The sequence below is a fragment of the Phalacrocorax aristotelis genome, chromosome 14 (genome assembly GCF_949628215.1).
Source record: "Phalacrocorax aristotelis chromosome 14, bGulAri2.1, whole genome shotgun sequence".
NCBI lineage: Eukaryota > Metazoa > Chordata > Aves > Suliformes > Phalacrocoracidae > Phalacrocorax > Phalacrocorax aristotelis.
The window spans coordinates 305,690-594,047 of record NC_134289.1 but is presented as its reverse complement, the minus strand read 5'-3'; positions in this window follow the sequence as shown (position 1 = coordinate 594,047).

Below are 288,358 nucleotides of genomic sequence, written 5' to 3'. Positions count from 1 at the left end.
CTCCGTTGTTCGGTCTGTGAGCTGTATCAGAAATAGGTCTCTTAACCTCTATTACCTCCCACAGCCTTTGGAGTCGAGTCAGGAATCCCAGCAGTGAATAGGCACAGAGATCTGCAAGCTTTCACACCCTGACAGCTCTGGCCGTTTCTCCGTTCTGTTTCACAGCAGCACTTTCTGTGAGGACCTAAAATCAGGGGCTGGCTGTGGAGAGAGAGAGCAAGGATGGTGGCCAGAGGACACAGAAGAGTGGATTAGGCTTAGCTTTATTACCTCGTGTGTATACAGCCCTAATACAACATAAAGAAAATCTGAGCTGTGTGAAGCAGTCCAGGCTGAACCAGTACAGCCATGAATATAAAAGCCAGGATGAGAAAGACTTAAATAATGAATGAAGGAAGATCCACAGTCCCTGCAGGCAAAGTGATTGTCTAATACCGAAGAAACATCTTGGAGGAGAAAAAGGGGGAGTTACTCTGTGTTATTAACTGCCATGATAGAAAATCAGACCTTCCCAGTTTAAAATATAATTCATTCTACATCAGGTATAGATACAAACAGGTTGAGGAGGAAAACTAGCAAAAAATGCATGTTATAGACACAGATATATATAGAACATGGACCCAAATATTTGGATCTACAGCACCCTACTCCTTTACCTTTCTCCCCTCATCCCCTTCTCCTCCCCTGCCAAGCTTCACTACTATCAAATAACTACAGCAGGCCCACAAGTTTTTCTGTTTCATCTGCAAGCCTTCCGGCACAGGGGTTTTGTTTTCTGCTATTTTTGATCTTCCTACTATAATCTGGGCTACTGCAAAACAAAAATCAAACCAAAACTCAACAGCAGGTTCTCCCCATGAGGGACCACCCAGGTCAGTACACTCAGTAGCACAGTTAGGTGTTCCTTCATCACCAGGCTGACAATAAAATAAGCAAAATCAAGTAATGAGAACATTTGAGGGAGAACCTGAAACGAACATAAGCTTATTATTTCATGTAAATACACAACATAATACCACAAACTCTCCTACCCTCTTGCATTAATACTTTGTGATTATTTTTTGTTTATTTAATGCCTTGACAACGCTGTATTAAATACTCGCTATGTACGGCTCTACTAGAGGCTGACAAAGTCTGCCTGGAAAGAAGCAACTCTGTCAGCATATGGACCTGAAGTTAGAATAGGAGGAATCAGTCCAAGTTGTAGTTTTGCACGACTCTTGTCACATAAGGGCCCGGAACTTACTGCAAGTAAGCGTTGAATATAGCACTCAAAGGAAGATCTGTAACTTCTGCATCTCGCTAGGGGCTGTGGCTTCTGTGGGACACCCGAGACGGTAGCGCTGCAGCCAGGAGGAAGGGGACAGGACGTCGTGGGGCCATGCACAGGTGTGTGCGCCCTGTGGGCGTAGGCACCCCGAGCGGAGGATGGACACCGCGCTCCTCTGAGCGGCTGGGGACGGGGCTCCGGTTTCAGATGTGCTGAGCGTGTACCGCACAAACTGACTCCAAGAGGCTCGCTGGATACTCAGCCCGTCTGAACGCCAGGACATACACAGTGTACCCAGCACTACAGATTTATTAATATTTCATCCTGATATGTATTTTTAATCAAAAGATCTTAAAGTCCAGTAGAATTTCCGATTTATATATTCCAGTCCTTAGATGCTTTCATTACTAAATAGTTTATAGGATACAGACCTTACACAAAAAAATTCAAGACTTTAATGATTTACATGGATTTCTAGGATGATGAAGATTCACAAGGATAAGCTGTGCTTCTTATAACTCGGTACCAAACTGCGATTCACCATTTTAGAGAGACAAAGTGAAAAAAGTTTCCATAAACAGAATATGTAGTGACAGTCTAATAATTTATATCAATTAGACCATTCCAGTGTTCCGTTTATTTTCAAATCCAGACTGGAATGAAGAAAAAAAATGGAAAAGAAAGCAAAACACCTAGGGTCTCTGTGATATACAGATACTTTTAAAGGGATATTTCCCAGGCTGTCACCAGAGAGAGGCCTTGACTTTCAGACCACCAAGCTGCCTAAGGGAATCTGTACATCTGATCGCTTTGGACAGAAACGTCACAGCATCAGATTGACGTACCAGCGGTGAAAACACACTTAGCTCGTCCTAATATATTGCAGTATTATTCACCTCTTGATTCAGACTGAGTACTTGACAGCTCGTAACTCCAGGACAATTACCTCAACAAATTAGAAGAGAAATCCACATGACTGCTATATTAATCTTAAAAAATACCCCAAACAACCAAACAAAAAACCCAAACAGGTAAAAATGGGCTACTCTGTGTAGAGACAAATCAATTTAAATTCTAATATGGAAGTAAATGATTCCAAAGTGAAAAATTAAATGCTGAAGGCAGTCTCGTTGATAAAGATTAAGAAAGAACTTTGGTTTGGTGGGTTTTTGTTTTGGGTTTGGATTTTTTTTCTTCTGTTTTTTTTTTAACTAGTTGTAGCTGAAATAGGCTCAGGAGATCAATTTTTAAAGGTAGCATCCCTTGCCATATTGGGAATCAAGCTGCAAATTCCCTGACTTGGTCATTTTCTCTGTATGACTATGAGACGTCTAATGACAAACATCTGCAGCAGATTAAAGGCACTGGAAATTACCCCGGGAGGTAAAAAAAAAAATAATCAAATTTCCTAACAGTACTTTAGATGTTTTCAAACATTTAATCTTTTAGACTGCTAAATAAATAACTGAAATTAACTGAAAATTAACTGACAATTCTGGAACCTTGTGGTTAAGGGCTTGGGAAAAACGAAAATACAAGATCTGACTTTAAATACCACACTGCCTCCCTTGCCTTGTATAACAGGTGAGAGAGTCTCGGCAAGGCTTCCGAAAGCTCTGCTCCCTGTTTGACTCCTTTGGAGTTGAACAGTCAGTCTTTTTCACTGAAGGCAAAGGCTTTCACACACAGCACTTGAAAATATGTATATTTTGACATCCCCAAAGGCAGATATTAAACACTATGTGAGTTACTGTTTTCAAACTATCTGGATTAAATATTTCAATGAATACTATTCACACAGCAAATCAAGCTGGCCCATAGCAGCCTCTGTGTGCATGACTAAGCAACATACTAGTTGTTGATTTTTATGCTAGAAGGAGTATGACAACTGATTCCATTCTGCGTATCAATTTCTACTACATTTTTGGAAGGTAAAAATTAATTAAGTTAAATCAAAAAAGTTTATAGAACCATGTGAACTTGGTTTCTGAAGCGTTCTGCACCTTGATAGATGAGGTTACTTACTGGGTTGTTATTACGCTTGACAGTATTGGGCAGCACACTGTAAAACCTCATTCTTACTCAGCAGCGATGTATTACGTACCGTGCTGAAAGAAGTAAGGCATTGCTTGTGAAAAAAACTTCCTGCAGGCTCTACCAGGTTGCAATATGGTACTCAGAGGCTGATAAGAGCAGCTCTGCAGCAGCTCCGTGGTCAGTGGCTTGCAAGACCTATCCAAAACTGAGCCCAGAATAATCAATTCCAAATGCAACTAATGTGACAAAGCCGGCAGCAAAGTGAAAACAGGCACTTGTGGGGCTGGACTATGAACCGGAACGAGGCAGAAAGTTCCAAATCTGGGCTTCTGCAAGTTCATACGCACTCAGCAGACAGAAATAAAAACTACTCAAAAAAAAAAAAAAAAACCTGAAACACACTGTCAAATAATAAACAAGCCTTTACTTTCTAATCAGTATTTGTCTTCTAATAGCTTCTTTGAAGCCTGTCTGGACTGTCAGAAGCCAAGACACGCCACTGGAGAGGCACCTCATTAACACACCACTGCTGTGCTACAAATCTCCTCCCTGGGAGCACTGAGGCTGGGAAAGTCCCTCTAGTATTGTTACCTACCATGTTAGTATTGATGGAAAAAACTCCAACAAATTCATTGCTTTTATTACAAAAATTAAAAAAAAGTTTTTCTTCCCTTAGTGAATTTTTCTTGTGGGACAAGTGCTACCTGTAATCCAGACTCTTCACAGTATGCTTTCCCTCAAAGAACAAATTAAGTTAGTAACTACTGTTGAGTACACAAAAGGTATGTTTGTCTGGCATATGAAAGACAAATATTTGAGTTCCTGCTCTATCCCCTTCAGTGTTTCACATCCTGAGGACGTGCCCTACCAAGTGGGCCAGGGGCTATTTCTGTCATAATTGGATTCTTCATTCTTAGAAATCGTTTCAAAGGTTTTGGTTGTTTTTTTTTTTTCTTTTTTCAATGCAAAGTAACAACATATTTGGAAATCTGATAAACATTGATTAAAAAAACGAAGACAATTCATCAGATTTTTTTACTTGATGCCAGACATCCACACCTATTCCAATAAGACCCAGATTTTAAGACACAAATCTGAGTATCATTATCCATTTTAATGACAATTTGCATGGCAGGCATTGCTCCTTCTGGTCTCTGCAGGCATTTTCTACCTCATCCCAAAGGCAGACAGGTCCTGGTTTGCTACCTGTAGATTTCGAAAGTCTTCATCTCACCACATTTTATTGTCTAGCTTTTCTGCCCCACCTCCCTGGGAAGCACATAGGTGAAAACAAACAGCCAGGCGGAAACAGAGGGAACGTGTATTGTCTAAAAACAGAAACTCCCACATACCAGCTGGAGAATGCTTTCACAAAGTCACTACCTTTCTGTCTGTCCTCTCAGATCTTATCTTTAAAGGAGGCTGATGAAACACCGTCAGGACCACAGAATCACAGAAGGCCCTGAGCTGGAAGGGACCCACAAGGCTCACTGTGCCCAGCTCCCGTCCCTGCACAGGACACCCCAAATTCACACCGTGTCTCTGAGGGCCTTGGCCAAGTGCTTCTGGAATATCGCCAGGCTGGTGCCGTGATGCCTCCCTGGGGAGCCTGTTCCAGGGCTCCACCACCCTCTGGGGGAAGGACCTTTCCCTAATGCCCAGCCTAACCCTCCCCTGGCCCATCTCCCTGCCGTTCCCTCGGGTCCCATCACCGGTCACCAGAGACACCAGCCCTGCCCCTCCTCCTGCCCTCGGGAGGGAGCTGCAGAGCGCCATGAGGGCTGCCCTCGGCCTCCTCTGCTCCAGCTGAACAACCCAAGGGACTCCAGCCGCTCCTCGTACGGTTTCCCCTCTAAACCCTTCCCCAGCTCCGTGGCCTCCTCTGGACACTCTCCAGTAGCTTTATACCCTCAATGTCCTGCGGCGCCCAACGCTGCCCGCAGCACTCGAGGTGAGGCCGCCCCAGCGCGGGGCAGAGCGGGACAATCCCCCCCCTCACCCGGCTGCGATGCAGGGCTCGGTGCCCCCCAGGGCACGGCTGGCCCTCTGGGCTGCCAGGGCACGCTGGGGGCTCACGTTCAACTTGCCGTTGGCCAGAGGCCCCAGGTGCCTCTGCAGAGCTGCTCCCCAGCCCCTCGCTCCCCAGGCTGCCTGTGCAGCCAGTGCAAAATCCGGCACTTGCCCTTGTTAAACTCCATACGGTTGGGGATTGCTCAGCTCCCAGATTTGTCCCGATCCCTCTGCAGGGCCTCTCTGCCTTCAGGAGTGTCAACAGCTCCTCCCAGTTTTGTGTCATCAGGAAACTTAATTAGTATTCTTTCCAGTCCTGCTTCAAAGTCATTAACAAAGAGATTAAAGAGTGCTGGCCCTAAGAAGCCTAGGAATTACAGTTGGGTTAAAAAAAAAAAAATCCCTCACAGAATCACCAGGAAAATAAGTATTATAGTATTACAAACTTCATTCTTTAGCCCCTAATAACACCTTTCTATTTCACATATACTAATTAGAGAGACAACTCATCACCTCTTCCACTGTTAACAGTTTCTCCCTATTCCTAGAGTTAGCTATCTCATTCCTACCAATTTTGTCTCAGTCAGCACTTGGCTTGAAGTTTGCTGCTCTTCTGTCTGATGCCGAGGCAGCGCGACCCAAACCTCATCCGCTTTTTCCAGATATAATCAGCTGGTCTAATAAAAGACACACAGCATCTCTTTCCATAAATCTTGCACCTTTCAGACCTCTGGGCAAACGCAATTACAAGCTCACTTTCAATAGTTCCTTACTGCAGTGTACGTCTCTCTCACTATCAAATGGAATTCCTTTTTTTTTGGTTTCTTTTGAGGTTTGCTGCAATAACCTGGATGAAAAGTCCACAAAGATCATTAGCAAATCGGCATATATAGTACCCAAGTTGTATTTTCTATGTTTACCGCACTTGTTGAGCAACGTCTCAATGTTTAGATAATATATACAACATATGTAAGAGCCACGACAGCAAAGGCGTGCTGGAAAGCTGTTCTGATGTAGGTGGCTTATGATTATCTCATTTGATGCACACTTTATACACCCTCACTGAATACAGATTTTTTTCTAAGGCTGCTTGCAAAATCCAGAAAATATGAAATAAGGTTTACTCCATGCAGGAGCCCCGTGGTCTGGGAAGAAATGTCTGTCTCTAAATTTCTGTCTCTGTTTTTTATGCAAAGATTTGTGATTAAAAAAATCTAAACTCAGCCACACTAGCAATGAACAACTGGCAAATACGGCAAGCAAATGTTACTTCAAAGATAGGAGTAGGCTTTTTGAAATAATTTGAGCTATTGGTCTTCTTGTTCAGATGCAAACAGTATACATGTGTTACTCCTCTGGAGGCCCGTTCATGCTGTTTCCAGGCCCTCCAAATCTTACATTTGACAGTTTTTCTGACACATGTCTGGGTGTGGGGGACTGATCAGCTGAATATAGCACGGTACTGCCATGAACAGAGGAAACGCTCAGCTGCGTGCACTTGTTCCAGCAGATAAACGCCATCAAACTCAGTAACTCAGAATCGCTTTTTTCACTCCTTGGGAGCATTCCAGCATCATCTGAAATTTATCCACCTACTGATACTTCCTTATATCCTTAAGACGAACTAGGGCACAGAAGGCTACATACAGCACATGACCTGCCAGTGACTAGCATGGCAATCTTTAATGTCATTGCATGGAAAGAACCCTCCATGGAAAGACTGCTGCACGGAAGAGTTTCCCTCTGACCCCTGGAGTGACAGATGCCCACACTTACCCCTCAGAGAAGCAACAGACCATTAATGGGAAAATCTCACACCCACTGCAGAATGTTTCCTATGGAGATGATTTAGCCTTGCCAGCAGTTTTCTGCTGCTGCTTTGCTATCCCCTTCTCGTTCACTATCTCTTAATTCTGTAACTTTTCGCATAGTCTTAGATAGCACCAGATACCTAAAAGTAGGTACTGAAGTACAGGAGGACTACTAAATGTCATACTGCAGGCTCCAAACAATGCAAGGCTGACAATCTTTCTCCAAGACCTTGGGAAGTTTTCTTCTTGGATAACTGACAGCCGAAAGTCCAAACCCCAAAAGAACTTTTACAGCAGCCAAACTCCAATACCTGATGATGAAGAGCTGCTGGGAGGAGAGAAGCAGCAAGGCAGGAGATACAGCGCTACCGGGAGATTTCCAAAGCCCCTGGTAAGCTGTTACAGTAGGAAAGATGAAATTTTCTCACTCTGTCACTGGCTCTTTCAAGCAGCCACTGGTCAGAGGACCCTAGAAGAGATCCCTTAAGAGAAAAGCCCTCAACAGTCAGGAAGGTACTCCAGTTATCCTGGGTCTGTTGAATCATGGCTATTGTTGGACACAGGTTACTGTACTAACTATCTTGTTGGTATGAATTGTATGGTGGTCTTTACATTCCTAAGAGTATATTTAATACGGCGACTCTACGCATTGGATACACAGTATTGCAACATTGATGTGTGCAAGTTCTGCGGCTCAGAAGGTTCTTTGTCAACATGGTGGTGCTCCTGCAGGATAAAAGAAGCCAAAGGTGGAGGGATAGCTCTTGACAAGATCCAGGTACAGCACGCTGCAAACAAACGGAGAATGAACTTGCCAGGGAAGAGCCACTTGCACAAACTGTCTGCACAGTCTCTGAGGAAGGCTTAGATTTAGGCCTGGAAAAACTATTTAGCCATTTGCCGTTGGGAACTGGGGTGGTTCTGCAGTGTGAATGTTAGGCTCACATCCTCTCTTTGCATCTCTTGAGCAACCAGCGCAGTAATTTCCTTCCACATACCTCTCTAGAGGGCTTGCTCTGTCATAAGTCTGCTAAAGTCCTCCAAATGCTAAGCTTAATTACCAATTGGTTATCATTACCACTAGATAAAGTGGTGTGTGATCAACTTAGCATGTCATGCACAGAGCGTGCTACCTACCAGTATTCAGTGGAATAATTCATGTCGACACTGGAACAGGTACTGGATAAGCTGCATCCAGTCTCTTCTTCCTATCTTTCTCCTTTATGTTGAAGAAGAAAGTATGTACTCTCTGCCAACAATGCCAAGTTTTACCTGCCTATCAGTATCAAACATGGTTTTATATTATATTTGTGATTCATTTGGCATTTACACAGAAGGAAAAAACCAGCCAAAAAGAGTCTCATAGCATTCCATCAGTTCAAGAAATTTTTCAGATAGAAAATATTAAAAAATTGTTCTGTCTAGAGGCAGAAAAGAAAGAAAAGGTGTTATAATCCCAAAATAAGGCCAAAACAGTCAGCAATAGGTAACTAAAAAAGAAAGGAGGGAGGAAAGAAAAGAAGGACAAAACCAACCCCAAAATGAGGTGATTAGTATGACAGCTCTGACTGAGCAAGCGCTCCAAAACATGCAGATGTGGGCAGGAAAGAGACCAGATGTTGTTAGCACCATAACATGTATTTTATGAGCTAGAACATTATCTGTAGAATTCTCCAGAGAATACCAGAAATCTGCACATATTTTTTCCACATAAATCCTGTTATTTAAGATTCCCTTCTCTTTTAATACGTGACATACATAAGCCATCTAAACACAAATGCAAAGATCCTTTCAGTATACTTTACAGCAGTTCAGACTGTAACGGAAAGCCTGGGTTATGCATCTAATTTTTAGCTGTACTGGATACATGATTGTCTTCTTGAGTGGCAATCACAAATTATTATCAAAGGGCAACATAAATGGCATTCAGATTTCAATGACTGAGCTATTACGATTTTTAGAGCACTTACTGCTTATTGTGAGTTTTGCTGATTGCTGCTTATCCACAGATTACAAATATTGCAGAGTACCTTAGACAACTAGAGCCATTTTCTTCCAGTTCTACTTATCTCAGACACTTTGCTTTGTAGATAATTTGACTGTAGTCAGCAGACCTACAGGGAAAGCCAGGAGAAAACTGGAAGTCGGCTAGAGTTAGGTGTGACATCAGCTGCCCCACCACACACCGAAGTTGAGGTCAATTACAGAATTCTTAAAGGACTGAAAGTCCCAGTTGTCCCATTTTGTCACAACTGGAATCCAGTAAGCTATTTCAAACCTTCTTACCGCAGGAGAAGTATCATGGAGAATTCAGCTGAAGTGCACGTCCTGGTAGGAAGAGAAGTCGAAAAGAGAAGGGCTGGAGCTAAGACCTTGCTGCAGGCCTGTAGTTCTGTTCCAGAGAATTCTGAAAATGTTGATACTTTCCATTCCAGAGTTGCAATTAGATCTTCTAAATATCATCCTAACGAGGTAGAATTACAAAGAAATCAGGGTTTTTTTCAGAATAAAAACTAACCTGTTAAGATCTTTCCATTTAGAGATTAAAAAAGTGACTGTACAGGTGCATTAGCTGGGTGTGGGCTGGCGTTATGGAAAGCTGCAATCAAGTCCCTCCTTGCTGATTAAGCATCACTCCAAGTCAAGTCAAATGCTCGTATGGCTATTCACCAATTACAAAAGCAACCAAGTGGTGTCCCAGGAATGGATCAGCTCCACAGGGCTGGTTGTATTTAAGTCCCTGGCAATGCTGGTTTGTAAGCAGTGCTCTGTGAGTGTTTGAGCAGGGGTGAACACGTTGTTAAGTCAGACAGTTTTGGTCAGGCCTTGGAGCTTCTGTGAGTAGGAGGAGTTCCCAGGTGTGCGTAAGTCAGCCGCCACTCACAGCGTAGGACTTCTCATGACAGTGTCATAAACTACTTCATGTATCATTTGCCAGGTTTTTTTCTGTAACGGGAAAAGAGCTGTAAACTAGCCGTTTCACTTCCCTGACACGTTAGCAGCTTTTCCCAGAAGCTTATTCAACAGTAAGAGTGCTCTGAATATTCTGTATTGTTTGCATGTGTCCTACTCGCTCCAGCTTTATTTTGATTTCCCTGCACTGCCAGCAACAAAACACTCCTTAGTGTTTTCACTCTATCACCTCTCGGTGATAAAGCTTCTCAGATAATGAAATAACTGTGTTTAATGCTTCAATGCAAATGATCAGTAGCTTTCCAAAGCAGAAAGGCCATTAAAATCATGTTTACATCTTAGGGACTACAGTATTTTGAAAACACACAGTAATATAGGAATCAAACATTTGAAATTATAGCTTTGCCTTTCATCTAGCTATTTCTTCTTTCTTCTTCACCTTACCTATCTTCCTTAGCTTACCTTCTTACCTGACTTTGTATTGCACATAACAGCTGGACTAAAATCAACCTCAAGAATTCACCAATCCATACCCGCTCTTAAAACAGGATCCCCTATACTCTTCTCTTGAAAGAGTTTCAAAGACGAAGATTTCAAAATGTCCACCTGAGAGCTATTACAGTACTTCTCTATCCTTCTATACCTATCCCAAGTCTTCCCTACTTATAAGTCACAACCACAAAAATGGAGGAAAACTTGTTCACTTCTTTCTTCTGTCTCCTACACAACTTAATTAAGTGCGTATTAACAGTAAAATGCTGTCCTTTTCTTCAGTGACATTTTTAATCTACTAGTGTCAAAAGAGTTTGCAAAGCAGGTGCCAGCCCTTATCCACATTTCACAGACATGTAAAATGGACCATGGGGGAGCTGAGGCCAGAGCCACATCCCAGCCCAGAGCCTTCTGTGCTATGGTCGTGTTTGAGTCCCCATCATGTCTCCATCATGCCAGAAGTCATCAAAACCTACCAACCAGAATGCAAGTTTAGGTCATGCACCAAAACTGTTTAACTTTCTTAGTAGATTTTTCCCTAGCTTAGTAGCTAAGGGAATGTATTAGTGTTGTCTGCGAAAAGCAACCAACCAACCTTTGCCTCAAGCATTACAAAGCATCCTGGACTGAAGATACAGCCAACAACACTGGAAAAATGTTGGGAGTGTTGAATTTCCTTACAAACATCACAGTGCCTGGCTGCTAAGTTGTGCACTGATGTTCAAGACCATGAGGGAGGTAAGAAAGTTGTAGCTTCTTTTTTTTTAGCCCCACGTGGTGTGTACGTGTACTGCAGATCATGTTTCGTGGAGCAGCCATACAGACATCTGATCTCGCAAAGCTTTTTCCTTTCCCCACCCCCCTTCACCGGCTGCTGTACACCTACTGTCCTAGAAGGCACCGCTGTTTCTCATCAACTGCTTTGATTTTCTCCAGCTCCACCCTCTATCGCCTTTGTCCTCTAGGGTCAGAGTTTTCTACAGCCTTTAACACCCCCGCAGATCACAAGGCTCATTACCAAGGTATGCCATAAGCTGCTTTTTTGATAGACAGTCAGTGCTCCCTGTCTCGCTCGCAGACATCTTCTCCGGCCCTGTCGTCCTTGCAACGAACCTCTCTCCCGTTCACTGTATTGCGTTACGATCCGTGTGGTTTATTCATAGATACATTTCATGGCACTCAGCTGTGTCCAACTGCAATCCTTACAGGATGGGGCAGCGGGGTTCATTCAGGTCCACGGGCATCATGCGTTCTCTGCACGTGAAGCTTTTGCCTTTTCACGCGTGCTCCTCGGCAGCTCGGAGGAACTGCTGCGACAGCAGTTCTCAGTGTGGGCCAATGTTTTCTCCACAGACCTAGCAGAACTCTCCTGCCAAAAGAACAATGCACAAAATCTCTGATGAGCTCTCCTGCAGCGATTTCTCCACCCCAGGACTCTAGCTATAGGGAAGAAATGCACTGCTGTATTTCGCCTGTGAATGGCAAACCTGTCTCTATATTTTAACCATCCAGCTGCTACTTGAAGACATAGGGATATATTCAAAAACTAGTTCAGCAATTAAGTACCCTGGATGGTTTGCACTGTCCTTTCTTCTGAGAACTCATTGCATTTGTTCATCAGAGGAAACAGGGTGGTCTCTGTGTTAAGTTCTTCCTAAAGGCATTGGTAGTCACAGAGAAAACCTGATTACAAACTGCTGCTACCACGTTGCCTGCTCCTCTGCCACACCATGCAATGATTTACATTAACAACAGCAGAGTGCAGAGGAGACCTGCTGAGCCTTTAATAAACTTCCTTTTTCCAATCACTTAAAATGTTCTTTAAAGTTACAGCTGAAGTAATACAAAGCCTACATAACAGTATACTTGACATTTATGATCTTGGCAATAAATCCAATTTTCGTTTTTACAATGTCTGCTTTTGATTAATTGTAAAAAAGTTTACTATAAATACTTTTAGACAAACAGTGGAAATGTTAATAAACTACATTCTGCATAGTAATACCTTAAATTATAATGGAGTAAAGTCCTTAAACCATGTACATTAAAGAACTACAAAAAGCCAAATGCTCACAACTTCAACTGTCATTACTATGATCAATAGGGAATAATTGTGAAGCACCCTGAATTTCTTCTAGCCTTGGCATCTATTAATGTAGTGCATAATTCTGTACAGGTTTTAAGTTAAAAGCTCCACTGGTCAAATGTAAGCAACATTCGCAATGCATCTTAAACCCCCTTATTTTTCATAGTACAGCATGATTAAGTTAGAATTGCAAGAGATTGTAATCTAGACTTGAAAGTCTAAGGGAAAAAACCCACTATTATTATTATTTTTTAGCACGACACAAGCGGAACCCAGGAAATGTAATTATGCCAGAATTCGGCAGCAGAAATGCCCTGGCAGTGAGCTGTGTGGGGTGCATTTTTATCACTTCAGGAAGCTGCCTGACCTGCTACTCATGGGTCCTTTTCTGGGAGGGTGCCAAAGCTGAAGGGTAATAGAACTATAATGAACAGCTCCAAATTAAATTATGCTGTTGCAATGTGGCAGTATTTGGTGTAAATGATTTCATTGCAATTAAGAAAACAGATACATAGCCCACAGCAGGTGGTTGGTGATGTACCAGCACCAGATAAGTTGGCCTGCCGACAATAAAAACAGCAAGATTCTGCATACAGAAGCAGGTCTGCTATCCAGTACAATAAAAAATAAAGCTGTATTATTAAAGGAGTAACTGTTATCAGCGAGAATTAAAATAGCTACTGTATAAACGTTTCCGAAGCATTCTTCTGACTCAGTGCAGAGGCCAGAACCAGACCTGTGTAGTGTTCAAACCTCATTAGTACCTCACCAGATAGGTGTGAAATGATGGATGCGCCATGATTTGTTATGCGCCCAAGAGTTCACTGTTCTCCTAATTACTGTGTGCAACGGAAATCAGCACTTTCAGAAGCTCATTTTGCTTCTGATTCTGCCACCTGTGGACAGTCCTACCACACTCACCAGTAGAAATAAATCAGACTTTGTAATAGTTTTGAAGAAGGGCAACCAAAAGTCACGTTCCCAACACCCTCCATTTTCTCTGGTCATTTTTGGTTTGAATTGTAACTAATTTTTAACACACAAAAAAGTCACTTTTGTTGATACGTCTTTGTCCTAATTGCTTGTGAACTTGTAACATTTTAAAATCAGCCATTATCATCAACATGAGACAGATAAAGTGCTGAACAAGAGAAGAATCAGGTAATTGCTCATTACAGTTGAATATAAAATAAATAAAGCGGGCGTCTGCCAAAAGTTCACTAGGCCTATTTCATCCGTGCACGAACACACAATGCCGATGCACTTCACAGCTCTTTCAAGATCAACTGAAAGCTCTACAGGAACAGGGGGCTCCGTTTGTACAAACACATGCTGTGTTCCCTCGCCCTGCGGGCCGTGCAGACAGGTAACGGCGCAGCACAGGGCACTACAGTAGAGCTCGTGGAGAGTAAGTCCTCCAGATGATATAAAAATCCATACAGACTTAGAGGACAACTTGTTCGCGTGCACCAAAAGCCATGCAAACAGATAAGGATGAACATGTATATCAAAGGAGTCCATTCAATGCTAATTCTCCAAGAATATGAAAAAGAATATTTTTACATTTATATAGATGGTCTCAGAGTATTTATGGTGACTCAAGACAATGCTGAAAACACGCCCAAGCCTTGAGAAGTTTTCATGCTCTGTATTGTCCTTAGAGAGGCTGATTTATATGAGTATCTTCTTTTTTAATATTATTGCTCTTCACTGAGATATGTTGCTCTGTTCCTCACATGACACAACATGATACTTCTCATCCTCTTTTTCTTCTCTTCAACACATTTCTACAGGCACAACACTTGCCATCAACTACTCATAAGCTCTCTCCATTTTAGTCTGCCTAATAATTCACCCCTATTTCAGACCAGAAGGAAACAGCCTCCAGGTAGGTTTTTTTCCAGAACCGTTTGTAAGAGATTTTCCCAGTACCCCTCTGCAGAGGATTTGAGACAGGTTAGGGGAACTCTGGCCTTGTCCAGTTTGCAATTCCTAGATCTTGGGTAGAGCCCATTGGAGAGCAGTAACATAATCACCTGATAAACATCAGGGATTCACATCAGTTGAACTTCTGAAGATAGAGAGGCTTATGTTTAATGCTCAAAACTGATACAGTACAGCCCTTCTCTGTCCCTCAAGAGTGTTTATTCATAACGTATTTTAAAAAGAAACTAGCAGTTGAGATCTTGATATGGCTTTATCCCACTGCTACCACCAGACACCAGCTTCACCATTAATACCAGAAAAGGTCAAACACATATGAGAATACCTAATAGTACAAGAGATACAAGATAAGTTAAAGTAGCCTAAGACTGGATCTTAATTAGAAAAACTCATTAGAAAAAACCAAAAAAGCTATTAAACAAAAGAACAGAATCACAAACTGTTGCAAGCTTCATACTCTACAGTTTCCCAACTCTTAAGTAAAATAAGCCAGAAATATATTTTTATCTATGAAGTGTTGGTGTGCTGAAGCCAGTTCTCTCCCCTCCTGCTATCTTGGTCCTGCCTTTTCTCAGACCCGGTTTTTGAAACCCTCAAGAGCAAGGCTGCAATAATTTTCTCTACATCTCTTCACATTCTCGTACTATGACAGCTCCAGCGGCTGGGGACACGGCGCATCAGAACCGCAGCTACAGACCCCAGAGGGCCGGAGGCAGAAAATTCTCTAAGAAGAACTCCTGACTGTGGGAACATAACCCCCGACAAAATCAAAAATGCAGTTTTAACCAAGGCAGCTTCAGATGAGACCGTGAAACTTCCTTGCCAAGGACCCAGGAAGGGTATTTCAGCTTCAGCCTGTCTCGTGGGGAGCATACCTTTCTGAATGCTGTGCTTTGGCTTTCCATATCAGACAAGCAAAGCCTTTCACCACTCCTACTTTACAACTTACTCATGACTTCAGCACCACAGGTGACATTGCTGCAGTTCGGAGTGTCTTACAAGGGCACCAAGCAACAGGAAAACAGCGGAAATTTGCAGTGGCACGGAACAGCCTTTTTAAAAAGGCAGAGCACTGCATCTAGAGACACAGGCTCATAGGATAATTTAGGTTGGAAGGGACCTGAGGCGGCCTCCAGTCCGACCTCCTGCTAAAGGCAGGACCAGCTCTGGGGTCCGACCAGGCTGATCAGGGCTTTATCCACTCGAACCCTGAGAACACGCAAGGATGTAAAACCCCTCCAGCCCGCCAATTCGTTGTCATTCACGATTATGATGAGAGTGCACATCCTCACCTCCTCCGGGTCACGGATGAAAACGTTAACCTGAGTGAGCCGCAGCACAGACCTCCCGCAGAGCTCTGCTTGTCACTGGCACCCATTAAGTTAAAACATTAGGTTAGAGCAGGAGAGGAGAGCCCAAAGCAGACAGAAGTACTGGCAGCGTAAGTCACTGACAGCGCCCCAGGATCGTCGCTTTGCCTGTTCTGCCCTGACATATCAAGGCAGCTCACCTACATCCTTTTTTGCTTCAAGATCCGATCAAGCTATATTCACCCTGGCCAGCATTCAGCGAGTGTCTATAATGATCAGGTGCCAAGTCTTTCATGGCTCCTCCACAGCAATCTTATTCACATACAACAGCTCACGACAGATCATGCCTAACCCTCTATTTCCTCCAACAAAGAAAAAGACAATATTATCCAAATTACTGAATGTTACACACATATTATTTCTATATGTAGGTTTCATTTAAATGTGTATTTTTTTTGTCTTCTCTGCAATACAGAATCATGTAACAGATAGTTCAGTAATGAGAATCCCAAAAATATGACTAAAGAGAATTAGAAAGAGTATCGTGCTCACTTACATGTCCATATTTCACCCCGATGGACTCAGATATTCTTCCAGGAACAGTGCTGGCCATCACTGGTCCAAGTTAAAACTGACCTTAAAAAAGAGGGATTATTTCTGGTTCTCCCTAGGTCCTGTGTCTGGTTCGTGGGTTGCCCTGCAACAAGCTGTCCTGGTACACTTTCAGGAGTGGCTCTAGGGACAGGACCGCACCACCAGAAGGGCTTCCCCAGGTGTCACTGGTGTCTGTGGGAACTCAAACACATGTGGGGTCGTGGCTTAGTTTATGACAAGAACCGTTACACGGAAAAAATTCTCTAACAATAATAACAAAATAGTTGTAATGACAACTTCGCAAAAGCACCAATAATCTCCTTTAATAATGATGATGTAAATATTTGTTTTATTCAGTCTGTATTCCAACTCCAAACCAAGTTTTAGGCAATAATATCAAAATTACACATTAAAAAAAAATATGACCATGACTGGTCCCTGAAAGAGCAAGCAATGACTAGCTAAGTCTGTGCATCCTTCACATGTTCTCTGTGACTGGTTAGCCAGCGCAAGGAATTTCATTTTCATCATGGAGTCAGAACCCTGCTGGGTGAGGAAATTAAGATACAGAGGAAAGGGGGACACAAGTTTTGCTGCATTCTAAAACCACCTTTTCCAGACACAGAGAAACGAACAGCCTGGATATGGGAGAAAAGCTTTATTAGTGATAGAGTTTTAAGGGCTTTCATCATTTCTGTTAGGGCATTACTGAAAAGTTAAGTATTTCTCAGCTCTGACTTACTCTCCCTTGATTTTTTACTCTGTCTTTTCACTTATTTATGTTCCTAAGAAAGATAAGCAGGGGACTGCACAGTGCAGAATGAGACAATCAGCCTCGTTCCCCATGCGTGTGTTACAGAGGTTGCTGATATCCTTCACTAGTGCCATTAACTACTTGCAATTCGCCCAATGAGTAGGATCTCATGTATTTCTGGCTTGGTTTGATCTCAGCACCTTCTGCTTGTTGTTTCTATTGCTAAGCTCTAGGATTAGAGTACCTATGTGCTTCCTTGTGATAGGGGACTCTCCATGTAACGTTGCAGATCCTTTATCTAGTGGCCTGACCTGTCAAGCTCCCTTAGTCCTGTGTCCCTTTCCAGCCCAACAAGTCACCCTCAGCAACCGAAAAATCGCCTGGGTTTTTGGGGTAGCTCTCTGGGGGTCTATAGAGCAAGCAAAGTAACGCTACAAGCTCTCAAAGGAGTTTCCAAACAGAATTGTCTATAAACCCTGCATATTTTTGCTACTTCTGGTAAAGTAACAATAACCTCCTCATTCAGCCTTCTGTGATACCCGCACTGCACTTGCTGTCTCACAGAAATGGCAGGCAACTGCCCAGTAAGTCAGGACAGTATATGGCAATTCACCAACAATCATTTCACCCTTAAGTAGTATCAATCTGAGGCACCAGAGGTCTGTGGTTACACCCTTGACATTTGCTGGTATAGTGAGACCTCTGTGACACCCCTAAATTCTCCAGCAAATGTCAGTGGTATTAAAGAGGTTAAAACATGAACATCAGTGATTTCTTGACGATGTAGGTGCCTGTCATCCAGCTACTGTGCTTGTATATCTTCAGGTTTGTAATTCCTGATGCTTATCCAGCTTCAGACTCCGTGTTTTTAAGATTCGGCAATGATTATCATTACTAAAGCAAGAGAATAAGAAAACACACTCCTTCGCCTTACTATAAGCAAACCGACTTTTGCTGCTGCCTTTGCCATGTTCCTGGCACATGCTTCGTGAATAGCCACCACCACCAGCTTGCTGGATAGAAAGCTGGCTTGGTCCCAAAAGCACTGTCACATCCCAACTTCCTTTCCTCTGAAAGTCTCATTTATTAAGAAAACTTACACTTGAGGAGGAAGGAGCATTTTACAGCGCTGCTTTCTCAAGCTCGAGAAAATCAGTTTGTCCAAGTTTCCAGAATGTTTGCATCTCTCCATCTGCTGCAGCTAGTGCTGGCGTCACCAGATACTGACAGCAGGGATCTGCCAATTACTGTGACTTGCTATTTTTTGTTTTTGTAAAAAACAAACCATGAGAACACATTGTTTTTTAAAATGATGTCACAACATTAAAAAAAAGTTTACTTGCAGAGTGGTCTTTCTCATTCCCTTTGCAAAAACATCTCTCCTCCTACAGAAAATGACAAGGGAAAAAACCCCCACCATTTGTTGATTGCTCAAAGCACCTGGGTGTATTGCCTTAGGCCTTGCAGACTTGTTCATCCTGAAAGCCCTCACGCGAGCCAGCAGCTGTGACTCCTCCTGCACCCACCTACACACCCGGTGGGAATGGGCCGTGGATCTGCCACCTCTGCCTCCTTGGTGCAGAGCCTCCCAGGGCTCCTGAAACAACCTGCTCCAGAGCAGATGATGTTACGCCTGAGAGGGAAAGCCCTCAGAGTTAGGGTAAATCAAACACGTATTACATTATCTGCTTGAAAGGTGCGATTCATGCACTCCCCAGCTATCCTTGGGTCTGGTGCTGTAGCCTTTGCACTGTACTACCTCTTCAGACGAACCGCTTTACTAAGGCCCTTGGAGTTACTGATGTAAAATCGTTTGCTCAGCGCAGGTTACAGATGCTGGGGCACGGGGGCTGTTCACCTGACCAGTCGATACAGAAACCAATGCCTGCTCCCAGATACGCTGCAGCCTCTCTTCTGAGCCTAGTCAACCTCTGCAACCGTGCACCATGACTGCAGATTACCTTATTAGCTCAATATTTTTTCTCATTCCTCTGTACTGTCTCTTCCCTCTCCTTGGTTACTGACCTTTTTCCTTCTCTCTGATCTTACCAGAGACCAGAACAGTAACAAACCCCTTCCTACAAGAGGAGGGGAAACTGCTTCGCAGACCTGTCTGTAGTGCTTCCTCCTGTAGGATCTAAGCTCACTGCCACCAGTCTCCTCTTTTTGAATACCTGCTGGGTTCACTCACAGCCTCATCTTTACCGTACCCTGCTACTGCATGTGAAGTAGCAGCCATGACTGCCTGTGCATCATTTCAAAAAATAATTATATATCCATTAAAAGAATTTGATCGACTCTTAACCATTTACATGAGAAAAGTGACATGAAATAAACTCTGAATGTGGTAAGAAGGGAAAGTATTTTCAGCTACTCTGAGCACTAAAATAAAGTTAAACTGGTGTTTTCAAAACCACTCTATCCTAACCAGTAAAATTGCTCTACATTTTGCCTTCATTGAAAACAATCTGAACAGCAACCTAATTTGAGGTTGGATAGATGAGCTGTCACACACCAGATATACATGCACAAGGCTGTCTCTCATAATGTCAACTGTACTTTTCATTTTGTGGATAGAAAGAACAGTCACTGTGTTTAATAAGTGAAAAGAGGTTTTTCTGGTATCATTACTCAGTAGTGAGGTGTCTAAATAGCTAGTTTAAAAAAAATTCTAAGAAGGTCTGGTCCCAGATTCAAGGTTTTGGAACCTTTTGCTCTTACCAATGGTGAGATATAGCAGCTATTGAGTGAGGCTACTAAGGGAGCAGTAGCCTCTTCTGCAGTGCCTGCTCAGGTGAATTGAAAAGGAGGGGACCCCACATAAGCATGTAATCCCCATGCTGACAAAGCCTGCCATTTAAATCCGGAGAACCCAGGGATTAAGGCAATGTTGTCTTGCACAAGAGATGCTGGAGCGAAAAGGCCAGCTAATATGTCATGCTGGAATTCCAGTACCCGGTTTGTCAGCAAAAAACCCAAAATGTGGAAAAGGGGTGAAGTTCGGGGCTTTTCATCCATGAACCTTCCTCCTTTGTGTTCTGCTCTGATACAGCTGTCAGGGCAGAGCAGAGATGCTTACTGCAGAGCAGCCTTCCTTGCAAACCGCTCGTCCTTCCTATGTACTGACACCGCCTCGCTCTGCAGGACTTCAGTCTGAGCCAGAGTCCAGCGGCAATGCTGTAATACTCATGCAAAGACTGAAGAGGAGTTGTGCCATTAGCTGCTCAAAGGCAAATACATCAGACACACAAAGAAACTACATTAAAAATTCTGGCCAATTTCAGTAATAGAAAAAGTCTGGCTGCGGCAGAGATCGTCTTTTTGTTATGTGCTATAAAATGTCTGGTTCACAAAAGCCCAGCAAGAACTCAAGGTGCAGCACAAAAAGGAATGTTACTGAATATATTAAACAGTGAGTTGAAGCCTGCTTTGAGTAAATAAATGGAGAAGATAAATGAATGTTAATGCGTGCATAATTTCACTGAAGGATCACAAATAAGAAGAACAATTTTTAACTCGACAAAGAGAGGAAGAGAAACACCTTTCCAGAGTTTAAAATTTTGTATTACCACAGACGTGTTCTTGGTAAAAGCAGTTTTCCTTCTCTCTCCCACTGAGCCGTATTTGTCCCTGTTGCTACTATACTGATTTCAACAGAGTACCATCAGGAAGAATCTAATAACAGCTAGTTCATCATGACGCGTCCCTCACTAACAAACTGAAGCAGGCTGTGCTGCGAGTGAGTGTGGTGAGACACTAAAAGACAACAATTAGGAAAATGGTAAATATCATGTCTCTTCCCAGTCTAGAACCAGCAGTTTCTAAATCCAGATTCTGCCCTGGCTGATCACCGAGTAACTCAGTTCCTCTCTCAATTATTTACTCTAATATCCAAAGCAGTATTTTTTAAAGGCTGGCTCCTCAAACTTGAATGAAGAAGTCAGTATCTTAGACTCTACTTTGAATGTAGAGGATAGATAAACGTGACAGCTGAAGGCCGTGGTCATCAATGTTTTAAGTCATGTTAAGGAAGAAAAACCATAATCGATTTTTGAATCCATCACAAAGTTTGTAACCTCCCCAAAGGAATAAATATTTAATTTCTAAATAATTAGGTGTTTAGAAAGTGCTGGGAAAAAGAATGTAAAAGAAGAGTTACCTAGTTGGTTTGAATTATATGTTAATACTAACACAAGCAAAAAAGACGACACAAGAATTAATGGAAGGCAAAATGGTTTGAAAATCCACAGGAATATCACAGCTCTCTCCTTTGTTACTCTGTGAAATAACTTAAACAACATCTGTTTACTGTAATATTTAATGAGCACCGTAGGGCTAGGGTAATCCCGGCTCAGGTATTTGCACAAAGCACTTAATCTTGCTATAGTTCCTGACTCTGGTAGATCAGCCCAGAGACTTGCGAAGGTGGGAAATCAGTCATGCGCAACACGCGGTAGATGTCTTGGCTGCCTGGCTTCTGAAGGAGGTTTGCTGAGCTTTTGCAGAACGTGCTGTCACAGAAGATAAGCAAAGAGCAAAGGAAATGGGAGAGGATGCCGGTCTAGGGAGTGTTACGGAAACTAATGACTGGGCCGTAACATGGGAGAGGAACAGGACAGAGAACATTAAGTGAGCCAGAAGGGAAATTACAGCCTTTCTAGGCTAATGTGAGTTATGAGGGGGCTCCTCGTGGCATAACTAGACAATTTATCTTCCTGTAAGAAAAATAAAACAAACCTGGAAGAGTCATCTAGCTAATTACACAATGACTTTATAGACACTGCCTGAACAGAACATACTTTTTCTGTGGGTTGTTTCCTCTGCATTTGCTGCCTGTTTGCCCATTAAGAACATTCCAAAATCTTCCCTTAGTCTGCACTGTGTCAAAGCTAAAGAGAATAATCTGGTACCAACATTATAATCTCAGTGAAAAAAGGAGATTTCCTACTGTGGTCCTAAAATCTTTTACTTCTCTACCATTCCTCAGTTCGCGGCTATGGCAGCAAGGGACTGCATTAAGCGAAACTCTGCTTAGCACTCCTAGTAACGCCACTACTGTTCAGTTTAATCTTTCAGTCACCAGCACCTAAGCGAGGAGTCTTGCCATTGTCAGGAACGTCAATCCCGTGTTGCACCTCTTCGGAGTGGCCGAGAAAATAACATTCCTCCATAAGAGCTGAATGCTTTCACAGCTACGCTGGGCTGGTTTAGGGCTCACAAGAGCAAGGCAACTTCTTCCAGAGACAGTTTCAGACTCCCATAGTCTGACTTATATTTATCACCAAATACAGCATCTTCTGCTCTGCTTTATTATTTGGATACCAGCCTACCAGGACCTGGGCCAGCAACTGATTTCAAATAGTCTGCTAAATGAGGACTAGAGCAGGTTTGTCACTTTCTTGACATTGGTTTGGTCTCTAACCTTGACTGTAACCTAGTTGAGTTATCTGGTAAAAATCTCTACAGACAATTGCCAGTCACTAAATTCAGAAATATAACTTCGAATACAAATAAAATTATGTACCCCACGGGGATAAACTTTAGAGAAGGGCCACAACCAAGGACACTCCTCACATTGGCAAGCTGAACAAGTGAGACAGAAAGGCCTGCTGGCTTTTTCCCAAGCAAACGTGAGTACAAGAACAGCTAGAGGTTAGTTAGTTTAAGAGTGGAACTTGCGGACTGTGTAAGATGGTGTAACATTTTAAAGAAAAAGTACCCTGGTGTGTAAAGTAAGAAAAGAAACCATTTCAAATGTTCTAGAAACTGGATGAAAAAAGTTCAGATAGCGGAGGGCTCCAGTCCATAGGGTCACAAGGGTGTTAATCAGGACACCATTCAAATCAATGAACATGGGACCGCAGATAAGAAAGGCAGGCCTAGTCTTCAAGGGGAAAAATAGCTGTATTAGAGCCTCAAACAATGGCCCAAGAGGTAAAAATTCAAGATGATCTTGTGCTACCACCACTCTGTATTAAGCACTTTCTCTCTTTCCTCTCTTTTTTTTCTGTGATCTGCACTACATCTATCTGATAATGAGTCAGAAATGTCACATAATTACACTTCAAAGAAGCTAGTGTAATTGATGATCATTGAAAGCTGGCTTTCCTATAATTTGCTAAAAAGAATGAAGCGCCTTCTGTGCTTTTGGGGACACCACTAGAGCCGAGACGCCTAATTACTAGGAAGTTCAGTTCAACAGATGTCAACATATCAGCTCTAATAGCTATTTCATAAGGACAAAGACGTAATATGGACTGATGAAGCTCTTCTAAACTTGTACAATTTCACTCTGCCGCTTTCCCCAATATTCAATGAGAGCTACTAAAGAAACCTGTGAAAGACCTGATTGCAGCTGTAGCTTCAGCAGCATTCACCATGGGCTAAATGGTGCTTTAGCCAAAGCACTGCTGGTGTCAAGCTGGGAGGGCAGGAGAGCCTGGTGCATGCCTAAATGTTTTTTCATTTGAAATGTCTTGGCAAAAAGGTGTAAAGCAAGGAGGAGGAGGAGAAAAATGGGGGTGTTACTATCATCACCGTAGTTCCTACAAGGAAAAGCAACTCTATTGACAAAAAAGGTTCAGGAATTTGTCACACTGAAGAAGGTCATCTCCAATCTGGTTCAGACAACTGAGGAAAAAGAATGGGAGGTATATTGGTGACCCAGATATTCACCAGGCACCTGCGCTCTTACAGGCAATATGTCAGTGAAAAACTAGCTTTTGCACCCTTTTCCTTTCTGCCAGCTCTAAGAAAACTGATGATGACTATGTCACCAAACGCTAACCTTACAAAAATAGAGGGAGCACAACAGTAGGTGGAACCCTGCACAGTTTCACCCTTCTCGGGCTTTAAATCACTAGAGTCATTAATGCTTAGAGAACAGATCCGAGAGCGCAGTCACCAAACCTGAGGCTCCTTGTTGAACTTGCCCAAAAGATGACTGTGATGTACTGGGCAACTTCTACTGCACAGAGCAAATGAGCCCATAGAATTTATACACAGAAACCCACCAGCACCATTTCTCTAGTTACTACACCATTTTCCCCCACTCTCTTGAAGATGAATCAGAAGGAAACAGCATGTATATGCAGGAGACCGTGTTTGATGGCAGTTATAGGGGAAATGAGATCTGTGCCTCTGCTATTTAGACTTATTGTCAGGACAAAGTACTCAAAGTAGAAAACAACCCAGAGCTTCAGCTGTGATGCAAAGCAAAAATGTCGTTAGTGTTTGCCTCTGTGCCCTGGCATACAAGCTGAGCTTTTTTTAGCCACCACTACATTAAAGCTCATTTAGAGTAAGCACAGGGCTTAGTGAGCTTCCTGAAGAGGTGAGCAGTCACCAGGGTTTTGAGATACTCTCCCTTTCCTCTGGACCTACTCTGAGGAGAAAGAAATCATTAAATGATACTTACCCATTTACAGCTATCAACTCGGAGCGCTTTCCCGTATGCAGAAGCCCTATACCAATCTTGTATTAAGATAAACAAAGATATGTTTCTATTAATTCTCTCTGTTATAAGATTCCTAATTTAGGAGAATAATATCTTTCTAGCACAGAACATGCCCTTCATTAACATTTATCTGCCTTATTTTGGGGCTAGGACAACACAACAAGGAGAATTTAAAACCACGTATGGCACTGTATTTGGTAGCATTGTCTAATGGTCATCACTGGAACGAGGCGGAAGGTTGTGTAAGGTAGTAGCTGCCCCTTTTTCTTTTTTTTTAAATTTATTTTTGTGGATTTATATTACAGTTTTATCCTTTTTCTAATAGGGAGATAATATGGTATATTTCAAAAGTATCCAGTGGCTACTCATGCATTATTGAAAAGCTGGATGTTAAAGATTAAAGGCAACAAGAGTTACACAGAGAAACTGATTTTAATTTCTTATTTTTGTCTCTCTCTCTCCATTCTCCTGTTCGCTTACCCCCTGCCTCCCACACACACACACCCCCCCTTCTCTGCCGGCCACTCTGTGTTTGCACACAGAGCTCTTAAAGTAATCTTATTGTTTCTGTTTATTTCCTTGGCACTTCTCTGTTCACTAAAAGTTTATGCTTTTTAAATCTGTTTATTACACCCTTCCAGCTTTATTTCCTAATCCTCTTTTGTTCTTTTTATTTTTGATGTTTTTTAAACTGGGAAAGCTGCCTCCTTTTTTCCTGTGAGCTTTAAATTAGTTCTTTAATGATATGAGCAGCAACACGTACTCCTGCATGCTGCACTCACCTTCTGAGGAGCCTTCCCTGACAAAGTGCTTCCTCCTGATCTCTCTTTTCATGTCTTGCTTACAGAATACTAAAAACTTAAAACATAGCTCACAGAAAGAACAGACAGTATTAAACCCCAACTTTTACGTAGCCGTCACAGGCACCGGAGAGGTGTACACGTGCACGCATGCGCAGTCGTAGACTGAGCAATTTCACTCTAACGGTAAAAAATCTACTCCAAGTTATTAGCCCAAGTGATGCTGCCACGAGCAAGGCGTACGTACTACTCCAGCGCCTTCTACTCTGTCTCGCCACTCACCGCTCCAAGCAATCCTCAGAGAACACGACCATGGCTGCTCTCCTGTCCACAGTCTGTCTTACCCGCTTAGCGTTAGCCTCATGCATTTCTCCTACTCAACTGCAAAAGTATGTCAATAATGGTCACCAAGTGAAAACAGAAGGTCACGTATTAGGCCTGGGAGGATAATGTTTAGTCCTCACTTCGCAGAGGTGAAAAATGGCTATGCAAGCCCATGGAAATTTAGCCTTATGTATGTAAGGAAATATGGAATCTTAATGCCTTTTTATGATTTAGATTTTCTTTATTTTACTGGTTCATGATTCTGTTACTGAAGTCTCAGAGATGCTACTCAAATTACATCAACCTTGTCATACTGCAAGTCTAAATGACTGCAGACAGCAATGAATATTGTTCAAGTAATTTCAGAGACAAACCAGATGACAATATTACTTCTTCTCAAGATCAGGCTGCATCGATATAACATTTTTGGTACGTTGAGTGTGCCAGATTTACAGGGATGTGACTATACTGTTCTTGCTTTCCTTCTCAGGTTAATAAATACAACTGTGAAGAAACGGGGGTGGTTTCTTTCTGTGGTAAAATCCTGCCACACCAATGGCCAAAAATAAGCAAGTGGTATCATTCAGTCTCCTTTTCATCTCCAGAGAGATTAGCAATGTTAGAGAGGGAAACACAGCTTTAATTAGTCTGGTCACACAAAAGGAAAAATACATGACGGCTCTTGCAGATAAATCAAGGGAAAGATATAAATCTCATCTCAGAAGGCGAATAGTAATTTTCTACCGGATCTCAGACTAGGTAAAATCCATTATACTCCTCAATTCCTGTAGCAGAATAGCTACATGCTTGTGACTTAACAGTGTGAGAGTATTTCTAAAATACATGTACTGATTTCTCGGTTTGGTGAACATCAATATGTGTAAGCCAAATAGTTACTGAGGCAAACTTTAGGCTGCTATTTACTGTGAAGGGCAATCAATCTGAAAATTTACCTTAATGCAGTAAACATCGCATGGTTCCTAAATCATTAAAACATGCCCCAAGCACTAGATATTTCTCTAACTCCAAGTTAGCGCGAGTGCTCAGTACTCCTGCAGACCTTGTACCGCACCTGACATTTCACTCGCTTGCCTCTCTTTGACCCGTGCACTTGTTCAGTGAAGCTGAACTTTACAAGTAGGTATTTCAGAATCCACTTCTCTGGAAGAGACATCTCAGCCTCCTCCTTGGGGTTTAGTGTTTGAAACAGATACACCAGCGCTGCTTTCTAATGCAAATCCAAATTCCCCTGTGTGGAACGTGATTAGCCTGGGCCACTTTTACCGGGCAGAAGTTCTTCAACCTGAAATGTTATGGAACAGATACAGATGGCTGTTGACGGAGAAGATAAGGACGAATCTGTTGAAATGGAAAGTAAAGCACAATTAATGATGGGATTCAAAATGTGAGATGCATGGCCAGGGCAAGAACACAGAAAGGCCCTGAAAAAGACAAAACCTTACCTGAGCTTAGAGTGGACCACGCTGCCGCCGTACTGCTGCATCGGGGAGGGGGGGGGGGAGAAAACCAAGTGCCTTCGCTTCCCACACCAGCAGCTTCGCCGAATAGCTCCATCTCCAGGGCGCACTTGGCGCAGTGGAAAGCTACACCTGCAGGATACATATCAACTTTCTCCTGGGGGTTAGGAGCGCTGGAAGTGCGGCGTGTTTTGCCTGCGAGCATGCCTGCTTCGAGCAAGAGCAAAAGTTACCAGCGGCAGTAAGCCAGCAGAAGAGCTTGCTCTGCAGCTTCCCCGTGCTGGCAGGAGGCTTCCCATGCCAGCGACACAGCTGGCTAGCACCGCTGCACCAGTGTTTTGCTCAAAGGGTTGCATTTGTCTCTTAATTATGTTGCAGTGTTTAAGTCTATGGAGACCTGAGCAATTAGACGTAAAACTATGACAGCTATAAAGCCCTGAAATATGACCACACAATGGGACTGCAGGACTGACAGAACAGCCCCGGTTATAACTTTGGATGTGAATGGTGCCTTGTGCCATGAAACTGCTCCTCAGCTGTACCATGGCATCCGCCTAGAATGGCCTGAGGACACGGAAAACATTTTTAACCCAAACCAAAGTAACTTCATTCATTATGTAAATACATTTATATGCGCGCCTCCACCAGGGCTCACCGGAGAAAGGACGACTCTCTTGTATGGTTCCATCAAAACTACGCTATGGAAACAGAGGAGCACAAAGGGAACCAAATGCACACGGCCTACAAACAAACAGCAATAAAATAGCATTATTAAGGCAGTGAATCCAAGCCCTGAAAAAGTTAGGAAATGCCAGAATTCAGCTGCTTTGTGCGATGGCAGTTTGCCCCTGCCTCCTGCGTATATGCAGTCCAGGAGAGTCTTCATGACATCAATAATCACTTTGTCCTACAGCCTCTGCCCTGTCTCTCCGAATGGACAACACTCCCTGAATAAGCAGCAATTCCATATTTTTGCCTTCTCCTAGAGATCCAGTGTGCCGCTCTATGCCTTATTTACTGTGTGCTGCTCTGAAGGCAGAATTACTAATTTTTGCAAAGGGCTTTCTCTGGCGCTCACGATGTAGAGTCTGAGAGTGACTTAAGTATTAATGGCATCTGTTTGCATAACCCATCTGTGAGATGATACGATGTGTAAGAAGGTAACTTGATTTGGACTGGGCAGCAGTCAGCCTTTTAACAACCTTACCGGCTCCAGCCAGGAAACCATGAGGTGCTCTCTGTAAAGAGCTGAGAGTGTGGCAGATAGACGAGATGAGAACCTCCAGCTGGGAGAACGAGGGAAGAAGTATCTGTACTGAGGGTGTGGAACTGTGATAAGGAGGCTGTTTTGCTTGAGACTTGCTTGAGTTTTGTGAAAAATTCACACTCAGCCAAGAAAAAGCAGAGTGTGAATCCTACCCTGAGCTGAAAAGCAAGCCAGCTTGCTTTATAAGAAGGTAGACAGGTTGTTGCAGACCACTGTCGCCTCATTTTTCACATGTGGAAACTGAAACACACTGAAATAAGGACAAAAAGTAGCCACCAGTGCAGTGCGCCCAATTTGGCACCTGGGTCTTGATTTTGGGGAACACCTGCTGCTTCATAAACCATTATAATATTCAAATTTTAACATCTGAAACAGCTCATTTTCAACTGCGAGAGCATGGTGACTTTGCCAGTCGGGTCCCGGGGGTTCAAGGCAGGCACCAGGTGATCAGGGCCAAGCGATGAGCGACCCTTTCCCAGATGTCTCATCTCATTACTCACGTCTCTGGCAAAGGCTGGAAACCCACTCCACAGGCACCATTCAACGGCCTTGAACATGAGACAGCCCTCTAGCAGGCACCCGTCACCTCTACACCACCGCAGAAGAACACAACGCTGGCAACTAGCCACCAACGAGGCAGGGACCTGTGGCGCGGCAGCAGCCATGCCTCCAGCATCGGCTCTACTACAAACCGGAGTATGACGCTGGCGACTGTCACCAAAAAAGTTTGTCCTACACTGCAGGCTACAATGGATTAACTGTCACCTCGGCTTACTGTTAATAAAACTAACATTGAATTAGCTTTTCTTTAAATTAAGTAAAAATGTTGGATGGAGACTTTTCCTTCCCATGTCCTGTCAGTGAAAACCCTTCCTAAAGGATTAAAAAACAGACGGTTTTTAATCTGAGCTCACTGTCATCATTTTCCACAGCACAGTAATAAATACCTTAGTTTGCTTCCATTCTTGTTAAAAATATAAATGTAGCATTGATTCAGTAATTACGCAGATATAATTACATCAACTAATTTGTTCAGGTCAGTAGTACCACAGCCACCACATCTCCCGTGGGTGGAAGATCTCACTCCCTTGCTGAGACACAAACTACAAAAGCACCTCACAACTCTCCATGCACCTGCTAAAGTAACGCACCCCACCCCCGTTACAAAGACTCCCCCCCCCCCCCCCCGTTTTAAAAAAATAAAGGAAGATTTCAGCCACTGCTGCGGAACCAAAAGCCTCCCATCCTGGGACAGAGAAGTTTGATAGTCAGTACTGCACTCTATTTGGGATCTGACAGGTTTTAACAGGATGGATTTAGGCTTTGCTTCCTTACAAAGGTCAACAGACTGGGTACATGCAGAGGAAAGATATTAAAGAGAGAGGGAGAAGTTCACAGCAGCCACAGCATCCCATGCTTTCCTCCATCTCTTTCAGGGACAAATCCAGGTTCATGCCTCCCAACAGCAACACACTCCTGTCTGGATTTATGCTCTTTTCCCAGCAAGACGGGAGGACCTCTCTCTGCTGTGTGGTCATGCAGCCAGTCTCGTCACATATTCGCATCGGCTCTTCACTGAAATTTGTGAAATAGTTACTCAGTGTAAGGACAGCGTAATTAATTAGAAGGTCACGTACTGTATATGGTACAGGAGTAGATTTTTTTGAAAGGAAGAGGGCACTTATATCAATGCTGAAATACCTGACTTTCTGTAGTCGGAGGATGCCTTTTTTTTTTAAAAAAAAAAAAAGGAATGATTTAAGGCTGGCTACGAAAGCTGATGTATCCAATTTTTCTCTCACAGACAAAACCAGCTGCCATTAACAGGTGAGTGACCACTACTTAACTGACAAAATTAATTTTTTATGTACAGGGTAATTTGTCAACATGAATTTAATTGCAGGGAATGGGAATTGGATGAAGGAAAGAATTTAGAGTATTACAGAACTTTATTCCTTTTAAAAATGAAATTTTCCATTGTGGTTGTTTCAATTTGCTTGTGTTGCTTTAAATTCAGGGACCAGAGTACTTTTATATTATGCACTGTAGTCCTCATAGTCTGGCAGGATGTGTATAGATAGTACACACATATGCACACACACTATAGGTATAGTGTGTATACAGACTTATGTATAATGACAAATCTTGCATAGGACAAGAGATGAAGAATAATCGCTCAGAGAGAAGCCTGAAACTCAGGGAAGAAAACAAAACACAACAACAAAAAATTGTTATTGTAAAGCGTTTGTAAAAGCAGCCGAAGAACAACTTTGCATAACAGTCTTAAGTAGCTGCCTGTAAGATTTACTCTGGATAACGAAAGATCCTCGAGGCAGGTTTAAGCAAGATGTCACTGTTAAACTGTCTTGTTAAACAAACTACCTGTCCTGAAAGCCTTCAGCATCATTGAAAAAAATACTGAGAAAAAGCAAAGGCCACCCAGCTGGAATAACCAGCTGAGAGGACCCAGAGGAGGCCAAAGCCAGCCAGGCTGTATGAACAGATGCCTTGAAAAATTACATGCAGGAAATAGGTAAGCGAGGGCGAAAAGCAGTGGTGCAGTGTGAGTTACAGGAACTCATCTGAACACCTTCATCAAAGCATTGCAGGCACGGTCGGTCCTATTAATGAAGCTTTTTAATGACAACCTCTCCGCTGTTCTCTCTGTGTGAAGGTCATTTTATTACACAGTATAACTTGTAAACAGACCTTGCACTCTCCCATCTTCTCATTTTGCCTATAGAAGCGTAACAGTTGGGTGACTCCCTAAGTGGAAGTGGATGAGAAGAGTGATCTTTTCTCCTCCAAAATGCAAAGTTGAAGAAGTCACCTAAGTGCGTTGAAAGAGTAGTGTGGTTGTAGAATAACCATCAGCTATCAGCTCTGAGGTCTTCAAAAAATGCTTAACTTCACTTAAGTGGTAAACAATCAAGTCAGAATAGAAGCAAAGCAGCAAATCCCCCCACCCTCCACACCCACAAGTCCTCCAAAAGCTGGTGTACCAGTGAAAAAGGTAATCACAGAATGGCAGGGGTTGGAAGGGACCTCAGGGATCATCTAGTCCAACCTTTCCGGGAAGAGCCCAGCCTAGACAAGATGGCCCAGCACCCTGTCCAGGCGACTCTTGAAGGTGTCCAACATGGCCAAGTCAACCCCTTCCCTGGGGAGATTATTCCGGTGGTGACTGTCCTCACTGTGAAACATTTCCCTCGGGTGTCCAATCGGAATCTCCCCAAGAGCAACTTGTGTCCATCCCCCTTGTCCTCTCCATGGGACTCCGTGTAAAAAGGGAGTCTCCATCTTCCTTGTAGCTGCCCCTTAAGTCCTGGTACATGGGGATGAGATCCCCTCTGAGCCTCCTTTTCTCAAGGCTGAACAAACCCAGCTCTCCCAGCCTGTCCTCGTATGGCAGCTTCCCAGTCCTCTGGTCATCTTGGTGGCCCTTCTCTGGACCCCTGAAACCCTTTCTGTTGCTTTTTGGGGGAATTGGAAAGGGAGTACTATAGGTAAAAGTTGGCCTGTGTTTTTTTTGTATTTTAAATGAGAGATTGTTATCTATGCAGGTAACGCATTTAAAGAACTTTTTGTTCAAAAGAAAGCTATTAATCAAGATTTTTTTTCCTCCTCTGGGAAGACAAGAGAAATAAAAGGTTTATTATTTCATAGCCTCCAGACATCTGGAGAGGAATGCATACAGTGTTAAAAGTACCTGAGGCAGTTGGCTGTGTGCAGTGTTTCTTTATACAATATCAGGCCCAGCAGGATGAGAAATGGCTAATTGTCCTGGGCATGTGGCTTGCGTTCTGATATATTTCCAAAAGGAGACACACCAGGAAGCACATACCTTTTTATACTTGAAATGGTGGCTTGAACGTGAACCTGAAGCACCTGGGGTTCCTGGGCTTTTTGGGCTCATAATGCAGTAATGAGATGGTTATTATATGCCAGGAATTATTGCTTGGGAGTTGTCAAACGCAAGATTTTGTGCAGATTTTTTTAAAAATGAGAATGGATGAAGAACCGTTTCCAGGTTTCCCTGGTGCATCAAAATATTTTGTTTTCCCTTGTAGAAGAGAGTATCTTTAGGTGTGGAATTATGAACAATCCCCCAGGAAGAAGCATTCAATTGGAGAGCTAAAATAGACTTTCCATGCACATTAATTCCCTCTTCAAGAGGGAACGCAGGATAGGGAGTACTTTAGAAGAAACTTCTATTTACAAGTTCTAATAGCTTTTAACACGCTGATTTCTTTCGTGAGACATCTCAACCACTTATAATGTATTCTTACATTTTCAAATATCAAGCAAACGTAGTGACAGATGCTGCGAAGCAGCCGAGGAGATAGCTCTCTCCCTGTGATTGAGTTGTTATGTATTCCATTAGATAGTGCTGCTCAGCTGAGCTTTTGAAGGTGGAAGGTAAGATTAACAGAGAAGGAAAGGCTTCTTATTAATTAAAGTGATGCACTGCCAATTGTCAGGGCGATCAAATATTGGTTCGGTCTTACCACTGCTGCTTACTTTTAATAGGTATGAGTATATTTGAAGGAGGTGACGGAACTGCCCAGCAGAGCACAGGCTGTATGCAAAGCCACAGCCTCACCGCTCACCTCGTTTAAGATCAGATTTGTGCAGACTGACAAGACAAAGACTTATGAGAAGAACAGTTCAACAAGTGCAAACGGACCATGGCATTGAACCCGAAAACCGAAACCGTTCATTACTTGAACAGCGTAACAAGGCACTTTATAAGCAGTATGCTTATTAGTTGTAAGTGCCGCAGCAAAGCTAATGATTTTTGTTTTAGTTGGAGTTCAGATTCTTACTTTCATCAGCATTATCTTGCCAAATATGTTCCCAAGTTTATTTTAATTTAGGATTTGACACTAGTGATTGCCTTTTTTTCCCCTCAAAGGATGAATTAGTTCACAATAAAAGATGCATATTAGGCAATTTATTATGCTAATGACTTGCAGAAAAAAGCCAAATTACCTTGGTGGTGGATTATATTGAACAATAAAAAACCACACTCGTCGCAATTCTCAGTGAACACATAGTTTAGCTGTAGTTAGCTCCAGGAAGTTTCCCGGTAATAGTATCCACATTAGAGACAAACAGACATGCATTAGCAGTAACCACATTCATAGTGAAACAATGCAGACAGATCTCACTCAGATTTGTAATTATGTCTCATTACCCTTCAGTAGTCATTTTTAGCTCAGCTTGGAAGCAAAGCTTGTGTGATCATGGCATATGGTGCATGTGCTGGCATTTCCTACCTGATTATTTTAAAATCTATCATCTGATTTCCACCAAACTGGAAGAGAAGTTGAGACTGAAAAGACATTAAGGTTTGTACAAATTTTATGCAAATAGGGAGTCAGGTAGAGTAAAAAGCTGACATTAATGCTCCTCATTGATATAGAAGCTCGCCCTGAAAATATGGATCCACGGGAAACAGCTTCTGCATTGCTCGCAGAACCGTCCCTCACTTTGAACTGTGAAACGTTTCCCACCTTATGCTGTGTGCCCGGCCGCTTTCGCTCACCTCCCTGCGGCCGGGGGACACGTGTTTCAGGGCACGGGGCTATTAGTCAACTGGAAAAGTAGGAGAGAGAGTTGCTGCAATGTAATATCTACACATCATTAAGTTTACACAGGGATTAGGATATAGGTGAAGAGAAACATTTTCAATGCAACCTTGAAATGATGGATAAATTAACATTCCTAACTCCAATACAAGCAAGATTATAAAAAAAATTTACATGAGACTATAAAAATTATTCTTTCAAGTTGGATCAATAACAAGATTCAATCAGACACAGAGTAAACTGTTCTGTGATAATGGCAGGAGATAAAATAATCAGCCTTAAGTGAGCAAGAAAATAAATAAATCAATGTAATTGGAGAAAAAAGGGAAAGTGGCCTGAACACTAACCCTGCACCAAGTCTATAAAACATCTGAACAACCTAAATCAGAGGGAAGGAGCTCAAGCACAGAGACTCTTCCAGATTCTCCAGCACTACGAAAAGCCAGCAGCAGTGTCAAAAGGATGCAGTGTCAGCAGTCTTGACCACACAAAATGAAAACAAGTCCTTTTCAGCAGATGGTTAAAGGGATTATTACCAATAAGAATAAAAGCAAATTCCACTGGTCAGTTGAGATTCCTCAGTCCACATAACCATGGCCTTTTTCCTCCAATCGCTGCAACTGTTACTTAGCCCCTCTGAGTTAGTGGCCCTGGCATAAACATTGTGCTTATTTTCAAGTGACTAATTACAACTCACTTTGTCTTAGCAATTATGTCATCTGCATTTCGGAAATTAAGCTTTTATATATATAATTGGTATTCATTTCCCTGTTTGGGGAAAAAAAAAAAAAGTGGTCAAAGCCTGCATCTTCCTCCACCAGTTATTGTGCGCAGAGAGACCGTATCGCTATGGAGAGGCAATGCCATCACACGAAAAGCAAGGACAGTGACCTGGAGGTGGGTTAGTGATAAAGGGTTTCACTGTTAGCAACGAAATAACATCAAAAGATGGAGCTGCAACTTACTGGTTATGAACTAGCATATTATGAAAACGAGCATTTTCGGTGTGTCCTGTAGCAGGAAATGTTTTACCTGCTATAAAAACAGCAGCTTTTGTAAATTATTAAACTCTCGAGCTTCTTTTCAGCATTTAACAAGCTGTGAAAGTTGTTTACAGCGTTGGATATACGGCACCACTTTTATCCTCCAAAGTAGCAACAAGAGAAATGAAACACCATCTTTTCCTCTGTTTTGCACTGTGTTCAGGTATGTCATATGAAAACAAATCTGTTACATAAATAATTACCTAGGACCAATTTAAAGTTCAGCATCAGTTTGTAGGAAGAACTACCTATTTCTTTCGTGATTATCCTTAGCAGAAAAGCTGACAGCGCTTAGAAGAGTGGCTGCAGCATTAGAGCAAGTAGGATCTGTCTGTTCCAAAATGCAGTCTCTGAGTAAAGCTAACGTCTGGCCTGCATGGGGTGGGTACATTTTCCAGTGCAGAACGTGAGTTAAGAGGGATGACTTTTTTGCTGCCTGGACATGGGTACGAACCGTTTGACACCAAGACAGCAGTGTTCACATGGAAGGAACCTGCCTGGCCAGCACACGTACTCTCTGTTAGCAAATTATGCTTTGACCAGGTGAGGTATTTATACCTGGAGATTTTGCCATTATGGGCAAAATGCATCCAGTTTGGATACACCCAAAGAAATATCTTCCAGTCTGGACAGGACCTCAGTTTTGACAAAGCTTCACTTTCTGCTTTACGATAAAAAACTGTAACTGATGATTTCCTGATTTCCCTACATCTTACTCCATCCCCCCATTTCAATACACGATCTAGTTACTTGTGAACTGACGAGTAATTTTATCACTCATGGTTGTGCGTGTATCATTCACATGAAAAACCACAGCACAAGCCGAAGCATGTACTACAAGGAAAAAAACACAAATGTTTAAAAAATTCAATCTAAACCCACAAAAATACCACGAAGAAGCTGTGACCAAGACAACAGGCACAGATTCAAGCCCTCAGCTTCCTGCTCTCCATCCTGCATGACACCAAGCATGTCATTTGAGCATGCTGTGCCTGGGGACCTATCTCTAAACCAACCACAACAGCCGCTAGGATGCTACACGTGTATGTGGAGAGATTATTTTGAAACCTGCTTCCTTTTCCATGCGTTTCCATGGAAAATTAGCATCTCCCTCTGCTAATGGTGCTCAATTGGTAAGACAGGCAAGCTCAGTGAAAAACACAAAGTTTAGGCAACTGCCATTTTTCTGTGTACAAAAAGCAGAGCATGTGGGGTATGGGAAAAAAGGCAATGGGTATGTTTGACATTCCAGGCTTTCCTTTTTTTGTAACAGTTCCCCAGCCACTATCATGGGTCAATGCTTACCCCGAAAGAGGCGTACAAGGGTTCAACTGCATATTTGTATGAATTTCACTCCTTTCAGCAAACAGATCCGTTCTGCCTTAATTTAGCCATCTATAGATTAAACATTTTGTCAAAACTACTCAGACTTGCTCACTGCTGAATGGAAAGTGCAACTCCCCTGACTTAGAGAGAACAATTTTATTGTGGGATGAATTGTCCTTTAGAAAAGTTACCCTTCCACCGCCTCGGGAGGCTGCCTAGAGATCAATTTAAGACTGTATGTTTAACGCAGGTGATGTAGAATACAAAACGATTTTCTGGCCCTGCATTTATTGCCCTTTTGTGTCGGGCGTATAACATGTTTACTCTTAGGCAACTAGGGAAAAGATTATTCAATTAAATGTACAAAACTGGGTAATTTAGAAAGATAAATTATGATGGTGCATCATGGCAGCCCCACAGTGCTATTGGAAACAAGAGTCCTGAGTTTTGGTAAGAGTACTGAGGCAGTGCTTAAATGTACATCTAAGGAAGAAGGGGGAGAAATACGATTACTGAATACAGCATCTGCTAAGAAAGTAAGCACACGAGAGCAGCTGTAGTTAGTGAGGCTATGGGCCATCTAACCCAGCAGCACATTCATATACACCTTGGGAGGTCTCTGTATTTTGAGGAAACATATGTCTGTCTTGCCTGTCCAGCTGTATTTCCTCTCAGATCTTCCTTCATTCTCCTTTCAAAGCACTGGTCATTCGATTTAGGAACACTCATTAATAGTTTGATAGAGGTAGATCCATGTTAAGAAGTTCTGACTACAGCTAAAAATAGTAATATGCCACACTGTTCATTTAGGGTGTCACGTATGTGCCATGACGACCACTGATCAATTCGTGTTTTTAATATAAACCAAGCCCTTTATTTCATACATGGAGCCACATCGCCTCAGGGCAACACGCAGAGCAAGCAAGCATTTTGGAGACAAAAGGCCTCAAAGACAGCCAAAATCCAATAATTTAGCCTATAATTTAGATCACGACAACAACTACTGATGGTTTGAATTCTCTGAGCTTTTCCTCTTGTCACTGCTAGGACCAGTAAACAGGGAGTTAACAGCAGGAGACAAGAAGGCTTTGCAAAGTGTCCCCCTCAGTGGCATTGATCGGTGTGGCATGTATTGCCACGTCCCCTTGGCTGCCCAGCACGCTTCCCCTCCCTGGCATTTAATTCAGAGCAGCATCCACCTGAATCAGAGAGGTCCGGCTGCTTAAAATGAGAGATGACATTTTCATGAAACCAAATAAACCTAGGAATGGCAGATGGTGTGTGTGTGCAGGGAGGGAGGTGGAGGAAGCAGAGCGTGGTTTAAAAAAAGTATCTGCCCCAAATACAGTGCAAACTACAATCAAATTACAAGCATTGGTAAAGCGAAGGGAAGGAAATAATCCTCTGACAAAGGTATCGGGAGTGTGCTGGAGTGTAATCAGTGTGGTTACGGTAACTCTGTGGACCCAGCAAGCAAAAAAGAATCAGCCAGGTAACAGGGCACACCCAGGGATCATGCACTTCATATCTATCAGAGAAAGCACGCATGAGCTGCGCTCTCCAGAAACATCTCCAGGCAGGTTTGCAGCAAAGCCTCCAGCAGGACAAGTTAGAGCTGAAAAGCCCAGAGGCAGCAGCCACCAGGGGATGTGTGCGCTGGGTGAAAGCCTACCTCAGACACATCCCCTCTCTATTTAAATACCCGCTCACGTTTAAGCTCACACTGACTCTCATAACGTCCAGGCTACACTCAAAGATGTTGACAGTGTTCAAAGATCCTGGTAGTTAAGTTGAATTTTTTTTTTTTTTTTTTTGGAACATGTTATATAAGCACAGCAAATCCATCAGTGTCTTGGAGATCACCATAGAAACAGGCTGACAACTCTCCGCGCAGGAGGAAGAAGCCCTGATCTCAGTTTGGAAAAGATGCTGATGTGACCGGCCAAACACACGGACCTCCCGCCCTCCTTTCCAGCATCACGGATTCCTGGTGACCACGTGCTCTCAGCCTTTTGCCGGCAGGATTAGACGGAGGGTTTCCAACTCCACAGAGCGATACATAAGACACCGAATCATTTTCTACCAAAGAAAATAAGACGTTGAGTCTCTATTCCAAAGTAAAGATCACAAAACAAAATTAGCTAACGTGATATTTCTGTAAGGAAAAAGACTGCTTTAACTATCTGAATTGCAAAACAGTGGGGTTCCTGCGCACTCGAAGGTGCAGTGGTTGCTGCCGTTACCCCTTTTTTGGTGCTGCCTGGTACGTCTTCCCAATGGCCTGGGCCACAAGAATAGAGAGAAATCACACCACCTACGAGGCCTGAGGCTAGAATTGCTCTGCTGGAGGGGGAAAAAGGGGTAAAAGAAAGGCTCAATGCTATTCAAGGGGACATCTACTTACTGGGGACATCTTACAGCCCCTCCATTTTTTTCTTGCTCTTGAACTAGAAAAATTTCCATGGGCTTTATTCTTTGCTGAAGTATCTTCCTGGACAAATACTCACTTTTTAGTGGCCTTCACATCATGTGAAGTAGGAAATGTGTGTGTTTCCACATAATTCTTCAAATTAATAGACAACAAACTAATTGATCGAATTAATAAATCATAAATACTAATTGTACTTGAATGGAGAAGTATCCAACCATTCCCATTCGTTGACCTGAAAATATATTCTGCAGATTAAAGTGTTTATCTAAATTTCGATTTGATGACAGCAAATCTTTTAATCAATCTTTCATCATTTTACGACTTCAACTTAAAACCATTCTGATCCTTCAAAAGGAACTGACATTTAGTCAAACAAAATGATGAATTTCTCTGCACTGCAGCGAATGCTCAAACGCTCGATTTATCTCAAGCTTAAATATTTCTTAGCCAAAGCTTGTCCCAAAGTGAATTCAAATATGTATTTACACAGCAATTATGGCTCAGTACAATTTAAACTCTAGTGAAAAACACAGAAATATTAATGGGTGGTACTAAATGGTAAAACACAGTAAATTTCATTTTGTTTCAATTTCTTTCCATGTTTCAATGTACAGTCACAAGTTCAAGGTAATTTATATTTCACACCACTATCCCTGAAATGTTTATTTTCAGTACATTTACTTGTGTAGTCCCAAATTTAAGCATGTTTTAGAATAGTTAATAATCCATAATGATGACTATAGCAGAGGTCCACAGAATTCTTCAGCTTTTTTTTTACATTATTCCATTCTATCCTCTGATTATGCTTATTGCACTTAATAATTTATTAATGTTATAATGCAAACACAGTGGTATATTTTACGTAAATATGTGCTGTGTTTGATTTCTTTTAGTGAATTAAAGTCATACAGGGAGGCATGCAGAGGCCTAGGGTTGAAAAACCTAGTTTCTAAGAAAATGCTTACTTAAGCTGTGGCTTTAGCTGGAGAAACCTTTGGGGAAATCACAACATAAGTAGATGGCTTTCAGTATTTATGTAATAATTCATCACTACCAAATAAGAATGCTGATTCTTTCTCAATTAAGCTGTACTGTGTCCAGTTTTCACAGACACAACTGTTCCTATTTCCCTTTGAAAGGAAGGTCACTGGTCAGCGACCGACTGAGCCACTAGTTACTAGTTGTTCACCACCCCTTAGCGCAGTTGAATGGTTTATTCTGTTAGCACCCTGATTTTTGAGAATAGGGACCAAGTGATTACTTAGGTAGGGGAATCAGGTAAGAGCCTGAATGCTGATGTGGAATGCAGAGCGGTGTTGATTACAGTTGCAGAGATTTAGGGTCAGCACACACTATTTTGATGGGTGCAAGTTACTCCCTCCAAGCCTTATGTAGCCTGGTACCAGAATGTCTTTCTGAGTTTATTAATTGACCGAAAGAGTTATCAGTTTTACCATTCACCTAGGTCAGACATTCTGGTTTCACCTCAGCGTTAGGGTTTACTATTGATATGTAATACAGAGTCAGTGTGAACTTTGCTAATGACTTCACTGCTCATTATTCCTAACTGCTCTGGAAATATGAAGAAAGCTGAAGTAGGGAAAAATCATCTCATTTTCCCCATATGAACCGTTCCTACATACAGTCATATTGAATGATAGCTAATACAACTGGTTCTTCATTTCATACAGCAAGGATTATTTAGGCATTAACAGTATACTAAAACCAGGTATAGCTCCCTGGATCTCTGAGCAGGCCCACATAGGGCTCCATAATGCACGTGGAAGAGCAAACCAGTACAAGGTCCAGGGCTGCAGGTCTACAGACATAGTGGGGTAGGAAGGGATTATTTCTGAAAACCACCTGACCTTCACCCAGTTCAAACCTCAGCAAGCCCAAAGTTCAGCAGTTTAGAACCATCAAGTTTAATAATTGAACACACATATTTCACTGCTGAAAAAAAGTATTCCTTGAGATGGTGGGAAAGTTAATCTATACTCAAGTATTTTATAATATTGATATAAGAACAGTAAAATCCAACAGGCAGATAAATCTTACTGGGGCAAAAGCTCAACCTGCATAAACACATTCAGGAAGATGGTTTTGCTTTTTGCCTTTAGATATTTTTAATGTGAAAGAAAATAAAAGCACCATATGAACATGACCCTATCCTTGCCATTGTTCCCGCACAGCGCAGAAAAACGCGTCAGTAAGGCAGTAAACAGCACTGGTCTGAGTGGTCATTACAGCAGTTGTGATGAAACCACAGGTGATGTCTTGGCTGGATCCGACACAACAGACCAGGTCACCTGGCCTACACCTCATTCCTTGCCACCTTTTTTATAATGGGTGCTCTGGCATAAGTGAAGGACAGATGGCTTCACAGATCCTTTTGGATCCTTTCTCAAGTGCCCTGTACCTCCTCCCTTCAGCATGACCAAGAAAGCACATCTGGTAACAAAATGCAAATACCCCCTTGTGATAAAATGATGCGCGTCCATGTGCATCCAGCTTGTCGTGGTGCACCTTCTGCGCCCCATGACATGGCAGGTGCAACAGGCGAGCTAGGCGGTTTCCCCTAATGAAGGGCAATCCTTCTGTCACATCTCCATCGCTGGAGGTATTTAAAAGAAGGGCAGATGTGGTGCTTGAGGATATGGTTTAGTGGTGGCCTGGGCAGTGACAGGTTAGCGGTTGGACTCGATGATCTTAAGGGTCTTTTCCAACCTTAACGATTCCGTGATTCTATGAACAAAACTGTCCTTAAGTGTACGACTGAATGCACGCTACACAACCAGCAAGGAACAACTGCATTTTGGATAGGGCAAAACACTTGCAATCACGGGACACAGGAAAAACTTGCAGCTTCTTTGGCTAACAGTTTCCCTTGGGAGGGTATAGAGGTGTGGAAAAAATGGTGAGAACAAGAAAAAAAGGGGGAAATAGTTCAGCTGTAATGACAATTTGTGTTATGTTTCCTATACAGAGAGATGGAAAAAAGTATTTGCTGATACTTGTGCAAGCAACTTACTGTCTACTACATTCAATTTGATTTTCTATATGTGGAAATAGATGTTATTATGAATATTATTACTGGTCATAAAAATTACACTAGTCTTACCCTAAGAACAGCGATAATACTCAGCTATAATGTTCAGCGCTCACCCTATCTGGCTGCAAATTTCACAAGTTGACTATTTGTACTCTAATGAAATACTTCTTCACTTTATCTTACTTTATCTGCCATCAATTACACTGAATTATGACCGATTCTTCTAATACAGGTTTTTTTCTTTCATTCCATTTAAGACAAGACTTGCAAGGAGTGCTCACAAGCAATTCAAAACATAACATTAGCCTTGCTGTCTTCTGGATGTTTTCAGAATTACTTCTGTATTTTTTTAACGTGGAATTTGCGTTCCAAACAAAGGCTTGTGACTGTCACTGACAATAAAATCTTAACTTTCTCTGCATTGCTTTCCATTTCCCTAATGAATCGAAGATCTAATTTTTGCTTTTTCCTACTGTTGATACATTCTGGAGAGATTTTTACTTTGCTAGTTTACCAGTGACAATGAGAATTTCTTTTTCTCAGAGGAACAGGAAAGTTTAAAGCTCGGCAGCATGAGAGGTTTGGCTTGTTTTTGCCAGCACACATTATCTTTAAATTTATGCAAGCTGAATCTCATATGCCAAGTTTTTAAAATTAATCTAGAGTCTCTCACAATCCCCCATGGTTTTCACAAACTGAAAAGTTTATGGGTGAAACTGTTGAAAAATGCCTCTGGATTTTTTTTCTGCCTTGGCACATGCAAAAAGCATCTGCAGACACCAACCATTTTGTTTCAGAATCAGCGTGCCCACCTTCCTTTGTGTGTGATAACGGTGAGAAGCCACGGCGCTTTAACTGAGCCAAGGAGCTTAAACACTGGTAAACTATAATCCACCCTCAAACATGTCATCACTCTCCAAAGCAGAAATATCACACTAGTTCAGGAAGGGATAGCAACGTTAAAGCAGCTGTTTCATTGACATTATCAGGTTGCCTCACTTCTTCTGTTTGAAGGAACTCTTTCTGGAAAGCTTTTGTTTTCTCAGTCTTAATGCATACATCCATACTGCACACTGAGAGGGCTAAGGAGTGCACGCAACGCCGCAGCCCTCGACCGATCGATTTGTCCCTGCCCCTACTCTGGACTGTTCCTACGACCTCGCCACAATGCCTGGGCAAATTCAGGTGTTAGCTTACTTATGCACCACCACTCAAAGACGGTACGGGCAGGAACGCGTGAGGTTTAACTCCCTCTGCCCTGCACACTCCTCCGATATGATCGGCACACCCTAAAACTCGCGCAAGTCTTCAGGCCATACCACAGCGCAGGCAGTGAGTGCTCCTGGCATCGTGCCGGAAGAATGCCCTGGCAGGCTCCAACAAATATCCTGCAGGGTTACAGACACTGAACTGAAACACATAAAAAATTAATTATTACCTCGGAACCACATGGGGAGAGCCAGGGCAAAATTGTGGGCGGTGTGGGTGTGGACAGTCTGCTCTAGAGGCTTCTTCCCCTACACACCATAGATGAAAACCAGTTCATGCCCAACAGCCCCTGGTAGAGGAATCAGCCCCTCATCTGTTCCAATTTGCTAGCGATAGTATCTGCACAGGAACTCTTTTATTTAAGTTAAAAAAAAGTCTGCTATTTGATACAACCTTATTTGAAAAAAAATAAATTCGTATGATAAAGAAATAATACAAATAATTCCTTCAGAAATTCTTTTAAGACTGAAACTAGAATTTGACAGTGACTCAATATTGACATTTATGAAAATGTTGAGCATTTATCTCTCGATATATTTTATGAGCATTCTCCTCAGCGAAGGTAGAGGTCTATGATTTGCAACATTTGTGACGTTCAGATACGGGAAAGTTGCAGCTGTCTTCTAAGTTGAAGTGTTACAATTTCTAAATGAGCAGAATAAAAAAATATTTAAGTGATTCAAAACATCATAAAAGTCAAGAAGTTTTGCCAGTTTTAGATGAAGAATCAGGGTGAATATAATTTTCTCCACTACCTTCACCAAAGCATGTAATTGACATCGCTCACTCTCCATCATGAAGTCCAGCATTAGCTTCCTGCCAGCTTCCAGCTTCTTGAGGAAATGCTCCTAGTGTGGGCCATCTCTTCTCAAACAACTGAGGACAACAAAGCATAAGGAATGACAAAGGGCAGCAGTGAAAGGGTTATCTTTTGCTAAGTTACTCATGCAAAGAGGGTAATCTTCTGTACAAAGCAGCCTTGCAATCAGTTATTTATAATCTGACATCAAACCTGATTAAAAGACAGTCATGGTTATGGTTTTCTCTCATACATAATGGATTCCTAATTCCTTTTCTTCCACTAGTTTCTTGTAATGCCATTTACAGTTCACATCAGAAAACTGTGGTGTTGTTCAGTGCTGACTTGACTGGCATTTTATTCTAAGTGTGCCCATTTTTTCTGTCCAGTTTGGATTCTCAAATTGAGTTCAGAAGGACTGGTACTGAGTGAGCCAGGCTGCCTGCGCTGCTTGACATTCATTGCTCATTTGTTGCAACTCCGAGACCTCCGCCTGTTACAAGTCTCAGCCTCTCATGACACCTCTCTTCAGGACTTTACGTCACCTGTGCATTTGCTGTCATCTCTGTTGCTTTTGATGATGCAGATAATTTCTTAAATAAATCTAACAGTGAATTTGGAATTTGAATAATGTAAGAATCACACTCTGCAGGGTAGGATTTGCATAGGTTTTAATGGAAATACCTGTACATGTTTAAACCTTCAAAACACATTTTAGGTTACATGAATATTCTCTGCTGGACTACTTAATGATTACCTACAAGCACCTTTGTTTACAGAGTAGGTTAAATAATACAGTTAATTCAGCAGGGCACAGGGGTGAAACTTTTTTTATCAGCTCCAAACACATACAACAGTCTGCTGGTGCCAAGTGGTGTGACGTGGTTGAAAACCAAGGCAAGTTTGTTGACAAACAAGCTAAGGTTCATGTACCTTTCAGATGAACCTCTGGCAGATTTTCAGTGAACTTGGGCTGATACAATATTTCTCTTTAAGCAATGTGAAAACAGCCATTTTGAATCCCTCCAAACTACAATTATGTGAATAAATGATTTTTAAAGTTCAACTCTGGTTAAGAATATTCTAGGTTAACATAAAAAAAAACCCAAACCATTAGAAAGAGCAGATTAGCCAATCCTCCCCCTCCCACCCCAAGCCCTGTTTTATTTCAATTCCATGCATTTTATTAACAGCAATAAAAATTTGGAAAGAAAAGACCTGATGAACATGGAAACTTCAGTGCTGTCCACAGGACTAGTGACATCTAGGTCATGAACAAACCCCTGGTTCAAACGTTGTAGAGCAAGTATTTAAACACTGGTCTTCCGCTTCCCAGCCAAGTGCCCTAACTCCCCGGCTACCGTTTACACCGGGAAAGGATGCTCAATTCTCCTTGTCAAAGTTGCTCCAAGATTAAGCTAGGCTAAATAGGTGCAGTAATGACTGCGCTGTATGACAGGCAGCAGACCCAATTAGGAGAGCGATATCTTGATTACAGCCCTTGCTCCACTGACTAACCCTTTGTAAACAAACAAAGGAATAAAATAATGATACTAGGGGAATTCACACTGAGTATTTATAGCCCAGTCTAATACACCTAATGAAATCAGAGAAAACAGTATTGATCGCTGATTCATTCAGGGCTTTATTCCATATACCAGACACAAAACCAATGCCAGACACCGTGAACTCATTAACGGTGGTTTTCCGAAGGCTCTTTGCAACTTGCTGCTTATCTGTAGCGTGAGGGTAACTCATGCCTGACATACACTTAGTTAATTAGTAGACGTTGGAAATGCAGTTTCCATTTTTTCCTTTCCTGCCTCTCCAAACACTGGTACTTGTTAAGACTGGAGAGCAACGTTTGGAGAACAGGGTGCAGAAGAATGCCCTGCTGCAAGCGAAATGACTGTGTGAGCACCCATCCATTCCAGCGATGCTACTTGACAGGCCAGTAACACCCCATATGATCTCAATCCAAACAATCTCATTAGCTTCTCTGACAGAAACCATCAGCGGTAACATTTCTCTTGCCTTCACAATACAATTAAGGTGGGAGGAGACCTCCAGAACAGGCTAAGAAACATTCTCTTTGAAGAAGCACAGGCAAAGACCCCGTGGGAGCAATGCTGGCTCTAAAAGCTCCCTTAATATGCAAAAAATGATAAATATTTCCATAGTGCTGCAGGCCATACCAGTGTCTACAGCTAAGGGAAATTCGTTTTCAAGAATATGGATTGTAGGCAGTCATTCAAAGCCACATATAGAAAAATCTGACATAAGACTGGGCTGCAAGTCTCAACCATAACTAAGAAAGCTCAACATTGTTTTAGCTGAGTGTAGAGAAAAAAACAAGTCAAATTAGGTGCCGATACTAAAACTTCAGTAAAACCCCTTAATTTTATTTATTTATTTAACAAAATGGCATCTAAAAGACAACTCCATTATCATTTGCTGAGGATGCGGAAAACATTTTTTTATTGTTTTGTCCAATGCAAATAAAGCTTTACCTGCTTCTGTCCTTATCTGTTATAAAGGGCTTTCGTCTGCAGTGAGGGCAACACAACGAATGGCTCACTTGCAGTTTGCAGTATTCGCTATCATTGAAACCTCTCATGAGAGTCCTTTATAAAACTGGAAAGCGAGCCAAGGGAATGCATAATAAATATAGAACAGCAAAGCCCTTTCATAAATGAATGAATGAATGAATAAGTGAATGACTTGTTACTGTAAATACAAAATATCTGAATTCTGAATGCTTACCCTGAAAGTAATTCCAACAGAAACATTTTATTTCACTGCTACAGCTCATACTTATCTCAGAAAATCAAAAAAAGGCTAGCATTGTTGGAAACTGGAAGCATTTTTACAGATCCTCACAGATGTCTTATGTTAATTGAAAAAAACCAAGATTTTTTTTTTTTCCTTTTTTTGACTGATCTCTTTTCAAGTGGTGAGTGGGCATATCTTAATTAATCCCGTAATGATTTTTGAGATAGTGACACCCCAGCTAGAATCCTGCTCATCTAGTGTCTTTGATTTCAGTGCACTAAAATGCCAAATGTTTGGCCTAATGACATTTAATCATACAGGGAATCAGTAGGTGGTCTTCCACAGTATCTGAATTACTGAACTCTATTTATCCAGAAAGAAACAGTATGGGTTCAGACAGTATTGTTATTTTACTACCAAAAGGAAAAAAAAAAAAAAAAAGAGTTAAACTGAGCAAAATAATCATCTGTGCACTAAAAGCCATGTAGACCAAATACCGTCTGTGTTCCCCACCCTGCAGCCCTTTTCTTTAGGAGCCTCTTCACTGGCAGGACGAGAGGCACACGCAGACCCACAGAGCATGCGACGGGAGAGCACCCCCGGGCACCCCCCCACCAAAACACTCTTACATATCCCACAGGAGTATCTCAAATCCTGACTTTTCTAAAAAGGGGAACATTTTGTATCCTTTGCCTAATCACCACTGTTAGAATATTTTAGGTGAAATAAAGATGTCTGAATTGCTCTACAACCCATTCAGTGCCGCTGCAGGCAGGACACCTTACCAGTTATTGAGAGCCTCTGGGGCCCTGGGAGGGCAGGACACCCGAAAGGCTAGCACCACTGAAGGCTAATTTTATTGTCATTAGACCCTGAAAGCAGTTAGCTTTCCCGGGGAAATAATATGACTTTTTTTGCATTTAATATTTAAAATGTCATTTAAATGTTAATAATTAATGTCAGACTACTTTTAATTTCTATCAGCCAAAGCATATGCTGCAGTCGATTCCATTTCCAGTGGGAAGAAAACTGTGGGCACTGTAGTCTTTTGTTATTAAAGCATTACAGTAGCAGTGTGAGTCTGTTAATTTGTCATCATTCTCTCATAGGATAATATTTACAGTATTTCAGAATCTATGTACGTGATCAGCATTTTGTACCCGCTTGGCAGTCGTATCTGAACATCTGCTTTCACGGTTCACGTTCACAGGGCCCGGTTCTTCCAGTGCCGATACGCGTGCAGGCGACTACGGCTGCAGCACGCTGCTGGTGTCACGGGGCTCACGGGGGCTCTTCGCAGCCGCGCCAGCAGCTTCCGCAACCGTCGCTCTTTGTGGCGGATGCACCGCTGCAATTCGGAGCCTGAGACAGCCTTTGGGCGAACCAACGCTGCCAAGCTCTTTCCTTAACGGCACCACTGGGTTTTAAAAAACAGTTTGCCACATATCAAAGCAGTATATGGGGGGGAAGGAAGGGAAGGAAGAGAAACCATTAAAAGAAAGTCACAAAGGGGCGGGGTAAATGGCTATACTATATCACGCACTGGCTTTCCTCTGCTCCCCTTCTCTTCTGAAACACAGTGGAGCTGAAAACAGTATGCACATCCACTAGAAGAACAGAAAAGTTGACAAAGGAAAAGAAAAAAAATTTTAAAAACCCTGCACAGATAAAGCTACCAGAGAAAAAAATTAAAAAAACCCACAGCTTTTAGAAACACTCAGCAATTTTAATATAGCATAAAAGAAACTTGCAAAATACATTTCAAAGAGCATAAAAGAGAAGAAAGAACAACTCCTCTAGCACTATCACAAGAAGTGAAACAAAAATGTTCACTCTAACAGCCAAATTTATACTTTTACAAAGGCGAGATGAAAGGACGCGATCACATGGATTTCGGAATAAGCTATTTCAGTGTATATATAATGTACTTGAAAAGGAATGTGTGTCTGCAACTGAAAGGGATGGAACACAGGCGATACCTGGAAAGGGACGTGCCCTGTTCCCCTGCCTTGAGACTGGACTGACCACAACCAAAACGCCTCCTGGGGAACGGGTGCCTCTCCTGTTCCTCAAAATCTTGATGAAGAGGTTTTCCTCAGTGAAGAAGTACTGAAGATCTCACCAATTCTTTTGCAAGCCTACGCTAGTGTTACATTACTCTTTGTAGCTCAAAGTCTTTTCCTAACGTCAAACTTGTATCACAGTTGCTGCACTTTAAGCCCTTGATTATTAATCTGACATACTGTGGACGCGGAGAACTGATTACTTCATTTAAGTAAGCTTTTACATAATTGATGGCTTATAATGGCTTTTGTCAGCCGGCTCCTAACTAAACAAAGCACTCTTCCGACCTAGTTGCCGTTCTCCTCATTCTCCTCCATTTTTCCCAAATGCCCCGTTTTCCCCGGGGTGCAGCGCCCAAAAGCGAGTGCCGCGCTCCAGCCGACGCCGTACACTGAGAGCAGCACAAAACGATCACGTCGCTTGTCTTGCAGATTATGCCATCCTGTCTGAGCATTCCAGCGCGAGGCTTGCCTCCCCGGTAAAAGGCTGGCGTTGCGACGCTTATGATTCATGATACCCTCCAAATTCTCTCCTGCATATTCGTAGCGTTCCGTTTTCCCCCCCGCCTGAATTTGAGCAGATGATTACTCCTACCCAAGTGTAATAGCTTACACTTCTCACTGAATCCTGTTCTCATTGGAGGCCAGACAGTTTTTCAAACTTATCAAGTTTCTTCTGAATTTTAATCTTGTAGCCCCTTTCAACCAGTACTACCTGCAGCTATAGGTGCTACGTGTTCCAGCATACCCGTCATTCATGAAAATGATCCAAGACTAGACTTTGGAGGAATCGTGCCTGTAAGAGGCCTTGCATTTTCGAAGCGAACCACAGACCACTGCTCCATCTGGACACTGCATTCATCTTACCTTAATTTATCTACGTTCTTTTGTTTTCCTTATGGGAATGCCATATGCAACGCTGCCCAAAGCTTCACCTCTGCTGGAGTCTAAGCACAGGGCTTCATCTGCCTTTCCTCTAGGAAAGCCTTCTGTGTTATCGTTGAAAGAAATCAGATCGTTGTGATTTAATTTACTTTTGACAAAACTATGCTGCCTCTTATTGATCCCCTATCAGAGGTTAATTGTCTCCAAGGTGCTCACAAATAGTTTATTTATGCCAATATTTTTTCAGGAAGTGAAGTTACACAGACCGGCCTGAATTTTCTCCAGCTCATCCACTCGCTCCTTTTATGACAGCCACTAGTTTACCAACACATTTATTTTCTGGATCCCACTCACCCTATCTAAGATTTCAAATAAACTTAATAATGGATCGGAGATTGCTTTAGTCACTTTAAGAAATCCTCTCTGATTAAAGCCATCAGGCCCAATTAATTTGGCATCATTCATCTCAGCTACATGTTTTGCTCCTTGGTAGCTTAGCTCCGATACTCGGCAATTGGCCTTTTTTGAAATGGAGCCCATAGCTCTTTTTCTCTTTGAAGCAAAGATCTACTTGCACAGGAGAAAAGACAACACCGCCTTTCTTTTTATCCCACTCTGAGCAGGCTTCAGAACAGCCTCCAGACTTTACAGCCCAAATAAACCAGCCTAACAGAAGGAAAGAAAATCAGCATATTTTTTTGGAAAAAACCCTTTATTTTAATCAGAGGGCTACAGGTGCTGCAGCCAAGAGATTACTGAATAATTTGGCAATTTGGAACCAAATTTATTTCTGAATTTGCCTTCAAAACAGTTGAGTTTACACAACCACGTTTAGCCGAGGTATCAGAAATAAGTACATAAGAAAACCTATCCATCAGATGCTTTGAGAAAAGCAAATAATCAAATAATTGATTATTTGCAGAAAACTCTTATGCTGGCTGACATTCTTAACAAAAAATTAACCTGTACCAATGGCCAGAAAATACCAAAATATGGGGGGGGGGAGGAAAAGGAAGGAAGCGGCAGCAGATAGTCTGCTTAGGGGTGCAGGCAACTGCAGAAATGTGCATTCATCAAACAGATGAAGTGAAAATGCAAGTTCGAGCAAAAACCTGATCAAGTTCCCAAAGCTTTGATGAGATTATAGACTTGCTGTGAAACCAGCTAGCATGCACCGAGGGAGCCGGTGCGCTACTGAACTGAAAGGGATTTCATGAGCTGATAGGTGGGAAATGAAGGGTCCACCCCTAGATCCTGCAAACCGACATTGCAGACACACTAGCAACACAGCATCAGACATGAACCTGGTCCTAGCTAACTGGTTATCTTTTTGCTGGAAGTGACATGCGGGCCGATAGGTGGTTTACCTCCTGTCATTTGTATTTCATAACACAGCCTTTAAAGAAATCACCTTCCTCGCGCATTTAGCAAGGCAGAGGGAATGCCAAAATAAGGTGTGGGAAAGCAGTTTCACAGCATTATTACACAGACCGTGTAACCTTTTCAGACTGCTTTGTATGCAACTACATCACACACCATAAAACAAATCAGTAATTCCCATCTCTAAGAAGAAATGTATCTCTAATCCAACGTTTACCTCCATAACGGATAATACTGCAACTACACAACTGTGAAGTCAACGTGCCATAAATCACTACTAGAGCTCTCCTGTTTCAAAGAGAAAGAAATTTTTTTCTACTAATTAACTTAAGAGGGATACAGACTTAATGGGCGAATCATACTTATCTGTTGACTTACAATAATGCCAAGTATGTCAGGGATCCTGGAATATCTGTAGTAAGGTAAAGTTTGACATCATATGCTGTACAGAGTCATCTAATATTGACAGAAGGCTTGAAAGACTTATGTTTGCGTAAAAGGTGAGAAGCTCGGTTGAATTATCTTCAGATAATTGATTTTTTTCAAAACAAACAATTGAACAATTTTCAAAGTCAAAACAGATGAATATTATCAGATGTAACGCTCAATCTTGTCACAGGTTTTGAAGTTCTCTGCATGCTGAGGAGCACGCTTTCCTCTGCAGCCTCTTGCTCAGCTGAAATAACTGGAAGAAACTTATACTAATTACCACAGGTGAGCTTGTATCTCTGCTCCAGGAATAACACTGTGCCACTTATCCCACTGCTTGTACATTATGCTTCACTTCTGACACCTGGACTCACTGTCTTTGGACAACACACTGACAAAGCCACAGGGAAACTTGCACTTTTGTAAAATCATGGGTTGGAGTAAAAAGCCTTCCCAAATAGCAGCAGTAGCCTTCTAGTCAATGCAATTTGACAGCAAAATCCACAAAGTGTTTCCATGCAGTCTCCAGCATGTGAAAATTCAGTATATAAATGACTATAAAATACTACCTGCTTCCTGTGTGGCAGGTGAATACAGATGCGCAGTTTGAAAAGAAAACTTCATAGCCAGGTTTGTCTCTGTGTTCTGGAACCTGCCGCGGCACTTGAGGATACAGCCTGGCTCCCATTTTCCAGTTCAGCACATCACCTACACCATCAAACCCGAGACACGCACACAAGCGGGTACAGGATGGAAATACCAGGGCAAACTATCCAATCTCTGCTTTGGAAAGGCGCTGTCATGCCAAACACAGGTACTGAGGGTAACTCTCCTTCTACAGTAACTTACAGAGCATGACACTGAGAGGAATAACAAAGGAACAGTTCAGCATTATATGGCTCCAATTCAATGCAATTTGGAGCATGATGATAGACTTTATTCTTGCAAAAATAATAAAGCATTGAGCTGTACATGAAAGTCAGGCCAGTTTCAGCACTAAAACATTGCCTTGGGCAGTTTTCTTATGTGAAGAGAGGAAAAAGGTGATCTAGCTTTTATAGGTAGTGAAATGAAACAATAAATAGGGGCAGGAGTAAAAGAACAAATTTCATATTGTTCAGGTATACTGTAGGTCAAAAGGGCTGTGCAGAATTGGGCTGTGCCCCCAGATGAGTCCTCTTTAAAGTCACTGGTAAGAATTATCCACTCAATGGGGGCAGGGGGGAGCTGGGAGAAATACATTAAGAAATCTGATCTTTAATGCATGAATAAATATGCCACCCTTGATATTTCAGGTTTATACTGTAATTTCGTTATGAGAAAGAATAAAACCAAATATATCAAAACACCTTTGAAAAGTCAAATCTGCAGAGGACCCAAAGATTGAATATAAAGATTGCCCCAGAGAGTCCTCACAACAGGAAGTAAATGCTGAACGCATCCAAAACACCTAGTGTTTTGGGGATGAATTCTTGGGTAAGATTCCAGGTCGGTGACAGCCTACTCCTTCTGGAGGAAAAGGTGTGTTTAGGGGATGTAAGGCAGACACAAACCAGAAAAAACCAGAATCATTCTCTTTATTAGCCAGTTCTTTCTATCAGCAGGTTTGGCACCTTGGCAGAGGCACCTTGTACTGTCTCAGAGCACCCCAGCTCCCAAGGCCAAAGGCATGGGGGCAGTTAATGCCTAGATTTTTCTGTGTATGAATGCTCGGTGTTTGCATAGCAAATGCCTCCTTCCTCCCTCCGGCACAACCCTGTAACAATGATCTGTGCCTTGAGTTTTTGTAATTTTAGTATCATTTTTCACATTTCCTCCTTTGACACGCGGTCATTTCGAGTAAAGTCATAGTAATATCAACAGGACAAGACAGCCTTAGTGGCTTCCACAAAATCAACACACAAACATTTAAAAGCATTTAACAGGTACAGTGACGCACAGATCTACTCGGTGATTTACAATAACCAATTATCGTAACTGATGATCTTTTACCCAATTCTGTTGCATGTTCTTTCAGAACACAATAAACATACTTGTCCCTCTATTTTCTTGCTAGGGTATCCGTCATGAGGCATTTTTAAAGTTACCTGACATGAAAGACAATATTCCTATATGCTGCCATGATCATAACACCTGAGAACCTCATCAAAAAATTAATGAACAGACTCTGAAGTATAGTCTTTATATTACAGATATAGATCTCAGTTACAGAGAGCTTAAGGGTGGATTTAATTTCATTGAACACTACCATGTAAGAGCTAGGCATCTACCCCAAGCCAATCATTAAAGCTTCCTCAAAATCTAATGAAGAGAATTCCAAAGATCTCTTAATTACATTCCAAAATGCCTAAGAGAGGTAGGATGAACCACCTGCTGGAAGTCAATCGCGCTCTCCCTCTTCAATTACTCAGGAGGCCTAAAAGCAAGTTTAGGCTTCATGCCTTATTTCTGCATACTTAGACTACAATCCCCCACCTATTTCAGGATGTCTGAGCAGACTTTTCCATGTCTGAAGCACACGACCATTCTTATAGAATCATAGAATCATTAAGGTTGAAAAAGACCTCTAGGATCATCAAGTCCAACCATCAAGCCAACACCATCATGCCTCCTAAACCTCAAGTGCCATATCTACACAGTTTTTGAACATGTGTTTTTTCTTCCTTCCTCCACAAAAGCCTTCAGTCGTACGCAGGGTACCTCAAAGGGAGGGAGCCTCTACTATCCAGCCCATGAAATTTTCTGTTAAAGGACTTAAAATGAAAAATTGTTGGCAAGAAAGAAAATTGTAAGATGCAGCATGGCTTGTAATTTTAAAGAATTCCACTTCTTCCATTGGATAAATGAACAACTTGGCTAGTTAGCTAATGTGCAGATGTCAGCCTGACTACTGCCCAGATGTTTTGTGGTACGTCAGCAGCAGGCAGGATGCCAGGACACTTAATGATGACATTATCTATGTGTGACAGTTTCAACAATGGGGAGGGAGACACCATGTAGCGCTGTGCATCAATGCTACTGAACAACAGGAAGCCTCAGAAATTGTGACGGAACTCATGAATAACCTCAGAGCACAACATTAGCCTGTTCTGGCTCTCCAAACTTTAATCGGGCCCACCAGATTTGACACCAGGTCCAGTACAAAAGAACGCAAAGCACAGAAAAGCTCATGCATAGGTATTTAAGCACAAGTTGGAGGTTTTTCTGACGCCTTCCACTTCAGCAGTACTGTATCAGTCTCAGCTGGAGTTTGTCAATGAGTAAAGTGTACTATTTAAAAGTTTACTAGTTATTCACTTGCTATTAAATTAGATTCCCCCCGTCCCTCTTTTCTCCCTCGATTATTTTTGTTCATGATAATTCTTTCACTGTTGTAACACTTCAGATTTGCATAATAAATGTTACCTCACTCATACTCTTTTTCTAGAAACTTTACTGCCCTTATCAATACCACATAACAATGAAACAATGACATGCCTCAACCTTCGGAAAGTGAATTTAAAGAACTCTGTACAACTTTCAAAATTTAGCTCACTTGTACACCTAAAAGCTTGAACTTAGAGACCTTTCTATGTGAGAGGCAGACACTTACGTTAAATATGTTTTCCCAGTAACTAAAGGCTCGCTCAGTTACTAGCACACCACGTAACTACAAAAAGGGTAGGCTGGAAGACACTTGTGGAGAAAGGTATTTGTGTATTTATTTGCCTACCTTAGACATGCACCCGAAAGTGACGGGGGGACTTGAGCAGGCTGTTAGCAGCAAGTACTCTGAACAAGAATGTGTTTTTTCCCTATCATATCTCACTACCCACCACACCTTTCTATTACCTTTTCCTCTTAACTAGGCTGCAGCCCAAAGCGTAAGGATAAATTTGGCACTACTTTCCAAATTTTCAGAGGCTCTAATCCCTTCCGGCAGCACACATGAAGACTATGTCTTAGCTCCCGAGGAAGCCCTATCTCCTGCTCTTCAGACGACCCTTCCTAAAAGTTTTGGTTTCATCACTCCAACATAATTCAGCTGCTGGAGGGGAAAGGAGGAAGAGGGACCAGAGATATGCTCATCCTTGACTAGCACTGTAGAGTTTAGTGATAACCTGAAATGTGAAGGGTTTAACCGCATGCATTAACTAACTGGAGAGGAGTGAGGCTGCCATGGATCGAGCGCTACCCGAAATTCATGCTGCTGTTCCCCACTGCTTGCTTTCTTACTGAAATGAAGACAGGAGAAGAAAGGTCTCTTAAAAATAGATGAGGAAGGTTATGCAATCTCCAATAAGAAATCAAAAGGAAGATTGAGCTCATACTTTCTGTGGTATGGAGTAATGTAAAGCCTGACTCAAGTAATTAATCTTGCTTTTGTAACAGTAAACAATACTTTAAGTGGTAATTACATGAGGTTGTATTAAATATATGCACTGGAAAATTAAGTCTTTAATTTAAAGTCTTCCATAAAATGACATTTTTAATGTTTCCTCTTCCAAGATTGAATTTTTATCAGCTAAAGCAAATAACATGTAGCTGAGTGAAATTAGTGTGCTGCTCATGAAGAAAATCTAACCTGAAACAGCTTTTCAGAGAGCTTATGCAATGGCTTGACGTCGATTGATTTAAATGCACAATTCACAAATTACATTGACTTTTTTTTTTGTATCTCCATCTACACAGCACAAGTTACAAACATCTCCAGACACTTTGGCATTTTCTTAAACCGAGCTGACAAAATGATGCTCCACAAAGAAAGAACTTCAGTGCCAGTGTTCCTCTTTTGTTGCACATACTCCAAAACACCAGCTTAAGGGGGGAAAAAAAATCAGGATTTGGAACACTCTTAAAAATCTCAGGTCTGTGCTTTTGCCTGAGCTGTGGTGAAAGCTGAATCCTAGAGACATGTCCCCTCACAGAAACGGCTCTGTCCCTATGGCCAGTATTAAAAGGAAATTTTGAGCATCTCCGCTGATTCCAGTTGTTTTAACAGGACACTAGTAGAGAGCCAATATCTGAAGTATCCACACCAAAGATATGAAGAGCTTTACAAGCCAAGGACCTGTTAAATCATACCCTGAAGTGATTGGGAAACTATACTATGTTCTGTGGCCTTCACTCTGCACCAGGATTAAACTATTAATCTAGTTCTGGGGTGGCTGGCTGGGTTATGAGGCACTTTTACATTTTGTACTTAGAATAGATTTCCCAGCGAGGTCTGCAACCTACCTGCATTAAACCACATTCAGGAGGTAAACAATTTATTCTCCATAGCTGGCTGTCACGCTACTGCGATCATAACTAGATAGAGAACCATTTAGTAAATGGGTGGTGTGGCAGGAAGAATGCAAACTTTGATAACAGAAAGGTTTGAAGGGTGACGTTGGCATACTGACAGTTTCACAACCCTAGACGTGTAGGAACAGGATTTATCGAAACCGAACCTTACACATGCTGAGTTTTGTCTCTGTTTTCCTGTATAAATCTGTAGGAACAGCTAAATCAAACTCTTTGCAATACTTAATGCACATCAGTATGGAAAGAAGATAAAGAAACAAATAAGGAGCAAGACCTTCTGTAGAAAGTTTGTGCACTTAATCGAAGGAGGTCTGTCTACCGACAGTTATTACACCTAGTACTCCAGCCACAACCGCCAGCTCCAGAGACCTTTGCAGCCCTGATTACCAGAAACTGGAAAGAAGCATCAGGAAAGGGTCACTTCACACTTGCCGTGCCTCTTATACACTTTATTTAAGGCTCTTCAGAGGAGATGGAGCCTCAGTTAAAGCAAGTACACGCAGCTCTATATAGCTTGGAAGAAACGAAAACTTTAATCTCTATTGGTCTACTCCCTTCTGTGAATATTACGTTCACTTTAAAATCACATGGGAAAAAAAATAACGTAAGAGTGGATGATGTGAATTAAATCCCATCATATTACAAGAACAAGTCAAATTCTTTTTCAGATCAATGCTGTCACGTATATGCACAGAAAAGGCACTTCTGGCACGTGCTGGGACATATTCACATTCTCCAGGCGTATTTTGTCTGACAGATACATTATAATTAAGTTAATCAAAATACATTGCAAGGCCCCTAAGTAATAAGAAACCTTAGCCCTATACAGCAGCCACAACTTTTCAAAGCATTTCCAAGCTTTTTCCACAACCTGCATTTCCCACACTTTCTGGGTGATGGCGTAGTGCGTGGGGGAAGTAGCTGTTCAGTTGTGTCCAAATTCAAGTGCAACTTTCCCCCATAGATAACATCTGTGAAAACTATATAGGCTTTGTGGGATTTTTTTTTCCCCCTTAAACGGCCAAGATAAATGGTAGCCTTTCACAGCCGGTAGCTGAGTCCCAGCAGATCTCTACTGCATGTAGCGTGACTATTTTTAAGACAACAATGAATCACCAGCAGGACAAGACAAAATGCTGAAGCACACATTCCAGGTAGTTGAACTATAGAACAATCTCTATACAGTAATTTGGTTATTTCTGGAAGAAATGAACCACATGAGCAGCAGGTGCGTATGCTAATAGAATGACTTTGCGTTTTAATTAAGCAGTATTTCCCTACAGAGTAATTATATATGTTGTTTACTCAACTTTTTTAAAGGCCATTAAAAAAAACAGCAATCTCTTTCTTTCCCAGGCTACAAATAAAAGATTTCAAGAACCTTAAAAAAAAAAGTAGTGAACGCACTCAGTAGATCCTACACATATGTGATAAACACTCGCCAGGTACAATTTCATAAAGGAGCTTCTGTAGCAGATGGTGTTATCTGAATGCCAATCAAAAACTGTTTTGTCTCAGATAATGCCACTGATTCTACTGAGTGTAATATGGGATGAGAAATTTTACACTGACTGCCACGGCTGTAGGAAAACTAATCTAACCAGTAGGTTTTGTAATGTACCATTTGAAATAGAAACTACAGAGCCTAAAGAAGAAGATAGATTTAATGCGACATTGACTCCCTAAGCTTAAGCAACAAACACAGAATTTTCGTCAAAGGATTTACAAGCCCCCGACCCTCTGACTCCCACGCACCACTCCAAAGGTGGTCTAATAACAGATGAGGGCTGCTGCTGCCCAACTGGCCTCGCTTCTGGCCTGAGTCCCCCCCCCGCTACAACTGCTATTGCTATTATTCAGCAATTCACCAATTATTCAGTACTACCCAGTACTATTTTCTCCTTTGAAAAAGCATTATTATGTTGGCAATAATAAGTTAATATTACAGAACTCAAAATAATAATGCAGCCAAAATACACTTGCTATTTCTTTAAGTATATTCACAGATTTATCATTGGGCTTTGCCTACTCACTCCAGTTGAAGAGAGAGAACTGCAGGGAAACAAGTCAATTCCCAGACAGTAGAAACCCTTAGACCTGAAGGCAATTTAGCCATATGTAACACTGACACCTAGAAATACAGACACAGAAACAAAGAGCCCAATTCAGAAACACCGTGTGCGGATGCAACTCCGTTAAGACCTCTTCTCCAAACTCTGCTCAGGCAGCGCTGCCCAGCTTCCCCCGAAGAATGCACGGCGCTCTCTGCATGAGAGACTGCTGTAAATTCCACCTTTGAAAAACAAACTTGTCTCATGCTTAAAGAGAATAATGCACACCAAGCAATGTTTAACACAAGGCATTTTAGGCAGCTTTTTTCAATCCTTCATCATGCAAAATTATACAAATCCAGATTCTGTTGCACCTATCTTAAATTCAACTCCACTAGAGATGTATTTCCCAGAAAATGAAGATAGGAGATCATCCTAAACTACAGAAGAGATGTCAAGTACATGTCAGACAGCTATTAAACTGAAAAATGTAATTTGCAGAAAAATCTGAGGATGTTTTCAAGAGTTAAAAGCCTCATTTTCACTTGCTTCTCTTGTGCACGCATAACTTCTGTATAAGCTTTCAATAAAGATTTTATTTTTTTCAAGGTTCTCTCTGTCCATTGACCATGTGCGATTTGTGATTTTCTGTCAGTGTAGCACTTCTACTGCATCCTAGAAAAGCTATTGCAGCAACTTCCTCAGAAATGAGGAGTATGTATAAATCACGGTTTATAAAGAACAGCTTACAGTCCCGGTGCTGGTCTGTCTGTAATCTTTAAAATAAAAAAAACAAATAATGTATGGTTTGTCTTGAAACAGCCAGAGATCAGGAAAACAGACCAAGTAGTTTGGTTTTTTTCTCCCTTAAAGCAAAGATTTGATTTCAGAAGCATACTTATAAAAGCCATCTAGTAAGAATCTAACTTACCCAATGACTTTCCCAGTACGCCAAACTAGCAAAATAGCCAATAAGAAAACCCATCTCGAGAGAGAATCGTTATTATATTGGCAGGAATTGGCACAATGGGTAATTTCCCTAGAATTAATCAGAGTCATGATGGAGTCTTTCCATATCTATGCAAATGTCAATGCATTTGAAGTCTGTATTTTCTCCACAGCATTGTAACACATGTTACTATTGCTTGAGGTTTACTTGCTCTGTGTATTTGAATCTTAAACCTGAACACTCAAAATGCAGGAGATTTTAATACCAAACCTATTGAAATCACAATGAACTTCACAGGAGGCTTTCAGTCCAATAAATAAATAGCGGGGATGAAAGAAAAGCTACTTTTGAAAATAATACTTTTTCGAAAGGCCCTGACAATCACGATATACTATTCAAAACATGAGCTAAACAGAAGATACAGGACTCGGAGAGATGAACCTCAACCAAGCAGCTGTGGTCCAACTGTGTAAGAGATGGAATACGAGTTTTTGAGTAGAGTATGACTTTTAGGTTTATCATATGCTTTAACACTAAACTTCAAGCAAAATTACTTGAACATTGTCTCATATTCCTCTTTTCTCCTCTTCTTTTTCTACTTGACATTCACATACTTTTGCAGCTGATTTTCCTGTCAATGCTCCTCAAAATTTCAGATTTGAACTCCGTAAGTTTTCATTTAGAATTTTATAAATTAAGTGATCCTCACATTCCATGATTGACACTGACTGCCAGAGATGCAGAATATTAATCAAGAGGAAGCCAGGCACAGTTTACCAGCTCTGACCACACAGATTTTATCAGAAACCATACCCAACGAGTAATAAGTTTTGCCTAGCATCAATTATTGTTCTGCATGAGCTCTACGTTCTAGTTATATAGAAGATTTAACAGGATTATAACAAGAAGTCCTTTTGCCTTTATAATCTCCAGCTGAGGACAGTTACACGGTGAAATTACTCATCCTTGGCACAGCGTAATTTTGCTCTGAGAGTTAATAAGTGTAAAAATAAAATAACACAAACCTTCAATCCTAGCTGAAATTAAGTTTATTCTCAATAGAAACGTTACTTCCATTGAAATATGGAATATGCAAGCAAGTATTACGCACTTTTACTCGTTTCTTTCATATTTAGCCTCCCAGAGCAATGGCATCAATTCTCAAAGGGATATAGCTAAATGGCACACGAGGAAATTATATAACACTGATTTTTTTTCTTCCTAAACTGAGACAAATTTTGTAAGAAAACTAAGAATTTAAAAGCAGGATTTTTTGACAAATTTTGTTTGAGGCTTACAGAAATATTCTTTTATTTCCTTGAAAAAAATATTATCAGTCGCAAACAAGCAAGACATTGAAGAATATGCCAGCAGAAGGCTATTTCAGCCTTTATTATGGAAGACCTCTCAACTTACTACAGACCTAACATACACAAACATACATGATGAGACACATGGAATAAATATAAATGGGCTTCCAAACAAAAATGTAATATAAAAGAGAACAGCAAAGTACGTCACTGAACGTGCACCCGAAGAGCTGGCAGCTCAGAAAATGCCTCTGTGTGCAAGTTACGTAGTACCCTACCTTCGTAAGATTAACAGTTTTGCCTCCATATCAGAAAAGAAAGTTGTAAATCTGATAGAACTAACTATGCTGTTGCTGTGGAAAACCACCACATTCAATCCCCGCCCCACCTGGTAGTTACTTGGAATATATTTCTGACAAGTTTAGTAGCTAATCCTCCTCCTCTTATTTCTTACCAAGTCACTTATACTTCACAAACAGATATATTATTACACATACTGTCGAAAACACTCAGAATTTGAACGCTGTACTGCTCATAGAAAATTCATTGTACGCAGGCTGGGGTTTTATGATCCCCCAAGTCCAAATTTACAAAGCCCAATGATGCCACTAAGAAATATATGAGCTTGCTGATGGTAGATTTTTACTTCATGAAACACAACTGCCATTTGGATGACATACGCTACACTGTATATTTGTTTTTGCTGGAAAAAATAATTTCTTGAAGTACACAGGGTTTGTCATACCAGTCTTATGGATCTTCTTGCAATCATATTTTGAGAGTATTATCTTATCTGTGCTAAAATAACAACCGAAATTTATTGGTGGAAGAAGGTTTGAAAAACCTTTCTAGCAGAAATATATTTATTCCAGCTGAAGACCTTTAGTATTACTCAGATTTTTGGAATCAGAGAGATGCAATTTCATTTACTGAGTGTTTTCTCTGTGTTTTGCAGCAGGATAACATCAAGAACAAAATGAATCTGACTTATAATGTAATGCACTTGGAAACAAAATGCACTTAGAAATGTGATTGTATTATTTCAGTCCAGGTAAATTCAGAAACACCAACACACACCGGTAAGAACTGATTGCTGTCATACATGACAATATTTGATGATAAAAACCTACCACAGGGATGTGTAACTTCTTTTGGCTGACTTTTATGTACATGTCCACTTTTTAAAATCTGGAAGAAAACCCAGAGTGGTTAACAACTCATTTGAGTATATTTTGTCCCTTATATGAGTTAACAACAAATTATGTGAACAAATCTTTGACATACAGTCTAGGAGAAAAACAACTGATAATTACCTCTGGCAGTGCTGCTTTGGGTCACTACCTTTACAGTAGGTCATTGAAAAAAATTAACGATGTTCTACTGGACAACCTACTGTGGGCAGAAAAAAATCCTCTTCCATCATAACCCTCAGGAACAGTGAACAGGAAAGCGAGGCTCTTTGACAAATCTTTTGGGAACCGCATCAGAGAGAAGGAGACCAGAAAATGTGAATAAGATACAGGGAATAAAGGTCCTTTTCATACTCCTTTCTTGCCAGCCCCCAGTTACTAATGTAATTACTGACCATCAGTGGCTGCCCCAACTTGCAGCCGGTTCCCCATCGATACTCATGGTACCTCTGTGATTAGGACAGAAAAGGTATAAACCATTTTCCTCAACCCTCTGTTCTGCGCTTAGCATGTCCTCGCAAGAGGGATGACAAAGGCTTCTGCATGGCCTGTTCCACCCTGAGGGATCAGCGTATAGGGCACAATGCTCCTAACTCGATAGCCATGCAAGAGGTGTTCAGCCAAACCACAGGTTTGCTCTAGAGGCGATAGGCTGATATGCCCAGCAGGTCAGGCCATGCCTTAGACGAGTTGAATGTCCTCTGGTGGTATCTTGTCTACTGGTCATCAGGGAATGCAGACTGCTGGTTTCAAACAAGCACCGAACTTTTAAATAGCTGCAGTTAAGTGGGATAAATTTGCCTACAGTATTAGGGAAGAGGGTCCATTTGATCCAAACAAGCTGTACTAGTAGCTTGAAAACTCAACCCATGAGAAGATAAGAGAGAGTGAAGATAAGAGGAAGAACAGAGAGGCAAATCAGATCACCAGAAGCAGCAGAGAAGTGGCCGAGTGAGGAGGTTACACCGTAACTTGCTGCCATGCAAAAGAAACGCCTGGTCGAGCGTTTGGGAGCAACAAAGGGGAAGCAGATGTGCCTGTGGAGCGTTGTGGTGGCGCTTATTTCCTCTCTCTACCTCAACACCTCAGGACCGGAGCTGGCACGCTGCATCCTCCTTTCATCACCGCGAGGGTCTGGGGAGCGGCTGCAGTGACCCAGGGCACTGCTCTCGGGGCTCAGGTGGATGCCAGCTCCAGGGCGCTGGGGGGCCGGGGTGGAAAGTGGCAGCCCCCGCAGCTGGGAGGAGAGGACTGCGTCTGAGAGAGGCTTATACAGGGGGCCACTATTGCTGAGCTACGGGAAAGGTGATTTTCCATAGTGCTGATAAATTAGACACTGTAGGATGCAGACCTCATAACATTACGTGAGAGCAGGATTCATCTCTTTAATCACCCAGTTTGAGTCAGTCACACGGACCTTTGCTATAATTGATGGAAGAAGATAAATACCACCAGAGGTGATTCAGCCCACCAATTTTAGGTAATTACCTTAGGATGATATAAGCCATCCTCTGGAGGTGCCTATTCTTTTCTATCGATTATTGAGCCGGCCCAGAGCACTTGCCAAGGCCAGCTGTTAGATGATAATTAGGTTAGGTGAGACTGAACAAACAATTACAGAAAACAAACCGGAGACTTTTCTAGTTTAGGAATTGGTCCCTTAGCCTTTTCCGAGACGTAGGAGGTATCGACAAAGATATCCCACACAGAGATTTCTTCTTGCTGAAATAACTTCCACATTTACTTTTTCCTTGCAGAAAAGCAGAAGCAAGGTCATAGGAAAGGCATGCCTACATTCTTCTTCAAAAGATACAGAAACCGAGGCTGATGAGAGAGGAAACACGGAATATGTGTATGCACCAAGACATGACTCCAGAACGTCTTTGAAAAGCTTTTACAGCGCCTTCCACATTGCTGTGCCTTTTTTCAGAATCTGCACTTTCAATCTGCAATTTATTTATTTATGCAGAGAGGATAAAAGGAGAAACAAATAATACTGGGTTCAAGATCGGTGAACAGCCAGTTCATGACATGCTTCAGTCATGGACATGCAACTAGCCACAAAATGTTCACGCTTTAGCATTTCTAAAGCTTCAAGTGGTATATAAGTTATGGTAGAAGCTTTTCATTCTTGAGAGGGGGCAGAAGGGTAAGCTCCCCTACTTAAAGTAACAAGACACACAAGAGAAGAGTAGAAACATAAAACTGCTGTGTCCATAAACTTACCATAATGAAAAATTAAATCTAATTTCATTTCCAAAACTCAACGTTGTTCCACCTGTGTTTACATTCACACACACGCACGTTCTTGCACGTTCTCTGCATAGGCCCTACAGCAGTAACAGCCTAAAGAATTCAGCCACAGAATTGCCACTAAAGGTCAGAAGGGTGATCTGAAGGTGTCACGTGCCGAGTGAAGCGGTACTCCATCGCCTCTGCCCTCTCTAACCAGCCCACTCCTGCGGGCCGCTATCCCCGGTACCACTAGTTTACCTAACGCCAGGATCTCGTGTTGAAATTTCAACCCAAGACCTCCTATCCCGTCTGCGGTGAACACGCAGAATATTTTGTTACCTCTCCTCGGCAGCACTGCTTCACTTGTTGTCTCCCCTCTACCAGCATGCCTTCTGGGGGAAGAGGGGAGGTGTCTGGCCAGCGAATTTCCATCTCTTTGTTAGTAAAAGAGCAGTATCCTTAAATATAGATCTTGGGAAGATAATGTCCTAATTAACATTTGAGAACTGGTACCCAGTACAGATAAAATTATTCTGGTATTGATTAAACCTGTTTTGTCTATGTAACTGATAAATATTAACTACATACAGTCTGTAAATGAAGGCCTGCACAACTTTTTTAGGTTGTTTCATTTTGCAATCCAAATTTTAACTAATCATATTCTTAATCTCTCTAGCTCTGCCTCATTGCAGCAATTATTTTCAATGCAGTTGGTGCCACTTCAGAGATGGTCAGTTTTTGATTCAGAGTGAAGTAATCGCTGGATACATACAGTTGCCCAAACAAGTGAATTACGTGTCAGCGTTACCAAGCTCAGTTAACAGCAATGGTGTTTCCTATATTGTCCAGTCAAGGCTTGTATTAGAATTATGGAGACGTCTGTAGGTATGTCTGTTGGGCTTGATTAATTAACCCGTGATTTTCAGCTATGAAGGCTAGCTTGCGCAGTGAATTTTCCTAAAGTGTAATCTAGAAATATCACACGGAGCCATTAAAAGCAATCCGTTTTGCTCTCTCACCCCGTGCTTGCTTTGTACCAAATGTAATCACTTTCTGCTTTTTGTCAGACAGCTGTGCCCTCAAATTCTGACCCTTACCTGCTGCTGTAAATTCATCTTCCACATGCCTGTATCTAATATATGAGCAATGTAAAATGTTTTATTTTTGTTAGACCCTGTTACAAACATAGGGGACAAGGCATTATGCTCAGGAAACCAAAAAAAAAAAAAAAACAAAACCCAAACTAAAATGGGAACAAGACTTGTTGTACAAGAAACAAAAGGGAGAAAAGCAAAGGAAAAGCCAAAACAAAGGAACCGATCATGTATTTAAGATCTATTCAACCAAATACGGCAGCACTCCAGCAGCACACAGTAGTTTGAGCAGAACTTTAAATATGTGAGTGTCTTGACTTAAGTCAAGAGCTTAAGTGATTTGCTGGACAGGGGACTAAATAAACCAGGTATGTTATTTCATTTAAAAACAGATTTGTTCCATAAGGCCTTCCTGTGAAATATTCTAGATCATATCAGGCCTTAAAAAGTCAGCATTGATTTTCTTATCAATGAAAACCAAGTGAGAAAATATGCAGTGAAATGAGAGGGATCATCCAAATGACTCATGAGTTATGCAGTGATTTCAGTTGTTTATAAATTACTTCACTGTTTTTTTTTTCTGGAATGACTTTGTTCCAAGTCCTTACTGCAGGCCACCCAACTGGTGTGAACATCACGAGAAATAATTTCAGTCTAAATCACTGCTAAACTGGCAGAAGTCATGCCTGAGAACAGAGAGCATCATCATTTCATCAAGAAACTTCCTCCCATACTTTAATGATATCCTTCTTTATTTTTCTACCCTGCTTCGATAAAGCATATACTTCTCATTCCCCTATGCTGCGCATAGCCGACAATGGGCTGACAGGGAGAAACAGGAGTTTCACCCTCTGAAAACTCCATTAAAAAAGCATTAAGATTGTGACACAACAATAAAAGCAACGGAGAGCTCAATTCCTGGAGAAATGTACCATATGCCCTCTCACACTTACCCAGCACAACACGTTATGCAGTTGGGGTGCTTAATTATGCTGAGACGTTGAAAAATGTAGATATGTGAGGATAGACTGGGAAGCGCAGAGGTTAAAATTGGGTTTATTAATATATTTGTTGCTATTGCGTGTCAGATGCATGAATAAAGCAGGATAACCTGTGATCTATTTAAAATGAAAAATATAAAACTTGCCTTTTGTAATATTTAAATTGCCTGTGTAGTAACGCAATGCTTAACCCTATTATTTTGCTGAGGAATTGGGGTTTTTGCCCTTATTTTCCTTTTCCTCTCCATTTCCCTGCCGACCCTTTATTAATTCCCCCAAGAGCAGTGTATATACACCAGAGTACGCAACTGTCAGCACAGCTTTTGTGAAGGTGAGCGGACCTTTAGTGGACACCGACTCTTCAGACGCTGACTGACCTGTTTGAAAAACGGCATCACTCTGGAAAATGCAAACACCAAAGCCGTTAGCAACCTACAGCTTTCACCAGAATTCCGCCTTCCTGTGGCCTGCTTGCTGAGACAAGCAGCTTGCGACTGTGTTTACAGCAAGCTTTTGAGAACAACTAATCAGAAATTTGGGCTCCAATGGTCACAGCCTGAATTCCTCCCCCTTTTCGCATAATAGTTAGCAAAGCTGGAAACATACGTGTTGCAAACAAATCCTGCCATAAAGGTAGTCCTCCCTTTAGTCTTTGAGATGCTTTTAATCTACTTTTTAGTCTTACAAAATCACTAAAAACACCAAAAAAGGATCGTCAAGGCTACTCATTTGCTTCTGATCCTGCTCTGTGCAAGGATTGTTCAATTCCAAATGAAACAAATGGGCCAAAGCTAATTTACTGAAGTAGCGATAGATGGGGCTCAAAAGCGTCACTGCAACTCATTGCCACCAACCTCAGTGGGTTTCCAGCAGGCCGTTAGAAAACCTCAGCTCTCTAAACAGTGAAAGAAAGATCCTTAAGTCTCAACGCAGAGCGCAGGGGGAAAAGCCGCAAATGCGGACGGTGCTAGTAAACCAAGCAGCCTCACCATCTCAAGGCCCTGCTTAAACAATCTTGACCTATCACTGCTTTTCCTGTGGATGAAACAAAGACTGGGGCTGGCATTTTCTAACCGCCAACATTTTGTCCTAATAAATGCTTTTAAACTATGCCTTAACTATATAAAATAACAACCCAGGAACATTTTAAAAATATACAGTATGTGGATTGATTTGTACTTGTCACATTAAGTGATGTAAATTACAGAGCCATGGTTTTGTAAGAGAAAAATTACGACACCTCTCAAAGTATATTTCATCTATAGATTTCAAAGCGTTCTAAGGAGCCTGTAAGCGGGCATGCAGAGGGAAAGGCGGTGCAGAGGCGCAGGAGCCGGCAGTGACGCTGCGCTGGTGTCCTGGCTCGGCACAGGGCTGCTGCGTGCTGCACCGCCTGCCCCGCCGCACCCAGGGCAGCACCCGCCCAGCAGGTGCCCGTCCCTGCCCCAGCCCAGCGCATCCGCAGGGGCTCCCACCGGCCCGGGGCACTCCCCCACCCCATACGCAGCACCAAGCTGAGGACTTCTCCAAGGCTTCGCAGCAGGCCCCTGAGGCGGGTCATTCAGAGCGCGCCGCGAGGAAAGCAACAAGTAGAGTCTGTGAGCTAGAAAGCATGAGCTAGAAGAAAAGACGGAAGAATCTTGGGTTTTTTAATTTAAAATGCTGTGAACCCTCTATGAGAACAGTTTTCAATTATCCAGAAGGTTGCCATCAAGGGAAAGGGACAAAACTATTCTTCACAGGATAGGAAAAGGGTTAAACTGCAGCAAGGGAAATTTAGTTTAGACTTTAGGGAAATATTTCTAGCTGTCAAGACAGTTCAGCACTGAAATCAATTGCCAAGGGGGAGTGGAATCTCAGTCACTGGAGGGTTTTAAGAACAGGCTAGCTAATTAACTGTCGGGCATGGTTTAGGTATAATTGCTCCTGCTGGGGCAGGGGCCTGAGCTACCTGACCCCCTGAGGCTCCATCCAGCTCTACCTGCATCGATCATAGGATCTCCAGAGTTATCAGAATAATCTATGCCCCTATAAATTATATATAGGCAGAATATAAAAAACCCGAACAAGCCTAAAAGTTAATTACAGATGCTTAAGCCATCCAATGCTACGTTGCTGCTATCTCAATAATTACAGAAATAAATACATAATATTACCTCAGTAATAATAATATACTATCAACATTTTAATCTTACACAACTATGGACGTTTGAGTCTTACATGGTAATGTATGGCACAGACTCATTTTTAAATTCCATACAGTTACAGTATTCAAATCTTTCTTTCACAATATATTGCGATATTTTTGTAGAAACTCCGGCAGGACCTGTGTGTTGTACCTGCGCATTATCCATGTATGTGTATATACATGTATGAAACTGCAGCGGGAAAAAAGATGGAAGCCAGCTCTTTGTACCACTCCACTCTGCTAATCACACATAAAGACCATCTAGCAGTAACGCGGTATCCCACAGAGCTAAGTCCTGACCCAAGGACTCAGAAGAGCTTCAGCTTTGTTTCCAAGTGGCAGACTGAAAGAAATATTCTTGCAAGATACTTCTTCCACTATTGCACTATTCTACAGAAATGAAAAATCCAAATTCATGCACCTGAGACTAATTTGACACAACCCCCTTCTCTGCTCCATCTGTAATTACCATTGTTGTCATGCTGCTACGTTCCACTGTTCTTTTTTTCTTACCGAAAACTGTTCAGATTTGTATTTCTTTCATTCCTCATAGCTAAATGGTTAAGAGGCAAAAAGAAATTAGCCTCTTTCATTTAGGAAACCCCATTCTCTGTTAATTGGAACTGCAAAGGAAAAACAATTTAAAACTAGTTTAAAAAAACTGATTACATTGAAATATGCAGAACAATGTCAATCTTTCCATAAGAACCTGGAAAATATTTCTAAGAATTCTGCACAGAGTTCTGTAGTTAATTCAGTGACTGGAGAGGGCCATGTAAGTTTGACACAAATTAGTGAAAGTGGATATTGTTGGTAGAATTGCCTAAACTCACTTTGAAATAATGAAACATTCAATACAAGAAATCAGGTTGCATGAAAATCAGTTATACAGCTGGAAATAATGGAGTGAGCTGTAACATTATGCCATGACTCAGGCCATAGTGCAGAACTTGCAGTATTTTCACCGAAAATGGAGAAGTCCTTTAGTCCTCCCTAGAAAACTACTTCCACTAACGAAGGAAAACTCACTTCATTGAGGGATTATGGAGCCAATCCCCCAGGAGGACTGAGACACTTTGCTAAAACCCCAGATTACAGATCCAGCCTAACATCTACAGTATTTTCTACAAAACAACCATTCTTGGCAATCTTTGCAACCTTATGCATTACTAGTGTGTGGCACCCCCCCCCCCCCTTTAATCTCCATTCCCGCACACCATGGCCATCAGGGAAGGACAGGCAAAAGGTAGTCCAGAGCTAATTAAACATGATTTATGGGAAAGTCAACGATTTTGAGCACACCCATACAATTATGTTATTCTATGTACCTGTGTTGGAGGAGTTCATCACCGGCAGCACTTCGGTCAATGGTAGTCAGTGCTGCTGTACTCAGATACGGAGATATTTAGGAGTGACGTTACACACAAGCGTAGCTGGATCTTGGGAAGGCTCGGTGTGACCGCGGCAGAGAGACACACATGACAGCTTTACGCAGACAGCGCTCTGCGGGCTGCCGGACCCCGCACTCGCAGGTAGGAACGTGCAGGTTCTTCCCCCTTGTGCCAGACAGTTTGGTTGGCCGTCCCCGCAGGAGCAGCTGCGCTCGCGAGGTTGAAGCCGCACCTCGTGGTGAGTCTCACGCCAAGTCAGGGTGGCAATCTCCAGGGTGGTCCCACCACCACACCCAGGAAAGCAGAGTGGAAGAAAGTCGGGTGCCCACTTACAAACCTCTCTCGAGCCCCCCTGCATAGTGGGGAGAGCCAGACCTCTCCAGGAGGTTACGCGGAGACCCAGGGCAAGTCTTCGCTAGGCTCCTAACTGCTCTTCTGCAATCACGCTCTGGAAGCACCTCCTCCCATACAGGCTCCACAGACTCATAACTTAGGGTAAACAACGTCAGGAAGCAGGACTGCCTTTCTGAGAATCCCTAAGTGCATCAGGAGGTTATCCAGATTTCACGTGACTCAAACTATACGCATCTTGTAATACCATTACGTCTTTGCAGCCACTTTCTCATTTCTCACATTATATGCCATACAGGGTATTAACAGTTCATATTTCTGTCTATAGTTTCCATTTAGTTCTTTAATATTATAGTCATAGCGCTGGTTCAAAAATATTTTTTTTACTAGTTTTGAATTGGAAAATACTGGTTACAGGACAGATTAGTCATTTGAGTCCAGTAAAGCTTTTCTGTTTTGCTTTTTATATTAACATGAGGCATAGAGTAATACATCGACACATACACATTGTAAAATATTTGAACTAGGTATTGAAACTCGTATAAAAAATACTAATAATATTAATTTATAGTCAAGTCTGGGAATTCCATAAAGTAAGAAGGGAAAACTGGACTCAAATCTAGCTAAATCCCAAACCCCTGCAATATTTACTATGTGCATTGCTAACCAGTGGCTGGCTCTAGCTTGTGTTCTCTTTTCCATTTGAGATTCTGGGTACCAAAACAGAATATTTGACAAGCTCTGGGTGCTGTTTTCCTTTTTATTGTACCACTCTGTTCTGTAGTTTTAATTTCTTAAAGCTATACAATTTTTTTTCTTGCATTATAACAGCAATTCGTCTGAAGGCTACCGATCCCTCAGTGAATAGCAAACACGAAACAGGCTGCAGCGCAACATTTGTCAGTGAAATCCCCACAGCCTTTTATTTATCTAAGAAAGCTTTTTGCTAAATATTTCAAAGAACAATAGATGAAGGCGTCTTGAATATGGACTCCTTATGCTGTAAACAAGACATTTTTTTTATTTCACAGCAAATATTTGTTTTATGAATTAAATAAAGTACCTTCAAAAGTTGTTCTCTTTCCTAGGCTGTTTTCCAAAAAATTATACTTAGTTATCAATCTCCAGCATTCCACTTAAAAGTTGTTGCCGAAACAGCAGTATCCATTAGCTATGTGGCTGGCAGCTTCCACGGGCCCATTCAGAAGTACAGCAACCGCCCATTAATATATAACCATTTCAGAACTTCTGCAGTATGACCAACAGGGAAGACACGAAACCCTTTGTTTGGAGTTGCAAGTTTCCAAGAGCACGACTGAAACATTTCATATTGTCCATTACTGCGTAACGGACATGATAAAAGGAACGTGAGCGTTCACTGCTTTATTAATGAGGGAAAGAACAACTGGCCAGTTGTCAAACCTGAGACAGCGTTTATTAGCTTGTTATTGTGTGCTTCTATAGGAAACACAGCAGTACTACTGCTATACAGCACTAACACTGGATGTTTTATCTAAGGCTATGCTATATTACCTCCGTGGGTCCTGTCCATGGTAAATGTTTGGGAGCTTAAAAACTCATTCTGTCACTCTGTTTTTTAAGCTTTAGGTGTATTTATCCAAGTGCTACAATGGCAAGTCGCTAGAAAAAGAGAACTCCAGACAGGAGAAATACCATTTATTCTGGTTCTTTAGTGACCATGGGGATGGATACAATGATCTGGATTAAATAAGAATCACTGCGTTCATTGAGATGTTGTATGCAAACATACAGTCTGTCTGGACTTTTATTTTCTTAGCTCTCTTAGGCGTGGGTAGGTTGAGCACGACAGAGAAACAGAACACCCTGCAACGGGCCATTACAACAGCTTCCCTTAACCAGGAGCTACTGGAAATACTCACAGGAAGTTGTGTCCTTACAACAGAGCACATGCAGCCTTATACTGCGTCACACTGAGTCAAATCCCTGCGCGACTTCCAAATATTGGCAATTGCAGTCTTTTAGTCTCACTAGTTACACACAATATATTTGGGCAATGTTGGTGAAAGCTTTCTAGACTAATAGAATGGTATGTCTCCAAGTGCTATTGTTTATGACCTTTTAAACAATTGTAACAGTTCAGATAATCTGACAATCCATTTGCTTGTCTGCGAAGAAACACTATTAAATTTAATAAAATTACATTGCTCTTACATACGGTATATCTGAGAAAAACAAACAGAAATTATTCCTGACTCATTTTAAATAAGTGCTTTCCAGAATCCAACGTCTGACACAAATGAACTCAACTTTGAGGATTAAATTTAAAAAGTACTGTAGAATCAGCAAAGTTCGAACATCCTGAATTCACCCCAGCCTCTTTATAAACCTAGAATTGGAAGTATTTCTGGCAATAATTTTAAGAATTAGCAAGAGAGATGTATCACTATAATAAATTGCCAAATTGCTGAACCTGCGGGAGAAAATGGAGCGTGAAGAGTCTCTTGTTCCATCAACCTTGTTTCACTGAAGTCTATTTTTTTTTATTCCAACGGTCTCTTGCTCAAAAGAGGGTTTTTGTTGATCTGTTTTAATCTTTAATTGATCTTTACCGAATGTAGTCAGGCTATGCTTCCCATCATCAATCTACGGCACTACGCCTCCTGCAGGAATCCAACTGTCCTGCTGAGCATTCCTCTGTAAATGAAGCCTTGAGGCCACAACGATGTTTCTTACCGAGTTCACAACCACTCTACCCAACATCCACGCTTTTAGCTCATACCCTCGGAATGGTACTTTGGTCGTTCTCTGCATTCCGGGTTACTGAGCAGATCTTTAGCTCCTCCTGGATTTGTAACCTCTGAAGCCTTCTCATGCAGTTAGGGGGTCTAAGTGCTGGCATGATTACATGGGTTCTCTAATCTCCATTTAGCTCTCCAAATACCTATTTCCACCAAGGTTATGCACAGCCTGGTAGTGTTTCCTTTCAGGGAAAACATGAAGCTCAGTGTCTAGTTTGTTAATCCGGATTATGTACTAAACAAACACACTCTGAAGAGCAATACCTCACCGGTGGCTAAAATAACTCTCCCTGAGGGAAGAAGTCCGCAGGATGGGGCTGCAGTACATTCGCTGCCTCTGCCTGAAGTCAAAGGCTGAGGACTTGCATCAAAATGAAATTAGCATTTTACGAAGCTCTCAGTGAAGAAAATACTAATAAAAATAATAAACATATCACTGCTCTGGACTTAAACATGGTGAAACAGTCTTTGACCTAACTGCTTCTTAATAGTTGATAGACCAACAGTTGCTGTAGTTGCAGGATGCTTATTTAAAATACAGAACACAGATTAGATTAATTCTATGGAATCAGTGGAGCTAAAAAAGAATTTGCTGAAGTACATTATAAAGTTATTAATTAGGATAACTTTCTGTTAGCTTCTGTTACAGAATCAAAACAAAAAGAAGAGTTTTGATTCTGTAACTCCGGTTTATGAAGTCCCTGTCTTCCCTGCTCATTCCAGCTCTTAATCTGCTGTTCAGTGCACTCCAACTGTGCTGAGATAACTTATTACAGGCATGTGCTATACATCAGATAAAGAATAACTCGATTCATGGGAGCAGATGCCATATTCTGCACAGACTGGTAGATGGATAAGTCTGAACTAAAGATATTAAGGTAACTATCTGAGAGTCAGTAAACACAGTCCATTTTATCTCCCATTGTTTAACACTGTGAATGAAACACACAGTATAGAAAGAAACTACAGATATCAGACAAGCCAGGAACATCTCCAGGCCCCAAACTGTGAACCATACTGGTGACACGCGTAAATAAAACAATAAATGGGTGAGTAGTAGGGTCTTACATTGCTCTGAGCTGAGCGTTTAGCTGAGATAAACAGCAATCTGCAAATTATAAAGCCAAATTATCAATTTTAAAACATATTAGCTTCATAATGGCTTTTCCATACAAGGAACAAGCCTGAAAATTTTATGAATTATTATTTACTTGATTTATATAGATCACATCAGGGTGATATATTAGTACAGCTCAGGATAAACTGAATGGCTATGACTGCAAATGGTTGTAAGATCCACTTAAAACCATTTAACAGACATTCAGTCCAGAAAGGTTTGCAGAATGTGCCTCTAACCTACCTACAACAGGCGAAAACCTGCTCTCTAAACCCATTGGGAGCCCAGGAAAGTTCACAGGCATCATCAGGTCCCAAGGCCCTGACAAAACAAGAGTTTTTCAGAAGAATTTCCCAGATGCTCCTAGGCAACAGCCCATTCCCCAGACTACAGAGCAAGGGAAAACCCCAAGTGCTCCTTGCCAAAGATGATGTGAGAGAAACATAGCTGTGAGTAAAAAAAAAAATGTTACTTTGTGGAGACAGACCTCTGGGGAATTTTGTACCAGCAAGGGTACTACGCATCAGAATATTGTTTCAGATGCAGCTAAGATCAGAAAAGCCTCAAAGTTACTGCTGACTACTGTCTTCAGCTGCGGGAAGCTACTAATTGCACTCCATTTCCTATGAAACAGCAATCTACATCCTGCCAGTTCCAGAGAAGCTATCAAACCACAGTTTGAAATTCACATCAAAAGGATTTTTAAATGACATCGGGTTTTTTAACATCACTTTTTGCATTTGATCAAGCACAAGAAAATCACCCTAATTTCTAAACATTTTGTGGAATGTCTTCCCTACCTTTGGCAAATGAGTTCTTTTTCTCCTTCTTCCTCTAGTGTTGCATCTGCCTCCCACTTCGGCTTTGCCTGCACCATCCGCTCTCACTGTAATTGAAGAAAGAACTTTATTACTGTCACTAATTGACTGCCATACATATTTGCATTCAGCCATATTATGAGAGGTTTGAGTCTCCAATTTTAGACCGAAAACGTTTGAAATCTTGGCTCATTTAGGCTAGCCCGAAATCTGTCACATCTTTTGATTCCCGACCTGTAGGGTACCGTAGCGAAGGAACACAGCGCTATTGATGTTTATTTCACAATTCTTCAGACTGTTCTCTCTCTGAATTGATGCTCTTCATGTGACATAATTCCCTCCAACCACCTTAGATTTCGGTGTGCACAACGAAGATCAAAATCCACATTCAAGCACTTTCATTCAATATGGATGTACTCTTATAACTCAAATCTACGGTTATTTCACAGCATTAGATACCCAACCATTTACACTCACTTCATAAACATCAGCAGTCACTGGTGTTTGAAAGCACTAATAAAATGCATTAATGATATCCATCCTGCTTCTGGAAAGCTGGCGGTTCTCTTTGTTTTTCTTTTCTAAACCGCGCACACTCTTTAAGCTGGATATGCTCTGCAAGCGCTACGCAACTGTGGTGAGCTGACCCTGGCCAGCCGGACAGCCATCACCAGGAGAGGGGGCAAAATTAGCTCATGGGTCGAAATAAAGACATGGAGATCCCTTACCAATTGCTTACCAATCGCTATCACAGGCATAACTGACTTGGCAAAAATTAATTTATTTCCAACTGACTTAGACATCATTGGTGAGAAAAAAGAACCACTTTCCTCTCTCCCTGTCCCCACCTTTGCCAGGATCAACTTTAATCCTCCATTCCTGACTCCTCTCCCCACCCGAGCGGCACAGGGGATGGGGAATGGGGGTTACAGTAAGTCCGTAGCAGCCCTGCTCTTCCACCCTTTCCTCCCCGCACCCTTCCCTGCCCCTCCATGGTCTCCCCACAGGCCACATGGAAGTCCCTTCTCTGGCATCTGGAGCACCTCCTCCTCCTCCCCCCTCGATGCTCGCAGAGCTGTTGCTCACACTTGTTTTACCTCATTCATCTCCTTTCCCACATTTTCCCCTTTCTTTAATCCTTTTCCCCAGAGGCACCACCAGCGGGGCAGAGGGCCTGGGCTGTGGCTGGCCGTGGGGCAGCTGGAAGCGGATGGAATTGGCCGTGCCCACCCTGGGACAGCCCCAGACTCTTCTCACACAGACCCCTCAGCCGCCACCCTCTGGGCACAGGTCCCCAGTAGGACAGTATTTTTAAAGGTATTTTTACAAGTGCTGTATATATTACACAGCTCCAGGAAGTGTTTAAAATACGAAGTATAGACAAAATTTAAATAGGAGGGTTTTGATGTCACAAAGCCCTTGACAACTCCCCTAAGTCCTGTATAGGACCGTGATCCTGCCAGTGAACGTTGCTCATTTCTTTCTCAGACTGAAATGACAAGTGAAAGCACACCGCTATTTATCTCAGCTAATGTACTAATGGTACCAAAGGACAATCCACAATTCATTTGGGAAAGGCTGTAGGTAAGCTGCTGGGGAAACCTACAGCCCTTCTGAATGCCTTTGTCACCATAAATGCCATTACCAGGAGTACTTAGAGAAAGGCCAGACTGTACTTGAAAAAATTGTAGTAACCATACCCCATAGATATATTTTAAGAGCTTTTTACTTTTAACTAGAGCTCTTCTGTCAACAAAAGAAGAACAACTTGCTGCTTTTTGTACAGCTCTCTGTATTTCCTCATTATTAATTTCACAGGAGGCTCTAAGCATAATAGCTGATGTCTGTATTTGCCTTTAAAAACCATGACACAAAACTTGTTATTTTCAACCACTAGTGATTTTAATGTTACTTGTTGGATTAGCATTATAATCTGTTCCAGGTAATTGCTATGTAGTCGCAGGATAAATTGTAAAACCAGTGAATGACTACCCAAATGTTGCACTGGCAGTGGAGGCCCTTTCAAAGACCTGCTGGTAACACGCAGCAATCCCAGGGGCAAATGAAGAGCCCAATGTAATAGGGAAAATCAGTGCTCCAGGCTTAGCTGGTGAGAGCCACTTCTATTCCAGGCTAACGTCATTCTCTTCTGCACATCTGCAGTTGGGGCAGCTTCTCCCCGTGCAAGGAAGAGCACCAGGCAAACAGCCTTGACAGGGCTACGGAAAAATACTGTCATAAATTTTGAGGTTATTTTCCCCTCCTGTTCACCCCAATATTTACATACTTTAAAACCCCCATAGATTTTAACCTGTAATTAACTCTCAGTGATTATGACAGTTAGTGATTTCTTTCTTACACCAGAACAAATTTAATTCCCAGATTTACCACTGCTCATAACAGCAAATGTGTGCAGGTCTCAGTTCAACCAATGAAAGCACTTGCTTAACTCCAAAGACGTTAGATCTGAAGTGAAGCACACGTGTACAGTCCTTCATAAGACTAGCCGTGGTCCATGTTCTCAAGCAGTTTTTTTAAGTAGTGTCACTGGGTACTTTTTCCATTCCAGTGTGACCATACACAAGACCCTCTTGATTTATAAGTAACTGAACACAAGATCAAGTTTAGCATTCAACTTTTAGCCAGCAAAACACAAAAGCCTTCCATCTCCAAGAGCAGAGCCACAGGAAGATCCCTTTGTGGTAATCCAGGCACACGTTCTTGGACGTACACTGGTTAGGATGTGGCCCTAAACTGGCAAAAGCTTTGACATGAACTAAATGTTTTCCTTCAAGCAAGATCCCCAAAACACTACCAAAACTTGTTAACTCTACGGCCATGTTTCATTATGCTACAAACTAAAACAACTGTTTCTTCAAAAGCAGATAAAACTCAGAGTAACACTGAACAGAAAAGAGAGACTTCTTCGAGGGAATCTCCCCGCTATCCACTGTATCCTTACAGCACAGGGTCTTTCTTCTAGGCCTACTCCAATTTCAGCAACCTCTAGAGCCTTTCTGTGCTGTAACAGATCACCCTAATCCCCTCAGGACTCATCAAAATAAATTTTCTGTCTTCTCTGAGGTCAGGCTGTATGTCTGCTTTTCTCCAAAGTCCCCCTTTCTCTAACAGTGCCATCAGATTCTCTCTTGCTGAGGCAGCAGGTTGCCCTTTACATGCACAATCCTGCCCAGAGGCTGGCAAACCTCCCTCAAGGAAGGATGCTCAAGTGCTGCCAGGGAAAGAGTGCTCTTATCCCATCCCATCCCATCCATCTTCTCCACCTGCAGTAGCCAGGAGTGTACACTGCCATCAAGCAGCTGAGATCTTTTCCTGTTATCAAAACCTTTTAAAGGAACACGACCTTCATCAGCAGATATTAAGTCTGCATACAGCAGATAACATCCACTGCACTCTTCTTACCACTGGAGATCTGCGGCTCTTCAGAGAAATTCCACGACAACGAGCCATCAGCTGGTGCTTCGGGGCTCAGCAGTGCTGGGTGATACTGATGTTGTTCAGCTGGGTTTGCAGGTAGTTTTATCTTAACCTTATTTCAAATACTATTTACAAGCTAGAATAGCTCCAAACATGTCAAAGATGCACAGGGAAAAATGTGCAGTGAGGATGCTGAGCGGGGTGAGTGTGTGTCAAGTACACAAAAGTGACTTGGTAGCTCATTAGCAACATCCTATGCAAGGTGTTGAAGCACACCTCCCACACGAGAAAGTTCTCACTATGGAGGGTCAGAGTCACTGGCGATCAGACAGGTACTGCTGATCTCTTTTGGCCTCATTCTTGCATTGAGCTGTTCTGCTGCTTATATTTCTGCTTATATTAAAGGCACTGAGAGAAGCAGGTATTGGGGGGTGGGAAAAAACCCCTTCTCGAATGACAAGAGCCTTCAGGGCCTAAGGCACGCCTGCTGTTCAGGGCCGGCGCGCTCTGCTCTCCATACGGAGGAGAGAGACGGCAGGCAGCTAAGGACCACTGACACTGAGCAGAAACTCGAACTGCTACCATTGCAGCCCTGCTGAATGCTCTGGGAAAAGGGTGAAACCAGCTGGTTTAGCGTAAAGAAGGTGAAGCTTTGGTGTAGAAGACCTGGCCGTTGTCTTGGTCTGAGAGAGGTCAGAAGGGTGGCAAGAAGGAAGGAGACGAGGGAGGCGGCAGGGAGCGCCCAGCTAGCCACCCAGGTGTCCAGCCCTGGCTCTGGGGCACAGAGGCAACAGCGGGGCGTGGTTCTGCTTGCTTTCTGGGGTGACATTAGCTTCGCTTGAAGGAAAATAAATCACATAATAACGTTAATATATGAGCAATGAAGTCCTAGAAGAGGTTGTAAGGGAAGTTCTGGAGTTCCCTTCCACAGAAGGAACAGATGAGACAAAGTTAAACAAACATCTCTATTTGATCTTGACTTGGTGCAGACAGGAGTGGATCTTCTCTTATGGTGCCTCTTTCTACGATTCTAGTCTTTTGTTTACATGTATTACATATAGCCAAGTTAACCAAATACCAGGTTCTAAAATGTAAATTTTATCTTCATTTGAATGGATTTTCATCTATCCTAAATTCAATGTTTAATTGAATGCTGTTTAATGTTGAATGCTACTGTTTTACAGTAGGCAATGTTATTTAAGAATGAAGTTTAAGGAAAAAAGCTTCTGCTTGCTTAACGTTTTTTTTTTTTTTTCCCCTAAACTGTGTTACCAAGGATATAGTGCATGCAATAATTAAATAATTAACTGTTCTAAGACAATTTTCTGCTTAAATGACCATGCATTATATATAACAGCATTCTGTGTTTTGCTTAGAGGTGAAAAATAAATCTAGAGGGAAAAAAAATCTTAAAAAGAACAAGATGACATAATTAGTACCATCTGTATGAATCTTGTAGCCTCATGAAAGGTTTTACCAAAAAGAAAATCTAACAAAATGTTATTCTAGGATTTTATTTTTTAAAGACTGATACAGCTGGGCAACATCCCCAGCTTTTGTAGACCGGTGTTGCTCCGCAGACATCAATGGAAACATATTTGCTCTATTCCTTAAATGAAAGAAGTGATAACTCCAAGAACCTACAAGTTTTCATTTGAAGTGAATGTCAACTTTCCTATTAACTTCACAAAATACTTTCAAAAGTTAATTCAAATGTAAAGGGATTATAATACACATTTCAGGGTTCATTAAGAAAATTTCAGAAGCAGTATGAAGCTTATATCCAGTTTAATATTTTGTTAACTTAGTTTTAATAAGCTTGGGGTTTGTGGTCAATTCTGGAAAGGTCTCATATGCTTTCTAAACTGATTCTTGCAGATGAATTTTAAAAGTACAAAAAGCTAATTTGATTTAAAACCCACTGGAAAAATAATCAGCTTGGTTTTAATCACCTTTAAATAGAATTCACTTCCTCTGAAGGCCTCAGATCGAAAGAGTAATGGAAAAATTTATTTCATAGCCTATGACATGGATGTCAAATTAGGTGTAGCCCAGATAGCCCTTCCTTTTCTTTTATACGTTTCACTCTAAACAATCATGCCAAAGCGATTACATTCCTACCTTATGCAAACAGAAAGAGAAATCAAGAAGCAGAGTTCTTTGTTCCTAACAAAAAAAAAAAACCCCACCAAAAAAAGCACTGTGCCACAATTTCTCAAAATATCACCATAAGTAAAGTTCCAAATAACAACTTCTTTAAGTGTGCTTTTCACTATTCATTCTATATAATTTGCATATTCCGTTTACAATCCTTTCTCACTCTCATTGGCTACTAAGACACTACTTTCCATTCTGTATCGCCATGGTTATATTATAATTACAAATTATCCTGCCACATCATTAACACCAAATGTTCCTGCTCAGCAAAATAACCTTGTCTTTAGCCTTACCTTATAACCAGCAAACAAGGTCAGCTTGACCATCTGGGGTGACCGAAACCCTTCCAAGTCTCTACCAACCCATAATGCAATTCGCTTCTATCAAGCAATAGTAAGTCTGAAATTCCCCTTCCACAAATCTGAAACGCCTCCACGGGGTCACCGAGTCGATTACTGTACTCGCTGCAACATATGTAACGTGCAGCAGCTTTATAGCTTGTTCCGTTTTCTGTACGATTATTCCTATCTTAAATGAAAGGCCCTTGCTGTTTGCTAGACTAGATGATACAATTCCGTTTGTGACATTAAAATCTTCTGCTGGATTATAGGTCTATTTTCTCTTTCTGGGTGTGGGCGTGAAGGGTGGGATAATTTTGCTGTTTCAAGCACTATGAAGCACTTCACATCATCAAGCAACAGGCCTGGGCTAGGAATAAAAATGGATATTTTTGAACAACATCATTGTTTTACAGCCAAGTATAAGGATAACATGCCCCTCTAAATTTTGTATTGTGGAATGCTAATATTTTTCAGCCTCTACAAGCAAACGGAGGTGATGCCATTGAAAAGGCACATCTGCTATTAGTGAGTGCAGCAAGAAAGACGAACTGTCTTTAGGTCTATTTTTTTTAAGTAGATGTTTGTAAAACTTAAGTTACTCAGGACAAATTTTTTGAAGACAGGAACTCTTAATTGTTGAAGGCCTTTAAAAAATTCCCTTCCTAAAAATAATAATAATATAGTTTTTAAAACTTTGGCACAATAATGTTTCTTAAACATCGAAGGCATAAAATTATACAATTACAGAGTTGTCTGGGTTACATACTTCTAAGCCTTGGTTTTCCTGGCATAAGTGTTTGTGTGCTACAAGGCAAGCTTCTGAAGAGCTGAGGAAGGAGCCCTAGGGCCTGGAGGGACTGGACAAGAAAGGGAGGAAGAGCCACGGTGTCCTTGCAGAACAAGCAGACAGAAGGTATTTAGGGCACTCAAAGAACATACGGGAATTCTCCAATCCAAAACCCAGCTCCCCAAAAATTAGGGATCTGGAACCGAGCAGGACTCCTCCCTGGCTCATCAGGCGATGTTACTGTAGGATCACATCACACAAAAATGCTTCTACAGGCTGAGCTGCTTCACCCCGCATCATTATTCTTTTTGCTCTCCCTTTATCTGGTTGGAAGGTTCTGCTGGGATCCGAGTGCTCTAAGGTACAGAAATGGTCACAAAGCTTACTCGAACATCAAGCCTTGATGTAGTCAACACCAGGTTGAAACCTTTTGTATTTTTACCAGCACTAGCTTTCAGTTTAAAAGGTTCTTTCCTCACCCTGCAATCATAGCCCTTCTTAAGCTAATGAGGTCTAACCGCGCATTATCACATCGTTGGTCGTGTTTGACAGGGCTCCGAGGATTCATTTACATTTTTTAGTTTTGTATCTCATTAGTGATTCACAGTCATCACACAATAGGACTCGTTCATCTGAATTCTGCTCCTCCTCCTCCATCACTTCTAAATTCCACCTGAAGTTATTTCTGTTCCCTAAATTAACAACCCTGAATCACATACTACTGAACTACTTCCTATTTCAAATATTCCAGACATTCAATTTTACTGATTTTCTTCTCAGAAAAAGTTAGCAGCACAATCTTACATCACAGTTGTTTGTGAAACTATGACACAAGGTTGGTTAATCAGAAGTTAAATCGGTGCTGAATTCTGTCTGTATCTGTTTATCTACGAGTTTTTAAGTCTCCCCTCCCAGCAGAGGCTTAGGTTGTGATCTAAGTCACAGTCAAATATAATTGCAGGTTCCTGATGGGTCAGCAATAGTTTTTTATTCACTCTTGGAAGTGGCAGAACAACATGAGAAATTTTAAGCCGGAAGGGAGCTTTTGGAAGAATGGTATCAACAAAGCTGAAGTGCCACCTCTGCCTTAATTATAGCGTTATTACTTTGAGGCTACACTTGGTTGGGTGCTGTCACAAAGCTATGTTTCAAGTCTTCGGAGTAACAATGCTAGGCTCAGACTGTTTTACAGGGTGATTTTACACCTGAAGTATACAGACATTTTATGACTTTTGCTTAGCATTCTGTACTTGAAAGAAAATTAAAAGGTCATCTTTTCAACTTCCCTGGGAAAGGAGTGATAACATTAGGACTTGGGGCATCCTGGAAAATGTTGAGAAGTTGATTTATTTTTTGGTAAATCCTATCAATGAAAATGCTACTAAAGGTGATTGCTCATTGAAAGAAAGCCTTCATATTTTGTTTTACATCCAGGATGAATTTGGTTCATACACAGTAAGAGTAAAGAATTTAAATGCCAACTGAGATGTCCAATTTTAGCTGTGAAAAATACAGAGTTAGATCACTTAGGAATGTGAAAACAGCATTTCTTTCTTGGCCGTTGTGTTTGGAAAGAAAACTATGTACCCTTGCCAAGTTCATTGCAAAACCCGAGTTGTACCAGTTTTGTGATTGACATCCCTGATAGATTCATTCGTAATGCCAAACGATTTTGTGATCTGAAGTTACTTGGTTAGCTCCTGGTCACTCTTCTACGGGATTTGCTCTGTAGTATGAAGTATCATTACGCCAGGGTCATTTAAGAAGAATGACATTTCTTAAAACTTAAGATAAAAGCATTTTCTAAACAATTAGTTGGATGTGTTCCCAACAATATTCATGACCATAAGCTCTAGCTGTTTATCACCGATTAAGAAAAAAACCCACAAACAGTAAACTAAAATAACATGAATTCACACTATACATTCCCAGGTTACAATAATTGCCTTTTGTCTGTAGACTACCCGTAAAATATCTAAAAATCTTAAAAAAAAAAATTCTTTAGTTACCCTTAAAAATCTGTCCAATGCCCCTGTAAATAATGTGGCATTGATCTTTTTAATTGTGCTTTCTCATTTCTGATGCATAGGAGTATGTTCGCATAATGAATGCCTGTCACGAACACCACAAATGCTAACCAGGCTTGGAACTACTCAAAAAGTATTGCTGAAGAAAAAGAAATATCCATTCCATTGGCAAGTTGGATTTTCTGAAGAAACTGGAATATCGAGCTGTCTGACTAGCAGAAAGGAAGATGGATGGCTCCTCTTGAATTAGATGCTTGAAACTTACTTCTGCTCAAAAGAGAATATAATCAATTTGGGAAGGAGCTGAGTCTAACACTGGGAACGCTTTATCCTAAATAGCAGATCGCATTTCAACTTTCCTTGAGTGTTTTAAAGGCATTATTACAGCTTAACCTTCAAAATGAATAACAATTTATCGATGCAGCTGCTTACTGAAATGGGTTGAGATAACCAGTTTAAAAAATATTCTGCCCTGTTCTTTATGTCCTTTATTTATTTATTTATTTATTTATTTATTTATTATTAGCTCAGTTTATTACTCATCTTATTTGTTCTCCTTTAGGTTCAGAGACAGCAGATTTATTACCTTGCATTGGCATCTGAGGGGCATGTACGCAAATATGAGCTCAGACCACCCTCCCCAGGTAGGAAGCTACAAATGGACTCCCCTCAAGCATGCACTTGGTTTAGCTTCTGACCTTACTCTGTTCGTAGAAGACTCCTAGAAGGACGTGCAGTAATCCAGCGAGCGTCTTTAAAGGTCGTATACCCTGGGAGAAGGGGCTCTATACTATAATGGGATAATTAATTCTAACTCTCCAGGTGATGACTCCTGAAGGCTTCCACTCTTCGTAAATTAAATTAATTAAGATCTGGCACTAAGCCTTTTCAGCAAGGAAACCTGTATCCAGGATACCAGCTAGGAAAGGAGAAGTTTCGACAATAAAGTTATAAGTAGCCCAACCCACACTGTAGCTTTGTGTAACTTTTTTTTTTTCGTTTGTTTTTCAAGTGAGCTGTAACAGTGGCCAGAGGTGACAGACGTGAACCACAGATACTGCCCTTACTCTTACCATGTTTTCTGGAAGAACGTACGTTCTTCTGCAAGCATCCAACCTGAAAACTATGCAATTTATATCCAGTATCCGTACACAGATATGACTTTAGTATTGTTGGGGATTTCATAGAAGAGAAGTTATCTAATAATTTAATTGACAAAAAAATTCCATCTAAATTCTGGTGCTATTTTAATGACTCTATGAATAATTCAGCTATCATACAGGCCCTGGATTTAATTAATATACAGTCTACATGTGATTTGCCAACAACATTCATTATTGGAAATAAATTTGGATAGTTGTTCTTACATAAACACAGCTGCTCGCTTCCTTTTTGAACCTGGCACATATGTATCTACCTGCTTCAAAAACTTGTGCCTTAGCTCTTTGTTTCAGGAACAGATATCTAGGTCAGCAGGATCAACTTTCTTACAGAGCCACAAATAGTAAGTTACTAAAAAGTACTAAAGTTTTCAAGGTTTTTCTGTTACGTTTAAATAGCTTTACGCTCAGTACAAGCATAACTAAATTAAATTATTCTAAATACATTTATGTTTAATATTTATGAAACTAGCATCGGTGCTGTAAAACCATATAGACGACAGGAATATAAGCCATGCAGGAGGAAAATGAAGAGCGAAGTTAAGCCAGACAAGCTTTCAAGGACTGTTTTTGTTCACTAAATGTACTAAAATACCTCATTAAATAATGCAGCGGTGAATTATGAATTTCTGTAATAGTTACATATGGCAGAATTTCTAGGGCTGCTAAAAGTTGAAGTACTATTTTTTATTTAAACTATAATCAATTTGCACTGAAATGCCATGCAAAAATAATGCTTTAATTTAGCTATAGACATGATTCAATAGAATTCAAGTGAAGGAGACAAAGTTAAACAAAAATCCAATTTTGGGATATGCTTCTTATGAAAATTACTAATAGATAACGAAGATGCACACCCCTGTCAGCCACAAGCCTGCCCATAAGCGATGCGCTCCCTTGGCCTTTACCCACAGCTCCTCTAAGGAAGGTCTCAGTGCTCTGTTGCCCATTGGTTTCACTACATGCTACTGTAAAATACTATTGTGAAATTGATTGTATTGTCAGAAGCAAGTGAAATTACCTAGATGAGGAACAAAAAAAGTAATAATAAAGAACTACTGGAATTAACAATCATAGTACCAAATAATTATGTCATATACTTTCATATGTTGTCAGCAAGGCTAAACCTGGAGTTTTGAGACTGCTAGCTGTACCGAACAGCCTTGTCTTAATTTCTGCTTTTAATAATTCAATTAGTTTTACACATTATTTAGCCTAGCCATAAGTCAAGCTAAGTTTCACACAGGTCATTCATTTTCATTGTGATTTTCATATAACTTGTCAAAAACATGGTGAGTAAGTATGGACTAAGACAATGTTTAAAAGTTTGGGTATGCCATTTACTTTTTAATATTTAGATGTGATTCTAACTTATACTAACCACCGTTTTAATGATGAATTCATAGATGATCAGGATATTAGGGTCTGGAGAACAAGTCTGATGAGGTGGAGCTGGGGGGGTTTAGCCTGGAGAAGAGGAGGCTGAGGGGAGCCCTTCTCGCTCTCTGCAGCTGCCTGAAAGGAGGTTGTAGCAAGGCGGGGGTCGGTCTCTTCTCCCAAGTAATGAGTGATAGGACGAGAGGAAACGGCCTCGAGTTGTGCTGAGGTTTAGAACACAAGAGATTTTGATGGGACATTAGGAAAAATTCCTTCACCAAGCACTGGACCAGGGTGCCCAGGGAAGTGGTGGAGTCACCACCCCTGGAGGTATTTAAAAGACGTGTAGGCATGGTGCTTAGGGACGTGGTTTAGTGGTAGACTTGGCAGTGCTGGGTTTATGGTTGGACTTGATAATTTTAAGGGACTTCCAGCCTCGATGATTCTATGATTCTATTCTACGATTTAAGCCATCCTCTAGAATAAACTTACAGCTACAATGAAAGCAAATATCTGGATGACTAGAAACTGTCAATCTAAGTTTACTATACGTATTATTTACAGCCTGGGTGGAAAAAAAAACCCAGCATAAGAGCTTATTAGTAAACCATTCCGTACATCTATGTTTTAGAACAGCAAAAAACCTGATTTGTTGGCATTTTGGGACTTGCCAATTTATCCATCCCAACACATTTGTAAAATAGATGCTTTTCTTACCATAGCCTTTTGCTTTAATGCAGAGCTCTCCCGGCTTCAGAAGTAAGAGCATTTGCATCTTATGCTGATTTGTCACATCCACAAATTCCCTTTGAAGACTAAATGTTGACCCCAGAAATACCGACATTAGAATCCTCTTAATACATTTGACTAAGAGTACTTCAATTTATTTCTTGTGGCTGGCTACTTTGCCTGCAAGACAGAAACCATGGTGCTGCTACAGTGCTCAGGGCAACAGCACAGAAACTACCTCAGCTATGGGTAAGTGCGTGCGGAAGAGGCAGGCTCTTGTTCTGGTGATCTGGGTTGGCACACAGCACGCCAGCAGCACCAGCCCATGATGCAAGCTCGGTGCCATTCCTTGTTTCATACCTGGAAATAGCTGAGGATATGCTCTCTTACAAGTTATTACCTCACTGCAGTGGGCCAGCGGCTGCCTATCCAAGACCATATGCAAGGGATAGAACTTAAAATTCTTAAAACCGTATTCAAAATGCACTGCAGCCTATTGATATACCCAGAACTGAGGCAGCTTTTTAGGGAACAATACTGTGAAACAAAGATGACTACATGCACTTGGTATTATTTCATCTTTAAGCACTTAACTGTTTTTTTAAAAAACAAAGCCATATAGCAGGAGAAATAATCGAGTTCAGGAAGGGGCGACTCTCACTGAACATTAACAGGTTTGGGGGTTTGGTTTTTTTTTTTCTTTTTTTCACTTCACCGTAGACGTTTAAGAGGTTCTTGGAAATGTCTGATGAATCCCTTCCTTTGGGCATATTCTAAATTTTATTTAAATGTGCAGCCACCAAATAGAGTGGTTCTGGAAGAGATGCATCAGGGAGTGCTTTTCCAATATTTCCCTGCACAAACAGGTAGGCAGAAGGAGAATGGAGAATAGCAGGAATGGCAGGAACCACGCTCCGTGACCTGCTCCCACCTAGCCTCAATTAGTGGTGGGCATAAAAGCTACCTACCTCTGCAGGACAGTATGATCTCTAGGCTACTGCACAGGATTGCCACAGGCTTAGGCAGGCTCTTGCAACAGTTCTAAGGTCACAGCACTTTGAAGGCCAGTGTTTAAAGCTTCTTTTTTTTTTTTTGCCTTTTTTTGTTTTTGTTAAAGTTGTCAAGCTTTAGAGATAGCTGAGCACAATAAAGACCAATGACAAAAGGATAAGCTCAAAGCCTCTCTAAGGAAGAAATGGGTTACAGCATACCTAGTTTTAAGTTCACACAGTAGGGCCTGATAAGCTTCTTCCTACACACTTGAAAGGCTGGCTAGACTAACCCGGTCTTTTTAGAGAACTCCTGGGAGGCAAATGGAGCACCAGAAGACTGAAAACAGCACACACACAACCAAAATCTCTTTAAAAATGGAAAGCTGCAGGAAAACCTGCACATGGGAGTTCATTACCATTGGTTCCCTACGGAAGTGGAGGGATGCCTCCAGCAGAGGTCTGGAGGATCCATCCTATGGCCAGCACTGTTCAATATGAGCGACTTGGATGACAGCTTTTAGCAAATAAGCTTGAAGAAAGCAGAATTCAAGGAGATCTCCGCTGGAGCACCGCATCCAGTCTAAGGCACCATCCTTTGAGAAAGGCGTAGGTTAACCAAGGCATAGAAAATATGACAGAAAAAAAAGGCGGAATGAAATGGGGCTGCCCAGCCTCCAGACTAGGAAGGGCAACACTGTTTTCAACTACATAAAAGGCCACTATAAAGCTGACAGAAATAATCTGTTCTCCACACCTATAGTTGATGCAACAAGAGATCATGGATTGAAATTACAGTAAATAAGGTTCAAGCTAGACTTTAACATATGGCCCATGGGGAGACCTTTCCTGACAGGCTGGAGAAACAACTGTCAAGACTATTTTAAAAAGTTGTCTTCCCTATCCTTTCCCATCCTACAGCTCTGAGCTAAGGAGCAAGGTTAAGCTATGATGAATCAGTGCTGTTAACATGAATTTGATGGGCACGTAAGCGAAAAATAACAGTAGTTGGTTGCAATATAGTTCTCTACCATATAATGTCTATTTTCTAAAATGTATTTTGCACACAGTCATGAAAAATATCATGATTAGAAGTTAAAATAAAGGGTAAAAAACTGGGCGGCTACATAAAGAGGTTTTTCTGGAGAGTGATGAGTGATGAGCGAGAGAGTGATGCAACTGTAGGGTCCTTCCCACCTCATAGTGGAATATGTCAGTAAGATGCAGCATCTCTGTACATTTCCACATCCAATTCACAAGGGGTATTTTTTGCAGAAAATGCCCGCTGGACACCGATCCCATTACATCTCTGACTTGCTATGAATGCCAGGGAAACAGAGCTATCCACCACTGGGACGTCACACCATTTGAAGGTAATGCTGAAACTGTTATTACACACACTACGTGCTTAAATCTGGCCTCTAAAGGGTCAAGGTGAGAACAATTCACTGAAAAGAATTCTCTGAAAGTTTCAGAGGCAAAAAAGACTGTCTCACACCTTTTTAAAAATGGCAGGGATGCTCCCACCAGACAGAATTATGGAATACACATAATCCATTCTTTCAAGACGGTGGCGTGAAGCTGGCTGGCTGCAGAGCCCATTCGCACCAGCACGCTCAGAGGCAGAACGTCTGGCCCTTTTATTTAACATGAATATTTCACGTGAGCCACACAGCGAGTGTGGGCTGTTGGAGTGGGGATGGAGGTGATAACATTCATCATTACAAAAGTGTTATGGTGTGGTAGTGGGGAACGAAAAGGGGGAAGATGAAACAAGACATCCCTGAAAATCCTGCTGGGGCTGTGTGACATTACTGTATTAGAAAAATGCCTAAAATGAGTTATGGAACTAATTAAGGAAGTATAAAACCCATGGATAAGAAGTTCCTTGTTAAGTATAATTGATAGTACAAATCTAATTTGAAAGGTTAACAAGCTCTTGAAAATTGTTGAATCAAGTACAGACTGATGTTTTTAATATAATTATATACAGCTAGCAGATGGTATAGTCCTTTCTATTATACTGCCAGCTAACAAAATTCATTTTTAAAGCAAATACAGAATTATACTAAAGATATGTATGGTTATTTTAAAAGATTTGTCAGTTTCCTAATATCTGTACATACTGATCAAATGCATAATATTTACCATCTATAAAATATGTAAGACGGGATTTAAATAAGAAATTCAGAGTATTTCACTGTCCCCTTCTAAAACAACTTTATTTTAAATCTTCTTAATTAAAAGCTTGATTGTCTTAATGAATGACAGCATGTTAAATATGTGAATATCTTTTCAGACCAACTGAGGATTAGAAGTAGTTTAAGAAAACAAAGCACCAGGAAAAAATTACTCTCAATTTAAAAATTCTAGTTCCAAAAAGCCACCAAAAGCTTAAATCTAATAAGTGAGCTCACGCATCAGATCAATCAATTCAGAAAGATGAGGGGAGGCAAACTAAAAAACACCAAATGAACCAAGGAACCCACATCCCTACCTGTGTGCACAGCTGAAGTTCTCACTATACTGTGTCTCAGTGATCGCAGCAGCCTTTTCTCAGACCTTGGTAAAGGTAATCCTGCTCTCCTGATGTCTGGCTAGAAGGTCCTTATAAAGAGCTGCTCTCCACTTGCTGCTGGGACCACGTCAAACCTCAGCACAATCCTTTCCCTTCCCTGACCCCTTTTTGCATCACGCCCAGCAGAAGCCTGCTGTCTTCACTGCCAACACCCCTGCTGGCTGGCTCCCCCCGGGCAGCCGCCCCCTTCCAGCTCCCCGTCTTTCAACTCTTATTCCATATTAGAAGGTCAGTGGTTGCACCAGATGGCCCACAGTTCCTCCATTGCTCACTTGTCATGACTTCAAGCAAAGGCTGTGACTTTTGCTATGAGCATGACCACATGCTCTGTGGTGCAGAAGAACTCCTCCCAAATAAACTCCTGTGAAGCCAAGTTCTCCTCCTCCTCCATGACTGTGTTTCACCTTTTATTCAGCACTCACCAAACAAAAAACTCACAGGGCAATCGTTAGGCAGATGGACTGTTGCCTGTTATGCTGACCAGGTTATTCTCCCATTCTTACATGCTCCAGTCTGCCAGGCTGTATCTGACTTACTATGTACATGTTCTGAAACTCTCAAGGTTAAACAGCAACATTTAATCCAGTGTTTTTAAAACAGAATCTTAATCTAAGACTCAAGACTTCTGGCTCCTACTATGCTACGTGTACTACTGAACCACACAGTCTACAGTCTTCTGATATATCAAACCAAAATTTTGGAGAGTTCAGGATTCATAGATGGAGTATTACAACACCTGGATATTTTTCTCATTATGGACAACGAGATTTACTAAAAAAGGGAGTGCTCTAATTAATTCTTAGATGCATCAGACAATATGAATTTAGTCCAAACTGAATTCGGAATTTGCAGAAAGCAATATTCAGTTGAAGCCCTTGCAAAGGTAAGAAGTCGAACATGAATTACATCCTTTGTATTAGTGTTCATCTCTCCTGAATGCAGCCATCTAAAAGATAAACATCTACTGTGTAAGGTTCCTGTATAACCACACGGGCTAACTACCAGACATCTGCCATGCCCCCTCAGAGGTGCCTGTTTGCCTTCATCAGCCACAGAAGAAATCCCAACAGGTACTGAAGAGAATGTATTTAAGACAGCTATACTTAAACCGGAAAAGGAACGTGTGTATAATTATATATATTCAATAAATAGACTGAGAAAGGTGGATCCTATACAAACTTCAGAGCAGCCTCACTAAGTTAGAGCAAATGCCCACCTAGTCTCCAAGTCTGTTCCCCAAACTCATCCATAGCAGTTGCCTTGGGAAGGGAACCAGAGAGAGCACGAAGCAACACCTCCACAAATACCTTCCCAGCTGTGCTTTCATTCCCAATTCTGCAGTCTAATGCTCATCCACAACAATAACCGAAAGCTCTGCTGGCATAGCATGTGAAGAATCCAGAGAAGCCTTTAGACAAGGCCATAACAATAGATAGCCTGAGCTTGATGGCTTTGGAAATAATCATACTATATCACTTCTTCAGTTGGTATAGGGAATGCTCCTTCTCTGAGCTAAGAGTAAATGACTGACCTGGACAAGTTCCGACATCCTGCAGTTTCAACTTGGACTCTCGACTAGAGTAAAATAAATAAAACATTACATTTTCTCACTTGCAACTTGCCTCAAAATAGTCACAAAACAACTACCGGCTCACTTGAAGGAAACTAAAAGTCTTCTAAAACTTCATGGCTGTTAACCAACTGATTACAATCTAAAATTTTTAGATTGAAAATTTAGATTTTATTTAGATTTAGATTGTAAATGAATTTAAATTTAGATTGTAATGACTGAATTTATATTTAGATTGTAAAATTTAGATTGGATATTAGGAAAAATGTCTTTACTGAAAGAGTGGTCGGGCATTGGACCAGGCTGCCAGGAGGTGGCGGTGTCACGAAAATGTGTAGCCGTGGCACTTGGGAACATGGTTCAGGAGGCCTGGGGGTGTTGGGTTGGCGGTTGGCCTTGACGATCTTAGAGGTCTTTTTCAACCTTAATGATTCTGTGAGTCTACGATTCTATAAAAGCTCTAACGACAATGGATCACATTGTGCTATTTCCCGTTCCTGTAGACATTGTCAAAAGACTGGATTTGTGCAGGCCTTTCTGTCCTCGTCACAATCTTTGTCACCAGAATGAGGCATTGCGTTTTTATAGCCTCATATGTTCTCTGAAAGATAACAGTAAACAGTATTCCTTTGACCTCTTCAGTGTTCTATATTTTTACCAAATGGTCACTCTTATTCTTCCTTTTATATTCTCAGCACTGATGAAAAAGTGATGAAATGGCCAACAAACTAAAAAAGAATTGGTAAGAGGTTAAAGTAGCGAGCCCGACTACTGTCTCTCATACAGCAGATGGGGCATGAAGATTTTTGTTTCATTTTTGCTCATTTTGTCATAGCTTTCTTGTGAAGTAACCTAACACTGCACAGCGAGCTCCCAGAGAAACCACGGAACATATCACACATCTCTACTTTCCAAGCTACGTCGTAGGCATGTTTGAGTGGATTCCATGTCCTTTAACAAATGCTTAGCGAGGCACGTGTGCTTCTGTTTCTCTCCGTGCAGATATGTGTAGGTACAAATCAAGATAAATCCGAAATGCACGACTCCTTTGCAAACTCTCCTCCTCCCGTGGAGAAGATGGAAGAGCCAACATGTGACAGATGTTTGTCGTGCTGCTTAACACAGCACTGGAAGGGACACGAGCCTGCGGTAACGGGGGTAGTGTAAGAAACTATGCTGCAGAGCAGTCATGGTGTTTTAATAAGAACTTAAGACAGAATAACACAGTAAGTTCTCGGTGGGGAAAACAAGATGCAGCGCAGTTATCCTTACATGCAGAATTCTTGAACAAACTCTCCAACTGATCTACCACGTGGTTGCTCTGTTATCTCAAACTGGAAGCAACATGATCACAGGGGAAGAATCAGCGTGAAATAGGTACAGTAGAGGCAAAATACAGAGTAAGGAAGAACAGAGAGTACTGCGCCACTATCTGTAGGAAAATTTCCTGGACTGTGAATGCTTCACCTGCAGTTTCATTTCTGTCTTATGCATTATACCTGCATACACAGTATTTTTTAATGAAAAAATTACATTAGCTATTGTAAACAGAGGAAAGGAAATTACATCATTAAAGCTTTTCTGGTATTCAAATTAGTTCTTTAAATCAATCTTCATTTTAATGTTTTTTCCATAAATGTGAATATTGTGGGTCAGACTTTCAAGTTTTTTCTGTTGGCTACAGCTCCACAGACTCAAATGTAAGTCTAGTCTTTCAACATCTGAAGAGGTGAACCTGGAGAAGATGTGAACCAGGAGAAGGTCACATTGCAACACTGCAGAGTCCTGTTCTGGCTGGTTCCTCGTTTGTTTGGAAGCTGTCCTGATCTCTCATCACCCTCACACCCTTCTGGGTGGCCTGCATTCCTGATGGCACCTGGGGGATCAGGACCCTGTCCTCTCCTTATTGACCTTACAGGAACAGCCTCATACATACAGTGGCAGAGAGACAGTTCTGTTCTGTTTCATGTTCTTATCTTGCAAATTCTGGGTGTGCCAAGATTTCAGGTTTCTGGCATTTGGTGCAGAGCCTGAGGTGACACGTAAAGGGGAACCCAACAAGGCATTTTGCATAGTGGCTTGCATCTTCCAGTCTCATTTCTATTGCTAGTTGGGAAGCCACGATGTGCTCAATAGTGATAATCTCCTCCATAGTAAACAGTTTTGGGGCATTGGTATGTAAAGAGTAGAAAGTTCTCCCTCCAGTACTCAATCCAACAAAGCATTTAAGCACATGCATAACAGTTAAGGGTAGAATATTAAATATTTTGCTGAATCATCATCTAAAATGGCATAACCTAATTACAAGCAAACTAAATTGGAGGGTACCGAAACACTTCTGCTGTAAACCCCTACTTTAGTATTCTGTTGAAATATGATCTTCCCAACTACAAAAAACCCCACCTCCAAATAGCTGAAAAATACCTACAAGTTGTTACCGGGGGAGTTTCTTTCTTTTTTAATGGAGTGTTCTCCACCTTCTCATTCCTTTGAAGATCTCACAATGCTGGATTTTATTAGGGCAATACAAATAAATGCAGATATAACTCCTTCACATAAATTCACAGACTAATATCAAGAGGCTTTTTAAATAATGTCCCATCAAATTGTCTTTTTATAGAAGTTCAAGAGAGGTGGATATGGATTACTGTGTGGAAAGTGGCCTGACGATGCTCACAGAAGAAAGGATCAGAGGAGTTTGGATGCAGTGGGAGGCAAAAGATGTATTCAGAATACACCAGATATAAAAGAACAAGGAAGACAGAAGGTAATTCAGGAATTAGAAAAACATTTTGACTAAGAAAAAGGATTCAGAAGATTTTCAGTTAAATTATTTTGATCCCTAGAGAGGGACAAACCTGGCCTTGAGCTATCATAGATCAACAGATAGCTCACAGTTGTCTCTGCAAGGAACCTTCCGAGATGTCCAGGCATGAAAGAGGACTCTGGCTCGCAGACTGCATAACAGACAGTCTCTCACCCCTCTGAAATCAAAGCTGGCAGAGGGGAAAAGAGCAGCACTAGCCTATAAATTATGTGGGTGATTTTTTTTTTTTTTAATCCTTTTTAAAGGAAGAAGAAACTCAGGTAATGCAAGAATATACAGGGTAGGAACACCGGACAAGGGAAAAGAGGGAGAAAGCATTAACAGTAATCAAAGTAAAGGGGATGGGCAATGAGGTTATGCCAGGGTCTAGACTCAATTTAATTAATGCATTGGGCAAAGCTGGAGGGAATATTGTTTTTGTAAACCAACACAGTGCACTTCAGCAACAGAACAGAGGAACTAGAAATAATGTCTAGGACGGGAAAACAGATAACAGAAAGATAACGCCTATCATGATGTGGATGGAAGAACAGAAAGGAGGAAAGAGTAGAAACAAAGGTGGGGGGTATGTAGCATTTTAAGTCTATTACTGGGTAAAATTTGAAGAAATAAATATGAAAACAGATCAAACAACACTAGCTGCTAAGAGACACTCTCCCAGAAGACCACTATAAATCTCATGGGATGCAGGCAGAGGTCACTAATGTTACTCAGGAGACACATTCCAAAGCAGACAGTCTAAAGCAACAAGAGATCAGTGCCCTGCTGCCATGCTGCTCCTCAGTGTCTGTTGTTTCACCAAGTGGATAACACAGCATATTGCAGACATATTGCTCAGGGGAAGGAGTAGCTATTGCTCTTATAGGGTCTTACTGCAAACCAGCAACGGGCTCTTTCGTTACTATAGAAGGCAGTAGCTTCCTTGGTTTATGCTTGAGAAATCAGCCCATAGTAACAGTAGCGCCTGGTTATTTCCTGGGTTAGTGATAGGGCCTCAATATTTCCTTGGGTAATTCACAGGCTTTGACACACAAAAAAAGATATATTACACAATATATACACACAACATATACACACAGTGAAATATATATTAAGCCAATAACAATTAATACTACCTTAGTTATATTTTTTGTTATTAATGTTATTAACCACCATGGAAAACAGCTGATGAGATCATGAGTTGTTTCCATTTATGACCAGTAAAGGATAAATAAAAACAGACAGTAAACAAAGGTTTTCAATTTCAAAAATAATTTTAAAAAAGTAGAACACAACAACAACCACCAAATTAAGAGCACTAGTACCTGAAATGAACTGAAGAGCCTCAGGACTCAAACTAACTCAAGAAATTCAAAATAATCTAAAACTTTTTTCCAAAGAAAAGGAAAGAACTTATTCAGAAGGCCTCCAGCCCTAACTGGATGATAATCATCCATGAAGAGATATTAGAGACACGCTAGAAGGAAAATAAGCAGCACAAGCAAGCTACATCTTAGAGACAGGAGTGCAAGAATAATTTGAGAATGGCCCAAAATCAAATGTTTTCTACATAGTAACAGGGGTCTTCAGTCCTATAACAGAGAACATAAAAAAGAAGAAAGTACATTAAGATTCCATTTAATTCTTAAATTTATTTAAATTTAAATCTTAAGATTTAAGATTTTTAAAGAATTTTTTTTAGAATTTTCTTTGGCTTTCAATAAGGGAAAAAATGAAGAGTCTAAGGCAAAAAACACACTGTCTAATGAGAATAAAGTACTGAAATGGAGGTTGCCACAGTCAAAAAAGAAACTCAGATCAAAGGATTTAATGTGCTTACACTGCGAGGAGCAGACAGCCTCCATTCCAGACTATGCGAAAGCACACAGAGATGAGTACAAGTGAAATAGGACAGGCCTCTATCAAATGGAGGTGAGTCACTGCCTGACCAAAAAGGAGCTGAAATCGTACTTATACTTCAGAAAGAGGGAGAAAGGTGAGCCAAGCAACAGCAGATCCATTAGTTTTATCTCAGTGGTACTCAGGGCTCAAACACATTCTGTAGGAAAGCATAGTGGAGAACATGGAGGGAAACAGAACAGTGAGATTCAGCATGAGAGTCTGAACCAAACTGAACAGGCAGCTTGCTGTGGTACGGCAGCTCTGTATTTTTTTGCCTCGCTATTTAGGCAAGGAAACGTGATAGACCTAATCGATGTGGACTTCTACGAAACATTCAAAGTACTACCACTGTGAAAAAAGAGCTGAACCGGATAATACAGGGACTAGGTAAATCTGCAAAACAAGGAAGGAACTGGCCAAGAGGAAAGAGAAGGAAAGAGAGAGAATAATATAAAAATCGAAGTCAGGCATTTATTGACTAATCACGGGAACTCTTGTGAAATGCTGGGAGCTTAGCACCTGGAAACTGCAAGAAAACAGAGCGCAGTGGTGAGACCTTCTCTAGAACGCAGCTGCAAAGCTGCCTCCCAGATCTCAGTCGGGACCAGACCCAGAGCAGGCAGGAGGGTGATTAGTGGCTCTCCCCCAAGAGGAGATGAAAAAAGACTAAAAGGATTTCTTGTTTAGCCCAGCGAAATGCCAGCTGCAAAGAAAGAAATACAGCTGTGTTAAACATACACAGCGGGAAGGTGAAAGAAGTTCAAGCGTAGTGCTGGCAAAGGACAGATGGGTTTAAACTGGCAGTAGATGAGGCTTGTAAGGACAGGTGAACCCCTCCAGCCCTGTGCTTTCTGTTCATAAGCACTTCACAACAATAATCTTGTTATAAATGCCTCCCTTGATGTTGAGTATACTGAAATTTGTCTTGCCCTGAAGACATTGGGTGTGAATTTGGTAACCAGAGCATACGTTGCACTGTAATCACAGGTTCTACATACTTGGGGAGGGGTGGCGGGGGGTGGTGGTCTTTTATCTCTGTATCATCAGAGGGAGAAAAAAAAACCCCTCTCAGCTGATAAGCTCAATAAGAGTCATAGGAGCATAGGATAATTCAGCTCAGAAAGGACTTCAGAAGATTTCTAGTCCACCCTCCTTGCTCATGGAAGGGTCAGCTCCATGAGGTTAAACATTGGTACCCATGGCTTTATCCACTCTTGTCTTGAAAAGCTCCAAGGGTGGAGGCTGCACCACCTCCCTCAGCAACCTGTTCCACCCATTAAAAGATTTGATTGGGATAAAGTTTTTCTTACATCCAGCTGGAAAGAAAAAAACAAGCCCACCCCCTCCAAACCACAACCAAACTATGGAAGTGAATTTAGCAGAAAAGAATTATAAGCAATAACGTAAAAATTGCTTTAGCTCAGCCTTCTCTGTTTTATGAAGTATTGATATAAATGTGTAACAGTTTTAAACGCATTGAGTAGAAGAGTTCAGCTAAAAAATAATGTTTACCTCTAATGCTAGTCACCGCTTTCAAATCTAAGCACAGACTAGGAACTGGATAGTAGCATTACCAGCTGGTTCTACATATATGCTTGAGATACTCAAGCCAGCAACTAAAGCTGGGTGTACCCTGCCTTCAAAAAAAGAGAGAAGTCCAGCAATACCAGCCTGCACATACCCCATGACACAGAACAGGCCACGAGAGCTCCTCTGATCTCACCCTGGAAGGCGAGTTAGTAGAGGCGGCAGGGCAGTGCTCCTGCCTTTCTGGAGCGCAGTTTGCTTCTAATGGGATCACAATTCCCTCCTCTGTTCTTATGAACGGCACAGAAGAAACAGTTGTAAATTGCTTTGGATTTAATTTTGTTATTAGGACACCCTTCTGGTGGTCTGGATAGGTACAGACCAAAACAAACTGATCAAATATCCTGCTAAACCTCCGTTAGACGGACAGACAGATAATGGATAGGTTAGATAGCTATCTGCCAGAAAGAGCAGTGAGCTAAACTGTCTCTTCAGATCCTTTCCAACTTTGTGATTCAACCGCTGAGCACACAAAGCACAAAAAAGGCAGCTCTGGAGTGCTTGCCACGGTTTTCTTTCTTGCTTGTGATAATCCGTGCTACAGCAGAAGCAAAGGAACAGACACCACGCGCCTCAGGAGACAGCGAGAAAATGATTTGTTACACTGAGCAGAGCTCCTCACTTTATTAAATCCTTGACACCCGTTTAGGATTTGCTCAAACACAAACTCTTTCATTTAATTCCTGTACGTACACTCTGGCCCACATGACTTCCAGAAACCTCAAGGACAGTCCTAATTTCAAGGTGCTCAAAAATCCGAAAGCAGTAGAGGATGAGGTGTCGGTTAAGGGAAGGAGAACAGGAGCAAGATGTAAGTTAATTCAATTCACTGTCGGCAGCATGACAGAAATGGGTCTTTAAGATGGACATCAATGTGCACAATCCTTGGAGAAAAGTTTGAGGAGGTTATACCACGCTTGAGAGCCAGCAGAGAGGTTCAGCGAGTGAAGCGGCATTACCTTTCCCTTGTGCATTTTCTGAAGAACAAATTTCATCTGTCCCAGTACAAGAACGCCTTAAAAAAGTTAGAGATTTAAGCAAACAGGGGACAGCAGAGGTTTGGGTTAGGTTTTTTTTTTTTTTTTTTTCCATTTTTCTTGGCCTGGAAATGTGTACTGAAAAAGAAACCATCTATACAGGGTACCTGCTCTGTATGGACTATGAAGCTCAACATAGCAAGCAATTTGTGTGGGTGCATGGAGTCTTTACAGGCTCATTTAAATATTCATAAGCAAGTTAACAGGACTAAACCTCCAGGAAGAAGTATACCTTGTCAGTATCAACTAAATATTTGTTGATATTTCAAATAACTTTTTTAATTTTCGTGAACTAATTCTAATCACTGTTAAGGTGTAAAACATACTTGCAATCTTTACAAATATTAATCTTTAAAAAAATACTAAAGACTTGTTGAATTTCCCAGCTACTTATAGTTTTGAAAGATTGAGGTCATGAAGGAAAATAAACCTCACTGAAGATTCTTTTTTCTTTTACAGGAACAAACATCCTAAACTATTTCAGTGTTTGAAGTGTCTCCTGAAAAAATACAGACCCGCTCCATTCCCATTAAAACACTGGAGGAAGGCTTGACCCCAGCTGAAGGTAAAAATTCCTGTTTGTGGCATGTATCTTAAGTAATCATACCATTACAGCAAGACATACTTCAGGACGATGAAACTAAGTTTAACTCATGAGCATTACAAATTAAAATTACTGTTCATTCCTCTTGCATTAGTACAATAATCCCACAGAAACAGGTCAATATATCTGAGCTTGAATGGAGCCCCCTTAGATATTCTTTGATCCTAAAATGAATCAAACATTTCTCTGACAAGTACTTTAGTTAATTGTATTCTCTTATTTTGCCGTTCATCCTACTGGTGCTTTAAAGGAGCCCCTGCTTTTGTTTATTCTTATTCTAGCTTTTTGTTTGTTTAATTACCTCATCCAAAATTCTGTTTTGTAAATCAATTTTGTCTTTCAAGTGCTGATTAAGAGCAAACACACAAACAAGTATAAACACAAACAGCTGAAGTTTCCCATCCTGATGCCCAGAAGCTGCACCTCCTTTTCCTATAAGACATTTTGTTATACTTTCAGGTACTGAACGTATGACTTGTTCTAACACATGTGGATTTCATCTTGGGGCAGCAAGTTTTATCAGAGTCTGCTTTACAACGAAGAGCACGTGGAGACGTGGTGATCCCCTGGAGCAATGTTACCTCCAAAGACTGGACTCTACCTTCCAGAGATGGTGACTAACTTGACACTTGACAGGCACAACCAGCCGTCGTGTTGTGCAATGCTGGAACCGCAACTCTCGAAACAGTACTTTTTCTTTCCCAGAATAATTGTTTAAGAAAATTGTAACTGCTGGTGACACCAGTAGGGCTGACCGAGAGCATTCACCATAATCCTAGAATGCATGTGCATTGTTGGAGGGCGCTAGCAATTTCTTCCCTTTTATTATTCAGTAGCAATTTCCTCCTTTGCTTTTGACATATTCTCTTACCAAATTACTAATTCATACTAAGTGGAGCTAACAGAACTGCACGTGTTGGACAGTATTTGTTTCAAGCCAATAAGGCTGAAGTTCTTGTTAAAGTTCTCCAACTCCCTACCCCTTAATAATCTGTAACTATTTCCTCTTTCCATCCCATCCCCCAGGAGGGGTTACATGTTTTGAAACTTAGAAATCAAGGTTAAAAAAGGTCGAAGAATTGGCTCCTTGTGAGCAGGACCACATTTGGAATATACAACCAACCACTTCCGAATACTAAGAAGAGAGGCTTTTAGACATGAAAGGCAAAAAGCCAGGAGAATTAGCCTTTAGAATTAGTCTGTACTATTTATGTATCTTATACCTTATTATTTTGGATAGGTAATAGCACATAATAGCAAACACACTTTGGAGTATGTATCTGAGACGCTTTAAAAAGTAGCTCAAATGCCTGCCTTCTCTAATGACCTTGATCATCTAATACTGAAATTACGAAGTTGCCAGACAGCTCTTCTGCAGCTAACAGATCAGAGTTTTAATCATTTTTTTGTGCAACATTAGACTCGCCATGGGGTCTGCTAGGGTGGGTGCAGAAGAAATGGGGTTGTCTGTGTGTTTTACCTTAATGTCTGTATGTAGCTTGGGGTACAGAAACAATTTCAGCTTCAAGAGTTATGTGACAATCACACAACTAAACCTAAGTAATTCCCTGTTTACAGGCCCAAATCTCTCCATTTTAAATAAGCCTTGCCCTGGACAGAATTTGCAGAACCAGGTTAGGCCTACAGATATTGCTTCTTAAATCAGTGTGCACATTTCTAGGTAAAAGGGCTACAGGGCTACGGAAAAGAAAGACCAACAAAGAAGCTCTTGAAATAACACTCTGTCAGTTTGGGTTTTGTTTTTTTTTTTTTTAAATCAATTCTGACTCAGAGCAAGATCTGTGATTCTTCATGGCTGTCATATGCTATTGTGGCACAGGATGATTCATTTTAAACTAGTGTAAAGACGACAGCAAAAAAAGACAAGCCTTAGCCCTATTTCCAGTGTAATGAATCCATGGAATACTCTCGGTAAAGTCCAGTCATTGCATTAAAGATAGATGAAGAAACTAGGCATATTTGAGAAACGCTTGACATACTCTACAATGATGCATACAATAATATATTAAAAAAGTAATGAAAGTTGAATTGCAAAAGAAACAATGACCAGGACATGCAGAAGTCCTAGCTGGAATTGCTGGAATTCTACACAAAAGTCCTCCAGGAGTGGGTACAGACGTGAACCTAAGTATGAACTGTTTCAATACCTGGAGACTGAAAAGACGATCAAGTTTTGCAACAGCTTCTGTGCAAAAAATGACTAATAAATTAGGATCCTTCAGCCTGAGAAAGACGACTGAGGAAGAAACACTGAAGTCCTATACAGTCATGAATGGCATGGAAAGGGGGAATAGGGTGTTGTTTTGGTTTGCTTTGGGTTTTTTTTTACTGTACCTTCCAGTACTAGAAGCAGGTGGCATCCAGTAAAGCTGCAAGTAACAGATTCAGAAGAACCAAGTGGGGTTGGTTCTTCACGCAACATGTGGGTGAGCCACAGAACTCATTGCCACAGAATGCTGTGGGCAGGAAAATGGAGATTGGACAAATTAAATGGACAAATGGAAGAGGAATCTCTCAAGAGAAACCCCGAAACTCACTGAGGCACAAACATTTATAGGGAGACTATTCCAGGGAAGTGCCCCTAAACGTTTCCCCCACTCTTACACCCCTTCCTGCTGGACACTGCCAAGACAGGATGCTAGGCTAGATTCGTTCCACACAGATTGCCTGTAATGATGTTCTCGCTCTTGCAAAGGCAGCTGACATGCTTGACACGTGCCAACCAAATATCAGACATAAGACTTTTCAGAGTTATGTTGCTGGGCTCTGTATGCCCTGTTCCCTGCTCCAGCCTGTTTCATCTGGGCTGAGGACTGAAAAAGGCTGTTACTAGCCAAAAGACACTCCCTGAGCATAAACTCACCGACAGAATCACTGCAAACTACAGAATTTAGAACAGCTAAGGAAATTTTTCAAACTTTCACCTTCAGGGTAGGCTGTTCCATATATTTTTCGCTGCTATCGCACTTCTGAAACATTTGTCCGCAGCTGCAAGCTGAAGTGCTCTTGCACTGACCCAAATCCTTACTTAAATGACATCTTAGGGATTCCGTGGAAGTACCGCCATTCACTTTGAAAGGGTAAGATTTGATGCGTTTCATGTTTTAACATTGCTGTTTTACTGTTTGTTTGATAGCAGCTCTAGCTACAAAGAATCAAAGCATTTCTAATTCCACTGTGGACAGCCTCAATATTCCAGATCTTTTTGGGGGGGTGGGGAACACACAAATCTCAAACCCAATGAGAATGTATCTGCAAAGAGGACATAATAACTTTTTAAAAATATCCTTAATTGGACAAGACTTGCCTTGTTCATTATCATAGTTTAAAAATGGATTTTGTCCTGTATTTTGAAGACTTTAGCTCAAGTCAGACCTCTGGCTACCAAGAATAAATTAAAAACCCACTCCACTTACTAGGTAAGTAAAACACACAGCCTACCTAGGTTTGTAGGATACCTTTCTGCATTTCTTGTGTAATTACCAGTTTCTAAAGGGGTTAATTATAAAAGGCTCTGTAACAGAACAGCACTTATGTTACAGCTGTTCCTTAGAGATCGGTCCAGCTCCCAGGTCCCCTTGATCCTGTGAACCACAACAGCAAAATCCTTGTATGGCCAAAATACAAAAACCAGAGACTACCAGCTTTGGGAGTGGTTCATAAGTGAGAGAGGCCAATGGAACCCTCAAAGTCCTGACAGGGGCGCATGAGGCCGGGCATCCTGCAGCACCTCCCAGAGACCTGCTGACGGCAGCCCCAGGAGCCCTTCTGGCCTTTCTTCCTCCACACTCAGAACCCCGAACGACGTGTTGGGGATATATTTAGCAGTTTAACCGCACGTATTTTGAGCGCTTCTTGCTCATCAGACCTAATCTTTCACATGTGGGTGCTGGAACGGATGTACTTCAATAATTTTGGTTTCCAGTGGTGTGTGTGTCTCTCTGTATTGGGACCCAAAGAAAAATATAACGATATGTTTTTATGCAAACAAAAGTACACAGAGCCTGAAACAAAAGCCTTCCTCACAGTAAGGAAATGGGGTATGCTTTGTGAGTAGTGCACCGGAGTTCAGATGGTGGCGTTGCTGATGAGGTACTGTGGCAGAAGGTGCTAGCGATCCTGCGTAGGAGCTCAGTTTTAAAGGTGCTGGCAGTAGTGATAACTTGAAAAAAATACTTGAATATTGAGCTTTTAATTCTTTTGTTTATGCTTGCATAAAATGAAAGCAAAGACCATTTTAAATTAAAAATTAGTTCAAAAGTTATTTCAATTCACAGTATTAAAACGTAGCATCATAGCTTTCAGACTACTTCTTCTGGTATGAACAATTCAGCAAATACAACAAAATAAAAATATTATTAAATGCTGACAACTCATAATTAAAAATATGGGTTTTTTCCCCTCAAAAAATTATTTTTCGCTGAAGAATGATACCTGCGTGCACTTTCCAAAGACAAAACACATTGGTAATCAGCTGGGTATACGTAACCTTCACCGCTCTGGGCCTTCTGCTCCCCACGTCCTCACTGAATTGAACGCTGTACTTCCTTACACAGCCATACTGCCTAGCACAACAGGATTATAATGACAACTTTTCCCACTATGTCTTGCATCAGCGTTGCTGCCACTGAGCCTGCTTTTCTCCTCCACTCCAGTTTATTTTGAACACATTCATGTAACCATTGGACAAGGAGCTGTTTGTGACTGAAGGCCTGCTTAGGTACATTACAACCTTTGCTCAATTCTGCTAAGAAAATTTGTTGCTAAGGCATGAGAAGGGATATGAGCTAAAGTAATGTAAGATAAGAAAAGTAATCATGCTGACAGCAGAGCAATAATTGCAATACTAATACTTGGCAGACCAAGAATTAAAGAAAACATACTGACACAAAGTTGGGTGGGGTGGGGTGGGGTCGGAAGGGGTAGCAGACAGCATCATCAAGGATCAGCCCATTCCAAGCAGTGATGGAGACCAAGACCTCCAGCTCCCTGGTCAGTAGAAACTCACTGAGTGTTGTGAGCATATTAACGCAGAGCACATTAATCCCAGCTACTCATTGCGGGTGGTAGCTGATGAAGGACATCTTTCTATTCTTGCCTCTACTCTATTCAGTGAGTCTCTTACTGAGCCATAAGGATGCCTGAAAAGGCGACCCACTGCGCAATGGTGGCATTCAGATGCCCTCACAGCTAAAGAAATCTGCCTTCTTCACTGGCCTCTAAGCATCAAAGAAATGCAAGGATTTAATGTACCTACTGCCCACAGGTTTCCTCTGCTGTGTTTGGATTTCCTTTGCTATGGAGAAATTCAACTTCTGCCCATTCTAAACATAAAGAAAAATTAAAAACAAACAAACAAACCAACCAACCAATCAAACAAAAAACTTTGTGGCTTCGTAAGGGTAGGATTTGCCAATATCAAGGAGCTCCAGAAACTGAGAAGGAAAATGTTACCACATAACAGAATATTTCCTATTTTTCTCTTCAAAACACAAGTACTAGTGATATAGCATCAAATAGAAACTTTTCTTCTCCTGTTGATTATTTTTCCCCCCTGCTTGTTGAGTGAAAGCACGCACAAGTGAAAAGTGAATGTAAAAGAACAAAAAATAGGACAGTGAGAAACATGAGTGGAGAAAATTCCTGAGACAGAGCTCTCTGTGAAGTACTTTCACAGGGCATTACTTTTATTCAATACAGAGGAATTTGATTTCACTACATTACAGGCCATCCATTCAATGAAGTCATTCTGATCTGTCTTCATTTTTCCAGACTGCATTTCTTATTTCGCTGTTGCCTTCTTCCGCTACCAACCAGTCTGGAACAAAGTGCTTACATTAAGTGAGAAAATTAATGGCTAGCGTTACTTCTCCCACCAGCTGTAAGATTACTAAAATGCTCTGAAACCAAGCAAGAAGAAATTATAATTTTTTAACATCCTTATTTGATTCCACAATATGCCCAACGTTACAGGGGTCTGTAGAGAGCCCGTTGCTGGCCAGAGGGGGAAAAGAGATTACATGAGATCACAAGGCAGGGCAAGGAAGTCCAGCAGAAGATACTGTCTTGAGCTGGATTAATAGATTGGATGGATCACCCTGTGGAGGTGGCTCACCCTCTCCATTAAGAGTCCAGCAAGAGCTGATGACTGAGACCGACTTGTAGAGATTTGGAACAGCAGAAGGTGTTGGATTTTGCTAATCTTCTTGAAAGAAGAAAACATTTATATTGATAAGTTCTGAGCCATTTCAAGCCAACTGTATAACTTGTTTGTATGTTATTCAGAAAAACAGTAAGTCTCAGATAAAAAAGGTGACAACCAAGATGTTGAGAAGCCGCAAGAAAGAATGAATTGCAGTCAGGGGATGTATCTTCACATTCAACAGTTTCTTCTCTTAATCATTTTTATTCAACTGGCAATATCAAGATGAATACCTGTTTTCCTTTAATGCTCTCCTCCTGAGAATACTGGCACTCTGCAGACTGCCAGCCAAAATAATACATCTCTAAGTTGAGAAGGCTTAAAGAGTCTAGGAAGACAACAGCAACAAATGCTGAGGAACAACACTGTTGGCTGGAAAAAAAAAAAGCAAAGCAGACAGGCTCAATGGCAGCCACAGAAAAACAAATAAACCTTGATTCTATCAGATATAAATGTCTGAGATAGGCACATGCCAGCCTGGCATTTAGATTTTTGTTCCTTTTGTTATACTTTCCAGAAAAGCTTTTATTTACCCACAGTTCCACAGATTTCTTTCTTTAAAACAGTATTCTGGAGGGGGGCAGGTGTGAAGACCAGTACTGAAAACCAGCGTATGGCTTACGAGCACTACATGTACATGTACACACAGACCAGTCCTATGTTAACCAGTTAGTACAGCATTATAGATACGTATTAGAGAAGAAAATGAGTTCCTACCCATCTGTTTATCAATAAAAGACCTCATGCTGATGAAACGAAAAGCCTTTCTGATCAGGATCAAAGTAAAATTAGGATATTCATTCCACTGCCAATCATGTCATTTCTCTGCAGTCAGAACCTTTCAGATCTCAAGCTGGTTCTGTGCTTGACCAATGCTTAAACAGAGCTTAAAAGCAGAGCACAGCATAAAACCACAGACAATATGCTGAAAAAATCATGCCACTTGGGTTCCCCTCCCCGCACATGCACAGGCTGCTACCAGTCGGCATCGCAAAACCACCCAAAGGTGCCTTGGAGCTGTACAGAAGCTTAGCCCACATGCCAACACACCACCTCTAGTCTCCTTTAAGTTACATGAACCACCCTGATCTTTTATCCGGTGGTCAGCTCCAACCTACTGGCTATCATATTATCATCATAATTTTCCTTCTTCTTCTTATTTATTTCTGGCCTATTTAAGCAAAAAACATTGCTGACAAAGCAGAATATTTCCAAGGCGTCTTAAAGCCTTCCAAAAGATCTATGAAGGTCGATTAACTTCATTACATTCCCTCTGGTGTTCTTCATATATACTTTATATTTGGTCTCCTCTAGACTTTTTGCTGTTCTGTGTTTATAGCACACAGCATGAAGAGCCTGCAGCCTGCGCCTGGGGGTCTGAAGACATTTTACCTTCTTTTGGGTAAAGTTACACCCTTCCCTGTGCATTCATTGGACTTGGTGCTTAATTCAGTGGCAGAGTCAGAGACCAACGAGCACTGAAACACATAATTACCTTTGAGAGTCTGGCCCTGGCTTACTGCAGCCTACCTGGGAGAGGGTATTGGAAACTATGCAAAAAAGCTCTCCTTAAGAGTCAAATTTCCTTAAGTATTACGTTGTAGGCTGCCTTCTAGAAGTCTCAAAAAATCAAAGCACTTAAGGATAACTTTATTATTTCTTAACTTCTGATACTATTAGAAATAATACATTGATTGGTCTTCACAGAAACTGCTGTTACCCTAGGTCCGTTCTGCAAACCAACATTTTTCTCAGTTTAGTCTCAGAACACAGCACCCACCCCTGCAGGGAGCGATACTTGCGTATCCTAAAGAAGATCACCGAATGTGAAAATCATTCTGGAGCCACCAGAGGAGAAAAGGCTGAAGAAAACGTAAAAAGTTTTTATAAAGAATTTCTCTGATTCCATATCACTGCTCCTCATGTAAGCATGGGCAGCACCCAGGTTGCTTCCAAAATCCCTGACTCCTCCTGGCTATCATAAAGCTAAAGATCATACAGACTTTGGGAAACTCCCTTCAGAACTGTTGCAAGGCCTGCACCCAGCAGGAAAGAAACCCTACTACAAGCACAGACATTGTATTGGTCTGTCTGCCCAATTTTGGGATGCAGAGCCTGTCGGGAAAGGTCCATGCATGGAGGGGGCAACAGTACACCCAGCTACAGAGTTACATCTGCTTCCTTGAAAGCCATGCTGCAAATGTTAATGTTTTCAGTACGGCTATGGTCCAGTGTCTTATTCCACAGAAATACACCACTATCCCTTTCACAGCTGTCTTTCATAGACAACTTCTGTATCTGGCTTGTTCAGTGAGCAAATCAAAGCCAGACTGTTCAACTAAGAACATCGCAAGCTCACCCCAGTCCCTGAAACGCAAGTAAGAATACCATTCACTACCGCATTACCTTACTAAAATCACAGAATCCCAGAATCCCAGGTTGGAAGGGACCTCAGGGACCATCTAGTCCAACCTTTCCGGGAAGAGCCCAGCCTAGACAAGATGGCCCAGCACCCTGTCCAGACGACTCTTGAAGGTGTCCAACGTGGCCGAGTCAACCCCTTCCCTGGGGAGATTATTCCGGTGGTGACTGTCCTCACTGTGAGAAATGTCCCTCTGGTGTCCAATCGGAATCTCCCCAAGAGCAACTTGTGTCCATCCCCCTTGTCCTCTCCATGGGACTCCGTGTAAAAAGGGAGTCTCCATCTTCCTTGTAGCTGCCCCTTAAGTACTGGTACATGGGGATGAGATCCCCTCTGAGCCTCCTTTTCTCAAGGCTGAAATAAAAATACTGGATTCAGAACTTATCTGTCAATAATTAACGATGTATGAAGATTAGTAATGAGGTTCGTTCTTCATACCGCTTCATACCCAAACCACAGTCCAGACTTTGGCAAACTCAAACTAGAATGTTACTGACATGTACATAACAGGTGAAGCTACAAGATTATACTCTTCTGTCTTGTTCTGTGTTCTCAAACTGCTTGGCATTATTGGCATACAAGAGAAATAGATTTGGTTCTTGAACTTAACATCAAAATTCCCTGTGCTTTCCACCAGCTTCATGGGAAAATTCGGGAGCTGCAAACACACTGACTCTTTGTCACCCTCAAAAGCCACAAAGATCTGAGAAGTGCTGTACAGTCATTTTAGGAAGGAGGGCACAACTCAGTGATATGAGACGTTTTTGTCAGCCCTCTGGAGCACAGCAGGTTCAGAGCTAGACCATGGAACATGGAGTTCATCTTGTTTGAAAAGACCTTTCTGTTACAGCAGTAGCATTGCAGGCATGGGACTCCGCACCTACAGGCAGTAACTGGTGACTATACACTAGCTCGTTTTGCACGCACAAGAGGGAATTCGCTGAGCTGCTTTGTATCCCACGTGAAAACACAGGCCAACAGTCAGACTGTTCCTTCAGTTCCTCTATGACATGTTTAAAACCTAAATTAATAGCAACTTAATAGCAGAGCTAGAATCAAATATTCCGAACACTTGCTCTTACCACTTCATCATTAGTAAAATGCTTTTTACCCACAACTGTTATCATTAGCAGAGAAAAATGCCAGAATATAAGCAATACTGAGCTTGGTATGCAAGGGATGGCATTACATCCATGGCTGAGATGAGCATGCATCTGCACACTTGTTTTTAAAATTGGAGTCAACGGTTATGCCACACATGGGAAGAAATTAAGTTGAAAATGAATATAAGGATGTGACAATCTGCCAAGTGCTGCGTAAATGTGATGGCAGCCTGAATAGCCTTAACATAAGCAAAGGATTCTCCAACATACTCTTACAAACATTATGCGTTCAAAGCACATTTTTTTTCCTTTAAAAGATGCAGTATTGTACTTCCTTGATCAAAATGACCTATTGGGAAAAATTTCTATTATGCATATTTTTCTCTTCAAATTGGGAAAATATGCCTTTAATTATTAATTATTCTTGCTAAGAAGTAGCTTTCATGACTACATTTGATGTTAGGATTTGTCTCTCTCTGGTTCATTGCAATGACTGTAAAGTCTCTGATACCTGGAGTTCACAAACTGCAATATGTCAGCTTAGAAAATCAGCTCCTGTTCCTCACTGATTGGCCAACTATTCTGAACAAGGGGAATTCCTGGAAAAACTGACCTGCTGCACACTGATAGCCTGATTTGAAATAGGACATTTGAGACCTTTTTAGTCATAATTTGAATTTTAAACTGTATTTTAGAAATTGATTTCCATCTTGTACTTCGTTCCCTCCTTTTGTCCTGAATAAGTGAGAAAGATCAAAGTCAGATTTGCTGGCTCACTAGCACATGTTATGTTCAATTTTCTTCTGTCACATTCACATAAGTAACAGCAGATGTTGCTAGAACATTCATGAGTTCAGTTCTGAAGTGTGCAGCCAGACATTTGTCAGGCTAATTTGATTTCCTGAGGACTGCAAGGAGAGTTCTGCTGGATAGTTCCCCATCTGCGACGCCGAGCCACTCTTGCCAAATTCACTTGAAGCCTCCAATGAAGATGTTCTCCTTTGGATTTTTGCTTAAGGCTATTTTTTATTCGAGAAGTCTTTCCTCCCCCCCCAAGAGAACTCTGCTAAAAGAGGAGGAGGAGCAGGACTAGGAGAATAAGGAGAAGATACGTACTCCCACAAGGTGACCATAATCTTTGCCACCTTAGCGTTTACCAAATGCCTACTAAAGCCAGCAGGAAAGGTACATATAGATGTCCATACAGTGAATGAATTTGGTATTCTCCCAGAGCTGAAGAAACATTAGAATTTAAATAATTGCATACATGTCAGATGCAAACTTTCTTTCAGGACTAACTGCCTGCAAACCATTTCCCAAGAGACTTCTGAAAACAGCACGTCACTTTCTGTGCATTTGTGCATAAGAGATAAACACACATTCTGCAATGCCTTAGAAGATCAGCAGTTTTCAAATTCACTTTATTATGTTTACTCCTTCTATATTTGAATTTGTAAATAAACCAAAATTCAAAAAAAGCCTTATTGCTGAATATTACCTTCGAATAAAATATGTCCGAGTTTTGCATAGGATTGGAAATGTTTCCAGATTTAGGCAAATTATGACATTAAATGAGCTAATGCATTATCAAAAAACTAAAGAAAGGTTTCCCAACACTTTTTACCCGACCAAAATGAAATAATGAAATTTGTGCCCACGGGTGGAATTAGGAAGTGATTTTCCACAGCCAAAAAAAAAAAAAAAAAAAAAAGCCATGAAACCCGTGCAAAAGCCATTTCTGCTTCTTTTCTATAGGGATTTCTATAAGGATTGTATCTAAACGTTAAACTTTCGATAAGTGATGCCTTTAGCGTGTATCTGCGATTCGGGTGGATGCCCGGCCGTGGCCTTGCATGAGCAGCACGCAGAGCAGCGCCCTGTGGAATAAAGCCCGTCCCTGGCAAAGCTGTAAGGGTTTCCTGCCCTAAACCCCGCTCCAGCGTGGTACGTCTGAACGTGTCTTTAACGTAATCTGCACAGAGAGATTTTGAACAGCGAGAGGGAGGACGAGCCCTGGTTCGGGGGCCTGTACGCTGAGGCAGGGTCCCCCCCGCAGTGGGGTCCCGCTACCTCCCGGACCGGGTGTTGCTGTGCCCGCCCCGAGCCCGGCGCGGCTGCGGGAGGCGCAAAGGGCGGTCCGGGAGCTCCCCCTGCCGCTCCGCCGGGGCCGGCCGGGGCCGGCAGCACCGCGCCCACCGCCCGCCTCCCTGCCTGCCCGCACCCCTGCCCTGCCCCCCCCCCCACCCCTCCATCCCCTGCCCCCCTGCCTGCCCGCACCCCTGCCTGCCCCCCCCCCCACCCCTCCATCCTGCCCCCCTGCTGCCCGCACCCCTGCCTGCCCCCCCCCCCCACCCCTCCATCCCTGCCCCCCTGCCTGCCCGCACCCCTGCCTGCCCCCCCCCACACCCCTCCATCCCTGCCCCCCTGCCTGCCGCCCGCACCCCTCCCTGGCCCCCCCCACACCCCTCCATCCCTGCCCCCCTGCCTGCCCGCGCCCCTGCCTGCCCCCCCCACACCCTCCATCCCTGCCCCCCTGCCTGCCCGCGCCCCTGCCTGGCCGCCCCCACACCCCTCCATCCCTGCCCCCCTGCCTGCCCGCGCCCCTGCCTGGCCGCCCCCCACACCCCTCCATCCCTGCCCCCCTGCCTGCCCGCACCCTGCCTGCCCCCCCCCACACCCCTCCATCCCTGCCCCCCTGCCTGCCGCACCCCTGCCTGGCCCCCCCACACCCCTCCATCCCTGCCCCCCTGCCTGGCCGCCCGCACCCCTGCCTGGCCCCCCCCACATCCCTCCATCCCTGCCCCCCTGCCTGCCCGCCCCCCCCCACACACCTCCATCCCTGCCCCCCTGCCTGGCCGCCCGCACCCCTGCCTGGCCGCCCCCACACCCCTCCATCCCTGCCCCCCCTGCCTGCCCGCACCCCTGCCTGGCCGCCCCACACCCCTCCATCCCTGCCCCCCTGCCTGCCCGCGCCCTGCCTGGCCGCCCCCCACACCCCTCCATCCTTGCCCCCCTGCCTGCCCGCGCCCTGCCTGCCCCCCCCCACACCCCTCCATCCCTGCCCCCCTGCCTGCCCGCACCCCTGCCTGCCCCCCCCCACCCCTCCATCCCTGCCCCCCTGCCTGCCCGCACCCCTGCCTGGCCGCCCCCACACCCCTCCATCCCTGCACCCCTGCCTGCCGCAGCCCTGCCTGGCCGCCCCCACACCCCTCCATCCTGCCCCCCTGCCTGCCCGCGCCCCTGCCTGCCCCCCCCACACCCCTCCATCCCTGCCCCCTGCCTGCCCGCGCCCTGCCTGCCCCCCCCACACCCCTCCATCCCTGCCCCCCTGCCTGCCCGCGCCCCTGCCTGCCCCCCCCCCCACCCCTCCATCCCTGCCCCCCTGCCTGCCCGCACCCCTGCCTGCCCCCCCCACACCCCTCCATCCCTGCCCCCCTGCCTGCCCGCACCCCTGCCCGCCCACCCGCAGGATGGGGGCTTGCAGGGGAGGAGCGAAATAAAGCTTCTGCTGGTTTCTTGATCTCTACCGGATGGCCAGCAGTGATACTGAGAAGTAAAACGCAACACAGGCAAGATTAGTATTTCTTTACAGTCACTTCCAGCTTCTCTATTCATGTAGAAGTTTTGAGGGGGCAAGAACTTAATACATGAATTGACGAGGTTTGCTCTGTGTAGAAGAAAGCCATTGTCTCTCCATACAGGGAAGGTTCACAGAATCCCAGACTGGCGGGGGCTGGAAGGGCCCTCTGGAGCTCACCCCGTCCCACCCCTGCTGGAGCAGGCACCCCCAGAGCAGGGGCACAGGGCCGCGTCCAGGCGGGGGGTGAATGTCTCCAGGGAAGGGACCCCACAGCCTCTCTGGGCAGCCTGTGCCCCTGCTCTGGCACCCGCACAGGGAAGGGGTTTGTCCTCATGTTCAGGTGGAACTTCCCGTGTTCCAGCTTGTGCCCGTGGCCCCTTGGCCTGGCGTTCGGCACCGCTGCGAAAGAGTCCGGCCCATCCTCCTGACACCCACCCTTCAGATATTTTTGGTATTGATGAGATCAATACCTATATTATTTAACATTACTTTTAGAAGTGTAGAGTCTTTGACCCAATCGCCATCCCCAGCATGGCTCAACAGGCCCCTAACCAGTGTCCCTGTCCTCCAGCTGTGGTGGGCTCAGGAAGGAAGAGCTGCTCTTCCCTTTCTTCAGGTACAGAATTTCAGAGGTCACATAAAAGTAACACAGCTGAAATCTTCATGTTTGTAGGAATCCAACTTTCTCCAAGTATGTACCTTGGTTTTAAAGGTCAAATTCTTTGGAAAAAAAAAAATATCTTGTGATTCATTCTAAAATGTAAAACTCAGGTCTCAGATGAAAACAATAAATTCATTGCAAAAATAGCTAAACCACTTCAGAATGTGAAAATCTTAGGCCTGAGTCTCTCTTGTTTCTATTATGTGGATGAGGAAGCATGAGTGTTGCGTCTAAGAGAAAGGTAAGTCATCTTCATAAATAGCTCCAAAGGCCATTTAGCTCAATCAGCAAATTAGGCAAATGAGCTATTTAGCATAGTTTAGCGACTGAGTTTTCATTTCAAGGTTGAATAATGGCTTAAAAAAGGAAAACAAAAGAGGGTTTGAAATTTTTCCTAACCTTCAGCACCACTAAACATGAAAACGAACTGCTGAATTCTGGGGAAGTGACTTACTTCTCACCACTTCAGAAAGCCTGTAACTGCGTGCAGGTGACATTGACAAGCACGTGACCCATGTATTCTAAGCTTCCTTTACACAATATGGTGAAAACCAAGTAGCATATAAACCCTGTCACAGGGAAAAGACTTAAAGAACAAAGTCCCTAGATGAAATGCACTTTCTCTAAACTTTTTCTGGATTTTATTTCTTCTTATATAGCATCGCCACAAACTGGATTATGAAGAAAGAACTGATCCTCACATAGTCAAAATGTGTCCATTTGATGGAGGGTTCAGTTACAATTACAAAATAAATTCGGAAGTTTTTTGATCTTCCTCTTGTCCAGACAAAATTTTTCCCACCACCACCAGTAGAAAAAGTATTTCAGCTACAGACGGAAGAACGATAACCAATGTTTTACACGATCCTTTCTAAGCATGGCTCACCTGACTTGAGTGAAAAATGTTACACGGTACTCACCAAAGCATTCAGGTAACCTAGTGCTTTCCTAAAACACTGCCAAATGCTTTGATTTTTAGAACCTACCAAGAAACTAACCCAAACACTTTTCTAAACTGGTCTTTGTCTTCTTAGCAATGCTTTGTCAAAATCAACCATGAGAAATGGTAGAAATGGGTAGAATAAAAGGACTGTCAATAATTAGCTGGTCTTTCCCACAGTAAATAACAAGTCTTTCTCCAGGTCGGGCTTAGTACTAGACATGATCTCTAGCAGCTCCAGTTCTCTAAAGATGTCCACAGATAATTTTTAAATTTTAAGATAAATAGCAAATGCAATCTTCTTGCCCTAATTTCCATAAAATTCTTCATTCCCATCTGCAGTAATGATATTGCCCTTCCCAGGTCTGATTCATACCAAGAGAAATATTGAAGCTGGCATCTTATTCAAAATACAGTTGAAAATGACTGAAAGTCAGAAGCAACCAGCGCAAGCCTGAAGTCATTGCTTAGAGCTGGGCAGGATTTCCACAAATACAACATGTTACGAGCAGAGACAGGCTGACAGTTTTGAGTATTCCTCGTTTCTTGACATGGAAAAAAGGTCTCTTCAGAGGCTGGGGGAGTTCAGGTTTTACTAATACCGAGAAGGTAAATGTAGCAGCAGGCTTACAGCAAGAGACAAGCCAAATGCCTTTCCAAAGGAGCTATTTTCATTTTCTTCCTTTCCAAAACACCCACTGGTGATTTGCTCAAGTATAATTTCTCTGGTACCCATAAAGGCTAGTAGAGAAATTGTCAAACTGATTTTCTAAAAGCCATACCTACACCCCCTCACATGAATGGGAGAAAGATTCAGTGTGGAATAGCCAAAAGAATAGTCAACATTAAAACCTGAGAACCGTAGATTCTCTCCAGAAAGACTAAACAGGGCAGGGGAAAAAAGAATAATCTTTTTTCCTGTTACAAAAACAACTATATGTACCCAGGACAGGTGATGATCAACATTCTTTATATGCCGAGGAGACTTGCTATCAAGCAGACAGAGGCACTCACCTGTAAACGAACGATTGAATTTTGCTGAATACTTTATATCCTACCCTGGAAAGCCAACTTTTAGCAGAAAAACAAATCTATACAGTTTTTATTTTATTGCAGTTCTATGTCCTATTAAAATTTTCTCATTTTACTCACAAAGATTCTGGTAAGGTTTCTGTAAATTGCAAAATGATACTGTGAAACCGACAGTGGGTGCAAATCAAAACCTTATGACCCAAAGCCGTCTCCTAGGTCATACCTGCCTGACAGCCCTAAAGGCTAAGCCACCTCAGCTGGGACTGTATTTAGTGGGGATTCTCAGTGCTACAGGAATGGTACTACTCAGAAAATGATCTTTCCCTCACTGTTCAAAGCACAGTCCTGATATAGCACTGTGGGTTGTATTTTGTTGACTTCTTCATAACAGTTTAATGAGAGCCCAGACCTTTATGGAAATTAATGATATCTGGGCTTTATTTAATGACAGGATATTCAACAGTTCCTGTGTTCTGCTGAGATGCCAGAGGGAGTTACAATCTATCCACTGAAACTTCCCAGCAAAGACAGAGGTATTTCTTCTCTTGCACGTCCATGTGGAGCCAGTGTCATCAGGACATCATCACTGTTTCTGGTGCTATCAGAAGAAGAGCTTGCTAAGAAATGAGGCCCTGACTGGAAGCAGTGCTCACAGTTGCTTGCAGCTATTCCTTGCCTTCCACTGGACAGATGTCTGATAACAGAAACGCGTTAGCTCTTCCAAATTTGTTTTGATTTTATCTAACTGCTCATTGCTCGTGTGACTTCATCTAGAAGTGCAATCAGACTGCTGTCCGTAACCTCAGGCAGTATAAGTTTCCTGTAATGACTTATTACGAACATACATGGAGAGAGAGGGAAAAGCCACAAGCTCTTTCTCATCTGCAACTGAAAGAGTGATGCACATTTGTAAAAGGCAGAAGTTTCACTCGGAATGGATTGTCACTCGGTACTTAATATTACCATGCTGGGAGGGGCGGCTGATACACCAGAAGCTGTGCTGCCATCCGGCAAGACCTGGCCAGGCTGGAGAGCTGGGTCCAGGGGAACCTCAGGGAATTCAACAAGAGCCAGTGCCAGGTCCTGCCCCTGGGGAGGAACCACCCCCCGCACCAGCACAGGCTGGGGGCTGAACTACTGGAAAGCAGCTCCACTGAGAAGTACCTGGGAGTGCTGGTGGACAACAAGCTGACCATGAGCCAGCACCGTGCCCTTGGGGCCAAGAAGGCCAACGGTGTCCTGGGATGCATTAAAAGGAATGTGGCCAGCAGATGGAGAGAGGTTATCCTCCTGCTCTACTCTGCCCTAGTGAGGCCACATCTGCAGGGCTGCATCCAATTTTGGGCCCCCCAGTTTAAGAAGGACAGAGCACTCCTGGAGAGAGTCCAGCAGAGAGCTATGAAGATGGTCAGGGGACTGGAGCATCTCCCTTATGAGGAAAGGCTGAGAGACCTGGCTTTGTTCGGTCTGGAGAAGAGAAGGCTGAGGGGGGATCTCATCAATGCCTATAAATACCTGAAGGGTGGGTGTCAGGAGGATGGGCCGGACTCTTTTCAGTGGTGCCCAACGCCAGGCCAAGGGGCCACGGGCACGAGCTGGAACATGGGAAGTTCCACCTGAACATGAGGACAAGCCCCTTCCCTGTGCGGGTGCCCGAGCAGGGGCACAGGCTGCCCAGAGAGGCTGTGGGGTCCCTTCCCTGGAGACATTCACCCCCCGCCTGGACGCGGCCCTGTGCCCCTGCTCTGGGGGTGCCTGCTCCAGCAGGGGTGGGATGGGGTGGTCTCCAGAGGGCCCTTCCAGCCCCGCCAGTCTGTGATGCTGTAATATTGATACTACTTAATATTGATTAAATAATGTTTCCACACACACCTCAGTAGAAAAGCATGTCTGCTCCTCTGTCAACTGCACTGATGCCCTTCAACTCAAAACTTGCTTCCTATGGAAACAAGGCTTCTGTGACACGTGTATAAGGGAAGGAAAGAGAGGAACAAGGAAGAGCCTTTTAGCCTGTTGTTGCCACAGTAATTTCTTAATGCACTGACAATTCTCCATCAGATTTGCCAGAGAGACCGAAGTCTTTAATGCAGTCACACCCCTGCAAGATTCATGCAAATCACAAGCAGGTAAAAGCAACAGACCCTTAGGCATCCAGACTAAGGCTTCCTAGCTTCGGTAACACTCGGAGAAACAGAGAGGTCATGGCGCTTGTGAAATGACTACAGAAGAGTAAACAAACTCAATTGTGAACAATAGGAAGAAGTAGGGAAAATATTTAGTATCTGTGCAGAAATTTATTACTTTTTTTACAACTATAAAGAGCCAATGTCTAAACGTTTACAGAAAGCACGTCTTAGTTGTACATTCAACATGCTGGTCACTCTAACTAAATTAGGAAAGGTAATGAACACCTCGTAAGCAGCTCAGCAGGCTTTCAGAAAAACTGAGAATAAGAGTTGGCATTACTGATACTTTTAGGTTAGAACACAAGAAATAAGTTTAAAGTAACCTTTGAAAACACACACTTTTATAACCCCTTTTTAAAACACAGAGCATCAAGGCACCTAGTAAGCTTTCGTTTGTTTGTTTTGCAAAATTCCTTCCAGGTCAAATTTCATTATATCCACCTCAGCCAGTTCTGCTTTTGTCTGTACAAAAACTTGGCTGTAGTTTGAAATGATAAAAAGATTAAGAATAAGCCTTGCTTACCGATAGGAGTGCAACGATACTTCAGAAGACAGATAAAGTCTTTGGAGCTGCTGAGGAAGTTGAATATATGTAAAACCAAAACACAGCAACCCCCCAGCCCCACCTACCACGCTTAATTTTTTGGCTTCTCTCCTGCAGTGTACACAGAAAAAGCACAAGAACAAATCAACAGTTATTCTTCAAAATAAAGTGGATACGTTAACCCTTTAAAGGCAGACATTGGATCAAATTTTTTTTGCAAAAAGAAGCTGTGATCTAAGTTATGGAGACCCTTCAAAAGCTAGGAGCAGTGTATGAAAATAAGTGAATATTGAGAATTCAAACTCCCTCTTTCTTATGAAAGTGTGGAGAAAACACATTTAATTAAAGGATTTTGGATTTTTTAGGTTGCACCTCACGAACGCTTTCAAGGCGTTTGAATTGCTAATCTGTTCAAGACAGGAATGATTTTGACCATCTTCTTGGACGATAGACAAAATACATCTCTATCAAACTCTAAACGAGACCATTCACACATTAAAGATAAAATATGCATGTGATGCTATCAGATAGGAGTTTGCCACATCCTCATTACTGATAATGATGGTTGCCGTAATGGTGCTTTTATACCCTTACGTATTTTCAGGCACAATTCAGTTCATCGCTTACTATTTGTTATCAATAAATGCTGAAGTTCACATAAACTGGCTTTTTAATGTGACTATAGTTTTGTCCAGAATGCTGCATTTAAATCTATAATAGTACAAACACTTATTCTTCAATAATTTCTTCCCTGCAAAATACTTTTCACCCTGTCACCATGTTTACACACCACAAAGCAGCTTAGAAATCCTCCAATTCCAGTTTTAGCTGAATCCTTTCCCGACTCTGAATAACTGTGAGAAGCGATGCTGACAGCAAGCCTGCAAATTCACTCTCATCTACAGGAACAGAAAAACATGTGCCCCTTGCACACAAAGACTGGTACTGTTTTACCACCAGGGTTTTCACTTTAATCGTATTGCTAATGAAGACCACTGCTTAAAATACGATTGACCAAAGTGTGCCTTAAAGACACCTGCTCTCGCTGTGCATTGCTTGGCACTGTATGGGACCAGGGGGAGGAATTCCAGACGAATGCCTCTTGCGCTGGTTCCTAGAGCACTTCTACAGCAGCAAGAGCTGTGAAGCTTTGAAGGGGTGTAGTTCTGCCCTCTCCGCCTCCCTTGTCCTTCCTACTCCCACTCCTGCACGCCCTTGTGGGGAAGAAAACAAAGAGAAGCTTTGGCCCTATTCTTCAGGCATTTCCTCTAGCAGAGAAGGCTGCTTTCTGGATCAGTAAATGTTTAAACTGGTAGAGGCTTGGTAATTAGCTTACAGCCACAGTGGGAAATGGGAGCTTTTCCTTGTTTGGTTACGAACACACTGTCATGGGTTTTAGGAAGTTAAATAGGATGGTTTGCACTAAAAGTGGGTGGAACAGAAATCAGACTGATCCGTTCCATTCTTATTGATTTGTCTTCATAGTCATATCAATCTCTGTGCTGTAATGAGCTGAACTAGAACGATGTGGCTGGTTTTTTCCTGATTTTTTCTGGGTGCAAATTTCTGAAATTTCTGAAGGCAGAGCAAGGGGGGGATCCAGCATAGAAAATACAGCCATTTAGGCAAAAAACATGGATTTAGAAATTGGAATTTTATTCATAGTGGCATTCTGGATCAGACAGCCTGCTCTAGTATATAAATTATATCGTTCTCTCATTTTACCATCGGTACTTAACAGGATCACAAAAGCTTTGAGGACACTGTAGAATCCTCTGTCACAAAACTGCAGGCTTGATAAGCTGCTTTCCAAAATGCACAGATTCTGTTAATTTAAAATTTAAGACAGTGAATCACTCATTTTGGCACTTGTTCGGCTTGTGCTAGAAAAACAAACGACATTTTTCCTTTCTGTCAATGGCTGGCTTTCATAGCCACCTCAAAAGCCTTAATTCCCCAGCTGAGTATTTGCTGAGGATTCTCAATATCCATCACCCTTCATCCTCCATAAGCCCGACTGTGTTTCAAGCAAAAAGAGATCGACCTGACCTAAGCAGGACCACTTAAGCGAAGCCAAATGTTCTGGGAACCTCCTCCAGAGTGCACTCAAGTCAGTAAGCGTCCTCCTGTTGACTTGAATGGGCATTGCATCAGGCCTGGAAGACCTTAATTCCTGCAGATAAAACTTTAACTCTGATACCTGATACTTGGCTTTATAAACAATACCTGTTTTTCAAACACGTCTCATTCCAGAGAAAACTATTTTACAATACTTTTTTTTTTTCCTCCTTCTTTTACCTTGATTACAAACGTCATAGCATTTTCCGTTCAAGCTCACAAAACCACCACGCACATCATGGAAGCGCACCCCGCCTGCCCCCCCCCCCCCCCCCGCCCCGGCAGGGCAGTTACTACTAGCTTCGTAACTTACCATCTTTGGTCAGACAACCATTACCTTATTTTAACTGCCAAACATTGTCTAGGCCTCTTTAAGAGCTTTCTTTGATTTCTGATATTCGCCTGACATCTCCAATTAAATTTGACACATCACACATGAAAAGTTTTCCTCTCTCCCTACTGTAGCTTTTTTAATGCGATTTCACTATCTTTCGATTGAATTAAAGAAGCAGCACTGAATCTTCCTTTGCTTTTTTTTTTTTTTTAAACACGTGTGGAAAATACACATTCCCTGTATTTTTACAGGATATATGAATTCAAAATTTCTTGCTCAAGCATAAGGTTTACCAAGTAAGTTCTTTCCCTTATGTATTTTATAAAGCCATGGAAAAAGGCAATTCCATTTACTCATGTAATTTATACAGAGAAAAACTGCAAACATTTGGTAAATATTATGAGGTACAGAACCGTATTTTTACTTAAATATTTTTTAAAAGGCAAGTGAAAAGAAGTGGTATCTAATATATGGAAATAGACTCAATGGTAGCTGACACTGTATTCATCTCCCCTCAAATTTGCAGTTGCACATTAGTTCCTCAAGCCATTTTGCTCAGTAACTTTTTAGGGATTCCGCAGGCTCTGGTACGATTCCATTATGCTGTGACTCACTGTTAATGAACCTTCTTCCAAATATCACTTTTGTAGAAATGAGATATATGAAAGAAGTGACTAGTTCCTAAAATAAGATTTCCTTTCTAGTATTGTAGAATCATTTTGACACTGACCACAATCAAACTGTCGATTAACTAATTAAAATGATTACTTTGAATTTATTAACCAGATCTTGCATAAGTTATAGTCATTAGTCACAAAAGTATTATCCCGAAAGGAAGCCTATTGCAGTTCTGTACAACGAGAACAATTCTAAATGTGGTCCCAAAGCCTTTACAAGAGCCACTTGCCCTCCCACCAAAGAGATGACAGGTTCTGGGTTAAGGCAAAATAGCCAAGGATAGATTTTTTTTCTTAGAATACTAAAACTATAAAATTGTACCTGTTTTCAGGCACACATGTATCAAACAAAGTACTATTTTAGATACTTGGACTCCTTTCTATAAATAATTATTTCTTTTGGTATTAAAGTTCTATGTAACCTATTATCACTATCATCTCACAGTAAATATCAGATGCAGGAAACCTAACTTACAATTTCCTTAATCTGGCCCACACAAACACCTTCTTTGGCTGTAAGCAACCAAAAGGGTGTCCGAAGCCTGCATCCTTAGAATATAAGGTGGCTCACAGGGAGCCACACTATGACTTTCATTAATACATTAGTGAAAAGTAAGGGAAGGGAGAAGATGCCTTATGTATTTTCTCATTCATTCATTAATTCATTAATTTACCAGGGTCGGGGGAGGAAGAACCACAGCCACCTATAACTTCTAGCCAACAACAGAGCAAATTCTTCAAATAACCATTGAAAAAAACATGGAATTATGTGAAATTACATTCTGAAACCTGGATAGTGCTACTTGTCCAATTTGGGAATACACTATAAAATCAAGACAGACAAGGTTCCTTACAAGTATGTTATGCTGGATTCAACCTCAATTCAAATGCTCCAATTTATATGTGATAAATCCACAAGAAATAAGATTTCTGCTATTTTGATAGAAGAAACAAGAAATATTTAATGGTTTATTATCTTTTAATATTTAGGTTGTGGAAATCTCAGTCAGTGCATAAGATTATATCTGAATTCTATGAATGAGAGGTGAGAACAGGAGCTTTGTTTTGCTTTTCACCCCTTCAGTTTATTAGTCATTATTAGGACCTTTGTTAACAAGTGGACCCATCAGAGGATTTTATTCTTTTGCAGACTGTTCCTACACTTTAAACATACTATTGCAGCTTTTTTCAGTAGCTCCCTGCCAACTACTGAAGATTATTTTCTGTATCACTACAGTTTCTCAGTCCACCAAATGCTGTTTTTTCACCAGCTCAAGGAAATTATTAACGCTTCAATGAAATCAAAATATGAAAAACCTGTCAGTTCATAAAAAACAAACAAACATCTCCCTGTGACCAACACTCTCTGCTAATTAGGCACAAAGAGGGAAAAACCAACGTCCCAGATCCTATAAGCATCCAGTGAAACCCACTAGGCTCCAGGCTGGATTACGGTAACTGCCTCGAGGCAGGCAGGAGTTTCCCCGAGGGCCAGAGAAGCAATCCTGCCCTCCCCAAGGCTCCTCAAGGCTACGCTTTACAATGGCAACTCGCATTAACTAAGCAGCTCCAAGCTCAGCAGGGGCCACGGTGGACACCTGCAAAGCAGGACTGCAGAAAGCCTCTAAAATCTAGGGCACAAGATGAATTTCATAACGATAACCAACCTTGTTTTAAAGGCTCAAATGGTATAAGATCACCACCTCTGAAATCTAGTCTTTAATCATCCTCACTGCAGCATATTGCCACTTCCTTGATTATTGAATTCATCTCTATTGCCAATTTCAGCAACTAAATTTTTCTGTGTTTGTCAGCCATGTGGAAAACCCCAGCACTATCGCTGTTTTTCTGCACATAATTAGCTGCACAAAAATGTAAAATCACCTCTCAAGTTGCTCTTTGGCAAGCTCTGTTATTATTTTGAATATATTCATTAACAAGTAACAGTGGTTGTGTAGAATTTCTATTCAGTGCACATTTTTTCACTGGTGTACTTGGAAAAACTTTTTTTTTAAAAAAAGCTAAAAATAACCGCTATGCTTCTTTTTGATTATGAGAAGAAGCAAATTCCCTATTAACTTTTTATCAGATCTCCCACAAAATAAATCCATTTTCTTATTGTGACAAGACTTAATTCAGGCGCAAACCCTCCATTTTGACCTATACTGCCCTGAAAAGGTAAACCAAAGAACTCTTCAGTAAACCAGTGGTAGCTTAAATGGACTTAATCTCTTTTACCAGTTTGCAATCCAAATGTGAGAACATCATCTCCTCCTTATTATTTCTATATTAGCATTAGATATACCGAAGATATTCTTAAAGCTACCTATAGAACACTTAAGTAGAAGTATTAATAACCTTTAAGCAAAATCTTGTGTTCCACAGAACACTCTGAAGTAACATTTTACCATCTGCTTTCCTCTACAAGAGCAATCGGGATGATTATAATTCAATTATTGATGAAGGTGGAATAGGTGCAAGAGACATTCTTTCTTGTCTTTTGAAGAAATCAGGTCTGACTGTCTAGTGCTTGTACAAATGATGAAAAATTGCATCTGTGTGTCCTTTGCTTTTGCTTTCTTCAACAATTAACTGAGCAGCTCCTGAGCTGCATTGTGCACTATGCTATGGCAGTCAGAACTTCTAATCTATTTTCAAGTCTTCAAGTATGTTTCCATTACTAATATTTCCTAATAAATCCCCAAATAACGACAGCCTGATACGATGGCAGACAAGTTCAGGATACCTACTTCTCAGTACCGCTGTTGACATACATGCTGGATCTTTAATTTGTTAGAAAAGACTGTACAAACATTGGTAGGGCACTGAGTATAAAGCAAGCGCTCTTCAAAGTTCCACGCCAGCCTGTTCAGAGCACAACGCAGCGAACCTCCTGTGTAGTGCACTTTGTGCTAAGGGGTCTCACACATCTCCAACAGCTGCATATAGTGACACACGTGATTGCTGCCATAGTGCTTCTAGTACTGTTAGCAACTGAGTTCTTTTTGCTTGATGGGTTGTTTTTAAAATTTATGGACATTTTCACCAATACCATAGTCTCAGCATTCTGTTTGACAAAGGAAATACATTTAACTCTTCTCCTTGAAGTTAATTTGGAGCAGGAGGTGACTGCTTCAGAGGATTTGGCCTTTTATACCTTTATTCATGAAGTAATGTTACACTTCTAGATTGTCTGTAATATCTACTTTTTTTTAAATCATTTATTTACCTCTTCAAGCAAAATTATTCTCTCTGTAAACTCAATGGCATCATTAGGAATATGGGGGAGGCGTCTGGTCCTTTGTAGGTCACATGGAGCCTAAATGTAGAAGACATCCTGGGCTGCAGGATGTATTGCCTAGGCTGGCTGAGCCTGGTGCTGAGCACACAAAGGTGACCAACGCTCATCTGTCACAAAGGGAAAAGCATTACCCAAAGGTACCCGCAAAATTCTGATACCTGGAAAAACCGACCAGTTATTTAGAAAGTGTTGGTTACCTTGGAAAACGTTACGTTTGTTGTTCAATGTGATAATAGCCAAGAAAACCAGTGAGGCCTGGAAATACCTTTTCCAAAGCATCAGCTCCAGTACAGCTAGTTCAATAAATAATCAGATTTGAGGACACAACTTCTATTTCCTAAGAACAGCAGGGGATTTGAAGCATTTATCTAGCGACCACACACAGACTAATCTACTGATAGAGACCGCAATGAGAATGAAATAAGGAATCTGTTGCCACAGCAGAACGGTAATGCCGTTACAGAAAAAAGCAACAGAAATCTCTCAAAGGTAAAAAGGAAAGTTGTCCACCTTAGAACATAAGCCCACTTGTTTTCTGGGGGCAACTCTCACAGGATTGAAATGATTCTTCTTGTATTTTTTGATGGATATCTCACTGAGAGTTGATTATGTGTAGTAATCATTTGTCTGGAATTCCTGAAATTCTGAAATGTGGAAGACTGTTGAACATGAGGTTCTAACAGGAGAGAAACGGCCCCAATCTTTCCCGCAGAACATGAGCTGTATGGCTCCTTTTCAACGTTTGTAATAAATGCGTTAACTTCTCTTTACAAACAATGCTTCTATCGAAATGAAGCCCATGACGATCTCCCACTCCAAAGCAGAAGTGGCAATGCCAGATTCCCAACAGAAAAGCTTCTTACGTTAACCCTGCTTAGGCAGAGAAGAGAGTTTCACCCTCCAAGGAAAATATGTACAATTTCCAGCCTAGTTTGTATCAGCATGAGACTTCTGGGATCTTCTCTGCAGCAAAACCTTTTGATAAATATACACTGCCAGTAAAAACAAACATTCATCTAATGCCAGCTTCACCAACAGCACATTTTTGCAAACAGAAATAAAACCAAATAGAGGTGAAGCACTGGCGACTTTCAGTGAGAAAAATGATATGATGTTCTTTTTATAACAGAAACAACTTAGTACCTTCTTCACCTGGACTAAAAAAAAAGGAAGAAAGAAAACCATTTCTAGTGACCCTCAAAACTGAGTAACTCAGTTCAATGTGGCCATGAGACACATTCAACTGGAAGACAATCTGTATAAGCATATGTACTTTAAAGCATGTAGAAGACAGTCAGCCTTTAAACAGAAACTTGCAGAACTAGTGCTCTACCTATAATAATGATAACCCTTTCTTTGGTAGATCTTAAATACCAAAGAAGGAGAATTACAAGGATGCCTGATTCTTTACTTTCTACGTTTAAATATCTAACTGAAAAATCAGGCTACTAACCAAGTAAGCAAGCATTAGCTTGAGGTCAACAGACATGCTACCAGGTATGGCGGGGTATTTTATAATGCAAGGTTCTTATGATCGTGGTCTTACTTCTTGTGAGTTTTTGTCAAGGTCAGCTATTTATATTTCAACTATACTGGAGGCATTAAGGTGACAAAACAAGACTGATTAGTTCAAAGAAACCCATTAATGATTAGGCATTCAGATAAGATTATAAATTACTAGAAATAATTTTTCCAGTAGCTACTTTAAATTTAATGTCAAATGTTATCATCATACATTTTTAAATCAAAGTTATCAGTGGCTTTCTTCACTACAGAAATCGTGTGTGAGTGTATACATACACATATGTATGTGTACATATCCATACATGTATATATTAGTGGCTGGAGAGCTGCCCGGCAGAGAAGGCCCTGGGGGTGCTGGCTGACAGCCGGCTGGGCATGAGCCAGCAGTGCCCGGGTGGCCAAGGAGGCCACCAGCCCCCGGGCTTGTGTCAGCACTGGTGTGGCCAGCAGGAGCCGGGCAGGGATGGGGCCCCTGTGCTCGGCCCTGGGGAGGCCCCACCTCGAATGCTGGGCTCAGGTTTGGGCCCCTCGGGACAGGAAGGGCCTTGAGGGGCTGGAGCATGTCCAGAGAAGGGCAGCGGGGCTGGGGCAGGGTCTGGAGCACAAGTGTGCTGGGGGGCGGCTGAGGGGGCTGGGGGGGTTTAGCCTGGAGAAGAGGGGGCTGAGGGGAGCCCTTCTCGCTCTCTGCAGCTGCCTGAGGGGGCTGGAGTGAGGGGGGGTTGGTCCCTTCTCCCTAGTAACAAAGCTGCGCCAGGGGAGGTTTAGGTTGGATATTAGAAAAAATGTCTTTAGTGACAGAGCGGTCAGGCCCTGGCACAGGCTGCCCAGAGAGGTGGGGGAGTCACCATCCTGGGGGTGCTCAAAAACCATGTAGACGTGGCATTTGGGGACACGGTTTAGGAGGCCTGGCGGTGTTGGGTTGGCGGTTGGACTTGATGATCCTAGAGGTCTTTTCCAACCTTAATGAATCTGTGATTCTGTGATACATAGTCAAGTCTCACATAGCAATTCAAGTTGATCTTCCATACCCTCTAGGTTGAAAAGAACAGGCACAGTAAGCTGGTAAACTCCCTCCTGTTTCTTGTTTCATACTTTATTGCTCACACAGAGGGCAAGAAAATCTTCAAATTCCTTTTCAAAGCAGAAATGCAGGGAGAGTAATTGTGCTTTGCAGTTTGGTAGGAGCTGACAGTAGAAAAGCCTAGTCCCACCTCAGATTCTTCCATAGACTGAGGCTGAGCCTGGTCACCTCCCCTCCTACTGTGAAGGGCAAGTTAAGCACCAATAAGTCATGAATCAAGCCCACTTCTTATCAGACTTGCCATTTGGTGCTACCTGACCCACTACAGAGCAAAATATAGCCCTTAATTACATGCCTCTCATACCTAATGTAAAGTAGAATAAATACTGGACAAAGAGAGATACATACATCACACATAACCACAAAGCTTCTCTTCCTTAATATCAAGTAGAGGCGAGCAGCAATATCTACTCTTACTTGTCAGCCAAGTACAAATAGTATATGAATATCTGCAAAATAAAGGAGTAAGTACCTGGCAAGAATGCTTGAATACCTCTGATTTTAATAAAGCCCTTCTCTTTATTGGTTTTAACAGCATCATTATTGAACTTTTACAGATGGAGATGTGCCTAATTCAAACTCAGGCTCTATCTTTTTTAAATGATAAGCAAAAAGATAATTTATTCCAAACGGGGAAAAAAAAAGGGGGGGGGGGGGGATAAGAAATGCAAAATCAGTAGCATAGGTATTGAAGGCCCTGAATTAGGTGTTTCCTTCAGAAAGCTTCAAGAGCTGCTGTGATTTGCTCACTACTGCCTGGCCATCTCACTGCCTGGGCTGTGTGCAATCAGGAGGCTATCGGTGTCTTTCTTGTCTAATTGCCAGTAGAGGCGTGCTGACTTCCTTATGAGAAAGAAAAGAAGTGGGACAACTCAAGGCTCCTAACACAATCAACCAGAAGAAAGGCAGAAAGAAAGAAATACAAGAAAACAAGTTTCCTGCTTTCTACTCATACCCCATTCTCTCACTTCAACTAGTTTTTATCACATCCAGCCCCATTACTTCTCCTTGTAACTTGTCAGTGAACCTCACCCATCCAGTCGTGCTTCCCTCCCTTGTGGCTAAACACAGCCTGGGATAAGGCAGCCCTTTTTCTTCCTCTTGATGAAGTCTGTGAGTACAACTGCATACAGAACAATTTGTTTTAACCAAAAATAGAGTTGATGGCCTTTAGAATAGACTTATGCCAGAGCACTAATTCCATGGGTGCCATCAGAAACACATGGCTATCTACACTAAACCTGGAATAAGCAGGCTGCATACTATACTGGTGAGTGAGTTACTGTGGCGCAGAAGTGGCTTCTGATTATGGAGAGGGTGTATTCCGTGATGACGACTATGATTACTGAAGGGCCTTCCTGAACTGGCATCAAGTACAACCACAAGTCTCCGCTTAATTTGCAACAGTGACCACCAAGGCAAGGGCTGTTTTTATTCTACAGGGGACAGCCCTGTGACGTATGGAAGTCTCAGGAAGTATTTCAGATCTTGTACTCTAATACTTTCTCCTGCGCTGTACGGAGCTTTGCACAGAGAAAGCTATTGTCGGCACAGAAACGTACAGCAACCTGTCTCATCTCATACTTACTGAAACAGTGCAACTGAGAGCAATGCAGATGTTTTGTGCACTGTACATACAAAAAACTCTGAAAAATTGTGTCATTTAATTATCACACTACCAGAACAAAAAATACCCAACCCCCTTATGACTAGATTACAGTGGAAGTATGACAAACTCATTTCAAAGTACGAATACAGAAATGATGGCTTGCTAGATCTATAGAGCCTACCAGTCCATTAAAATTAGCGATCCCAAGTTGAAACTAGAAATCACGTACTAAAACTGCGCCCTAAACTAATGATGTTCAAATTACATGATGCTACAAATTACTTTCCACTAATGAAACACTGAAGTTTCTGAACCAGAAGTACAAAATCATGACAGAGGGGGAGGCTTTCAGTTTGGCACCTTGAAAGTAATTGAAGAGTGTTCTAAAATGCAGTATGGCATAGTAGACAACCATAACAAAAAAAACCCCCAAAACCCAACAAAAAAAAAACCAACTAAATTTCTTCTGCAGTAAATACTTAGTTTTAATGATCATGAAGGTATAAAATACACACTGTTCTGCTGCTTATACTGCAGCATCAAATCTTCACTTGGGCTCCAGGTAATGTTAATGAAAATGTGTTCTCTCACTGTCAAGCTCAATTTGAAAGAAAACTGAGCCTTACTTTAAGCCAAATAATTTTCTAGTTCTTTCACTACTCCTTCCTCCTATCAAAATCAAGGAAAAAAAATACCACTCACAATAATACAGTCGAAGAGAAAACAAAATTACATTGATTCTTCTAGCTTTGTGTCCCAACATTAAAGATTAAAAGAAAAATAAAAATCTATGTTTATAAACATATCCACAAAACTCAGGTTACAGTTTAAAAGTAAAAGTACTTTCTCTTCAGGAGACCCCAGCCAAAGCAATTTCTAAACCATTATATTTTATTTCACAGCTCCAGGCAAGAGGAGCTTAAGCACCCAGAGGTTCTGTTTGTTCTTCTCCAGACATCTGTCTGTCTCCAGTGGAGAAAAAAACAAAAAAGCACAGAGCAGCCAGCCTCACCTTGATGTAAATAAGTGAAAATTAATTGCCAAACACCTACCAAATAGGCCAAAAAGTCCCCAACATCACCACCACCACCACCCCCAAAAAAACCCTACCAAAAACCAAACCTAAACCTAAAACCCCCCAAACCAAACAGGGTCTACTGAAAACAAATCATGACAGAAAGGTCGAATCCCTTGATGGAATAACCACCAGGGTGTCAGAGGATGACACCAGCTGGACTCAGTGAAGCGGCTGACCACAGCCAGCAAGAGGCTGGACAGCAAAGTGCCTTTGCTGCGCTGGCTTCGTTCTTTCCAGGAACACGTTGCTGGCCTACGGCAGTCCTCAGGATCTTTGCAAAGTCTTATAGTTGATGTGTAACTGGATCGACAAAGAAAAAAATGCTCTAGTGACCCTGTTCGGTTTTTATGCAAAAGTTCTGGCTTCTTTAGAGGTTAATAACAGACGTGGTATTATAGATGTGATATTTTATATAGAAATATTTTTACCTAAAAGAGAAACAGTATTGCTTGAAGCACATTGTTAAAAAGAAAAGAAAGGCCATTCACATTTTTGTAAGCTAAACCAGCAACAATAACATTAAACAAACTAATGACCCCAATAAGCTATTTGAGAATATGGTACCTAGGGAAAGAATTATCCATTTCAACACTAATATACTGACAGCACAGGCACATTTACGCTTTTGGCAGGCGGCAAATAAAAATACTGTACATATTATATATTACATTTGTGTATATTTCATACATACATGTATAACCTCAGGTGGTAATCAAGCCGACTCACATTTCCTGCTAGTAATGTATGGGTTTTTCTTATGACTGGATTTAGACAAACTATACTGTGCAGAAATTAAGGTTTCAAAAGAGAAGACAGGCGCAGTGTGACACCGGTGCTTTTCCTCAAGGATAGAGCAATCAGTTAAAGCCAGGTCACCTAAAGATACATACATTTCATCTAGTGGAATGACAAACTACATGCGTGAGAAGAGACTTAATATCTTTTAGATAACAGAATTCCTTTCACCAAAACCCAAGGCAATGCTAGTATTGCAGGTATTTGTATACATTTGCATGGGTGTAAGACACACACACATATAGAATCTCAAGTGAACTGAATGAACCAAAACAGAATATGGAGAAGTAACCAGTTCTGGATTACATTTTTAAGAATAAAGTGAATAAATCAAGGAATTTCACCAAAAGTAGTCAAGTCTACGTGGCCCTGAAGGACAAGTATATCACCAATAAAACGTAACAGGCACTCAGCGCCTCAACAAGAATAGGTTTACGTGTTGTTCACTAGATACTGTGACATTTAAAGGCTGTGGTTTCAAAACTGAAAGTACCAAAGCCCCAATGTGGGCACAAAGAGCACAGTTCACAAGGAAACTGCCAACAGTTACCCAAGAGACTCCCTGCCTCCTGATGATGATGAGCCGGACAGGCACATCCCTCAGGCAACACCAAACTGTCATCTTGGAAGGTGAAACACACGTGAGGAGAAGTCAGAGCATTCCCACACGTTGGCCTAAGACTGTGAAATGCTGCTGTAGAGGAGTTTATAGGTGCAAATGTCCCTGCTAAAAGTGAATAGATTTCGGCAATCGACACAAGTCAGAGACAGGAATGGAAAAGAGATTTACTTTTGAACAACAGGAGTTTCACTGAGCCACCTTTCAGTCCGCCTAATTGAGCCACCCACCCATCACTCAGCCGGGAATATCTCAGGAATAAAGAAAAAACATTTATTTCCCCAGTTCCCAGGCAGCGGTAATACAGTATACACTGACGTAGGGGAAGCTACAGCTTCTCTAACATCTCACGTACGTGGCTGTAAAGCCCTGCAAAACTATCAAGCACTGTGAGAAGAACGCCACAGACATACCAAAGCAGGGGCAGATGGCAATGCTGGGACTGACATAACTGAAATGTCTTTTTTTTTTTTTTTTTTTTTTTTTTTTTAACGTTAACAACCACCTCCTCCACTGGGCAAGTAACGTTCCTTCAACACCTCACCTGAACTGTTAGTATTCAGCTTGGCTTGTGTGTAGTCGAACCTGCCTAAAATCCTCTTGTGGAGTGTATTTCCAGAGCGCACAAGCATTTTCCCCTCAGAAGCTGATTTTTTTTCTGAAACACGGCACCTCAGTCTGCTCTTTCCAGAGCTTCACAGACTGATTAAGGGGACAACCTTAACATTTCAAGACAGTAAGCGCAAATTTGGGTATTTAGGTGTTTGCTATCTAGGCAATTTTGTGCGTTCCTCAAAGGGGCGGTGGGTGGGTACCGTGGGCGGGCTTTTGCATCCAAGAAGAATCTCTGCTCCCAGTTCAAGATCTTTCAGGGCAACTTTTTTCCCCAGGAGTAGATACAGTTCCTTGAGAGCCACAGGAGAGAAAAAGTCCTGTGGGATTTTCAAGGGTTCAGCAGTCCTTTTGCAGACATAGAGCAGCTTGTTTTCCTGGCAGCAGCAGAGGGAACAGCTGTCTTGTGCTCCACTTCTCCAGTTGCCCTTCACAAGCTGTTGTAGGTACCCCATTCTGATAACACAGACAATTATGGGTTGTTTTTGTTGTTGCGTTTTTAATCTGGAGAAAAAGGAAGGGCTCTACTGAGGATGCTTGACATGCAGAAAATTTTCTTCTCAATTATAGTATCTTTTTAAAGTTCAATCCGTAACACATGACATTGTCTGTTCCAGAAAAGAAAGCCACTTCTATTTTAATATATTCCCCAAAGACAAGAAGGAAAGAGAGTTACATTCAAGGGATAAACAACAAGAGAGAAATGCAAAAGTAATTAGGGAGGCAAGCAATGGTGCTACCTTTGAGACATCTGGAGGCCAAGAACCACCTCCTTGGGTGTTTTACCATGGCTGGGGTAGCCTTAGGCAATGCTCTGGTTGCTCCCAGAGAGAGAGACAGATTCAGCTCTCTGATGATAGTAAGTGGACACACATCTTGCCTGGGAAGTTGGGAAAGTGTGTGCAGTTTTATTTATGCCCTCCTGATTTTATAACCTGGCGCAATGAGGAATCTTCTGCAACTCTCTTAAGATTTTTACCCCCCACAAAATGCAGATCAAGGAAATGTCTAAGTCTTAGCCATAGGGACAATTCTAATACCATAAAAACAATGTGAAATGTTTAAAACATTATTAATAGATAGTCTTTATTGCAAAACTCATGAAAATACATGAAACTGGCAGTTCTTGGAGCTGAATTACTAGAGACAAATCCTTGGCCTGTTTTGCAAAGGTATTCAGAGAAAGCTAATAAAATAGTAAAGTCTCCAATTCTTTTCTTATCTTTGCTCTGTGGCTGGAGGAAAAAGGAAAATAAATCTGAATAATACCAAGTTAAAAATGAGGATTAAAGAAAGAGCAGCACTGCCATGCAATTGTTGGAAAAAGAAAAGGATTTTGGTGAAGCATATTTCATACACCGAGTTCTTTTGTGAAATATATTTTTCTATATAGCAGGAAAACAGCACACTTGACAGTACTTGATCCCACTTGTACCGAATACCATGAAGTGGTACCCAATACTAGAATTTTGAATAGTAACTAAGGGACTTTTCTCTTATTCACATTCAGATTTTGTTAGTAACAGAAATTGTATGTCGTTGCTGAAATATCAAAAAAAGATATGAAATGCAGTGCAGAGATTTTTTTTTTTTGGTGCCTAATGAGGGTACAACTGCTTCTTTTGGTGAGTTCTCTGAAGTGGCTGTAGAATCACATATATGATAAATGCAAGCATGAGGCGATGTAATAAACAAGAAAACGAACAAAAGAAAACAGCGTATCAGAAGACTCAAAGGTCTTTACATCAGTGACTATGGTACTGCTGTAGCTGAAATTTGGTGGAGGTGGTCCTACAACCGGAATGCTGAACAGAGTGGCTAATTCAGAACTACCAGCAAAGGAACAGTGACTCAAAGTAGGATTAATATTAGTCTCAAAGACGGAGAAGGTCACGGGCAGTAACGCTTGCTGAAAAAGCAATGTAAAAAACACACGGAGATAGGAGAAGTCAGCGGGCCAGATCACAGGGACAGTGAAGCAGCTGGTTCAAAGCGGTGTTTAGTTTGAGACCCTGAGAGGTGAAGCGATGGCAAGCAAAAGCTTTGGAATAAAAATGAAATTCAAGGCAGCCTCCTGGCCATGTACCAGTGACATCAATCTGTCGGGGCTGGATGGTAAGGGCTTGCAAAGCGCTCTTCAAGGTCAGGGAATGGCTGGAGCTGTGTATTAATGGGGATCAGTGAAAGCTTGGGATTTTTGCCAGGAAACAGAAAAAAGTAAAACATGCAGGTGCTGAAGGAAGGTGGACTACACAAGAATGTCTGCCTGGAAAGCCTTCTCTTGCAGGGCAGCAGCTGCTGGAAGGACGTTACATAGGGATGCAGCGGGTATGTGAAGCCTTAGATAAACTGAAGCACTCTCTAGAACCAAAATACCTGCATATCTGCCATACAAGCTGTAAGAGACATCTGCTCTAGATCTGGATCCCTTTAAAGCAGAGGTCTAGAGTTTCAAAAGGACCAAGCCATCCCCCATATCTGCTGATCAGTGAAATGAAATGTTAGCAACTGTTTCTCGTGATTTGCAACGGCATTTAAAAAACAGGATCCTCACAAAAAGACTAGTGACACAAAAGCAACAGTGACCTGACAGGCAACACAAGAACAAGAGTTGGGTTTTGCTGAAAACAAAGAGGCAGCAGAACAGACCCATGGGGCCTTTACTCCACGGGGAATAAAGCAAGGCATGGGTAGCACATGACTGGCTCTACTGCTTTAACCAAAGACAAGGCTAAACACCAAGCCAAAATGTACACCGTAGGAGAAGTCTTTCAACCTGGTTGATAAAAACAGAGGATTGAACAGCTGGAAGTCAAAATTTGGCAAGCTGAACCATGAATTAATATGCAGTTAGGTAGCTAAGAGAATAAGGGAACACTGGAACAGTTTGCGAAGAAAAACGTCAGACTTAGCACTGTTCAGAGCCTGTTAAAAAGAAACAAAAAAAAAAAAAGAGATGGGCTCTGGCTGCCGAAATACAAGCATCAGGCACCATTTTTGATGCCCTGGAGTGTTCCTCACCCAACATCCATCTGCCAGTCAAGAAGAAATCAGTTTCCCACAGGACCTGACCCATACCTGTAAGTGGCATGCTGATGTCTCATACCCAAGGGCATCTCATGCCCTGGAAGTCTGCCTAAAAGAAAGTCTAACTTCTGGGAGAAGATGTCTGTCTGCGGTTCGTGACGGCTGATCTTTCAAACTGACAACCTATACAGGTATAAACCCTTTTAGCCTCTCCTTTCACAGGCCTTGGAGAAGGCAGAAATTTCTCTGTTATTCTCAACACATTCTGACACTTTAGGGATCGAGCATATCACTTAAGTGAGCCAGGAAGCCTTTTCTCTTCTACACCATGTAAAATCTATTTTTTCTGCCCTCCTCTGCAGCATTTAAGTTCAGCAGTGGAAGAACTGCATGATATGGATCGCAGCCCTGTGACATTACAAAAATCCTCACTCATAGCTGCCAGACCGGCGCGGCTGACTCACGTGCGGAGTCCCTCTGATCAGTAGATCTGGGGGTGAGAAGGAATTTGACACTTGGTGAAAAACACAGTGAGGTTTTTTTCTTTCTCTTTATATGACAAGAAGTAATTTACCTGGTGAAAGGATCTAGTAGATCTTACCACATCAAATCCTTGCAGCATAAGAACCCTCAGGCACTGGTAGCAATCCTGTTCTTTGCTGGTGACAGTTTCTAACTTGGGGAATAAATTTTTTTTTTTTACTCCCTTTTTTTTTAACGTTAAATGAAGTCTTTGTGTCTGTTATAAAGCACACAGGCGTAACATATGATCTGTGATATCCAAGAAGTCACATTACACGCCCCGGCTACAGTTCTGTGAAACACCAAGCAGTTTTAAAATTTCATTACCAAGCCATTGTGGGGACAGAGCCATAGAATTCATGTTCTTATTTGGAGAACAGTAATATTTTAAAGGGGGTGGGGGGGTGGAATATTAAAGATTTAGGTTCTAGAACACATTTTTTCAAGATGCCAGAAGTTCCCACTCTTTATCCCTGCTGTAATTTAATGCTCATCTTCAGAGAGAGAGAGAAAAAAAATTTAAAAAGACCAAAAAGTTTCCGGCTGTAATTTTGCCATTATGTTAATATAATGTTCACTTTTCTAATAATTAAATTACCCACAGACCTCAGCATTAAGAGAAGCTTGCCATTACAGTCAGAAATTACATGGGAGAATTGAATCTGGAATATTCCAAAACATCTAAAGAAATGAACAGACATTTGAAGCCGCTCCATATGATGCATCAGATTTACTTGAAAAAGACAAACTGCCCCTTCCCATGAAGTGCACTTTCTCTGTGGTAGGCTCATCACAGATCAAACCCAACTCCGAGAAACCCATCTCCATGCTTAACTTCTTAAACTTTGATTTCTTCACTACCTTTCAGAGTCGATATTTTGATAAATTTTACCGTGCTCTGCATTCATGATAGAACAGAGTAGATTTTTATAGCTTTTCATTAGTGGTTACAATTTAGAGGTGTTACATTAATAGACATTAGCACTGAGCATGGAAAAGAATGACCAATAACTACCCCACCTTCTCTTATATAGCTTCAGCTGAAAGTTCTCTGGCATGTGTCGGTATGATCCGATCCCAACGCAACTACTTAATTTGTGATTTTTTCTGAAGAAAAGAAAGAAGTTAGATTAAGTGTGCATACTTACCTATGAATCAGGATTAATATACATTATTGATTTACGGCACTTTGCAGCTTCAGGTATTTTTAATGTCTTAAAAAGTTTAGAACAAATTTCTGTGTACTGAATGACTTATGCAAATATTGCATTAGAATTTAGTTTCTAAGCTACTCAAACATAAAAGAATAAAATATTATTATGCTAGTCTTCAAAAGAAGTAATGCAAAAGCATTTCTAGTCAAACAACCTGGTGTCCCAGGAACACCATCCCTCACAGAGGGTAAGGAGCTTAATATGTTGATAGAAAATACAGTTTCACTAACTACAGTCACAGAACTGTGGACATTTTCCACCACCCGCAACACGCTAATCACAAGTTCCAGGCCTAAATTTCTTGGCTGTCTACGAGATGAAAATCAAGCACAGTTAATGCTGTTAGACACGCTGTGGGCTTAGTTACCTACGAGAATTTCCTCCAGAAATGGTGGAAATGGGGAAAGTTCAGAGGAAAGGAAGAGTGGGAGAAGCAAAGCAAGGAAGGACAATGCATTGCATTTCCACACTCAGACTTAACAGTGACTCACAGGTAGCGACTCAGGAGAAGTCACACAGGACAATTCAAGGAAGGACACAGAAATGGGTGGACAGCTGCATGAGAATGATTTGTTCCTTATACACAGGAACCGATGTGGAAAAAAGTGAAAAAATACTTACGGGTGAGGTGGCTGAGGAACAGTATATCCTGTGAACACAGGTGAACCTCCAGTGAAAAGTGGGCTTTACAAAGAGAACATCTGAGTAAAGGGAAATTACTCTTAGAGCTTCAAGAGTATGTCTCAGGAATGAGAGAAGACAGAAGTTAACGTAGGGGTTGGTGTCAAGAAGAAAATATCCATATGGTGGGAAATAGAATGTATTAAAGAGTCCTACAGAAGTTGAAGCATGAAAAGTTGAGAACCTGGCTGAGTTTTGATGCAAGAAGGTGGTTCAGTTCCAGCACAACAGTACTACCACACTCTCCTAGGTACATAATTAAGAGAGAAGAAAGGTGAAGAATAACGACTGCACTGGAGGCAAGAGTGACTGGAAAGGTAGATGAGCATCAGGTACTCACAGATCAAAGCATCAACATCTCCAGGAAGATTTTGCCTAGGTGTATGATATATTTTTTAGCTACTGATGATTATTTGGATTAGGATCACTCTCCTAGCTCCAGTGGGTTAACCCCAGAGCAACTGATTTCCCCTCCTCAGTTTCTTTGTTTCTAACTTACCACCGTCTCTAAAGCATTTACGTTGCCCTTTAGCTGACCATTGTGCTTCACTGCCCTTCATCGATGACTTCCATGCAATCTAATCAGGATGCCACCATCACAGCCTCCTGGCAGGAAGAAGGCACATCAGCTTCCAAAGCCATTCAAATGATACGAATTCTCATAAACTGCAAGTTGTCGAGTTTGCCTTCATTTCAGATTCCCCAGCATCCTGAGTACTGCAGAAGTCCTGCAAAGAGTTTCCCAAACGAGCCACATTCTGAAACACTCTCTTCTGCAGTATCAGGGGGAATGAAGAGATTTACAACAGTTAAAGACAACCTTAAAAGGCTATTTTACACGTAAACCGTGACAGTTCAGAGAGACTTGTTATGCCTATGGTGTTGCTTCCAGGAAAACAAAAATAATCTAGTTTGTGGATGAAACAGTAGGTGACAAGTACAGAAGTATAAAGAATCACAAAAGGAACTTTGTCTACTGAATTGGGTAAGTGCAGGGTTCATGGCCTAAACAAATGCTGAGGCACTGCGGACAAACCAAACAATCTACCATTTGGAAAAAGATGTGTTTGATTAAAAAAAAATAAACAATGCTTAAAATGCCTTGAAAACGTGTTGATTGTTTGCAGAAAACATCAAGCAATACTACCAAAAACCTCTATTCTCGTTAAGATTTCATAGTGACATATGACCTTTCTGTGTGCTTTAGCAAGCAAAAATAGATAAAACTTTCTTTTCAAACCACAGAAATTTATCTCGGCGCTCACACTTACTCTGAAGGAATGCCAACACTGTAAAAATAGAGCAAATATCAAGAGAGTTAATTTTTTTTAAGAGTACATTTATTCTGTGGACAATAAATATTGAGACTGAACAGTATATGAAGTTTCTTCCATAGACTTTGAAAACTATTTTATGCAGCTTTATGGCTGCCAGGTCTCCAGGCATGTTGTACTGTAAGACAAATGAAAACACCCACAGTGCTCACTCATTGGTCTACCCATCATTTTAGCAGGCTAAAGGACAACTGAAAGGCTAGGAAACCCAAGCTACCTTAAATTAAGCGTGGCTTCAAAATCCAATTGTAATAAATGATGCAGACGTATGACACAGACTACATAATGGTCTTTATTCCTTTCAAAAGAAATGGATGACTAATATTTAATTCTTTTTATATGTTTAGTTATGAAGAAAAGAAAAAGGATGGGGAAAATGGTTGCCCTTTGACCTGAGCTAGTTATCTGCAAAACAATTAATTTGTTCTGGATTTGCTGTCCCTCCATGCGAACACGAATGAACATACAAATGCCTTTAGCAATGAGATACACCTTTACCTCCTGCAAACCACACAACATCTGATGATCAACATTCTTCCTCATCTTTCAATTTGATCCTACTTCTGTGATCACAGAAATGAGTTGCAAAGTTTACAGAAATACAAGCCATTAATTTCCAATGCCTGTAGGAAAAGAGCTCTTCGACTCCTCTGACATCTAAGATAGAGTAACTTCATTTTCCCATTCTGGCCAGCACTACTAATGAAAAAAAAAAACCTTTCAAAAGCACATAAGGATTACCAGAGGATTCCTACATACTGGCTCTGTGGCTGGTGGTCAGAGGAGTTTCTGCTGGCCAGTAAAGTTCAAAACTAGCTAACACCTGTTTTTCTTGGTTGTTATACGCAAAGAGTGATATTGTGATACAATATGTGCAAAATGATTTTAAGGCACAAGCTTAAACACATCAAGTATTGCAATATGATAAGAAGAAGTTAGAAACTGGTGGCATTCCCAGAGCTCACCTCAATAGCAGGGGCTACTCCACAAAGACTATCTACTAGGAGATGGCAATCCGTGTAAGCTGGGACACCTTCACCACGTTAGGTATCAGGCAGTGGAACTCTGAATAAAGCAACAATTACTATCATCGAAGACTATTATTTTGCATATTAGCCTATTCCACAAATCCTTAAATCTTATCACCTTCCAGAAACTCTTATAAACCTAGGTAATATTTATCTTTATAATATTTAGGGGAATATTTCAGATGATAGAAGGAGAACACAAACAAGTACAGTGGGATCTCTCAACACAGCAACGAGAAGCTGTCAGGTTGATTAGGGAAAGATCAGGGAGTGATTTGATTTCACAGACGTATTTGTTTGTCTTCTTTGTTCTCTGTAACCAAGCTATGGGGAGCAGAGCAGAGCTATGGGGACTCTACAGAAGATCTTTAACTGGGATGTCTTACACACTAACTCACCCTTGCTCAGAGTGCACAATGAGTTCACTCCTGTTCGCACTTCTCCTGCTGTCCCTTAGTAACAAGCTTCTGTGCAGCCCCAGCTCCTCAGCAGCAGATGTGGCAGCAGCACTCCCGATAGGTCTTTGGTTAAGGCACTTAACCAGACAGCTGAAAAAACGCCCTCCTATACTCCTTCACCTAAAATAATTTGAACCTATGCCTTCTGCTTTCCTGGAGAGTTACAGACTATCAGGCTAGAGTGAATTCCTGGCATAGAGGATGTTCGTCTCCCTGTCATCTCTTTAAACTAATCCTTTAAGTATTTTACAAATATTAAGAAAACCAAAGCAATCGGTTGGCATTGTTTTGGAAAGCAATCAGAAAAGGCATGAAATTCTTAACTTTTTCCTTGTGGTTTGGATAAACTACAAAGCTGGGAAGAGAATAATTACTAATGAAGCCCCAAAGCTAATCTCTGTGGTCACAGTCCATTTCAGTAAACACAAGTTTTTTCTTACATCATCCATCTATTTCAGAGAGAACTACGGTTCTTCCTGTACACTTACGTATACTGTATATAATTGTATATTGTATACTTAAATTGTATCGTTTATATAGCCATGACTTTTTTTTTTTATTTTACTCTTAAAATACATAACAAACTGTTGAAACTGTTTGTTATTATCTGTAAAAGGAAATGAGAGTTAGTTATGTTTTATTCTTCTTTTAATTAATTCATTAAAAGGTTAATGTTCTTAATAGCACTCTATTGCTGAATTTCTACATGAGAAAAAAATTGTTCAAACTATTTTTTTGTGTGAATTCTTATCAAGACAATCGGTTGCTGGTTCCTATGTCTTTGCGTTTCCAATAGTTTCCAAATTCAGTTTTCCCCTCAAAAAAAACCCAAAAAAAGTACAAGAGAGAAAGTGAGAGGGCAGGTAAAGCCTTCAGAGCCCAGCTGTGCTCCGAAATTGAGGAGCTCTCCAGAGTCTCCAAAGGGGAACTGAAATTTGTGTTCGTCAGTCACTGAAATCCATCGCTGTCAAAGAAAGTGGAAGAAATTCACTTATCCGAATAGTGGAAGAGCCAGTTTGTACAGACAGAGCTTGGAGATGGATTTTACAGTTAGGTTCTGTATAGATCTGTTAGTACATCAAGCCTCGGTTCAATGACGCAGTTACGCTCAGGCTTCATTTCAAAATGCTGACTAGACTAACTTCAGTCAGGAAGGTACAGCCCAGTTCAAAAGTTTTTAGGCAAATAAGCTGCCATTCCTTACACGCACACCTAGAGGTACAGAAACTATTGTGTGCTAAGACAGCCACAGTGCTGGCAGTGCATTACAACACGGGCTTACCTCCTGGGGAAATCGGCCTTCGAACAGCAGTAGCAGTCACTGGTGTGACTGTTCGGGCTGTACTCCGCAAGTCACACAGGTGCCTCAAAGTGAATAAAACAGAGATTCAAGACCTGGACTTGCATAGTGTGTCAAGAAAAAGTGCACGGGCAGAGTACCTCTGGGACAAAAGGCTAATGGCTGCGTCTGGCAGACCGAGGTTATTAGTCGTTCCACTTTATTGCATCAAGTTTGTTCAAATACTAAAATTAAATCCCATGGATGTCTTTTACAGGTTGAAACATAAAAACCTAATAGTTAAAGAGCTTCTCTTTCAAGTGACAGTTCACATAATTATTCTTTCAAAATCTGAAATGTCATTTATGTCCTGGCTTGAAATAACTTTTGAGGTATTGCATTTAGAACAATCCCTTCACTCTAGTACCTTGCAGCCCTCAATATAATCAGCATTTTCTGTATTCAGGGCACAGGACGACTTTGATGGGTTTTCCACAGCCCTCTCTGTCATGCACAACAACCCATGAGATACGGAGCCAGTATCTAAAAACCTCATAGTCTGCACAGAAAACAAAAAGTTATAAATATATATACTTCTGCTGTGGTTTCAATACAGATCATATTCAATATCAACAGATTCCACATTTGTAAATATAACAGGAAAGCTACATTAAACCTGCAGACTGGAAACACAGCCCCTTAGCTGCAGCAAACCTTTCAGAAAATGGAAAGGACTTTTAGGAGATGGATGGAGCAAAGATTTAGACCTCTCTCTGCGCCTCTGCTGCAATGAAAGGATGCAATACCTAAAAAAAATTGAAACATTGGAAATATTTGTAAAAAAAAAAAATCCTTCATGGGGAAATTGTTTTTCTCTCGGTGAAAAACACAAACTGTTCAGAGCACCAGTGATCATATAAGCCTGTCACTGGATAAACTCTCATCTCCGTCAGGATGATGAATTCCTGTTTGCCTCATCTTTCAGCTGCTTCTCGGTAAACAATCTGGAATTCCAACCACCGAAGGCGGAGGCAGGAGGAACTGGGGCGGCTCCTCGGATCCCTGCTGCGCCCCCAGCCCTGCGGACGGTGCCCCTCGGCACCAAAGACAAGGCACTGCCTGCTGCTGCTTTGTTACAGCCTCGACTATCGACGATCTCAGTCATCATCTTGTCACCAATCTTACTGCGTTTCTTGAGAAATCAAATTTGCAGTGGCAGCGAAAGAGAAAAAAAAAACCCTTTCACACAAGATTCTTTCCCTTTTTTTAGTAATATAAACTGAGCCATTGCTACTGTTACACTTAATTAAAACATCACTTTGCAGAAGCCTACCTTGTTGAAAGTTTAAGACAGAACAATACTACCGTTTTTAATAAAGCTCTTTATTAAAAGAGCAGTGTCTGGGAAAAGAGGGAGTCTGTTGAAAAAGCAGTGAGAATTAAGAGCACAAGGGGCATAAAATATACAGAGGTTGTAAGAAATGAAAAGGGAATATAGTGTTACTGTATGACAAACAGACTAAATTTATTCAGGTAGTACATAAGTCTGTCACTCCCCTTATGAGGAAAAGCCTATACAGAGATACCTTTCAAAAAGTTCTCACGGCAGGAAGCGACGATGCCAACCAACTAAAAGCCCCGTCCCGCTCCCTGCCCCATCAGCAACGTGGCAGCCAATTTGGACACAAGCACCTTTCAGGCAACAAAAGTAATTTGGCTTTAAAAAAAGGTACCTTGCGATGAGACAACGTCTGCAGGGAATACAAAGCAGGTATAACTCTAATAGCTTAAAATAGATCATCACTACACTGAGAATTTATATCCTGGAGAAAATACTGTAGAACACCCTGCAGAGGAGGTGCTCTGTCAGTGACTGTACGCGCCCCATCTACGGCCTGGCTAGGAAGGCAGTAGCCGACTGCACGGCTGTAATTGCCCTCAAATATTCTGCCTCTCACGCTGGAATCCACCTGCCAGCATGATTAGCTTCCTCTAGCCCTACAGACAGAGCAAGCGAAACTAGCTGGAGTGATTTGCCAAGGAGCCAGGAAAATCAAGTACTTTGAATATTTTGCTTCATCAAATCAAATCCCACTCGAAAAATAAGTGACCAATCACTGGGAGAAGACTTGGTTGAGGTTCAGCACACACTGTGGGTGAAATGAAAAGCTTGAGGAGAGGTTGTCTTGGCAACATTGTCTGATTCATATTTAAAGATAAAACCACTCTTCAAAGCTAACTTCAAGTGGATGACAGAGATAGGGAAAAAATGTAGGCATTCATAACATCTTCATAGCAGAAAGCACTGCCTTCTGTCAGTGGCCTGTATTATTTTGGGACTGTTTGGTAAGGTTTCCTCTCTTCATTGTAAAACATTCTTTTTATAGCAACTAATAAGACAAACAAATAAGTCTTCAGTCGAGAAAAACACAGCATAAACTCCTCTAAGTTACTCATCATGTGAAACAGCACGATGCCTCGATAGCTAAAGTACCACTTTTTATTTTCTCTATATTAACACACCAGCAGACAATCATAACGTTGCAGTATAGCCATGTTCTTGTTACCAATCTGTGCATGGACGCACTTTATAAAACCTAGAGTCTGGTAAGGATATTTTTTTTTTTTTAAATCTGCTCTTTGTCTAGTCGGTGATTTTAAGGGCTTTAAGTGACATGTGATTTCCTCTGCAAAGAATCTCATTAGACCTGAGTCTGATGAGATGGGCAGGAAACCCATGAAATCTCAGCAGGCATTTGTTGGGTATGAGCATGCACAGCGTAGGACAGAACGGCAACGCCAGAGTGCTACGTGCTGGGTCCCACCAGGCATCTGGTCAATCTATCCAGGTACTTCTTCCCACCAGTAATCTCTTAGGTCAGAAATTCCAATTATTAATCATGTTTAATAAATTTCTCTGTTGCTAAAATACTCTGCCTCTAAATTCATCAGAATTCTCCGTGTTCTGTCTCAGAGAAATATAGACAATGCTTGATTTTGCGTATTGTTACTTTGTATACTGTCAGGATAACAAGAACCCAGCTAAACTGGAGTGTCCCAGGTTATTTGTCTCTTTTCCCAGTTGTTTAATACCTAAAGGGAGGGGGAGGGAATAAAACCTGCATTTTCCTGCATTTCTTTTCCCTCTGAATTTTTTTTTTCTAATGGATGACTCGCACTTAGCCTAGAATTCCACATGAAATCAATTCCAGAAGAAAAGATAAATGGTTCACAAAGTTTTTCCATGGCATTTCAATCTCACTTATTAAATACTTCGTGACATTTTGTCCCTTCTCTTTTTTTTTTTTTTTAATATCTGAGATCCCACAGTCACACAGGCAGTTAGAGGTGGCCTGAACAACAGCCAAGTATTCTTCCCATGCAGACACGCTTCTCTGAGACCTCAGTAAAGTTAGGGTTTTTATGTCTTCCAGTGCTCATTAGCTGCCACCACCCACCTGCAATACTCTTCTCTAGCCAAGAGGTTGCTCCCTCGCCTGGCACAGTAGGGCAACCGCGCAGTGCCTCCCAGTCACCTCCCATCTCCGCTGACCTACACCATTTTGTCACGAGCTAATAACAATTTACTGATTATCACTCTTCTCTAGATCATTAGCTCTAAGCCAACTACCTCAAGGCACTCCCAACTTTTTGTAACCCGGCAGCTTCTACTCTTTCTATCTCACTGGTGCTTTCTGTGCCCACACTGTGCTTAATCTCTCTTCTCTAACTATTAGTCTCCTGAATAGCATCTTGAGGCAACTACTGCTGAAGTTTGAAGAATTGCAGTAAATTGGCGGAGAAGATTGATTTAAACACAGGCAATGTCTGCATCAGATCTTTCAGTCTGTGAATAATAAATGTTCTTTAATTCTCCTCCTAATAATTGTTTTTCATGCCACTAGAGAGGTTCACTGCTCCGTCATTCCCAGGCTCAGCTGAGCACCAAAGACATGCAGCTTTTCCACCTGTCAAGCAGCCCACTTCCAAAAGCAACCTTTAAACTAACTTCACCGTTTTTACTTGAATTTCTTTTTTATTAGTTACCTCAGGTTTTTTTCAGTCCTGACTTTTAGCACTGCTATGCTAACAGACGGCACAATCCTTCCCTCACCAACAAGAAGTCTAACACTTTTATAAAGGTAGTATTTTCTTAATGGGAACAAACAGGCGGGCAGACCAGAAGGATGCAACAATTACATTTAACTGGTTGGCAATAAAGGATGATCCCAAATAGCTGCTGCTGATGCAGTGTAAGTCTCAGCTACAGCACGCATGGAAAGAAGTGCAAAAACAACAAAAAAAAGCCAAACCCAAACCCCCTACTTGCTTGAACACCTGGAGAGCAAGAGCCGCCGCTGCTGCGGCCACCTCCGTGATTCTCAGGCACAGGCAAAGTTCTGCCCTCGGGTATCGGCTCGCAGAAGAGCTGCAAGGTAATTGCTTCTGCCTGACTGCCACTGAGGTGGGTCGGAGACCCTCTGAAAAGCACGCTTTTATTGCAGGATCCTACCTTTCCCCCATCCAAATTCTCAAAGAAAGCTCTACCTCGAGGACTGTGTTCCCAGAAGCGAGTCTGGATTAGCAGCTGATTTATGGAATTATTTTATAAAGACGTTTTCCCATTGCTTCTGCCTAAAATTGCTTGCCGTTAGCTCTACTGAGTTCTCCTACGATGCAGGCCTTCCACAGCAAATTAATACAGGACTGTGTGTGATCTATTCCCAGCAAGCTTTATCTGTGCTCAAGGTAAGTGATAAAGTGCAACATATAATTGCCTATCATAACACCAGCAGCAATCAGGGAACTGGGGCCAAAACAGCTCATTCTTGAAGAAGTGAAAAGACTGGAGGGAAAAATTGTTGGGAAGATTGTAAAGAAAGAATCATTCCCTCAAAAAAGTTCTTTCTGAATATATTGCTGAGTCAATAGTACTCTTTATAAGGGGTAAGAACATGAAGCACAGCTAGGGAGGTAGAAAAAAAATTAAGTGGTTTTTTTTCATCTTGCCTCAGAAACGTAAATAATTCAGAAAAACCACTTATTACATACTTATTATGGCCTTTGCAGCAGAGACTGGTAATTCTCCTCAGTAGCATAGCCAGCAGCGAGCTCCCAGCGTCGGGGCTGGTCACTAGGCTCCCAGTCATCCCTGCAGGGCAGGATTCCCTCCCATGGCCCGCGCGCCTCCTCTGCAGCGAACCAAGAGAGTTTTGTGAAAGGAAGGATTCGTGACCAGAGCTCCTCAGGCGTTCAGCTGCTTAATGTTACAGACAGGTGCCTCACGGGACTCTCAAAAGACTCTAACCACGCTACAGAGTAATGGGACTTCAATATTTGGCGCACAAAACTGCATCAGGCATCCAACCTTGTAGGTTCAATGTGTTCATAGTAGACCTTAATAAAACATGGAACTTACATCCAGTTTTGTTTTTGTTTGGGTTTGGTTTTTCTTTTGTTTTGTGGGTTTTTTTGGTTTTAAGTTTTGGGTTTTTGTTTGGTTTTGGTTTTTTTTAAACTTGTTGCTATGAACAGCTAATTTTTTGGACTTCAGTATGAAAAATACTGAATGTTCTGACATTTTTCCATCCGAAGAATGGCTGCCATTCCTCTGTCACCCTTCCCCCCAGGTTCACTGAAGTGGATCAGAAGAGGCTGCGTCAGCCCAGTGCTGCCTCCTGGGAGTGGTACCTCACAGACAGACACCTCAGTTTTCCCCTCTGGACTAGGCATCACTTTCTGGGATGTGCTGTGGAGTTCAGATCAAGGGAAGAATCACACTGCATTAGGAGAAAGGGATTTTGGAGAGAGCTTGGCTTAGGGGAGCGAACAGGGGCATGAACTGAGGCATTGGTAACAAAGCACTAATAGAGAAATGCTGCTAAATTGCTATGAAACACTTGCAGTTTTTGCAGACTCAGAAGTGAAATACTAGAATTGTGTTTTAAGAGACCCATGTCAAAATACTCTTACGTTTACCTGATAAAAGCAACCATCATGGAAAAATCTGTTTTCCTGACAGGAGCTGCAGTTCTGCACGAAGTTCCTCTTCCATGAGAAAATTATTCAACCAAAAATTCCCAGGCAGCCTCAGAAAACATTTGAGAATTGCTCCCTGTTATTCAAGGGTACAGTACTCTGCCATCAGAGCCTTCCAAGCCCTTCAAGGGCAAAAGAAACCCAAATATAACCCCTGTAATCAACAGTGTAAAACTCAATTCAGTGGCAACGACTGACGTACCTTATCCAAAGCATAACTACAGAAAACCTTAGGTTTTCCTCTCCCCAGATTCTCTTCTTTACACAGAAGAAAACCGTGATTAAGACCAAACAGGTTAAGTGGAATCCCCTCCAAATCCTTCTTTTGAAGCCTACATTAATCATCAAGCCTTCTCATTTATTTTGGTAGAATGGTGACATTATACAGTTACGATACAACAGCTAATCATGCTGGACTCTCTACTTGGGCTCTCTGGTACTCTGCTGAAGTTAGAAATGTGATTCAGAGGCAGCTCTCGAGTCACCTTGCCACTCTCAATCACACAAGCGTTACTGCATATTCTGCCTATTTGAAATACCACAGCAACGGTGCGTTACAAGAGGTAGGAATAACTTCCGGATGGCATTTACAGCATTTAAAAGAACTGCCAATTTTCTTTCCTGAAATAAAAATATTTAGCTTGCTCAAAATGTGAAAGTTCTTTAAATAAATAGAACAGCCAACTTATTTAACAAATTACAAACTTTGATGAGCAAATTTTTGTTATAGTACCTGCTAAATTTCCTAGTAATGCCAAGAGTCTGTATGTATGTACAAGTTTGAATTATACAGAGCATAAAACTTTCTAAGTTAGAATATGAAAGGAGACACGTAAACCAAACAGTACATCACCACCTAAGATACGTAGTCAACACTTTTCTACGAATATCTGAATGGCTTTTATAAACTGGTTTTTAGGCAGATGATCATTGTAGGTCCCTTCCAAATGAACTATTCTATTCTACTTTAACTGACTTCTCTCTCATTCATGTTCATCCCTTTCTTCTCCTGAATGGCCACTGTTCTGGAATTTTTAGAAGAAATTATACATTTGAAACAGACATTGAATGCAGAAATTGCACTCAGTGATCCTAGGAAGGCATTACTGAAGCAATGACAAACATCTAACACATCTGCAAATTTCCCATATTTATATTCAATCCACAAACAGGGAAAAAACCCAGTAGGTAAAAACAAAGCCACAGCTCTTCAAACAGGAAAAGGAGGCTAGCTTTCACTAATTAATTTATTATGTCTTCTGTATCTTAAAACACAAGTGGTATTTTAGTTTCATAGCATGCTTGCCTGAACACAGAATTAATCATCAACATAAGGTATGGAATGCTTAGATTAAATGTTGTCTAGGCTCCAAAGGTAGAAGATTCATAAAGGTAAAAATAACGACCACTGGACAGAATACAATCCTGGCCTCATTCTGAGCGAATATCCTTCTGAATATCAGCTGCCTTTGGAACTGAAAACGGCAACGTCTATAAAACTTTACTACAAAGTAATGCAAGAGATGAACTGGTAGATTGTCACAGTTCTACGAAAATATATAAAAAAACTGTGCAGAGATATTTTATAGGGAAATGGACAGGATATGTTTATATATACTTCAGCTTTATAATTTATTGCATGTCTGCTCAGTGTAAGTATACAATAAAGGGAAAGGATGTTTCCACTTTAGCAGACTCACAAAGCCAAAATGCATGAAAATAAACTGATACCTGAAAGTCTAGTAAATTTTTGCCTACAATTATTTGTGAAATATATTTGTCCAAATATTTTTTATTTTGTAGGTATTTTCACACAACCTTTTAAATGAAAATATTATGGATTGCTTAGAATCAATTTAACAATTATATCCTGTATATTATTAAAGCATCAAAGAAACTTTTAAAGGTATATGGTGCTAATGTTACCTGTTGACTGTTTGACAGCAAAGGAAACGCAGGCTCCACAAAAATCTGAGCAAATGCTGGACAAATCAGGAAAGGTGGATCCAGTTCACAGATGTTCTTTGCTATCTTGGCCAAATCACTGAATCAACCCACTGCTGTAGTCCCTTTCTTTGGGTGCCAAGAGTTGCTTCTGTGCTCACGTAAGACAGTGAGAAGGCCATAAATACATCAGGCCTTGCATAGGGAGATGGAGACCTTGTGAACTGCCACCATTAACAGCGGCAATTTTAAGTTCTTTAACGTAAGTTATTTATATTACTTTAAACAGCTTAAGCTTCATGTTCAAATGGTCAGTGAAAAACCACCAACATACAGAGCTACCAAGACAAAAGTTAATTAGCTCTCCGGTAAGATAAAACACAGTACTACAAACAACACAAAAGGCTTCCATGAGCATTCATTTCAATTTCTTTGTAAGCTCCCTTTGCCAAAGGAAGCACACGTTTAGCGACCATTCAGGCAACAAGGGCTGTTACACCCTTGTCAAAAGCATGTTCCAGTTATACACACCGAAGCACCTCTGCCAAAACCGGCATCCCTCCATACACAAAATCTCCATTGTACGAGGTTGGGTTGGTGGGACTTCTCATTAGGGAAGTAGAAAAGTGCCTGGGGCTTCACAAATTCAAACTAATGAAACAATAGGTCTGTTTCTCCCATATTGGAGGACTGACATGTGAGATTACAAACCCTATAGTTTTAATCTTATGCCTTTACTTCCACAAACTCTCCACTGAAGGTCTTTCCTGGAGCAATTTATGTTTGCATCTTTGGGTGGGAACGTTCATCTGAAAAGCCTTCCTACACAATTAAGAATCGCAGCAGGAGAACCAAGGAACAAAACAAGACTGTACAGCTCTACAAAGTGACATGTACAGCTCTGTCCACAGACCACGCGTTTTCCTGATTTGTTAGTCAGCTCAGGCCTACGTGTGGAACAGACTGCACAGATGTTCTTGGTTGGCAATGTTTTCTTAAAAATGCAAAGTGAAGTGGCTGGCTCCGTTCCTGATGCACGGTAACTTTCCAGGCTGTGAGAACATCAGCAGCCTTCAGTGCTGGGATGACCCCACTCCTCTCCCACACAGGCTGTCGAGGCCAGCCCTGGCCACTGCCCCTGCTGTGCCCGCTCTACTGCTGAGTATCTCATCCTTGGCAGCAGAAAATGCAAAGTATAATGTTTTTTTTTTTCCCTGACTGATGAATGACTTTTTATAATTACTGTTACCGACCTTCTTGTTGAAATACGTTTTCAGATGCAGTACACCTAAAGGTTACAGTAGATATTAAAATGAATCAAGTAACTAAACAATGGTAGTAGGTACCGCACTTAAAATAACCATAAGACAATAAACAAATTACAAACTTCTAAGAATCACCGCTGTTATCCTGGATTTAATTCCAGCCCCTCTGTTATGAATTTTGCATTTTATAGTGTGCAAAATTATAGAGTGATTCAGTTATCTGAGTACATAATGGCCTTCCCAACCTGGCAAAGGCATAAAACCCTCAAAAAAAAAATCAGTATACATACTTACCCATGCTGCTGCTGTCATTCTTCCAATTTGCCAGTCGAATGACTGTGTGAAGACTTCAGAGCAGCCAGAGGATTAACTGAAAGAGAACAAAAATATGTTCAGTTTACTCATAAAAAACCAAACAGGTGCAAGAAGACAAATGAAAACAACACTAATTCCATGAATTCAGGCACACTTGCTAGGAAAGTCTAAGATAATAAGTATTTCAGGATTAATATCCCCCTCTTCCCATTCATTACACTGAAGGCTCTCTGGTATCCATTTCCTATTCACAGCGGTCAACAGTATTTCCCAGGACACACCATTCAAATATTTTCTTTTCTGCTTAGACCTTCATTCACCGTGCCTGCTGAGAATCTGGACCACAACACCTATTTGCTGGAAATGTATCTAAACCATTTTATGAACAGGTTCAAATACACTCACTTCCCAAAACACAGAAGCCTCTCTTATCTCTGTCTCATTTTCTCTTCCTTTACCATTCTCTCCAAATAAAACTTTGCTGTTGAAGTACAGAGGTCTAAAGTTCATGCTTATATTAGTAGTTGCCTAAACATTAGCACTGGGAGAAAAAGGAAACCAAAACCAAAACCAAAGCACTCGCAAAAAGATGCCAGACATGTATAATGCAGAAATTGGGGAAGCTCTGCGCTCATTTCCATGTGAGGAAAGGAGCGGAATGACAAGTCGTCTTTGTATCGCTGGAGTTTTGCAAGTAGGCTGCTACTGGTTATTGCTAATCATATATCTAGCAACATTAGCACATAAGGTCAGCAATTACACCGCTAAGGGAATTGGCATGCATAATCTAGCTTCACATTAGGAGCTATTAACCACATAATTTAAGATACGAACTATGGAATCACCCAAAATGAGGCAAAAAGGAATGTGAAAGACGACGACCCTGATATCACCCATCACCCAGTGCAGACAGGACACGAAAGCATACCCTAACTGCCTTTGAAGAGTAATTGTTTGGGTAATTATGTTTTAGCTGCAGAAATGTCTGTTAAAAGAAGCCTCCGTTTTTAAAGGTGAGCCTTGTCTCCCACGAAGCTGAGCCAGTAACAGCCAGAGCTCCTAACTGGGGGTAACAATACAGCAAATTTGCCTTTCTTTTCCCCCAGATCCCCAGGCTCATTCATCGTAAAACAGTTCTCTCCCCGAGCGGCTTCACACTTTGTTATGATTCAGTGTGCAAAATTCACAGGCAAGCGATTCACAACCGTGCTGTCGAAACTCTGGAGAGTAAGAATGAAGGGGGTAGCAGGGATGGGATGGGCGGGAGCAAGGCTCTATGCTGCGTGAGCATTCCTCCTCCAAGGAGACTAACATATGAACGCAAAAAGCAATTCTTTTTTCTCCTCTCTCCATCCCTCGCTGCATCCCTGCAATAACCATGCTGCTCCAGTGCAGCCTTTTGAGAAACAATCTCTCTAGTGAGATTTGCATCACGTGTGATGGTTTTTAATGCTGCTGAAAACTCTTGGTAGCAATTCAGTATGTCTCTTTGGTCTTCCTTCACCAGAGAGTTACAGTCTTACCACAACCAGAAACGGCATTAGGACTCCTGGTTTATCTGCTTCCTACCTAAACAAAGTCTGTTGACAGAATTAAAGCACTCAGTACAGCCAGCTGCAGAGAAGAATCCTCACCAACGAGGCAAAAGTAATTATTAGTAAATTATGACTTTATTCTATTGCGATCTCCCTATTTCTTGCTGGAGTTCCATCACACGCATGGTGATTAGAACATACCTGCTTAAGTTTGAGGTTGCTTATTTTAATAATTGAAATGTTTAGGGTCCTTTAAGGAAAATTTATTTTCTGTCTCCCAAGGAGAAGCCATAATATTGATGGATGTTGCCTTACGCTCATTTGTAAAACGAAATGCAGCTTTTGCAACTTTCACTTTGATTCAACTTTTACAGTTTACTTTATGAGAAGTTTCAAAAGATAAGCGTGTGTTACAGAGATTTGTGTTCTGCATCTGAAAGCTCCAACTACACTTTCTAATTAAAAGCCTTAAGTGACAAATCCATAGCTATAAAAAGGAACCCAATAAACATAGCAACATAATTTTACTTAAGAGCCAGAACCCAGTTACCTGATGCAACTTTTGCTACAGACTGAATCTCAGCTCAGAGAATGCTAAATATGTCACATGGCTTTTTTTTTTTTTTAATGACAGTATTAAAAAGAAAATAAATTTCCTGATTCAAACAGAAAAAATAATGTAGGGTCAGACACTCACAAAACTCTACTTTTTGGCTTTGTCAGTTGCCTTTCAAAAAAAGAAAGCCTACTCAAAACATTCACTTTTTTTTCCAATTGTATCTTCTATACTGCCACTGAAGCCTCTGATCTGAAAATTTTATTAAGTTCGCTGATGGGTGGTAAATGTTTTCTATAAATACCCCTCTCATACTTCCATACCATTGCTTAAAAAAAAACCAATACGGGACAGAGACTGAGAAGTATTCCTGAAGCTGTAGGCCAGGACCGGCACCACAGCCAATGCCTGTGAACATGGGTACTGCTGCCTGTTGAAACTAATTAGCTGCTCACGGCCCTGCCTGGTTTCTCCTCCTAATCCTCCTTATTGAAAGGGATTACCTGGCTATGGGCACGCTGCCTGACAGGGAACAGGGCCGGGATCCTGCGGCACGGCTGGCTGCTGCACTGCTGCAAAGGCATCACTTGGAAACCTCGTTAAATTGGGAGGAGGGTTTTGGGGAGGGAGAAGGACAGTGCATAACTTCTTGTGCTTGCCTGCTCTTCAAGCTTCTCCACCAGCCTCCCCAGCCCCTGTCCCCTCTCCCACCCCATCCCTCGCCGCTTTTAGGAATGCAGCACAGTGTTAGATGGGAAAACCAAACTGTGGAGCTGAAGCACCAACAGGCAGGGATTCAATTACTACTTACCAAGCCCTCCACATTACAGGGCTGTAGTGAGGAAAATGACCGCTAAATTAAATGACACCAAGTGAGTACAACTATCCTACTGGAGGAAGGATCTTAACAGTATAACAAAAGTACCAGAGCCCAGCTAGACAATTAAGTAATCAGAAGGTGCTTGTAGTTCTTGCAAAACACAATGTAAGATAAAACACCTGCTGACACGTCTGTTGCAAGTCTTTTCAGACCCCTCAAGCCTTTTCTACAAGTAGTTTCTAGCGAGATCTTGTTTTGGTTGTTGGGTTTCCCCAAGTGGATTGTCATTTTTTGGAGCCACCTTCCTAGCCATACCAGATACACTTCTCATTTACAGTTCACTGAGCTGCTTGGTTGGTTTGGTTTGGTTTTTTTGGACAAGTTTCTGCATTGCCCATGTTATATGTAAATAACCAAGGCATGCTAAGAACTTCAGTATCACATCACCTCTATTGCTACGGTGGAAGGACAGCAGAATATGAAAACATCAGCCAAGTTCTCTGGGAGAAATATGCTAAACCTCAAGCACTGTGTAAATGAAACGTTAAAAACTATTGTTGTCTCAACTAAATACCTACTTACATGCATGCCAGGAGCACAACTTATCCACAGGTTCAAATAACTTTCATTTTTCAGCTCACAAAGAAGCGCCTTTCACATTCATAATACAACACAAAGAGACAAATTATTCAACCTAAAAAATCAGGCACTTAAGAAAAACAGGCCAAAGGATGTCAGAACATGTTAGTTGCTTTTCCAAAGTTCATCAGCCCATCTGAAACAGGATGCTGTGGCTGAATGGCCAGCACCAGGATCTTCAGAGGAACCTCAAAGGGTTTCCTCAAGACAGCCAAACAATAAACCACACAACAAAATCTCCTTTCTTAACCTCTTGTATTAAAAACTTTTCAGGAATGCGGTCCCAAGATTACGTGAAACTTCCTTTACTGTTTTACCTATTATATACAGTTGATGATTACTTAAGCTGCTTATCTATTTGTGAAGGTAATACAAGCGGAACATCATGCAGAGGTGATATTTTCATGAAGTCTTCTATGCTTCTGATCCCTCTGACTCTTCTCAACATTTTATATTATGTGGAACAAACGTCTGGCAATGCAGGAGTTTTGCTTATGAACCAAGGCATTGAAACATTAAGATTCTTCCAAATATTTTGAGCTTTTTAGGCTTTGCTTTTTATTTGTAGTGTTGTCACGCTGGATATATAATGGGATATTCTGTCTATCTTTATGAATAAGCAGACTTAGAAAAAATCTCACTAATCTCTTCATTTCAGTGAAATCTTGAAACAGCTAAAAGTATGTGCTGGGGAAAAACAAGTAATTTCCTTTCAAATAGATGTTAGGTCTCCCATTCAAATGAATATCTCTACCTCCTGTTACGGGAGAAGGAGCAAATGGAAGGGCCCCCTCTTGGCTTCACAGTAACAAATGACAGAGACCTTTTCATATCTGTTCTTATTTACTGCTTCTCCACAGTGAACCGTATCAATCTTTTCACTCTTTCATAAAATTTTTTCCTCATCCCTAATCTCGCTTTTTATCCCTCCCTGGTCATTATGCTTTAATCTGGCAGAAAAACTCATTATGAACTAGATGAAATGACTTGGGAGTGCACATTTTAATAATGTGAGAGCAGAGGCTTGCACAGCTTACAGAGGGATGCGTTATGCTTCCTCATTTCTACATCACAAATAGGTATTTTTAGAGATAATTTAGTTCAGCATTACCAAACAAGGCACTTTAGCCAGGGCTATAAAGGACACCAGAAAAGATGCCTGAATGTCAAAAATCTGTGGCATCATCCTCAATCTAAAGCAGTCAGCGGGGAAACCTGAATGTGGCGTACTTCATCTTCACCCCAAAATCTGCCTAGCTATTCAGGGCAAAAAGGGGATAAAAGTAAAAAAGTTTCTGCCTAGCTACAAGAATTTGCAGTCTCACTCGATGTGGTGTCTTTCCGGCCAAAATCTTAGGAAGCAATATGAAGCACTTCTGCATGCTTTAAAATCTGCTTGGTCTTCCTTGATTTGTTTGCGCACGTCCAGAAGATCTGTCCTAATCAAGCTGATCCATAAACGTGAAAATTTACAGAGGTAATGACTGGTACGGACACATCAACCTGCAAATGCCTTGATCTGGGGAAAATACAGAGGATTATCAGTGCTAGTTGAGGGAATAAATAGCAGAAGTGAAATCATTAGAATTAGGGCAGTATTTCCCAAAAGCACAGGTAAGAAAGGAATGGTTCTAAGGTCATCAACCACTGCAGCAGGGGAGGGAGAAGAAAATTAACATGTTGTATAACACGGAATTGTTGAGGACTATTTTGCCGTAAGGCAGCTTAGCCCATTCGCGAGATAAGGACAGCATCTTGCCTTTGAAAAAACTCCTGCTGATAAAACCAAGAGCTGAAATCAAGGGGCTTAAGAGCACACTGAAGTGCTTTACTGAGTAGGAACGGACTTGTGCACGTGCCTAAATGCTTCACAAAACATTTGTTACCACTGACAGGGACTGAAGATTGCATAAGTAATAAATAAAGTCCTTTGAGTATCGCCTAGAAACATGCAAGCAGCGCACTGTGTTTATCAGTGATCACATTCCAGATTGGCTCTACAGTTCCTCGTGTTTCAAGAACCAAAGCCATCTCTCAGAAGTGGAAGAAGGTTCAGCCATCCTGAGGGCACGTCCTGCATATTTCAAGATACCTGTTTGGTTTTTTCCCCACCCCTCTGCTACCACTGAACAGACCAAAAGAAGGTTCTAGAAAGATAGAAAGGAGGCAGGTGTTAGGTCATTTGAGACCTTGGCAGAAAATTCATCATCATCGTCCAAGCGCATTACTTCTTAACCATCCTGACAAGATGGTTTCTATCGCTAAGCATGACTGCAAGAGCTGAGACCCAACATGGCAAGGTGCATCTGAACTTGAGGCTTAACCTTCAGTATGCTGTCATCCCTCCTGCCAGTTGTCTTGACAACACCAACATTTTGGACACTGGCATCATTAATGATACTTTTCACAATTACATTTTTTTTCTGCTATAAGCTTTTTGTAACGTTAAGTGCCGCTATGATTTCTTTGTTTTCTTTAAAGAAAAAAGAGCGCTCTGTATGAACAGTAGCTTCATTTAGACAGAGATTACCCTCTCTGAATTTGTAAGAAGATTAGAAGATAAATATTAATAAGATTAGTCTATATGGGGAAATTAGAAGGACCTATGAATAACATTGCTCTGTATAATTTAACACACAGATCTCTCATGCTATTAAGTGAATCTGATTATGTATAATTTGCAAAACTGGAGAAAATGAAATAATCAAACTGATTAATAAATGAAGTTGGGGAAAATTATCTGTTCCTAGCTACTTGTTCTGTTATACCGAAGTCTGGCATCTCCAGTACTGAAGTGCACAGGTGTCGGCTCCTCCTGCTACAAACATTTCAACTATGTTTTCCCACATTAAATAAAGATGAACATAATGTAAATACTACCAAAAGAAGTAAACTATATAACGGTCCAGGTCGAAATACAGCTCAAATACTCCATTCAGTGCAGCGGAGGTAAGTCACGGGACTTCTTTTATGTAACCCAAGGTGCTTGAGAAGGGCTATGTATGACTCTTCAGCATAGCCATTACAGGATGGTACCCTGGCAATGGTACCTGTACGTGAGCTCTTCAGAGCAGAATCACACAAGCTCAGGCGTTCACTGACTAAATCCAGGTTAGCAGTAAAACAGACCGCCACGTATGCCTAGAAAACTGAGGAGCGTCTTAAGAGAAGGGGACGTCTATTTTCTTTACAAGGTATTGACTTCCAGACAACAATTAAAGTGTGCATGACTACAGCAGCAAGGAAAATGAGATTTTTTCCATTATCTTCATAATGAATTTAATTTCCTGAACTTGGTTTGTATTTTATTTAATTTACTGACAGGCACAATCTTCAGTGATGCAATCTTCATGCTTCTAAAACTGAAGGAGTTATGCCAGTTATGCCATACTCTTTACTACAGATTATTTATGAAGAGTTTCCCTTTCATGGAATTTATTTTCTGCATGAAAGCAGATGAAAATTTAAATCTGGAGGGAAGGAAACAAAATAGGTAAGAAAAATATTACCGTTTCAGCTGCCTTTATATCCTAGACTCATAGCACTAGCAGGATCCCTCAAACACTCCAAGCAGGTCCATTTACTAAGACCCATAGCAATCGGAGGGTCTTTAAGCTAGAGCAGAGCCTTCGTATCACAATCTTCTGTCTGAAAGGCCAGATTCACCCTTGCACACTTCCGGCATTTCTTCCAGTTGGGACCTCCTGTAAACAGGTCATCCCGTCAGCATGGTCACAAACCAACAAATTGGAGACCGTACAAAAAGGCAAACATCTACCCACAACTGCCACTGTTATTAAGAGGGATTCATGCTCTCCAGAGAGATAGGTGCCCTTTACTGAGTACACGTTGCATGCCTTGACATACCAATATCTTCTAAGTACATAAATTCTATGTACATAAATCCTTTGCTGTAACACATATAGATACTGGCCTCTATACTTTTTCTAATACCTATATAAACTCCACTTAAGAAGGTATTACAGGAGCTCATTTTTACGTAAGATTTAATGGCGCAATCTGGAAAAGATAGCTGCCTGCGTATATACACACACACATATGCTTTTCTTAGCCCGGCTGAGATCTTTGGCTTTCTAAGATCCCATATACAAAGGCACAGAAGAGAGCCTGCTTTAGAGAAGTTTGCTTCAAATGCGCTGTTGTCTGTCTGTAGAAAACCTGCCTGGTTTGTTACAGGTGGGTATTGAATGAGTGAGATGAGGCCAAGAAGGAAAATGGTGTCTTGCTGTGAAGGCAGTCATTGAGCTATGAAAACAGCGGGGCGGGGGGAAGGAACGGTTCAAAGATCCTTTTACAAATGAAACTTTTCACTGAAGGCCACACGAGTTCTTAGTGATATGGGTGCTGAAATTTTAAGTGGGCTGCTGCACAAGTGAGCCTTTGCTCCTGCAGAGCTTGCTTAAAATATTTAACAGTAACTTTCTCTTGATAAATTATCCTGGAAACTGCTGTATTAATATTAGTATTTTTCCCTTGTGCTTTGCATATCAGAAAATTAAATTCATGAAGCACTTCCATTTCATAATTGCTTAGTATCTTAGCAATTTCATAATTGCTTAGTATTCTAATAAGTCAGAAATCTGCAAATATCTATGAAGAGTATTATGATCTCAGAATATAGCAAACAGTTTTTGAATATTCGAGTAAGAGCCCACTTTGAGCTAACAACTGTCAGTTTAGAGTAATGCTGGTCACTTTTCTGGTGCTATGCACTCAACAAGATGCTAGAGCTATTACAGAAATAAGAGAAATAGCGTTGAAAAACAACTATGGAATGTGTACCTGAGGAGTTCTGCAGTGTACTGGTCCTCTATATGCAGGAGTTGTCTACATTATTAGTTAACAGTATCTGGGTTTATAGGTTGAGCTCTGAGGTTGCAGGAAACTTTCTCATTATTTGCTCAAAAATGCTGAAGCTGAATGGGAGAGGAGGAGCAAGGCTGGAGGCTGGTCACACTAATCATGACCTAAGCCATAGCCAGGTAGATGGACATTTTTTCCTTCTTTTCAGTCAAACTAGACAACTTCTTTCTCACATTCTGACAGCATCCCTTATATAAAGTCCTTAAAAAAGTCTAATCATCACGTAAGATGTTAAGCTCTTTGGGATACATACCACGTTTTCTCATTTACTTAGGCTCTGCAGAGTGCGGGGCTCAACGAGGCTCAGATCTTTGCCGGCATCTTTGAATGTCACAGCAGTACTAACAGAAAATGCAAACAAAGTCACTGCATAAACACTAACATGCAAGCAGAAGAACGACCCTGGCAAAATGAAGCCTCATTAGCTATCAGCAGAGATGGGGAGAACCTACTACTCGGATTGAAAGGGTTCAACAGTTTTGAGTATCCCAAGAACTCCTGGACCCACGTAACAAGATGAAAAACTCTAAGCAGAACGGAGCAGGAAACAGATGCAGCAAGACATCAAAACAGATTCTCCAGAAACAGGAGGGAAAGAATTACGCTGCTAATTCGGAAGTAATGCCAGCGGTGAAACTGAAGGAAGGTGATCCTCCCTCATTGAAAGTACTGTTAGAGCTCTATCATTCTGCCAACTTTGCTTCTGAGGAAAGGTGCTTTTTTGTTCTAAAAGTTCCTGGGAGAGGGTAAAACACAGCTTTCTGGGGATATGAATGCAAAGACTGAGGATAACTGAAAAGATTTTTTAAAACTTATGTGTAATCATGGCCTTGCTGCAGTTTGCAGCAGTAGCCTAGCTGTTTTCCAAAGTGTTAAGCTCTCATTCAGTGACACGAGAATCCTCACTGATCCCTTAATAGTAATGCTCTAAACCTGGCAGAAAAACCTCATACCCCTTCAGGAAGCAGGAGATTGATCCAGCCATAGACTAGGCTACCCTGATCGCCACACTGTGAAGAACATACAATAAAGGACAGAGAAAGCGTGCAGGAGCTGGCAGCTGCTGCAGTCACACCCAGCTTACAGAAAGAGGATACGGCCAAGGTTGGATGCCATTCTGCCCAGGGTCTTGAAAGGATCTCCTGCTGCGGACTGCTCACGTTTCCACACCTGACATAATCTATGCTTCTCTCTCTCCCCCCTGCTTCTGGTAAAGTTTTGCTTATCTAAAGGCATTTATATCTTGTGTGCATAAGCCTAGTGCATAAAGCAAAATCTGTTCAGCACCTTCCAAACCAGAGAGTTTCAGAGGACAGGGGAGCCAAGAAATAGAGGAATACTCTGCCAGCCTCTAGTGAAAAGGAGGAATGATAAAGGAAAAGGACAAACTGGCAGGCATTAACATGTTTGTTTTCATGAGTTATTTTACTAAGCTAGAAATATTTCTCATAGGCATTGATGCAATTATCACAGAGCAGAAAAGAGCTTGCCATTTATGATAATGTATGGAATTATCACTAATCACCCACACATGCGTGGGTGAAGGCTCACCCTAATCAAAGCCAACAGCTTCCAGCATTGGGGTACAAAAGCAAAGAACCTAGAAAACTGAGGAGGGAGCTTTACATAAGTGCCTGCTCCAAGGTATGAGCTGGGAGAAGCTGTTACATGGTCACCGATATGCCAGGAGACTGTGTTAGCTCTCAGCGCCGCATGCCCTCTTGCCAAGAGCTGAAATAAGACAAGCTGTTAGCAAGGCTGGTATAGTTAGCTAGAGCAGCGGGTGGCAGGGAGCAACAAGGTATTGCTAAAAAAAAGCAGGTCACCACACAAAACCCGACAGCTTAAACCAGGCTGTGCTTGAAGCAAGCTTGATTGTTTGTGCTTGATTGTTCAGCAAGCTTGAACAATCCCAAGCTGGAGTCAAGCGTTAGCACAGAGGCAGAAGAAACCAGCTGGTCTAAGGCTCGTCTGAGCAGACGAAAGAGCACTAAAAGCACTATAACCGAGGAACACAGCAGTGCATGCTGCTCTGCCTACCAGGTTACAGTTGTACTGCTGCCCTTCGGTATCACTCCTGTTTGCCAAGCTAACCTAAGCATGCAACCATGGGAGATTAACTCATTGCCATCAGAACGTGTGGTTAATTTTCCTCAAGTTTCTAGACAAGAGCTCAGCTAATGCGGTCACAACGGTGACGCTCAATCTGAAACAGCCTTTGGCTGCTGCACACCAAGCGCTAGCAGAAAGACCACCCTTGCGAGTACTTTCAAAGCACCCAACCAGCATTGTTATTTTGCTGGTTCCAGTTGGAGAGCTGAACTGAGTAATTCTGATAGGGAAACCCTGGACACCAAACCTGTTTCTGGTGCTGAGGGCCAAGGCCAAGCAGCAGAATATAAGACAGGACTGAAGGAGAGTGCAGAAGATACATATTTTTAATTTTATTTTCCCTTGAGTCTTAAGCCTAGCTTTAGAAATCCAGGCATTTCTCAGAAGATGGTGACTTGGTGTCACAAACTCACCTAGTGCCTGCCTACAGAAGGATGCCACAGCTTTCATCACTGTTACCACTTCTCATCCTTTCCACTCATTTCTGCTTCACCGCTGAGGGAGCTGGTGAATAAATTAGTTCCATTTTCAAAACTAGGCTGTGTCATTTTTCTTGAGTGTTAGTTCCTAACTGTATTTTCCTCTTTGTGATACCACTATCAATTTCAGGCCGATACTGAAATCAGAGGAATACAGAGAAGCCCTCTTCACTGAAGTCAGTGAAGCAACAGAGATGTATAATCAGAATCAAGCCCATTAAATACACAAGATCAAACTTTGCCTTTCCTTTGTGTCTCCTGAATACAAGGAACCAGGTGGAGGATTTGGAGTGTCTAAAGCAATGCTCTGGTTCAAACACAGCCCTGACAGAAGCAAAAATCCACCGAGTTTATGGAGCACAAGAGGTCAGTTTTGCTACTGAGACCCACAGCTGTGGTTTCCAACATCCTTTTTGCAAATCCCCAGGTGACTGTTTTCAAGGGATTCATAAAACCTGCAAAAGCTGAGGAAAGGAAGCAATGTTCGGGGAGAAGGTGCAAAAGGGTATGTGCACATCAAAACAGGTCAACAATTTCTGATTGATTCAATTTCCTCATTTTTTCACAATTTCTGTGAAGGTAGCAGCTATAAGCAACAAGTATTTATGTGTAAATATATTTATATTTTCCAATTTTTTTAGATATATTTTTATATAGACATTATACTTTTAGAGTAATATATATTTATTCTGCTATTGTTTTTCCCTTTGAGAGGAAGGCATATCCCTAACCCATTGGACAGCAGTGTGGCAGTCATTCAGAGCGAGATCAATTCAGGATTATTACAGTACACAGCTACAAGCAATTCAGCAGTTTGATATTACAAAGCCATGCAGAGTTAAATTAATCCCTAGCCCAGGAAAAATGTTCAGTGCAATCAGGAGCTGTAGCTTGGAGTCGCTGCCAAATCCTATTCCCCAAAATGCTATTCCCTCCAAGTTCAGTGATTCCACGTGACTTTCCTCCAGATTTGCTCGGCCACAGTGAGAGTTCAACAGTGAGTTTTCAGGTCTGATCCAGTTTATAGTTCAGGCATAACATGGTCTTAAAATTAACTGCCAGAGGCCAATACAAAAGCAGAGCTCTCCTTCCTTACTTTGGTTTCTGTCAAGGAAATACAGCATGAGGGTATTTCCTGCAGCAGTGTTGTCAGTTTGGAGGTCATCAGTAGCAGCTTTTGTACGACTGCGGCGTAGGCTGGAAGCTGCATGTAGAGAAACAGCCGTAAAATAAGACATGATTTCAAAACTTAACATAGGGCATAGAAGCAGTTCACCAAAACAACGTTGCTTTGGTTTAGTTCTGTGTGTGTTGTTGGAGTTGTTTTGGTTTTTTTTTTTAAATAAATATTTCTCAGGAGCTGCATGGGAACTTTTCACCACAATTGAAATTAGCTTTTTTGAAACTAAAGCCATTCTTTTACTCTACATAATGAAGCTGGTACCAAATAGGTCTGACTGGACTAAAGCCTGTTGCCTGAAGAAAATATACAATATAATGACATCCAACAGCAGCATTAGTTCTTCTCAGAAGCTCGGGCCACAAAAATAAACTAGTTTCAGTTCAAACATCCTTCACGCTGTTTTTCACAATTTCACTTGTATTTCTTTGCAGACATTCAAGTCCACTAAAGAGTAAATGGAATGAGGAGTCTGACTCTGCTTTCCTGAGTGCAGACTTCATGCCAATGTTAGTCTAGACCAAAATCTAAAAAAAATCTCCAATCTTCTTCAAATACTGCTCACGCCTCCTCTGTGACTGACCTTGAGGGTGACTCAATTTTTGATGCAATCAATGCTTTTTATGCTGTCAAATGTAATGACAACATAGCTACAGTGATGGTACTTGCTGATGGGTGACGGAGGATTTGATTTGCCAAGACAGACACATTCCTACCGCACACCAGCCCGCGATCAGAATAGGTAATATGAGCAAAGTAAGCTTTCCAAATCACACACGCAGCAAGCAATAGCAGACAGAGGACAAACTCTTAGTGAAACTTTGTTCACAAAGCCAATGTAAGCCCACAGTCAGAGCTGTGCTACATGCTACAGGAGCAGTTTGGCATCCAGTCCTGGAACAGACCTAAAAGGCAAAAACCTTTTATGCTGATAATATCAACTGAGGCGTTACACAAATGAATCCCTGGTTCAGTCATTTCCCCCGCTCACTGGGTCTTCTGTAGGGGAGGCAAGGTTCACCTCTGTGCACGTCACGTACTCGTTTCCAAAAGGTAATGCTGAAATCTGACAAGTTCAAAAGTGAAAACAATCCGAAATGCACGTTTTCCTCAGGCTTCATTGTGACTGTCGTTGCATTGCCAAGGAACTTCAGTTCTAAAGCAGCATAAGCGTCACCAGTTAGAATAATTACAAAGGTATTAGCAAGGCCACAGGCAGCTCCCGATGAGTAAAAAGATACCGATATTGAAAAAATGGTTCTGTTTGTCAGTCAAATTTAGACTTCGCATCTTGTATAATCCAGCACATATTGAGCCGGTCAGCATGTAAAATGGTATGTGACAACCTGTAAGGGAGCATGTGATTGATTACTGTGACACACCAGGGCAAAGGCCGGGAAAACGTAGGATTTTTGGAAGTGTTGTGTGTGCCTTAAGTCTGAGCTGCCAAACTTCTCAGTCCTTGGCAACTTTATTTCCTTCTGAACCTCAAAAGATGGGTGTTCTGTTATGTACGTCATTTGTTAATTAGAATACTTTCATACACTTCCCCTTCTCAAATGTATTATGCAAAAATCTGCATAGCTCCTCGCGCCATAGTGCACCTGAAAATGCAACTGGTTATCATTCAACAGCATCATTTTCCGCTAACACCGTGTGGCTGTGGTCACTGACCTCTACAGTCAATACTAAGGAGAAAGGCCTTCCTTGAACTATTACCAAATACTTGTCTAAGTGTCTGTACAATTTAAATGCCTACCTCAAGAGAAATCCCATTTAATGGTCTGTCTGCCAGGTACGCTGTTTAAACAGCGGTTTATACGTATTTCCATTCCTTCCATCATATGACACTGACAATTAATTCACAAACATTTGCTGCTTGTAACAGTATTTGAAACAAATGCCAAGAATAAACTGTTGGAGAATTTCTGCAAAACAGCACCGAGTTCTAATTAAGACAAACTAATCAAAACGACCGTTTGCCTTATTATAAGTTGTAAGTTGTGTCTTCCCATTTAAAAAAGCTGCCTCATGGGAGAGTGTGGAGAAGACAGAGCTGTCCCACGGCGTGCAGCTAAAGGACAGGCACTGACAGGCACAAGGCATAACACGGGCATTACCGTTTTTCACCGGAGAGTGGCCAAACACTGGGGCAGAGGTCCAGAGCAGCTGAGGAGTCTCCTTATTTGGAGACATCCAAAGCTCATCTGGCCAAGGTCCAGAGCAACCTGATCTACTTGGACAGCCCTGAGCAAGCGGTTGGACTAGGGGCCTCCAGAAGTCTCTTTCATCCTCAATTGTTCCTCAATTCTGTGATTCTAAATAGAGTTGGGAATAGGAATCCAGAGAAAGACTGTATTGATTCCTTTATTCCCTCTTCCCAGTAAGCGCCTGAAGCTAGTCCACAGAAATGGACACCTTCCTTCCGGAGCAGGTTTGAGTCAATTTGCAAAACTATTTTTCACTCCAAATACTTTTATAAAATATACGTATATGAGGATGGGGGAAAAAAGGGGACGGGACAAAGTCTCTACATTGTCAGCATTGAAGTAAGACTGCTTACACAAGACTGCAGCTCACACTGAAGTGAAACCAGAGGACAGAAATGGAAAGAAAATATCTTGGAGGAAAAAAATCTGGTGGAAATCTGATGAGAGTAGATTGGTAGTACATAGAAAGCAGTTACGCGATAGCTGTTAATAAAAGAGAAGGCCTTTCTGGACTAGTTTTCATACACAAAAAAAATTAGTACTCCTATTATTTGACTATAGACATGAGATGTCTAATACAGTATGAGACATGGACAAAAGTGTATGGGAAACTCCAACATTTTAAACTGAATTATCAGCATGCATTGGAACTTCAGGCCCTACACGTTGAATATGTTGTCCTAATCAAGCCTGCCTAAGGATCAGCCTTAAAATATCATCAATTGCCTATGAGTAGAGAGAAGTGCCTCTCAGGACTTTAAAAGCCCCATTCTGTGAAATATGGCTTCTCAAACACTTTCAAAATAGGCTCCAAAATAGTGCAGATCTTTTAGAAGTATTTTAGGTGCTCCTGAAATGTAGGCAGAAGTAATACTTCTAGCACTACCATTCAATACTTACTTGGACCTTTTTTTAAGATGGGTGATTTGTAGAAAGAGCTCAAGCTTTTCAAATAACAATAATAATAATTAAAAAAATATATCTCCACACCTAATATCAAAAGCCAATAGACTTTGTTAGTCCAAAAGCCACCACCCAGAGATAGGTCTAGACCTCTCTGCAGAGCCTTGTTTTTCTTAGTCTTTACATTTTGACTGCTTAAACATTTCTATAGTTGCCACTAAAATAATTATATTTTGTAGTATGTTGCTGGTTGGTGTGTGAATCTAAGGATTCTTGTGGTTTGTGAACCTTAGCATAATTACAACTCAAAGCTAAGATTTTTATCCCACCAGCTACTATTTTCTTACTAGTCGCAAACAACACACATTACAATACACTCAAAAATTTGCTGCTACAGACACAAAACCAAATACATACTGTAAAGAACACAGTATGAAGGAAAAAGGCTAAACCCCATCTCTTTGGTAAAACACATTCCTTGAAGATAACACTGTCTTTCCAAAGGTGAAGGAGTAAGCACAGTACTTACTGAGCTGGGCAATGACAGGGAAAAGTAAATGAAAGGAGAAGGTAGCTTCAGCTTCTTTTAAACATCAGTGCTTTACCTTTGCTGCCTCTGGCAGGGAGGAATAGGGAATAACTATAGCTTCTCAGAACAACACAACGGAGACTTAAGCTCAAGTCAACAGCACATCGGAGACCTTTCTAAAAGAAAGACTAAAATAAAGTATGGGGGATTTTTAGCTTAGTTTTCCTGGGACCTTCCTCCATTTACTCTTCCAGCAAATTCTTCTTTTTCCTTTACTCCTCTTATTTTTCAGCACACTAGAACCAATATAAGCATTAAATATTACTTGCAGGTATGAAGAAAGTATAACTTCAAATAATACAGTTACTTTCTACAAACACGATGCCTTTCCTATGCCTTCATTAAAAAAAACAACAAACCCAACAGTTTCTGACTGCAAATGAATGAGCTGACAGAACATATGGCCCCGGTCTGAAACAAGAGATGGCGGCAGAATAAGACAAACACCCTCTTCATTAAAGTAACTTCTGGCACCATGACTGGGTTACTCTTTTTGTAAAGATAATGTTTACTTGCTGTGGAAGGAAACACTGTTCACACACGGTCTGTACGCCACATCTACCCAGCAATATAGCTCAGCTCACGCCTGTTACAGGCACATCAAAAAACTCTCAATAGAAAAAGAAAGCAACTTTCAGCCCCACTTGAAATAATATAGCTTAATCCATATACTCTCCCCTGTATAATCTAGCTGAGAACGAACAAACAAAAAATAGCCACGGAATTGATCTTTTCCTGCTGTCGCTACTTCAGTGCTATTGTCCTTTTAGTGAGTTTTGTAACACCTCTGGAGGCCTGAGCAGCACATTCCTTTTCCAGCAAGACCTCTTCAGAAATCAATAGCGCCTATTCAAGGGATTTATCGTGTGATTCTGCAAAATCCTTTCACAGCGACTTCCATAACTTGTTAGGGAAACTGTGTGCAGCATTATCTTTACAAGTGCTCGTCTAAGATTTCAGAAACAAAACAGTCTATGAAGGGATGGTACCACAAGCAGCACACAAATATCTAATGAACTGATGTCAGATTTTAAGATAATTTTAAGAATGACACAGTGGGGAAAAAATTTTTGTCTCTCTGGCCTCGGGAAGGGCATTGCCACATAAAGGCAGAATACCACTTTACGTGACTGGGAGTACTGGATTCTTTATTATTTTAAATTCAGTGCCGCTGTATCAGAGGAAGGATGAGAGAACAGTTAGATTTCTGATCAATAGCTGTCATCAGCAAATTCTCAGTGTGATGCAACTGGAAGTGATGGATCTGGTAATAAAACATCTAATAATTTGCTCTACTGAAGAATGAAACATGACCCAAGCCCAGCAAAGTCATGGTTAAGCCCCAATTAGAGCAAGTATGTAAATCATCTTAGTTCGTAGGTCCATCTGCAGCACTTGGAAATGTCTTCCCCAGCCCAGAGTTGTTACTGCTCTGCCTCCCTCTGATTGCTGACAGTCCCTACAGGGACTGTTACTTAACGTTCACTGGGCAATTGAATGATTCCAATACTTTGAGCACAGTAGTTGTGTTTTAAGGTTATCTTTCAGACACCTCCAGGTGACACCGCAAAGCACAAGCACAGAGGTAAGTATAATTTCCTCGTTGCTGTGAGGACAAGTGATCAAGTGCTGATTTGGGACACACAAACCACAGGGTATCCAGTATTAACTGTCTCAGAGAGTACTGGACAGGCAGCTCTGTACAAAATTCTTCGCTTTTTCCTCAAAACTCTTTCCCCCAATAGTCAAACAGAACCAGAGAGTTCACAGAGATCCATTTGTGGACATAAAATACTAAATAACCTGAGAGCAAAGCCTGTGGCAAACCAAATTTAAGATTACCCAGCACAGACAGCATTGTGTTCGCTACTAGTAAGATTCAGAGAGAAGAAATCATGCTTCCCCAAAGGCAAAGAGTGTGCTTGCAAACAGGACAATGGAGTTGAGTGTGAGAGTGTCCCAAGTTTGCCTCAGCTTTGAGATGTAGCTGCCCAAATATTTCCATATACGAGCTTCTGGAAGAGTGCTGGAGGATCATTAAACACAGGAAAAGCCAAACTTCACTATAACAGTTCTAGTATTTAATCTTTAAACAGACAAACTCAAAGTGACCATGGCAATGGAAAAGTAAAACAAAAAAATCTGTACACAGCTTGCTGTCTGCTTATTGTGTCCTCAAGACGACGAGTGCTAGGGCAAGGTCTGCCCAGTCCGCTTCAGTCCCCAGGAATTTCTTTCTCCTATTGATGAGGCCAGACTCTGCTGGCTCCACCTGAGCTGCAGGCTCCCAGGAGGGCGCTGTGTCTCCCTTGCCTGCCACCTCTTCCCTTTGAGCAGGACCAGAAGTTCTGCTAAGGAAAGCGAAGACCTTGCTCTCTCCCTTGAAAAGTCTGCATGTCATTGGGAACAAAGCCGGGGGGAAAAACCCCACCCCACTGCTCCATAAAAAAACCCCAACTGCAAGCATTACCCACCATCTCAAGTACATTTAGGAAGCATTTGGTTTAGAAAACCAAACTACCATTATGAAGTATTTATGGAAGAAAGAAAAATCTTTCTTTGGAGAAATAATATTTTAAGAGATAGTCACAGTCGGAGTAAGAAGGCAGTTATTTATGTATTTCTGATAGTAGTTTCTTGTGCCCAGTGGCAATGCTGATTTAACATGTCAATCTTTATTGTTCCTCCCCGATCTCGTTTGTTAACTTTTACTGATAGAACTAATCATTAATTCACTTCAGATCATTATCTGGAAACCATTTTAACGCAGCAAAAAACCCTCTAGGGGATTGAAAAGCACATTCTTCTAAGAGTTTATCTAATTATGAGAAAAGTAACAAGGATAACTCAAAGAGACCACTGGCCTGAGATGTTAAAATAACAAATTAATAGGCTGCATTCAGAAATATACAATATATTGATCTTTGTTCAAGTATTAGCATCCAGGGAACTAAAGCATATGAAAGTAAATCATTATCGCTTCTCTTGCAGAATTCTTAAGGAACAAAAAATGATTAATATTCTTCGTTGCAGATGTATTTTTAATTACATTTAACATTTTGGGACTATCCCCACATACATTCATTCCAAAGCACTAAAGCTTCATAGTGAAATATAGTGGAAGGTGAAAATTAAAAATAGAGAATTAAACATATGAAGGCACTGAATAGCTACAGCATTCTTCTTTCATACTCAGCGTATGCTAAGGAAACTGTTACAGGCTATCGCTGTTACTGCCTGATACAAAGACTGCACAGACACAGACGTGCATTGCCTAATCTCCCCATCTTCCTATAGTGGATGGAACAAAAAGGATTGTATAGAACGGCATGGCAGAAATAACATTATGCAGATGACTTTAGGGAGAGAGAAGAGTGGAGTAATCGCAGTTTGTCCCTTAACACTTGCACTTGCTTTCACAAAGGAAATCTTTAAAATTCAGTATGTGTTGTATTTGATGGTGTTGAAAAGTAATGAACTGTAATAACATGTGCATAATATATTTGACATGGTCAGGGGTTCAATCAAAACTAAACTACTGGGTACATCACTTAGAAAACAGTCTGTATATATCTAAGAGAATTCACTCATTTGGTTCATTACCTAGTCAACAAAACTCTCAGAGAATGAAATGAGTATAAATAAGAGAATGAATCATGCAAATGTAGCATCAGTGAAATGCACACACCTAATCAGTAAATTGAGTCTATTTTTAAAAAGCCATATACAGCCAACCATTGCTACCCTCTTTCTTAAGTCCTTTGCTCAGTTTTGTTTAGGGTACTTTTGCACAATGAAGTTGAAACAAGTTATTTATTAAAGATTTTCATAATCTCGATTTTTTTCCCTTGTTATGTTTGCTATAAAAAGAGCAGGGAGATATAACCAATACACTTGAGTTCTGTTCTTTACAGCCAACGTTACTCTGGCTACCAGTTAGAGCTATAAAACCATGTGCACACACGGACTCGCTGGCTGGCAGGAGAAGCAGAGCATAGTGACCCAGTCTTTTTGGAGCTAATACAATACAAAATAGGTCTTGAAAGGAGCTCAAGAGATCAAGTTTATCTCTCAGCATCAGAAGGAGGGCTGGAACCTCTCTGCTAAAACCATGAGTGATGTACATTTATCTAACCTCTTCTTAAAGGCCTCAGGGGATGGAAATACCACAAGTGTCACCAAAAACCTATTCCCAACCTATCCCCATGCTTCAATAATCTTATCACTGGAGAGTACCTAGTCTCTAAATCCACCTTGCTGCTCTTCTTCCAACCCTTTATGTACAGCTACTACACAGTTTCCACCTCTGCCCCACACTGTTGTTACAGATGCCACCTTTCCTTAGCTTCCTCATGAGAATGCCACAGGAAAGTGTCAGAGCTTTCACTGAAGTGAAGCTACAGCATCTTACATTTACGGGTTCTTCCACAGCCACAAGGTCTATTAACCGTCGTTGTCAGTTTGACATGATTTCTTTTTGACAAATCCACATTGGCCGCTACTTACCACTGTATTATTTTTTAGTGCTTGCAAGGCCTGAACATTTGTTCCAGTATTTTTCTGAAGATGGAAGTTAGGCTGGCTACTCTGTCCTGTCCACGCCTTTTTTTTTTTTCCTCCTTATTTTTCTCCTCTTTCTTTCTCCTTTTTCTATGATAGGGTTTATGCTGACAACCTTCAGCCTTCTAAAACTTCACATGTATTTCTTTTTCTTAAGGGCCTAACTCTAAAGTATGACAAGAAAAATCAACTAAAGCAAAATAACAAAACCTAAAACATCAGTTCCAACCCCCAGCTAACTGCATTTCCTTTAAACCATTCTTCTCTGAAGTATGCACCAGCAAGTACCCCTTTTAAAGGGCCTACCACACAAGCCGTCTGGATTAATATTTCAACTATTAAGCTGCAAGACAGCGTATCTCTAAGATACCATCTTCTTTTGAGGGAAGGCACATTTCTCTGTTCCTTGATGTCAATATCCATCATTGGCAACAACATGCCATTAGCTCCAATTATACACAACAGAAAACCAGACATGTAGTACTTTGAAGTCTATTATTCCTTTTGAACACATAATACAGCTGAAAGAGTTTCTGACAATGCCACTTCCAACTTAAGCATCAGCTGTGCTAATCTTACTCCTAACCTAGATGACATTTTACATCATATGTCCTAGGGTCAGTTTGATCAATGAGAGTCCTACAGTGTCACTAACAAAAGAGATTCGTGATTAGCAACAGTGATTTCGTTTCAAGACCCCAGAAGTCACTTGAAATACACACTTATATCCACAAATAATCAAAGACTTTTCTGCCTCTATTGTTTCCATCAAAGTGACAGTACCAGGCAGCTACAGGAACACTGGAGAGTGAAAGCAGAGCAAAATGGTCTCTGGTTATAAATGACTGACTTGCCATATTACTGCTTCCCATTAAATTACTTCACATTTTTAATCCAATTTACATTATTTCCACTGATGAGTACATCACTACAATTGAACACGTTTAAATGACAGTGTTTAAAAATAACTTGTAAAGAAAAAAAAGTGGTGGTTGTTGTTGGGTTTTTTCCAACTATTGCTTCCCAGCAAAGACACAGAGATACTAGCCTAAATAGCTTTCTGAGAGTTGTATAAACTCCCGTAGTTTAAGTCAAGAAGTATGCACACCGCTGCACAGTAAGCAGGGTGTCAGCCACAGGGATAAAGTGAACGCTGTGCTTCCCTATTTTCAAGCATCCTGTACACTCTTGCGGTTGACTAGACTCTTGCCCAGGGCAAAGCCTAAAATTCTCTCAAGCTTTGGAAAAAACAGATTTCAAAGTAACATACTGCCTTAATGATTTTTTTTTTTTTAAGAAACAAAGTCTTTCCAAGGTATGAAACAATGTAAAATATTGTATTAAATGAGTTTAAAGACTAACGTCTCAGGAAGAGGGAAACCTAAATACTCACTAAAAACACTAACATAAGCAGAGAGATGCACAGCAACTCATTTTCTGCCAGTTTCTGTAAACCAAAATAAGCTTTACAGCTGTGTAAAGATCTTGATTAATCCATGGGGAACAAGGTGAAGTGTTGTAGCGAAAGATTAGTTCCTTTGTGCAGTTATACTAATAACAATTTAAACTGTGGCTCACTGTGCACAGATGATGCTGCTTTGACAGAACCAAGCATGGAATTTATTAGGGGCTTAGTGAAATGCCAGTCAAAACCAAAGTGACAACATCTAACTGACAGTCGGGAGATTCAGCTCACTGCTGAATGCTGGGGATGATGAAACCACATGCAACTTGAGATGGCATATTTTGATTATGAAATGAAAAAATAGGAAAAAAAAAAAAAGCCCCAGAAACTAACATGCCCTGGATAATATAACATCGATGTCATAAACTAAAAAGGAGTTAAGAGATGTACCAAGACATGCACCGAGGCAGCAAACCACACCAAGGCTAGTATTTTAGAGCAATTTGACTGGTCTGTCAAACAAGATGTCAGGATCCTATCAAGGCTTCACAAAGCTTCACAAAGAAAAATTGAAACGCTCGAAAAAAAATTATATTATCTCAGAGCTTTATTTCCTTCCTGTAGTTTCAAAATATATGAGAAAGTAAATAACAAAGGACTACTAAAGAAAAGATTTGAAGAGCTAATAAATGCTGAAGATGTCTGAGGACACTTGGGTCAGCAAGATGCTTTACTGGGGACCAAAGAAATTTTTGTCTAGGATGGTTCCATGAAGTTCAGTAAGCGATCAGTGATCTGACCCAGGCATTAGTTTCTTCCACTTCTAGTATGCGTAGAAAAGGAAAACCTGCTCATATACATATCCAGATCCAGAAGGCCTCCAACAATAACGAAATCGTTCTACATTGCTTTTCAGAATGGGTTGTTTTCATGCTGAATTTTATCTGCCTCCCCCCAACACACACTTTATCCATTAAGCTAGTAGGAAATAGTTGCACAGACTTTGCTTTTGACAAACAAGAAACACCTCCGTCCAGCTTGCTCAAATTCCCTAATAAAAACGGGCCTTCTGTAAAGAGGCCAAACCAGGAAGTTTCTGCAGATTTCAAGAAACTGAAAAGGGTGATTAAAATGGAGATTGCCCTGTGGCCTCTATTGCCACATGACCCTGTACATTAATAAGCTTGTTTGTACAAAGTGTAACACAAAGGATGCATAATGGCATTATTTTCTTCATCACCCTCTGCCTCCTGCCTGCTGACTTTCCTTGCCTCTATTGGATTTTTATGGCACTTTTAAAAAAACCTAAGGTAGTAACTTACCTTCTCCCCTTCCATCAGCGTTCAGCGTGGATTCGGAGGTAGCCAGCAGCACTGGTTTTTGCCTGCCAGCAATACTTTTTATACTGCAGACCTAACTACGCTAGCAGAAAGCTGCCAGGTACTGAAAGCAGGAAGCTTTATGATATGCTATGGAGACAAAATACAGACACCAAATCCAGGTCCCATTACCTTTGTATTTCTTAAATCCGGAATTTATGTGACGGGTGCAAGCACTTGAAAGACAGAAGGGCCTAGAGATGACTGAGTGCCCTGACCCTGTCACTCTTGGCTGGTCAGTTCGGGGGAAGGGGTTCCTCACAGGACTCTCTCACTTACGGCCTAACCTGCCCTGTTAAATGCAGCTCTGAAAAACCTCGCAGGTATTAACCTTATACTCAGCACAGCAGTTCAGTGTTCTCATCTTCTCTGCCTGTGAAGATGCTAGAGGTAGAAGAGAGTAATCTGACTGAAAATTTCCAGAAAGGATAAAGGACAATGCCTAGGGACAATATTTTACAGAATGCCCCGAGCTGGAAGGGACCCACAGGGATCATCGAGGCGAACTCCTGTCCCTGCACCGGACACCCCAAATTCTCACCCTGTGTCTGAGGATGTACCTTAAGCTGAGTGCTGATAATAAATACAGTTTTTGTAAACTCTACAGAAAATATCTTTCCACAACTTGAATTGAAGCAATGACAACCAGTGCAGGGACTCAGTGCCAATGGGGATATTCACTGGAGAGTTTTGACTCTTACTGGAGAGTATCAGCTTCCATGGGAGGATTCATTATGAGAAATTAAAAAAAAAAAAACAAAAACAAAAACAAACAGACCAGCAAACCTCTTTTTCAGGCCTGTGATGTAGGTTTCAGCCCCTCACAACGTTGTCATCAAACCTACTAGTCAAGAACAAAAGACAGCTGTTACTGCTCTCCTTCAAAAAAGTACACCACCATTTATCAGACACTGGCAGCTCCCCTCCTCTCCTGGATTTATTTTGTTAAATCTTACTTTTTTTTCAGACTACATCTAACAAAAAGCATTAACAGCACCCTGCAAAATACAACATCATATTTCTAAAGAATACAAGACTGCAAATGCACTATAAAATAACCAAAATTCATTACTACATACTGTGGTTATTCCAAGGTTATTTTCAAGCAGAAGACGACACACGACTTGCCAAGATTTTTCAAAAATACATAGTTAATATTTAATTGTCTACATAAAAGAAACAAAAATTGTCAGTCAACTGGAGGTCCTCAGAGATACTTAGATGCTGGAATCATCATGTATAGATGCTTGAAGATTTGATGGCTTATTATGTGATTTCCCAGGTCAAATGCTAAGACTAGAGGATCTCCTTTCCCTCATCAGCTGCCTAACCTATTGTACAACCGTGGCAGATCGCTATTATCCTGCCTAGCCTAAACCGCTTCTCTTTGACTCAGCACACTGTACTAAGCCCTATACTTCCAACGGGCTTCCCACAACCTGTTGAAAAGGAGCAGAGGTAACACTGTCCCAGAATGAAACTCTCTCAGTTTTGCTGGCTGATGTTCGCAGCACTAAATCTGAAAATAACTGGACTAGTGGGAGTTTTTTCCAGTTCTGTCACATTTGCTTCCTCCCCATTCAAACAGGGCTTTTCTAAGAGCAAAATCATTCAGTTGGCAGAAATTTCTACATGCCCTTTTCCAAACCAGAATTTCCCCATACGCCTATCACTGTCAGGGCCTAGCAAGCGTGTTGGCTGTCTGTCAGACAAACATGTGCACAAAGAAAACAGTTTCCGTGACTCAGTTTTCCAGAATGCACACTTGAATCATTTTTCTAAGAAAATGCTGTTCAAATACTACGATGAGCAAAGGATCCCCAATAGATGTTGACTTGGCTCCAAAAATAAAGTTAATTCTGTCTTAAAGCTTGTGTTGGCACAGTGCAGCAACTGTGGAAACAGGAACAGTTGCTAAATTTTAACCCCCAGCTTAACTATCTAAACAAAATTTAACGAATACATGATGAAGACAGTATCATGCACTGATCATTATTCCTTCCTCCTCCGTTTTCTGTGTTCGCACTAGGGATATTCAACAGTCATGGCATTAACCAGCTTAAAAGAACAGTATTGAGAAAAGTTAATAATTTTTTAAAAAAAACAACAAACACACAAAAGAAATATACAATATGATAATGGATTTGAGAGATTCAGCATATTTTCCTGCAGAATTTAAACCCTAATTTTGTCAAAGATCCTTTGATATTACAAGTCATATAAACATACACAGCTCTTCTAGGTATATGTGCAAACAAAATAAAATTCAATTTCCAGAAATAAACTCGTTTTGTTTCCCAGCCCCAGTATTTTTTCCCGTTCTTGAACGCTCCAGAGAGCCACAGGTCCAATGGCACACTGAATTATTATGAAGAAAGAAGGTACCTAACATGAACTTGACAGGAATAGCTATGGTCTGACTAGAAAGAACAGCATTTGCTGAATAGCTAAAAATTAAAACAAGTTCCACAATTAATAAACCATGTATCTTTGAACTGCGCTTTCAACATTTTTGTGGAGTTTGTTTTAGAAGCTAAGCCATTACACTTGGCTTAATGTATTTTAGAAAGCAAAAAAACCCCTCATCACTTTTTCAAGGGTGTTTTCTAATTCAATTATCAATCGCCATTAGAGTATCTGCATTGGCACTAAGTCCGATGAGGAACTCCTGCTAGCGACAACCGTACAATCTCCCTCTCCAAATAGGAAACTTTTTTAGAAAACTTGGGATCATTACAGAACCAAATTCTGCCTTCAGTACTACTTGTAAATTACCTTGCACCTGCTTACAATGCACATTTTAGAGGACATGTAGTGATATACCTTCAGTGTAACTAAGGGAAAAAGGAAAAAGGAATACAAGGACTCTTATTTTAGAAACAGTTTTCACTGAAATTGCCATTTTAAATTAAGGTTGGGTTTGGGTTTGTTTGGGTTTTTGTTTTTGTTTTTTGTTTGTTTGGTTTTGTTTTGGTGAAAAATGCTTTTTCACTTTGCGAGAAGATTAAGGTTTAGTAAACTACGTATAGACCATAGCTACCCCTAATGGAATCCATAAATTAAAAAGAAAGAGGGCCATGCAGAACAGCCCAGAGGACCAGTGAGGGCCAAGCCTGAGAAACACCCATTACTGTAATTAGGAACAATAGGTTTTATAAGCTTACTAGCTTTTTTCCACCAGAGCAACAGTTCATTTGTTCAAGTTTAATGGTTTATTATACCTTTAATTACAACAGTCATTCCCATACCACTTCTACTTTGTAAAATTATCTCATATGGTGGGTGACTGAAATATTTACTCGCAGAGGAAACACTGGCTGAATGAGATTTGGGAATTTATTGCTGTGTAAATGAGGTCATGAAAGCCTCAAGAGCTCCCTGCAGGATGACTTTATAGTAGAACTACAATTTTGGAATATACATGTGGGTGATAATTCTAAAGCCACAGAACATTAGACGCAAAATACCGACATGGGATTTTGATGGAAGAAGCTGGTGAATTTACTAGAAAATAAACAGAAATAAACTCTAGGCAGATTGTCTGTAATTACTCAAGATACCAAGAGAATGTATTTTTGAATCACATTATGACAGAAACGTTTAGAGAAATATATGGATACTTATAAACAAACGTTTAAAAAGCCTTCTTCAGACACCAACTTCTAATGTAGTAAACCTTCAGGTTTGCTTTTCTGTCGCAGAAAGCTAGCTGGAGTACAGGCAATGACTCCATGTAAAGCGTGAGCTCACAATTATAAAAATGATAGTCTTTTGCTATTGCTGAAGAGTCACAGGAATTCATTTCTCAGCTTACAGAAATCTCAACATAACAAATTAATGCAACAAGCCAATATAGCGGATCTGGATTTGTGGGACATCCCAAAGGGAAAGCAGGCCCTTCTATTCATGCTTTAGATGGCAAATATCCTTATAACATCTTGTGTCCTTCATTGCAGGCAGCGCTGCTTCTGAGACTCAACAAGACTGGAGGAACTTCACCCAAAGACATGAAGGGCTACCTAGGCAAAGCAGCTGGGACTCTTCTCTGTATCTGGATGGGTGGGTTTTTTCCCCTCCATCAAGATGATATGCCTCGATCACATGATTATTTACACTTATAAAAAAATCAACATAAACCTTCATTCTGCAGCTTCCTTGATCTTAAGGAATCCCTGCCATCTCTTCACAGGTCAGGAAGAAATTGTCCCCAACTACAACAAATCCTCTGCAGGGAAAGTTCATCTTGTTATCAACAGTGTGCCCTGGCAGCCCAGAGGGCCAGCCGTGCCCTGGGGGGCACCGAGCCCTGCATCGCAGCCGGGCGAGGGGAGGGATTGTCCCGCTCTGCCCCGCGCTGGGGCGGCCTCACCCCGAGTGCTGCGGGCAGCGTTCGGCGTCGCAGGACATGAAGGGTATGAAGCTTCTGGAGAGTGTCCAGAGAAGGGCCACGGAGCTGGGGAAGGGTTTAGAGGGGAAACCGTACGAGGAGCGGCTGAAGCCCCTTGGGTTGTTCAGCTGGAGCAGAGGAGGCCGAGGGCAGCCCTCATGGCGCTCTGCAGCTCCCTCCCGAGGGCAGGAGGAGGGGCAGGGCTGGTCTCTTCTCTCTGGTGAGCAACGCCAGGCCCGAGGGAACGGCAGGGAGATGTGCCAGGGGAGGGTTAGGCTGGGCATTAGGGAAAGGTCCTTCCCCCAGAGGGTGGTGGAGCCCTGGAAGAGGCTCCCCAGGGAGGCATCACGGCACCAGCCTGGCGATATTCCAGAAGCACTTGGCCAAGGCCCTCAGAGACACGGTGTGAATTTGGGGTGTCCTGTGCAGGGACGGGAGCTGGGCTTGATGATCCTTGTGGGTCCCTTCCAGCTCAGGGCCTTCTGTGATTCTGTGAAATGCTAGCTGGAGTTATGTTCTAAGCCCTCCACAGAGAAAATTTCTGCATCATCCTAATCAAATCACACCCCCTGCAGATTAAGGTGATTGACTATAAAAATCTGAGCAGTGTTCCATTTTAGTTAGAGAGCTCCCACTCTTTTCTTTATTTTTTTTTTTTCCTTTTGCCTATGACAAGTTTCCTTCAGGGATAATGTACCAAGGAAAAGCAAAGAGTTATAGAGAAACAAAGGATAAAAGCAATATGGGGAAGGAAGAGTTGATAGAAAAATAATGACAGCAGACAAGACGACACAGATATATGCCTTCAAGTTCCAAGCTACACTGGACAAGAGCTCATTACTGCTTTGCTGATGCTCAGCTTAGGCTCTCTCTCTCATAAACATGCTCTCTTCTTGTGTTCGTTTTTGCACGCACACCAAAGCAGCAGACCACATGGCTGAAAGCAATCAAACAGAGATAACTAAGTGCCTTTCCAGAACAACACAACAACAAATGCTGGGTGACAGAAATGATTAACATAGTCTTGAAATACTTGGAATAAGTTAAGGACTGTGAGGAGAAGACTAAGGGGGATCTAATTGCTGTTTTCAGCTACCCAGTGGAGAAGATAGAGTTTGGCTCTCCTCAGAGGGGGGTAGCAGAAAAATTGTAGAAAGGGAAATTGTGGCTTGAGCATAAGGGGTAAAAAAGAAGAAGTCCCCAGTGAGGGCACTGGGACTAGTTTGCCCAGGGGCATGTTAGAGTATCCAACACTGGAAATATTCAACACTCAGCTGGACAAAGCCCGGAACAACTCAGTCTACGTTTAAAATCAGCCCTGCTCTGAGCAAGAGCCTGAATCTCCTGACCCTCAGGGATCACTTAAACCTTAAACTCTGTGACCTGAATGGGGGCTTTATACTGCTGATGGAGGGCTAGCCCCACTGTTTTCTGTGTGCTGCATGCAAATTGCATTAGAGGGAACAAACTCCTATCTTCAGAACAAACTAAGTGGTCCTTACTGAATCCGTGTGAGGTTTATGCCTCTCCTCTCTCTTCCTGTCTTTCCTCTTCCCTCTTTCTTGCTGTCTCTCCCATGCTCATAACAAGGAAATGAGTTTGCCTGTCAACATCTAGATGTCTTTTCTGTTCTGGGGGGGCCGAATGTCATTCCAATGGATTACTTTAATTCTTTGTCTCTCTAGCAGAAAGAAATGTTCTTGCAATAAATACCAGTACATGTATTCATTAGTCTAAAGGCACAAGGTCACTGAATGAAGTGAACCAATGACTGAGGGACAGAAATGATATATTCTCCTGCTGCTGTTTCACTGCTTGCAAATGAGTCAGCAAACATGACCAATTATTTTTAAGTGACATCAGCGACAATCTCTTAACAGGCAGTGCAAATTTTAATAATTAATATGAGACAGTAACACAAAATAAAGGATAGGAGAGATCCTTAAAATACAACTAATCCAAGTCTCAGTTACACTAAGGACTTGTTGGCTACCAAATGAATGGAAGACTAGACTCCAAGTCATTAATTGTCTACTATCATCTAAGAGATGCCCCGTTCTCAGCCATGTGTTGCTCCAGATAGGCTGCCATCATCTTCACCTCCACCCTTGCCATTTGCGGCTGCCGTTGGAAGTGCTGCAGCAATTTCAGTGGAAGTCCAACTCTTTGAATGCCCATGCGTGTAGCTACTACTTTGGCAGGCCCCCAGAATTTTCCAGAAGTACAAAGCTGACATTGAAATAAAATGCTATGTAACTATTTCTTTATCAGGAAAATCCCGAATGATATTTTAAGGGACAAAACAAGGTCATCTTACTATTTCAGGGGCATCTTTCTATCTCCCTCACTTTCTCACTCGATGTTAAGGGTTTCCTGAAAAAAATCTACAGATCCTATGGGGCTGTAACAAAAAACCATAAAGGATTTTCCAGGGTATTAATCAAATGTGGTTATTGTCAGTATGTCCTGAAGAGAGAGAGACAGTAAAACAAGGAAACACTCCTTCTAGGCACATTACACAAGAATAGAGACACAATATTAAAGACAACTGAAAACTGAAACATCATAGAGGAAAAGCATAGATTTTTTACACTACACATAATTAACCCGAGATGCTCGCTGACCTAAAGGATCAGTAAGGTCAACAGCTTAGTAAGACTTAAAAGGAGGATTAGCCCTTTATATTGGTGCTAAGAATTTCCACGGTTGCTTCTGATAATGTTAAACATGTATAAAGCATATTAATCCATATGTTTTGGGTATGACACAGCTGCTTGCTGCCAAGGGTTAAGAAGGAATATGATCACCCTGAGCAACAGTGATACTGGAGTAGGCAACCCAATTTTTTATGTTAATTAATTGAAGGGCTGGAACAGATTACATTTCTCCTCTCATTAAAGTCTATTTCTTGTCAGGGTGTTGTATCTTGGTGAGGTATAAAAGGGTTTGCGAGCATCACTGACATTGCAAGTTATACTTATGGCAATCAAACGGGAAAATGCACATGCAAAGTACACAACTGATTGTGTGGACTAGGCTAGAGGAAGGTGAAAACAAGAAGTTGTGACTGACTAATTCTTTCTAAACTTGTTTAAAAAAAGAACAAGTTACAAAATAGTATGGAAACCTTCTTAGCAAGGACACCAAAGTAACAGACTATGTTGTCTTGATGAGAGCATTCAAACCGATAGACAGCGCAAGTGGCTTTCCAGAATAATAAGACAACAAAAGACACAATGCGAGTGAAATGAATTAACACGGTCTTTGAAATCCTTGGAATACATTAAGGACATCTAGAAGCTGACAAAAAGGAAACTGGAACTGAAGTTGTAACACAAGCAGACAGGCATTTATCATAGAATCATAGAATGGTTTAGGTTGGAAGGGACCTTTAGAGGTCATCTAGTCCAACCCCGCTGCAGTGAGCAGGGACATCTTCAACTAGATCAGGTTGCTCAGAGCCCCGTCCAGCCTGACCCTGAATGTCTCTAGGGATGGGGCCTCCACAGCCTCTCTGGGCAGCCTGTGCCAGCGCTTCACCACCCTCAGTGTGAAAGATTTCTTCCTTATACCCAGACTAAGTCTACCCTCCTTTACCATCACCCCTTGTCTTGTCACAACAGGCCTTGCTAAAGAAGGGTGAGAAGAGAGGTTACGAGTGAAGACTGAGGCAAAAAATTGTTGAGTACCTCAGCCTTCTCCTCATCTGTTGATACTAGGCCACCATTCTCTTTCATCATGGGGGTACGCTTTCTTTGACTTTCCTTTTCTGGTTCACGTACCTATAGAAGCCTTTCTTGTAATTCTTTGCATCCCTTGCCAAGTTCAGCTCCAGCCATGCCTTGGCCCTCCTGAACCCATCCCTACACAAGCCGGTAGCATCGCTATACTCTTCCCAGGATACCTGGCCCTGCTTCCACTGCCTGCGCAGTTCCCTCTTGCTCTTTAGTTTGACCAGCAGGTCTCAGCTCAGCCATGCTGGTCTCTTCCCTTCCTTGCCTGATTTCTTACACCTGGGAACTGAAAGCTCTTGGGCTTTATGGAATGCATCCTCTAAAGATCTGCCAGCTCTCTTCTGTTCCCTTGTCCCTGTCTATTACCTGGCTCAAGAAGTTATCCTCAACGCATTCTAGGAATCTCCTGGATTGCCTACAGCTCACCATGCTACTTTTCCAGCAGCTGTCAGGGTGGTTGAAGTCCTCCAGTAGGAGCGCAAAGCCTCCTGGAGCTGGAGGAAGAAGGCTTCGTCAGTAGGCTCCCCTTGATCAGGCGGCCTGTAGTAGACACCAACCACAAGGTTCCCTTTGTTGCCTCTGTCTCTGATTCCTACCCATAAGCTTTCGACCTGTTCATAGCTTTTCTTCAGGGACAGCTCTTCACACTGTACCAATGCCTCCACCCCTCCTTCCTTGCCTGTCCCTTCTGAACAGCCTGTAGGCATCGATAGCCACATTCCAGTCATGGGATTTGTCCCACCAGGTTTCAGTACAGGCGACTAGGTCGTAGCTTTCTAGCAGCATGGAAGTTTCCAACTCCTCCTGTTTGTTTCTCATGCTGCGTGCATTAGTATAGAGGCATTTCATCTGGCTGTGGGCTGTGTCTCCTTACTGGAGCACCCCCTGATACCCTTGAGGTGTTTCATTGGAGTTTCTTTGTTGGCTCCTACTAACTGAGGAGCTCCCAGCTCATCACTGCAAGACTTGGACTGCACTGCAGTGCCCCCAGCACTCCTATGGGCAACAGATTGAGGGCTCATACTGGCAGCCCGTCCCTCTAACCATAGTGCATTGTCCCATGGTTTGTCACAGGCAAGCCTGATATGTTCCCCCCTCCCCCTTCACCTCTAGTTTAAAGCCCCACAAACTCTTGAGCGAAGACCCTCTTTCCCCTTTAAGAAAGGAGTCTCCCATTTGATGCCAGCAATCCCAGTGCCGTGTAGGCCATCCCATTGCCAAAAAACCCAAAGTCGTGTCGGTGACACCAGCCGCGGAGCCGTGCGTTCCATCACTTGAACGGAGCAATAATACAAAGCCTTTCAACTCAGGAGGATAAGTAGTAAACACGTTTTCCACAATTAGCAGCAAATTCCACCAAACTGGCAATCATACAGCACAAAAATGTAACTTCCATACTGAGTTGTTCAAGGAAAAGAATAAAGCTAATTCCTCTAACATCCAAGAACACTAGCAAAATTCCCTAGACCTGCGTCTGCGTGACAGTGGAAAAAATATCACCACAAAGGCTGGGCACACTCACTAAGAGAACAACAACCAGAAAAAAAAAACCAACATGGCAAAACAAGGCTTATTTCTTATGTCAGAACAGTGACATTAGCTGTTCTCTCTGAGGAAGGGCACTGCTTCACAAATACATCTATAGAATCACCTGGAATTCCCTAGATGGAGTTACACTGAAATGTATGCGCACGGAGAGAAAGGCTCATTAATTGTCCAGCATGGGAGAGCATGCACAGATGCCATCTTTGGATCTGACCACAGTTTTGGCATAAATGGCAATTCTTTGGGGTTCCAGCTGCTGTGGCCGCAGCCTGCGCCTCTACGCGGTCACCACTCACAAGAAGGGCTGGGAAGCCCTCTGGTCTGTTCCTACGGGAGGCTGAGACTGCGCAGGGGAAGAAATTAAATGAGAAACCCTTACACCACTTTGAGGTGGCTTCCAAGTTACAGCTTAAATTATACAGGAAAAAGTGTCATCGAGCATAGCAAAAGATAACCGGCATGAACAAACGAATCAAGAACAAACATCAGTATCATCTCCAGATTCACTTTGGAGATCAAAAGAATACAAGTAAGGAGTCAGTCCGTCAATCTACACATCTCAGCACTGACATATGTAATAAGTTATTGCAAAAAAAAATAATGGCACGCATTACTAATGCAGTAGAGAAATTTGCTAGCTTATACAAGAATTCATCATGAAAAATTTCCTTAGGGCATGATTATATTGTGTACGTGGCCTGGATTGAGTCCTACTGAATTTGTCAGTTCATCTCTTTGGACAGAAGAGGCCTACTCTGTGTTCAGACCCCTGCGCTGAAACAGAGATGAATAGCAAATCCACTGTGGCTACTGACGAAGAAGTTGACAAAGTATCTGATAAATACTGTTAGCATTCTGCTAAAAATTCACTTTATTTTTGTTACAGCTGCTGCCTGAGGCTCTTCGACACACACTGCTGGCTGAATTCAAATGGCCAGTGGCCGTCAGTGCAGAGAGCAAGGACAGAACCAAGCGACAGCCAATGCTGTTTAAGCCAGCAACGGGGGGAAATCGGTGTCTTGGGAATTATATTCCGTTACTTCCCCTCATTTTGAGGGACAACTCCGTAAAGGTTGAAGGTGGCTCTCAGCAATTGCTACAGCTGATTTTTCTTGCCCTTTCATAGTAATGGTTAAGTTGAATTTCAACTACTGTATCCCATAAAACCATTTAAAGTTCAAGCAAGCCCAGGGAATCACAGCATTAAACTTCAGAGGGACCGGTGCTTTCGAGGCCTGAGTGAGGGTACATTCCAGCTTGGGCCTTTAACAGTTTGGACAGGAAGACTCTGCAGGTTTGAACCAAAAAGTTGAGCCATGCTGCAAATTAAATACCAATATATCCTTTTAAGAGGTCAAATTGTAAGAGTCTATGTGCATATTATTTATACCTGAGCATATGCAAAGGGTGGAAATCTACTGGAAGCAATTAAAAATGTCTAAAGACTTTGTAAGAGGAATTTCTGGGAATAGGTGTAAAATTGAATTTTTTGATTGATCCCAAGACCTACAACAATCTCTTACCTGCAAGCTTGCTTAGAAATATAAATGAAAATATTGGCATGTATGTTGAATCCACATCAAAACAGTTTCTTAAAAAAAAAAACCAAAACAAAACCCCAAACCCGCCCCAAACTCCCATAGGTCTGGTACTTTCTTTCTGCAAAGAACTGCATGGATTAAATCTTGAATTTAAATAATATTCAAAAGTTATAAGAACGTTTAAAACCAAGTTACACAGAAGTTTTCAATGCAGTTCACACATCTTGTCTCCAAGTGCAGCTAGTATCCAAAGATACAGGAAATCGTGCCGTTTGGAAATGACCTGCTTCCTAAAGATGTTTCTTTGTAAGCTCCAATAATTAGAGGTTGGCTAATCTTCAGATATATGAAATACTTCTCATCTTACATCCCACTGCTTAGCCAGGTTAAAAATTCATAGTGTTATGTATATCCATTCCTTTAGTTCTTTCTCTCAGAACAAAGGGATTTCAGCTGATAATAAGTAGTATTTAAAAAAAAAAAAGGAAGATCTACATTATAATACAAGATACACAAGAGGTTAACTGGCTATAAGCCATAAAAGGCAAATTCTACCCAGGGAAGTGGCAAAAAGGCAACACGTGGTGGGCTTCAGCTCATCTAATTTTAGATTAACTCAGTACAGGGGTCTACATCTGAATCAGTCTTATTAACTGGATTAACTTTATAGTCAGTAAATACAGACTTTTTTAAATTTATTTTTTAAAATACTCCACAAAAACCATGTCAACCTTGTAAGATGACTCATACTCTACAGGCTGGCATTTTCGCATGAATCAACACAGGCTGCAGGATGTGGGAGCAGATCACTATCATTTAAAGTCAATTATAAGTTGTACCTTTAAATAGTATTACCGTGAAAGTAGAAAAGACTAGTATAAATAATGCAGTCACTGCACCACTCTGCCTTCTGCTTAATTCAGAATTTATCCTCATCCACTGTCTTGTGAGATTGGCTGCACTAAAACAAAACCTCCCAGCCAGTGACTTTGGAAAGCTACGCAAATTTCCATCACTACAGTCACTAAGAAATACTATCTCTACAATGCAACAGGCCTTTTATCAACTATATGATTGGTTATAGGTTAATTACAAAGTAACTTAAAATGAAATCCTTTAAATTTCTTTGCATAAAAGACACCTTCCCTTTTTACCCAGCAAAGATTTATGAACTGTTGCAACAAAAATAATTATTAAAGTAATTAGGAATCCTCTATGGATTAAAATCTCTGGAAGTCTCTGTAATCCTTCTGAGAGTGAAACACGTTTTCATTGTGTTGCATTAGTATTCTGACTCTTAGGCATGAAAAGAAACCTTTAATCTCCTCGTGCCCTATGGATTCATCATTGTATACTGAGAGTTAGAATGGCCTCAACCTGTCTAAGCATTTTAAGACATATTAGTGGATAAGATAACCTGATCCCGAACCCTGACTTTTCTTCATTGGTATTTGCAATCAGCACTAGCAGGACAAATCCACGTACAAGCTCTATCAAAAAATATACAGGAATATTGCTCTTACACATTCCCCGACACAATTATATTCAATTTCTGTTTAGGATCCTCGGGACCACCTGATGGGTCCCCTCCCAATATGCAGTTCCCGCTCCCTGCTCCGCCTGAGGGGAAGCCTCTGCAGCTCAGTTTTTCCACCATGTGACTAGAGGGAGGTCTGCCAGCAGAAACCTGGGTTTGGTCCAATAACTGAAAACATCTTTTAAAATGTATTACATGCCCTATGCCGTATCACGATACTTCACACGCAGAGGTGGTGACAGCTTCACTTACGCTAACCAGTACCTGAGCTGGTTCCCCTGAGGACTGCACCCAGGACAGCTGGGGACTTCTTTTCCCAAAGGTGTCACCTACAAAGAAGACTCAGAATTTAATCCTAGCTCAAATGGTTAGAAAACCCACTCAGATATGGGCCGTGACAAGTAAGTGTGTAGATTAAGCCAGTGCTTAATTCCTGATGTAGAAGCGTAACAGCACAACCCAACAGTTGCTCAGACAGGCAAAATACTACCTCAGGGGAAGCCTGCCCATGGACAGCGCAGGGAGCGTTACAGTGACCCCCTGTTCTTCTGCAGGTTGCACACTGCGGGAAGAAGGTCCGCGTACACATCTACCCCCTTCAGACTATTGCACATTTCACCTGGAGGCATGGGCACATCACAAAACCCCTGGGAAAGGGTGTAAAGTGGAAAGAATTAGCCTGCGTGTCACAGTGTATGTTACACCAGATGACGAATGACAGCAGGGGAAATTTGGCTTCTAGTTGGAAATGCTGATCACAGTGTCACACCTAATAATCATCCTTGTTAGTGGAAAATTATCAAAATAAGCAGCTTTCCTGGCATTTCTGAGTCAGGTCATTTTCAAGTGTCACTGTGTATTACACTATAGGAAAAAAAAAATATCACTCTCCTGATAATTTAAATATTTTCTCCAGTCTTTTACGAATCTAAAGAAGATGCAAACATGATACTTAACAACTTCCTACGAAGGACAAATTTTTATTCTCTACTGCTAATACGTTGGCACCAGCAGCATGGGGACGCACAAAGTCAGTGCAGCACGCCCTAGTGTGTCTGTTCAGCGGCTTCGTGTCCCATCCTTGTTAAACACTACAAAAAAATGTATCGGTGAAATAATTTTTAAAAGACACATCTTAGGATTCATTCTCAGTATACGACAGACATAGGTGATTTTTACTGACTCTCAGGAGAAGCTATACGTATGTACCTGAGGGCAGAATTCAACAGCAACACCAGATCAGAAGAATTAGTTTGAGAAGCTTCCTGTGAAACGATACAAAAGGAAGAGTAAGAGAAACAAAACGCCACCAGGCCGATATCTGTACAGGTGTAAATACAGAGGGAGCCCCTGAAACCAACAGCTACCCTATAGTGGAGAAGGAGGCTCAAGGACTGTAAAGAAAGCTCATTGAATAATAAGCTCCTAACGGAATTGATGGGAAATGCCAGAGTAAATGAAACAGTCTTCAGGGGTATAAAGGAAAACAAGAAACTTAATAAAAACAACGTCAGATGCCTATAAAGCAACTGCACGGGGGAGATGAAAAATTGAATAGAATATTCAGTCTGTACAAACAAGCCATGAGCCATCCCACAGAAGCACTTACTCTTTTTACCTGAAACGATCAGTCCTGCAGATACCGTCAGTGAAACACCTGCAACTAGCAGAAAGAAACCGCAACACCTCATCCCACCATCCACCATAATTTCTGCACTTGCCTTCCCTGCAGGCCAGGATGACTCACTGGCTACCCCAGCATAACTGCCTCAAACGATGTAATAGAATAAATTGTTTTGAAAGAAGAATATCTACTAAGAGAGCAGTGAAAGACAGGTACCGCAGTTGCCCCAGCCTTCCCTCTCTCCTCTTTGGCACAGCCCAGCTGCAAGCACCGCCGCAAACACGCACGCTCCCACGTCTGTCCCCCCAACAGGAGACACATCCCACCTTGCCTTCTGCTCTTCCTAACCTGAAGGAGCCTACGACCCCTTCCTAACCAAGTGCTGGATTGCCCATTCTTCCGGGAGCGCTTTGGGAACAATGAAGGCCTTTTGGCAACCAGGTGGTTTTCTTCTGCCATGTTTTTTTTGCAAATAGAGTAAATTCAAGGCCTAAATAAATGAGCTTCAGATGTGTCACATAGTTTAAGTATACACCCAAGGTTAAAGTCAGCATTTGAACAGAAGTCCTGGTTAATTCCACAGGGAACACAATCGGAACTCCCTGCTCTCCTTTTTAAGTAAGTGCTGATCTCTCACCCTCCTTCTTAGGTTTCCCAGGGACAAAACTAATTTATTGATGAGTGACATGTAGATGTAGAAGAATGGTTTTATAAAATACAGAAGATGCACCAAAACAAATTGTTGAAGGGCCTATTACATAAAATGAGAAAGTACTGGTTAATAATTAATGTAAGAATTAATATAAATAGTTAATAGCAGGCTCAAGTCATGGCCATAATTTTTGCTTTTATTCCAGTCAGTCAGACACTGTACTACACATTTAAAAAATAAACAGCCGTTTACATTTTGCTTTGTCACTAATCAATCCTATTTAACTTAAAATAGGATTTAGAGAATGCAATCATTTTACTGTGACAGAGCGGTCACCCATCTGAACAGAATCGATTAACAATACGACAAAACACAAAAGGCTGCAAATGTTCTCCAATCATCACTATTAACTGTGCAGCAAGATGTAAAACAGACCCATCAACAGCAACACACTGGCATTAATGAGAGCTTAATGAAAATGCAAACTCTACACTGCGTACTGCAGTGAATAATTTGGAATTACAAAGTATGACAAATACAGCATGTAAAAAACGTGTTCAACATCTGCTTCAATGCTCTACTGTGAAATGATGTGTAACTTTTGTTATAAAGTAAAACTAATAATTTATGCAATAGTTATATCACACTGGGAATCTATGAAAAATTTCATTACAAATGGCAAGGGCCCAAAACCATAATAACTAAGTAGTAATTAAAGTTACTTGATTAACTTATTTTCCATTTACAACTGCATTTCATCTCAGAAGCTTCGGGACATGTGGTCTTGGAAGTTTTATTCCTGAAGAAAATTGCAGTTGGGCTGTTTCTTCCCTCTGTGATTTCTATGCCAAATTTCTCCACAAGACTTTTCCAGCTCCCAGTAACTGCTACAACAACCTGCTCCACGGACACTGCTTCCTCTTCTCTGCCTTTTGCCTCCGATCCTAGCCTACCCTCACTATCCTCTCCGGCATCTCATGCTTTTGCCTCTCAAACAGCTTTTCATGAAGAAGGCGGAGCACCAAGCCAGTAGCAAAGCAGTCACAGTGCTACAGGATTAAGGGTAAGGCAGAGGATACCTAAGAGTAAGCCTGTAAATGCCACATTTCCACAACATGTCATAGCCAGGACGGGGAGGCCAGGGTGGACCGCAGCGCACAAGCACAGAAACCAAGAGAAATGCAACAGAACTTCACTGCAGAGAAAAGATACACCATATTTTGGGATTTTTTAATGCTTGGAGTTAAAAACCAGATGCATCTTTTCACGTTCCATTTTAATGCAGTCACAGCCAACAGGAGCACAGGCTGCCCAGAGAGGCTGTGGGGTCCCTTCCCCGGAGACATTCACCCCCCGCCTGGACGCGGTCCTGTGCCCCTGCTCTGGGGGTGCCTGCTCAAGCAGGGGTGGGACGGGGTGAGCTCCAGAGGTCCCTTCCAGCCCCCACCAGTCTGGGATCCTGTGATGTAAGAGATGACTGAGTTCACTGAAATCTCAGAGTCATATGCAGTAAACAGACAATTCTCATGTTTCCAGACCAACAGCCAAATGTATTTTCCATGTAAATCTTACACGTTTATGAAAAATATAGGCCCACAAATTATATATTTACAGTTATTCTCATTTCGCTGTGTTTCTTTTACATACAAAAGTTCTCATGAGGCTATGCTATAGCATCAAGTTTTATTGCACCTGGCCATCTTCCCTCTTCTGTGTGGCAAGAACATCAAACTTCCTTGCCCTTCTGCAGTGGCCGGCTTTCTAATGCTATTGGATATATAACACCTCCTGTCAGACTTGACTGGGCTCTGTTTCACTCCTAAAATATGCTTTCTGGGTGCCAGGATGGCCAAACACAGCTACACATACTTCCTTAAAAATCAGGTTCTTTACACAGAGTTCTTTGTAATGGCTGAGAAGGTTCCCTGTTCCATTAGCCGCACATTTGGAACGACGGACCAGCACGCTAGCTGGTCCGCTCCATCAACGTGGGAACAAGTGTGGCAGCCTTTCGACCTGCGTGTCAGAAGTTCATCCAAGAGTTCCCAAATCTCCCATGACAGAGCAGAAGAGAAATTTATTTAAAAAGTACCTGATAGCTTTCCTTTCAGAAACAAACCAGTGCATTAGATTGGATCTAAACAAAGGGAGAAACAATTGTGTTCTGCTTATGGACATGGAAAGACCAATGCCAGCACGTAATATAAGGGCGTGAGCCTTGTTCACACGAAAAGCACAAAATGATCATAATTTATGTCTACCAAAAGTTACATTCTAGTAATTTTATTTTCATCTTTCTTGAATATGCACAATAAGTTCACACAAACGGGAAGACATAGATAAGAGACTTCCCCCTTGCAAAAAAAAAGGCACACAGGAAGCTCACCTTGGACTTCATATTGCCAAATCGAAAGGAGGTAGGAACTTGACATGCTTGCCATAGATCAGTAGTTTCCAAATTTTCGGAGAGAACACTGTGAACTCTTATTCATGACCACTTTTTCATGAAGCTCTTGCTATCATCAAGGTTTTAATGAAAATAACAAGAAATTGGTTTCCCCTGCGGACCAGCTTTGAATTTCTTTGTTCAGTCTCAAGGACTGCCCTTTGGGAATGATTGTCTTTAATAGTTAGAATAATATAGCAGAGGTGTTCAATATGGGTGTCAAAATTTAGGCAATCAAGTAGTCAGCCTGATTTTTCAAAAGGCTATGTACTGACAGCTCATTTTGAAGTTACTTTTGAAAAATGTGGCAATTTTAGGTCAGATCAATGGAAAAAAGGCCAGTTAACTCCCATGGAAACTGAATCAGTCTTTATTTAGGTACCTGCATTTAGGCATCTGTGACTGAATGTTGTTATCCTATGCTTAAAAAAAAAAAAAACAAAAAGAGAGAGAAAACTGTAGGAAATACCTAAAAGCTCTATTAAATTTATTTTGTTAAAAGGATGATGGTTGCAGTACGATATAGTCCAAGAAAATAACTAACAGTCAATTAAATAAAAGTGTCCAAGACAGAGAATGTAAAACATGCATCACACTTTCTAAAAGGCTCTGTACTGAATGCCTTCACAACTTTCCCTGCCAGTGGACCAGCTTTTCTTTGACACTGCAGTACTCCAAGATCAAAATTGTGTCTACGTACCCCACTCATCATACAAAACCTAGCTCCTCAGTTTCAGAATTTTGCACAGACAGGTTATGACATAGAACTGTTCAAAACAATACATCCTAGCAATAAAATCTATTCAATTCCTTCTTGAGACAGAGTGCCATGTACTAAGGTATGACCAGAGGAATGAAACAATCTTAAAAGATTTTAAGAAATCTTCTTAAAAGAATCTTAAATTGTAAAGAAAAAATCTGTCTTGTTTAAGACAAAGTGGTTAAAAGTCTTCAGGTATCTCGGTCTCATTAATCTGGAGACTGGCTACAATTGCCAGTGTGAATCAGACAGAGCTTCACAAGCCACAGCGTTTTTGCGGGAGACGACAGCCTGGCTGCAGACACAGTCGTCTTTTCTCTGTCGCCTAAGCCTCCGGTCTAAAAGTGCAACAGTTCCCAAAGACGCAACCCTCCATCGAGGTCTGCTCAGCGGGCCAGATAACTCTGCTTCACCTGCAAGCCTCACACTACACCTAGCAGGGTATATATACCCTGTTGGCTGCACTCCTTCAGCTGCTCCCTCATCCCAGTGAGACCAAGCTCCCAAAGGCTGTGTGTTTTCCTAGGCTCTTCCCAAGGACAACGCAGCAAGGCAGACCGGAGCAAGCGGGAAGAATGGAAACATTCATCGTGCTTCAGCTCCTTACCTAGTAGAGATCTTTTGTGAGCAAGGAGGACAGGTAGGCCACTGCAATTACCTGCCGTAGTTAACTCCTCTTCTGAAATATTCTGCCTGAGCTCCTTCTGAAGAGTTACTCTGTTGCACAGAAGTCAGAAGATGAGAAAGGGAAGAGGCACTGATGCAAAGAATAGAGCGATACAGCCACTGGCTTGAAACGCAGAAGCACAACATTCAAGACACAAAGTTAACGGCAAGATTTTCAGCTGAGATGTGAGTTAGAGAGTAAGGCTCCTTTAGAGAGAGCAGGGCTCTGCTTGAGGAATCTCTAACACAAGTCCGTACCCATCCTTGCTAGGACAAGCCACAAAACACTGGCACTCTGTAACTGGAGGGAATTTTCAAGTAGCCCAGCGGAAAGAGATTTACTATTCTGGTTTGCTGAACAGCTACTAATGGGCTGGCCAGACCGTTATCCTCTAGCACCAGAACCAATCAAATTAATAACGGAAACAACATATTCCTCAGATGAAGCACTTAGCTGAAGATATTTTGCAGTCTGAAATAAAGAATGCTTCATTAAGTTTTTAATGAACATATTTGGGCCAACTCTTGAGAAATACTGAACATTTTTACCCAGCATTTGCAATTAAAATTCAGTCCACGTGGCTGGTTAGATGATGTGCTATCCATTTCTGCTGCTTGCTGACTGACAGAAATAGTTCCAGAAGAAACTTGTCAGTCAGAGAAACTGGTTTGGAAATGTCAGAAGTCTCTTTGGTTCCCTGCCCATCCAGCCCATCCACTAGGTGTTCAGGATTTATCGCTGGGAGGTTTTCCTTCAGCTCAGATGCTAACATAAAATAAGCAGGTGTTTGTTGGCTGTTACCATAGCAATAGCAGGCAAGGAATTTTCTGACAGCACAGTGCTTGACATCATGTTGCCTCTTTAGCTGGCTAACAAATGGCTGATTAAACAGCCAATCCATATGGATAACTGACTTCGTAAACGCTTGACCCAAATCCTGGTTCATTACGTGGGTAAGAGTGAAGTGGTGGGGAAAGGACCTGTCCCAGCACAGCTCTGCTGCAGGGAGGCACGATTCTTATTTGGGAACCAAATGAACAGCGGGAATGAGATCAAACTCCTGTATCTGCACATACTACTTGAGTGAAATATACATTACATTCATTACGATATACACACACAGAGGCACACAAGGGGGTGTTGAAATTGCCATGTATCACAAGGCCAAACGCCTTTTGGAAAGAAAGATTTCCTTGATTGTAAGATGGGCTCTCAGTCCCCTCACTGATCCCCTGCTGCACAAGAGAGACGAAGAGTGTTCTCTGCTGGCGGCTGCAACACAAAGTGGCAGAATGGGTGCAACTTTTCTGCTTTGACCATCTCAGATAAAGGGATCCTCCTCTTTACCCTCACACAAAGCCGCCCACTGCCCTGCTGCCCCGCCAGGAATCACACAGCCATCTCCTGTCCGATTGCTACGCACTGCTAAAGCCTTTTGCTGGGGAGAGGAACGAAAGCTTTGGCCAGGCAAGTGGGGTGACGACTAGGGGGTGCTGCCCACTCTGCCTCCCAGGCTGGAACGAGGATGCCATACAGGTACTTCCGAGGAACACGCGGCTGCAAATGAAAGCTGGGGCGCAGGGGGAACATACAGCGCCATGGAAAAGCACCAGGGGCAGCAGCACAGGGAGGGCATAAACCAAGTTCTGTGGATGCTAAGATTGATGTCTCACGACTTCAGGGTTTTTTTGTTGTTGTTGTTGCTGGGGTTTTTGTTGTTTTGTTTCACTTTTAGAATCTCATGTTATTGATGCATTACCCTCTGCTCGGAGGCACTGCACAGGCTCCCCAGAGGCAGCCTCAAGGCTGAACTGAAACCTCGCTTAAGTCACTGAATGTGCTCTATTGCCATGCAAAAAATGTCCTCTGCCCTCTTCCACAGCAACAGTAAAATATACTTGTCACCACCTCATTTTCCACCTTAAAACAAAAGAAGTTTAAGCCGCCTGCAAGAAGTAGGATCTGTGTAGGGACAATTTATTTTATGTTCAGGCAGGGTTTCAAGGAATAACTCACAGAAGTGGGAGATCCATAGAAGATTTCATCTTATTTTCATCTTCTTACAATCTCATCTTCATCTTGCTTTAAAGATTCCTTCTGTCCTTCCTTGCTAGAGGTCACGCTAGCAAGCATCGGCTGGTGACACTGCGATGAGGTATATATAAGGGCTACTAAATCACAAACGTGGCACCTCTACTCACTAGCACTCTGCTGGTGTTAGAGTGTATTATATTAGCAGAGTGTCATCACTCTGGTGATGAATTAGTGTGAAACACCAGCTGAAAGGACTTTCCTGCTTGGTGTACAGCTCTCATAGTCTCAGCAGCAGGAGGAACAGCTAGAAATATGGTTCATGTAAATATTCATACAACCATTAGCATCAAAAACTAGAGGTTGTTTTTTGTTTGTGGTTTATGAAAACCAAATTTATTGAAGTCAACTTCCGTGACTGTCAGTGGTCATTTGTAGTCCCTGTGAAGCTTTCGAGCAGCATTCATATCAGACTGTTAACGTATGATCCAGTTGCCCATTTTGACTTGGGCCTATGCCAGACTAGACCCAGCATTCAGGCAAACTGAGCCATCACACTGCCTCCAGTCTAACCACAGTTCACAGGAATTTATGCATACAAGTCACATTAGCCACAAAATGACTCACAGCTGCAAAACATACCAAAAAACCTTTGTGACAGTCGTCCACCTAGATGACTGTAGGGCAGAACTTTAAAATATACTGTTTATTCCTTAAAATTGAATTATTTTGTTCTGGATGGAGGTTGGCTTTGAAACGTTTTACCATGCAAATGTCTGGTGTTATCTGTTACAAACCGAAACTTCTTCTCTCCCCTCCAGTTTGTCTTTACAAACAAACAGAAGGACTTTGCTTATACATGAAATCACACAAATCTGCCATTTACTTTGAAAAAGGTAATAATTGATACCAGTTTGTTCAAGAACACCAAGTACTTTACAATCTCTCATCAGTTAAAACACTCATATTTTAAAATAAAAACAGGAAACCAGAAATTGAGCACCTCAGAGACATGGCTCAAACCACGGTCAGGTTTAGGTGCCAGGAACTACAAAGTCACAAAATTAGTAAGAACAACATCTTTAGCAGCTTTTAGCCTTGTGGGGATAGCATAACATGTAGAGATATTTCAAAAGCTGAACTTCAGCCACTTCAATAACTCTAAAAGGACACTAATGAACTCAGATTTATGCTTACATTTCAGTTCTACACATCTTAAAAATGCATATTTTTCTGTTATGTGTGTTTCTGTCTCAACATTACTTTAAAGCTATGAAAACACTGCAGAAAGTGGTTGACCCCAAGCCAACTCCTTCTATGTTATGTTCTGCCTACAATTATCGCTGCCAGTTGTCACAAGTGTCGTTTCTGACTGGTCCTTCAGAAGGTTTTCATACCTGTGAGATTACTGTGCTGGCAGCTGACCCATTCTTCCCCGGGAATGTTTTTGTCCCTGAAGGTCAGAGACTCCATCTGAAGAATTTGTAATGAAAAGGCATTTGAAGAATCAACATTTCTTGGTGCTCCAGACACACTACTCTCCAGACCTCTTGCTGACAGCTAGTATTAAAATCCTGAGCTGCCTCTCTTGTGTCAGGCAATTGAGAGGCAAGGCAGGCTCAACAACCAGTACAAGGAGGAAGAAGCAGTTTTGAAGGCATTAAAAGCCTCAGAAAACTCTCAAGAGATTCTGACTATCAATCAAAAAAAAAAAAAAAAAAAAAAAGAGAGGTAGAAGTTTTCAGACAGGTTTCAGGCCCGCTAATACAAACATGTGAGAAATGCTAACAATCTGCTAACCCACCATCTGCCAACAAACATGGGTGACAGAGCCAGGAGGTGGAAACAAGGGTGAATTTCATGAGACACAGTAATTTGGCAAGTGAAATATGACTTAAATCATGATGAATACCTATGTCTGCTTCTGCCCTCTTCCTTCCTTGCATTTAGTCACCCATCACAGTATGAATGCTTATGCTTGTTTGTCTCTTGAACCATCTTGCAAATAAATGGTCAGAATCACAGCAATGCAATACTTGTCTAGTTCCTTCTGTACAAGACGTACCACCGCTGTAATCCTTGCTCGCAGACCTAACCAGGCATTTCTACCTAAACATATATTAAAACTTCACTCCTTACAAAGAAGCTAGGTTTTTTTTCAAGCACTTACATTTCAAGAGTTGAGATCAAGATTAAAAAACAAAGACACGACACCAGCCTGACCAGCAGGCACACCAATATCCCAAGAACACAAAGATAACAAACACCACCTCTGACAAGTGCCAGTATTTATATCCTGCTACAGTGCAGTACACTGAGAATCTCAACACAGTCCTTCCAGCAGGATTGCAGTGGCATGGTGTTCTGTCCTCAACGGGGAATAAAAAAAAAAAACCAGCAAGCATGCCTGTACAATTTAACACTACTTGTAACCCAATCTACTTGCTAACTAGTGATAAAGGGATGTCCCCACGACTGCCTCCTTCCCAGCAGCTCCACGTTTTCCCAGAGATTAGCTTCTGTGAGCCAATCCAACAGAAAAGGAATTATGCCAAAAATTCCCTTGGTCAGCTTTTCAGGAAGTCAGACAAGTGCCAGTGCAAGGAAAATATTGGGAAACGTGTAGGATGAAGTCTGGACTGCCTCTTCAGTGGCAGCTGTAGTGGCTCCTCAAGCTACACCCAAAGGAAGCAACACATCCGAGACGGTCTTGCCCTGAGAGACATTCTTTCCCAGCTGGACTTATCTTTTCCAGTGCTTTCATCTCCCTTGTTTCACAGGAAACAGCTTATTCCTACCAGTTCAGACCACTTCCAACAGGGAGACCTCAATAATTGTACACACGACCAGCAACTTCATACTGTCTTCATACACAGCAAGGAGAAAAGTCTAGAAGTCTAAACTGATTGCTCAGTTCCACTGGATGTTCGGCAATCCTCATGCAAAGCTTCCAAACACCATCACGACCTACTTTGTCTCAACATTGCAAGAAACGCCAGCATGTTAGCTCTGCTCTAGCACACCCAGCTCACAGCGAACCCATACACTGATATCACTGATCTGAAGAGAAAACAAAAATCCCTCATCCTCAGACTTACCCTCACCTCCTGGGTTTCATGCACCATCTTGGGGACCATCTACTAGGTTCTCTTTTTGAAAGTCATTCCTCTAGATCTCAAAAAAATGTAGGTCATCCGGTTAATCTACCTTCACTGGGCCCCCAAGCCAAGAAGCAACTCAAAGGTCTGGCCTTCGGTGTCTGTTGTCAGCACACTTGCCTTGGCCACTCTTCTGCCTCCTCCTATTGTTTGCTAGATCTGCTGATCTGGATGAGAGGCGTCATCATCGTCGTCTCCCAGATGCTGCTGAAAACCCAGAGGACCAAATGCCAACTTTTCATCCCTGAACTATTTCACAACTTCCAGCCACATGTAGAATGACTTTCTCTACCAGCAGTCAAGAGGTGAGATGGGAATTTCCAACAGCACAGCTTTTGTGAAAGAAATTTAATCAGCAGAGATTGAGAACTTCAGCAGCCAGAGAGGCAGCTTCCAGACAAGAGGAGGACAGAAGGTTTCAGGGACAGAATGCAAACTAATTCAGAAATGGACGTGCATGTGCACAGGGCTGTGTGTGCGCGTGCACGTGCTGAGCAAGATGGGGAGAGGTGGTAACAGCTTCTTCCAAAGCCACTAAAAAGAACACCTGAGGCTGTATCAACTCATACTTTAAAATATACTTCTGACAAAATACAAAGGTTCAGGCCTTCAAACAAGTACTGGGCTGACAGCATCTGAAATGCTGTAGCTGTTCTGGTTTTTTGGATCAATTTTTAATTTATATCTCCTCTAACAGTCATTCTAAGAGGCATTTGTAAATGAATTAACCAATAAACCAAACTCATACTAGTAATTTATTTCTGTATTTACAAGCAAGATAAAGTGTTTAAGGTGCCATCTGAATTAATAGTATAGGATTACACAGAGATTAAAACAGAAAAAGGAAAAAATGAGAGAGGAGGAAACGGTTTTGAGAATTTATGAGACAAGTAATTCTTTTCATCTTATTCAGACTAACTTCAGCTATTACTACTTTTCTAGCAAATAGAAACTTCTCTTGATGCTGTACCATAGTGACTGCCAGTAAAAACACCTTCTGACACAGCACAAAGCTTGTGCTGCTGCCTCCAGCAGTGCCATAGATAAATATTGATAATTACTACCAATGATGGAGGCTGCAGAAGCAGCAGCAGTTCATGCTTTCATCCTTCCCTTCTCAAACAGGGGACCCCAGCATCACACCTCAATCTTTCTTCCCACTGTGCACCCCAAACTTGGGCTCCAGCTTCCCAGCCCTTGTCTTCTCCTTTTCTCTTTAAACGTGGCTCTGCCTCCTCAGCCTGGGACCCCAGCCCCAGATCTTCAGAGCTTTCTCCATCCTGACTCCCTGCTCCTTCACCTCTGCCTCAAGATCTGAACTTGTGACTGCTAATACACACAATGGAAGCCACTGGTTGATGGCAGTTTAGAGACATCACCGTCACAAAGAGGTGTCTAAAATGGGAACAGAGCTGTTTGGGAAAAAATCGAGGCTTAATTATGTTTACTGAGTAATTGGCACCAAAACCTATGAAAATGCAGCACGAGCATTCATACAGCTCCAAGCACAATTCACCTCCACTGCCAAAGAGGACTTTTGGACACATCCCTAACATAAATTCATCATTATTATCACTAATGCATTTAAATTGCCTTTTATAGCCTCAAAGTGGCTCAGTAAAAATAAATTAAACATGAGCATATTTCTTACAATTACTTTCTCATCACATTGCTAATCATATTCATTCTAGTGAATAGGGTTATTTGAATACTCTTAGTTACATCATTGTATTGAAAGAAAGACAGGACAAAAGAAATTTTCATTTAGAACTGGGAAAGCCATACAAAATGTATAATTAAGTATTTCACAACCACTCACTATAAACAGGAGTAAAAACAAAATGATGGGTGTTTACTTGTCGAAGTGTTGTCAAAATATGACAGCATTTTAATTAAAGACAAAAAAAATCTGTATGAAGAGAGAGTTGAAGGAAACAGTAGTATAACATATTACAACTAAAAGAAATAGAAGATATATATTTGCAGCAAATCTTTGACTATAACATCATATAAAGTTCTAAAAAAATTCAGCAATCTCATTAATCTGTAGCTGCAAGAACTACTCTAATACTCCCAAGTAATTTTCTCTTCCACAAAGACCTTCTATTGGGTCATTTCATTATGTATCACTTCATGAGAATTCAGTTTTCTGGCTTTGTAAAAATAAGTTCTCGTAAGTGCCTCAGACTTGCTGAGCATGCACATAAGATGCAATAAATGCACCAGTCCCCATGCACAGGTGCGAACAAACAGCACCTGCACACCAAAGCCACCGACACACCACTCTCCTCCTGCCTTCTTCATTGCAAGCGCTGCGTGCAGACCGTAGTGCTGAATCTGTGCCACCAAAATCATTTCAGTGCCTGTGGATTGCCATGTCATGCCTGGCTGAGCGAAAGCAAAATTAGATGGCAGAGATAAAGCCAAACAACATAAAATATTGGAAGCATAACTTACTCTGTGTATAAATCAATAGTTCAGAGTTCGATCCAGTTTGGAAAAAATCCATTCTGCGAATCACTATAGAGGTGGAAATATTGACGGTGAACTTTGGCCGATGTCAATTAATGTAGTGCCATTTTCTTTGACATTTGTAACAGCGTAGGCACAGTCTGATGTGTTTTAAAAAGAAAGTACATGTTCCTACCTATGCGATTCACCAACGGCACTCAGCAAATATCAGAAAAAATTTACTGCAAGTTCAGAATGCTGGTTCCAGCCAGGAGCCTGGACTCTTTGATGTTTAGGCACTGCACACAGCTTTGACAGCCAGGCTGGCTGGTCACTCACACATTTTTGTTGAAATCCACCCTCACCAGTATAGCACATGCTGACCACTTAGAGCAGTCCTAACAAAGTCTCAAATACCAAGAGAAGAGACTTATTCATGAACTCCATAAGCAAGAAGTGCTAAAAGAGGTGTTACACCACCAGTCAGGTTGATTCATTTGTCCATCTTTATTTAGGGACAAAGTAAACATTTTTTCAATCAATCTTCCACCAAAAGTTACATCTGCTTCCCACGGGGCAGTCTGTCCCAAGACAAACAATGCCACTTAAGCTAACTTCAGAGAGACCTTCAAGTAAGGTCCTACAGAGTTATATATTGGCCCTACTTCTATCCTAAGTTTTGCTTAGGATAGCTTAGGTGCTGGAACACAGGATATAGCAATGGATAGCTCCAAGCTGGGACAGACTGCAAACAATTTGCAGCACAAGAACAGAATTCAAAATCATAGATCAGGGAAGCGATCTCAAATCAAAGAGATGAAGTTCAATTTAAAAAATAAACAAACAACCAAAAAAAAAAACAAACCACCAAGAAAAGAAACCTCTCAAGAGAATAATCCATTTGGGAGGGAGGAGCCAATGCCCACATATACTACGGGCTTGACTGTGAATCTCAAAGATACAGTAATTATTCCACTAACAAAATGAATGCAGGGGAACAATATGATGTTGACAAAGGCAATGCTCAGACTGTGGTGCACTAACAGAAAGGTTGGGTACCCATTCACTTGCTCTACCAGGGCCTCAAGAAGCCATTTTAGAGCACCACACTGCTATAAAATTAAAAACCAACTGGATAAAGTCCAAAGGGACCATCGAGAATAACAAGATGGTTAGAAAGCGTGATTAGTGACACAAAATTAGGATTTTAAAAGAAGACAATGATTACCAGCATTCTTGTAACCTTCTAAGTATTTTAAGAGGGCCATAATCAGTAGTCCTCTGAGTTAACTATGATAAGGACAGAGGAAAAGTCTCAATATGCTTAAATATGAGCAAGGAAAACCTTGTTAAACCCAAGTGGTGAATCTCTCAATCCAGAAAGGTGGTGGGACTTCCTTTGCTGTAAGATTTTTAAGAGAGATTATATGAAAACCCATCACACAAAAAAAATCTAGGGCAGAGCTTCTCAGCCCCCGGTTTACAGACTGCTGGCATCTGCACACATTTTTAAGGGGTCTAAGGGCGCTAATCGAAACAGTCAAGCTTGTGAGCAATAAATTTACTGCAGTGGAATACACTTCTGTAACAAGAAAATGGCTGGTTGCTGGAAACAGAAGAACACCTGGAAATCCATGGGGTAGCTCATTTCCTGGGGTTGTACTTAACCTTTTTATTAACAAAGAAGAGCACATTGAAATTCAGAGAAAGAAAATCGGAGACTTTTGGGCCAGTGGATACTCCTGATTCTGATGACATCCAGGAGAATTTTCCTTTTTACAGCTATTATACAACTGTGCGTCAGGAAGAAAGAGTCATGGGCTGTTAAGCAAGCAGGGACATTTGTATGGTTTTTATAGCATAAGGGAGGATTAAAGTCCACGTTTCTTCTAAAAATTTAAGCCCTGTGTTATTCAGAGAACATGTTTCTTCTCAAGCCATTTCTACTCTCCACTTTATCCCACCCCTTCAGTATTTTTAGAAAACAAAGTCTCAGGAAGGAAAATCCTATTTGTCTTCCATGCCACTGTAGACACTGGAACTTTAATGTGCTACTTTCTACAGGGAAATGGCTGAGAAAGAGACAGATGGCCCATTTTGATGGAATCGAAAACAAAAGCTCAGCTCTTCTACCTGAGGAATTTTCAGCATCTGAAAGTCAAAATATTTAAGCTACAAGACTTCTGAAAAATGAATGCAAACTAGGAATTTTCTATAACATTAAACACCAGTTACCGTGAACACAGCATTTATGAACATACAATCCAAGCATAAAATGGAAGAATGAGGGTCAAGTCGAGGAAAGATCTTGTCTGACTGAACAATGGGTAAACAGATCTAGATACCAAGTGGGAGGGATGACAGCGAGGTCATTAGACCTCTCAGTGTGTAATGGTGTTTTTAATCTTACAAAAGATTAAGAAAATAAAGATAGATTTAAGATCTAGATTTTCAACACTAACAGTTTTTACATCTCATAAGCAAGACAACAGTCCTTCCAGCGTCTTAGCTGAGTTTCTGCGAGAGGATTCACTAAGGAAGGACCAGGGAGCAGGCCCTGAAGTGCCACAGCCTATGTATAGATTCTTCTGCGTATACAGCCCTGATGGTCACGAATGGAGTTAGTGCTGGTTGTTCATTAGGCCCCCCGGACCTGAAAACACAATCTTAACACAGCACTGGGAAGCCAACGGTCAGCGCTGGCACCTCTCGCGTGGTTTCCTGGGCCTTGCCTTTGCCATTTTTCTGCCTGGAAGATGGCAACTACTTCTATGATTTTTATTTATTATGTTTCGGGTACCTTAACTGCAGATGGCATCTTTAATAGGCTTCTTTTTTGGTTTTGTGCATGATACAGCTCCATCTACAGTGAAATGCAGCCTAAACTCAACTGAGAAAACCACAGGTTAGGGTGGTGCATTTGAAGGCTGCTCTCACAAAGCAGAACATATTTATCAATTGTCGGGGTACTGCCACATAAAATACGAGTAAGCATCTGTATCTGTTAAACTTTTGACTATTCATTAAATACATTAAAGTACACGGATAAAACTCCTGTTTTATGAGAAAGATTTGCATTTTGCTAACAAAATCATTTCAGACCTGCAGTGAAACAAAAAAAAAACCCCCACAACCCCAGCGATAATATATTATGTGCTGAAATTTGTTCGGCATACCAATCCCAGAAAGAGTGCCTTTTGTTGGTAGCTTAGCTGAGCTAAAAATTTACTTTTCAAAGAGTAAACCATACAGGTGATAGATTGGCAATGAAGGGAAAAAAATCACAGAAGGAAAATGATGGATGGCATATTCTAGCAGGATTACAAAGAAAAGATTATCCTTCTTCAAAATGTCTTTGTTTTCCTTAGATAAATGGAGAATGGGAGCCAACAATTAAAATATCAAATCAGAGATTTTGCTGAAAGATCCTATTGTCTTAAATGCTTTCTTATTAGTTATTAATGTTGAATATCTGGAGAATAGCTTTCAACAGGAATTTTGGGTAATACTGAAGACAATGATAGCGAGTGACACTCGCTAATAAAGATCAGTTGTGAAAACATACAGTCTCATTCCCTCCTCCCTAAAATGACTATAAGAAGTTAAATCCAGTACAAAAAGGTTATATAATAATTCTATAGGTAAATAATCAATGTAAATAACCACTCGGCAGACATAGCAATAAAAACTGCTAACGTGACTTGATACTTTAACAAACCAAACCACATTGATTAGGAGAACTAAAGCTAATTTGGTTTATCATTTTGCTTTGGCACCGAGGGAAGAACTGAAAGACAGGAATTTCCTTTCCACTCACACCCACCTTCATCAAAGGGCTAGAGAATTTGATTATTCCCCTAGAAAGCAGCTCTCAGAGACCGACTGCTGCACAGCATAATCTTCCTGGTTGTATCTTACGCTGGACAATTATCTCCCATGTTCACTTCCCCTACCTAGTACAGTTTGGCGCTTCTCTCCCTCCCTGAACGCATCTGCAGCCCCTGTGAAGAAAAAATGAGGATCCTTCATCTGGCCTCCCTGCACTCTGATTTCTGATTCAAAGGACGTTAGCAGGTAGCAGACCCTGCTCTCAGTTTGCTTGGCTTGCGGATGGGGATGGGACGGACAGAGAGAATAAGAGTCCCAAAAATATGTAGTTTGAAAACTGCAGCCAAAGAACCCCTCTCTTGCAGGCTTATGATGCCCTTTCAGAAAAGTTCCTGTGCCCTTCGTATAAGGCTTTGTTTTTCACCATATGCTTAAAGCCATTCCGTGAAGCAACATAAACTTCCTGCATTTCTCCTTTAGGTTTAATAATTTTCCTGGAAACTGCAATTTGATATTTATAACTACACATACCAGACATGGCAAGAATAATGGGAGATCCCATTTCTTTTAAGTTAATGGAGCTGGTGATATAATCATGTCATTAACCAAGTCTGGCTTCAGCATTACCGTCTCAGCTAGAAAAGGAATTACACTGTCTCTAAGTCATGACCTGGAAAAATGCTACACAATTCTATGCTTGTTTAAACTTTACTGAATGTATTTATACTATATCTAACTTATACTAAAGACCTGCATGATCATGAGTATCCTCTGATTTTAAAAAAAAAGATTAAATTTTGAGAAACTTAGGTATAACAGTCTTCCTGATTTTTAATACTTTTCATTAAAAAATAGATTATTCTGATTTTGAGACTCGCTGGAGACTTGGAAGATAAAATCATGAAGGCTGTACTGGTTAAGACCTTTGCCTAAGTCTTCTAGAGGTCCTGCTCCATCTCGGACTCCTGTGTGACCCTGATTCTACCGATGTTTCTGTGTCTCTGTTCCAGCTCTAACATGAAACCAGCGCTCCCTTACTTCAGGGGAAAATGGTGAGGATAAACTCACATGTGCTACATTAATGGATGATGTCAGTCTACAGGAGATGAATATGGGTGGTTTGCACGCGCTAGCTGATTTCAGGTCACAGGACCTTAAGGTGACAGGCATTCCCAAGGGTGCAGGACTGCCATCGCTTTTCCTAGGAGAGTAAATCAGGATGAAGTGGCACAGTAAATGACAAATCAGGCAGCTTGCAGACACCAGCTGTCAAAAAACAGAGACTACAACCTTGTCTCAACCTGCATGTCAGCACAGATGGCTTAAATGCATGCCCTAAAATGGTGTCCCTTTACCTACCACAGATACACGTCTCTGAACAATTTTTGTAGGTTAGAGATAATATTGCTGTATTTTGTTCACACCAACGCAAACATTTGGAAGCAAAATTATCTGAGGCACTATACATTTGCAACACTCTGCAAGTATAATTTCACTTTTCTTGGCTCTTGAAACTGCATGCATTATTTTAGAAAAAAAAAAAAAAAAGAAAAAATAAACATAGTTCCCTAGACTACAGAAAAAAAGACCCGTACGAAGAGAAACCAGAGGCAAAAAGAGCTTCTAAAGTTCTTGTAGCTTCAGCCTAGACCAGATAACTTCCTTTGCCTTGCAAATTTAAATTACTTTGAAAAAGGTTAATTGTGATTCTTTCCGTACTCTCTGGGGTTTTGCTGTTGACGTCAATTGCAAGCTACCAAGTACTCCTCCACAAGCAATTACAAATTGCAATAATGTCTGCTCAGGCTTAGATCAGACATTATCTATATTTTCATCTTTTTAATTGTACTATCCAATAATATTGCTCTCATTTTTAGTTAGAATGCTGTGTTCCTTAGATCTAGACTATATTACAGTTTCATAGTTGGCCTCCCCTTCCTCAGTTCGCTGAAAACTATTAAAAAGAATAAAAAATAACTACAGAAAGAAAATGAAACTAATTACCCTTTTTTTTTTTTTAAAGGCTATTACTTTTTAAGCCAGAATAAAGTGCTGTTTACACAGTTTTCAAGCATTCTCTCATATTCACACAAGAATTCTTGGAAGATTTTTGTTTCTGCCATTCTTTCACTTGGAGATTTCCTTTACGTTGCCCTACTCCTAATACCACAAGCTGCCGATGAATTATCTCGAGGCCCTCCACAGGCAGGCTGTTGCACAGGAATAAACGAGGAACCTCTGGACAGCCTCGCATAAGAAAAAAAAAAATAATTTCATCTGGTTTACGCCAGTCTGTCACTTAAAGGGCACCCCAGACCCCGAGTGCACCTAAAGATCACCTTTAACCTTCCAGCAATATGACAATACATACACACCCATTATGAGATTATGCATTTTTTTCCTCCCTACTCACTACATTAATTTTAAATTATTTAACATCTAATGTACTTTCAATTAATTTTCGTCTTTCCCTGTGCTTTTTAAAATCCTCTGACCATACTTATTGAAAACATCTCTTTTTAAGCCATCCCTTTGAGAAATATTAATGCTCCCACGTGTGTCTTATTCAGGACTTCTGTTGACCTTGTGACTGAGAAAATCTCTTTCTTTCTCTGCCAAACAAAAGCAGACTTCTAAAATAAGAGATTATCTTTTGACAACATCAGAATATCTTCAATTCCATAAAGACAGGAATAAGGAAGCCTATATAATTTATTTTAATAGGAAGCTTGACAGAGGCTGAAGTATTCATTTTTATTGAATAGAAAATCTAAAACTAGCTATACACTAGAATGAACATCTTGGGAAGAAAAGCAGCAGTCTGCCTCTCTACTTACTCTCCTTCTCCCATCTGCCATTCTAAACTCCTGGCAGGTGCTGTCTGTATTAAATCTTCAGGCCTTTACACAACACTTAGTCCTGCATTAGCAACCCTGTGACAAAACCTTCCCCACGCAGCCATTCCGAGCTATCCTCTTAGTCCACTGGAAGCACTCCTTGGAATAGCTCAAGGTTGAAGTCAGAAAAAACTGGCCCAAGGAAGTGAAATTTATATAGCTTTCCGATCCAGCCTTTGAACTCAGGCTATGGCTCAATAATACCATAAACCCAGCTTTAGGGCTCCTTGTACTTCATCAAAAGTGCCACAGCTGTGTAGAAGTACCGGTCTGGAATAAGCTCGCCCGCTGACTGGGCACGAACTCACTCTGCCAGTTCAGGTCTGTTCAAAAACTGATGAATGGTTAAGTTAGCACCAACAGGCTCTACAAAGGATTAAGCATCACCTGCCCACCTGCAGCCAGAGTAAAGGAATAAAGCCAGCACAAACTCCATGTCAAGTGCTCCAGCTAATGTGAAAGAATGGCTACCACATGCACAACCCTGCTTCTGATCAGATTTGTTTTGCTGGAGGCCCTGCCAGTGCACAGATCCAAATGTATGATCATGGAAATCAGAGAGAGAGAAGCTTCTCAAGGGAAATTCACCCAGGATCAGCAAAATGGTTCTTCTGGACCTCAGCACCCCGGATGTATGTGGGAAGAACCTTCGTTTGCACTTCAGTTCTTTGGCATCTCACAAAGGACAATGATAGGGACAGAAAACTGAAGGAAGATGTATTACATGGCAGCCTGCAAGGCAAAAGCACCATGAGCCCAGGAACTTTCGACATAATTTCCCCCAACAGAGCAGTTCACTTGGGACACAATGACCTCCTGGAAGAAAGATTTTTGTCACCGCAGCTGCTGCCCACACAGACTTACTGCTTCTCTGGGCCTCTAGAGGCTTCATCTCAACAGAAGGCGGAGTAAGATCAAGGCTCAGTTCAGGGTAAGTTAAATCTCAACAGACAGAAGAAGTTGAAGTGATTTGTTAAAGTTTCTAACATTCAGTTTTCAGGTCATACATCATATCTTCCTCCACTCCACCCACTGTTTAAGAAAAATATATTACTGAACTTTAAATAATAAAAAAATCTCTGGCCTAGCTTCTAGACATGCTTTTGAAGTATTCAGATCACTGGATTATTTTCAGTTTTAAATTCTTTGTTTCCCAGAAATAAACCAGTTGTTGACAGGCCTTAAACAGGATGCGGACAGGAATCACATTCTAGAGCGAACCGGCACAGGGTCTGTCCTTGGGAATAAAGCAGCATCAGTGCTCAGGCCCTGCACCAAGCCCACAAAGCACAGCTACAGCCACAACATGCATGAATTTTAAGAGATTAACTATGTGTTCTTTATGTTCACTATCTTCTGCCTGTTATTTTACTAATTTTTGTACAGTGAATTACAAATTGTATGACCTGCACACCTAAAGCGAATCGGATTCAGGTAAGTCCATCAACTTACATGCTTAATAATGTATTCCTCATGCAAACCAGTCATTTCATTTTACACGTGCCTGCGTGACTACTGCAGAGGAATAAAACAACATCTGTTCACAGCAGTACTGAGGCAAAAGGTGGTTTCATGAATTTTCTCAGCATTCTGTGGAATGAATGTCCATCAGTTTACATGCATGGTGTGTTATTACAGCCTAAGAAATTCAACACTTATTTAACTGATATTGACTATTTCATATATACTTCATACTACCAACTTGAACAAATAATATTGTCTAATTCTATTTGATTTAAAATCAGATTTTAAATCCTTTCCTTGCTCTTAAATTCCTTCTGAAGTACTAGAGCAGAATTTTTCTTTCAAATCTATTCTGTGGATCTTTAAACTGTAGTGCAAGTCTTTTCCCATACTGCTACCTTTTTTTCACGCAGAGGATTGCTATTACCATGATCGTACATTATGATGATGTTTATACTACATATCTCATAGGTCTCCAAGCATTCTTGTGCAGTTGTGTCACCAACTGAGAGGTGCAAAGGAGGCAGTTTTACTGCCCTGCTCACACCAAGGGCTTCCTCGGCCTCCCTCACACCAGAACTGGCAAACACCTGGACCATGCTGAGCTAGCTCAGGGATGTAAACTAAGAAAAAACTAATGGCCCCCAAAAAACGTGGTTTCAGTGTAGCAACATGCAGCAACCAAGTGCTGAGGCAGGCTTGCACTGCTGCACTCAAAAGTGAAAGGGAAAGGCAGAGACATATAGATTAGTTAGGCTTAAACACAGGTATATAACCACAACTAAAGAGCCCATACTGGCTGCCAGGGTTTCCTGTTTAAAACAACAGCGTAAATTAGACTTCCCCTCAGCAAACAAGGACGCCGTGTAGCGAATCACTGTAGACATTTACAAAAACCTTCTAGATAACTGAGAAAGAGCTGTTGGTCTTCTGTTGCAACTGTGTTTTTCAGATTCTGTGCTCTAGAAACGATTACCAACAGTGTGCTGACCTCAAAAGCAAAGCCATGTTTGTGAAGAGAGATCGCATCTCTTTTTAGACCCACTGACACAAAAGACATGCCAGTGTTTGGTCATCTAAGTGCCTTGTCAGGTGCGGAATGGAAAAAGCCATCTTCAAGTTAAATGCCTGTCAAGAAAATTACTCTAAATTAATTATGTGTCTCAAGTAGAGAATTCCGAGAGAAGCACATTGGTAGCAGCAGTGAAACAGGACTATGTTGGGGTCAGAGATTATGCAGCTGCGGGGAGGAGAGACTGGTAGCCAGGGAAATGTCATTAAAGTCAGGAAGGGAAAAAGAATATTAAGTCTATATTGCATCATGTTATTCTGTACGTAACTGACAGCAATTCTTCATTAGTATTTCAAGCCTTCTTTAGCAATCAGTGAAGTGTTAATTTTCATTCTCTTCCATACAAAGAGGCTAGTTTTCAACGACAGGTTAACAACAAATAATTTAAAACTTGATCAAGGCTTTTTGATTGCCTGGGTAGTCAATCTGGCAACTCGAGAAGCCGAAATACAGCCCTGGCAAGGTTGAGAAATCCTGTGGTTGCAGCGAGGAATCAGAGAAGGTGCAAAAGCAGCCTATAATGATCTAAAAACAAAGGTAGAGGAAACAGCTTCAGATCAGCCCATCAAATACAATTATACCGCACAGAAATCTGAAACAAGGCTTGGCTCGCCAGGCTGATACTGCAAGGCCATGATGCTTTAGCATGCAGGCTGGAATCTAGGAATCCACACAATGTAACTGTGCCTTTTGTATTTTACAGAAAAAAAAACCCCAAAGGCTCAGGGCTCAATAGTGTTGGATACCTGCTCCTCCCAACAATTTTAGTAGAGGCTGTCTCTCAAGATCTGTCATCAAGTATATAAACTATTGTTACATCACCACTGGAAAACCTGGCATATTTTGTACCTGCTTTGAAAACTATTTTTCCTATGCTGCATGAAGATGGACTCACCAGTGCAACCACTTCAAATATCCACCTTCCATTACATTGAATTTCAGGTTGTCAGAAATAGCCAACATGGATTCACCAAGGGAAGATCATGCTTGACCAAGCTGATAGCCTTCTACAATAGTGTGACAGGCTGGGTAGGTGAAGGGAGAGCCGTGGATGTTGTTTACCTTGACTTTGGCAAGGCTTTTGACACTGTCTCCCATAACACCCTCATAGGTAAGCTTAGGAAAGGAACGTGGCCCGCAGGTTATCCTCCCCCCTCTGTTCCACCCTAGTGAGGCCGCATCTGCAGTGCTGCGTCCAGTTCTGGGCTCCCCAGTTTTAGAAGGATGTGGAACTGCTTGAGCAAGTCCAGCAGAGAGCTACAAAGATGATCAGGGGGCCTGGAGCATCTCCCTTATGAGGAAAGGCTGAGAGACCTGGGTTTGTTCAGCCTGGAGAAGAGAAGGCTGAGGGGGGATTTCATAAATACCTATAATTATCTGAAGGGCGGGTGTCAGGACAATAGGATTGGACTCTTTTCAACAGTGCCCAGTGACAGGCCAAGGGTCAACGGGCACAAGTTGGAACATGGGAAGTTCCACCTCAGTATGAGAAAACACTCCTTCCCTGTGCGGGTGCCAGAGCAGTGGCACAGGGTGCCCAGGGTCCCTTCCCCAGAGACATTCACCCCCCGCCTGGAGGGGGTCCTGTGCCCCTGCTCTGGGGGTGCCTGCTCAAGCAGGGGTGGGATGGGATGAGCTCCAGAGGTCCCTTCTAACCCCTACCGTTCTGTGATTCTCTGAGTTCAAAACTACAGCCATACTTCATTGAGACGCTAAGGATCTAGTCTCTGCTACCTCTCAAGGCTTTTCAAGCAATTGTATTGAGAGCTGGTGCCTTCTCCCAAGTGATTCATGCTTCATCCCTTCATAATAATTTATGTTTAATATATACAGGATATCCACTGACCGACTAGCAGACACATTCATTTCTAGTCTGCCAGGATGCATCTTTTAAAGGTAGCTTCAATACTCAAAATCAACATCTTATTGGAAAGGTAAAGACTAACCATGACATGTACTCCAATATTCTGCTTAATTAAAAAATCTTGGGATTTTATTAGAAGACTTCAACACCTTCTTAACTGTGAAAGACAAGAATGGTTGCTTTCTTTTATATGGTTAGAAATAATGCTAAGTTTTCCATATCTCTTTATCCTAAACTATGCTTCTCTGAGAAGCTGAACATACAAGGATATGAAGTTTTTACACACAAGCACACCCCCATTTTCTCTCTATAAATAGCAAATCGTTCTCTCAAATCAGTCTTCTCTCTTTTCATAGAGTCTCTGGACATAATTTTCTCTCTTCCCCATCTTTTAATAATGTTTCAACCAATTTTAAACTCACTTGCAAGACTTTTTCATGGCTTATAAAATCACGTGTGCAGAACTTGAATTTTTATGGGTCTGCAAAATAACAATATCTAGGACAGTAAAATTGGCAACTGTATGTAGTTAAGTGCAGGTCTGTATTAATTACAGCCAATCTTAATCAAAGGCAATAACTTTCTACTATTAACAGAAAATTAAAGATGGGAAATTGACACTGATAAACCACTGCTTAGTTTAAAACTTCATTTAGAAAAAATTTAATGTGGGAAGAGAGAACAGTCTAACTGATTTCCAAGTCAGTTTTAACCTCAAAGCACCAAGCACTGCATTGGTGTGGTGCTTTTTATTATTACTTATCTTGGCTATAGCAACTTTACCCTGCTCCTCACTGCTTTGTACCCAATCCCAGTTAGCAGGTAAACACTAGCAATACAAAAAGGCCTATGCGGATGATACAACAACTCCTAATTGTTTCTTGTCTAGCATAGTTCCAAGATTTTGAAAATAAATTTATAGGACAATCTCTACATCTTTATCCATGAAGACAAATTCTGAATGTGTCTCTGAATTTGTGTATGTTATAATATGTATTTGCATATTAGACCTAATTCAACAGTAGCAATGGCTCAGCAGACCACTAATGCCTGACAGGATTTAAACCAAGAATCAGGCTGGTGGTGGTGGTGTGGAGTTAGGTTATGTTGAGATCACCATGAACCCTATAAAGAAGTGATCCTGAAAAGAAAGGAAGGACTCAAGTAAGGCTGAGGGAAGAGAACTACTCTTGGGACAGGAACAACTCAATGTGCAAATACACAGACAAGAACAACTGGAAAGACAGAAGTTTTGTAGAAAATAATCTAATCTTTCACAAACTCAACGTCGATCAGCCTGCTGCAACACTGGGAGGATCCTTCTGTAGGACTCATACTTTCCTCTCTGATTTTGCAGGAAAACACTCAAACAATGTGTTGCTGTGTCTCAGCTGGGAGATGTAATTACCAGCAAAGGGACTGTACCTTCTGTAACTGCCTTTGGCAGCTCCTGAATATTCAAAGTACTGCTGCTCTGTTTCAGTGCAAAGACAAGGGGCAGGGCTGGGGGGAAAGCAACCTTAAGCCCACCTATTTGCTTTTGGCCCATTTCAGTTGAAGTCATTCATGAGGTGAGAGGCAATAAAGTACTTTTCTAAAAGCTTCTTGACTCTGACTGCTCAAGTACTTTTCAAGCCAGCTCCACGGAAGAATCAAACATGTAACCTGGAATCAGCATTTTGAATTCCCCAGTTTGGCTTTATATTTAAGTGGTGTAAGAGTATTCATACAGGCTGTAGTAACTGCTCAGAAATGGTTTGAGGTTTGGTAACCTCTGCCTGGGAAGATTTCAAACGCAGGCTGTCCTCCTTTCCAACCTGTATGACACGAGGCATGGAGGGAGATTCAATGCACTCCAACCCCTGGGCCAGTTCACACACACTGAAGTGTCTCTAGGTACATATTACAACTGGTTCGAAGTTGTACTAAACGTTGGTCTAGACCTATTGCCTTTTGTATTTCCTTTTTCAAACTATCTGCCTTTTTTTGATACACTTCTACATGCTATCACTGACCCAAAAAGGATAAGAAAATAGAAATAGTACTTTGAGATATACTGTAAACTTTGGGAGGAGGTCTCTGAACTGAACATTACGTTCTTCTCCCTAAAGCAGTTTTATCCCAACCTAATTACGATACCATACCCTACACTGAGGACTTAAAAATTTTTCTAGCATGGTGGTTCTCTGCATTAGCTGTAAGAGACTTCTCTAGAGATTCATCATGAAGATCAGCAGTTACAAGATAACTACTCACAAGTTTGTAGGTAATAAATTATGACATCAGTACATTTATAGTTAAGACTATGACAGATGCCTCATTCACATTTTGGTTCTCTGTGACGTGTATAAGGAGTCAGCACTGTTCCCGCACCTGTGATCCACACGCAACATACAGCACATGGGAACTCCGTAAGCCTTGTACTCACTCTACTCAGCTGAACATCCAGGCTTTGCCTACAATTTGAGATGCCAATTGGCCTCAAATGACTCATTATTCACCTAGGTATGGTTAATTAGCACTAACAACTTCACTGAAGTGTTAAACAGAGACATTAAAAATGAATATTTACATTTACTGTTGAAATTCCAGGTTACATTGACATTACATAACATAAATAAAGAGGGAACTGGATGTATCTCACTGGGGATATACCACATATAGCTTCACATATTCTCACACGTTTTTTCTGGGAATTCAGAATACCATAGAATCATAGAGTCATTAAGGTTGGAAAAGACATCTAAGAATATCAAGTCCAACCGTTAACCGTACCCCTTTTTCTGAAGGCATCAAGACGGAAATAGAACTGCACAGGCAGAAGACAGAAAATCTACATAATATACATAAATATACAGAAATAAAGGAACCCCAAAATAGGTCGGCCAGAATACTTCTGCTTGAACAAAGTCTCTGTGCCCCATCCACCTTGAACTGACAAACTGCCATTTTGCAGCAGAACATATGGACCTGCATTAAACCTTCTGAGTAAGGCTAAAATTAAAAGGGTTCTTAAGGGAAAGAGGGGTTATGGTATCCCAGAACGGCACATTACTTCTGTAATCACAAAACACTCACTTTGAAGTGTAAGGTAAATGCTTTTACTTGGATCTGTCCCAACACCATGCAGGGAGACTTACAGTTACAGACGGATTCTGAATTCGTATTCTTTCATGATGTGTGTACTTTACTCTAGCATTTGTATTTTCTTGGTTGGCTGTAATTAACTTCTTTCTATGCTCATAACCTTAGAGAGGATTTTCTCTAAGCTCTTACATCTCTAGCCTATATTAAGATATTTTAAGCTTTAAATCTTTAGTACATTTAATGGATTTAAACCATTTTAGAAGGACGGAAAGAGTACTAGCAAAATGCACCCAAGCTGAACATTTTCACACAAACTTTCTACTTGAGACAACTTAAAAGTTATTTTAAGATAGCCTAGTAACTCCTGAATGGGTCCAATCACAACAGAAATGTACTTTATTTCCCACGGAACAAAACGTGGCAAGCTGGGAAAGAAAAAGATGGGGAGCATGGAGAATGGAACAGAAACAGCTAATGCAAACCGAAGCGTAAAAAGGCTGCTGCAAACAGTATACAGAAGGTCGTCTTCAGGGAAGGAGCTTTCCGAGTACATTAAATTAAGAGGTTGAGCTATCAAAACATGCTGGGAAAAAAATGAATATGATAACAAAAACATAGCTATAATGAAAGGTAGTAGTTACAGGTGAATGTTTGAAATGAAGTGCAGCCATTTAAGAAAAGCGATGCTTCTCTGTGGTACTCGACGGACCTGGCTTTAAAAATTCTTCTCCATCTGTATTATCCATATTTCAAAATATTTGTTTTCTCTACAGTGACAGAGCAGGTTTTTCTTCTACTTGCTGTCTAATACATAGAGCGTTAATAGTGTAACCTTAAGAATTACCTCCCCACCTGGAAATCCGTCCTTTCAGAACACAACAGAAGTCATTTCTAAAGATAACTTTCTCTTTTAATCTGCTACTTCAGGAGGCATGAAAATACGGTCCCCTACTGTCTCTGCTCATTTCCTCTTTTTTCGCCACACAGAGATCTTGAACTAGACGGAGCAATCGGAACGGTGTTGGCACCAGCTGAATACATGGCATGACAGGCGCAAGTCCTTCCTGTCCCAAGTGGGACAGGAAGATGATGTGTATTTTGAGGACCAACTCCGTACAGCTTTTGGAGCTATACTCACCCTTCAAGCAAGAGTTCAAGTTCTTCTCCTTTTGAGGAAGCATTGCTCTCCTTTGTAAGTACACTAAGGCTTGACTAGCTCTCTCTTACTTCGATATTAACATAACTGAAGGAGCACAAGCAACACTGAAAAGGGAGTTTAATCATCTACCATTCCTGCTCCCTGAGCTAACCACAGGCACAATTCTTGACTTTCATCCATTCATCTATCATTTAGAAAGGAACTATCAGTTTTGTGCTCAGCCTTCTGTGCACCATGAAAAAAATCTGCACTAGACATCTTCCTGACCTTAGTTTTTCCTATTTATCACCACCAGGATCACTGTAATCAAAATGCTGTGTTTTATGGAAATCATAATGTCTGATTTGAACTGTCATCTTTTTAAAAAGTAAATTACACAAGCATTATCTTATTCTTCTAATAATGCTATGAATTGTGTAATTCACACATTTGTGAGTTGTGTAACTTACACCAGTGCTGTTCTTGCAAATGCATGCAGAATACCCACCCTGTAACTGATATTACAGCGGTCGGTGCTGACACATGGAAATAAAGCCATGGACACCCTACGTGGCTGTGTCAGAGACGTGGAATATGGTGAAGCTCCCTGTTCAAGCTTCGTGTTTCTGTTATTTGATAAGTGTTGCCTGTTACAGTAATTCATTTGAACAAATAAATCCCTGGGTAAAATACCACTTCCCGAGAAGAGACTTCTTACATTAACACAGTAACGACTAGGATGAAATCTCTCTGTATATCATATAACGTGGAATGAAATGAATTGGTAGAGGATACACACAATAAGTAATCTCAGTTTTTGAAGTGCTGTGAGTCTGCATCTGCTCTTAAAAGACATGTTAGATTCCCAATTTTAAGAAAAGTAAAAATCATGTGTTGTTAGTTTTCCTCATGCCCTCAGATATCAGCTGGAATCTAAATAGATAGAAAGTACTGACCCACTGTTTTCTGCTGATGTTGTTAAAGCTCCTGTCTTCCAGTGGTATCACACGAAGTCTGCAAGAAGCAAAAAGCCACTGCTCAGACACCACTGCAGGCTTCACAACATTAATTTGCAATGACTCAGATAGGAGGCAGGTGCTTCAGCCTCTGCTCTTGAAACGAGCAGGTGCATCTCCGAGCAAGGTGAGCACTTACAACCGAGAAGCCTATAACCTGCACAGGGACTGCTACTTGAAAGGACAAGCTTTAACTTCCAGTCAAGCTTGTGGCTGGCTCTTTATGGTGGAGGGTAGAAGGAAGCATAACGAACCCCCACTTATATGGCCTGCCAGCCCCAATTTTGTTTCTCACAGTGCCTTTAAACTACTTCAGCATTCCCTTCCTTCCTTCTGAAAAGAGGTAGAGATGATGCCATTCTGCCCTGTTTCAAGTAGATTTTTGAATGGGTCCTGAAAGCTTGCTAGTGTGAAAGCAATATAATTTGCCCTCTGGATATTCAGAGTCAGGGCTTTCAATCAGAAAGACTTGAAAGCTGTAATGTTGTTACTGTATTTTCATTTTAAGATCTCATTTAGCAGATGTATATGATTTTGCCCTGAGGAACCCCTGGGCTGACTCAGCAACCAAAGGAAAACTTCGTTACTGGCCTTCTATGCTGCCACCTAAAGTTCCTAAATCTGGAAATATGAGCAAGCTGTAAGCTCATATAATTTCCACAGTTACTGTGTCACGTATTCACACCAGGGGTACAGGTAAATAGACACAACAAGGACAACCAAAAAGAAATTGGAAGTAGATGTAGCATCTTTGACACTGACCGTAGCTCTGACCCATCCACAGCCCCACCAAAATATTCCTTTTCCCCAGTGACCTGATGATTATAGTTTGGACCAGATGACGTTTCAGGGTCCCTTCCAACCTGGGCTGTTCTATGACTCCATGACCTGAAGGCACTCAATATGTGGCTGGGTGCTCTGGTGTACTGAGAAAACAAAAAGTTATTCTTGTTCTGAGACTGTTGCTCACCTGCGCAGCAAACAGTTTGCTCAAAGGTCTTCCAAGACTTTTCTAGTGGCCTGTCACCACCCTCTGGAGCAGTGTTACTTTTTTGCTTTCAAAGATATCTGCAGGGGTGTCTAAAAGCAAATATCCAGTGAAAGGAAAAGAAAGATGTGTAAAACTAGCACATTTGCATTGCAGTCTGGATATTTTAATTGGCCTTTTTTATCCATAAGAGGTATTCTTGCAAATTCCACATAGCTCAAAAACCAGGCATTGGGTGCAGCGTTTATTTACCCTGTCTTGTTTTGTCTGCTTCTATATCAAATCAACAGCCTTTCGTGACATCTCTGTAGCTAGTATCTTCAAATTCACATCACCCAGTGATATTTGTGTTACCTTATTCAAATGGTAACTGTGGGACCAGATGCCTGTAGGAGCTGTTCCCAGTGACTGGTGAATGAAGCTTCACGTTACCAAAGCCACATAATTACAGAAAAGCAACTGCTGTTTGAAAGAGAGGCTATCCGTGCGAGCCGATCTTGCACTGCAGTTTTGCGGCACACAGGCATGTCTGTGTGATCCGTGTATCTCCTGCTGCTCTCTTTCCATGTCAACATCCCGTTTCCAGGACCACAGTTACCAGAGGCCCTCAAAAGAGCTGGGTAACTTTCACGCTTCACCTTTGGTTGGAAAAGTCCCCGTGTTCTTAAGATGGGAATCTTTGCAGTTACATCATTAGCTATCCCTTGTTACACGGAACGCAGAGTGTTATGAGCAGCTACCATCAGTTTTACATTTTGTGCTCACCGTAACACAAGAGCTGTGAGACTGTAGCTGAGTTAAGAAGGGCACTTCTGTGTCTTCAACACTTGTACCGACTCTTCCTGGGTTTTCAGCTGCCAGCTCGTGCCAATGCACCCCACTGATGTGGTTAGCTATAATGATAACCTACGTCTGTAAATATAAAAGATGTTTATAAACAACAGCTGTCAAGAGTATGCTTTTTACAGTGCTGCTGAGTAAACACATCCAGATTGCAAGCGTTGAAGGTGCCCCGCCGATGCCTACCTCACACTCCCTTTCAGCAGCGCTAGCGCTTGCACTGCAGTGCTCGGCCGCAAGGCATCGGCGATGTGTCTATTCCCCAGCACGTCACAGAGGGCTCATTTCCCAGCAAAGCTAACATTTCTCCAGAAATACCCTGATGCAGCAAGCGCTCCTGTCGCTCAGCGAGATGCGCACGCTGTCACGCCCGTGGAGATGCAGCTCTCACCTGTGGGGACTCCATCAACTGGAGAGATTTGCTGATCCCAGCGAGCCTCTGCTGCCACCCCCACAGCACCCAGTGCCAGAGGCGCGCCAGCCTGCCCTCTGAACCCCCATCCTTCCGCCTTCAGGCACCCCCGGTACTCAGGGCATTCACTCCTACTAACAGCAACCAGTTTGAAACTGGAAAAGTAACCAGGAAGCTTACCAGTTTTTTCATGTTGTCGGGAGGCAAACAGAAGGAAAAATAAACTTAAACTACTGTTTCGAAAGGACAATTCACATGGAAAAAATATGGCTAAGAAAGAAATGCAGTTTTCTGCAGGTGTCACTGGAAATATTGTGCTATTAGAGAAGCTGACAACGTATCTAGACCAGTGCTTTCTGACACCACCGGAGAAGAAAGGTGTGTAACAGAAACGGAAAAGGTTCACAGAAGGGTAGCAAAAACGCCACAGATATTTAGAGCCCTTCCACATGAGCGCACCTCTTTTGCTTTGAAATTTTAATTTAAATAGTGAGTTAGCAAAATTGATTAGCCGTTCTTAGCCTTCAAACAAAAGCACTAGTGCGACAGATGAAATTAGGATGTAACACCGCATACGGCCGATAAATAGAATCTTCTTTGGGGAGTGCATGATTTTCTGGTGAAATTCTGTGCCACAAATTATAAACGAGATTTAAAATTCTGCTGCATTTTATAACTAAGATATTTCCTTGCTACACTATTCTAAATAAAAATAATCACAAAGGACATTCAGAAATAAATCAAGAGGGCCTCTAGGCTAAGAAAAATGTCATCAAAAGTCACATCATTACGTAATTAATATTTTATTTTCTATTTTTTTATTTTAATATCTTTGAAACACCTGACACTTTCCTGCTGTCACAGAGAACATCCTGGACTACAGTGACTTATATTAGGCACGGTGCATCCAAAATCTTTTGCATTATTCAATGAGAGTCACAACAACGCCTTACACTTTCCTAGCTAAATACAGAGCTGACACACCCCAGCCCAGAGAGTTTAAAAGGACAGGGGAGCGGCAAAAGTTCCGGGAGAAGGAAGAAATTCTATGGCCCCTGAGAAAGATTAATGAGTTTTTCAGTGTAGCCATGTCTTGTGACTAGTCAAAATCTGTGCTAGGAGTAGATTTTTCTTGCCATATGAATAACCTATTTAACTTCTGTACACCACATTTCGTGAGGTGAACCGATACAATGGACAAACACAAAGTAAAATTGTACACAACCAACGAGTACCCTGCTTCACCCAGTGACAGACAGGCAAACGGAGCAACTCACCTATCTTTGGACAGAAATACTTGTTTCACTGGGAAGTGCTGCCTGCTCGGACTTTCACAAGATTAATTAAGCAGCGTGCTGGCACACTCTATTTTGGAGGGACAGCTGAAGTAGATGTTCTTACAAAAAGAGATTACCAGGAGTTATTTTCAGAAAGCAGTGAGATTGATTCTAAAAAGCAAATGTGTAAATTATAAAGTGAAACTAAGGTAAGTTTTAGTGTGGCAAAAGCTTGTTTTTATTTTTGCATATTTTTGTTACATACACAGGAAGGTAAAAAGCCTCAAGCCCTGCTGCATGTATCTACCCAGACTTCCAGCACACATTGGGCTAGGAAGTCCACTCTGTAGGAAGGCTAAGATTAAAATTCACAGCTGTCCAAGTGTTTGTTTCTTGAGGTGGGTTTTAAATAAGAAAATTGCAACTGCTCAGACAGTCTTCATTTGTCAATGCTCTTCTCATCAGAGATCAAACAGTCCCAAGATCTTACAAGAGCACGTAGCAAATAACGAACATACTTGCTTACTATAGACCTCAACCCCATTGACTTCCACCCCTTACAGAAAGGGATAACAGCTCCCGTCACATTCCCTGTGCACGCTGCCATCTGTCAAGTGCTAGCTATGGGCTAACATTGGCTTTCCAAAACTTTATTATCCAGTGCTGTTAATTATCCCTAATGGAACTAAGCAAAATGAAGTCTTTTTTTTAAATTGTTTTTATTTGGACATTACTTCTCTTGAACAGATTTTAAGCTGTGGGCAATGCTGTTCTCTGTTGTTCTGTTCTTTTGCTGAGCTCCCGCTGGTCCAGTTCTATTGTTAGCAAAGCAAAGCAAAACCACAAGGATCACTGGCTAGACCACTTTATATAGCAAAACACAACTTGCATTTCCTGACAGGAAGTGCATCCAATCACCTCTAGGTTTTCTGTATTGCTGTCTGCTACCAAATAGTTTTGTTTTGCTCGGCTCGCCTTTCGGAAATAATTTCTAGAAAGCTTTTCACTGAAATTTTGCTGCCAGACACCAGCATTTATTTCCTCCATCACTTCCTAATAGTTTATTTAACTCCACCTGGTTTTTGTTTTGTTCTTTCTTCTTCTTCTTTCAGCACCCTGGCTTTGGTGGGATCCTATAGAGCTCCCATTACAAATCTAGGAGTAGAGAATAGGATCACGAGACCCTTTACAGGTAGCTATACAGAGGCCAAGAGAGCAAAGTGGCAACCTGTTACCGCTGTGCAAGCCACTACTCTCCTTGGACAAGCTGGCACTGCAGAAGCTTTCACGTACCTCTGAATGTGGTGAATGCAAGTGTTGCTACTGTGTTTTTTTGCCAGATCCCACCTCTTTTCCTCTCTGTTCCTTCTCCTCCCTCCCCCCTCAGGTTCTTCAGAAGATAACCTCACCCTGTAGGATACCTTGAGTCAACAACGTCACTTTTTCTGAAAGGCAATTATAATTATACATGAGAAAGAATGACCAAGTTACCAGAGAGCTGATGAAGTTCTAGACCAAATCAAACCAGCATGGGTTTTATCTATATATATCACCTTCTCTTTTTTGGGATAAAACCCAGATCTCAGAGGCGTCAGAGGAGAGTTCAAGAGAACAGAGTTAAGCTTTTGCTCTTGACCATAGTTACAGCCTGTATCATAAACACACTATTACTTGAACCTGCTGCTACATTAATATTAGCATTTCTGACCTTCTCTTACATCTTTGAGCACTTTCTACATATTTTCCAAAATATTAATTGTGATGGGATCTTACTTGTTAGCTTTGTGTGGGAAGGCATATACACATGTTGTTGACTAGGGCACCATTCATCAGACTGCTAGGACTTAGGGCAACATTTAAAAATTTGAAAGAACATAAGTAAAAAAGGCAATAAATGGAAATGCAGATAATTGAATGGAAATTAAAATTTAGATTACATTAGAAATAAAGTTGTATGCAAACTGAAGTGTATTACGTTCTCTCTAGGGAGAAAGGAATTTTGTATCCTAGTACTTGTAAATGCAGGAATTACAAAACCCATGCTTACATTGAATGCCAATAGAGAAATAAAGAATGGTATCCATTCAGAGAAGAAGTACAGCCAGAAATGCTCGATGAAATAGTAGAATCTAAACAGAAAAAATATCATATTTCCAGCATGACAAAAATATAGACAAATAGTAACGTATCTGAAAAATAAGCCTGTAGATTTGGGGGACCTTTTTTAGCACACACTAATGTTTTACTTTAGAATGAGAGCACATCAAATTTCACTCGTCCCTCTGATAGGCTTCTGTGTCCTTATTCCCATTTGTGATACGTTGATCAAAACTTTTCCTTTGAGATGTTTCTGTAAATATTCTTTCCTGAAGTACTCCTACAGATACCTATAAAGATGCCACAGGTACCACCGACTTGCAGGAAATGATACATTGGCTTCTCATGTCCATCCTATTTAAGAGTCCAAAAAGTAAAACTTAAAAGCAAAACAGTTTTTCAAGAAAAATTATTATTTTGAAAACATGTTCTTTAAAGCAAAGAGAATGAGGTCTTAAGATTATTACCGAGATCTGTAGGAAACTGTCCGTTCAATATTCCATGAGTAAAAAATGCAAAAGAAATTAATTTTTAGAACACTTAGAAAAGGAAGGATGGACCAAACAGAAATCATAAAGTCACTACTTATGGTTCTGGTCCCCCTTACCTCGAGGGGTGCATCAGAGCTGCAAAAAAAATAAAGGAAAAGGGTGACTAGAATGATCAGAGATAAGAAACTGTTTCTGACCATGCAATGATTAGATCAGCATCCTTCTGCCAGGAAAACAAACGACAGAAGGCTATAAAATCGTGTATGGCACAGCAAATAATGGTCACGGATCGCCATCTCTTCTTTCATGTGAGTTGGAGGATATTAGAGTAAACCAGTAGATGTCGTTCCTGATTATGTTGTCTGAAAAATTCCAGCAGGATGAGTCAGTGAACTGAAGATCATCATCACATCTCCAATTTTAGATTAATGGGATCTATATAGTTAACTCCCTGTATACCTTAATGCAAAGTGCCCCACAGCGTGCAATAACCCTCAAGAACTCTCATTGCTGACCTCTAGTAACAACTGTCACTAACTGGACAACGGCACCTACTTCCAACAGGCAGGAAGAAAGAAGATACACAGAAGATGCAAATAAATTAAATTCCTGGGAATTTACCTTTATTTTTCAGACTGTAATCTAGACATTACAATTCTTAAATCTGAACAGCCTGATGGTAGATTACGTGCCTCCAGCGTGCTAAAGAAAAGCATCCTGAAGTTCCACTCTCAAACATAATTTTCAGACGTAACATCCACATGGCTAGCAAATTCTGTCTTGCAGGAGTAGAAAGAGCAATCCTTATCAGAATACCGTGAATTGCATCGGCCATCCTATCGATGCCATTTGGTCTGGGTCAGTGGCTCTCTTGGTGACACTTATATTCTATAGGAGTGCAGCAACGTGATCTCCGTAGCCAGTGGAGCTCTCCACCCCTACAGATGCGTCCTCTGCTAGAACACAGATGTCAGTGTCGGTGATACCGGATACTCAGGTGTCCAAAGCCAGATCTTTAACCGTCTGGTACAGCCAGCCTTTGACATCAGATTTCCTAACAGAAGCCAGGCTATTCCCAGCAGTTTAACCCTCTAAAGGACTTTCTCACTGACCGCATTAATCTCACTAGCTGAGATACAAGTACACTGAAGTTTCAGAAGAAAATTTTAATTAATTTTTTTTTTTTTCATCAAACTACTAATCTGCTGGAACTAAAGCTACCTGCAGGATTTGGGTTAGTCGGGATATACAGCTTGCTCCAAAAGAAGAGAAAGCTTGAAGACATTTTCTGAAAATGCCACAGCATCTGCCACAGAAGTGTCCCCATCCCCAACTCGGAGCGCTCAAGCAGAATTTCTTCAGGCATGTGCCTGGCGGATCAAACTCACTATTTTTCATTGTCCGACCCTGGATACATGGAGGAAGGGAAACTGCAAGCAAGACAGATTACATGACTTCAAACAGCAAGCTGAGGCCCTTGAACATGGAAAAAGTCCTCTGCTGTGCAGAAGGTGAAGGAAAATTAATGGTCTCAGCTGGAGTTCTATGATCTCTTCCCACCTACTTTAAGGCCTATTCGCAAACAGAGTTTCACTGCAGCTTAAGCTTAAAAGGTCGACTTCTCACATAATCTTAGCTTAAGGCTTGGAGTGTTTTAGTTCAGCTTTGAGCTGGGTGAAGGAACATAATTTCAATTTCTTACCACCTAAAGTGCCCTATTATCAGATTAAATGCAAAATATAAACAGCAGTACTCCAGTGTACGCTGACTTGACTTATGCTTTGTGAAAATTCAGAAAGGCAGAAACCAAATGAATGTGCAGGGGCATATTAGGAAAGAAAGAACATAAAAGAAATTATTTGTAATTCCCATTTTCTGCACTTAGATTCTTACAACTGTAACTGGATTTTTAACCTCAAAATCATGACGCAGGGAAGGGTAACAGATATTTGAAAGGACTGCTTACAAAGAAATAAAGTTATAATGAAGGTTATATAAACAAACTGAAAATTTTAAGGAGACTAAATTAAGTAATCCAGAAAAATTTAACGTAGCTGGACAACTTACTCGACTACAACTACACCAGTCTACTGCAATGCTACTGTTCACTAGAGCATCCAATTAAAGCCAGCTTAAGTGGAAAATACTAATACACTGTTATGGGGGAGAAAAAAACCCCAAAGCTCCCCATAAATCAAACATGCTCTCTCTCACATGACACAGTTTCCAGGATCAAATGCCAACTAAATTTTAAAGCACACATTTCCCAAACAGTAAATTACACTAGGCAAAGGACACAGCCCAACTCTTTAACATGAGTATTCAGAAAAGCTTTACAAATACATTTTATATCCACAAGACAAGACTTGGGAAACCCCCTTTTCAGTGCTCTGGCCATCTTAACTTCCAGGCAAGGTAAAAAATACGGTCAAGCCTGCTCATTGAAATGTCTTGAAACAGCTGCACAATAGGCAGATAACTGTGGAACTGTGATTTAGGGTATCTCCCAAAATTGATTATACCATAGGCAATTTCAAATTATTTTCTGTTGGCATAGTAATAAACAAATAGTAACTGCTGATGTTAGCCAGGATTTCCAGGAGGAGCCAGTGACCAAGGGCAGAAAGATATGAGGGATGCCATACCAGGGCTTATGGGGACTCGTAGCTCTCCCATTCCCTCCCTTCATTAATCCATCCGCACCAGCCAGTCTGATCTCAATGGCTGGACTGGGCTCTGTCCCTAACAAGAACCTGTGCTCCGGCTCCCCGTGGATTAGGCAATCAAGGAGGAAGCAACTACTTCTCAGCAAGCTGAGCACGGAGTCAGCTTCAGCTAAGGCTCCTCCTCCCAGTCTCCCTGCTCCGGCTTCGTCTATTAGGACTCTCCAAGCTTTAAGATTTACTCAGGCTCTTGCAACACGGGGAAGAGATCTTAGATCTTAACTTCTTACTTCCCTACTGTGCCTCAATGACGGGGTCTGGACAAGTCCTGTTTCTTTCCTTAGCTTTCTGAGCCTCCTGCCTTTGCTGATATACATCTGTAAACAACAAAGGCTGTGCTATAAACAGACCCACATTTTCTCCTTGCTCTCAATACTGAGTAATTCCAGACTCTGTGAGGCGCCGGGCAGGGGCACAAAGCACAGGTATTAAAAAGCTGCAGCGGTACTGGGGAAAAACAGTAACACAGGAAGCACATCGGTGCAGCTGCACCTTCTATTTCGTTAGATGTAACGACGTCCCGCCAATGCGAGCGCAGGGCAGGGGCCACAGGACGGCCGCTGTGCAAGGCAAAACACAACAGGCCGGCTGCTGGAAGGCAGCCGAGTTAGAGACATTGAGAAGCACTCACGTACACTTTGTCCACACTAACTCACGGCAAACGGAAACTGAATTCACTTTACAAGGGGATTGTAGAACACAAACTGACCAACTAATTCTCTGCAGGAGTTGTGTTGTACGAATGCAAGGCATTTTAATTCAGACAAAGAAGTGAGAAGTACACCCCCCTCCAGTGATATTCTCCAATATCCACAAAAAGATCCTGAACCCAGATTTGGAGACCCAGCTGACCAGCTGATTAGTTATGGTTCTGCACACCACAGTCTCGATGGTACCCCGCTGATTAGAGACGTTGCTGAGCCCAAAGGCACAGCCTCCTGTGCCTCCAACGTGTTTGCACGTTCAAGAAACGGAGCTAACTTTTTAATGTTTTTATCTTCAGAAAACATACAAGATTACACCCTCCATGCATAAGAAAGATGTGTATGATCCTTTTGTGAACAAATTATATATATAATATTCACATATTTGTATGCTTGGTAGCAAAGTGTAAGTTTGGCTGATAACGTGTAGACTGTCTCCAAAATATTCTTTACTTATAATTAAAAGGCTCTTGAAAATCATGACCACACAGCAAAGACTGAGTGAATAAAAAGGACGTATGTTCTTGAAATGTATCACCGCAGCTGCAGTTAAACTATTTAGTTGGACGGTATCTTGCATGTTAATCTCTATTTTAAGGTATTAACATTGATGAAGGAGATGGAAACAGTGACAATCTTAATTCTCCTCTCAGTAAGTCTGAATCTAGAAAGGATTACCATGAAGAGTTAAATATTATTTTCTGGTTCTATGTCTCATGTATAAATTCATGTCAAAGCAAAGAGCACAAGTTGGGAGGACATAAAAAGATAACCAGAGCCTCCATCAAATATTGTGTTTGTTTATTGTATCATTTAGATTAAGATAACTTTCTCGTTGCTGTAGCACTACGGGATTGTTTTCTCTTCTAGGCTGCAACAGGCACATACTGACTGCTGACTTTTAACAACAGGCTATTGAATTTTGAATTGAACAAAACAAAACCAAAAAATCCTGTCTAAAGCTGGCATGAAATTAAACCACTCAATGTAAAGCTGCTATGACATTATAATTTGTGTTGTAGAGATCTGTTCACCAGAAATTTCAGCTGCGGTGAACAAGACCCTCTGGGCTTATGCATACAAAGCAGTTGTTGTGTCACCTGTTAAGCTTGTTGTATTAGGCTCACAAGGAAGAACAAACTCGTATTTTACCAGCTTTAAGCTGGAAGCCAAGGATAACGTTCATTTTTTCCCCACACAGCTAAAAGCACATTCAGAGCAAGATAATGAAACGACCTAGTGATCCGAGAGCTGTTCACACGACCGCCTGCTGTGCAAGAGCGCTCTAAAGAAGAGAGAAGGTAGGATGCGGCGTGGTGAATGGGACTGGAAGTACAGTGCCACAAAAAAAAAAAAAGTGACAAAAGAACAATTAAAAGTGTCTGCTGTAATGTTTTTTTGGTTTTGCTTCAAGGGACTGGACTGGATCATTTCTTCTGAGCTGACATATTGGCCCTTTAAGCCATAGGAAACCTGGGGAAACAGACTTTTGCTTCTAGAGAACTGCAACACTGGAACAAAGTAAATCCTTCCGGAGTTGTTGCTGACGGCCATACAGACCACCCCACTGCAAAGTACCGTGCGAACTGCAGGATGAGCAGTCTGCAGCGTACTGCTTCCCTTTTTCCTAACCAGCCAGGGCGGTTACGGGAAAAGCAGACGGTATTATCACCCGGCTCCTCTTTTCCAGAACTGTTTGCCTGTTGTCTTCTCTTGAAGGGGTAAGACCAAGATGCTCTGCACTGACCTTCACATTGAGAACACCGGGACACAGTACAGCCCAAAGCAACCTGAAGGAGGCTCTGCTACTTCTTTCTAAATTCTGTTGGTCTAAAAACTTTGCTACAGATTTAAGTGAGCTTAGTCTAAAGGAAAAGACAAAAAAAAACAAAACTGACTGAAGTATAAGATATTCATGGGACTGAAAAAGGCAGGTGAGAACGGTTGTACTTTTAGGAACAAAATGAAAAATCATGAGCGTAAAGACTATACTCAAACCGGATCTGCCCTAATATGAGGAAGGAAAGCAAAAAACCAGTATCCTCAGCTAACCTGGCTCCATTGCAGATACACAACCTCAGTTAAATCTAGTTTTCAAATATATTAACCGTAACCACACGCCAGAGAAGATATATCCCAGAAATGAATAATTGATCTACACGTTAAAGCAAGATATCCTAGTAAAAAAATTATTTTAAACACGGAGCCCCAAATACAAGATTTTTGTTTCTGGTGTTTTCTGAAACCTCAAGCCATCAAAACCATTCATTCACAGAATAGACATTGCCAACATGAAAAATGCTTTGAACCACATTAAAAAATAATTACTCTCTTTACATCATACATAACTGTGGCAGGCTGACCCTGGCTGGGCACCCGGTGCCCACCAAAGCCGCTCTGTCCCTCCCCAACCCAGCTGGGCAGGGGAGAGAAAATATATCAAAAGGCTCAAGGGTCGAGATAAGGGCAGGGAGAGATCGCTCAGCAGTTACCATCACAGGCAAAACAGACTTGACTTGGGGAAATTACCTTAATTTATTAACAATCAAATCGGAAGAGGGCAATGAGAAATAAAATCAAGTCTTAAAACACCTTCCCCCCATCCCTCTCTTCTTCCCAGGCTCACCTTCACTCCTGATTTCTCTCCCTCCTCCCCACAGCGGTGCAGGGGGACGGGGATGGGGGTTGTGGTCAGCTCATCCCATGCTGTCTCTACTACTCCTTCCTCCTCCGGGGGGACTCCTCACACTCTTCCCCTGCTCCAGCGCCGGGTCCCTCCCACAGGAGACAGCCCTCCAGGAACTTCTCCCCCGTGGGTCCTTCCTAAGGGCTGCAGTTCATCACAAACTGCCCCAGCGTGGGTCCCTTCCAGGGGGTGCAGCCCCTCAGGAACAGGCTGCTCCGGCGCGGGTCCCCCACGGGGTCACAGCTCCTGCCAGCAAACCTGCTCCAGCGCGGGCTCCTCTCCCCACGGGGCCGCAGCTCCTGCCGGGAGCCTGCTCCGGCACGGGCTTCCCATGGGGTCACAGCCTCCTTTGGGCACCCACCTGCTCCGGCGTGGGGTCCCCACGGGCTGCAGGTGGATCTCTGCTGCACCGTTAACCCTCACGGGCTGCACTGGGACAGCCTGCCTCACCATGGTCTTCACCGCGGGCTGCAGGGGACTCTCTGCGCTGGTGCCTGGGGCGCCTCTACCCTGTCCTCTTTCACTGACCCTGGTGTCTGCAGGGCTGTTCCTCTCACATACTTCTCAACTCCTGTCTCTGGCTGCAACTGCTGTTGTGTAGGGTTTTTTCCCATTCTTAAATCTGTTCTCCCAGAGGCACTACCACCATCTCTGATGGGCTCAGCCTTGGCCAGCAGCGGGTCTGCCTTGGAGCCACTGGCATTGGCTCTATCAGACATAGGGGAAGCTTTTAGCAGCTTCTCATGGAAACCACCCCTGTAGCTCCCGCTCCACTACCAAAACCCTGCCACCCAAACCCAACACAATAACTCCTGAGAATGCGTTCTGCTACACGGAACCTTCTTAGGTCACGTACTCTTGCTTCAAACAGTACTCACTGATCCATACAAATCACACGCTGTCAGCTGCCTCACTGTGAGCTTTCAGCAGTTACAGGGAATTATTTAAACTACACTTAGGATTATCTACTAAATAACTGAAGATGATAAACCATTTGGAGTGGGAGGAACCAAAAACATAATGAAAATATGTATCAAAATCTGCTGTGTCTCCCATACAGTATTTCACAACTGTCCAATTGTACCTTACGTCTTACAGGGACCGTGGAACCTCTTTCGTGTCTTCACATGAGCTAACTCGCACTTTATTGAGCATTCTTATGAAGAAAGCCTGGCATGCCTTACACGAAATGAGCCCAGAAACATATCTTTAAAAATCACCTCACTGATCCTTCCTCTAATACTCAGACCGGTGTGCATGCGGGCTTCCCACAGAAGGGATATAAATCAGTAATTTGCCTTCACACTATATAAAACTCATCCAGATCTGGATTGATATAATAAGTGACTGTATTTTTTTCTCCACTACATTACAGCTGAAACAGGGAAAAGACATTCCTGCTTTTAGAAAGGCAAAATAATGCAATAGCCTAATATGTAAATTTGGTATTTCATGCCAACCTATGGCATCAAAGCTGCGGTATGTTTTTTTAACATGCACTTCTCTTCGGGGCATTTCCTTTGAGTTTTCAAAAACAGCCTACTCTTAAGCATCAAGTTAAATAATAACTGAAAATCTGAATGTATTAAGTGATCTATACTGAAAGCTGTGAAAATGTGTCTGGACAGGATTAATTTCTATTTCCTAAGAAGGAAAAAAAAAATTTATCTATGCTATCTCTTAGTTAAAAAAAGAAAATGATGTCACCAATACAAACAGTTTCAGCAGAAATTAATTTTGAAAGTGTACATTCAAACAAAAACAGTGATATGTTATTAATTTTGACAAAAAACTTGATCATTTTGTTATATTTAGTTCTGCTTACAGTGTTCACACTTTTCATTTAAATCTTTCTCTGTGCTGTATGAGAAGCCGAGGGACTTCATCTTTTTCTTTTCTTTGATTTGAATACAAAGTGAATATGAGGTCGCAAGAAATTTTTAATGTTGTTGATATATATATATTAAAAAAAGATTTAAAATGTTCTCACACAAAGCTTGTGCCTCACCTCACCAGGTTTCTGTCAGCCAGACACCCTTTACCATCAATCAACCTACGTATTCTTGGTATCCAGCCTAGAAGAGATGACCTGCACTATTGAAATACTGTTCTTTCCAGTGACAATAAAACTAAGAGAGCAGATACATATGCCTACATCACAGATATCTGAAGCTTGATGAGATTAATGCAGTAGCAAACATTACACCTGAGGAAGCATTAACATCTGTCACCTGATGATAGCGCAAATTTAAACATACAAAGGTGCAACTCTGCCATGACTGCTGCGGTCTGGCAGTAAGACAGACGTCCACGTTTCCCCTCCATACCCCAAACTTCCTTCCACAGTCAAATGACCAGGCAGCAGCAGAATGTTAGATCATCTCATTGATCAAAGGGGGAAAAACCAGAGGATTTCTTTCTGGGTTGTTTGTCTTTCTGTCAGATCAACGGCGTCAACCTACCCGCGGTATCTGTACAGTTGCTGCATCTGGAACAGAGTGGGAACACACAGCTGGGAATTAGAGAGGAGAAGCTTTCAGCTAGATCAGACCAAATTTACACCAGTTTGCTAGGGCTAACTATGCATATTAATATTAGCTACTTGGCAAGGAGAGGTTGTCCAGAAAACGGTCAGACAATTTTGGTTCTCACAATACTGGGCTTTGCAAGGTATCAGCTCGGGCTCGTATTTCTATTTTGCCCTATTCACACTCTCTCTGTTTTGTCTTGGTAACATTTTGGAGAGGTCTTATACTGAATAGATGATTTCAGAGAGCTGGCAACAGAAGAAATGAGATCTCTGCCTTTTCCAAAAAGACTGAAAAAAATGCATGAGGTGCTTTCTCCTGGAAATGTGAAGGGCGGGTTCCAGCAAGCAAACAAAGAGCTACAAAGTCAAGAGTTGCTATGAGGGTAAGAGGAAGCTTGCCATTAAGCTGTTTCCATTATGGTATTAGCACTCATTTTTAGATCTAAAATTAGGTTTCAGTCTCCTGAGAAATTTAACATGACCTGCATCATCTTGAATATTTTGGAAGGCAACAAAATTAACAAACCGCCAGTAGCTTGTACAACAGGACTTTATTTCATCCTTTACATGCTCCAATACTTGCTAGGATCACAAGATTACTGGAAGTTAAATGTAAGGAGTGAGCTTGCCATATGAAAACATCTACCCTCAGGCAGACTTTCTTATAGTAGGCTCATACATACAACAAACCAACGCTCAGCTTTTTTGTACAGAGAGAACTTCATTCACTGGCCTACATAGCTCAGTTCTTTTCTGGTTTTGTAATATCTGAGGAATAATCCGTTGGCTTTGGTAGGCATAAAACTGTAGCAGATGTATTACGAATCACCCTACTGACTCCTAATTATGTCTTTCCTAACTTACAATTTTTCATATGAAAGATTAAGAAGTAATCATTTGAGGAAACTGTTGCAATGGAATGAGAGGTGTCTATAGTGCTCCAAATGATTATGTTTATATCATCTTTAAAATAAGAATGAAAACTGTTTTATCACCTGCTGTGGGTGATTCACATTCCCAAATCACTGAAATCAAGACATTAAACTATCTTTCTAATAAAGGGACTTTCTCTTTTCCTTTAAGAAAGAAGAATTATTTTAATGCATTTAATTTTAATAAAACAGCACAGCAGAGCTATCAAGAACTCCACTGGTAACTACTGCAATCTAGTGGCAAACACCTAGTTAGGTACATATCATTAAAACTAAAACATCCAAAAAGGCTACATCATAAAGTCAAGAAGAATTATCAGCTTGAGAAGCAGGACTTGATTTTATTAAAGAGCATCGGCTGTAGTATCTAAATGGCTGTTTGGACTCATCTAGACTTAAAACTCCACTCTGAAAGGAAAGTTGGCTTGAGTCATTTCTCACAGGAGAAACTGTCCCAAATTAATCTCATTTCATCTGCAGAAATAAAACCTCATGAGTTTGGGAGAAATCTGAGAAATTCCTTCTTTTAGTTAGATCAGATTCCCATCTCCAAAGCAAAAACAAATCTTTACAGACTCCTATGTATTTCTCCAAACATACAGAGTAGCTCGTTTCCTGTAGAGCCACGACCACAGTACTTCACCTCGATAAGTATCTGTTTTACTCCCCCACCTTCTGATTTGTCTGTTTAGATGGAAAGCAATTTGAGCAGCAGCACATTTCCACTCTGGTACAGTAAGAACTGTCACACTGTGGAAAGGCACAGGTCCCCGCCGCCCAACCGCACCGCTGGCACTGGCCAGCGGCGAGCACCCGAGGCAAAACACAAGGCAAGGGCATACCCAGAATTACTGTTCCCCGCTGCCAGCAATCTGTGGCTTGGGGATTTCTGAAGCTGAAGACAGGACGCACAGACCGCTGCGCTTAGTATTCAACTGCACGTGCTCTCTACAGACATCTTTCACCTGCATGTCATCCATGAGCATGTTTGACCTCTTTGTATGTTTGTATTTTAGGCCTCCAAAACATCCCATCATGTAACGTAACTATGACAAGTCAAAATACATGGTTTTTCTTTGTTTGTTTTAAACTACCTGCCTGATAATTTTACCAGGTTGCCCTGATGCTTTAATTCCAAGGAATAGTGAGAAACTATTTTCTAATTATCTTCGCCCTCTCCCCTCACCATGATTTTCTAGGCCACTTCTATCTCTCCTTATTCAACTTTTTCCCAGGGCAACAGCCCAGTCTATTAGCTTCTCCTCCACCACTGTATAGAAGCTGTTATATGTTTTTCTTAGTCTTCTCTGCATCTCCCCTATCTCTGCCCTGTGACCTGGATGGCCAGGACAGTACAAGTACACCATGGAATTGGGTAGCGGCACATGGGATACACAATCACGTTTGCACAACCTGATACTGTAACTCATTATAATGACAGCTTTCAAGCAAAAACCACCACCATCACATCCGCTTGCTAGGCACTGGGGGTTTTAACATATACTGGTGTAAACCACCGTTTCCCTGCTTTGCTTAGAACCAAAACAATACATTCCACATATCACACAAGTGTCCTTACTAGATATGGGCTCCAATTGGACAATTGTAGGGGAATAGACAGGGATCGGCGACCAGAAGATCACGGGATGTGACGGAAAGATAGACTCCTCCCCATAGGAGTGGCAGGAACAGGAAGCGCAAGAGCTATATAAGCGTGTGATGCAGCTAAATAAACGGACATTTTGTATCCATCATATTGATGTCTGAGCATCACTGTCCCCAGGGTGGGTAGAGCCCTGTGTCCCGGAGATATGCGGCCCAAGATAAGTTCTCCCGTAGAAGCGTACAGCTACAGACAATCTTTTATGCAAAGCTGTTCAGCAAAACGCAACACAGAAGTAATGGGGAGGAGATATTGGCAGGATGAAGAATTAATATACTTACTTTCAGCACCTCTGTGCTGGTAAACTTCAGCCCCAGGAGAAACCAGAAGACAGGCATATGCAAATGCCACAACCTCTTATTTTGCAAAGTGAGTAGAAAGACTAACAGATTATTTTGACTACATGAATTTCTAACAGCAACTAAAACTCTCCACAGAAACCGTGCAGAATCTAGAGGTGATAGCAAAAAGATGACTCCTTTTATTCCTTATGAATTCCATTTATCTCATGTTTGGTCCTCCCAAAGGCACTTTCCTTTGACAAAGTCCTACCTTTCAAGTAAATAAGAAAAACCATAGATAACAAAGATAAAAGAGAACTGCTTATTCGCTATGGACATATGATTAGAGGAAAACTGTGTGTCCTGGTGATATTCCTTCTGGCCTCACACTGCCACAACTTCCTAAAGGAATTATGACTGCTCAACACCATCTTCTCCTTCCTTTCAGTAATTTCTCACCTGCTTGTTCTTAAAATATGTATAAACCCTGAAAATACACTTAGATAGTAGCTCTGCGTAACAGAAACTGCCCAATATTCTTGTTTCATGGCTTTGATGTGGAAAGCACTGTTGCCAGTCCCCATTCCCCTATTCTCCCTGTCTGTAACTGCTTCATTTTTTCTTGCAGTTGTGGAATTCCAATTTCTGCAAGTTCTGTTGGACAAAAATAAATATTAAAGGCTACAAAAAAGATAAGCAGGCAATACGGTTCTGCTCTCCTCATGCAAAAAAGCTCAGACGTAGGAAGTCTGCATCCTCCAGCTTAGTGTCACAGCACCTCCAAAAACCGCTTAACTTTGACCCCTGCTATGAAATCGCCACAGCTGAAGTATTAGGTTCAAGTCATTGATACCTATACGAATCAGCAGCTATTCAGTAGAGCTGTGCAATGAGAGATATGGGAACATCCAAGTTTTTCAATAATTGATAGAAAGCAGAGTTTTTTCAGGTACACGAAGCCTATGGAGCACAGGACAGAGGAGGCACAAGTCTTCCCTATGTTCTGTCCTCAAAAAGCTTCCCGCAGTACAGAAACCTCTCTGTGATTCCACCCATGATCGCAGTGAAAAACAACATACTTGAACCTCGACTTCTCTTGCTAAAATAACAGTCCAACAATAGTGGCTTTGTATGCCTGTGATCACATCAGAGAGCCCCAGCAGTTCACAGACATATTTCATACTTCTAGTAAGCACCCGCTGATGTTCATTTGCTCTCTAACTTCACACATGCATGTACAAATAAGCCATACGAAGGCTGTGGTTGAGAAGGAGCAGACGATACATTCTTCACAGCATGTCTAAGCTGGCAGCAAGTAAATCAATGTTATAATTTAACGAGGCTGCCATTTCATTCCAAACAAGTTCAGCTGACTTTGGTTCGCATCTGGCTTAAAAGAAAACTTCTTTTGTTTTGCTATGCAGGCACAAGTTTAATGAAAATTAAGTCAAAATGGTGACGTACATTAGTGAAGCTAAGAGTGAATAAGATAGCAGTAAGTGAGAGGAAGCGTGGAGCCATAGAACAGCTAAGCCATGAAATAACTCCTAGCAGTAACATAACTCAGTCATGATTTTAAAACAGACAGAAACTCCTGAGGCAGCAGCAAATAAATCAAAGAGGCTACAAGTTCAAAAGCTAACTCTGTATATATGATTCAAAGACTGTACACTGTCAAGTATCAACAGTACGTAGTATTTTTGCGATAATCTGGCCAAAGGGTTAATGTAATAAATGGTGACAAGCTCACACAGTCAGTATGATGAGAAATATAGACTCAGCTTTGGCCTTAGATGCATGCCTGCAACTCTCATTAATGTCAGGCAGACCTAGATGCATGTGTCTGCTGTCAGAATTTTGCTCTCAGACGTTTACCATCAGAAAGCCTTTTGAAGCCCTTTCCTTCATTACTAGTCAGCCTTCCACCTCAGCAGGCATCACCAGAGACAGCAACTTCCTTAAGCACTCCAGGAAGCTACTGTCTTCATTTATCTACACAATTATATCGGGCTGCTTTTTTTAGTATGCGTGGGTTTACTATACAACAATACACCTGTTGAGAGATTTCATCTTCTCCACAGTTTTCCCAATGACACTTTAGGAAGTTCCATAACTACACGACGACAACTCCTACTCAGCAGGAGTGCCGCAGGGTGGTAGAAGGGAAATGATCTTCCCACCTTCCGACAAGTACCTCAGCACTGACAGGGACAGCACACGACCGTGGTACCTCCGCCAGGGCTACCGCATTGTTAGAGCAATTTTTCTGAAGCTGCAGGTGTGGGCAGCAGAATTCTGAGAGGTAATAATGTCCAGCATAGTATTGCCTCGAAAATGGAATAAACTTGCCAAAGACCAAGCCAACAAGGCATTAGGCTGCTTACTGAAGCCAAGGCAAGAGCGAGATTCATAGTAAATAAAAATAATAACAAGATATTTGACAACTAGTTATTTGTGCCAGCGTGTCCTACATACTGCTTCTAGCATTCAGGGATCTCATTGGCTCAGTTACATACTACACCATACTAAGTGTAGTACATGACATAGAGCTGATATAAATTTTAAAAAAAAAAACCCCACACACATGAAATTTGCTAAAAATATCTAAACTCTCCTCCAAATACAATATGGGTTTTTTATTCTTCTCTTAATTAAGTTGCCTTTGTTTCCATACAGTGACATGGTGCTTGTTAGCGAGGAGCATATTTTATTATATCCAACAGCCCACATACAGGCTTCTGGTGGGCTGACCCTGGCTGGGCACCCGGTTCCCACCAAAGTCACGCTGTCACTCCCCAGCTCAGCTGGGCAGGGGAGAGAAAATATATCAAAAGGCTCAGGGGTCAAGATAAGGGCAGGGAGAGATCGCCCAGCAGTTACCATCACAGGTGTCATGGTTTAGCCGGCAGTTCAGCCCCACACAGCTGCTCGCTCCCCCACCGGTAGATGGGGGAGAGAATCAGAAGGGTAACGCTCGTGGGTTGGGATAAGAACAGTTTAATAATTAAAATAAAAGAGCAACAACAAAAATGCCACAGAAAGGAAAACAATGAGAGGTGCGAAACCCGGGGCAGGGAGGGGAACGGACCACCAAAACAACCCGCACGTGACACAGCCACTCACCGCCCGCCGACCCGGCACCACCAGTCCCCAGCCGCACTGCCCCCCCCCACGCCAGCTGCCCCGTTAATGTACTGGTCATGGCGTCACGTGGTAGGGAGTGAGCATCCCATTGGCCAGTCGGGGTCAGCCGCCCCGCCCATGGCCCCGCCCCTCCCAGCCTCCTGCCCACGTGGCAGAGCAGGGGAAGCCGGGAGGGTCCCTGACCACCACAGGCACTACAGTGAAGAGAATTAACCCCTCCTCAGCCAAAACCAGCACAACAGGCAAAACAGACTAGACTTGGGGAAATTACCTTAATTTATTAACAATCAAATCGGAAGAGGGCAATGAGAAATAAAATCAAGTCTTAAAACACCTTCCCCCATCCCTCTCTTCTTCCCAGGCTCACCTTCACCCCTGATTTCTCTCCCTCCTCCCCACAGCGGTGCAGGGGGACGGGGATGGGGGTTGTGGCCAGCTCATCCCATGCTGTCTCTACTACTCCTTCCTCCTCGGGGGGAACTCCTCACACTCTTCCCCTGCTCCAGCGCGGGGTCCCTCCCACAGGAGACAGCCCTCCAGGAACTTCTCCCCCGTGGGTCCTTCCTAAGGGCTGCAGTTCATCACAAACTGCCCCAGCGTGGGTCCCTTCCAGGGGGTGCAGCCCCTCAGGAACAGGCTGCTCCGGCGCGGGTCCCCCACGGGGTCACAGCTCCTGCCAGCAAACCTGCTCCAGCGCGGGCTCCTCTCCCCACGGGGCCGCAGCTCCTGCCGGGAGCCTGCTCCGGCACGGGCTTCCCACGGGGTCACAGCCTCCTTTGGGCACCCACCTGCTCCGGCGTGGGGTCCCCACGGGCTGCAGGTGGATCTCTGCTGCACCGTTAACCCTCACGGGCTGCACTGGGACAGCCTGCCTCACCATGGTCTTCACCGCGGGCTGCAGGGGACTCTCTGCGCTGGTGCCTGGGGCGCCTCTACCCTGTCCTCTTTCACTGACCCTGGTGTCTGCAGGGCTGTTCCTCTCACATTCTCACTCCTGTCTTCCACTGCAATTGCACAGGGTATTTTTGTTCCCCCTTGTTAAATATTAGCACTGTCTCTGATGGGTCGGCCTTGGCCAGCAGTGGGTCCATCTTGCAGCCAGCTGGAATTGGCTCTATCAGACGACATAGGGGACGCTTTCAGCAGCTTCTCACAGAAGCCACCTCTGTAGCCCCTGCTCTGCTACCAAAATCTTGCCACCCAAACACAATATGCTGCTCAACCAAATGATGTGTAGGTGCGCTACTATAAAGAGGGATTCCTCATGATTTGATCCTACTGCTTTCTACGGTTAAAAATCTTTTGCCAGAAGGGTTTCTAATCATCCGGAGGCTGAAATACTGGCGTATGAAAAAAAAAATCCTATCTAATCCTCAGAAATACACCCAAGCTTTTGAATAGTCATTGTCTTAATGCTCAGAGAAGGAAGAGAACATTTCATAACAAACTCTACCCTCCAAGAACTGTTAAGAGAAATATTTGCAGCAGGAAACTTCAGGATGAAGGTAAGTAATAAATATAAAATGAAGCTAGAACTGCAGAGGAGGAAATAAAACACCAGCAAATACAGTAGATGGGAATTATGTGCCTAAAGAAGTGAACATTCATTATAGATTCTTTAAACATTTTCTTCTTTCTGTGGAAAAAAAAACACTGCAAAAGGTCATACAAGCCAAGAAACATCCCTGCCCAAACAAGTTTGAATTTTTATAAAATGAACTTTTACATGATCTCCAAAAGAGACCACTGTCATAATTTAGTCTCACCTCCTGTCTAAAACCAGCCAATTTCACCTCTCCTTTGTGCAGTGAACGCACAAAACTATAACCTGCTGTTGAAAAAGGCCCCTCTCGAGAGAAATTCATGCTTGACTGAAAGACTCCAAGTGATGGAAAACAAACCACATTCTCTAGATAAGCTGCAACTGTTATTACTATCATTGATAAAAAGGTGCATGTTACTGCTAATCCATTGGTCTGGATTTGGCTTCCAGAATTCCACATCACCATATGGCATTATCGAACAATCCTCTCTTGCCACAAACCTTCCCCATAAATCAGGGGAGTGTGTGTAGGCAGTGATTGAATTACTTGCAATATTTACTTTGGGTGAACTTCATAACTTGAGCTTTCCAAGTGTCTACTAATTCTGGCAGGTCTTTTCAAAGTAGGTATTCTAAAATAGAACAACATATTTCACCAACAGCTTCATAAACACTTGCACAAAAATAATACCACCTTGCTGTTTCTACACCATCTTTCTAGTGTTCAAGGATCTCATCTGCTCAGGTAGGTATTGCAACATGCTAAGCCTATGTTCAGTTAAAACCCCACTACTTCTCTCACTAATTTCCAAACGGTCCCCTATTTTGAAAAATACTTTTTTTTCTTAGATGTATGGCCTAAGAAGTCATCTTAGGCTTTGGACAACGTTCAGACATGCTCAGTGATTTAATACATATGGTGTCAAATGAGTAAAATCCAACGATAATTAGATGCCCCATTTGCAGAACAGACTCCAATAGCCAGACTGCAAAAAGAATCTGAAATCTCAAAAGAAGGATCTGAAGTCCCTGACCACTAGACAGAAGCAACCTATGCCATGCCAGGCATTGCCATATGGCAGCACCCCGGGAGCCTGGCACATGTGCCTCCAAGCACTTTGATCCAGAGCCCAGAAGTCTCTCTGAAAAGCTTCTGTTATTCCAAAGCACTATGCAGTGATTAATGTTTTCAAATTAAATGCCAGCTACCAGAGGAGTCAGTAGAAAGGTACTAGGACAGAGCATTGGATTCCAGTGACTATTTCCATGTTTACTTCTGAGTTTTCTAGGCAGATGTACCAGAAGAGCATGGTCTAGAAGCCAAGATAACTCCCCCTGCTCTCTCATCCCTGCTTTCCAGATGAAAGCCCTGCATAGCATCTCCTCATTCCCTCCTCTTTTACCAGCCATGTGCTCTCTGGGACATGACTTTGGACATCTTTTCTACACTGATGCGTCGCTCTAGAAGCACCATGTCGAGTGCCTTTTCCCCACAGGAAGCTGGTTCTACCGGCAACTTCCAAGGAAGGAGGACATGTAGCTTTCAATTCGCTTAGACTGGGGAAGGTCACACAGTTCTTCCTTCCTTCTTTCCTTCTTCCTTTTTTAACAAGACAACAATTAAAATTGGATTTTGTGAAATGTCAAGCTTCAGGGTTGTCTTGCACGCTGAGCATACTCACCGCTGCAGCACTTTTAGTTGACTCCCCCTCTCTCTTTTTCAATAATCCTAACAGGATAAGGCAAGAACTGCCCGAGAAACTACAACTTCAGCTGCCTGGGGGACAACTCAGAAAAGCACCCGATGTGCGGTGAACATGTGGATCAGAATTCTACACATCAGTACTTAAAACATGTCTGTGTCATACATTAGGCTTTCTGAAACTACATTAGCAAGGGGCAAAATGTAAGGCGAGCAACCCTTTGATCTAAGCCAACTTTAGGGAAGACTTAAATGCACGGTTTTAAGGAAAGATTTATAGAGATAAATATAAAATTACTCTTGGTAAAATCTATTCATGCTAGACTCATCTAACAATTTTCTTCACAAAAAAAACCCCAACCAGATTTGTTCACCAAGAGACTTGCAAGATTTTTGTTAAAACTGGAAAGATGAGATGTAAGACAAGAAAGTAAAAACATGATAAAATGATAGATGGGAAAAAATAGTACTTAATTAAGAACTGTGACGTAGGTAGAAGCTTACCAGAAGATGTCACGGAATAAGCTTATTTACATGGTATAAGATCTGAAGCATCAGCCAATTTAACAGAGCGATTCAATGAAATCTGTTACAACCAAAATGGCAACTTGGAGAATGGCAAGGGTCACCCAAAACTTACAGCAGGGTTGTACGCACAGATGGGATTTAATGCAAATCACACACCAACAGTTTAATCGTGTGCACATGCACGCGCGCACATACACACAGAGGTTAACCTGTAATTAAAATATCCCTTTTCACGAGTTTCATTAATTACTCACTGTTACGTGCTGGCATTCATCAACGGCCGGCCGGTGAACCTCGCAAAGTCAGGACTTTGAGTCCTCATGAAATTATTGATGGACAATCCTTCAATCCTCGCAAAACCTACCCCGAGAGGCGTCCCAGCCCAGGGGGAGATACTGGGTCACACCGCTGCGATCCCGGAGCGCTCAGAAGGCCTCACTTTTGGGTCACTACTTATAGGATCTTGGGATGACTGGCTTTGGCCAGTATTTCCCATTCTGGCCACAATTTGTGCTGAGCCATTCAGGTACACAATTCAGGCGGCCGAATGCCCAGGTGTGGCCAGGGGTTGCCTGGCACCCGAGTCACTGCACTTGTGACCAAGAGAACAGCACAACAGGGCTTATCCCGAGGTCTCAAGTGGTCTGGGCCGGGGCGGGCTGCACCACCACAAGAAAGTTTTCTTCTTGATCTTCTCCTATTAAGTGTTTTCATTAATTACCATGGCCTAAGAGGAGGGGTACTTAAATCTGCTACGATACAGACATAGAAGTCAGCCTTAGCGTTCTAAGGAATACTGTTGTGGGACAGGAAATCTTTGCTGTTACAAGGAAATGGGGTAAAATGTAGTAGTTTAAAAAACAAAAAATCAGGTCCTTAGGAGTAAGGAATGATAAATTCTTCTGAAGAAACTCAGACCTAACAACTGCAAACAGAAAAGGGGAATGAGATTTCAATAAACTGACGGTGATATAGAAAAATAACAACTTACCTTGTTTTATTTTCACAATACCATGTCATAATGAAATAAGATCTCTGTCTTAGAACAAAATCCCCCAAAAGAACGACAATCTGCCTTGTTAACGGTCCATGACGGACTATTTAGTGGCGCCAAGTTTAAGCAAAACTAGGGTAAAGATAATTCTGGCAGGGGGAAATCACGACCACCTGGGACTCAAAGACCACCCACTCAAGAAACCCTCCGACACAAAAGGTTACAGAAGTAATAGTCTCAAAAATCACAGTGGGCACGTGTAGTCATTTGCATGGGAGGCGAAGAATTGTAACCAATCATTTAACAGAATGGCAATGAATCCGTATTAGATTATTAATATCTTGTGTACAAAGAACTGTTAGTTTCTACCTATGGGGTGCAGGTTTGTACCTGGCACCCGTACCTGCACATTTACATAACAAAGGAAAATACCTCGATTCTGTGTGTAAATTGGGTGACGCACACCGGGTGGAGAGCCCCAGGCTTTTGGGACAACAGTAAATATTTCTTGCTTTCCGATTGTTTCAAAATCATGAAAGTTCACGTTTAGATATTCTGGTGGATAGTTATACCAAAAACAAAAAAGTAAACACTGAAGCCAGGAAGTGAAGCATCTCGGAGCTCTGCATAACACCTGTTTTAAGTATAATGCATATTTTAAAAAGTAACAAAATTGCAAAAGCTGTATTCTTTAAGAAATTTTATAAAATTATATCTGTAGCCATTATTCATCCAGCCCTTGAATCATTGAATTTCCTCCCGAAGATAAGTTATTTTGACCTGTTTGAGAGCATTCCCTATGTACGAAGAGCATACTCTGATGAACCCGATTTCAGTGGTGCTTCAGCAGCATTCCTAATAATCTTTTCGATATTCCTTTATTTTTAACTATCTGGTCACATAGGTACTCCAATATTCGTCATGCAGAAAATAAAATTGTGTAGATATACTTGGAAAGTAATGCAAACCTTTACAAGTAAGCTAAACGCTAAACATGGTTTGTTTTTTAACAAAGCCAGTACTGACAGCAATGACCTCTCCAAGAGTCCTCGGTATTTTAATCACTCAAGCGATACTGACTGACTAGAATAAGATTTAAAACTTTCAAACACAGGCCACGACACCCCACATCTGCTTTTGGTTGACAAAGATGTCCTTTCACATGGAACTGCAGAATTACCATCCTGCTGTGTTGCTATATCTATCAATGAAAATATCCAAATACTAATCATTAGGCCTATCTAATAGGATCCAAACTTGAAAACACTACTCAGATTCTTAGGAACCGGTCTTAGGCAGCAGTTACAAACCCTATGGAACGCCTAGGAAAATGAAAACTCTAATTATTTCTTGCTTTTTTTATTAAAAGTGTGTTTAACATACATAAAAAAACTCCACACCACCCCCAAACAAATTAAGAAACCCACTTTTTCCTGGGGGAGCCATAACATGTTTATATTTCTGTATAATCTTTGTAGTATGGGGAAAAAAACAGCACTGTCAACAAACGGCATTAAATGGTACGTACAGATACTAGGCATGGCGAATGACCACGCACTCGGTTTGCTGAGAAACACAAACTTCATCCAATGAGTAAATTCCGTGGAAATTATACCTGCCTCTTCCATTACCCTTCCTCTACAAATCCCAACAAATGCTGGTATTTATTCTAAAATAACACCCAGGGGGAAACACCTTAAAAAACAAAAACAGGTTAGAGGCGCTTATAAACAGAGCTGATATTTGTCTATTGCTCTTCCCATTTCAGTGGTTCGACACCGTAGCCGTTACAAGCCTTTTGTTTTAAAAGTTATAAAGAACCACACAAAAGTATTCTGTGACTGACTCAATGCGGCTGCGAATATACTCAGGTGTTAAACAATACATTTATGTCTGAAGGACTTTTTTTATTGTTCAATATAGCTTTTGTCACAGGAATGTACCAGAAGTACTGTTCCTTTCTTAACGGGCTATGGGTATGAATGGAGCTTGAGTAATTAAGCAAAAATACTTTTTTCTTTGATCTGTTAAAGGTGATTTGAAAGGCGTCTCTCTTTTTTCTTGTTAAAAGTGGCAACACTGAAATGAAATTATGCGAAGGTTCAACAGGATGTAATTTTAAGAGTAAGAGGACAGTAGAGTTAAACCGCTATGGCAGCTGGCTTGTTTTCCTCCTCAGTTTCTTCTCTTTCATTTTCTTGAGTAATTTTAATAACTGGCCTTTTTAACCTAATTTCCTAGGGATCACGTCCTGGCTATTAATGCAAACTTTAAACAGCATTTGTTTCAAATAATAATATTTAATTACTTTCTTCTTTTACTTACACAGTAAAAATTTCAGAATTCACAGATTTTAGGAAATTAGTTCATTTTAGGAACTACCAGTCTCCTTCCTCCAGCCTTGCTGCAAGGATTGCAATATCACAATACAACTTGCACTTTGCTAACCTCAGCTCAAGCAAAGAATGAACATTATGAGCCCTTTGGCATACTGGCATGCTGTCAGCAGCACATGCGAAAAATGTTATTGAAATCACTGAACTGTTTATGAAATAATTAGAAGCTAAATATCGTCTGCAGAAATCACTGGGGAAAAACTTTATGTAATGGATAAAGACAATAAAATGGAATTGTTCATGGAAAATTAATGATCAGAAAAGAAAGAAAAAACCAGGTCAAATAAATTACTAGCAAAGAACTATTTACCAGTTCAAACCATCGCAATAGGGAAAGAACAGCAATTACAGCAGTTGCTGCTTCAGGAGATCAAGCACACATACGACGTGGAATGTTTTAGTTTATAGATTGCATCTATTACAATGTGTCAGAATAAAACAGATAATTGTTAATCCCCATTTCCGCAAACATTTAATGTTCAACCCTAATAAAAGGACCTAATTAGATTACACTGATAAATGCAAATCTCTTCAAAATAGCTGTAAGCAAATGCATGAGAATAGATGGTTTCCAATGAGACTTGACAAGCGGAAAGCAGATGGCAACGTGGAAGACTTCAGTTCTCCTGTAAGCCACGTGCCCTCCCGTTGAGAGATTTATGTTTCAGGTTTGGTAACCTTCACCAGTTAAAAAGATTTTGTATCATTTGAACAAAGATTACCATAAACAATTAAGCGATACCTTGCATGCTAGCAGGATATTATGGAGTTGGTTTAAAAACAGTTCTTCAACAGACGTTTTGTCAGAAAGATAAAAACATTTGAAGTACTGGAAAAAAAACCAAGAAAAATATTAGAAAAAATACAGCTGCCTGGATATTCACTATGCTATCGTGGCAAGCTGCTTCTGCCCTTGCAAAAAACTATACCTATGAAAACACACCCTCTTCCTTACCTCAACACAGATTGACTCCCTGTAGCAAAGGCTTACTATCAGAAGCTGATCCTTGCCATGTTTATTTAAAAGGCATCCCTGGTTCTTTGCAAGCATGTTTCCTATTTGGTGAGCAAGGGAACAGACAACTGTCTGCTAAACTACCAATGTGAATTTTTAATGTAGACTTAGACATGTATAGTCTGGGAAAAAAGGAATACAAAGCGGAAGAAATTGATGATGAATTACATTAAGAAGCCCAAATAAAATATGAGACAAGTTTTAACATAACTCTGGCTGAATGAGCATTTCCCCACCTGGAAATTACAGCCAGCAGGACATTCAGCCTTGTATCTCCAATGAAACAAGAAGTAAAGCCAGGAAAGCAAGCTGCAAACATTGTGAGCCATCAGAGGGTCTCTTGGAGCGCCTCTGCTTAGCCAGGATACTGTCAGAGGACTTCAGCTGTGCTCATGAAGGGTTCAAGTTTTTTTGACTTTTGGCATTTAACTGAAGAGCCAGAACTGGCTGGCTATAAGCTGCTGGATGGCTATAAACAAGGCAGGAGAGGTGGCGGGGCAGCCCTGTACGTTAGGGAGTGTTTGGATTGTGTAGAGCTTAATGATGGGGATGATGGAGTTGAGTGTTTATGAGTAAGAATCGGGGGAGGCCAACAAGGAGAATATCACGGTGGGAGTCTGTTGCAGATCACCCAACCAGGATGAAATATTCTAAAAGGAGCTGGGAGAAGTCTCACAATCGCTCACCCCTGTTCTTGTGTGGGACTTCAACTTACCAGATGTCCTCTGGAAATACAGCAGAGAGGAAACAGCCTAGGAGGTTCCTGGAGTGTGTGGAAGATAACTTCCTGACACAGCTGCTGAGGGAGCCACCTCAGGAAGGCGCTCGCTGGAGCTGCTGTTTGCAAACAGAGAAGGGCTTGTGGGTGATGTGACGGCTGGAGGCCGTCTTGGGCACAGTGATCACAGAATGATAGTTTTTGATTCTTGGAGAAGTAAGGAGGGGGGTCAGCAGAACTGCCACCTTGGACTTCTGGAGGGAAGACTTTGCCCTGTTTAGGGGCCTGGTTGATAGAGTTCCTTGGGAGGCAGCCCTGAAGGGCAAAGGAGTCCAGGAAGGCTGGGCTTTCTTCAAGGAGGAAGTCTTGAGGGCGCAGGAGCGGGCTGTCCCCATGTGCCTGAAGACAAGCCGGCAGGAAAGCAGACCAGCCTGGCTGAACAGAGCTTTGCCTGGAACTCAGAAGGAAAAAAAAAGGAGAGTTTATGGCCTTTGGAAGAAGAGGCAGGCAACTCAGGAGGACTACAAGGATGTTGGGAGGTTATGCACATTAGAAGGGCAAAAGCCCAACTAGAAATTAATCTGGCCGCTGCTGTAAAAAAAAAAAAAAAAAAAAAAATAAAAAAATAAAAAAAAGCTTCTATAAACACATCAGCAACAAAAGGAGGGCTAAGGAGAATCTCCATCCTTTACTGGGTGCAGGAGGAAAACATAGTGACAAAGGATGAAGAAAAGGCTGAGGTACTTAATGCCTTCTTTGCCTTGGTCTTTAATAGCAAGACCAGTTGTTCTCTGGGTACCCAGCCCCCTGAGCTGGGAGACAGGGATGGGGAGCAGAATGGAACCCCAATAATCCAAGGGGAATGGCTAGCAACCTGCTACACCACCTAGACACACACAAGTCTATGGGGCCAGATGGGATCCACCCAAGGGGACTGAGGGAGCTGATGGATGTGCTCACCAAGCCACTTTCCATCATTTATCAGCAGTCCTGGCTAACCGGGGAGGTTAACTGGAAATTAGGAAATGTGACAAGAGAGCCAGGAGGAGGATCTGGAGAACTACAGGCCAGTCAGCCTGGCCTCAATACCAGGGGAGGTTTTAGAGCAGATCATCTTGAGTGCCATCACACAGCATGTACAGGACAACCAGGTGATGAGGGCCAGTCAGCATGGATTTAAGAAAGGCAGGTCCTGCTTGACTAACTTGATCTCCTGTGACAAGGTGGCCTACTTACTGGATGAGGGAAAGGCTGTGGATGTTGTCTGCCCGACTTTAGCAAACCCTTTGACACTGTCTCCCACAGCATCCTCCTGGAAAAACTGGATGCTCATGGCTTGGACAGGGGTATTCTTGGCTGGGTAAAAAACTGGCTGGCTGGCCGAGCCCAGAGAGTTGTGGTGAGCGGAGCTAAATCCAGTTGGTCGCCGGTCACGAGCAGGGCTCCCCGGGGCTCAGTGTTGGGGCCAGTTCTGTTTAGTATCTTTATCAATGATCTGGATGAGGGGATCGAGTGCGCCCTCAGTAAGTTTTCAGATGACACCAAGTTTGGTGGGAGTGTTGTTCTGCTGAAGGCTCTGCAGAGGGACCTGGACAGGCTGGATCCATGGGCCAAGGCCAGTTGTATGGGGTTCAACAAGGCTCAGTGTCAGGTCCCGCACTTTGGTCACACCAACCCCATGCAATGCTACAGGCCTGGGGCAGAGGGGCTGGGAAGTGCCCGGCGGAGAAGGACCTGGGGGTGCTGGCTGACAGCGGCTGGGCATGAGCCAGCAGCGTGACAGTGAATGACAGTGAGGTGCTGGAGCACATCCAAAGAAGGACAGCAAAACTGGTGAAGGGTCCAGAGCACAAGTCTGATGAGGAGAGGCTGAGGGAGCTGGGGGGGTGTAGCCTGGAGAAGAGGGGGCTGAGGGGAGCCCTTCTCGCTCTCTGCAGCTGCCTGAGAGGGGCTGGAGTGAGGGGGGGGCTGGTCTCTGCTCCCAAGTCACCAGTGACAGGACGAGAGGAAACGGCCTCAAGCTGCGTCAGGGGAGGTTTAGGTTGGATGTTAGGAGAAACATCTTTACTGAAAGAGTTGTCAAGCACTGGACCAGGCTGCCCAGGGAAGTGGTGGAGTGACCATCCCTGGAGGTATTTAAAAAGACATGTAGACGTGGTGCACAGGGACATGGTTTAGTGGTAGACTTGGCAGTGCCGGGTTAACAGTTGGACCTGATGATTTTAAAGGTCTTTTCCAATGTGAACGATTCTATGATTCTATGATTATCACTGGACAAAGACAAAGTGAAAGAACAAAGTAAGGAGGGAGACAGTTCCACTGTCTCATTGCAAGGAATCCACAGCAATGTGCTCACTGTCAAAACAGCCTACAAGGCCAACGCCTGTGTCTCTAGGTCACATTTTTCCTTGGGGTCTATGAGGATCCAAGCTGTGTTTAGAAAAGCAGGGCTTTCTCATGCCTTGTCACACCCCTCCAGCACCTCCCTTCATCTTGAGCTGGCAAACATGCCCCCTTAATGCAGAACAAGACCTGCATGCCTGGGACCCTGCAGGCTCTGTCACCAGGCGGCTGCCTGCTTGCCCACAGATGCGTATGCCTATCAGTTTCAATTAGGTAACTTTCATCCTACTTCAGAACTGAGCATCTTCTGCTTGATCGTTTCCCACCCCTCAGTTTTTGCTGCACCTATTTTGCCTTTCTAAACACTCTCAAGGCCTCAATCCCGAGTAAATTGCAGAAACTAATCAGAAAGTAAAGGTGAGCTCTGTCCATCCTTCCACAAGCTACCCTGTCTCTATTTTATTTCCTCCCCCCCTCAGTTAGAAAACAGTAAGTCTGTTCAAGTTTTGATCCAGTAGTTGGAAAATTAAGCAATTAAAGCAGACAACATCTGTGGACAATGATTTATCAAACATTGTTTCAGGAACCAAAGTGTAAATTGAAGCCAACTTCAAGAGCTGGAGGCTTAATATATCTTCTGGAAAAAAAGAAGATATTAAAAAGAGAGAGAGAATGAGTCTTCACAGAACCTAAACCTCCTGGCAATTAGAAATGGGAAGATATTTATAGGTATGATGAAGAACAAAGAAGAAACCATCAGAGCAGCCTAGAAAAGGGATCATTTCAGACAACTAATTTTATTTTAAATGAGTACATTGTTCCGCAGCGATTAAGAAATACACCATTACAGCAACGGTCTAGTGATTTGACTTTGTGTATGTCAGTGAATTTAAGCTATGTGATACAAATCCTGTAGCACTCAACATTTAAAAGTGTTTTTGAGGCAAAAATACAACGTTGCTGGTAAACAATGATACCTCTTATAATCAACAGCCAATGTGAAGGTGATTTTGTGTCATCTTGATAAAACAATTAGTCACAGACTGCTGACAAGTTTCATGAAGAGCAAGTTTTATTTTCTCTCCTGCAAAATTAAGAGCATTAGAAGGAATTAGCGCTCCTCACTGATCTTATCAAGGATTATATCAATATTTGAGTTTTTTATATCAGTAAGCTTCTCATCCGAAATAATGCAAATGTTGTACACTGATCAGCTTTTAAGGAACAATGAAGCAGCTTGAAATACCAACGGTAAATGCTTACAGTACTAAACGTGTGGTTTTGATGGTAAATACAAAAAGGTTTCTCAGATGACAGCTGAAAGATAATTATAATAATGCTCTATCTGATACAGCTTTCTAAGCACATCCCCTATTGACAGAACATGCATAGGTCTCACTGAAGGCCTCTGAGAGGGATTTTCCCCTTAGAACAGAGCAGAACAATAAACAAGACATATTGTGAATGTGTTGCAGGTCCTGCAATGCATCTGATTTCAGCCCGTTTAAAAGGGATTACGTACTGTGGCAGCTCTTCGAGGAACATTCATGGCACTTGCCGCACGTTACAGCTACGGTGATTGCCCGCTATCAACGCTGAAATCGCTGCGGAAGAAAACCCGCATTACTCTCCAGCCTGGATAAGTTCTGGTGCAATACAGGTCACTGCAGTGCACCGGGCAGCTGAGCTCTGGTCAAGGAGTGAGGCAGCAAGAGAATGGGAACACAAAACCTCGACGCCTTCTCTTGGGCGACCTGAATCACTTCCCAGTTTGACACTCATGTCACAGGCAAAGCCCTGTATTGGGCTATGCTGTTACAGACCCGTTTTGCGGATTATGCCTAGTGCCAGCTGCTGTGACAAGAGGTATCCACCAGGAAAAGACAGTAAGTGTTATGGCAGAAGGGGAACAAGCGGAACTTCACCACGCTTTCACCTGCACTGCCCCATCTCAATGCTCCTGTAACGTGCCCCTTAACCACAGAAAGTTGGGAAATTATGCATAACAACCGTGTTACTATAGAGGATGCTATCAACAAGAAAATAACATGAGGATTACAGCTTTGCCTTCATTAAAAGAAAAAGTACTGAATTATTTGGATATTTAATTCAAACTACAAAAGTTCCTGGCTTTTGAGGGAGTTGAAGATTCTGGTTATTATTTCCAGTTTGAAGTGTTCTGAACGGTACACACACTTTTTACACTAGTTTTGTAAAATTACTCATGAGTTTGAGAGCTTCAAGCCAATCCAGTTTGGACAGTAACTCCTATGCATTCCTATTCACCAAAATTTCGTTTTTCCATTTTAATCAAGTGCTTGAATCAAACTTTGTAACTCCTTACTTTGGATTTTGCAAGTAATTAGAGGTACTGGAGATGCAAGCCAAAACCACAGCCAACATGTGTTCCTTGCAAACACATAAATTAACCCTCCTCCATATAATGTGCATATTGTTGTGCGGCCCGTCCCAGTATTTTCTCCTAAAGTAAGACAAAACTGGATAGCTGAATTTTTGGCACGACCATAACGACTTTGATACTTTTACACACTTGCGTGGAGGTAGATCCAAGGACAACACCACTCAGACAAGAACAAGAGCAGAAGTCCACCTTTAAATTGAGATACAAACATCTTCCAAAAATAGCAGTGTCACTTCAGGTCCTCCTTTTGGAGTTGCACTGTATGGCACGGACCCCACGCCACAGAGTCTGGGAAGAGCTCAGGAGCAGGTTTGGAACCAGCTGGGGAGGGAGGCAACCAGAGCTGGGTGGGAGGTGCGGCACCCCGGAAAGGCAGCGAGAGCTGGGCCCCGTGCTCCAAACCGACACACGGCTTCACCAATTCGATCACAAGTAACACCTCACCTTTTTGAAGGGCAGCAGCTCCCAGCTTCTGACGAGTTCCTCCCAGGACACACCACGTTAATTTAGGTAAATCAATATCCAGCACCCACCTTTGGAAAGTTGCCAACCTCAGCACAGTACGGTTAACTTTCCTTCAGGCTTCTCTAGCGGGTGAACTGACAAAGGAGCTGTTGGCACAGCTTTCAAGGGAGCTGCGTGTAAATCCCCCAACCAGAGGAAAAGTCCTACAGTCTTTGATTTGGCCTTTACGTTATACCCAAGTATAAAAGTGGCTGCAGGAACTTCTGTGAAATAACTCCTAAATGATGCAACTGATAAACAGAGTCAAGGCAAAAATACATTGTTCTACAGGATGCATGTTTATCGTAAAAGGGAAGCCTTTACAAAGTCATCATATCAATATCAGTGAGATACTACTCAGACAGCAAATGAATACAAGAGTCTTCTGGCAAAGGAACGAGAAGGCTTGCCTTAGAAGTGATCTCTTGCAGTGCACAAGGTTGCGTTAACTTCCCAGTAATAAAATTCTGCTGAGCAAAGGCAATACACAGCAAAACCCCTCTTCTTGAGGAACAGTCTTAGGCTTTTATCCTATTTTGTATGTGTCTATAAATTCATTGAGATAGCGTCACCGGATCCAAGCAAAAGCAAGCATGCAGAGTCAGGACAACTGCAGAATTCTTGCAGAACCAATCTCTCTCACACAATGAGGTTTCTACATGTAGTTTCTCATCTTGCTCACCTAATGCACGTGGCTTAAAAAGAAAAGACCGTTAGCGCTGTTCACGGCATTCCTTCTTAGCATCGCTGCTGGTCTTGTCTTACTGTATGGCGCACACAGCAACTTGCACACACCGCCTCACTGCAAACACTGCTGCGTGCACATCCTAGAACACTGCAAGAGAACTATCTAGATTGTTATGAACAAAGCACAAATGAAAGCTCCTCAAGAAACAGCAGAACCGGGGTTAAATGAAAAATCTGTGTTGGTAATGAAGACGACCCCTCCCAGCAGTACAGCTGAGGAACGTGCTGATGAGCACAGCACTGATGGACGCCCCGGCATCCTAACAACAGAAGAACGACAGCAAGCCTAGCAGAGCACATCACACACACCGTTCTTTTTCCAATAAGCAAAAAAAGACACCTATTTCCAAAAAAAAAAAACCCTACAAAAAAAGAACAATAAGAAACCTAAGATTTATGGAGACTGAAGAATGCAAAATCCTGAAGCAAAGCACCATCTCCTGTCAACTACTGACTCACAAGCAACACAAAAGACCACTGCTGCCGGTCCAGAAGAACCCCAGAGACACGACACGGGCTCGACCGCCAGCATCCCTTCCTCCCTCCATCACACACAGTCAGTCCCAGGTGGACCACTTGGGCACACGTGGTTCAAATGCTTGTGAGCGTTAGGAATGTAGACCGATGAGAGAATGAGTGAGAACAGGGAAAATAAATCCGTTTAGAAATTCCATTAAATAAAATCACTTTCCCTTTCCTTAGATCACACAATTAGTTTTGTCATGATAACTTTCTAAAAGAACCACTAGGTTCTATTTTATATGTTAAAAAGCAAGCAACTAAAATTTTCTCACTACCTTTGAGGCTTGCAAGAAACTGATAAACATGTACTTTCACTGTAAAAAATTAAGTTTTCTGAGTCTACTGTGTCTTATGCATTTGCCTTAACTGGGCTGATTTTAGCCTCCTTAAATTTAGTCTAATTTTTTAACTTGGACTTTTATTTGTTGCAGAGTTTCTCATAAAAATCTGCAAACGAATTACAAACTGTGGTTAATGAGCTATGCATAAACCTTCTCTTTTCCTTTATCATTCTTACCATCTGCTTTGGCTGTTTTATTATCAGCCTGTAAGCTAATAATCTATCTCCCTTCTTTCCTATCTCACTTGGAAAAAAATAATGAAGAAATCCAGAAGAGGTTTTTAAACTCCCCATTTTCTCTGAGGTTTCCCCGAGTGGTGCCCCATGGTCCAACCTGTGTTGTGCTCCCGTGTCCTCCTCTGCAAAATCCCGATCTCCAATTCCATTAAAAAAGCTCATCAGAGTTCCAAACCCCACCCCCAAGAAAGCAGCACTACAGCAACTGCAAGGTTCAAATCAATCTGTTTTACCCTAGTTCCTCATTGTTATAAAGCAGTCCTATCACAATCTTTCTTCACTACAGTTTTGATGTAAAATATGACTACAGAAGACTGCAGAGAAAAATTTGCAGTATTTATGTCCTTTCTATCCATGTACCAGAAAAGTGTTCAACCACAGCCTACTTCCTATTCACTACAAGTCTAATATACGCTTTGACAGAGATCTTCCCTCTCTTCCAGTTCGGGCCAATAAGTTACATTTTGGTATGTCCCATCACACAAATACCATTTATATGGGGCGTTAATCTAATTAAATTAAAAATTCTCTCATTTTGTCTAAAAATATCATTAAAAACATCAAGTATTCTCTTCTGCACTAGGCTCGTACTGCATTTCCATTTGCTGTTGAAATCGTACCAGGTGAACTCGCTTCACTTCACTATTACCTCTTTGCACACACACCTGACTCAAGGGAATACGCTATACTCGGAGTTACACACCGCTATTACAGGGCTAGTCTATGTGGAAAGAAAATGTTTCCAAACAGATTTTCTGTGCCTACTCATTACATAGCTAATCGTTGCCTTAAAGTGGACTTCAGGAAGCTGAGCTAATATTTTTAATAATAATCTCAGGGGAAAAAAAATACAAGGCCCCTGTGTAAAAATTACAAAAAGTGCCCCTGAACACTGTTAGCTCCTAAGAGGAGCAAGCTACATCATCTTGTCTGTCTTCAGCTAAAAACACTGAAAACTGATAGGACAAGAATGAGAAAGAGGACCAAGCCCTTTAAAAATTGATGAAACAGCCTTTGAATTCACTGCTATAAGAAATACAGTCATTATTAGGCAGGTTAAAGAATAGTGTCATCATGGTCCCTCCTTTCTAATTAAGCCACTGTTTTTGGAACTAAGAGTTAGATCACATTTGTTCTTCTTTGTAAGGGAATAACTGACTTGAAGAGAAGTTGGAAAAGCCAGCACTAAGAACTAGGCTTTATTTAAATGAGTGTGAATTTGTGAAAAACTATCACAAAGTGAGCAACACACAGTCAAACGCTAAGCTGAAAAACTTCTTTTGCACCCTCCACGGATTTCCTAGTAGAGCTGCTGTTCTACTGTGTAAGCTCTATAGAGACTTTAATCCACCTCACTCCTGAAAAGGGGCACGTGAGTGAAATTATTACATTTTTAAATGCAAGCTCATGGGAGTATAGCCTGGTGCTGAACACTGATACTGACATGAGGGAAAAAAAGAAAAACAAAGCTTGGTTAGACATTCTGAGGTCCCCATGTTTGCCTCAGGCATGCTACGTACAAAAGGCGCCTGGTAGGCTTTGTGTTATGAGGCCATGTATTTATTCGCCTTAGTCAACTTGGTTTTCTTACTTTCTTGTGCTCTGACATACATTACAGTACTTCAGCAAATACACAGTACATGGACAAGGCTGGCTGCTTCCCACATTTTCTGATTTATTATTTGTTTTATAAGCCAAAAACAAGCCTATGTGAACAATTTGTATTTATTTTTTAATTTACTCTCAGTACATTCCTGTGAAAAAAAGAAGTTTATCTTCCCAGGTAGGTACAGAAACAGAGTGCATGCACCTTATTCAAGCCGCACTGAAGTCCACAGAAAAAACGGGGACAACATTCATCTCTCTCAATTGCAATGATTTAAAAGTTGTCTGGTCTAAGGTGGTTGCAGAGGCATCCGCAATCAAACACAATTCTGTCTTCGAGTAAGATTCATTGCTCTCTGCATGCACCAGTCTCTCCCTGTTGATTATAAAGAAGACCCAGATGGGTAGTTTAGGTCAGGTATCCAACTTTTAAGACTGCTGCAGTTAAGTGAGATCCACTGCTATTGACTTAAATGGAATGGATTCTGACAGAAAGTAAAGCCACACAGGATTCTATGGCAAAGTGCCATGATTTCTGAATCTCCAGTCCTGTACCTTAACCAGTAAAGACTATCACTCTTTGTCATAAATGAGCTTTCACCAAAGCAGCACGCAGAACAAAGGCAGAACAAATACAAGGGCAGAACAAATACAAAATACCTCAATTAATTAAAAAAAGGGACAACTAATATACAGATTGGCTATATTTCTTCTTCTAGAGTCATAAACATCTACTACTTTTGCCTCCTAATTAATCTACATTTATATTGTGTCAAGTGAACTATACACAGTTCGTAAACGAGGCACCAGAACATCAGGCTTTCCCCTGGCCGCTGTTATTAACACCTGGAGGTAGGTCCCACCCCTGAATTTACAGAGCAAATACTCTCACTGCAATTGTTTTCTTAGTGTCAGAACACTTATACCTATTTGCACCATGCCAGATAAGTTGCAACTTAGCAGTAAGCAGTACCACTCCTGAGACTGACTAGGCCTGACCAGTCTCAATAATTAGCCGTGGGCCAGAAGACCACAAGGCCCTTTTCCAGCCTGTTTTTCCATACCAATGAGAATGCAGGCTGGTATAATTCATATGTCGCAATACTTTGGTTCAGAGAAGGGCAGGAAAACAGGAAGAAGCAATGCCTTCCAGTTTACATACTCCATCCCCAAAAAAACACTGAAATTCACAGCGAAGGGCAACTCCGGAAGAAATCGGCAGTCATTAGACAAGCTCTGCAACTCTTTACAATGGTGTATAGAAAGTTTTCACCCAGGACAATCACCCAAGCGAACCATAAAGAGAAGGCCATAAACATCAGAGATTGAAAATGCTGCTGGGTGTTCAGTGACTGACCAATGCAGTTTCCAGAGAAGCTCCTACACCTGCGGCACTTTGGATGGAAGGGTGCCCTGTTCTTGTTTCGCTCACAAAGAGAAGGGCTCAGTTGAGATTATGCTTGTTTTTTAAACAGACCTGAACCCTGTCACAAAAAAAAAACCAAAACAGGCAACCAACCAACCAAAAACCCACAACACAAAAATGTTCCAAAACCCAGTGCTTTTCCATGCAATCACACCGCTCATTTCTCCAGCTCAAGAGGAGAGTTTAAGCTCTGATTAAGTAGGACACCCTTATAGCTATTGATTGTACAGGATCTATAATTGATATATTTGACTGTCCTTATCTCTTTCTCATCCAGTTTTAAGGTCTGTTGTACACTAAAAAATCTCAGGAATAAAGCTGTCACTTCTGTGATCTCATTTGACACAGGTTTTCCCTTGCTTGTTGTTTCATGCTGCAGTTCTGCGCTGCTTTTCCCACTAGGCCCTTTAACTCGCTTCCACCCAGCTCAGCTTAAAACACAGCTGCTTAAGTACAGAAAACTTTGAAAGAGACCTTGGAAGCAGCTCAGAAGCAATCTTTCTGCCATAAAATTTTTGCTAGTAATTGAGAGTTTCAAAACTTCTCCCTTGTCTGGATATATATAGTGCACCTGTACTAGGTTTTAGTTCAGATAGGATTGTGGTTTGAGGGGAATCCCCTAAGTGCCCCACTTACCACATGCAATTCACACGAGGAATGGGTCTCAGAATGCATGAACTGAACTTATTTTGGAGGTATTCAAACCAGATGCGCTTCCTCTGCTGATGACACCAGTTCAGTCCAAGGGCTCACAGCAGTGGTAGCCCAAAGTACACCTCCCCAAAACGCTGTGGGTGTTGGGTCCTCAGCACCAACTGCCTTGCTCTACAAACAGACGTGCTCCCGTGGCACACTACTACACGCCAGTACGGACACAGGCAGTCCTATCTTTGCTTCCTGGCTTGGAAGTTATTGTCCTTCCAGAATCTTGCCACTTTTAAAAGGAAGGAGGCCGTTCAAATGCTGCCCTCATTTGCCTGGTTTGTTCCGACAGAGAGAGGCAAGATCTCATCTACTCCCCAGTACCAAATTACGGGCTATGAAATATTAGCCTTTATTTTTTTCCTCAGGAGAAAAATACTCCTGCAGAGTGTTTAGGAAAGAGAAATGAGGCTGCCTTCCTCTTACTAAAATAATTAACGATGGAGCTCCAGGCTTGCCAGCCAGCCCAGCTACAACCGGAAAAAATAACCAAACCAAGTACCGACACCCCAATTTTGTAGTACCAGCTGTGGGTATGAGTATCCAAACAATGAGGTTCAAAGGAGTGACTGATTCTCAGAGAAAAATGTGCCAAGCTGAGCAAGACCTTGGCAAGGTCTAAGATGACAGAACTAAGAAAATTCATGTTAAAATATACCGCTTTTAATATTTACACCCTTAACATGAAAAAATCCCCACAGTCAACGGAAATTTTAAATGGAACTGAAGCCATAGCAACCATGTGAAGCTAATCTTTAACCTCTCTGGTCTTGAGTCACATAATTATAATTGTGTTAAATGCGATGCCCTTTGATTCAAAAATATCACCATTACTGTAACGGAAAAAGTAATTAGTTTTTTTCATTAATGAGAGACTTTAAAATGCACGAAGGGAAGCATTAACTTGTTTTTCCTGAGCTATTAAAATAATTGTATAAAAATATCACATAAAGAAGTCACATCACATCATACATCTAGTCCTTATGGCTCTGCTAGAAACTATGCTTTAAGGTACTAAACACAGATATTTGCACATCACGAAATATTTAATCATCCAATTGGACAAACTACATGCTTATCTCTGATTCACTATGGATAAATAAAAACTGCGGTTAAAAAAGCAGTATAATACAGCTAATGGGAAGAACAGTGTTACTGTAACACACGCCTCATTGCACCTGGCACCGCTGGTTCAACCGACACAAGCCTCAGCACAGGCTTGCGGAGCAAAGGGCTACATAATAGGCGCCTATTCTCAGAGGATTTTAGAAGCCTACAATGCATACATTCACATCTGAATAATCTATAAAACTGACACTTCTAAAGTCCAATATATTTCACCTATTTAGACAGGGAGCATGGGACTACACATTAGGCCACAGAAGCATCTATTTCTGTCCACTACCTATAAGGGAACCGCATATCACTAATTCATGCACAAATGCTTAGGCACAGGTAGTAAGAATTAATAAAATGGTCCTTTAGACTGATTCAACGATTCAACAATCTATACTATTTCTTGCAAATTCTCTCTCCTAAATGCAGATCCTGAAAATACTCTGGGTGATTACAGAAACAAAAGTAGCTTCAGAATCATGTGGAAGGCTTTACAATATTTTCAGGAAGTATTTCTGGTTAAAACAGAGATTAAAAAGTGCCATGGTCTGCTTGAGGAAAATAATTCTGTAGAGTAAGCAAGGCTGAAAATAATTTAGTTGAAAGTATGGCAGCTTAGTTTTACAGAATCTCCTGTGTGGGACCAAGTACTCCCCGGTGTAATGTCACTGAGTTCTATGTCATGATCTTACTTTAAAATATGTTGGTTTGGGGTTTTATTGTTTGTTTTGGGGTTTTTTTTCTTCCCCAAAATGAGCTGAGCAATTCAACGGGCGTACCTACGGGTACAAAAGCTAGTACAGACTTATTCACTGAGCCCAGCTATAGGCAAGCACTTCTGCCACCGCACCATGACCTATCCTAGTAAAAGAACTGTCAGTGTTTTTATCATTTTAAAAGAAGGAACATCTACTCTAACACTAATGCACCATACAACTCTCTTAAATTCAATAAGATACTTGAAAGGCTCAAAAGTCAGAAAACAAAAATACAATAAAGATTCCATAGCTATGGTACAATTGTACACTGCTAAAGGTTAACAACGCTGCTCTAATTTTAGAAGCTAAATCAGAAGCTAAACATTTATCATCAATAAAGTACTTGTAGATGCTCTCTAACTGAATTCATTTGCCTGGAGAAAAGTGGAGAAAAAAAAAGGAAGAACAGAGGACTACAGGTTAATGAGGTATTTAAAACAAGAAATAAGAATTCATGCTTCTACTTGCATTCTCTAAATTATTTTATATATTACAATACATTGTGTATCGCAGTTCTGGGTCTCCAATTCTGAGACTACCCCTATGACTTAACATTGTAAAATCGACCCTGGCAAGTCTGTCAACAAGGGAGAAAAAAACCCAACAAATTGAATGTCATTGATTAAACCTGTAAACAAGAGGTTTTGCATTCCTTCAAAACACAAAACACAAAAATGGAACTCAGCTGCCACAGCAAAAAGAAATAAGACATGAAAATAAGGCCTTGCTTCAGTAGGTGTATGAATCAGGCATATTAAGCAGATATGCTATGACACCGATCTTAGACTTAATGCGTTTGTGTATGCATCAATGACAGCAATATTGTATACTCTTCTGCTTCAAACAAAGCAAGCTTCACTGTCCTTAATCTCCAATTATACTGCTGTCCTCTCCCTCGTCCTATAAAGGAAAAATAGACTAGATAATTAGAGTTTTCAAGAACTTTTTCAATGAGTCTTGAAAGCTAAAACTTTGAAAACGGGACATCTAGTGCTTGTGGTGCTCCAGAGCACATCAACAGCCCTCCCACACTCAAGAACAGAAGAACAAGGGACAGCAACTAAATCTGCAGAAACTATACTCAGATGCCTTTAATATCCTAAAGTGACCCTACTCAAGGGAATGTCCCCCTCGCTAAAGGCAGTCATGATTTCAGGGCTGGAAACTCAATGTCAAACAAACCGAACTGTAGAGGGACCACCCACTTTCTATCTAAAACAGTGGTCTAGTCACAAAACGAGACAAATACAAAAAGTCTGCAGTAAGTACTGCAATTAATCTGTTGCCTGCAATGATTATTCTGTGTTTGTCCATGGAGAGACCAAGCGTTCACTGAGCAAGAATTCCTCATTTAGTCTTTTGTAATCACTGAGTCTCTAATAACACAGATGCATCCTTCATGAGAAAGGGAGGGAGGGAGGAAGGGAGGGACAGACGGATGGATGGATGGATGCATGGATGCATGGATGTGTCCCACACATATGCCTGCCTCATCTAGACATGCTGTTGCAGGGTCATAACTGGAGCTGTGTGGTTTTCAAGAAGTTTCTAAAGGACAATCAAAGAGCAGCATTTTTTCAGACTCTACGAGCAGCACTGGAGCATTTATTTGGAATACACACAGCCCACAACCCTCAAAATCTTACCAAAGAAAGTCTGGGAGCTGATGAGAAACAAAAGGTCCCCAAACCACCAAGCAATCAGCACAGCCATTAACCTTCACTTCAACAACAACCACCCCAAAAGCGCATCCCCCCCAGGTTTTTCCCACTGCAGAGGCGGCAATGCATGTATAATCACATCATTAGAACAGCTGAGTTTCCTAACTAATTCTTCAAAGATTATGTGTGATTTCCTCCTAGTTCCCTGCAAAAGCCTTCACACATTATATCTGCAGGGCTGACAGGCTTGCTTGGGGGCTCACAGATCGTTACCTACTGAGACCAACGAGTTTCATTCAGACCGTAAAATCACTTGCAAATTCGCAGCTGGCAGAGGGTCTCCTTAGCTTCCCCCTCTGCTGAAAGCAAATACGCTCCCTCGCAGAGATGAGCACACCTATGTTATGAAACACTGCATGACTACAAAACACTAAATGGGCAACTCACGTTCCTGAACGCCTGGTCTCTCTATAGCCAAACACAGAATAAAGCCAACTGGAAGCCAAGTTATTGGAGCACTGTTTGCCTGGTGGCGGAACCCAGCCCAGTTCCATTTACCTCATCGCTTTTCTCCCTCTGTACATGCAGAAAGTGCCTACCCCAACAACTAGGAGGCTTTTTCTCCACCTACAAGCGGTCTAACATCTAATATCCGAACTACTGCAACCACCTGTGTGTGTCAGGATGGAAGGAGTGGGGACCAGAGGGGAATCACTCAAGGGACGCTGCCTGATGTGCCTGGGCAGAGCTCTGTGACGTGCAGCCCCACTGCCACGTACACCAAGCCCATGCAGTAAAATGTGAATTGCGAAACCAAAGCTGGTTCTAACAAGGCTGGAACATGCCAATGTCTGTAGTTCCTGTAAGACAGTGCGTGTGTGCCTTTTTGTAAGCTGAGGATACTAGATCGCCCACAGAAGGAAGAAGGAGGTCTCTTGAAAACCCTGAAGTCATTTATTCCCTTTTCAAATCAGCTAGACTGATGTCTGAGTTACATCTACCGTTAATGTAAGACAACCTCATGCCACTGCTGGCGCTCTGGACAGCAAAAGTTACCCCTGCATCTACAGGGTTTTCCTGCTTGCAGCCAAGGCAGGCTGGTGCTGCTGAGAGCCTTCAGCAACCTGACATAATCCAAGCGAAACCAAAATGGGGCTCTGAAGGGGGCCGACAAGGGAGGGCAGGATTCCCCCTACCCATTCTCCTGACCAGCTGCAGGAGAACCAAGCTGGGATTTCTATTGCGTATTACATCAAGAGAATCCAACTGGAGCGAAAAGGACAACTGGGAGCACAGATGTCCAGCAATAACCAAACATCACTATTTACTGATGATAACCTGTAATGAGTTCAACCGTATACTTCACACCATTCCAATGACACTATAAATAATGGAATAAATGCATAAATCACTTAACAAAATTTCATCTCACATTCAACCAGCTCTAGTTCAGTGAAACATTAATTTTGTTTTTGTCTGAAATACTCTAGATGAACTGTGTATATCAACTTAATTGCAACTGCAGTCTTCGTGAGGTTTTTTAATATATCTCCCACATTAGGTTTTAATAAAATACTGAAATGTGTGAAGAAATGGACTTGTGCTCTCACTTTTTTTATTGAGTGAACTTGGACATTACCTTACAGAGTGCCTCAGTCCCTAAGCCACCTCCCCACTGCAACATTTAATACAAATACTTAATTTCAGTATTACTTCACAGCATCTTCAATCTGACATAGCTGCAATTTACAAAGTACAAAATTTAATTATTCCATAATATGACACTACCTATTAAAAATTAACAAAATACAATTTAACTTTAATTGTATTGCTAATTTATATCTACATATAGCTTATTAACTGTTGCTGGCTTCTCAGTGGGGTAGGCAAGATACGAAATGTTTTGATTTATGTAATAATTAGCATAAGGCCAGGGGTTCTTTCCATACTTAAAGGGCATTTCTTCTCTGAAGAGTGACTTTTGCCTAAAAAGTCTTGCAGATTCCATATTTCTCTCCTAAACTCTGAGAAATGGTTTCTCCTCTAAACACTGAGAAACAGTTTGGGTTACCAGTTAAAGTTCTTTTTCTAATTTTGAATCCTGTAACTTCCACCAATATCCAACTGGGTTTGTTACTTCTCATATTATTAAAACTCTAGTGCAGACAAATATTACGTACTTTGGGAAAAAAGTGTCTCTGGTTACAGATATTGGGCTCATTTGAAGCCTGGATCTTCAATGACTTAAAAGGGAATTATCACATTCAGTCAGGAAAATAGAGCCCGTGCATCCTTCACCAACATGTTTATTTGTCACAGATGATTTAGGTTGTTTGCTCCATGATGGAGAAGCAGTGCTTGGCTTTGTAATTGAGATCCTTACTCAGGTTCTCCATGGGAAATCATTTGCAACGAGATTCAAAAATTCATTGCATTGAAGCAGGTAATTTGAGAAAGTGTGAACATAATAATAGAATTAGAGGTTACGTTTCCTGGATCAGTAGGGATTTATTCAATAAATGACTTTTCATCTTTGTTTTTATGAATGTAAGAAAACTATCCACATTATTGCAGACAAAACACCTGTTCAGGCTTTTAGTGACACCTTGCAAAAACCTGCATAAGGCAGCCCTTCTCTTCCTCCTCATTAATACCTTCAAGACACCTGGGATTCACACACCATGCGCTGATAGACCCACACACACTGCTATGTTCCCAACAGCTCAGTAAAGTCTGTATTTTGAAGCAAACGTTTAGAGTATTATTGAGCATTAATGACAATAAAAAAAGAGTAAGTTTATAATAGAGAAGTGGTTTTCATTATTTCAGGAGATACCTAAAATGCACATGAATAAGGAAGAGGAAGTTCCTTATCTCGTCCTGCCAGGATGCCACCACAACTACCTAATACCTCCTGGGTCATGCCAAAATGTTCTCCTCTCAGGTGGGTCTCACATCTTCTTATGCTTCACTGATGCTTATTCCAGGTTACTACACCAATAACGTCGCACAGACACTCAACGGCTCTCAACCAGCGAGGGTGAGTGCTCTAAGCAGGCCACGATCGTAGTCCTCTGCCTGTCAGTCGATTCTCTGGTGCTGCCCAACCCTCTGGCTCTCCTGCAGCCTGTTTTGTTCCACAACCCTGACACAGAATCCATCTTCCGTTATTTGTGGGAGAATTCACAGGTATTTTCTGGTTTACCTAGTGTAATGTCTTAGACCAGAAATCATCTCACAAGAGTATAACACGACTTCATGACAATACTGAGACTTCCAGAAATTTTAATTCCCACTTCTATAGACACTGCAAATACTGTGATAACTTTGCCAACTCTTCTGTGTTGATGCTTCTCTTTTATTTGGAAGGATTTACAGTTTGATTGGCTTTAGCAAGAGGGTTATCTCGCCAAAGAATCTTTCTGACAATTTTGTCATTATCTCCCAAGAGGCCAAAAGACTTAAGTCTCTCTAAAACATGTTTTAAAACTATAATGATGCTACACCACCTGATATCCCGTTGGTATGCCACAGATGTATGGACCTCAGTTATACGATCACATCTGGCAGTCACATTTTCTGTACTACCTCCCCATCCAATCCCATGATATGTAATCTCCCCACCTAGACAGGAAAAATTGATACACAACACTTCTGGAGGATGAATCTAAAAGTCCTATCAAATTTACACAAATAATATCACAGTCCAATTTCTGTCCCTCCTTTTATTTACCACGTTTTCTTGAACAGCAGTATTTCTTTTATCTTAATAATATTCATAGTATTCGCACTTGATGGACATTTCACTTTCCTTTATTATTCCTATGCTTCAATTTATTCCTATTTTCTATTATTTCTTTTTCACATCTTTTTCCTGTACTTTCATACATCTACAATCATCAGTTCCTTCAAGAAGGCATGCTATGCAACACATTTTCATAGTACAAAGAAAGAGGATCTCTATTCCCTCAAAATTACAGACTTATTTTTTCATAAAATCATCTCCCTTTGCATTTAGATCACACATACAGCCAGTATGAATCATTTTCTCAGCAATCTAAGCTGACAGGAAACGTGTTCATCCCAATATGATTCCTGTTAGATGAAGAATGAAGATGGGCTGTTGGCAACTATTGCTGCCTCCAGATGCAAAGTTTAAACATGGTCCTTCTCAGCCTTAAATGACAAGCAAAACGCTAGTTGTACTCTAACATAGAGCACGATTCTCTGTCCTCCCACCATCGCTGCTCTGAACAGGATGGGTCAGAAAATTGATAGGAGATAAACACAAAGTCATATAATTCCACAGCGGGTGCGGGACAAGCCAAGCTGCATCAGCCTACAATGGAAGGTGGCTTTCCTGGGGACAACAGCAATCAAAATGGATGATCTCAAGATGCCAAAGGTGGTGCAGAAAACCAGAAGCAAGGTCTATACTGTACACGCTGTTGGTGTCAGGAAGGTAAATGCCGGGTAAATTTTGGCACGCAACTCAATTGGCCTTTTTCATGTCCTCGTACATCAGTGCTTAAGCGACGGAGAGGCTGGGCATCATGCAGCGTAACAGGACATGCATAGCTGGGAAAACGTGCTGCTCGGGGCCAGAAGACCACAGGGTAAATGGGGAAGAACTGAAAGAGGAAAGACCTTATGCTCAGACATCACAGAGTCACTTTCATTATTTCTTTTTCCTGTTGACGTGCAGGGTCCAAAGACACTGCCGCAGGGAAGGGCTCCATTTAGCCAGACCTGCCACGCTACGGAGTTTGGCGACAGGACTTTTTCTGTGAGAAGCATTTTCTGGCAGTGCTGCTGTCAGGCTTAGCCCTGGGTTTGAATGTCATGCAGACCCAAAATCAAGAGATGACTTAATGAAGACACATTAAAATCTGAAGCACATGGGATAAACCAGTCAGAACTTTCACACTGTTTGCAAAGGACTTCTTTAGTTTGACTGTTTCCAAATACGAGCCAGCTGTTACTTTAATATTACTTATCCAAGCACAGAAAGCTTTGACCTAACTACCAGTGGGAAATATTTATCCCAGTCTTCAAGGATTAAGAAAATAAAGGAATATGCAAGCATTTCATTTTTATGTTCCATTCATTATTTTTTGCACCTCTTTATTAAAATGCTAAAAATTTGGCACAAATCGCTTTCCCTACTGTGGACTTGTATAGCATTAGTCTGAAGTTCTGAAACAGTGAGCAAAACATGAGGAAACTCCTGTAATCAATAAAAGAGCTTCTTACATCTATTCAAGCAAACAAACAAAAAACCCTCCCATCACAGTAAATGCATGCTTTGGGTTAGTTCCAGGCAAGACAGCTATCCCCAAAGGAATATTTTTAATAGAAAATAATTGCTATAAAAACAAACCGCAGTTCAACAGGCAGATAATGTAAAATCAAAGCAACACTATAAAAGACCAAATGTATCCCACATCTATCCTAGATTCAGAACATAAAATAACATTTGTAGCTTTGTGCAGGTAAAAGAATTGATTGCTATTAGTTTTACCCTGAAGCTCTCTTCTTCACAATCTAGTAGTAAGTAGCTTTTAAACATTTATTTTCTCCATAACTCAGGACAGCTTACATAGCAAAACTTCAATGAAATGTCAAAAAACATTGTTAAATACCCAACACTCAGATCAATCAGGTTTTGTACCACTTTAATAAACAGAAAGGCTATTGCACAGTGTTTGGTTGAACAAAAAAAACCACAACCAAACCCATCACTGCAGATGCTGTTATAAAACAGGAGTTGCAGGCCGAATCATTGCAGGAAGTCCTAATTTACATCACTAAAACAGAGATCAGTAACTCGGGCTCTGATCAGAATGGACACAGAATTTGGAATTCTGTGTTTGGAAAATGTCAGAAATTGTAGAATTCACACAGCAACACTAAAACAAGATTAGCTAAACTGACGTTAAAGCAAACGTTTTGAGACTAAGCCATGTGCAGAACACAAATCACGTCCAAGGTGATTACAGTACATTATGACATGCTGAAGCCAGCTGATACTATGAATTCCAACTCTAAGTGCAAGGAGTACTTGATGTCACCCTTTAATCTTGCCGCTCTACCACTACTCATCTTGCATCAATACATTTTCAGTCTTGGGATCACCGTTTAATAGCAGTTAATGGCCTCATCTCTTTGCCACTGAGGTATTGGAAGAGACTACTAAACAGCAGCTTGCTCCACATAACACTTCACTTTGTTGACCTGCAGCTGTGCCTCTGAGCGATGACCGTTCCAAAAGAAATCACAGCTTGCTCCTCCTCACAGTCATTCAAATTTCTTACCTCAGTTTCATCTCTGACAAAACCCAAGCTCGGCTGACCAGTCTGTTATCTTAGGTAACAAAATAACCAAACAAAAACTGACCAACTAACCAAATTCGGTTAAAATTTTTTCTGCCACTTCTGACTCATTTGCTATGACAAATCTTTTGCATATACCATCGCTCCTTTTTTTATTTTCCTTGGCATAACTATTAAAACATAGATATCTCAGTAGAAAACCAACGGGACTTTGAAGATGGAAAAACAAGCAGTACAAGTTACAGTTGAAAACGCCATGGTTTTAATCATGAGTGTTGAGTACACACTCCTCACCCTCAGTACAGCACGTAGCCAGGACTATATATGACTTCTCACTGGGGAATCCGCTTTGCTCGATGATGCCTGAAGGATGCCTCACATTATTACAACATAGGTGACCAGTAACTCTATACTGGGTCTTGTTTGCGCTATAATACTATGTCAAAAGCAGCCAACAACCAAACTGAAAACCAGACACCACAAAGGCTTCCAGCTATTTCACAAATCCATCTTGTAAACATCCAGCTATTTCCAGCTGCGCAGACAAAGGGCTGCTTTTCACAGCAAGCAACCCTTGTTATCCTGGCATCGTATTTAAAGCATAGTTACGCAATGAACTTGACAAAACCAGCAGTCTTGGAACAGTCATCATTGTCTTCATTTATACTGCCTTGATGCACACTTCATGCCTGGTATGGTTTGGGCTTTCTCAAGCCTTCAAACTGTGTCAAGTGAAGGTGATATACCTAAAAAGCTCACTCACCTGACAACTAGTGTTGCCTCTCCAGAGTCCCAGTGCAACAAAAACTCAAAGGAATTTTGAAAAACGCCTGTTTCCAAGTAACTCTAGCATGCCACTTAATGGTTGAAGTTGTGTTTCTTATTTCAGAGGATGTTACTAAGCAGAAGAAATGTATCACGGTATCAGTTCTGAAAACCAGGAGTATTCTGTAGAAAGATTTTTTTTCTTACGTGTTTTTACATCTTCTAACAGAACGAGGCCCCCACCCCAACCTGATTTTGCAAGCACTAGTACTATACAAATATTGTTTTTAAAAAAAGGAAATAGGCAATCAAGAGACATGTGAATATATCTAGGAAAAAAAATACCCATTTACAAGCTTATTCAGATTCTCACATTCTGCTTAAACCAATACCTAAGAAGTCTGTCAGCTATTTCCCAAGTTGCTATGTGAATTTTTTTCCCGGGGGGAACTCAGACTTTCAGAAACTGTGACTAAGCAATAACCACCACAAAAGGTGGGAGCTTGCAAAAACTGCAATAAACGTTGAGAAGCCATCAACGGCTGGTATTAGTGCCTTTTCACAGGATATTCTAGAGACTTAGATATAGGCTTATGCAGGTTAAAAGTGGAAACTTACTCCTGAAAATGAAGTTTTTAGATTTTACAATGTGTCTGTTTTCCTGGCACTGCTTTCTTTGCTATTACAGCCTTTTAATTCTCTTTCTCATACAGCAAAGCGTAGTTTTTCTGTTGCTGAACTACAGGTGTTTTCTGCGCAGGACTTTCGCAGCAAATTCTAAAGCATATTAGCTTCAATCGCTACCACTTTATAGCACTTACATCCACTATACATCTCTCAGATTCTGTAATAAGAAAAACAAATATTGATTTTCACTTTTATCGACTTACTTGCTTTCTTTAAAAAAAAACAAAAAGTGCTTTTTCCTGCCACTGTTTACCTTCTAAAGCTTAGTCTTCTAAAGCTACACATAGCCTAAGCAAAATACAAGAGAAAAGATACTCATTAAATACAAATCAGAGAGATCTAAAAGCAAATCTGAAATTTACTAAAACTCCCAGTTTACGGCACCACTCCTAATATGTCTCTATTGCACATAATTTTGTACAGTGGAGCAAAGAAACCCTGAAGTGGAGCATTTGGAAGCCCAAAGTACCGCAGTGACAGAAAACACTATTATCAAAGAACAGGAAATAGACTAGTTTAATAATGAATTGCATATTTTAACTTAATTACCTCAACTTCTTACCTTATTTCAGGATCTGAAGTTAACCAATTTCATTATGAGAAATAGCTCATGGCAAAGGATAATACTCAAATATGACCTTAAAAAAAAGCATTTTAGCTACTTTATTGGACATTCAGCTGTCCTGAGCAAACTGGGCGCACACGGATACTCAGAGAAAAAAAGTGATATTATTAACTTAGCAATGCTGCTTTGCTTTTTATATTAAAACCATTTTTTTTTGAGAAACATTAGCAGAGATAAACCTATTCCCGGTAATTTTTCGACCAAGTAAATTATCTTAACACCAGGTTTTAATAAAAAATTGTTCTTCAAGATTAGACAGAACGTATGTAAATTACTGCAGGATCAGGATATAAATCAATTTCCAATGTCATGTAACTTCTTTACTCACCATATTGTATTTGCTGACTTTGTTATTCAATGCTCCTTTTTAAGGAAGAGGAACCGCACTCCAAAATCAGAACACTTTATTGAAGGTCTTAAGATGCTGAAAGAATTACATTTTGAGTATCAGGTGATGGAGGGAAGAGAGGTCTGGAGCTTTTTTCCTAATAAAACAAAGGAGAAATGGGAAAATTAAGGAAGTGCTATACGGCTAAGCAAAAGCAGAAAACAAAAAGAGTTAAAAGCAAATAAATTAATCATATTTCATAATTTATTACAAAAATAGTTGGTGAAGAGATCAGAGCACATTTAACACGAAGCAAGATGCTGTGCACTGCTCAGACATTTTATGCAAATTGGGTGTGATTTTAATGTGGGTTGAACACTAGCTAAAGAATTCTTGCAGAGGAAAGGTATCAACGTGGAATCTCACAGCTTCCGATATCAACTGAGTTTTATTTAGGAATCTACAGTAAGACTTTGAAACGAGTACACCTACAGCAACGGTACTGCAGATGAAGTTGGCTCTTTAAAGACTAATTGAACAGACAGACCCAAGCAGAGGGTACCCAAGTGTAAAAACTGAAAGCGTAGATATCTTTCTTAGCAGACGAAGAAGGGTGTAAACACATGCTAGCCTCTACAGCCATCCCCAGAGTCCTCTGCCCTCCCCCAAATCCAACAGGTAACCCCCAGAGGCACACCCACTGACGTCAGGGAGGCGTCTAACACCTGCAGCTAAGTCTTCATGACTGCACGTTCACAGGAGGCCAACCAGTTCCTGGCCTCCAGATGCAGAGAGTACACGGCATGATGCTGACGGCCACCGTGTGAATCTCGAAGCAGCAAAACTTGGGGCTGCTCTTAACTTTCAGTTCTGTGCTGACCTTGAATGAAATTCAGTTTGACTGCGCTGACAGCTCTTCTCAGCATCCCTTTGGAGCCGAGCGCAGGCCTGGTTATCTGCTTTCTGTCAGGAGCCACTTGCATTCTTCCCTAAGTTCTCGCCACTGCTCCCAGCCTTCTATTTTCTGATCATTATTGCAACAGCCAGTTTTTAAATCCCAGAAGTTAAAGTAATCTTATTACACAAAAATTGTAACTCTCTTTTGTACAATCATCTTTGCATGGGTTGGGTAGTTGAAGGGAAAAATTATCTAAAAATTAATTAGCAAAAACCACTAATGGTGTTCTGAAGTTCACTCCAACTTTTAAATGTTTAGTAGTGGAATGGAAGTTTCTGCAACTTCAGGAACATACATATCTCACTTTATCTGATCGAGAAACAAAATAACAGTCCTTATATTTGGCATAATGTAACCTATAAATTCGGATATCGATTACAAGATGCAACAGAAGCACCACGACGTAGAAACTGGGCTGACTCACAGAGAAGGTGCCAAACTCAGTATTAAACTATCTCAATAAACACACACTTGTTTATTCCACAGCGCACATGCAGATGACTGTTTTGGTGTGCGACGACACCAAATCACCACACAACTGGTGGGGATGGGTTACTGGAACGACAGTCAAAGGGCTGTTTTCTTCTACAAGACTCAGAAACGCACAGTTTCTGTGTTAGAGCTTTGCACTGCGCCATTCCTGACTGTTGTTGAAATCCGGGACGCACTGAAGAGCAAGGTGTTTTTTATGAAGGAGGAACATAGAAACCAAGACATATTCGACTTCAAAAGAAGTGAGAAAATGTGGCTAGCCAACTGTAAGGGGTGTCCAACTGGCTCTGTCAAATTATTCCACTCAAATATATGATTACATTTGATGTGTAGTTCCTACAGCGATCACCTCTATGGTAACCTACACCCGGGCCTTTTTTCTTTGTCTGCTACTGACTGTGTAAGATTGTCACTGCTGGGGGCTCTGCTCAATGGTGCAACACCGAAGGGGTGTGAGCAACATCATCACCCCCATGGGGGCTGACATCTCTACACATCAGAAGAGCTGGAAGTTAACTTCAATGCACCCTGAAGTTAATGCATCTCTCTGCTTTCCTTGCCACTCCAAGTCCTGTCACAGGCTGTTCCCATTCCAAGCTCACAGGTGTTTCCCAACAGATAGTGAACCTGATCTTGCAAAAAATTCCTTCCCAAAGTGGACCTTAATCTCTGTGACCTGCTCAGACAACTCTTCTCTTACTGGAAATGCGCCCTCCTTGCTGCCGTCATGTAACCACCCAACGGAGGTGCAGAGAAACACACGTGAGTGTGAACAACGGGTCACATCACGGTACTTTTCGTACTTCCTCTGACCATTAGTACCAGTAATATTTTAATGTAATTCAAACTTCAGAAAACAGAAATACTGAAATAAATTTAGAGAAATGGTCCTCCTCTTCTTTTTTAGAGCAAAATATTGTTCAGCTCTTGGCACACATTTTGGATTGTAAAGGTTTTACAATTTTGAAAAGCCATAAAGTCCCTTTTTTGCCTAGTATTTTGCTAGGGAAGACACAGAACATTTGTATGAGAAAGTGAAAGCAAAGTTAGAAACATATCAGAAACCCACAAAAAGAGGTGAGTGTCGTGGTTTAGCTGGCAGCTCAGCCCCACACAGCCGCTCGCTCACTCCCCCACCGGTAGATGGGGGAGAGAATCAGAAGGGTAACGCTCGTGGGTTGGGATAAGAACAGTTTAATAATTAAAATTAAAAGAAACAACAACAGAAATGCAATGTAAAGGAGAACAACGAGAGGCGCAAAGCCCCGGCGGAGGGGGGAAGGGAGGGGAGAGGGGGAACGAACCGCCGAAACAAACCGCCCGCGCCGCAGCCACTCGCCGCCCGCCGACCCGACGCCGCGCCACCTCCGCGCTGCCACTGCCCCCCCTCAATATACTGGTCATGGTGTCACATGGTATGGAATGAACCTGCCATTGGCCAGTCGGGGTCAGCCGCCCCCACCATGGCCCCGCCCCTCCCAGCCCCCCCCCACCACGCGGCAGAGCGCGGGAAGCTGGAAAGGCAGCCGCTCCCCACGGTGAGGAGAATTAACCCCTTCTCAGCCAAAACCAGCAGAGCGAGAAAAGGGCCATAAGTAACATATATTAAGGAGATGAGAGACAAAGCCGTATCAGATAAATTGATACCCATTAAAAGAGATTACACTTCCTTCTCGCCTATTTCTTCTTTACTGAATGAGCAATGAAAAAGTAAACAAAACAAAGATTTTGGAAACACCACTGTGAACCAGTCAGCTTGCAGTCATCCCTTTGCCTCTGTCCTGACGCCTTTTTTCCCTCCTGGGTCTGAATACCTGACGAAGAGCTGGTAATTGGAACAGCGGAGTTACCTAGAAACTACTTAGAAGTTTAGAGGGCACAAAGATCACCCCGAGTGTAATAACCAGGGAAGAGAAGGCAAGTTTTGTATGCTAACCTGACACTTTTGTGACACCGTGACATCAAAAATGACACACATTTGTACGCTCACTTGACAAAGGACAGTTTACTTAATAGAAAATAATTTATATGTGTCAACAAATTAAGAGGCCAAAATCGTTATCTAAGAGATATTTTCCCATTTTATCTGAAGTTTAGATAAAGAGTATAATTACTATAAAGGCTAATATTAAGCAAGACAGAAACGTAAGTGGAGAGAGGAATGCACACCGGCAACTCATTGATTACATGACAGTATTTTACTTTGCTCAGTAAGTTTTCTTATAGAATTGTACGAAAATACTGAACGCTTATTTTTGAAACATCACAGAACAGGACCATGCTCCATGCTTTGAAATACACAGCTGCTGCTTTTCTTTGAGGCATATGTAATACTTAGATTTCACATAATACGAAAGTTATAGAACAGGTCTTTAATAAACTTTTGGGAACGAGGTAAATTCAACAATATTCAAACTAAAAATTCCAAATATACAGTTATGTCTAATTATATTTAAGAAATTACAAGGAGTATGGAGAATATGAGGGAATGACTGATCACTGTCCCTTCCAATACAAGAAGCAAGGGGCGGGTACCCAATAAAACTACAGTTTCAGAGGGAGCAAAAGGAAATACTTTGCCATGTCGCACCGAGGGGATCTCCGTACCTCAGAGCAGTAGGAGACTTACGCATATTTAAAAAGCCATCGGTCAAAGTTATGCAATAAAAATCCACAGCGGACTAGTAAGGCTCAAATGGCTGCCTCTGGCTCAGAAAGTCCCTGGGCCACTAATTATTAGCGGCTCGGACTTAAGAAAATATGAATGCCTACAATTTCAGATGTTCCTACCAAGATCAAATCCTGTACCAGGATGTAAGTCCTGATATGGTCAGCAACCATATGAAACGCCCACAGAAATTACTTTGAGAATCACGAATCATCAGAATGGAGGGAGAGGAGAGAAAAAAAGGTCATTTATAGAAAAGGAAGACAAGTTCAGCAAGAGAATGCCCATCAGGCTTCAATTAAGTATTATTAGAATATATCACAGACACAGCAGAGTTGCGGAGGAAGGTTACAGGGAAGAATGACCACCAGGACAGATAATGCTAAGTGAAATCACAGGACCTAAGTTGAGAGAACACTAAATAAAGGCAACAGGGTTCTCGATTCTCTCCTCTTTCCAAAATCACCAGCCAGAAGACAGTAGGACAGCAAATGTTGAGGGATCAGCAGACAGTGAAGTGAGAAAGTGTGTTGAAAGAAGCAAGAAAACACGCAAGTTTGTTATGGCATTGAGCTGCTTATCAATAACAGGCATTTACACCTTGATGATTCCGCACTTCTCTGTTAGAGCGAAAATTGATTATGTGTCATTAGAATGCAAGATTACAGCACCTGTTAGTAAATTCACAGCCATATGAGACGACTGAAATCTCAAAATGTTTTTCATCTAAATGGGGAGGTTTTAAAAGGTCCCGCTGAGGCCTGAGGAATCTTTTCTACCTGAACGAACTGCATACCCTGTGCAGCATTTAGGGCCAAGCTGTTTAACACAAAAACGCTTTGACCGACACAACCTACAGGGCACATGTAACTTCTGAAACAATTTGCACGGCCGTGCACTTGCACACAAATGGCACAGGCGGCTGCGCCAGCCTGACAGTTGCCTTGCACTGCTTCCAGGGCACTAAGCAGCACCGAGCACTCGGAACAAGTTACTCTTTTTTTTTCCCCCCATTTATTTTATTTACATCACTTCTTTCTGTAGATAACACAGGAAGCAAGTAAAAAAATCTTTTTTTCTTTACTTGTTTTTTAAAGTTGATTTTACAGAGTTTAGAGAAAGATCGCTGAGCCTCGGGGGTGGAACCGAAGGAGAAAGTAGTTTGCCTTGTTTTGTGATCCAGCTGCACTAAATAGCATGATGTTACTTCTGTACACATTCTGAAACCTTGCTGAGGACTACTGCAGGAAAGGTTCATTTTATGCTTTTGTTTTCAAACCAAGCTGCATGTGGATCCTGTACTGTCACCACATCCATGAAGCTATCTGGTTTTGTAAGATTCCACAAAGAGATTATAAACGCTGTATTTTCAGCGGCAGATAATTCCTCTATATTGGCAATATAAGAAAGATCTCTAGAGAGAATTCTGAAATTGTGGTGTATGAAAGAATTAACCTGCACTAGCTGATGGCCGTGAGAGAACGCCAACATTGCTTACAGCAGGTTCTTACAAAAAGCTAGTAAGTCCTACCCGTGCTCCGTGAAATGACTGCACAGGAGCAGAGCTGGGAACCGCTACGCTATAACCCGCGTCTGGTGTACCTGCACCTTGTATCCAGAAAAGAGGCTGGGAGAAAATAAGGAAGGCAGTATATCTCTATCATAATAAAGATCCGGAGTGGCTTGTCTGTCTGGGATCCCAGGAAGAGGAGGGAAGGTAAGGAAGGCAGATCTATAGGAAAATGATGGAAAGAGGAAGGCAGAGGATGCTGGTTAAGGAAGTATGTGAGACACAGGGGAGCGAAAGGGCTGGGTGCTGCTGATGGGAAGCTAAAAGGAGTGCTACAGTGTGTGAGAAAGGAGGAGCAGTCGCTGTTGGTGATTAGAGAGCAAATTAAAAATTTGGGAAACTTTTAAATATAGAAGCTCTTCAGCAAGGTTTGGTAAAGGAATACAGCTTTGCAACTACCTACTGCATTTCTGGACACCATTCTGAAAACAAGCAAGGAATCCTCCTGAAATAATAGAAGAGTACAGCTTGACTGGCACATCATGATGAGTCGTCTCTGCATATTTTAATGCCATCCCTTAAAATAGTCCCTGGGTTCCACTGCTACATTACGGGCTAATGCTGTCTGGAAATTATGGAAATTGAGCCTATGGTCCATGTCTCACATGTACTGCTGCTAATTAAGTTCTTTGTGACTTACCATTTGATTTAAAATATAGAAGGGGGAGAAATTGCCCTTTTCCCTTTCCTTTTTGGTGGGAAGGGTGATTTTCAAATAAACTTTTATGTGGTTATTTTCTAGAAAATCTAATTTCATAACTGTAAACTGTTTTTACTAGAGCTGCTCAACATTAAAGACTTCAACATTTTAAAGACATACTCTAAAAGCATATTGCACATAATCACAGATATCAAATGTAATTGTCTCATGCCACTTTGTGCCCCAACATGGCATTATCAGAAGTCAAACAGGATTACCTCCTAAAAATGTTGATCCTTCAATCTTTTAAGGTTAATATAGGGATTGGGTTAAAAAAAGTTCACCAAGAACGGAGCAGAACCATAATGGATTAGATTAACCCCAGCAGAATTTTCCTAAGAGAAAGTAAGGTTGACCACTAGGACGTTGTTCCTGCAGTTATCATGTTAAAGGTGTCGCTGTGGAAAACACAAGCATTATTCCAATAAACTCAAAACTGCCGTAAATAGCAATGTTGCCAATGGATGAGCGGCATTCTGCAGGTGTCCTGATATTGCCTGTATCATTCACACACTGAATGGCATCCCACCTGCAGCTGTTCTCTCCATCCTAGCTTTGATAACCACAGAAAAATCTTAGAATGAATTCATATAAGTTCAAAGAAGTGGAACAACTAAATATACTGTCTTTATATGATGCGTTTCACATTCATAGGGCCTTACCAACTGAAAAATACCTTCCCAACCAGATAGTAGCATTATTCTGAATGAAGGTGAAAAGAAGAAACAAAAAAATCAGTTTTCTTAAATAAAATTATATCAGTTCAGGTCAGGAAATTTTCTCCAAATACCATCAAGAGTTGGAAGTCAACCCGCTCCGCTTTTTGCTTCCAAATATCACAGAAGGCATGCTACTAGTTCTGTCATTTCCTTCAAAGCAGAAAATCAGGCCTTATATGTATTTAATGAACAGTTTTGCAATTCTGGCCCTGAACATTAGCAAATGAGAGGCCCTCCCCCAAAATAATTCACATAAACCTATTTATTCTCTATACTAGCTATCTCTTTATGAGTCTAGTGGTTCCTCCTTTCCACCCCAGTTTGGCTCACAGAGGAAAGAAAAACAAACACTTAAAGCAAAATTTGGTTTAGTTTAACCTAGGAAAGACTTTTTTTGCCAGCTGACGCCATTCAGTAATATTGATCTAAATTCACAAGCTGTTTTGGTAAAATGGAAAGCTGCTTTTGCAGCCAGCTTTCAGTTTGCCTGAACAAAAGTGACCCAGTTCCAGTGGGGAAACATTTGAAAAGCCCATCCTTTCTGGTACTGCAGTAAGAGATATGAGTCAGTATTGCTGCTTTCTCGTCGACTTTACATAGAAGACTGCAGAAAGTATGAGAAAAGGTAGAGAAGACCACTATGGATGACTACAGCTATTGAACAATCGCTAGTCTAAGAGCAACTACATAATTTTTGACCCAGCAGCACGAAGGAAGACGATGAGGAATATTATAATGGTCAATAAAATTATGGTAGTGGACAAAAGGTGAACAGGAAATCATTATTCACTATTCCTGAAGATACCAGAGCTAGGAGACACCCAGTGTAATTACCAGGAGCAAACATAAAATTAACTACTTTTTCATACCACACAATTACATTCATAACAGTCTTTGTCACAGGATGTCGGGGAGGCCAGAAACACAAATGGCTTCACAACGAATGAGACACTGGAGAGAGCCGTCCACAGCTACAAATCACGACAGCTGAAGTACTGAGGCCATTTACTGCCAGAACCTGGGCACAGCCTAACGCTCTTCCCCTGACCTCTCACAGCCTCTTTCCCTAAACACCTGCCACGGGCCGCCCAGAGACACGCAGGATGAAGGGACCTTTGGGCTCTCCTCTCACAAGGCATTCTCCCATAAATTAAAAAAAGGCTTGAACAAAAGGCGTAGTAGAACAGTAGTGCTGATTCAAGCAGTATTTTGTACTTATTAAAGGTCACAATACATTAAATGGATATATTTCTCGTTTTCTGAAATGCGTGAAGTTTCCAATTATTATGTTACTCATACTGTTTTTATCATTTATTTTCGTAATAAAGGATTTAGACAAGTGATTTATTCAAGCTAACATATTATTTCCATATCAAGTTGAACTTAATGGATAACAAAACACTCACAGTATTAGATTTAGTGAAATTACCTGCCCATTTCACAGATTTCCTTATAGCATGCATCCTCCTAGAATGCTTGTGAAATGAATGTAACAGTTGCCACCTCCCGTTAAATACAACCTTCAAAGCTGACCAGAACCCAGTGATAGAGAAGTCACCAAAACCCCGTGACAGAAACAAGGGCAAATAACGCACAATGCAACACAGAGGTCAGGAGATATTCTGTGCGGAGAAATGGGAAGCCACGCGGGAGTTTGAAGTAATTCGTTTTCACGTTTCAGCCTTGCGCGTAACGCGTACAAGCTATGGTATTGAGCACACAGGGAACTGATGCTGTGCATACGCTTCCGCCAACGGAACAGACAAGACACAACCCCGAACCCTTCAATAGTGCCTTGCTGTTGTCAAAATCAACACAACTTCCACTGAGACGACCACCAGCAGCCCTTCAGAAAGTTCAGCATTTTAAATAATCCAACTGAAGTCAACAGAAAAGATGAAAAAGAGTTGTGCATTTCTTGCCCAAGCACGTGCTTACGTGCGTGACGCTGAAGCTAGTAGCATCATGAACATAAGCAGGGACAAGTGTATGCAGTTCATTCCTATTCAGTGCAGGACTTAAAACGCTAAAATACCTTCCTATATTTGAATTTACATACCTAAAGTTAGGCGCTTGGGCAAATACCTTGCTAAACAAGGGATCAAATTATTATTTTAGAGATAAATTCAGCAAGTATTTACTCTATTTTTCAAGGTCAAACTATATTTCTTGGGAAGCACCGTGCACAGTCACTGTTGGGAGCACTAGGCCAAATCTGCTTCTACTGCATATGGGTGACAAAGCCAGTGGAATTACAAAAAAGGAATGTTTCTTAACATAATGTTTCAATTCTTCCAGAAATTATATGCTTGTCTTTTTTTTTTTTTTTTTACAATGCAGTCTATTAAAAATACATTAATATTAAGTAATCAGGACCATAAATTTTAAAAGGAATACTTTAGTACAGATCATTATTTCAATTTCACAGTAATTCATTTGAGAAATGTTCCTAATTAATTTAACATTCATTTTTAATTGCCAAAAGATTAAATGGATTCATCTTTCTTTTGCTGCACAAGTTTGAATGTATAGCTTTAAATGCCCTTTATATTTATGGCAAGCTATTTTGTCAGTTTATTTCAGCAGAAAAAGGAAGTCCTTTTGTTTCTGCAGGAAAAAGAATAAATGAAACCTGTGGAACAGATGCAAACAGAACTGTACAATGAGCCCGTTTTTTATTAAGGGCAAATCTTACTCTCTTGACCAACGACTATCAGGAAATTTTCTCAGGGAACTGAAACTGGAAAGGGGGGACAAAGAGAGCTACTTCCTACATTTTTTGCAAACACTCCTTAATTCCATTCTCAGAAAAGAAATTTCATCCTGTTAAAACAGTAGGCAAAAGGATTTAAAAACAGTACTTAGGAGGCCTGGAATAAGCAGCATGTTACCCTGCTTAAAATTGTTTCTGAAATTGGTGTACACAGCATGGACATTCCTTGGTCTCACAGCAGTCCCTCTGGCCTTTCCAATTTCACAAATGACTATTAAATAACTGAGGAGGAAACAGAGCTGGTGATCAGTCCACAAGTGTAGAGAGAAAAAAAAAGTTTTCCTCTATCTACATTTCCACCCCTCTCCTGTGACTGTGTTCAAAGCAGCGCTGTATAATCTCATTTACAGTGCTCTGGGAAAACATATATATCATGGACTGAATGAGACATTCACATTAATTTGAGTTATTTATACATGGAACCATGCCTTTATCCAAGCCGATCTGGATATTTACCCACCTCACGCTCCGTTCTTTTGCATAATGCTCATGGCGCTTACTTAGGAGGCAAAGCCCTTTCCTAGGCAGTGGTTTGGTTTCTGTATTCAATTAGAGCAGAGGTTCTAACCCACCCACCCCACATATCTGTCAGCATCACACCAGCAGGCCCTGCTCCACCTTTGTCTCTGTTGAGCCCAAAGGATCCTCAATGCTTTTCAACATAGCAAAACATGGCCTTCATAAACTAGCTGGGCTCACGATGTCCCTTTGAAGTAACTTCTGCCTGGGTTAAGAGCTCTAAAATCAACAGGGGCAGATTTACCACAGATGAAGCACACAACGAACAGTGACTGCACACTTCACTTTACAGAGCGCCTTCCCGCCCTCCCACTAGCGTAGCTGTTACATCGACTTCCACCTTTGGCACCTAAACACAGATTTCTTCAACATTGCTTCAGACCTTGACCCAGGATACGAAAGGCAAAGTATTCAGACCAGTTTGCTTTCCAAAGAACTGCCGTTTGGCTGAATAAACGACCGCCCGTTCAGCTGTGCTGGTTTTGGCGTGGGGTAGGGCGGGTGTTTAACACTGTGCGGAGATCACCAAAACCTCTCTGTCACACACCGCATCGCAAGTTTGACCTCGTAACTCAGGTTTCCGAGTTCCCCTTTCACTGTGAAAACAGGCATCACAATTCTGACACTTTCCCCAAACTCAGTGACGCAGGCTTGGAAATACAAAGTGAAAAATCAGAGTTTTCTAAACACTTTCAGCCCTCCCAAATGTCTTACCCCACTTTCCCCAAAATACGTATTCATCAAATCACAGCAAGTTGTTTTACTACGTTAATCTATAGAAAGCTGCCTCAGCAAATTGAAGTCATTGCTTAGAAAATAAACAAATAATTGGTGTTTTAAAGCATTTTAAAATTACAGAAAACTTCATCTTTTACTTCCAGGATCCATTTCAGGGCTTGCCTCAACTCACTGAACAAGTATAACGCCCAAGTCATAAATTGCCATTTGTAAAAATTAGAAAAACATGTAATTTTATTACACATTAAATTAACTACATAGAAAGAATGAGAAAACATTAGGTTGCCTCTGATTTTTGTTTTCTAATAGACAGTACTGCACTTAAATGAGCACTATAATTCCTAGGCTTTAATTCAAATAAACCTAATTGAGCATGGTTCACTTTGAACATGATAAAAACGTAAAGCATACATCAATGGATTTAATATTTACTGCACTACTTAACTGCACTTTAAACTGAAGCAAAAAATATGATTTGATGCGTTACTTTTTGCTCCATAAATAACAATATCCTAGTTGAAGATCATGCGACATGACACGCCAACAGTAAATTTCATTGTTTTATGTATTTCGTAATATTAATTTAGTTCCTTGCTAATAAAAGAAACAATGAGGCCACAGCTATTTAAATTGGTCGTAGCAAATAAACGTCAGTTCTGCCTCTACTTGAAGTTAGATTGAATGTTAATGAGTCACAGGGAAACAAGACAAAATGTGTCCACTACTATTTAATGTATCAGCATGAAACACTAACACACCAAAACTGATTAAATACATTTGAAAAGCATCCGTTTAACAGGTTGCTAATTCCATCATTTATATTACCTTCTCTTTGTGAAGAGTAAAGAGCACAGAGGGCAGCAGCGGTTTCTTGCACCAGCAGTATTTGCACCTCAGCAAGGGCCAACCCAAGAGTTACACGCTATTTATATCCACCTAAGATTTGACAATATTTTTTAACATAGAACTGCAAATATCCAGATTTTGTGCTAGCTTCATTTAACAAGTGTGAAATTCACACTGTTCTATGACAGTAGATTTTAATCTTCCTTTATTCTCTATCTTCTGAGCCTGATTAAAATGCAGCTCAAAACAAGCATAAGAACTACGGGGGGAAGGGAGGCCACAGTTCTTACATGACATTATCTTCTTTTTCTTAACATTTTCTTTAACAAAAGATCCTGACTCTACCTTCCTGAAATAAGTCTATTACAAATCGCTCTAATTTGTTTTTCCAAGACAGAAAAGGACTAACAATTACACTTTCAGTTTTGGGGGGCACAGCTTTATTTGATTAAACACTAAGACTGCCCTGTGAAGCTTTTCAGCCCCTCCGTTTCAGAGCCGAATGGAGCCCTCTTCACTGAAGCCAAATATTAGAACTGCCTACTACTCCTACCCCGAACCTGGCCCAAGCACTGGACAGCCAGACTGGGCTCAGACTCTCCAAAGCGCAGACCAGCCTCTTACAGTCTTAGAATACTACTGGCACAGTGTCAATTTTTACACTGTTAGAATTAGAGAGCATTCTGCTACCTTTCAAAAGGCCAGTTATGTGGATGGATTTCCAGGCGCTGCTGTTCACATCCTCTTTTAGATGAACCGCAGCCATCACCCGCAATTCATAACACAGCATGCAAAATATTTGGGTCCAATACATCCACTGAACTAGCTAGCAAAGCTGGATTAAACTCCTGTTCCTCTAGAAGATTCTGCACCGAGACACAAGTATTACTGTGAGTGGCAATCCCATTATTCCAGGCAATGCCAATATTCTGCTGGGATGAGTGTAAAGGCAAGCTAGATCACAGGTTCCTGTTAACCCTGCCTCTGACAGGGGCCAACATTGGATACTCAGTGATACATGAAGCACAGGTAATACTTTCCCTGAATACATCCCAGCACCTGCCAAACTGTGCTTTGGGCAGTTTTAGGATTGTTTTGCCCTCAGGACTGAGGTTTCTTGAATGAAGGTTCTTGGTTTCCTAGAAAACTATCATTCTATTCCACGTTTACAGATAACTTCACACAGCAGGACTCAAACCTATACTAGACAAGTGCTAGTCAATTTACCAAGCCAAGTAATTTTTGGCCACCTTCTTGACTACTGAATAAGCTTGTTCAACGGAAAATATCTGCAGTCTCTTCTACCACAGTAACCTCTCTTGTTAGTTTGCAATTCCTGTTTCAGAGTTTTTCAGCTATTGTTTCACTCACCTCTTGCTCAGTAACAGTAGTTCTTCCCTGGACAAATCAGAGTCATCCATCATTTCCTTTGTTACTGCTCTTGTCCCCAAATCAAAGCCTGATCTGCTCAGATACCAGCATTTGCTGGATTGCTGTCATAACATAACTGACATGATTTGGAGGCATATACAAGGGCTGAACAAAGCCAGACAGACATTTTTAATACTCCAGCTCAGCTACCGAACACAAGCTTGTGCCCAGAAACTGAACATAAGCTGTTTGTTTTACTTTTCTAAGACTTTTGTCAGATATCTTGATGCAAAAACTTCTGTCCTCAGCAATGTCCTTCAAGATCTCTTCCCTGGTAGGCAGCAAGAAGTGCCTTATCTGCTATTTTTTCTACCTTTTTTTTGGCTCTCTATGTAAGCAGAAAGTTCCTTTCTTTCCCCTCCCACTAACATGACGTAATGAACCCATTTCGCTGGTTCTCCTTCTTCATTCACAAAACAGCCAAACTTAACACACCCAGCTGTTAGCCTTGGTCTTCACTTAAGAAGACTTTCTTCAAGGAACCCAGATTTTCAACCACTGTTTTCTGTTCTGCTGAAGATTTCCCGACCTCCCCGAAGTTAAACTCACCAGCCCCAAGTTCCATATACTTATCTCCTACCCACACTGCGCCCTTCCCCGAGCTAACACTGCCGTGGCTGCAGAAGCCTTATAGATGGCAGCAGTGTCCAACTTAGAACAACAACAACAACAAGAAAAAACCTCAAGGCCTCCAACTGATAGCCTCTTCCTTCCAGACTTTTACTGATGCTAGCCTATTTCTCTTTGCCTACACTTCTGAAAGTTCTGATAGAAAAAAAAGTCGTAAGGTATTTTACACAGCCCTTTGCACTGTGCGTAGCTTTTTTTAAGTCGCTGGGACACATACAGCATTTGTTCACTGAAGAGCTTCATGTGTCATCTTCTGTGAACTCATACAAAGAAGCCTGAGGAAGACATAGTATTCTGGATTCTTTGTAAAAATTTATCTTTCATTAGCTTCCGTCTGAGCTGGTCGTTTTCTTGCTTGACAAATTCTAAATACTTTTGTGAGGAATAATTCTTTTTCTTCCAATAGCCAAAATTCTTGTCCCAGGTTTCAATCTTTTACAGGCTCCTTCTGGGACTTTTGTTAGCCCACTCAGATTAGTGTCTGCAGCAAGTCTTACTCTGATAGAAAGCATCCCTGATTTGGGATTTGCAAACCTAATCCTGTCTAATAAGCTTTATTACTCACTATTAGAGAATCTAGTGAGGATTCAGAAGCCCCACTGGAACAGATATTACAGAAAACACGGTCTGTGGCCCACTGTATTCACCAGATTACAACACCAGCACAGACCAAGCAGCGATTTCAGGTTCTCAAATCTCACTGAAAATGGAGATTAAGCTCCACTTTGCCCCTGAGGGTCTGCGTTGCAGCATCTGAATGTAATTAGATTATTTCTTTCCCCTACTGAAATGCACAGTCAGCACTCATCCTACCTGATTACAAATTTAACAGGGAGACATAGAACAATATTCAGGCAAATCTAGTCACAATTCAAGTCAGTACTGCAACTGACTGGTGCGAGAGCAAGTTCACCTGCCCAAAGCTGCAAGTGCAATCAAGCCGTGTTATACTGTTCCTTCTTCAGTACCTGTGGTGCGGGCAGCAGGCGTTACTGTTCCCAAAGGACAGGCACAACCTGGCTGATACTGATGCACGCAGACCTGAGACTCCCACGTTGCACTCTAGAACCAAAGCGTATGCAGTTCAAGTGCCGCAATACACAAACACATGGGCCGACTTCAACCCGTACAACTTCACAACTATACCCCTATCTATGCAAAAACCAGGTAAACCATGCCATTAACGATAAACCAGTGGCTTTGCAATCAATTGCCTTTTCCACTGTAGTGTCAAGAGGCCTGAGCAGCAGACAAACTCCCCCTCACACTGCGCCACAGCTGCTCGCTTGGTTTCCTTCAGGGTCCAGCTGGCAATTTCTAACAAGATCTACTCAACAGGAAACCTGTGAGCCCAAATTCTGCTGCCCTCGGAGCTGGAAACACGGGTACCACACTACAGCCAGCCTCCAAGAGACCAAGGACTTCATAAGAAACATGGGTCTGCCTTCGTTTGGGTTCACTACGAAGGCTCACTTCATAGCCAAGGCACAGAAGCAAGTAGCTTTGGACTCTGGTTCCTGCAAAATATTTTAGCGTACAGTTACAAAAATCAGAAAGTATCTATTTCTCTCCACTAACAATCACAGGAAATGAAAGCCACTAATTCAGACTCCAGTGACGATGCTTAAAGTGAAGTAGAATGATTCCCACACAAGATGAGTTGTGGAAATTATTTTTGTGGCTTGGATCTAGACCAGACCCCATTCTTCAGGCATTTCTCCACTAACAAATACAGAGATAAGTTTAAACACCTACGCACATTTTAATAAGGCTCATCCCAGATCTAATTTTCTCTCCCTCTGCATTTAACTCTCACTGACATTAATGAGAACTGCTTGTGTGTGTGTATGCACAGAACTGAACCCTGCATTTTTACAGCTTGATTTTTTAAATGTAATTAGGAAAGCACATTGCAATGCTTAATCTGTGTGTTTTGGGAGAAATGTTTAATGGTGGCTAATTAAGGCATAAAATTTACATTTAGAAAACTAGTATCCAGGCCCTGCAATAATCAAAATATTTGCAGAAATCACAATAGAAAGAAGAAAAAAAAAAAAGATTATAAATGGTTTCCTGGCAAGTGTTCATGAATATCTTGGTTTGTTTGGGTTTTTTCTTGCTTGGTTGGTTTTTTTGAACCAGAGTGTTGGGTACACTGCAGTTTATTAACCAAATAAAAAAAAATCTGCCGCTGAGTGAACCACAACTGTATGCGTCTTTTCAAGAGAAGCAGGCGAACCTGGAGGCTGTAACTTTAAGTTATTCACTACTTCTGTGTAAGAAACAGTCTGTAAACAGTGCACAATGTTATCCCAGTCAAATAATTTATTTCCTTTATCACATCTCTTTTTGGGAGTGTATTTACTTAAAGCCTAGTTCTGCTAACTGTTACAAACCTACAAAACTTTAAAGTCTCAAAACACAGTGAAGGCCACTCACATAAGACAGGCTGTGTTCTATGCTATTTAGAATTGGTTGCCTTAATGTTTTAGAAATTATCTGGCGTATAAGAAGAAATCAAAGCTTTTACAAGAGCCTCTTAAACTGAAGTGAAGAATTAAACTTTGGGAGTAGAAGAATCAGAGGGGAAACTAAGTGGAAGAAAAAAGCCTCTCTGCAGAGCTGAAAAGAAGAAAGCATAAACCTTCAGGTTTGCTAGACTTGATGATACGTTGTTAAAACACCCCTTTCCAGCTGCATGCCTGTTTTGACTGAATACTAATTTTATTCGTTTTAAAAGACTTCATTTTATTCAGTCCCTTTTTGGACTTTACAGCCAAATCTTTCCCCGGAGTTAACCCAGAAGTTCAGCTCTTTGAACAGGATGTTTTAGGGGTCTCTAACCAATTCAAACACTGAAAGAGAAGACAGAGGTCTAGGCAGGAAAGAAAAATCATACTATACTCACATTTCTAAATTTCAATCTTAGTTATAAACTGAGTTGAAGTATAGCATCGTAGGGTCTGATGTTCCAAGTTTTCCTACCTTCCTTACCAACTTGCTTTACAAATTAATATCAGTTTTCCCCCCGTACCTTTCAGCTCTTCAAACACACTTTTATTTCATTGGAGCTGTAGTCTTGTTTTTCTCCACACTAGCAATACACATCCTGAAGTCCATAATTTCATAGACACATACACAATCTTGCCTTAAGTGAGTTCATCAAGAGCAGAGATGATCTTTGCAAAATGCAGTAGGCTTTCTCTTTCTTATTCCCAGAAAAAAGTATATGACGTTTGGATGGAATTTGGCTCGCGACTTGATGTCAGAGTAAGCTTTGTGGCTCACAGGTACGTTTTTCCACAAGAAGGGAATGGAACAAGCCCTCTTTCCTTACAGACTGTGGGCTATATCACCCATTTCCCCATTTATCCTCTCACCTCACGCCTGCTCCCTAAC